Below are 216,128 nucleotides of genomic sequence, written 5' to 3'. Positions count from 1 at the left end.
CCCTTCCCTTCCCTTCCCTTCCCTTCCCTTCCCTTCCCTTCCCTTCCCCCTTCCCCTTTAACAGAACACTAGCTAGGCCCCTCTTCTTATCTATATAAACATCCCATGCCATCCCTGGTGAATCCTTTCTCTGGGCTACTCCCACACATCTTTATGTACAAAAACCTAGTGTTCCCAGACTCCTGCTCCACATGAGTGCAATTGAGATTGCAGACCTAAGCAATTAGAAGATAAAATCAGAAGATAATCACTATTACAAATACTTTCTGCAGGTGCAGGATAGCCTGAAGCTTTTGAATTTAGCCACACAGGTGTAAACAGGCTTTCCGCTGGCACAGCGGGCTCGTGTACCATATTACATACAGTGACATTTTTGGTACTGCTATACAGGACTTTTCTAAAACCTCTAAAACTATGCATGACTCAGGAGTAAAATCTGATTTCATTGAGAGCTGGAAAAGGCTGCAGATGTGGAAATAAATTTGGTGTTTTTTTCCCAGTAGCAGGGAAGTTTTCAGATGTTATTGATTCTACTTTAAAATAAATAAGGAAATATATTAGCTACTGACCTCTTTATGCCACTGGCTGCAGAAACCTATGTACCTTTTCACATTTACACTCCCAGATATCTGGATGGGGCTTTGATGTTTTTTTTAGTAAATATGGGACAGCTAATCTTCATCATCTGTTAGAACAAGCTAGTGGGTTTCACTAACCTTGCAAGCATAGAGATATTCCACATGGAGTTTTTTCATTCCTCTCCCTCTCAACCCAGAGTCCCCACTGTTGTGCATCTAAAATCCCTTTTCCACTCCTGTCAAGACAAGCCTGGCTGGTCAGGCTTTATCTATAGGGGAAGAAAAGAGACTTACCCATGACTACTATCTACTTCATCTCTATTATATCCACTAAAGCCGGCTAGCCCCAAGAGGGCTGGAGAATGCCAGTGGAGAGCCCCAGTTGGCCCGAGGAGTCCACAGCCCTTCACTGCAGTGTTTGGTGAAACCTCCTCTTTTTCTACCATACTGAAAACTCAGATACTTCCTATCTCCTTCAGTAACTTTACTGTCCTCATTGTTATACTGAATTCCTGCAGTGTTCGTGGAGTGTCTTTTTTGTATCAGAGCCTGCACGAACCATATAGAAGTTTCTTCTCTTTTCTGAGTGGATCTTGTTTGCGTGCCATCTCAGCAGGAGAAGCCGGCAGGCAAATAAAGGGACATAGTGGAGGGTAGAACAAGAAGAGCTGGAATAGCAAGGTTAATCAGAGTTTGCTCAGAATGTGATCCCTGTTCCTCCTTGTGTCAAAGCAAAGAGAAGAGGTCAGAGAAGTTATCATTTACTCTCAGCTTCCTGCATCACCAGCTCAGGGTTCTGGATTCCTGCACAGGAACAGAAAAATGCTGCAAAAATTTCAGTTCCCTCCATGCCTGATGCCTTCTCACTTGGTCAGGCCAGAGGACTCCAGGCTACATATCCCTCAAAAGGGAGGTGAACTGAACCTGTAAGATGTTGACAGCCCAGGGAAAATTAGGAGGGAAAGGCATGTGCTGCCTACGTCCTGGTAGGAATGGCCAGGAGAAAGATGTGGAGACGCCCTCATGGGCATGAATTTTTGAAGCTCCGGTGCCACCACTGTACAGCCTATATATCACTGTACACATATTAATATCCCTTGTAACTGTACAAAGTCAAAGCTTCTTCCTTCTCTTGCAACCAGACAACAGGGGTACTTTGAGCTATGTGCCAGCTGCCCAACCAGGCCAGCAGTAGCTTCTGCTCTTATGAAGCTTCGGGAAAAGCAGAAAGGGCAAATCAACAGCGAGAGGCCAAATGTGAGGAGGTAAAGCTAAAATGCAAGTGACCCAGCAGACACAGCTCCTGTCAGACTCACAGTGCTTTCTAATATAGTAGCGAATTGGATGAGTGAGTTCTTATTACTATCCCTCCAGAACAAAGGCCAGTTGTTCTGTCAGTGTATTAGTCATCAGGAGAGTAGGAAGTAGAGGTCCCATGCCAGATGGGTGATCACTGAGGCCTGGAGAAGCAGAATGACCAATCTCTGCTAAGGTGGAAAAGTACAGTAAGAAGGAAGCTGGGCATGGGGAAGCTCATAGGAATTTAGGTGGTTTTTTTTTTTTCTATGTAGTGTTGTCTCAGGGAAAATACAGAGCCTTGTGCTCCAATTCTAACAGCTCTTTTTTGTTACCACTGGGGAAATTTTAGTAGTCAAGCATCTGATACTGGGAAATTTGAATACAGTTTGCTTTCTGAAATCTCCCAGAGCTGGCAAATCTTTTAAAAACACACACCTGCATATATGAGGGCTGCTCAGAATGTAATGCCTCCTATTTTGTGATGTTGGCCCACGCCATCAGAGGCAGGTGTTGGTGGTATGGCAGTAGAGGTTGAACCTTCCCACCAATATCCCGTTACATGTTGTTGCCATGTGACAGATGGCAGAAGAGGAGCAGTCTGACAGAATGGCTTCTGATATGGAAATACAGATGAAGCAAAGGTGTGTCACTGAATGCCTCCATGCAGAAAAAAAATGGCACCCATTGATATTCATTAATGCTCACTGAAAATTTATGGAGACCAAACAGTGGATGCCACACAGTTAGGTAGTGGGTGGTGCGTGTCAGCAATGGTGACAGCAACAGTGGGTCACTTCTGCTGGTGCAGATTGTTACAAAAGTTGCATGCAGGCTCTTGTTCATTGCTGGTGGAAACGCACAGCTCTTTGCTCTTTGAAATAGTGTTATTGTGCTGTTTGTATCTGTTGTAGTTTCCTTAGGAACTAAGGAAGGAAACATTTCTTTCAGAGAGACTTATGTATATTTATGTGCATATGGAAATATATACATATGCACAATACTGCTCTGGGGGAAGAAAATCTGTTGATGTTTCAATGCCGGTAAGCACAAAGAGCTGCAAAAATGTGAAGGAGAGGTATGTGACTTAATAGAAGAGAGTGTTGCATGGATGGGTTTCAGTTTAGATTGCAGACAGAAGAACATAAGGTAACTTTCTGACACAGAAAAAGCAAAGAACAGGAAAAAAAAGTGCTCACATTAAAACACATTTAATTGTGTGGAGAACAGGGAAAAACAACCTATTTTTTTTGCAGCAAACTTCCTTCTTATGCTCTGATTCCACAAGCATCCACTTTTGAAACCTTTTGTTATAGCTGCCTGCCTTTTAGGTATGTAACAGTGTAAAATGAGCAGCCAGAAACACAGCGCTAATGAAATGCAAAACCATAAACTGCCATGGCTACAGGAGAAGGAATGAAAGCAGTTATTAGCACAGCATGTGCATCTTGAGTTACAAAAACCTTTCAGTGATAGTTATGGCCACTACTGCTGATTTGATTGTGTGTAGGCATAAATCTCACCACAGAGTGGGAGCTGCTCAGTAGAATTGACACCAATCTGCTGACTGAAGTGGTTGTGCTACAAAGATGTTAGGTTGAATGTGTTTGGGCGTGGTGGTGATGGGTTGACGGTTGGACTAGGTCTTAGTGGTCTTTCCCAACCGTAACGATTCTATGATTCTATGACAAGAAAAAAGGGAGACAGTAGGAAAAGAAAGAATGGTTGGGGACAGTTCATTTCTCAGCACATATTGCAGCCTGCATGCCTAAGACCAGAAGCGAGCCAGGGAAGAGCCACTGTACCCTGGAACCCCCAGGTCAGGGCCATACGGGTGCTGCAGCAGCTCGGTGTAAGCGTGGACTGCAGGGCTGCCCGGGAGCACGGTGAGCATGCAGCATCGCTCGGGGGACGGAGTGCAGCCGCAAGCAGCCAGAGAGGACAGAGCCCTGAAACGGGGTACGCGGATGCAAGCAGCAGCTGGGGGCAGACTCCCGAAGCCCGCGCTGCTGCTGCTGCCTCCCGGACCTGCACTTGGAAGCGCTGCTGTTTGATGCAGATGCCATGCAGCCTTTGCTTTCCAAGCACCTTGCCCCGAGCGAGCCGCGGGTCCTACCACCCTGCTGGGCTCTGGGTATCCCGGCACCGCCACCACGCGAGGTGTCAGTGGCACCCCGCAGACACCCCTGCGCCGTCCGCCTTCCCAGCCCTCCCCTCCGCCCCTCGTCCCGGCTCCCGGAGCGGAGGAAGGCTCCAGTGCCGCGCGGCACGGCCCGGCCGCACATCTTCGGACCCGCTCGAGGACCCCGAGGCTCAGCCACGGCCCCCGCCGCGCCCCCTCCCTCTCCCGCGCCTCCCTCCCTCCCTCCTCTCCGCCCTTCGGGGCGGCGCTTCCAGCGCGGCCGCGGCCCCCGGCTTAGGGTGCCGCTCCCGTTCCCTCTGCTCCCTCGGCCTGGCAGCGGCAGCGCCGGCGGCGAGCGGCTCGGCCATGGGCACCGTCGTGCCGCCGCGCCGGGAGCCGCCCGCCCAAGGCCCCCATGTAAGTCAGCGGCGCGGCTCCGCGCAGCCCGCGGGGGAGGGGGGTGCGGCGGTGTGGGGGCCGCGGGGAGCCCCCGGGAGCGGGGCGACGCCCCGAGATGCCGTGCCTGGTCTCCGCGGGGCCGGCACCGGGCGGACGGGACGCGCCGCGGAGCCCCCGGCCCCCGCGTGTCGCGTGGGATGTTGGCGGCCGTGCCGGGAGGTCCGCCGTGCTGCGCGGCATCAGCCTTGCTGGGTAGTCCGTGCTAGGGTTTAGGAGCTGGCAGCCTTCACTGAGCCGGCACCGTCTTTATTGTGACTTACCCGCGTGCTGTTTGGTGATGTGCTGGGTTTAGGCTCCCTCGCGTTGGGGTCAGCGCTTGGAGGGCTGTCAGACAAGGTTTCAGGATGTTAGGTTCTAGGGTTATCAATCACTACATCTGTTTTGCTGTTGTCCTGGTGGCAATGAGGTATGGCCCCATTGTGCCCGGTGGTCTGTAGGGGAACACTGAAAAGAAAGATGCAAAGCCTTGGAGGATTCACATCCCAAGCAGGTTATGGACAGTGGGTGGGAGTGGGGCTGTGCATGCCGGCAGAGTGACAGGGAGCTTCATCTCCGTGGGGCAGTATTTCTGGGCAGGTTTTCTCTGAAGGCGTTCAGCTAACAGAAGTGAAGTGAAAGTGGCACTGAGGGAAAGGCAGAAGAGAGGCAAACAGAGGGAGAACGGGACGCTGAGCCGTGGGGTCTTACAAGGTGTCCCCAGGGTGTTCAAGGTGCCCACTAAGCCCCAGGCCGGTCCCTGCTTCTTCCTGTTGGGCAGCACTCCCAGCACAGGGTTGGCTCTGCTCTAAGTGGTTACCGCTGGTCTCTCAGTACCACTTGTAGAGCAGGTTCAATGGCTGTCCGTCCTTTTTTTGCGTGTGATCAGAAGAAATGACTGCATGCAGGAAGGATGCGGAAAAGACATTGGAGATCTGCTCTGCAGAGAAAGACCTGGTTGTGTCGGTGGACAATAGGTTGGTCATAAGCCAATGGTATCTTGTGTTGCATTTTTAAAAGAGCATGGCCAGCAGGTCAAGGGAGGTGATCGCCCCACTTCTGCTCTGCCCTGTTGAGGCCACATCTGGAATACTGTGTCCAGTTCTGGGCTCCTCAGTTCAAGAAAGACAGGGAACTTCCAGAGAGAGTCCAATGGAAGGCCATAGAGATGATGAGGGGTCTGGAGCATCTCCTGTTGAAGGAATGGCTGAGAGACCTGGGCCTGTTCAGCCCGGAGAAGAGAAGGCTGAGAGGGGATCTTATCAGTACTGAAGGGCAGTTGTCAAGTGTATGGGGCCAGGCTCTTTTTAGTGTTGTGCAGCAATGAAACAAGGGGCAATGGGCAAAAACTGGAACACAAAAGGTTCCATCTGAACATGAGGAAAAGCTTCTTTACTGTGAGGGTGACAGAGCACTGGAACAGGCTGCCCACAGCAGTTGTGGAGTCTCCTTCTCTGGAGATATTCTAAACCTGCCTGGAGGCTCTCCTTTGCGACCTACTGTAGGGAACCTGTTTTAGCAGGGGGTTGGACTAGGTGATCTCCAGAGGTCCCTTCCAACCCCTATGGTTCTGTGATTCTGTGATGTCTGCCAAAGTGCAAAACCTGCACCTGTACGTGCAAAGGGGTCTTGTCCTGTTTGAATCTGAATGTCTTACCATGTTGTCTAGAAATACCTCTTTCTCTGAAGTGTGTCTTTACACATCCTGGCTTTCCTCTTGCCTCCCAGCCAGCCTTGAGCTCAGATCTGGCTCCCGGTCTCCGTGAGATCTGCAGGTGCTGAGAAATAACATCATCCTGGATACCTTTCAGTGATGGCATCCATCTAAGATCTAGACTTTAAAAAAGTAGATTTCCCACAAGCACTGAAAATGTGTCCGTAGTCCTTATTTTTAAGTAAAAAAATTCTTTGACATAGTTTTTTTGACCTCTTCTAGCTGTGTTTCCCCACGGTGCCCTAAGTTTAAAGATGACACCATCGTGTCATGACATCAGAGACTGAAAAGAGTAAACCAATGTAGAGATAGGAACTAACCTTAACAAAGCTCCCCATTCATAACAAGGAAATGAGCAGCACAGATGGCAACAGAAGGCAACAGAAGTCCCCCCAGGGTTTAAAGTAGAATGTTACTACACAAAAACTGAGAGGACTTCTTGACTTTTGATCTCCCACCAGAAAGATCCTCACCTCTGCTCCATTACTCCTTTGCCATTTTACATTTAACAAGACTACCTGCAGCCTGGAGAATTTAGCTAGTGAGACAGTTGGCAGCCCACACTGTGGGAAATAATTAAGGAACTGAGAATCCCATCAATGCGGTGATGCTCAAGAAAAGGGGATTTTTATGCATTACATAAAAATGAGACTAGGGCAGAGTCAAGGATCCCTCTAATATTTTTTGTAAACCTGCATAATTCCATATGGTGGAAGTTGGTCGTGGTGATCTTCCCACTAAGTACCTCGCTTTAAAAATGCAAAACATCCGTTTGAAAATCCTGTTCCAATTGCCACATTTTTCTCATAATTCTATTGTAAAAGAATGAAATGGCTCACAGGACTTAGCATGAGGCATGAGAGCATGCTACACAGTGTCAGTACTCCAGAACTGCCTGCCGGGGTTTTAGAAAGCACAGGCAGAGCCTCCTTAGTCAAAGGCAGGGACGCTTGTGCTGATTTCTAACATAACTGCCTCTGCAGCCAAGCTGATCAGAAGGTGTCTGTAACTATATGGTTCTGGGTGGCCTTCTACATCCTGGCACGCAGCTCACCTTGGGAAAATAGGCTGCTTGTCGCGGGTGGTGTTCCAGGTGTATGGCTTTTCCCAGAGAGCCTCAGCACAGCCTGTGGAGGTTAGAGCACCTATTGGGAGCGCTGCCTTTCCCACAAAGTCAGGGAATATTTTAGCAGTTGTTTTTACTTTGTAATTTGAGACCATCGTTCATTCAAACATTCAGTACTAAATCAAAGCTCTAATGAAATACCATGCATAGAAGTCCAGCTGAGAAAATGAGACTGTCCTGGAAGTTAACTAAGAATAACCACTGATCATTACTCAGATACTTTAGATGTGATTTTCTGTTTCAGATAACTATCTAAAGGAAGGAAGGAAATAAGTAAATTACCATTTACCATAAGAGTTGCTTTTTTTTTTTTTTTTCCCTTTCTAAATGTCATCCTGAACTCTAAAGCTTCGCTCTTCGTCATTTACAAGGTCCTGGCTTCCTGTCTAAGAGAAACGTGTTTACAGAAGGTCTGCGGCAGGCTTTTTGCACAGTCCTCAGCTATAGTGCCTCTTTTAAATTTGTGTGCTTGTTTTTACTTTTCCTCAACTTTTGTTTGTTGTTTGGAAAACAAAACCATTTCTGGAGATTGCTTGTAATGAAAATGGGGGCTATAGATATTCCAAACAAAAAATGAGGTTGTTTTATCCCTGACCCAGAATTAAAAACAAAAATGTACTTTCATATAGTGCTTGATGCAGAAAATGCTGTGCTTTTGACTGTCATCTGAGCCTTCCACAGCATCTCTGCAAGCATCTTCAAATGAAAAATATGAAATTATTTCAAGAACAGGTAACAGCCATTTAATAGTGTAGGATTTAAGATTGCTTTAAAAGTCAACAAATAAAAATGATGCTTGCATAACTCAGCCAATGGAACCCAGTATGTTACAAGCTTCCAAGTCAGGAGGATTTGCCCATTTCTTAGTGAAAACAACAGAAACAAAAGAAGAAGAAGAAGAAGAAGAAGAAGAAGAAGAAGAAGAAGAAGAAGAAGAAGAGGAAGAAGAAGAAGAAGAAGAAGAGGAAGAAGAAGAGGAAGAAGAAGAAGAAGAGGAAGAAGAAGAAGAAGAAGAAGAAGAGGAAGAAGAAGAAGAAGAANAAGAAGAAGAAGAAGAAGAGGAAGAAGAAGAGGAAGAAGAAGAAGAAGAGGAAGAAGAAGAAGAAGAAGAAGAAGAGGAAGAAGAAGAAGAAGAAAAAGTTTCTTCACTTCTTTGCACATTTTATATTTTGTCTTTAAAAATTTCATCAGCTGTCCTGAAATTACAAATTGTCTGTATTGTGTAGCATAACCACCTTTACAATCACATTTTCTTTTTTGTCTTTGTAGAGCTAACAGTCAAATTAGAAGTTCACAAATTACGCGAAGAAATTTTACCATGGAAAAAAAGAAATACATGTTTCCTTGTATTATTCTTTAGTCTAGATCTGAGCATTATCTATTATTAATTTATTTGTAACTATGTAGTAGTATTAACCCCCCTTAAAATTAGGAATTATGGTCTACCGCATATTTGTCATCAAATAGTCTCACTGAAAACAGAGTTGCAAGCAAGTAGGACGTTGTGGCACCATAGAAGCTATAAGAAAGCTGTAAAAACTTATGTTCTAACTGGGCAAGAAGAACAAGTGGAAACCTCTAGACCTGCTCACAGTGCAGGAAGTGTTTATTAATACTGACAGAAAGACAGAGTTCAGTGCTGCAACATTCCTCACTGCCAGCCATTTAATATTCTTTTCAATATCACATGTCAATTGTAAGTGGGAAAAATAAGGCAGTCCTGTCAGTAGATGTGCATTTCTGCTTCCTTCCCTCTCCTCCTAGCTTTTGGCCTGTTGCACTTCCTGCTCCATGGCAGCACATCTCTGCACCTTTGTTGGAGCTTTCAAGCCTGCACAGACTCACATGCACAGCAGCTACTCTCTTGGTTGGGAGCCCAATCTGCCCTCAGTCTCTGCAGCTATTGGGACGAAAATGCCCAGCACCATTCTATCACTGAAAGGAAGGTTGGGTGAGGGCCAGTGCTGGGTGGAAAGTGGAACATGAGATTAGAGCCACAGCACTACTGGCAGATCATAATTTTGGTATCTTACGTCTTTAAGATTGTGATAATACAGCATGCATGAAGGAGAAATGATGCAGCTTTAGCTTCTGTTTGAAAGCCAGATAGAAGATCAAGCTATGCTTTGTAACCTTGCCTCTTAAAGAGAATTAACAAGTTGGGATAAAAGCCCAGAGTGTCAAGGAGTGAGAAAGCTTAACAGAAGAACTTAGCTTTGTTCTCTGAGAGGCATTTGCATCCAGCTAACTTGGCCATTTCTTCTGCACCTTTTCCTTGACCAAGCCTGCCTGACAAATACCTCTCCCAAATGAAGCTGAGGTGAAAACTGGAACCTGATTGTTCACAGACTTACTCCTGTTCTTACCTAATGACAACAGCTTGCAACCAAGTTGATTCCTCGCTAGCTTTTGTCCAAATACTCTCAAGTAAGAGCAGCGGCTGTATTCATTCCTGTTCAAACACACCTCAGCCAGTTTTAAGTAGACTGTCTTCTCTGCTGATCTGAGGCTTAGACAGTGCAGGCTTCAGAAGACTGCATTGTGCTGTCCTGCTTGAAAATCCTGCTACAGGCATCACCCCAGCAAGGCTGCCGTCATTGTTCAACCCCAGCTGCTTCAAAGCCTGCTTGAAGTGTGCTGTATCCCCTAGTGGATGCTTGATGTGTGTCAACAAGCATGAATCAGCAATAGCAATCATGTTTATTCTAGCAGAAGTGAACACGAGTGGAACTTGAAAGAGACAAACCACATCCTTAAGACCTTTTAACCCAAGTAAAGAAAACAGACCCTTGAAGCACTGGATTGATCACACAAGCAGAGTGAATCATGTGATGGCAGCAGAAAGTGGGTCGGTTCCACTGTTTTATTTTTAGAGAGACAGGGTGGGGGGAAAAAAAAAAGTTGTGTAAAGTTTCTTTAAGTTGAAGATGAAGGCTCAAGTCATCAGAGATTGAATGAAATGATAAAAATCACATTGAAGTCATCAGCACTCTTTTGTGTGGATTTTAGATAGGTGCTGTCTTAACCCTCCTCAATCAAAGAGTCCGCTGGAACAGAGGCTGCCTTTCATGCCATGCATCTATTGCATCCTACTACTCTAGCAAGATACTGGAAACCTGATTCAAATTTTATAGGTAAATATAAATCATATAATAAACCACCAGAAACCACCATATTTTATTGTCCTAGTAAGAAAGAGGTTGTTGATCTGTTACAGAACACTGGCGACTCTACCATCTTGTGATATCTTTATCCAATTCCTGTAACTTCAATGAGAATCTCAATTCTCCTTACCTGGGGTTTTGATGGACCTCATTTTAACATATCTTCTCCAATTTTCAGATATTTGGGGATTTCCTCTCCCTTGGCAAGAAATTCTGTGCCTAACAACCTTACCAACGTCCATATCATCTATCTGTTAAACTGTGCAAAGATGTGAGAGATCTGTGCTGTGAGGAGGAGGAAACAAAGCCCCAAATCTTGCATAGCATAAATGACTTCCTCTCATCTTCCTTTTCTCCCCTTTCTCTGAAACATCAGATACAAGTTGCAGGCCCATGCTGTGGTGATACTGACCTAGCTAAAACTGCTGTGGTTGCTTACAATAAGTATTGACCGTGCACTGCTCATCTGGTAATTTTGCAAAGAACAAACAAGAAAATGCAGAAAGGCAGTATCTTGTTATGCTTTTCCTGCTCTGTGCATCAGCTTATATTCTCCTTGTGTCATATAGTAGGTGTTACCCAGTCTTTTCCTATGAGGTATATTCATAACAGAGTGCACTGACGGCAGCTGAATGCTTGTGGCCACCACTTTCATCAGAAATAATGGCTGCGTCAGAAGGACAAGCTCTCCTAGAAGCACTATGCCCTTACCTGTAATATTCAAGCTCTTTCATACATTTTTGGTGGCACAATGCACAAGGACATGCACAGCTGCTTCTGGTTACTTGTGAAAATCTTAGACTGAGTTTTCACTTCCTTATACTCAGTAACTGGTTTTGACATAAATAAAACATGTAAATGGAGAATTAAGGAAAGAGGTAACACCTACACTTGATGTAGATATTGATTTAAAAAGACATATTCCTTTGCTTTTGGGTGGGAGGAGATAACCTCCGTGCAGAAGGCAGTGACACTGAGCGTCAGCCCACGCTATCCATCTCTGGTATGACAGTGCAGCCAGGCACTGACAGGTCCCTTGTCTTGGGTGCAGGCCACAGTCTGTATCTGCCACCTCACTCAGGATGGCTTTCCAAACAGCGCAATCTCTAAGCCAGATGCAGTCAAAGGACATGATCAGAAGGTCCTTCTGTTTGAATCCTAAGCAACAAGCATGCTCTCTCTGAAAAGAAGTAAGCCCATCTCCCGTTACTGTCAGATGTTCTTTCTCTCTTTCTTGGAAACAGTCAATTTGAAGCAGAATTTGAAATACACCCAAAGACAAGTCTTGCCTTCAATGGATTTTTTGTTGTTGTTGTTTATTTGTTTCCTTCTTTAATAAATTGCCACAAAAGCCACTTAAGATGTTTCATAGTTGAAAATATCCATACTTGTTCCTCAAAACCTTGTAAGAAAAGGCAACTTTTTTTTCCCTAGTAAGGGGATAGGAGTACAACCTCTCTTGTTCCTTACCTTTATTTTCTTTTAGCTGTGTTGCCCACAGGAGGCACTACTAAGGTAAATCTTTCTTGATAAGCTGAAATTGAAAGCAGAAGGGATGTAACACATATTATGTAGGTCGATCTGAAAGTAATGTCTCCTATTTATTTACAAGAAAACTACAACGAAGAGCACAACAACACTATTTCAAACAGCAAATGCTCAGCTACAAAACAGTCTTTTTTAACATAGTCCCCACCAATAGCTGTGCTTTTTACCAGTGATGGGCAAATGCTGCTTGCTGCGCTTGTAACCATTTGCACCAGTGAAGGCAACATCGTTGCTAGGAAAATGTTGCCAACGCAGTTCATCTTTCATCAGCCCTAACAGATGTCAGTTAAAACGTGCTTAACTATATGGTGGGTGTGGTAGGACAGTCCAGACAAGGCAATGTGCTCCACAGTCTTCAAACTGGTATGAGGCCTGGTGCTATTGCATTGCAAGATAAAGGTTGTTTCCTTCTCTGATCTGACTCTGGACATTCGAGCCTTCAGCTTAGTCAGTGTCATGATGCAGCAGTCAGAGCTGATGCTTTGTCCAGATTCCAGGAAATCCAGAAGGATCACTCCTTTCCTATCCCCCAGAACAGTGTACATCGCTGTACCCACTGAGGGCTGTGTCTTGAACCTTTTCTTTGATGAGGAATTCACACGTCACCACTCAGTGAATGGCCACTTTGACTCTGGCTCATAGTGATGATACCACCTGTCGTCACCGGTAATGATGTGATCCAGGAAATGGTCACCTTCAGCCTTGTATTGGTTCAGTAGGTCCAGAAAAACTGGCATATGGTGTTCTTTCTGTTCCTGTGTGAGCATTTGTGGGATGCACCGGGTGCAAACTGTGCGCTATTCTGATGTTGCAACCATTGTTTCCAATGCATGGAAGCCAATATTCAGCTCTGTTCATAATCTACCTATTTGGTAGATGATGAGCTGATAAAGATGCTCTTCATGTCATGGTGTGACAGCTGTGCGTGGCCATCTGGAACATGGCTTGTCTTTCACATCACTGTCACTACTGTTGAAACGTACCACACACCACCTCAATGTGTGACATCCACTGTTTGGTCTCCATAAAAGTTCACCAAGTGTAAATAAATGCCAACAGCATTGCCATTTTTTCTGCACAGAGGAATTCCGTGACAGACCTTTGCTTCATCTGCATTTCCATGTTAGAAGCCACTCTGTCAGAGTGCCCCTCTGCTGCCATCTGTCACACAGCAACAACATGTAACGGGATATTGGTGGGAAGGTTCAACCTCTACTGCCGTACCGCCAACATCTGCCTCTGATGGCATGGGCCAATATCATAAAATAGGGGGAGGGCAGCCCTCGTGGGTGGATGAATGAAGATACACTTTGGACTGAAGAACTGTCAGAATGTAGGTGCCAAAGAGATGAATGTGACATGAGCTTGGTATTTTGTAAGTGTCTGAGGATAGATCGCCCTGCCACATCAGTCTGTCAGCTTCTCAGGCTTCAGCTGCACTAATGAGAGATCCATCAGAGGGAGAAAAACGACAGCGAAGAAGCCTCCTTTGACTAGGATTATGAGGCACTGCAACATTTTATTTAGTTGCTTCCATAGCAAAACATCCTCGGCAGGTGCTGCTGAGGAACTGAACCCAGATCCAGGTCAGACCCAGCCTGCGAAAATGAGGTGTCTCTTACAGTGATCTGAAACACATAGGTGATGAGTAACACCTGGAGGCAGGTTTTAAACCAGCTCCATCACGACACTGCCAGTGGAGCCAACGGGATGAAAGTCAGGCGCTCTCAGCAGAATTAACACCCGGGCCGCCCACCGTGGGCGGGGCTGCTATGCGTGCGGCTCCAGCACCGCCACTGGGGCCTCAGCGCGGCGCGGAGTGAGGGGGCCGCCGGGCGAGGTGACCGCCGGGTGGGCCTTACGCGAGCGGCCGGGCCGCACCGCGACGCGGAGAGGGGTGCGGGCAGCCGGTGGCGGAGCGGCGCCTCCGGGCGCATCGCCGGCCGGGCGCGCATGCGTCGCGTGGGCTGGTGGAGCGTGGGGGAGGGCGAGGGTCTGCCGCAGACGGGGGGGGTCGCGCCGCCCGCGCGTGCGGGCGGTTACCGCGGGGCTGAGCGCGGCGGCCGTGGGCGCGGATGCGCGGGGAGGAAGCGGCACGGCGCCATGCGGGCCCCGGTGAAGCGGCGGGTCCGCGAGGAAAAGAGGAGCGAACGTGCGGGGAGGAGCGCCTCCCCTATGCTGGGGGCCGTCAGCCAGCGGATGGTTCGGTTCGGATTGCGGCGGGTCGTGTAGGTAGGGGAGTGTCTGCGGCGTTCAGGAAAGCATGCGTCAGCCTGGCAGCAGGAGAACGTCTGCCTGCACCGAGGCCTGGCTGTCTCCGGTTTGTTTGTTAAACTTGTGCTGCGGAGGGTTAGCAGGGTACTAAAAATACTTCCGCTTTGGGGCTGCCCAAAACTTAATGTTGGCTGTAGCCAACATTAACATGGAATGTGTTGTGTGGAACACGTGTGCATCAGCATACACGGGAGTCTTGTGAGAGGTTTGTGTCTAATCATCAGAACGTCATTCGTGCAGCTTCCAAGACACCCGTTAGGGATGTTGGTTTCACATCTTCGATGTGGTTTCATTTCAGTTTGTAGCTGTTTTTACACGTGCGGAGCTAGGATGTCCTGCTCAGAAGCATCTCCTAAAGAGGTTGGCCTAGAGTTGGGAGGGCAGTGGTGCTGCTGGGTCTGACTGCTGGTGATGTGGTTCAAGGTTGCACGCGGTGATAAAGGGTAACATGCACCCTGACCTAATCTGACGTGGCTCTGGGAGTCTGCGGGCACTCTTCCTCCCATTTTCAGTATGAGGGACTGATCACCATATGTATGCTTAAAATATTTCTAGCCTGGTAGACAAAAAGAAAGATGAGATCAAATTAAAATAGCCATTATCTAACACATAACTGCGGAAGTTTTAGCGGGAGGAAGTAATTTGTTTGAAGTATTATCATCTGAAAGTGTAAACCAGTATTTAATTAACACAGTACTTCTTAAGCGAGGTTCTAATGAAAATACGAATGTAAGGGCTCACAGTAGAACAAATACTATCTATTAATTTGTGGCTGAATTTATAGAATTCAGCTTAATTTGTCATAAGAATAAATTGCTGAAGATCCAAGTTGTATTTGGTCTGCTTAAGGTGGTTGGCATTGTTGTTTTGCAAGGGTAAATGAGAAAAGCCATTTCTGATGAGCTCAGTTATGGCAGCTGTCATTGCTTTTTGCCACTCTTCTTTCATTCTCAAAGGTAAATCGTGACTGACAGAGTGATCCTAGAAAAAAAAAACAAACATCACCATGCCAGTTATAGTTTCACAGAGCCCTAATGGATTGCAAGTGGAAACTAGAAATATCTTTTACCATTGACAGCTTGGGATGGATTTCTGATAGTCCTAACATGACTATTATGCAAAATGTATGTACATTTTTTTGTTATATGTGATAAAGTCTAATATGCATGAAAAATAGGGAGAACTTGGAAAAATTGATGATTTTTTTAAATAGCATGAGGGTAGGATGCCATAATAGCCTAATGGACTTTCTTTTAAAAATTCACTGGAAAAAATGTGATTTTTATTTTTCCCTGTTTATAAGATGGAATTGGAGAAATAACTACGAAATAGTGTCAGTAATGGAGAAGCAGCTAAGGGAGAACTATTTTGATGTCAGAATGTGAGAAAGCTGAAAACCTCTTTCTTTTGCATTATTTGTGTAGTGCACAGCATGCAACCCCAGACTGTCATCTAACCTCGAGTCTTCTGTGAAAGTATAAGATTTGAGCCTTCCATAATGGCGAAGACCTTGCAGAAGTAATTTCCTGTGTATTTTCCCCACAGCAAAGGTCTATTGCACTGTAAAAACCAAAAATTAAACATAAAGGAGCATGAAATCAGACAGTCAGTGTTATTGTCATGCTTGCACAGCAGCTGCTTAGGAAGAGCTTCCCTAGCTATCAAAATGGGTAGAGAGATTGATACTGCTATATCTGTGTCAGAGATGAGCAATCCTTGTGCGTTAAGCTGGAAAAAGGCACCTCCAGTTTACTTGCCACTAAAATGCGGTAAAAATCTGACATAGCATTAGATTTCATACCCCAAGGACAGTACTTATTTAAAATCCAGTTATTTTCAGAAGGAGAACTACAAACCCATACCTGATCTGATATTCTTCATCACCAAAACGGTGGTATGTGTTGAGGGGAGAGAGGGAGGCGGTGGTGTAATTTGGGTACCTATATATTTTTTAATGGATTTTTCTTTCTCTGTGAAGCTTTTTGGTTTTTCCCAATTGCTGAAACAACTGAAAAGAGCAAGGTAAAATCGTAAACATGGGATAGGTAAACATTAAACACAATTACAAAATTTAATCAGCTATTTAGGAGGTTGGAAGAGTCCATTAGAGGAAATGTCTTGTTACGTAACTGCTGATGTTTTTTTTTTTTTAAAGTATTCAATTCCTGGGAAATTTTAATTGTTAAAACCCATTTTAAAAAATAAACAACAGCAACCAAAAATAGACTCCAAATCAACCAATGATTATTGTCATTATTATCTCCAAAAATTGTTGTCTTACTGTAACCTAACCTAATGTTGTGTTATTTAATATCTTGATGTACTTTGGCCTGCAACACAGTATGAAAGGGATTAGGAGTCAATATTTAACTCACTTTATTTCAAGGAAGTGTGTTTCACAGATACATAAACTGACTGGAGCAAGAATTTTCTTTTTGTTCACAGAGTATCAGTGAATGTATCTCTTAGAAGTTTGTTCCATTCTGCAGTTTTAGAATATATTTTTTTCTTTGATTTACTAATGCACTAATAATTTTCCTACCTAAAAGTTTCCATTTGAATAGGGGAAAGTCATTCTACTGTTTAGAATTATAGAATCATCTATACTGGAAAAGAACTTCAAGATCATATAGTCCAGTCAGCAACCTGACCTACCAAATCTGGTTGCTAAACCATCTCCCTTAGTTATGCCTCTACATGTGTCTTAAATACCTCCAGGGGTGAGGACTCCAGCACTTCTCTGGGCAGCCTGTCTCAATGCTTGATCACACTCTTGAGGAAGAAATTCTTCCTAGTATCTATTTTAAATCCCCCTGGCACAACTTGAGGCTTTTTGCTTGTGTTTATCGCTTGCCACCTGAGAAGAGAGACCAACACCATCTTCACTGCAACCTCCTTTCAGGTACTTTGAGAGAATGATGGAGTCTCACTTCAGCCTCTTCCAGATTAAGCAACCCAATTCTCTCAGTCAGTTCTCCTAACTCCTTGTTTTCTGGTCCCATCGCCAGCTTCATTGCTGTTCTCTGAACGCTTCTCTGTAACTTAATATCCTTCTTGTAGAAAGGGGCCCAAAACTGAATGCAACATTCAAGCTGTGGTCTCGCCAGTGCAAGGGGACAGTAACTTCCCTGCTCCTGCTGGTGTCTATTTCTGATACAGGCCAAGATGCCATTGGCCTTCTTCTTGGACACCTGAGCACACTGTTGGCTCATGTTCCAGCAGCTGTTGACCAGAACTCTGAGGTCCTTTTCTGCTGATAAGCTTTCCAGTTGCTCTTCTCCAAACCTGTTGGGGTTGTTTTGACCCATGACCAGGACGTGTCACTTAATGTTCATAAATTGGAAGCGACCCACAAGGATGTTCAAGTCCAACTCCTGAATGCACACAGGAGTTGTCCAAATAGTCCTTTATCTCTGGCAGCTTGGGGCTGTGCCCACTGCCCTGGGCAGCCCATTCCATGCTCACTGCTCTCTGGTGCAGTCCCTTTCCACAACCCCCACTGGCCCCTCCCCTGACACAGCTCCATGCCGTTCCCTCAGGCCCTGTTGCTGTCACAGAGAGCAGAGCTCAGCGCTGCCCTCCACTCTCCCTGTCCGGAGCTGCAGCCGCCATGAGGCCTCCCCTCAGCTCCTCTGCTCTGCGCTGAGCACACCCAGGGACTGCAGCTGCTCCTCATACATTTTCCCCTCTAGACCTTTCACTATCTTTGTAGCCCTCCTCTGGATGTTCTCTAATAGATGTGAGCACAATGAAGGAAGGACATAAAACTGCAGTCAGTGCTGGAGGTGAGGCTGCATAGCACAGAGCAGAGGGGACAACCTCTCCCCTTACCCAGTGTCAGCGCTGGGCCTGGTGCACCCCAAGGTATGGTTAGCCCTTTGGACTGCTAGGGCACAATGCTACTTCACATTCAACTTGCCATCAATCAGAACGTCCAGATCCCTTTCTGTGGGGCTGCTCTTCAACCTCTCATCCCCTAGTCACGTATATCCAGGACTGCCCTGTCCAGGTGCAGAATCTGGCACTTGCTCTTCTTAAACTTCTTGTGGCTGGTGATTGCTCAGAACTTTAGTTTGTCAAGGTTTCTCAGCAAGACCTCTCTACCCTTGAGGGAATCAACAGTTCTTCCCAATTTAGTGTCATCAGCAAACTCACTTAGTGTTCCTTTGAGTCCTGCATCCAAGTCATTTGCAGAAACATTAAAGAGAACTGCCCCTAAAATAGAGCTCTGAGAAACCCCACTAGTGATTGGTTTCCAGCTAGATTTACTTTAACTCCCTGAGTATTGTTGAATGCCATACAAGTGGACTTGGCCCATTGACTTAGTCTAACCAGATTCCTCTGGAAACCCTTCCTGCTCTCAAGCAAATCAGTATTCCTGCCTGACTTGGTATTGTCAACAAACTTAGTGAGGGTACACTCCATCTCCTCATCCAGATCATAAAACTAGCTCCATAACTGATCAATGGAGAACGTCACTGCTGACCAGCCACCAACTGGACTGATCTCCATTTGCTCTTTGAGCCCACCCATCCAGTCATTTCACCCAGCTAACTGTACATCTGTCCAAGCCATGAGTAGCCAGTTTCTCCAGGAGAATAGTGTGGGAGATGGTGTCAAACATTTCATTAAAATTCAGGTAGACAACATCCACAGCCTTTCCCTCATCTGCTGAGTGGGTCATCTTGTCATAGGAGGAGATCAGATTAGTCAGGCAGGACCTGCCTTTCATAAAGCTATGTTGGCTGCATCTGATCTCTCAGTTGTTCCATGCCTGCTTTCACGAGGATCTGCTCTGTAACCTTTCCCATTACCAAGATGAGACTGGCAGATCCGTAGTTCCCTTGATCCTCTTTATTGCCTTTCTTACAGACTGGAGTCACGTTCACTGACTTCCAGTCAACTGAGACCTCCACATTTAGCCAGGACTGCCAATAAATTATTGAGAGTGGGTTGGTGGGTGCTTCCACCACCTTCTTGAGTACCCATGGATGAATCCCATCCAGCCCTATGAATTTATGAATATTAAAAAGTTGTAATAGGTTACCTATTGATTCTCATAGGACTATAGGTGCTTCATCTTGTTCCCTGTCACCATCTTTCAACTCAGGGGGTTGGGTATCATGGGAACAATTAGCCTTCCTAATAAAAGCAGGCAAAAAGTCATTAAGTATCTCAGCCTTATCATCATCTTTCATCACTGCATTTTCCCTCATCCGATAAAGGATGGAGGTTTTCTTTAATCCTCCTTTTGCAGCTGATGTATTTATAAAAGCATTTTTTTATTGTCTTTGACTTTAATAACTAAATTGAGTTCCAGCTGAGCTTTGGCCCTTCCAGTTTTCTGCCTGCGCAAGCTGACAACAGCTTTGTAGTTTTTCTGCATTGCCTGCTTCCTTTTCCAGTGTTCCAGAATTCAAGAATTACAGTTGAACTTCATAATATTTAAATGTTGTTCATACAGAATGTGTATTACTTATAGAAGATATTAAAATAGTGAGTTTTAGATACATAAAAAAACAACCTTTTTTTCTGGAATCTTTTAATGATAAGTACTGTAGGGTATCAGTTGTCTGCTATCAGAGGGTAAGGCAGTATGTGTCTATACTTCTGGGCTGCAGTTACATATGCTGTTCATAAAGTGAGCCATTTATTTGCTATAAAGATTGTTACTAATCGTTTCTATTTATTTATTCCTTTATTTTTCAGGAACTGTATTTCAAGAATCTTTCAAAACAGAAACAGAAAGAAGACATGGAGAAGAATGGAAACAACCACAAACTTCGTGTTTGTGTTGCTACTTGCAACCGTGCTGATTATTCAAAATTAGCTCCCATTATGTTTGGTATTAAGGCAGAACCACAGTTCTTTGAGCTTGATGTCGTAGTGCTTGGTTCCCACTTGATTGATGATTATGGGTAAGGTGGATTTTTGTATCTCCCATTCTGTTTCTGCAGTGTTGACAATACAATCATGAGTGCTAGGTCACAAAATCCTTGTCATCATGAAAGCACATAACACAATTTTAAACATAGTTTTTCAGACATAATAGATATTTCCTATTTCATTTTTCAGCTTCTTCTAAGATTGCTTTTTTTTTCATATCACTCTTTTAATTTTAGAAAGTTTTGTGTAGATGCTGGAACTGAGGTTTTCAACAAAGTTTCTAATGAAGTGAGAAATTCAGTTCATTCAGGCTTACCTAAGAATCTGATGATTGTGAATTGAAAATGTGTTACAGTTTTTAATTTTCATGGCAAAAAGATAACTTGCAGTCATTCTAAGTTGAAGCTCTTGTAATTTACATACTTACTGGATAGTCTTTGTGTAATTGGTATCACAGGGAAATACTGTTAGTTCTCACATCCAGGATTGCAGGGGAAGAAAGCAGCATAGGGTAATCTCTGTCTTACAAAATGAGTAACTAGAGGTAGTAGAGGTATTAGATATCATTTGGCAGGAGAGATTACGGTCCCCTTCAAAATACTGTGTAAGTAAACAGATTACCTGCCTGGGAAGATGGAAAGTCTTATTCCTGCTCCTTTCCTTTGTAAGAACTTCCTATATCCCAGGTGAGCATTCTCCTATCTGCTGAGGGAAAGGAGGAACACAGAAGGAAGAACATGCATACTTTTGCTGGGGTTGTTTCTGTTTGGTTTTGCTCCAGATGCCTTTATCAGATTGGGCTCAGAAAGTTAAAATGATAGGAAAACACTTTACAAGTTGAAGTAAGGTGTTAGCATAATGGTCTCAGTGTACAAGCATTGTTAAACTTTTAGAAATGTTATGCTTACCTTGAAGTAAAAGCACTTACTGGACTTCCCAACTAGCAATTTTGGCACTTTATAAGTTAAGGTGTGATTTGACTGTGAGGTCACGGAAAGTTTTATTATCTCGGACTGCTAAGAGAGAAAATGTAACTGCTGCCCGTTCTCAGTGTTGTGCTCTGTTTCTTGCTTTGCACTGGCCATTGTTTTCATCCAGAATATGGTAAGGTGAATTCAATACCTTAAAACTAGCCTGATTTAAAAAACAAACAAACAAAAAAACCTCTTGCCAGGTTGGCGTTTGGTCAGGCTGGAAAAATAAGCCAGTCCTGCTTCACTGTCTGAAGAGGATTTTGTATTGTGCCAGTCTGATTTAAATTAATTTATAAGTGTAACCTTTTGATTAGGACAATGAATGTATCAGACAGGTTGAAGACAAAAATGAGAAAGCATCTTTTTTTTTTTTCTCTCTTAGGTGTAAGCAAGCAGCAGTCTTCAGCTATTCATTTTTTCCTGTTGTATTTATACATTTATCCAGCAAAGCATGTATATTGGCGAAGAGCTGGAGTAGCTTTTAAGAAAAGAAAATGTGCCATGTCTGTTCTCCAGTAGTCTCTGTAAAGACATGAATAAAGAGTTCAATTTCTGAGGAGTTCTGGAACATGCTCAGCTAAACTTCTTATTAAAGGTGTCTAGAAAACTTGATGGACTTGGAGTAGGAGGGGTGATCTTCGTATAGACTAGAGTGTTCCATTAAATTCTTAAAGATTAGCTTCCTTGGTGAGGGAGACTTGACAAGCAGGCCTTTGTTCAAACATAGTACAGCTATTCTAGTGTTCTAGTATGCAATTACTTTGTCAAGCTGTGTTGCTGTAAATCCAAGTTCTGTTTCTTCTAACCCTTTCTCTCTTATCTTCAGGAACACTTATCGCATGATCGAACAAGATGACTTCGATATTCATACAAGATTGCACACTATTGTGAGAGGGGAGGATGAGGCAGCCATGGTGGAATCAGTGGGCCTCGCATTAGTGAAGTTACCAGATGTCCTGAACCGCCTGAAACCTGACATAATGATAGTTCATGGTGACAGATTTGATGCTTTGGCACTAGCCACATCTGCAGCCCTGATGAATATTCGCATTCTTCACATTGAAGGTGGGGAAGTCAGTGGGACCATTGACGACTCTATTAGACATGCCATAACCAAACTGGCCCATTACCACGTGTGCTGCACAAGGAGTGCAGAGCAGCATTTGATAGCCATGTGTGAAGACCACGATCGCATCCTTTTAGCAGGCTGTCCTTCATATGACAAGCTTCTCTCTGCCAAAAATAAGGACTACATGAGTGTTATACGCGTGTGGCTGGGTGAGCAATCTGCTTCCTTATGTTTTTCATAGGACTTTAGACAAACTCATTGAGTTCTTTATCCATGATCTGTGGTGCCTTGGGGATCTATTGCCCAATGATTCTAGGAAATGGATGGGAAACAAAGAAAGACAGATTTATTACTAGTAGATTTGGGTTTAATGGAATCTTATTATGAACCTGTTTCTTCTAAAGAAAGAACAAACAAACAAAAAGAGTGTATTTGCTACCAGTATCTACCATTGCTTTCTCTCTACATTTGACCTTATTCTGTATATAAGAAAAACTACAAATCTGTCTTAGCAGACAAATCTGGTCCTTTTTCAAAGTAAAAGAAACAAACCCCAAACCTTCTTAAATTGGTAATTTCTCTGATCTGAACAATTTAAAAATAGACTTTTCCCTACATGAATACTTATCATGGTGTAAAGAGTGTGTCAAAACAGAATCAGAGCTATTTAGGACTAATCTAAAAAGAATAGAGTGAATTTATATTCTGAACATTTCTTTGCAGAATTTATTGTAACGAGGCCATATGTGCTGAACACTTTTGATGTTTTGTATTGATTTACTTTAAAATAGTTCCTCTAAATGTTGTTTTTTTGTGTGCTTTCTTGTTGTGTTTGGCAAAGCAATCTCCTGTATGGCGCAGTAACCTGTGTACTTGGAAAGTAGCATCTAACTAGATCAGTAGGTGACTAGCAGATAAGTTGTTTAACATATACGCAAAAATAAGTATGGCCTGAGGAATGAAGTCTTTGCATGATGTTGGGGAACTGGCAGAAAACTCAAGTAATGAGTGATAATGAGAATCACAAATCACAGTAAGAATCATCAAACCTACTAATCTGCTGTGAAGCAGCCCTTCAGGTAGATTCTTTTCTTGCTGCCATCAGTGAAAGTTAAGAGCAGCTTCAGAGCCTTCATGTTATTACAGACTTACAGAGATGTGGGAACAGCTCTCAGCTGTGGTTTAGACCTGCAAAGATTTAGATCTAGGCCTGCAAGTAAACAGTGTGTTGAGCTTTAGAGAGAGAAAAGTTATGAGTGATGCCTAGAGAGGCAAATAATAAGCTAGATCCTCCTGTTATCCCTTGAGTTTTATTGCAGCACTGAAATTTACATGTAAGATATCTCATTCATTGCCCTGACTATGGAGGCTGTCACATCACTCTCTCCTCTTACTATTCTCTGCCAGTGAAAAACAACAAACACTTCTGTTTTCCATTTGAACAGGTGAAGATGTTAAACCCAAAGATTATATAGTTGCTCTGCAACATCCTGTAACCACGGATATTAAACATTCCATAAAGATGTTCGAACTGACACTAGATGCACTCATTTCATTTAACAAGAGAACGCTTGTTCTATTCCCCAATGTAGATGCAGGTGAGTAAAATGCCTGTGTGACAGAACGACAGATAACTGGTTGTAAAGCATGCATTGGTTCACACAGAGTGCTTTTTCCCAGAATCTCCAGTTGGATGGAAATAGCTGGATGACCTCATCATCAGACTGGCATCCACAGCAACTCTGTGTCCAAATTGCTGGAGGACATTTCAGCTTTTCAGTGTGGGAAGGCAGATGAAGGGAAACTGTATTACATGTGGAAGCAACATGTAACGTCTCCTGCACTAGCTGAAAAATTGTTAGATTTTTTGAAATGACTTCGGGGATTAAACTTATGTGCCTGAAAGGGAACAAAAACAGCTCAGAGGTGACAATTCAGTACTATCAGCTGCTTTGTGTGTTGAGACTTTCAGTGAACTTGATTCATTTATTCATGTCTTTTGTTTTGCTGCAGGAAGCAAAGAGATGGTTCGGGTGATGAGGAAGAAGGGCATTGAACATCATCCCAATTTTCGGGCAGTGAAGCATGTCCCATTTGACCAGTTCATTCAGCTAGTTGCCCATGCTGGTTGTATGATTGGTAACAGCAGTTGTGGTGTCAGAGAAGTGGGAGCATTTGGCACACCTGTCATCAACTTGGGGACACGTCAGACAGGAAGAGAAACAGGTAAATATTTGCATAACTACTTTCTTTGTAGTTCTGAAGGTTTTTTGTTTCACGTAGTAAAGGAAAACAAATGCTTTACAGTGACTGTCCTGCAGTGCCAGTACAACATAATTTTTGACCTGTTAAAGGTGTGCTGGATATTCCTCTATTTCTGTATTGTGTTAGTGATGAGATAATGAGGCATTAATCTGTAGACAAGTTAAATGTGTATCTCCATTTGCAGTGCATTCCATTTAGCGGAAGAGGCAACTAATTGTTTTCCTTTATAGCTACTTCCATGTTCACATGTATACAACTTTCGGTTTAAAAACTTATCACCATATTAGGAATTACCTGTATTGTGGTATTTCCGTCGTGCATGTATGACTTAAATAACCATTTGCCCATGGTTTTCGTTGTAATTACAGAATTCTGTTGAAAAGTAGTACTCTACCCTATGTGTTCTGTAAGGCATGATAATGTACTATAGGAGCCACCATGGCTTTATTTGGAGCAAGGGCAGACACAGAAAAGGTGAAGAGTAATGTTGATTTGGGTGGAGTCTCCTGCTCAGAGGAAATGAAAATAATTATGTCCTAATTCATTTCTAAAGCAGTTCTTATCCTCTAGCATCACTGAAGTAGGTGACTTGTCCTATTCTGTTAACTTTTACCACCTAGGTGAAAATGTTCTTCATGTTCGTGACGCTGACACACAGGATAAAATTCTGCATGCGCTACAGCTCCAGTTTGGTAAGCAGTATCCATGGTAAGTACATTTCACTGTGGGAGGGTGTTGAAGCAGTAGAGAAAAAGCATTTAGATTAGAGGTGGTTTGTCGTATTTGATCACAAACTTCTTAGTGTGCTAATCTGAGGTTACTAAAGATGTTTTGGTATAACTGGAAGTTTAACATCCAACAGAAAGCAAAGAGGAGAAAATTCATATATTAGTTTAGACTAGAAGAAGAAGAAAGAGAGTTTGTTCCATAGTAGAACACAGAGCATGGAGAAAAACATCCTGCCTATCTACCTTTGACACCTGCTTGAAGTACACACTACTTTGTAGCTGGATTGGCTTCAGGCATGATACGTGGAGGGCCATGAGTGCAAACTCTGAGAGGCTGCTGGATGTATTCATTGCTCTTCATACTTACAGTACCGACCCTCAGTTCTAAAACAACTGAGCTCTTAAAAACTTCAGGATATTGCATATGTTTAATTAAAGACAATACTCAAGAGTGAATTTGTTAAAGATCTCAGTATAATGTAATGAAACCAAACACTGGAGTACTAAATGTCTGATATGGTTGTGTATAGTGATATTTAAAAATGAGACTTACCTGTAGCAAACTGAGGTGAATGGGAGTCTCAAGAGGTCTGCCCAGGAGCCAAAATCCGGGACATTGATGAGAGAGTGCCACAGACTGTCAAGAACACAGACTACTATCCCCTGTTGCTCTTTCACATGGGCATGGATGATGCAGTAAAGCAGAACATGCACAGAATCAAACAAGACTATAAAGCCCCACTGCAATCAGCTGGGGAATGAACCAGGCCAACCAGAACAGAGGCAGATGTTTTTTAGCTTTGTCTCATGACAGGAGCCAGAAAGCCAGCCACCTCAAGGGTGTGTATAGCTACAGGGGATCCTCTTGCTTCCCTCTAGGGATATCTGTACCCTCTGATCCCTTTTCTTCCCTAAAGTGTCTGTATACCAACGCATGCAGCACGGGGAATAAACAGGAGGAGGCAGAGATCTATGTGCAGTTGCAGAGCCATAATTTCATTGCCATCACAGAGACATGGTAGGAGTGCTTACATGACTGGCATGCTGTCATGGATGGATATGTCCTTTTTAGGAAAGACAGGCCAGCAAGGTGAGGTGGTGGAGTTGCTCTTTATGTGAGAGAAAAACTGAAATGTATCAAGCTCCACCTAGGGATGAATTATGAATGAGTGGAGAGCTTGTGGGTGAGAATTAAGGCATAGGCTAATATGGGTGATGCCATTGTGGATGTTTACTACAGGCTGCCTGATCAGGAGAGGAGGAGGTTGAAGAGGCCTTCTGATAACAGCTGAAAGTAGTCTCACAATCACAGGTGCTGATTCTAATGGGGGTCTTCAAGCACCCTGATAGTTGCTGGAAAAGCAATACTGCCAGGCATACGCAGTCCAGGAGGTTTCTGCAATGAGATGAAGATAACTCTTTGTGGCAGATGGTGGAGGGGCCAATGAGGAGAGATGTGCTGCTTAACCTTCTTCTTACTAACAAGAAAGAGCTAGTTGGTTATGTGAAGGTTGGGAGCAGCCTGGGCTTCAGTAATCGTGAGATAGTGAATTCAGGACCTTGTGTGGAAGAAGCAAGGCACTAAATAGGATTGCCACCCTGGAGTTCAGGAGAGCCAGCTTTCACCACTTTCAGGACCTACTTGGAGGTATCCCATTGATTAGAGCATTGGAAGGTAAGGAGGCCCGAGAGAGTTGGTTAACATTCCAGCACCACTTCTTCCAAGCTCAAGATCAGTGCATCCCTAAGAGTAAGAAATTCTGCAAAGGTGGCAGGAGACCTATGTGAATGAACAAGGAGCTCATGGAAAAACTCAAATGGAAGAAGAAAGTCTGCAGTGTGGAAAACGGGTCTGGCTATGAGGGAGGAATATAAGAACATAGGAAATGCAGGGATGCAATAAGGAAGGCTAAGGCCCACTTGAAACTAAATCTGGCAAAGGAGGTCAAGGACTACAAGAAGGACTTATTTTAAGTATTTAAATAGCAAAAGGAAGACTAGGGAAAATGTGGGTCACTGTTGACAGAAGTGGGTGCCCTGGTAACAGGGGACACTGAGAAGGTGAAGTTACAGAATGCCTTCTTTGCTTCAGTCTTAACTGCTAAGACTGCCGCTCGGGAATCCTGGACACTGGAGATAAGAGAGAAAGTCTGGGGAATGGAAGACTTCCCTTTGGTTATTGAGAATCTGGTCAGAGATTGTCTAGGCAAACTTGACGCACACAAATCCACAAGCCCTGATGGGATGCACCAGCAAGTGCTCAGGGAGCTGGCAGAAGTGACTGCTACACCACCCTCTATCATCTTTGAAAGGTCTTGGAAAATGGGAAGGTGCCAGAGGACTGGAAGAAAGCCAATGCCACTCACATCTTCAGAAGGGCAAGGAAGAGGACCCAGAAAACTATGGGCCAGTCAGCCTCACATCTGTCCCTGGGAAGGTGGTGGAGCAGTTTATTCTGGATACCATCTCCAAGCAATTGGAAGAAAGGGAGGTTATTGGGCATAGTCAGCATGGATTCACTGAGGGCAAATCATGCTTGATCGGTGTGGTAGCCTTCTGTGATGTCATGACCATCTGGGTAGATGAGGGGGAAGCAGTGGATGCTGTGTACCTTGACTTCAGCAAGGCTTTAGACATTTTCTCCTACAACATCCTTGTAATGAAGCTTAGCAAATGTAGGATAGACGAGTGGACAGTGAGTTGGATTGAGAACTGGCTGACTGAAAGAGCTCAGATAGCTGTGATGAGTGGCACAGAGTCTGGTTGGAGGCCTGTAACTAGTGTTCCCCAGGGGTTGGTACTGGGCCCAGTCTTGCTGAACATCATCAGTGACCTGGATGAAGGGACAGAGTTCACCCTCAGCAAGTTTGTTGATGATATGAAGCTGAGAGAAGTGGCTGACTCACCACCAGATGGCTGTGCTACTATTCAACAAGACCTGGAAAAACAGGTGTGTTGGGCAGAGAGGAACCTGATCAAATTCAACAAGAGCAAGTGTAGGGTCTTGCACATGGGGAGAAATAACTGCATGCATCGGTACAGGTTAGGAGCTGACCTGCTGGAAAGGAGCTCTGAGGAGGACTTAGTGGCCTTGGTGGACAACAGGTTGAGCCAGCAGTGTGCCTTTGTGGCCAAAAAGAACAGTGTATTCCAGGGTGCATTACAGAGAGCATGGCCAGCAGGTCAAGGGAGGTCGTCATCCTCTTCTGCTCTGCCCTGGTGAGGTCATATCTGGAGTACTGTGTCCAGTTCTGGGCTCCTCAGTTAAAAAAGACAGAACTTACGGAGAGAGTCCAGCGGAGGCCACAAAGATGACTAGAGGCTGGAGCATCTCCCATATAAGGAAAGACTGAGAGATCTGGGATTCTTCGGCCTGAAGAAAAGAAGACTGAGAGGGGATCTCAGCATTGTTTATAAATATCTAAAGTGTGGGAGTCAAATGGGTGGGGCCAGGCTCTTTTCAGTAGTGCCCAGCGACAGGACAAGGGGCAGTGGACAAAAACTGCAACACAGGAAGTTCCATACAAACACCAGGAAGAACTTCTTTACTGTGAGGGTGACATAGCACTGGAACAGGCTGCTCAGAGAAGTTGTGGAGTCTCCTTCTCTGGAGATATTCAAAACCCATCTGTACACTTCCCTGTGGGACCTACTGTAGGGAACCTGTTTTAGCAGGGGGTTGGACTAGATAATCCCCTGAGGTTCCTTCCAACCCCTACGATTCTGTGAGCATACAGTTCATTACTATTACTACCATTTATTACTATTACTACTTGTCATATTTGTGATAAGTATATTTTGTCTGTGTGTGTAACATGTTGAGAAACTTAATTTCTTTAATTTTAGATTGTTATGATGTGGGACCTTTAATTGAACTCTTATTTGTGTCATTTTTTTGTCAAAAGACTTCCCAGTTTTTTACACCTCATGTTCCATAGTCTTAAACAAAGCTACTGTCAGGCTTGCACAGTCTGTTGTTGTGAACTTCAAGGTACTGTACTCTATCTACCATATACCACAGTATACTTGATTAGTCCAAAGTGTAGCATTGTCATAATAGTGATATCATAGTTTTGTAATGGTACAGTATTACAGCCTTCTGTCATTTAATAAGCTTTAGAGACTGCAGTGTTACTTCCATTTAAATTGATTTCTTTTTTTCATATTATAGCTCAAAAATATATGGTGATGGTAATGCTGTTCCAAGGATTTTGAAGTTCCTTAAATCTATTGACCTCAAAGAGCCATTGCAAAAGAAATTCTGTTTTCCTCCTGTCAAAGATAATATTTCTCAAGATATAGACCATATTCTAGAGACTCAGAGTGCTTTGGCTGTGGACCTAGGCGGAACAAATCTCCGAGTAGCAATTGTCAGTATGAAGGTAAATATGAAGATGTCCTTCTAGCTATTCTGCAAACTTTTTTGTGCTCTACGGTTCTTTTCCTAGAACGGAGATATGCTTAGGATGCAAAAGATTTCTGGATAGGAACAGAATGGTCCTAGTAACATACCTTCTGTGCAAAGTCATATGATCTAAAGAAGTACAGGACAAGTTTCTGATCTGTTGGTTCCCTGTAAAAGCTGCCTGAGTTCACCATGCAGCTTTTTGTTTGTAAACAAAAAGGGAAAGGTTCCATACCCAGTCTCGTTCTTTTCCTGTTGACTTACACAGCTATGTAATGGATGCAGACAACCATTTTGAATAACAACCAGCATTTATAAAAGCAATTTACTCAGAGGAGGTGGTGTGTGGTCACAAGATTCAGAGTTTTGCATCTCTTCTACCTGGAGAAGAAAAAGTAGTAATCAGAAGTCTTAGTATCTTCCTCCTCAGAAGCATGATCAGTAAAACGGTACCAAGCCTTACATGGAAAAGCATTTAGTGTAAGACATCGCACCACAGAGATGTAGACCACTTGTAGAGAATCAGTCAAAAAATAAGACTGATTACAGACCTGGAAAACACCGAGTAGTTGAAGACACTAGAATTGCTTAGTCCAGAGAAAACTGACTGTTTAAAAAAAAAAATAAAAAAATCCTTCAGATATGCAGAAGCCTCTTCTGCAAGCAGAAAAATCAGTTCAACATGTGTATGAAGGAGTTGCAATGGATTAAAACTACAAAGTGGAAAATTATTCTAATAGTTCTTTTACTATCCAACTTAGCTGTAAATTCAAAAGCTGGAATAGATAGTTTGGGACACTGTGATGTCTTCATCACAGAAATACAGAAACTACTTCTGAAATAGGCTTGAAATTACAGCTCTTAGTGTAGAAAGTTAATGGTAGCTATGCTTAGAACTTCACCTACTCATTTGTCTGGTAACATGGCACAGTAGGAAGCTTTTCTTTGCCTGCGCGATAGCACTGATAAGGATGCATTACATGCATAGTTTTGCTTCTTACAGAGAACGTATCATGAGTGCTTGCCAACTAACTTAGCAAGGTGAAGATACATAGTTGGTGAAAAGTAATGAAAACTGAAGTCCTAAAAAACAGCAAGTGAGGCTACCTAAATGGCATCAGTATCAGTCTGATGTCAGATCATTTGCAAAGGTGTTGTGTAGTGAAACAAGTAAACACACCCACCATCAGCTGATTTTCCAGATTTAGAATTTCAGAGTTACGGAATATCTGTATGAACTTGTGAGCTTCAAAGTAGAAGCAATAATGATATAAATATTATTTAGGTATGGTGTAAAAATACTTGAAATGACAGTTAAGACTGAAGAGTTTTAACTCACTGAAACATCTGTTTTCCTGCTTTGGAAAAAAAATAAAATTCTGAATTCTGAAGCACTGCAAGAATTTGATTAAAGTTTGTGATGAAGTTTTTGGCTTTTATTCTCTGTAGTACTGGAGAATTATTCCTACTGTTGCACTGTGTACTTCCAGATAACTAGATCAGTTAGACATAGTTAGCAAGAAGGACAGCATGTCCTCCCTGCAGAAATGGGAAGGGCTGTGTTAATTGACCTGTTATGGTCCAGAATGTTTGTATTAAATTGAAAGTACATGCCTGGCAGTTGAAGTCTGAAAGAAAACTTTTTCAAATATAGGTTTTTTTAGCAGTCAAACTAATGCCACGGTTTCTGCCAACACAAGCATGAAAGTAACTGAATTGGAAAAAATGCTGTCTATTTTGCAGTGCGTAGTTTGAGGTGGCATTTATGAAAGTTAAAATGTTAGCAAATTAGAGCAGAACGATCAAAGCTTCATAATAAAATTTACACAATGGTTTTAAGTGTTTCACAAGTGGCAGAGATGAAGCTTTTATGAAGAAAATAATAGTTTTCAAGAACTCAGGAAGTGCTCCTTTTGAAAGCTGCAGTCTTCTGAGGGTTGCTGCAGCCTTGTCTTACAAAATATCTTCCTCTATTTCTCCTTCCCCTCCAAACCAGAAGAGGAAACTAAACATCATTTAAAATAACAGCAACGAAAAACACTGTTGTGAGATCTCATGCTCAAAAGGATCACGGTTCTGGCATTTTCTTCATTATTTTGGCAAGAATGTTTGAGATGTGTTGCATATAGACTGACTGACTTGTTATTCCTTTGTCCTTAGTTGTGCAAATACACTGCTGTTCACTTAGGTATATTTTGCAGAGTACTCATTATATAATAGAAAGAACAGTGTTGCTAAATAAAATAGCATCTTCTGCATGTTCATAGCCTTGTCCTGCAATATTCATTAAGGTTAGTTCCTTTGTACCACAGATTCAGATGTGCATAATTAATTCTTTTACTACCACTGCATGACTTGTAGGCTTTAAAAATAATCCCATCTTCCTGCATCCTCCCTCCCACATACATCAGATGTCACAGTAGATGGTACTCCAGAAATATTTCCAGTGACTCAGAGTCATAACTGCTTAGAAGAAAGGTTATTTCTGAAAGGATAGTAAGTTGTACATTAGAATTTCAAGCGCTTCTCTCTGGCTCGTATAGCAACAAAATGCTAGCTATTGCGTAAAATAGCAATGTCTGCAACACCATTCAGATTTCCACATGGTCAGACTAGAAACATCTCCTTCTTAAGTGCTGTGGATTCTGTCTTCTTGTTAGCAATTAATTTTTTTTTTTTAAACACGTGTTGAGCTGAACTGTACTGCTGTATCACAGTTTACTCCTTACAACAGTTCCAGCAGTCCCTGGAATATTTCCTTATGCAATTTGTATGTTCCATCTGTATTTTATTTCAGCTAGGGGAAGTTGAAGCAGAATGTAAGACCTGAGAAGCAGAATGTAAAGCCTACCTCTTGCAAGCTTGTCTCCCAGAGTCCTCAGGAATCTGAGGACAATCTGTTCTGTAGGACCAAGATCTAAGATGTATATTGTATTTAAAAAAAAAAACAAACCAAAACAAAAAAACCTCACAATGTTTAAGTTGACCTGTGTTGAAATTAAAGAGAAATTTCATCACAAAGTAAATTCCTGTGGAGAACATTTATGGTTTTTATTTTCTAGGGTGAAATAGTTAAGAAGTATACCCAGCTCAACCCTAAAACTTACGAAGACAGACTAGATTTAATTCTAAAGATGTGTGTAGAAGCTGCATCGGAGGCAGTAAATCTGAACTGCAGAATTTTGGGAGTAGGTAAGTTAATGAATACTAACTTTTTTGTCTTTTCATCTGAGAGTTTGAACGTGCAATGAAATCAGTACTGACTAATTTAAAGTGCATCTTTAAAACTGATCCTGTGTATTTCAAACTCTTACACTACATTCCTACTACACGTGAAAAAATTAACTTTTTATGAAAATGGGAAGCTGACTATAAATACTGAAGTTGCCCTAGTCTGTAACAGCCAGAATGGTGATCTGCTGAGTTTTAACAGTGCCCAAGTCCTAACCTCTGGCACGATTAAGCTTACGGTAGAGAATCCCATGTTGCTGAAAAGAATTGCTGCTTGCACTATACTATATGGTCTCTATACTTGTGAATTTGAATGGCACATTTCAAAGGTTCTCTAAATTAAACATATCTGAAGTCTGTGGTATATTGAAGTGGATTTTGAAATTCCCTGCAGAATCTTTGTATTGAAACAGCTCTTGAAACAACTTCAGCTGAGGTCAGTTTCCTCTGTTGCCTGTAAACCTTTCTTTATGGCCAGAATCAGCTGTGCAGAATTCTCAGTTGCATTAGGACAGAATAAGAAGGCTAGAATTTAAGAACAGATTTGCAACTAACAGAGACAAAGGCAACCTTTTCATTCATTTCCATTTTGCTTACACTGTAGTAGAATCATAGAATGGTTTAATTTGTAAGCGACCCTTAAAGACCATCCAGTTCCAATGCCCCTGCTATAGGCAGGGATACTTTACACAAGTTCAGGTTGCCCAAAGTCCCCTAACCAACCTGGCCTTGAACATTCCCAGGGATGGGGCATGCACAGCTTCTTTTGGCAACCTGTTCCAGTGTCTCACCGCCCTCATCATGGAAATTTTCTTCCTTATATTCAATTTAAATCTACCTTTGTTCAGTTTAACACCATTGTCCTTTTTCCTGTCAATACCAGACCTGGTAGAAAGTCTTTCAGTCTTTGTTATAAGCTTCCTATGTATATTGAAAGAGCCTTCTCTTCTCCAAGTGTTTTCTGCAAATGTTTTCTCTTCCCCAAACGTTTCTTTTCTCCAGCCACAACTCTCTCAGCTTGTCTTCATGGGCAAGGTTCTTCAGCCCTCTCTGATCATTTTTGTGGCCCTCCCCTGGACCCACAATAACAGGTCCATGTTTTTCTTGTACTGGGGACTGAGAACTGAACACGTGACTCTATGTGAGGTCTCATGAGAGCAAAGTAGAGGGGGACAGTCATCTCTGTCACTGTGCTGGCCACACTTTTTTTTTTTAATGCAGGCCAGGATACAGTTGCCTTTCTGGGCTGCCAAGCATGTATTTTTGGCTCATATCCAGTTTTCCATCCATCAGCACCCCTCAGGCCTTCTCTGCAGGGCTGCTTTTGATCTGTTCATTCCCCAGTCTGTACTGTCCTTGGGGATTACCCCAGCTAAGATGCAGGACTTTGCACTTGGCCTTGTTGATCTTCATGAAATTAAACAGACCCTCTCCTCAAGCCAGACAACATCCCTTCAATCAAGCATATCAAAGTTATTTTGAACTGTGAAAGTTAATTGTTTTTTTAAAAACAGTGTTAAGTACACAGAATCAATAAGATTGCTGCACTTCAAATCTTTCAGACTACCTGTTGTGTAATACACGTGACTTAATCACCCTGACTAGTTTGCTGTGCCCAAACGCTGAGTCTTGAAAGCCTCACACTTCTTGTAGAAGTAGTCACAAACTCTGTATTAATCAGTATTCCAAATAGCTAAGAACTTTTTATCATCACATAGGTGAATTAGGATAATGGTGTTACAGGAACCAATATACAGAGTTCTTATATGAGGGAAAAACTTTCCTTTTGTTTGTTTAATTATTCCAGAGTTACATTCCTATTTATTTGTCAGCCCGCTTCCTTTAATGACTGACTGCTACTGTTCTGTTGCTTGTGAAGGAGGGGAAAAGCTTTGCTACAGAATAAGATACATTTCTTACCTAGTTATTTTATTTTTGTGAACTGATACTTGCCTCATTCAGTCTCATAGTTTGAATCAGAATGCTATTTGAAATTAAGATTGCTCTTTAGAGAAAGACATGTAATTTCTATGGGAATAATCAATTTGCTAGATTATAGTTATTTCTTTAAGACTAATAATCATAAACTTGAGTGTCCTGTTCTATCTTGCAAAAACTTAGAAGAAGGACTAGGCTTAATCCTATAGAGCCAATATCAGTAGTACTGATTAGTCATCATAAGTAATGGTAAAAGTAAAGGCATGTTATAATAAGCTCTTGCTGAGTTAGCAATGAATAACTTTTTTTTTTTTTTGGTAAGGATTTTCTGAGTATCTTTAGGTAAACTACAAAATTATATAATCTCTGCATAAGAATGATGGCTAAAATTTCCAAACTGTGGTGTCTAGAACTAAATATCTCTATAATAGAGTGGCCTATTCTTCAGAGGTCCTGGAAGAGTCCATCAGCTTTGGAAGCCTCTCCAGCTAGAGAAAACTGGTTAATGGGAACAATTATCAGCCATGATTCCATTCAGTAGACTGAACTGTTCTAGAGTTCTGACAATTTATTTTGCACAGTTTGCTATGGTATTGTCTTTCATACGTTACTAAAAAGAAATGCAGATATTAAGATTTGCTGCAGTCTTGCTTGAAGTGGGAAGACTAACTCTCTGTTGACTAACGTGAACCATTCCCCATCTAGTTAGTCCTAAGATATTGAGTGTGTTGTGATTACAGCAATCAAGTTCTATGAATTCTTTTTACATGTCAGCAGTAGCACTGCCAGTAATACATAGAATTTTTTATTTTACTGCTCTGCTTCAATACCTGTAGGAGAAATAATACTTCTCAATACACAGAGAAAAACTAATTTTTACTTATGGTTTTACATATACTTAGATCTGCTTTTTCTCTCTTGTACTTCTGGGACTTAGGTATTTCCACAGGTGGACGGGTAAACCCTCGAGAAGGAATTGTACTTCACTCCACAAAACTCATTCAGGAGTGGAGCTCTGTAGATCTCAGAACCCCAGTATCTGATGCTCTACACTTGCCAGTCTGGGTGGACAATGATGGAAACTGTGCTGCTCTGGCAGAAAGGAAATTTGGTCATGGAAAAGGAATAGAAAATTTTGTAACACTCATCACTGGTACAGGTGAGTATGTTACGGTTTGGTGAAAACTGAAGTCAAAACACCAGAACTGTCGCTTAGAGGCTCATCTGGTTTTAAAAGCATAAGCACCTGATGAACACCTGTAAAACACTGATATATTAACTTCTTAAACCACAAATCCTTGTGCCACTATATCTATTTGCACTTTTATTCTGGCAAATGAAACCTTTTGCATGGTATGTCTTTCTTGATTAATGAAGTTCTGCTGATGCTGGCAAGACATTTTCTCAACATAAGCAAAATCTGATCAACTTCAGCTGGAATAATTTTAGTTTATTCGGCTTTATATCTTAATTCTCTTCTGTCTGCAAAAATACAAGATCAGGGTATATATGTAGAATAGCTAGATAAGAATTGAGTAAGGTGGATGATATCTCAAATGCAAGTGTAGACTTTTTTTTAAGCATATAGTTCTTTAGACCATTTACCACAGCATTTAGAGTATTCTGAATGACTAGAGTCATTCTAAACAGCTGTTGAAGTGCAATATTAAAACCTCTGAAATGAAAATCTCTGAAAATAAAAAAATTCAAGGCCACTTCTAAGGCCAGCTTTGAGAAAAAGAGCATGATCCACAAGTTTAAAAGATCTGTCATAGTAGTCCAATATCATCCATAGATTTTAGAATAAGCTTGGAAGAAATGGCAAGCAGTGTATACTGGTTTTGTTACATAGGAACAAGAGGTAGCAACAAGCTTGCTTAGTATGTATGCTGAGCATGGAGGAATTCATCAAATAACAGTCATTTATGGGCTTCAGTACAGAAGACATGGATGCACATATTTTTTCCAATCTGTATTAGAATAAGCCAATTGCACTGTACTACAGAACTGGGGGCTTTGAAAACTGCATTTTGCCTTTTTTACTATTAGCTGGTTTTGTGTCTTTGCAGGAATTGGAGGTGGAATCATTCATCAACATGAATTGATCCACGGCAGTTCTTTCTGTGCTGCTGAGCTTGGGCATATTGTAGTGTCTTTAGATGGACCAGAGTGCCTGTGTGGTAGCCAAGGATGTATAGAAGCATATGCCTCTGGAATAGCATTACAGAGAGAAGCTAAGAAACTGCATGACGGTATCTGTGTATTTTATTTTTGTACACATTTACATGATTCCTAAACTGCAGTATAATAAAAAAATAAAGATGACATTAAAAAAAAGAACAGACCTGCCACCAGGAGGAGACAACAGCAGGTATACAGGCAACTAGCTAGGAGGTCTTGTGTATAGACACTGCAGGAGCTACAACAGCCTGCGTAGTACCATACAATTCTTTTCTAGTTATGGCAGTATGCAAGCAAGGCATATTTAGAAACTCTGGCTTCAAAATTACAATAAACATGTAGTAGGGTTCAGTTTTTCCTTTTTAAGCATGTGGTCAGGTTTGCAACTTGACATGCATTCTGTGAGCAGCTGAGTTTCACAGGCATCATCCTTCAGCAGCAATTTCTCAGTCTATTGACTGAGGTTGGTAACATTTATATTTGATTTTATGAAGGTTTGTTGCAGGTGATCAAACTAGTGAATTACTACATTTGAATTCGATGCTCTCCTTCTACAAACAGTTCCCTGAACTATGACCACTAAATTCAGGGCAGGGCTGATAGCTCAGGTTTCAGACTTCAGAATGTAAGTAGAGATGTAGAAACCTTAACTGCCTGTTTACTCCATTTCTTGAGTTAACACATCACCATTTTTTTTTCTTGGCTTTCTCTCCTCCCCTTCAAACAGAGGATCTACTTGTAGTGGAAGGAATGTCAATGAAGAATGAGGAGGTTGTTAGTGCTGCACATCTCATTCAAGCAGCTAAACTTGGAAACACAAAGGCAGAAAGCATTCTCAGAACAGGTAAGAAGATAGCCAAAGGCAGGAAAACCCTCCCATGATTAGATTTTTGGAGATACAGAAATGCTAATGCCCTGTAACACTACAAACACAACTGTAATGTAGATTTGAGGACCTCTACCTGAATAGTTACTACCTGTAATGAAATGTTAAATGCAAATGTTGGAGGAAATGTGAGCAGAAGGTGTATTGAAGAGCCTCTGTTCTAATAAATAAGATCAAAAGTTCCTGAAAAGATCAGTTTGGTCTTAAATGAAAAAAAGAAGTGAGGTCTCAAGATCTTCATAATGAAGAATTTGGGGAGATATTTTATTATAGGCAAGTGAATGTCTAGTCTGAGCAAGCAAAGGCAATTTGCCTATTATTTTACATGGGATAATTTACTGTTTTACCACCTTGAAACACAGAATCATAGAATCACCAAGGTTGGAAGAGACCTCTAAGATCATCCAGTCCAACCATCCACCTATCACCAATATTTCCCACCAAACCATGTCCCTCAGTGTCACATCTAAGCATTTCTTGTACACCTCCAGGGAAGGTGACTCCATCACCAACCAGGGCAGCTCGTTTCAGCGCCTGACCACTCTCTCGGAGAAGTATTTGTTAATGTCCAGCCTGAATCTTCCCTGGTGCAACTTGAGGCCATTCCCTCTAGTCCTGTTGCTAGTTACATGAGAGAAGAGGCTGACCACCACTTCACCACAGCCTCCCTTCAGGTAGTTATGGAGAGCAATAAGGTCACTCCTGAGCCTCCTCTTCTCCAGACTGAACAATCCCAGCCCCCTCAGCTGCTCCTCGTAAGGCCTGTGCTCCAGACCTCTCACCAGCTTTGTCGCCCTCCTCTGAACACGCCCCAGGGCCTCAATGTCTTTCTTGCAGTGAGGGGCCCAAAACTGAACTCAGTACTCGAATTGTGGTTTCACCAGGGCTATGTACAGGGGGCGATCACTTCCCTGCTCCTGCTGGCAACACCATTTCTGATACAGCCAGGATGCCAACAGCCTTTCTTCATACATACCTGGTAGCACTGAGAAGTTAGAATAATGCCTTGCTATTTTCCTTTAGAGTACAAGTGTGGTAAGACGCAGCTTGGTCTTTCACATCCATATAATTGAATAATGCACTACTGTACTTTTTTTTTCCTTTTAAAGGAAAGATTAATGTCAAACTAATATGGTCTGATAATATAAACTCAAAACTTGCTGCCATATGGAAGAAAACACTCTTCTGAATACTGAGTTATTTGCTGCTAGCAGATCTATTTAAAAAAAATGTGTTTGCACTGCTTTGAGTATTCCATGTAATTTGTTTTCACTTTATTTTTTTCAGCTGGTACAGCATTAGGACTTGGAGTTGTGAACATTCTGCACACCATGAACCCCTCTCTTGTGATCCTCTCTGGAGTCCTAGCCAGCCACTATGTTAATGCTGTTAAAGATGTGATACATCGACAGGCTTTGTCGTCTGTTAAAACTGTGGATGTGGTGGTCTCAAATCTAGCAGACCCTGCTCTTCTTGGAGCTGCTAGCCTGGTACTAGATTATACTACCCGTAGAATATACTAGGTGCTTGGAAGAATTACGGAAATGAACTGTTCAAATACCTTATGGGTGGAGGGAATACTTTGCCCAAAATCTTTCTTTGACCAGAGCAGCTACAGAATCAGAGTAATGATTTTCTGAATAGTTAGTGACTACTTCAGCATTTCCTAATTGGGGTATTACCTTTTTGTATTTTTTTTCTAAATTTCATCAAACTTCATAGGAACTATTGTGCAATTCTGTTGATTTTAATCACCTCTGTTGGGAAGCCCAGATGTTGCTTTACGTGTAGCTGAATTATTTATGAGCACATCTTGATGTATGGTAGGGAATATGTGTATTGTGTCAAATTATAGCTAATACTTGGGGATCCATTTCTCATTTTTCACCTTTGTGAAATGAGAAGTCTACAATGTGACCAGCTTTTCTATTTACAGGTTTCCACTCACAAAGTAAATATGATACAATCACCAACAGCAGATGTTAGTTTCTGTAGGTGGAAACAAGGGAATGTGCCTCCACAAACTAAGAAGGTCTGTTGAGAAGTTGTGGTTTGTGAAGGACTTGGAGGTTACAGTTACTTATTTAATCGCCTTTATGGGGCAGAGTCCCATTTTAGAAGCTTTGCATATGAAGGAAAAAGACAGTGGTCTTGTGAGCTTGCAGACTGCCAGTGCAGTCCAAACAAACTGACAAGTGTAGCAGTGAGCACCTTTGTGTTCTGGCTACAGCCCGCAGTAAATTATTTTAATTTTATTATTGAGGTTGAATTTCATTTTGTTGGGTATTTTCAAGGGACTTACTCTACCACTTTGTCTCCCAGATTAGCAGAGAGGGGACTTTATTCTTTGGTGGCCAGTTTTCTGACAGCCAGTGATGTGGTACATCTGAGCATAAAGACTGCCTTTTGAGAAATCTCATTCACTGCAGAGTGAAATAGTGCATCTCCTCAGCAGTGCTGGGGCTGGGTAACATGTCAGTGTCCTGCGTTCACCATCAGCTCACAGGATGGAAAGTCAAATCTGAGCCTCATCCTCACATTCAAGGTACTAACTGGCCTCGGAGCAAATAATGTTAAAGGCTTGCCTCCTTAAAATGTAGTTTATGTGACACTGTGGAAGTTTCTACTGGAAACATTCAGAGAGAGAGAGGGCTTTTCTGGGACCTGGGTAGAGGCTGAAGATCACACAGTGTAGTCCTCTTGCACGTTTATGGAAGGCAGGTTTCTTTAACTGGACCTTTTTGATACGTAGTTCTGTCTTTATTGATCTGCTTTTTAGCGCACTTTCGAGATATTGTAGTACTGACAATTACTTGACAGAAGAAGAAACTGAAAAACAGGAGAATCTAAGTGGTCAGCTATCCCACAAAGAAGACAGCTGTCAGAGAAACAATCTTGTATCCTGGCCTTTAATGACCTAAACTGTCTGTACCATAGTCTTTCTCAGAACCAGCAAGAATATACTGGCTCTTAACCCTTTGCTAAGTTGTGTCAGGCTTTATGTGTTCCTTATCCTTCAGTGTCTGGATTTACTTGGTGAATCCCAGTAACTTCAATACCAGAGCAGTAGCTCTACAAGCAGGTCAAGGAGAAGTCTGTTTTGCACTACAGTGACAGCTGCTCAGGGTGGGGGTAACAGTATTGAGGCTCTAACAGAGAGAGTACCTATTGTTTGACCTTTCCATCCTCCCACCAACACGAGGAATGTCTGATTAAACGTGGGACCAGGTTTTGCTTTCCAGACCTCCCAGTGCTATTTCCCTTTAGACATCTCAGACTACAGATAAAATTTTTCCTTAGCAGCTGAAGGGAGATGGCAGGCAGTGACAAATATGAAAGATATTTAAACATTTCAAAACATTTGATAAAATAAATCTTAAGTCTATTCTTTTTAAGAAAATGGTTCTTAAAATGTTTTGGAAGTTGTTTTTTTCTGGCAGCTGGACAAGAACCTGCTGCAAAGGGGCAAGTGGTGCCAAAGTCCTTGGTTTTCCTGAGACATTTGTCAGTTTATAAAATTAAAAAGATGTTCATATTTAGAAGTGTAGTTGTGAGTTTTGTTTGCTTTTTATTATTTCTTCCTCCCCTGTTCAGAATCCTGCCACACTTCAGACGCTTTTTTGTGAACCAAAGGTTTTATGGACACTGACTCCCAGTTCTATCCAGTGCCAGGGGAGAACATCTACAGTGCCATGCTGTCTGGCTAATTGATGTTGACCCTATGCACTTTAAGGCACCCCACTCCTTGAAAGTCATGGGCCCTACTGAGACCAAATCAGCCTTTATATCCGTTACTGGGAGGGCAGAAGGGCAATAGCTGAACATTTTTTTCCCAGCATTTCAGACTGTAAAGAAATGTGAGACTTACACTGCAGTGCCCTCCGGTTACTGTACTGGCACCATCTGCTAAAACCACCCGTTGCAGGAGATGGAAGCCTGGTTTTACAATGAGTCTTGTAAGCACACATGGTATCACAACTCTGCTGAAGCCTTAACAAGGTTGCCAAGCACAGGGAGCCCTCCAAGCAGAATGGCATTTGGCACTCAGGAACATGGGTAGGAGACCCCTTGGGACATGCATTTCTATCATCAGTATTACATTAGCATGCACCACTAGTACTTGAAATTTCATAGTGCCAAGAGGCTGAAAAGTAATTTAAACTGATGCAGACTTAGTGCTGTACCTTGTAATTAATGTAATCAAAGCAAGACTTCTGTGAGTCCATATACTGCATTGCTCCACCTGGTAGGAAAAGCTGCTCCACCCCAGCACTGCCTACACACAGACCCAGACAGCCAGAACCTGGGGCAGTGAGGAGGCCAGCTGGGTTCTGTGAGCCGCCTGCATGCTGATCTCTGCTGATGCTTCGCAAGCAGCATAGCTACTCAGCACCACAACGTCTGGAATTTCTTTTTAGTCTCCTGAACGGCAAATTTAGTTACTCAGTATCTTCTGTCCTTGATCGGCTATCCAGAGACTAAAAATCAACAAACGCCTCAGCCTTCTGGTGATCCTTCCATTTAAATTGTCAGAAATTGGGATGCACAACCAGCAGAAATAATGTCAACATTGTATTGCAGAAACAAATTAGATATTGCACAGTGACAGAGTTTCTATTCAGGCACCTCCCTCAGTGAAATCTGATCACTGTGTCTCTCTCAAATGCAGTGGAGAGTTCACAGGCATTAGTGAGGGGAAAATGCTGGAACTGTACAGCCCTACGGGAAGTCCAGCTAACTTCGGAAAATTGCTCATCAAAGGCACACTAAAACCCTTGCTTTGGCAGCTGAAATGCCCTTGCTAATGTCATGCATTTAGTACAGCTGTATTTTAGTCTGGCACCCAGCTATGTTTGCTTCGTACTCTGAAAGCAGATGCTTTGCACTGTGGGTATGTGTTTTAAAAACAGCTAAAGATGCTCATGAGGTTCTGAAGAAGACACAGAAAGCCCAAGTCCATGGATTAAGTTTGCATACATGACTGTAGCACTTCTGGATTGGTTCATCAGCTAATTCACACAAAACATCGTGTCACAAGCTTCGTACTCTGCTCTGTGGAAGCAGAATGATGCCCAAAACACTGACTGCATGGTGCACTGCAGTTTTGTGTAAAATCAGACCAAGGTTACTCCTTTTTCAGAATGAGCAAGGCAACAAGGACATAGGTAATGCAGCCAGTTTGCTGCTGCTGTCACAACTCAGAGAAGCTTTTGTGTCTGCAGCCCTCTTCCTGGTCCCAAACAGGTATCAGCAGTACCATAAGCAAACCACAGATCATTACAAAGCTTTAACTTCTAGCTGAAGAGGGTCGTTTGAGAGCTTACATTTTTTTCCATTAGTTTAAAAAGAGACAGTACCTCCCCACAACACTCTCACTTTGCTTTTACAATTAGGCCACCCATCGCTACAACTCCTAATTTAAATGGACCCTCCCACACGCAGTCACAGCACAAAGGCCTCCACTGACAACCTTTCCCAGCGAAGATCAGTGGACTGCACGGCCTTGCACAGACTACACCCAGTGCCAGCATGCTGCTATAGCGTCACTGCTCTGCAGAGAAACAAGCTTGCCCATGTGTCAGGTACCACCACATGAATCCTCTTTTGTCAACCCCAACAGACCACCCCTTGTCCCTGCTCAAGTTCTTGCCAGTAAACTATACATTCTTCTCTCGACCAGCTGCACAGAAAAAAACAAAAACACATCAGCAAGGAACAGGCAAGCCATAGCGTTCATGGTTCATGGCTAATGACAACTTCCACCTATGTTCCTCTGGCTAAGAGCTTCCTCTCAGATGCAGGAAGACACAGGATGGTACTCAGGCTCCCATCTCTAATGAACCCATGGCCTTGTCACCATCCCCCTTCTGCTCTGCATATGCTCATTACCATTTCAGGCCAGTATGGTGCTGCCTGGCACCTGACCACAGGCTAAACAAAGCCAATTATATTCCAGGATGTATTTGGTAGAGTCTGCAGTTTCTCTTGATGCTGCTTAAAGCGTGGTGTGCATATGCCTGGAATTTTGTTTAAAAGATGGGAAGTGTCCGTATTTTTTGAGATTCCATTGACTGGGTTTTCTTTACCAGCCCCATTACTGCCATGGAGATAAACAGCAAAGTGGGTAGAGGACTGAGTCTGCTCAGGGTGTGCTCACAGCACAGGACTGCCACATCAAGTCACAGAACAGTAACAGATGCTGACTTCAGAAAGAAATGAGTCAGTGTTCTGAAGCACGGACAAGGGGTTACATACACCCAGATAAAGTTAACTATTTTTTTGCTCTGTTGCATAAGGCATAAGTAACTAAAACAATTTTCAGACAGCCTGAGTAGAGTGCTGCTGAGGCCTCACCTAGAACAAACACTGTGTCCAGTTATGTGCTCCCCAGTGCAAGAGAAACATGGACACATTGGTGTAACAAAGGACCACTGAAGTGACAAACAGTCTGGAGCACCTCTCCTACAAGGCTGAGAGCTGAGACTGTTATGCCTGGAGAAGTGGAGGCTCAGGAGAATCTTATCAATGTGTATAAATAGCTGAAGGGAGAGTGTAAAGAAGATGGAGTCAGGCTCTATTCAGAAATGCCCGGTGCCAGGACAGAAGGCAATGGGCATAAACTGGCACACAGAAAGCTCCCTCAGAACACCAGAGAGCTTTAGTCTGCATCTGGAACCCTCCCCAAACTGAGCTAGGCTTTCAGCTCATGCACATAAGATAAAGAAATTCTACACACTAGCTAAGCTACCGTACCTAGCAGAGCAAGACTGAAATTTAACCTGAATGTTGGGTGAGATTGGAGAGCCAAGGAAGGAACAAACATCTCCAAACAAGTTTGTTTCAAGCCACTTTGGAACAGAGCTGCAATCCAGCTGCTACACAAGCAGCAGTAAAATTTTCCTTCCCTTTGCTTGGCAGCTCAGCTGCAGGCAGCCTCCACACAAAAGGGCTCTGCATGTGAAAGCAGTGTTGAGTACTTATATGCCAAAATAGGCAGCCCAACAAGCAGATGAATGTCAGTCTTAAACTACTCTATTCCCTTGTATTATTTTTCTAGCCCAAGACCTATAGCTGGAGTGAGTCTGTCACATAACAGAAAACTACCCAGAATTGCTTACCTGCAGAAGGTAGTGTCCTTGGTTCTACCTGAAGTGAGATAAGCTCCTTAACAAGCCTGGTGCTCCAGTTTCCCAAAGCTTCTGTCTTGTGTAACAAATTGGATAAGGAAGCAGTTCTAACTAAAGCTCTCAAGAGCTTTAAAGAAAGCTTACAGAGAGAAGCAGGACAGCCTCTGAGAAACTAGGGATACTGCTGGCTGGTCATTCACTAGCACAGTGAAACCTCTAACAAGAAAGAGAAACAGTTGATTTAAACACTCTGTGTGAAAAAGGTGCAGGAGAGCTTCTCAATTCATCCAGAGTCAACACACTTTGCAGTTTAACACATCTTTAATTTCAGTAACGCTGGAAGTGACTTCTCAGTGCAAAAAGAACAGAGACTACAGTTCAGGAGGTTCTCTCATTTAAAACAAAGACAACATGAGGAAGAACATGCAATCGAACAATGATCAGCTCTAGATACATCGTGTTTGGTCCAACAAAAACATCGAAACAATCCAATTACAGCAAACATAGCTTCTCTGAGTAAGGTTAAGATATTGCATTTGTAGTGTTTCCATTGTGCTTTCCTTCAGCGAACCAGCGGAGCCTGCTTGAGTGAGATGAGGACTGAACGCATGCGGGACACATCTTTAGCCTGCTTACTAGACTTGGGATTAAAGTCACAGAGCTGAGCCACACGTTCCCACTCAGTGCCCGGAAAAACATCTTCTGCATCACTCACAAAGGCTTCTTCAGCTGCCCTGAAAGCAATGCAACGGACCTTGTGTTAATGGCCAACATAAGGCACTCCTTCCCACTTACAGGATGCAGTCCCTTGCAGCACGTTTCATAAGAAATGTGACCTGACAGCTGCTCGTGAACATTATAGCTACTTAAGCTCCCACTGCCCCAACCCTGGAGATGGAAGTAGGTTGCAGTAGTATGCTGTGCACAAGCAGTGCAAAAGATTGCTGTGTAAAATGTTGGAATACAGGTGTTTGGTTTTAAGAGTAGTCATTGAGTCTTTGCCTGCAGGAGTCACCACACCAATTGCCAGAAGGTAGGGTACTCCTATGTAGACATTTTATTTACTGAAAAATGCCCAACTCTTAAATATTTAAGCTTCCACCACTTGATGGCTTGCCTTGGACACTTGCCAACTAGAAATTTACAGTTCCCTGCAAGCATGTGTTAGAACAAATTCCATCTGAGGATTTAAAACAGCCCCAAGGCCTTCAGGCCATCATAAAACTATCTATCTGCTGATATTTCCCAATGCTGTACAGAAGCAGCATAAATCAGAAGGAACGTAAGTAATGAATTCCATGCCTGTGGGTGCTGTAGTCTAAAGCACATCTTGGCAGATAGGATGACTCATCTGAAGTCAGCTAGCAGGATAAACATGTTTCCCCTCTTCTCACCTTAAGGATACTCTAAGGAGGCTCTTTACAAAAAACCTCTTAACAAAAGGTTAGTGCCAATGGCTTCCCAGTAGTATCCTTTCGGCATTTCTGTGCTGCCAAAAACATTGCTTCAACGCACGTGTAACACTCCAGTATCATGTACTGGAACACTGGGGCCCTGGTAGCTGCCTGAGTACAAGAGCAGTAAGCATTGAGAGATCAAACCAAATCCATCTACTCCAACAAGCAGTACAGAAAAAGCAGTGAGGATGGCTCCCCCATGAGGGTTCAGCACTGTTCACAGGGATGATAAGGTTACAGACACCACTGAAGACAAGGATCACTACAACACTGCTACTTTATGTGACATGACACTTTTAAGGGGCAGTGAAGATTTTTTACTTAACTGTTCTAGGCTGTAGCAAGGATGATTTATGTTTGTGCTTAAAGGTGAAGAGAAGAAAAGAAACGAGAGAAAGTTTAAGTCAGATATAGAAAATGAGTTTAATGCAAATGATCAGCTGGCTCAACATGCACTGGCAGCTTGGCCTACATTCAGGAAGCATGCTGCCAATTTTATTCTGCAGCACTTGCACTGCACATTTGCTACAGGAAAATAAGGATTTTATTGGAAAAATCAAAGTTAACTCCAGGAGACTTCAGAACAAAGTCAAGCACCACCTGTAAATCCATCATTTCACAAGTCTTGCTTTACGTCCATCTACAATTAGGTAAAGAATTCCGCACTTGACCTTCAGTATAAATGCACTCAAAGCCACACCATGGCTCACCCGTACACCTTCTAAAGGTGTCCCCTTAGAATCTGTGACATGGCCTTCTTTCAATTCAAGTCTACAAATTAAGGGAAGAAATTAAAATACGTGAACAAGCCAATGAACATTGCAACCCTTTTACCCCACAGAAACTGGCATAGTTATTGGGGCTTGAAAATCATGGCTGTCTTCTCACTGATCTGTGAGGTATTTTGCCAGCAGCTAACGCTAGCTTTCTAATACTATCATCTTGCTTTTTCACATGTTCTCTAATGCATCCTAAATTCTATAGGCACCTCTTCTACGTTGATTTAAAGCTGTGATTTCTGCTTCTTGCACTATATGCAAAACTCATTTTAATATTTTTCTGATTATTTAGGCAAATGGCACAGACCAGGAACACAATGCCTATTACAAAAAATGCATTTAAACATTATACTTCACCATGGAAGTGACTAGGACTAAACACAGCACCCACTTGAGACTGCATCTGACAGCATCAAAGCATCTTGCTGAACTGGCCTGGAAGGTCAGTAAACTGTGAAGCCCAACATGCTATAGGCTAGTGAGCCACTGAGAAAATTCCAGTGGTATGTATACTACATAATCTAAATGTGCTGGATGTGATCCTCACAGGAAAACAGCGCTTAATGCTGTAGATCAGGGTCAGACCAAAAAATAATGGCTATTTACTTATTCTAGCTTATACTAGCTGAAATATTTGGCAGAAGGCACCTTTGGACATTCAGCACTATTTCTGACCCTCCTCATTACCTAGCTGACTAGCAAACAGAATCAGTAGTTAAGCAACATACACATAACCAATCACGTCAGCGAAGGGTTGTTTGTAGAAAGCTTCATCTGCCACCCTAGGTAGCAAATAGTCCAACAGGCAGGCAAGCAGGCAGGAGAAAAGAGATAAGGATGAGAAGTACAGAACACAACTGAAGGCAGTTTTAAAAAGCAAATTTAACTAGCATCACCTACACTCACTGTATCAGGGATGCAGCTACCACATGGAATGTACCAATTAAGCTGCTGACTTAAAGAAGCAACTTAAAAACTCTCATATAATAGAAAATTGATATCACCTAGTTCAGGGCTAGTCCTAGTGTTAGCATGAGATCATCTCCAGATAGCAGAGACTACTTGAAGTAGAGAGATCTCACCAGGCTGATAAGAATACTGAACACTCCCTCAGATAAACACTTTATTTTTCTGATTGCAACTCTTTTTAAATTGACCTTTCTGCAGAATGCACACCCTTATCTCAAACCAATGGCCAAAATAAAGCCAAAGGGGTAATGAGCTCTTACCACTACCTATAAGAGCAGTAACCCTGTTTTCAGCCCAACAGAAAGACTGCATCTAAGGGAAAGGAAGTGTCAAATCTATAGTTCCGTAGGAAGTATAAAGTCTCCTTTCGTCATTCAGTAAGTAATGTCTACCTAAGACTATTCATGAGAAACCTGCTAGCCCTTTAGACAGGAAAGATTGCATTTCAAAAATCATTTTAGCTTGAAGTCCATGGATTCCAAAAGTTTAAAGCAGCCCTGATGATCACCTGAAGAAAATGACACTGGCAGCCTTAGGTCAGAAGTGAAGACCTAAGTGGTATTAAGTCAGCACTATCATATTTACCTCTATGTAGCCAGAAGTTAAAATTCTGCAGGGAGCTTCTAAGGAAGTGTAAGATTTTACTAGATTGAGCGTAGGTCACTAGTTTCTGCTCCACAGCCAGTAATGAGGCAATTCAAGCATGACATTTAATGAGTTAAATGGTCAGTGTTTAATTCTTCACTCACAGAACTCCGCTTATTTCTCAGAAACTTCCACAGGAAGCAGCCAAAGGTTTTAAGATAGTTAACGAAATAATCTGTATCAGAGTAACTAGGAGGCCACTTCCAAGTTTGAGAGGTGGCAAGTAAGGCTGCTAGCTGCAAGGCAATTAGTCACTGAAGCGCTGTGCAGCTAGGTACATACAAAGAAGTGAGCAGACTGATCAACTCTCTCAAGTTCAAACTTTGTCTTAAGGAAGCTTCAGGAATGGCTCATTATCTTAACGTTCTCATTGGACATTTAATCTAACCTCTAAAGAAACTTAGACTAGTCTACAACTGGACACTCATCTCTTAATTGCATAGGTTACTTAAGTGGGCTGAAGAACTAGTGCCTTAGGATATAGTAGACATTCTACTCTTCTCTCCTTCACCTAATTACTTCCACAACCAGCAATATAGCTCTTCAGATGGCTGGAGAAATCTTACCTGTTGCTAGCTTTTGTCTTCTGGAGCTTTTCATCTTGTCTGGCATACCACTCTTCCAACTCCTTTATTGCTTTCTCCTTCCATTCTGCTTCCTGTTTTCTTGAGTTAGCATCTAAAGATTCAAGAATTCACTTGTCAGTCATGTTTGTTCCAGTTGGATTTCATTAACATTTCAACTGATAGTTCAGGGTGTACTCTAGTGCAAAATATTACTTGATCCACTCAAATATAGTTTCTGAGGTTTCCTGATTTAGGCCATGAGAACTCTAATGCCTTCAACATTCAGAAGATTAGCTAAACAGAATGTCCCTGTGCACAACTGAGACAGTCTAGTTCAGTTCAGTCTAAGCATGTGTAGACTTAATTCTAATTCATAAGTCTGCTAGCCTGCGAACCATTCTAAAAAAAAAAAACGGTCACCTTGCTGTGGCTGTTCCAGAATAAAGCTCAGTAAAGTCTCTACATTAGACAAATGAAAGAAATATGATACTCAGTTTGCTTTTACACCCAACCCACAGTTCAAGATAGGCTCATCTGTTCTAACTAGCATAAAAGAGGAACAACAGGCTCAGCTCTGTCTGGAATCATATGTTCAGAAGGTTGTCCTGACATTCTCAAAGTAAAGCCTCCTCCTTAATGAAACTGGAAAGCACATCAGTTTATAGGGTCTTTGTTGTTGTCCACAGGTAGATGTCACTGCTTTTGATAGATGAATTTAGTTACTACTTTCTTATTTAATTCTGCTATTAGATTAATATCTACATGACAAGTGGCCTCAGCAATCCTAAAATGAGCAATCTCCTCCCTTGGAGAAAAGTGCTGACAGCTGTATCTACTCATCCTTTTCTGCTGATAAAAGCTGCTCATTTTCTGTTGCAGAACTGAGGAACTGGCTAGTAACTTAAGCACAGGCCACTTCAATACTCTTGGAAAAAGAGTTCAGAGAACTACTTACTTGCTAACTCCTACACCAATATTAATAGTTTGCTTACAGGAAGACTTATCCCTTGAGCATGCTGCTCAAGCAGCAAGTTAAACTCCAAAGACCATTATTTGAAAAGCATTCCTGCTTAAGAAACTACCTCTTCTGAGTTTCAACGAGGAACACAACTACAACAAACACTCTCCTTACCAAGCTGCTCAAGGCGCTCCTTTTGCTCCTCTCTCCACTTACGAATGCTCTCTGGTTCTGACTGCAGTCGATCTACTTGTGATATGGCAGCATAGCAGTCTGTTGGACCATTGCTCTCCTTGGGGAGAAGGAGAAGGAATAGTAATGTCATTTATACATTAAAACTGTACATTTCAGATAACTACCTGCAAGCTACAGAAAAGTAGACATTTGAACTGAACGTTATACTCATTTGATGCTATACCACATGTGGAAAAAATTCTTGCTATAAAGTACAGCAGGATTGATGTAAATTACTACAGAGTTGCCTCTAGCAACTTGGGATCAAACAAATTCAATCTGACTGGGAACTCAAACTGTGCCAGAGGTCTATGACCAAGGAAAGCAGAAGACTGCTCCTACAATCTCAGCTGTAGGGCTACAAACCCCCCAGCTCATTTCACATTAAATATCTGCAACAAAAATATATTTTTGGAGGGTTTTTTGTGCACAGGAGATTGAAGTGTTCTCCATAATTTGTATTTGTCTAAGTCAGAGAAATCTGCAAGCCTTAAAGGAAGCTGGCTTCTAATATCAGTTAGAGGCATTACAGAATTGGGACTGCTATAAGCTGCTTAGAATACAAGATGCACTGTTGGGTTTTTTTGCTTAAATGTTAAAAGGTATGCTAGCACTTGCAGTTTATCATACAATAGTTCAAAGACTTGCAGTGCATAGGGTTATTAATACATCAGACTTTCAAAGATAACTGCATTGCCACAGAGCATACTTCTAGTCCAACTGTTTTCACTGGTTCACCCTACCCTTAACAGATGAAACATTTCATCAGGTGGATGCTCTATCAAGCAAAGTAGTTGATTAGAATCGTAAGCAATCAAAGTGTTTCATCTACCTTTTATTGTATAATGAGACACAAAGGACCAATAACAAGCAGTTTTCCCAAGAACCTCACAGCAACAGTGAGGATATAAAAATGGTAGCAGTGAAAGCAGTTTGTCTTCACCCATCTCAGTGTTCACTTATGTCTATGGAAAAGTAGCTTATACACTGCTTCCTTCTAAGTATTCATCTAAACAGGGCTACCCAAAGAACTTTCTCAACAATCAGCAATGCTGTGGCCAAACTGGTATTAAATTCAGCTATACCACAATTGTGTTAACATGCTCTATTTCTCCCTAACACAGTCAAAACATTGTCTGTTACGTGACAAACATGCTTTCATAATGTGATTGAGTTATGTGCCAGCAATTTAATGTCATGCAACTTTACATCACTAAGAAATGTGTATTTTCAGCCAATTTGTTCCCTGTAAGACCAATTTTGATAAGACAACATGATTTATCCTTAAAGAGTATGCAATTTAGAAAACTTGACTCTAAAGTAGGTAGTCAGAACATGTTCCATTCAGTTTATTCACCAGTAGCAAGTAAATGTTAAGTCATATAACAGAGCCTGTCAACCTGCTCACAGAGGTCATGTCCCTTCCAACCATAACTCAAAATAGACTGCTGCTTCAAGATGTCCTCAAGTTCAGAGGAGGAGCATACTGAGAGCATTAGCAGCTTTACGAGGTCATGAGACAGGAGACAAGCACGTTAGAGAAGCAATGGTGAGTAAGAGTCTAGATTGAAGTAAATTCTCACAGTAGAACAGCACATTCTAAGCACAGATTATTTCTGCTTTACCTGATAGGCAACTCCATTCATCACTCCATCAACAGCACCTGTAAAGAAACAACTGTCGTTTAACCATTTGAGAAAAACAATACAATTGGATTTATTGAATGCACTTACTTGTCTGGAAAGCTTTATTACAGCATCCAGTATGGGAGTTATGTAAGGGATTGTTACTCAATACCCCACGGGTCAATTCCTTATCTATGTACTTTTCTTCCTTCTCCAGGACACAAGACACAATGAGTCATTATTCTTAAGAACTAAAACCAGTTCTTCACTATGAACTCCTGCTATAGGCTACTCAAAAAGCAGAGCTGATATTGCTGAGAAGCTGCCATGGGGAATGTCCTGGAGTTTCTCACATTTTCTCATCCCTGTCTTAGAAGGTGAACAGTAGACAACTGTTCAGAAGTTAAGCATGACTTACTCTTTCCACACTACCTGGAAGTGTAACAATCTGGTAGGGCAACACTTTCTAAATCTTATCATGGTTTTGTTACCTCCTAACCAGTCCAAAAATTATATTAACAACACCACCAAAAATCACCTTTCAGCTTTCTTCTGCAATGACATGTTTGATAGCCTTTTACTTCTCCAGCTGCATTATTCCTTCTGAAACAACACTGGCAATAGAGTCTCTGGAACAGAATCAGCTGGAATCCTTGCCATAGAAGCTTAGAATCCCTTACCAGAAGAAAGGCCTGGGAATATGCATCAACCTGAGATGAGTATTTGAGTTCGTAAAACTATTTAAGTCTCCAGACTATGCAAAAGGCAGTAAGATATTCAGGAACTGCTTTCTGAAACAGTAGCATGTACCAGGTGCTTGTGCAATATATTAAGCTATTAACAACTTTCCCTCATCCGTAATGCTACCCTTGATAAGCCCATCACAAGTGTTTCTGCCACATTAATACACTCCACATTGAAAGCTGAGACCGTATCAAAATCAACAGTGGGCAGAAGCTCAAGCATTTCACATTAGCTTCCTAAATAAGGTAGTTAATTCACCTGGAGCAGACTGTCATGCTGTTACATGCTTTGTTTGTTTTAAGTTCTTCTTACACCTTCACCAGCAAACAAAGTGTTACTAAGCCCCTATCTTGACTCTTGAACAACAGTAATTCACAGTACTTGGAAGAGGTTGTGAAGTCCTTTGCTAAAACATGGTAACTTTGAATGATACTAGCCTCCAAGAACACAGTTATTAACTTCAGAAGGAGAAAGACACAACTGAAGTTAATACACATTAGTTTTACCAGATAAACAACCCTAGTATTTTAGAGCTAGACTCATATCTCAAGGGTAATAACTACTTTGCTTGCTTCTTGCCCACAAGTCACAGGAGCCAAGAAGAACTGGCTTGAGAGGCACAGGAAGCTTACAGCATCTGTCTCCTTCACAGCTGCTATCCTGCACATCATTTAACATCAACCTGTAAGTTCTTTCAAAGCAAATGCGCAGAGATCACTGAGCACACACTTGTGCAGTTACAGTCACAACTAACAATTCTCATTAGGTTTAGGGAGACTAAAGCCCAGAAAGAAAACCTGTTCACGCTTCATGCTACATAAGGATGCTGCAGCTGTTCACCCTTTTTGACTGTGCTGGAATTATAGCTAAGCCAGGGTCTGCAACTTGTATTGACAAATACAATACAGAACCTAGCTGGAGGGAGAGCCCAAGAAAGGTTAGTCTTGAAATAAATGTAGTTCTGATCTCTGGAGGGAAGGAAGTTGTTCCATAGGACGTGCTCTGGTGGGAAGCACTGACTGACCAGCTGGGCAAGAGGGCTTACATCTTTAAGATTTTTCTTGTCATAATACAAAGAGAAAACTTTAATTAACGTCTTCAGCATTCAGGCTGGTAATCTAGAGAGGTCAAAAGAACAACATTACTGCAGAGCTGGAAAACTGATGTGTTTGTCTTAGGGCTACTTGTCTTCTGCTTAGACACTAACTGGTACAGCAAAAAGTATTGTTAGAGGGCACACAAGTCACAGGCATTAAAAATACTACAGCTTTCCATCAGTTTTAAGCTTCCTAGAACTTGTGATTACAATGCTGAGTCAGCATGCTGACTATGCACACTGCCTGCTGAAAATAAAATGGAACAGTATTGTTGTGCTATCACATGCCAACGCAAGTACACTGACTGGAACAGAATCAACAGTCAAATATTCTCTTTTCAACTCTCCAGTCTCAGTGTTTGTGTAACTCAGTATTAAATCTAGAAAAAAAACATTTGCCAGCCTTTGTCTCAGTAAGCAAAGCAATCCTGTGTATCAGATTTTTGTTCACAGAAGGATGTCATTTTGTATACAGCTTTCCCCAGAAGAATGTTTTTAACAGTTATGAACAACGACAGTTCTCTACTGGCTTCAGAGTCTGTCCACACCTAACACAGCATCTTAAATCTCCTGAAGTTAACACCACGCTTTTTGAAAAAGTTAGGAACATTCCTTACTCCTTGGTGCTTCCTTCTGAACTTCAGATAAAGCACAGAAAATATCCAAGCATCCACAGTTCCAGAACATGCTGGCAATAGAGTAACAAACTTCCAGAGTCACTCCCAGACAACTTTTAGAGTCTGAGCCCATGAGGAAAGCAGAAGCTGTATCAGCTGTTTGCACACACAGAAGGGAAACAGCAGTCAAACTCCCCAGAAACAGACAGCTGGAATCAGCGCCTTCCACACGTACAATAGCTTACAAGAGAAATGGCAGAGTAACTTGAAGATAAGCACAACAGTTTTTTTCCACTTCAGTCCTACAAGCCAACATACAGTGAATTTGCAAAGTTAAGCTTCTAGCTGAAAGGAACAGCCAAGGAAGCTTATGCAGCTTCAGGAACAGGGTAGATTGAGTAGATGGCACTGGACTCAGAAACAAATTAATCCTTAAGCAGTTGTTCTCCTGGTAGTACTATGCACGCAAGAACTACAGACTAGTTCCAAGACCAAAACAGAGGTTTGGCCAAGGGCTTAGAGTTGACACAAATACTTACTTAAGGTTAGCTTTGTACTTAATTTCAACAACTGAGTTGTCAGAGGCTTTCTGTAGTGAAGATTAACTACTTTCAAAGTTACTCAAAAAAAATCAATGCACAGAAACTTAACAGCAAAGTTTTGTTACCATTCAGCAAGGTATTCTTTATTGGCAGTGCTGGGGTAGCATCGAGATAACCCTCCAAGAATGCTCCACCAGTTGATCATTCGTGAACAGGTTATATATTCACATGTATTACATATTCATGACATTCCCAAATTCATTATCCTATCCACCCCCAATGACTGCCTAGCAGACATGGCCTTACTTGGCGATCTTCCATGTCATCTGGAGTCCTTCCAGCATAGTGATGGTCCATTGTTAGTCCTTGGGGGTGGTTTACTTCCTCCCAATGTCCCTTTTGTCCCAAAGATTGCAGTGGAATGCAAGGACAGTGGGAGAAAACTGTGCACACACAGATAAGGAAGACAAAGCGGAACATCTTGAATGCCAAAGATGTGACAGACAGCATCCTTTGTTGTTTCTTTTGCCTTGTTAAAGCAGAACAGTCTTACAACATGTCTCCCCATCTACAATACTACATCCCACTTATAATTCACAACATCTAAAGGCTACTGCGGTGTTGCAAGCAAACATTAACAGAATCTTTTGTGTAGTTACTTCCTCAAATCAAAAGCAGCACCTTGCTCTAAGACCACACAGCCATGCAGCACAAAACAGTTTCAGCCTTGTTCACTAGCCTCTGTGAAGATTTACTGCCAACACAAGAGAAGAAGGCTATCAGAAGAACCAGACGCAGGGCCACGTGGAGTAACACTTTTAACTCAAGCCCAAGCACTTTGTACTTCTTGGATTAATTCTTTCTGATGTCTTCCTATCAAGCTAGGCTTTGGACAGTATCCTCCCATGCGAGAGAAATTAACTTCAATATGACTATATTTAAACTGTGCTTTTATGAGCTACTTTTAGCATCCCTTTTAAATACTGAGTATTCTCTTCACTGCTTATCTTCTAAAAAGTAGTAGTTTGAGGGTTTTGTTTCCTTGTGTTTTTTTGTTGTTGTTGTTTTTTTTTTTTTTTTTTAAGAGAGTGATCCAAGAAATTGAGGAAGAAATAGGTTTTCTAGCCAAAACCTCATTCCCATGAATGCAGGTAAAATAAAGGCAAACAAGTCAGGAAGAGCTTCTCTTCTCATTAGTTTGAGTCTCTTGTCATAACACACAGTTCTCAATTTCAATATAATCAATAGAGGAAAGTGTGGTCTAGTATCTGCAATAACGCTGCACCACAACAGCTTCAGTAACTTCCCAATAGGCATAATATTCCCTTGTAAAGGACAATATAGGCGTTTGTTTGTTTCTACCATGAGCTTCATAATAATACACTATCACATTTTTTTATTAAACCTTTCTCAATGCTACCTTATGGGGCACTTTGAAGTCTTGAACAGTTAAGAAGAAAAACAGTAGCCCCTGACAAGTAACTCATTCTGTCTGCAGTGCTAACTAGAGTCAGAAGGAAAGAACTCTTTCCTAATGATATTTTCAAGCAAATTGATACTCCATCCTTGAGAGATTTAAGTTCCTTAACTCCTAGAGAGACTCATGTGCCTCCCTTCAGAAGATGAGAAAGCATCTTTCAGTGAAGTTCACATAAAAACAGAATGTGAAACAGAAGCCAATGTTCGAGACTAGACAGCCTACATTAAACTTCAGTAGTATTTTCATGATTGTTAACACAGAACTGCCTGCCACTGAATGTAGTTCTCAATAAGAAGCTACCAACAAGCTGTCACAGGATTTTTACATTGACACACAGATTCGGGAAGCTAGATACTTCAACCCAAACACACTTGCTCCTGTTGAGTGGACACAGCAAGTGAACTGCTGCAATTGTTTTCTTAATGGGAAGGGGATCCCACAAGAGATCAGGATACTAATAACCAGACAACTGGTCTATACTGCAGTATTTACACAGCACTTCTTGTCTTCTGAGATAGCTATTATCTGAGATAGCTTCATGTTTCAAGAGAAAACAAGACTAGTTCTCATATGCCCAGGAATGGCTGTTTACCTAATAAATGGCCTAACGGGCCAGGCCAGTATTCCAGCCCTGACAGCACCAATATGAAGTGATGCTCAGGGAGACCATGAGAGCTTTGCAGTATTATGCTGATTTTCCCATGCACACGGAGTACCCATCATTGCCATGTTTAACAGGAATACAGTTTCTATAAGCATAACTATGTTTCCATTAGCCTAAGTACATGAAGTTCATCACTGACCTTGTCAGTTTAACTTTTTTTTTTTAAAAAAGACTTATTTATACACTTGGCTGTGTGAGACAGCATGTTTCTTACAAGCATATTTAAGGAAGCTGATGACTGTTTCTCACAATATTTGAAGTTAAGATCTTCACACTCCACTAGAGAATTGCCTCAGCTACAACTCTTGCCCAGCATTGAGAAAGAGAAGAAAGAAAAAACTTATCCAGCAGATCCATGAAGCAGAAGTTCAAGAGAGTTACGGTTAAAAAATCTGAAGAGTAAATAAATACACAAATCTCTGACCACAGTGCTTTAAGGGTTTACTTAAAGATTCTTCTTAAGAATTTATATAAATTCAAGAATAAATTTGCATTCACCAAAACAGTTCAATAAACTAGTAAGGACTAGTGTTGTCAGATACTTGTTAGGGTGCTAACTGAATCATAAGAAGTCTTAAAGAGAAATAGCAGCAGAAGTTACGAATACACATGTCACCTGAGCTGGTACATTTTGCACTATTGCAAATTGCATTTTTTATTTTTCTTAATAGTGAGTATAGGCTTCAACAGTCAACAAATGGATGTTATATTAAGAAGATGACTACCAGAAGTCCAAAAAGATGATCAGCTACACCTGTACAGCAGGCCAGAGCATCAGTGCAATCTAAATTCATACCAAGAAGTAAAATGACATACAGACCACACCTAGACTTCACAGATCCTTAGATCAGGTTATCATATCCACTACTTCATGGCTCTCTTTCTACAGAATGTTCTCCAGTAAAAGTTTTGCTTTCTATGACAAGGAACTGAAAAATGTCTTCAGACACAGCTGAACTGCTTTTCCATTTCAACCCATCCTGGAAGCATTTAACAAGCTGGCAAGGAATCACACTGCAATGGCCAGACTGCACACACAGAAAACATAACTTGCACCCTGTGAGACACCAATATTCAACAACTTTCTTCTATGCTATATAAGGCATAATGTTTCAAAAAGGCTTCTGAGAGAAAGGAGTCATACACAGTCTGTTTCTGTCTTATAAAATATGTGAGTCACGTTATACTTGCTATTGGAACAGGATGGCATTCTAATGATTACCCTCATGTTTAGTGCTTGAGGATGTCACTTCATTTGAAAAAGACGTTTGCATGGAAATATGCAGTCTGTATAGCCAACCGTTTAGGAATGAGCAAATTTCTAAGGGCTGCAGTACCTCTAGGTTAGTACTGGATACAGTAGGTCTCCATTACTCAAATCACTTAACTGTGCTTTGTTCCAAGGGATATTACAAACCAGCAGCCCCATAAACACCAGTTATTTTGGTAACAATGTTCCATATTGAAAACTTACTTCTGAAGACGTTCCAGTAGTGGAATGGTAAGCAAAGTAATTCAGCTTAGCCCGAAGAGGGTGGCTGCCAGTTCTCGAAGAGATAAAGGAATGGCTCTTGAGATCAAGACACACTCCCCTGGGCGCAGAGAGGGCAAGTCTTGCAGCAACACAGAAACAGGATTTCACCACAGCGTTCACAGCTCCTTCCCACTTAGAATTCAGATAAAAACTTTTGTGCCAGACGCTCAGGACTGCTTCAGCTGCTGTTACACTACCGGAGAGCCCCCTCACCCTGACGCCCAGAACACATAAGCACGCTCCTCTGAGCGCAGCATCCCCTTTTGCAGTGTCAGTTTTCTCACCTTCGGTACAAAGGTCACAGAGGCACAACAGACAGAGGGTGAGCAAAATTAAACATTAGCCCAACCGCTCATAAATGCGAATGCGGAGCGCCGCTTCCGAGCAGACCACCGCCGGGCGGAGCGCCGCGCACCGCCCCCCCGCGCAGTACCCCGCTTCGGGAGCACAGAGGCAGCGGAGCGAGCCGCAGGCCGGGCCGGGCCGCCCCGCCAGAAGGCAGCAGGCAGCCAGCCGGCCGGCACGGGCCCGGAACGGCGCGAGCCAGGGGCCGCCGGGAGAGGGAGGCCGCGCGCCGTACCAGAGTCGAAGCCGTCCGCCGCCTGCAGCGCCTCCGGCACGTCGCCGCTCTCCAGGATGCCGTATCCCTCATCGTTCTCAATGCCCGCGATCTCGTTCTCCTGCTGCGCCAGGAAGGCAGCGGCGGGGTCCTCCTCGGCGCCGTCCGTCGCCCCGTTACCAGCAGTGGCCGGCGACTGTTGCGCGCCGAAGAACTCCAGGTTAGCCATGGGGACGAGCTGCAGGAGCGCGAGGCGGGCACGGGCGACAGCAGATTCCGGGCCCCCCCCTCCACACAGAAATCGGCGCGGAAGTGGAGGACCCTCTGCCCAGGCCAATGGGAGATGAGCACCGCCGGGAGGCAAAGCCAATCAGCGAGCGGCGAAGGCGGGGCTAACGGTATACTCCGCGCGCCTCTGCGGGCTCGGGCCAATCAGCGCCAAGAGCGTGGTGGGGAGCAGAGAGAGAGGGGAGCGGAAAGGGGGCGTGGGGTCGGGAACGCGCAGGCTCGGCTGTGGGGCGCGCGCGGCGCCCGCCTGGACTGTAAGAGTCGCGTGACTTTGTCAGTAGGGAGTTGCGTCACTGCCGTCAGTGGCGCTTCGTAGTACCGCTGAACCGTGGAATACTTGGCGATCGTAGGGGTCCTAGTATCATAGAATCTTTGTCATGGTTTTATGATTTTTCGGTTATTGGTACTCCACATCATAACATCATGTAGTGAATATACCTGGTTCTCAGAAGAGAAGGACTACTACATTCCCCACGGCACTTTGCTCCTTTGTTACCATTTTCCAGCCGGAGGGAAAAGATAAAAGCTCGCAGTATAAAAACTTGCAGATCACGAGACCTCGTTCCTTTTTCCGCTGTCTCTCGTCTTGGCAGCACCTCACTCTCCAGCCGTCTTATCGTCGGTAGTAGAGTAAGGCCTACCTTGATTTTGGGACATTCTCTCTCTCTGTATTGGATTTATCAGCTTAAATTGTAATTATATTGTATTATAGTATATTGTTTTGCATTCCAATATTTTATTTAGTAAATTAGTTTGTTTCTCCTCAGATTGTTGCCGCTGTTCTTTGCTCTCAGGGCCATCTCCCTACCCTTTTCCCCTTTCCCCTTTTCCCAGGACGTGGGCCCGTGGGTCCCCTGTCCCCTTCATCACGGAATCGGGCCTAACGCCCGTAAACCGTTGACATTCTTTTATGTTGGAAGAGACCTCTGAGAAGTCCCAGTGTAAACCAAGCACGGCCAAGTCTGCCACTAAACCACAGAACCATTAAGGCCAGAAAAGACCTCTGAGATTACAGAGTCCAACCATCAGCCCACCCCCACCATGCCCAATAACCATGTCCCTCAGTGCCACATCCGCACGGCTCTTGAACACCTCCGGCGATGGTGACTCCACCACCTCCCCGGGCAGCATGTGCCAGTGCCTCACCACTCCTTCTGAGTAGACATTTTCCTCATATCCAACCTGAACCCTCCCTCATGCAACCTGAGGCCATTCCCTCTCATGCTATCACTGTTACCTGGGGGAAGAGGCCAACTCCCACCAATCCACAACCTCCTTTCATGGAATTGGAGAGAACAATCAAGACTTCCATAAGCCTCCTCCAGGACCATACAGTCCAGCTGCTGGCTCACAATCCAACTCACAGGGCCACACAAAATCCAAACCCTATGCCTGAGGGTGTTGTCCATATACTTCCCAAAAGCCAGCAGGCCTGGCACCATGACACTGCCCCGGAGAAGTTTCTTGGTGTCAGTCCCCTGCCTGCACATGGGCCGCCAGGTGCTGCAAGAAGGAGCCAGTGGAAGCGTCCGTGTGTGGTGCTGTGGAGTTGTGTGTTTTCTTTCTGGCAGCTGAAAGCTTAACTTATGGCCATACCATGTGTTAGGTTTCTTGGTTGGAAAGGTATGTATTTGGGCAGTAATGCTGTCTAAATCACACAGATATTCTACTAAGGTCCGTGGCAAGGCCTCTGCCTCCACTTAGGTGCTGCCTGTAAGTCCATGTGTGTCACAGTACATTAGAGGTAAGCCATCCAGGCCTACCTTGTAGTCCCATTCCAACATGGTTCTGAAGGTGGTCAAATACAGAGAAAAACATTCCTGGAAGTCAGTTTTTGCCTACATGAATTAGACAAGGTGAGATAAACTGCATGTGGAGGTACGTTTTGTGCCACCTTCAGTTACATTTTGCTAGGAGGGTGGTACAAACTGGTCATACATGATTCCCTGCACCTTGCTTAATCAGTTAAAACATTCCTGGTTTCTCCAGTGAAAGCTCAGAATCTAGCACGGCAGTAAGCTGAACTTCTCTCAGTTTTATCTTCTAGGAAGAACAGAACTATGTCACTTATTTGAATGAATCTCCAGCAGCCACATGAAAGTGAAGAAATAAAGAGTAACGGCAGTAAGTAGATCCTTCATTCATAACAGAAGACTGTAAAACTGAAGCTCCCTCATGAAGCACATGCCATGCTCACACTGAAACTTAATGGCCTTGTCCCTTAATTTCTTCTGAAAGCACACTCCCGCGTACATCTTAATCACTCTTCTTCCCTTTTACACTCACGCACAAAAAAAAGTAGAATAGTCTTAGTGTTCCTCTTCAAGCACTTGAGTGAATTTGGGATACAAACTTAGCAAGTTTCTCTTTTGCTCATTCAGTCTTTCTTAGCCCTGCAGGGGATCCCGATGACTTAATGCCACTAGTACAAAGAGAATATGGTGATTTCAAATGAAAAGTAAATCTGCATACTTGCTTGTCTTACAATTGCAAGACAAGGAAAAAGGATGAAACATAAACAAAATTTTGAGCTTGCAAATGGCCCAGTAAAATTATCTGAGTTAAATCAGAAAGGGTAACTTAACGTTACTGGCTTTAGAGGCAAAGAAAAATGTAGTGGGTTATTAGATATACTTTGATGACGAATTACAAAATTCGTACACTATCTATAATTCAGGTACATCCTGAAATATTTTTGCACTTTCAAAACTATTATTTTGTTCCTGCTCTCTTAGCCTGCAAAAGAAGTCGAGATACATTTGTTTTATAAAGGCAGATGTCACATCATAGACTACAGACTATAACAATAGTGCCCTTTGAAATTCATCCATGGTGACTGATGTGCCAGGGAGACTGGTACAGGAATATTATACAAATAACACTTAATGGAAAGACTAAATGGCAATCAGACTACAAATGACTTTAAGGATAGTGCAGTTTCTCCCCATTCTTTGTAACAGAATGATATATAATTCTCCTTTCTAAAAATACTGAGCTCTATTTTTAAAGTAACTCTAAAAAGATGTTTTCAAGCATTTACCGAAATATGACAGCAGTTAGGTACTTCCAACATTACGGAAATCATTTCAACAGAGTATTGGAATCTTAGAATGGTTTTGATTTAAGAAATAAGAGATTTAGTAGAACAGATGTTTCTAGAGCAGAAAATTTAAATGCAAGTACTTTCAGCTCCCTCTTAACTCATTCAGCATGCAAATGAGACAGGCATAGTCTAGCTGACATCTGGACATGTACCACATCTCTGAAATTTTCTCTAACTAGAGTCTTATTGCACAGGAGCTGATAGTTTCAACAATTAGAAAGGAAGGACACATATTGGCTAGAGTCTGGTCCCCAAAAATTGATGAAAAGATTTCTCACCATCAAGCTACAGATAAGAGTTAGAAAAAAAAATGTTTTTTTCTGTGAAAAGGAACCTAATATTTTGCTTGCTACTTGCCCACAAGTTAAAGGAGCCAAAAAGAACTGGCTTGAGAGGCACAGGAAGCTTACAGCATCTTTCTCCTTCACAGCAGCTATCCTGCACATCATTTAACATCAGCCTGCAAGTTCTCTCAAAGCAAATGCGCAGAGATCACTGAGCACACACCTGATGTATGGGAACCGCTGAGTCATGGCCTGAACCACTGATTGAGCACCTGGAGGAAAGACCCAGTCAGCCCTGGGAGCACAGGTGAAGGCAATTCACCTGTGTGACCAGAAGGGGTGGAGCCTGGCTGCACCCTCTTAGGCCTCCTTTAAGGGCTGACTGCCCCTGAGGAAGGATCTCTTCCTGGAGATCCCTCCTTGGTGGGAGTCTTTTCCTGCAAGCCCCAAATCTTCCAATCTGGGTGAGCGCTGTATTTTCCTTCCACCTTTTGTAATGCTATTTCCATCGCGTTAGTCCTGCTTATTGCTACACCTGACTAAGGCAGTTACAGCTACAACTAACAAGAAATGGTATAAAGAAGCATGTTTGCAATGATGGGGATGAGATATGAGAAATCATACGAATGACAGAAGAATGAATGCCTTGAGAGTAAACTCTGGGGAACATGAGTTATAAGGCTCTGTTTTGAATGGATTGACTGGGGCTATTTAGATGTTTTGGAAAGGAATTAGACATTAAGAATGTCATTGGTTTTTTTTGTTTGTTTGTTTTTCCCATCAGAAGAAGCGGCAAACAAATCACAGAATCTAAGAATTACTTAGTTAAGAGGAGACCTCCTGAGACTGTCTATTCCAATATGCTTGCTTAAGCAGTATCAACAAGAATATGTTGTTGGCAGGACCGTGCAGGACTGCACAGATTTTCCAGGCAACCTGTTTGAGTGTCTGACTATCTTCATGGTAAATAAAGGTTTTTTTATGTGCTCAACTTGAATTTATTTTTTTAAATTTGCTCCTAATGACTATTGTCCTATCAGTGTGCTGTGCAAAGAAAAGCCTGTCTGCTTCTTCATTTACTCCCATCAGGCACTTATACACATTGGTAAGATCTCCCTGAACCGTCACTTGTCCTGACTAAGTAGTTCTAGCTCTCTCAGCCTTCAACATGAAAGATGCTTCTCAGGTAAAAGTCTCATTAACATGAGGAAAAAAATCTGACCAATGTAGAACAGCTGAAGACTGTAAGAAGCCTCAAACCCCTGGTGTATAAAATTTGTTTAAGCAGCTCTCCTCTGGCATCCACACTAACAAGGAAGCTGATGTCATTGTGAGGCTACTCTCACTTGTCTTTGAAATGCCATGGGAGAGTTCTTTAGGACTGGAGGAGAGCAAGTGTCTCTCCTGTACTGCATCTAAGGTGCAGGTATTTGGTAGCAGCATGACCACATTTATGGATTTTCTTTTCCTTCTTTTTCTGCAACTTGATATCCAAATAATCTTTTGTCCCTGCCGATGGCAAGGGGGTTGGTCTGGATGATATTTAAAGACCCTTCCAACCTAAACCAGTCTGAGATCCATTTCATCATTCTACTTCAAGGACTATTACACAGAAAAATCTTTTGGACAACTCACCAGTGAAAGTCGACACAGAAGTCCTGATTCAAAGCAATGATCCATATGTCTGACTTCACATTTTCTTGTCTTTGTAGAATGCCCTGCATATCACAGTCTTCCAACCAAAAGAATACATGTCAGCCTGCCTGGCATGGCTGACGTGGGAGAAAAGTAGTTTACCACAGAGACTAATTTCCTAGCATGTCTGATCAAACAGACAGCAACTGTGCAGGTAGTAACCCCCTATTTTTCTGTTGTAAAACCTAACCCTTACCTCCTCTGATATAACTGAAAGGACCTGTTTAGCTTACAGCAGAAACTGTGAATTCTGCCACCCCTTGAAGGTACATGATCAACTGACCATTCAGTTAAAACTTTCCCTTCAGCAGCATTTAAACAAAAATGACATTGATCAAACTGTTTTCCATCAAGTTTTCTGGACATCAGTCATAACATTGTACTACAGATTTGATTCAAATTTGTTCTGTTCATGAAAAAAAAAAATTGTTTCTGACAGGCTCTTGGCAATATCAAACAAAATATTTGCAGGTAGGCCCATAGTCATATACAGAAGGAAGAATGGAACTTGCTCAAGTGGTGAAGGGGCTTTCTGGCCACACAGCCAAGGTCCCAGAGATGCTCTCCCTTCAGTGGCTGGCCCTTACATGAGCCTTATATGAGTTTTTGCAGTAGTGTTTACCCTCCGCACTCTAACAAATTTTCCACTGCTATGGAGCAGCACGCGCACCGCGCTTATTGCACTGTAACTTTAATGCAGACCTGCCATTTCTTATCACATGCTATTTCTGGCAGCCAGTAACTATTTTTACCGAAGCATAACACTGTCAGTTTTTAGTTCAGTGGAGTTTTATGTATGTCCCTCAGTGATTAACCCTGTTGAGTGGTAAATTTGTATGAATGCGTGAGCTGTGTTTACAGGAGGCTGGAATGCTAGTCAGTCTACTCAGATTCCCTCCATTCTGAAACTAGGAGATGCCAGTGAGACGCTGTCTGATTTCAGAAAGGATTTAGATTTTCCCATCAGCCTTGTTACGGTGAACATTTCCATGCTAACTTGAACTTCTTATGGAGAAGAAGTTAAGCAACAGGGTGGGCAACCCCTTCCCAAGTAGCTGTATAATTTTTTTTATCCTCTCCTGGTATTCTGTGCCGAGGATTGTGTTTGCCTGAAACATTCTTTTTATTTTCTCCTTTGTAGCTGGGGAAGTCTGTTGTGGCAAAAGTGACAATTCCTGAAGGTGCCGTACTGACACTTGACATGCTGACAGTGAAAGTGGGAGAGCCTAAGGGATATGCTCCAGAAGCCATCTTTGATCTGGTGGGCCAGGAGGTTAAAAAAACGATTGAAGAAGATGAAACCATCACTGAGCGGGCAGTGGAAAATCATGTCAAGAAAGTGTTCTGATAGGACAGGGGAAAATGGTTTCAAACTAAAAGAGGAGAGATTCACATTGGTTATAAAGAAGTTTTTTACACTAGGAGTGGTGACACACTGGAACTGGTTGCCCACAGGGGTGGTGGATGCCACATGGAATCTCTGGATACATTCAAGGTCATGCTTGAACAGGCTCTGAGCAACCTGATCTAGCTGTAGAAGTCCCTGTTCACTGCAGGAGAGTTGGCTAGATGACCTTTCAGGGTCCCCCTTCCAACTCAAATGATTCTACAGTTCTATGATTGTGCATGATGGTGTCCCAGGGAAATACATTTATTAAGTAAATTCCAGAAGAAAATGCATCCTGTATGTATTAAGGCGTCTACCTGCGTGAGTTATTTTCCCCAGGAGATATTAGGATATGGTAAGGCTACGCAGGAAGAAGCCAAACTAGAGGCCAGGAGAGAGGGACTCAAGCATGTAGACCAAGAGAAGAGTATCAGCTAGAATACTTTGCACTGCCTCTTGGTACTTACAACTATGTTTGAGTGGTGAACAGAAATACGACTAGGTGAAGTTTCTCAGACTCTCTCATCTTTGCCAGCCCTCACATGAATTCCATCTGGCTCCAGAATGCCAGACGCCTTTCTGAAACAGGTGGCGTTGATCTCAGCCTCCACCCTCCATGCTCATTCCACCTCATTTTAACGCCAATTGTCCATGAAGAACAGGCCAAATGAGTTTCTCCCTCAAGAGCAATGGTGCACAAGAATTTCTGCCCAAGGTCCTGGAAGCCTGAATTCTGTGTCAGAACGAGAGGACCTGAAGCTGTTGTCCACTGTGCCTTGTGATCTGCTGGAGAAAAGAAACTGGGTCCAGATTCCAGATGTGCCTCTCACAACGGGGTAGAAGGCAAGTTGGTGAAAACTTGTGGCTAAAACGTACAAACACTGGGAAGGATCCAGGGTTGACTTATGACAGCCCACCGGCTGCAAGATGAAACCGTCACTGAGCAGGCAGTGGAAAATCATGTCAAGAAAGTGATGCGCCAGCAGACACAATGTAGGGAATGGAAAGGGCAGAGGCTCTGCGGAAAACCTGGATGCGATTCCTGGGGTTGGAGCGCTGCAGGTGACAGTGCCCACCGTGACGTCCCTGACAACGATGTCCCCGCATCACAGATAGTGACATACGCAGCAGTGGATTGTGACCTCTTGGCCCTCACTGCTTGTAGCCAGGCCCGGAGTCTCACTCTGGCTTGCGCCTGCACTTCTGCCGAGCGTGTCTGTGAGGTCTGGAGCGAGCAGCAAGGATAGCCTTGGTGCTGGTCTCGTGCTCTGGGAGCTGCTGACAGCCACTCTCAGTGCTCGTCCCCGGAGCCACTGAAGTTTCTTCCCGGCCCTGCCTGGCTCAGGCAGCCGGGGCATCCAAGGAGGCCGCGGCAGCAAAGGGAACCGGTAAGGGCACACCTCACCCTGGGCAGCTGGGAGGGTCTCCTTCCTGAGGGACCCGGGCACTTGTTCCTTCCCTGCCAGGGTCAGCAAGTGACCGTCGCCTCTCTTCCTTTCCCAGCGTGACCCCTGCTGCTGCAGCAGCGGTGTGAGGAGCAGCCCCTCATCCCCTGCGCTCTCCTGCCCACCACAGCAGCTGGAGAGCATGGCCACCGAGCTGGATCGTCACTGCCCCATTTGCCTGGACACTATGGATGATGTCAGCCACGTCATGCCATGCCTGCACCAGCTTTGCTTTGGCTGCACCCGTCGGTGGGTTGAGACCAGGCCCAAGTGCCCCCTGTGCAAGCGCAGGGTGAGGTCCATCTTGCACTCGGTGCGTGCGGACGACAGCTTTGAAGAGTTTGTCGTCAGACGGCGCGCGCGGGCCAGGAGAGCTCCCCAGCACCAAATGCAGGCGGCGCCCATCCAGGTGCCCATCAGTGCCTGCACCCACCTGTGCTCAGGCCCCTGCTGCCCTGGCTGCGACAGGAGCTGAGGCAGCTCTTTGGGGCTGATGGCAGGGCAGCCTTCCTAACACATCGCCTGGTCATCTCTGGCCTGTGTTTATTTGGCCTGGACGAGGGAGTGCTGACCCTGTGGCTTTCCAGCTCCCTGCAAAGCCAGGCCACCAGCTTTGTGCGGCGGCTCATTGTCCAAGCTGCACGGCTGGGCATTGGGGAGGTGCAACACCCGCTGGGCCTGGGGCCCCGCCATCCTGCCACGGGGCAGGAGGGCAGCCCCGCAGCCGCCCCTGGCACAGCTGCACCCCCAGAACAAACTCCCGACCCTGGCCTACAGCCCTTCAGCAGCACTGGGGAAGCCAGCGTGGAGGAGCTCCCTGTCCCCTCCACCGCTGCCCGTAGGGAGGCTCCCGGACAGCCCCCATCCATCCCGGCTCCAGTGCTGTTGGCCCAAGCAGCAGCCCGGGAGGAGCCGGGGGAGGCCGTGCCAGGTCCCTCAACTGCCAGCACCGTCGGGCAGCACCCACATAGGGCACCTCAGCGAGCCCCGAAGAGAAGGGCCCACACCTCGGAGGCTGCTGCACCGCCTGCCAAGAGGCCACCCCACTGGCAACACTAGGACACCGCCCCAGCAGCTGGTGAGAAGAGGGCTGGGCCTGCAGCTGGGGCACAGCCAGCCCCCCGGGGCTCTAACTCTGTCAGATGGAGGAAAGCAATAAAATTACAGAAAAGTCTCCGTGTCGCTATCAATACCGTCATCTGCACTGAGCATAGGAGAGGTCTGACCTCTGCTGGGCCTGGAGGCCTCCCATGCTGCTGTTACCATTTCTTTAGAATCTACCTTCACACACCGCAAAGTCAAATGTTGAGAGAAGTAGGTTGCAGTGATGTGGCAGGTATGAGATCCAGCTGGGTTTTCAGCCTATTGGTAAGGGTCTCAGCGCTGCTACAGTGCCACTGCAGCAGGACTGCTCTGAAATGGGGCAACTGGGCCCTGACACTAAATATTTCTAAGTTTTTTCTCACTTTTTTTTCTGTCATCCCAGGCCTTCTATACCACATACTTTTCAAACACTGCTCTGACAAGATATGCTTTCATTTCTCTCATGTGGCTCTTGCTTGTGCCTTTCACAAGTTCTTGGAGGATTTTCAAAGTAGTAGTTTGCTTTCACATGCCTCTTTCCAAAATGAGAATTATTACTCCCCTCTCTGCCCTCAGTTTACAGACTGTGTATTCCACCCTGCTCCATTTTGCAAGGTAGAACTGAAGTATGGTGAGATATGAGTGGAAAGTGTCTGATTTATTCCCAAAGCCTGTTTAGAAATGTCAAATACTAGGCACTCTTTAAAAAACATTGTGTTAATTCAGCACACTTCTGCTGATTTGCAGCTGCATGAATTCAGCACTCCTATAAACTAAATTGTTATACCTTATATTATACAGACATAAAGTGAGGAATCCAAACAGGTAATCACATGTGAAAAGCTTATTTTAATAATTTGCCCAGCATCACCCAGCAAATCTGCTGTAAAGGCTGGAGAAATCAGTACTGACACAATTTATGGACCATCTTTTTTTTTTTTTCCGCAAGGCCTTGATCACTCATGCTCTTACCTTCTAAAACATCATGACATACACACCTAAGGACAGTCATCTCCACTTCATCTGGTACAACCTGTGGCAAGATTCCTTTCAAGGAGGGGAGTATACGTATATTTTGCTGACCATTCTACAATAAGTGTGGTGAAAGAGGCAAAAATAACAGAAAAATACAATCTTAAAACTAGCACCCCTTCAGAGTTTTTTATAGCCCTAATCATGCGCTTTGTGTCATAGCCCTAGTCATGCTCACTGTCAAATCAGAAAGTGGTCTGTTCCAGTGATACGCACAGGGATGGAACTTCTAGACCTCTGCTCCTTCAGCACAGGAAATAACTGAAGGAGGAGCAGACAGTTGTGCTGAAGGAGAGAGAAAATATGCCAATGAGACATCTCTGCCTAGATTCAAGATCATTTTTATATGTGCTCTGGTGGGTCACAAGCTTTCCTACCATTACTTTTTTGGAAAGAAATGGAGGGTGGAAGAAGGAAAAAAAAAGGAGAAAAAAAGAAAAAAAAAAAAAAGAATGCTTAGCAACATCAGTTCTGTGTCCTTCATCTCTCTCCTGTCTTTTTCTCGTGCAGACTCCTTACCTCCAATCCCATTTGTCTCACTTTAGACATCCCATTACAGAAGAGCACTTTGGTATTCATGATTCAGTCTCTTCAGCTGCAGTTTCCAGCATCATTTCTCATGGACCCACTCTCCTTTTATTTACCCTCCAGCCCCTGCACTAGTTCCCCTGTCCCACATCCTTTAGTTCAGCTTCTTGGGCTTCTCAGCTTTTGGGCTCTTCCCACTCTCCCTAGCCCACTGATCCAGTATCAGCCAGTTTCAGTCTTTGTTCTCATTTTTCCCTAGTTTCTCAGTTGATCTGTTCCTATGCACTTCTGTTACCCTTACACATTGGTTTCTAGTCACAGAGTTGTCTTCTGCACACCACCCCAGCCAACCCTTCCAAATTCTTTATCCAGCCTCAGTCTTCCTCTTCTTCCCTAGCTCGCAGTAATCTAAAATTTACAAAATATTGCGACAGGATATATCCATCCATTCCTGTAATTGACTGAGCTGCTAGGAAGCTTAGACTCATTCAAAATATGGAGGCTTGCTTTTAAATTGGCAAGAGAAAGGTGGGCAGAGAAAAAGGGATATGCTGGTAATCCTGAGTAGTCAGGGTCTATGTGGAGTCTGGAGTTCAGATGCTGTGCTGAAATACAGTATCTGCAGAAAAAAAATTCTTGCTGTCACCGCAAGCAGGTATACAGCCTGTGACTGTTGCCTGGTGTCCCAGTAAAAGGATACTGCCATTGTTAGTAAGAAACCTAATGCTAGCTTCACAGGAGCTCATGGGCTATTAGGATTGTCATCAGCTTGCATGAATTTTTAGTGCAAACTGGAAGTCAATACCAGGTGGTTTTTATTGTGATACGTAGCTTAAATGTGGGATAAGACCAAAGAACTCAAAAATGCAAGCACAGGCTGAAAACATAAGCTACAAGACTAAACATCATCTCAGTCAGCTTCTGGTTACTGAAGAAGTACCATCATAAGAGCTGGGAAAGCTGCTTTAGTCATAACAAATAGGACCAAGAAGCAGTTAAACAGCAAGTTAAGGCACCTTATGTGCCCTGGGGAAGTTAATGTCCACCAGCATTGCACAGCATATAGTCACAGGAGCTGAGAACAATGGCTTACAATGCAGCTTGAGGGGAAGTCGGGCAGAATGTCGTCTGACCTGGAAGTCCAGATGAAGCAAAGGTGTGTCACTGAATTCCTCCTTGTGGAAAAAATGGCACCCGCTGACATTAACTGACATTTGCTGAAGATTTGTGGAGACCACAAAGTGGACATGAGCACAGTGAGGCTGTCTGTGTGTGGTATGTTTCAGCAGTGGTGACAGCAACAAGGAGCATATGTGTCTCTGTTCTGTGGAGCTGATGGTGATTATTTCTGTAGGGAGAACTCACAGCGCTTACTGAACTCTGAGGAGAAAACGGGCTTTAGACGGCAAGATACGTTGTTTAGTTGCAGTAATACTTGCTCATAAGCAAGTGTTGTAGGAAAAATTAAAATTCAGTGAGAACTAGTACTTTAGAGGTTTGCTTTAAGGGATACTTTTTAATGAATTGCTTTTTCAACCAGCTAATTTTGGTGGGGAACTTTGTGAATCTCCACATGCATATACATTCTGTGCTAACACTACACTCACAAGTTGTTTTGTACAGCCAGTAATGAGTGTGAGGCGGCTTAATAAATGGTGGTTAATTTTTACAGCCTTAAAATTAATCAGTCTACACTATGGCTTGCAGCACCATACTCCTCAAGAAGGCAATGCACTATCACATTTGGAATGGAGCAGAGGGCAGTAGGTGGTGCTAATATGCGTGTAGGAAAGGTCTTGGAAATCCCATTCAGTTTCACCCTGTGAAAAACACATGCACTACAAAATCATAATAAATGCAATTTAAATTTTCGGTTCCATTAGAACTTCACAGAGAGGCCCACAACGTGGGCCAGCGTGTCTGAATGTCTGCCGCAGGATGTTTTGGGAGTAAGACGGTCTCGGAGGCAGCCTTTGTCCTAACGCTGAGGTTAAAATTGTTTCTCTGGCGCCTCTGTATGGCCAGTTTGAGTCACAGATTCATCAGCACTAGCTAAATCCCTGAAGATTTTTAGGATGCGTACAAAACGACAGGACTATGACATAGATATTCAGGCCCTTGGAGACAGCAAACCTTATCTGTGAAGTTATTTTTAAGGAGAAAATCGTTTCCTTTTCCTCATTTCTATCAGTTTTCTAACCCATTCTCTTATCACAGTCTGATGGTTCTCTCCTTTCTTGAACCTCTTGAAATTCCTCGTATGTTTTTGCATTTGTGTAGGATGAAAATAAACAATCAATCAATCATTCTCTGATGCTGTCACAGGAAATCTAAATGTTAAAAACCAAGCTGTATGACCTATCAAAATATCACAATTTAAGTTTCTCTGGAAGAGTAAATTTCCATACAAAATTAATACATTACAATTAGATGGAGCACAAGGAGAAAGCAAGCAAGACCATGATGAGTTTAAAGATGCAGAACATTTTCTTATCAGAAACACTTAGCTTTCCAACATATGTGCCCCGCTCCTCCCCCCCCCCCCCCAAAAAAAAAAAAAAGAAATTGCGAATTTCTTTTCTGTCCTGCTTCCTGAAAGTAGGAATGGGGTTGTCTTTTTACAATATCAGGAATTTTGCAGCAGAGCTGTTAAGCTGACTGCAGTCCCATGTTTTCTCTCACCAGGATGCAGAAACATTTCTGGTATTCTCACTGCCTCATTACCGCGTTTAACCACCAGAAGTTCACTGGTGCATCCTGTTTTCCTTTCTAAGAGCATAATACTTTCAGCAAAATCTGTGGATGGTCTTCGGTTAAATGAAGGTTCATGATTAGGGTCAACATAAACGACCTGCAAGAACCTCTCTATCTTGCAGTGATTTTGATTGCTTAAGTGAACAGGCATAACCAGTAATTTGAGCTCCTTCCAATGGTGATAATTCCATATCACCTCCATCTTATCCAGAATATTAGCTCTTCACTTCTAGGTGGGTTTTCTTTGGACGTGTCTATTCCCTAAACACCAAGCTTTGCAGTTCTCCAGCAGCTTGCTTCAGGTAACCCCTAACTACCTCACTTGTCCTTAATTCACCACCTGAATCTTGGCTTCCAGTTATCACAGGGGTAATACAAAACAGCCTTCAAATGTTCATTGGAAGGAGAGAAAAATGATGTTTCGCAGGTGGCTCCATGACAGGTGGCTGATGTTTCATTATCTTTTATAAGTGCCAGTTATGCCACGCCTGAGTATTTAAAAATGGCAAGTGAAACTGAAAGGCCAAAAGATTTTCAGGTTTGTTTTTTTCTACAGGCTCATGGATTTTTTTTAAATTTTTCATAGTGTGAAAGAAACACTGGAGGAAAACAGAAGGGCAAACCATTTGCTCTGGAGGATTAACAGGAATGTGGAGTAGCTAACTGTGTGGATATCTCCAAACATAGGAAGTCTTTCTTCTGTTATTTCATCATTCTTCTGTTAATTCATCATTTTTCTCCAAAGATACACATATGTATACTTAAAAACAAGCAAACAAAAGAACTAAAAAAACCCTGTAGTTAATACAAGTAAATAAGCAATTCAATGTTTTGTAGTCTTACCAGGTGCAGTGAAGTGAAAATGGGAGGAAGGCAGAAATGGGACTCCAGTCTCTGCACAGACTCTGTCCACGCAGCATGCCTTGGTCTGGTTTAGCTCCTGACACAAACACATCACAACTTTCTTGGAGTTAAAATGTAATTGTCCAGCATGGCAAATAAACCACTACACGCAACAAATGTAAACAGACTGCTCATTGGCCTGTCCTGTTAGTGACTGACCTGCACAATCTGCTTCCATTTACACAGAAACTTGTTTCTCAGGCTTAACAATCCACTTTGTTTTCCTCCTGTGAGTGTTCCTTACAATGTCTTAGTGCTCTGGAAGAGTGTAACTGTAGCCTTGAGCAAATGTTACAGGTAAGCTGTAGGCAGCTCATGAGATAAGCAAAAACCTGAGTGCAAAGAAGGGTCATGTGTGCAGCATTACTTAACATTTCTGTAACAACCTCTTTCCATTACACAATGGTGTTTAGCTGAAATAATCATAATACATCCAATTTGGGGTCCATTTCTTTTCAAGAGAAAAGGAATTAGGAGTTTTTTACCCACAGATGCCATTTCAATGCAGTCAGAATGTTTGTGTCATATGTTTGTGTTATATTTATATATTTATTTATTTATAACAGTCTCACTTTGCTTGTTTATGTCATTTTAAGGCAGAGTAAGAATGCAGTTAGCTAGAACACTGTCATCCAGCCCAACAATTTGGTTGAAGAATGTTTGCCGGGCATCTTCTTGAAAACGTGTAAAGCTTCGAAATGTTTCCCTGAGCAAAAATTCTTGTTTATACAAGGTGTTCTCCTATGTGCAGAGAAAAACAACACCAAAAGCAGAACATGTAAGTTAGATGAAGAATCTGTAATTAGTCTGGGGTTAAATATATTAAGCATTCTTTTCCAAGGGCGCTTCTATCCAGCTATATATAGCACAGCAACCTATGCAAATCCAGAGCATGTCCATACAATCAATCAACATGCTTCCAGTCAGGAAAATCATCTGGAAAATAAACAGCTTGTTATAACAGGAGGCTAAGAGTGTGCACTGCATCATTGCCAGGAATCTCGGCAACCACATGCCTAAATCTGATAATTCCCTTGTTCCTGCCAAGCAGTTTAAACCCAAAATGAAACACCGGTACTTTGGCTTACACTTTTATACTCATACCACACTGAACATCCCTTTGTCAAGGCTTGGCAAACAAAGGGTATGGGTAAGTTAACTAGGAGATTGAGTGTATCCGCGGTGAGTTTGCAGATGACATCATGTTGGGAGAAAGTGCTGACCTGCCTGGGGGTAAGAAGGCCCTACAGAGGGATCTGGACAGGCTGGATCGCTGGGCTGAGGCCAATGGGATGAAATTCAACAAGACCAAGTGCCTGGTGCTGCACTTTGGCCACAACAACTCCAGGCAACGCTACAGGCTTGGGGCAGAGCAGCTGGAGAGCTGGGTGGCTTAAAAGGATCTGGGTGTCTTGGTTGGACAGCCAGCTGAACATGAGCCAGTAGCGTGCCCAGAAGTCAAAGCAGGCCAGCGGCATCCTGGCTTGTACACTAGTGCAGCCTTCAGGAGCAGGGAGGTGATCATCCCTCTGTACTCAGCCCTGGTGAGGCCGCACCTCGAGTACTGTGTTCAGTTTTGGGCCCCTCACTTCAGGAAAGACAATGAGGTGCTGGAGCGTGTCCAGAGAAGGGCAACAAAGCTGTGAGGGGTCTGGAGCACAAGTCTTATGCGGAGTTGGTGAGGAAACGGTGATCTTTCAGTCTGGAGAACAGGAGGCTCAGGGGAGATCTGATCGCTCTCTACAACGACCTGAAAGGAGGCTGTGGCGAAGCGGGGGTCTGTCTCAAGTTGCCTGTGCGGCCGCCGTACCCCAGCCCGCAGTCGGGAACCCCAGCCCCTCTCTTCCCGGTGCCGCGGCCCCGCACCTCCAACCGCTCACCGCCTAGCCCCGCCCCACGGCCGGGCGGAGCGCAGCGGTTCGGCTGCCGGGGACGGTCGGCGCAGTCGCGAGCTGCCGGCGGTGTGGGAGCCATCATGCCGCGGGAGTTCGAGCTGTGCCCCGGGCGCCGCGTTGGCGGCGACCATCCTTGCTTCATCATCGCGGAGATCGGGCAGAACCACCAGGGAGACCTAGACATCGCCAAGCGCATGATCCGCATGGCCAAGGTGCGCGGGGCGGGCAACGCGGCCCCGCGGCGGCGGAGGGCGGGGAGGTGAAGCGGGCCCCGGGCTCTCCCCGGGAGGAGCGGGCTGGTTGTGGGTGGGAGGCTGGTAAATAAGGTTGTGCTGGGAGGCAACAAAAAGAGCGTTTCGCAGCTGTCGGTCGGTGCGTGACGGCTCGTGACCGCGCCGCGCTCTCGCTGGGGTGGTGCCCGCCTCGCGCACGGCACGCAGCTGCGGAGGGCGGCGGCGGCGGCTGTCGGTGTGCCGCACCCGGCTGTGGGTACGGCGGGGCTCCGAAATGGTGCGCTCCGGTTTGCGTTGGCTGTCTTAGCGGTTCTGTGTGTTTCCTTCCCCTGGAGTAATGCTTCTGTCAGACAGCTAAGCCCTTCTAAAATCTGGTATTAGGTGAATTGGTTAGACCTGTGTTTGGAAACAGCGCATCGTCACAGGAGAAATCGGGGCAAAATGCGTTCAGAGCCACGGGCAGTCACTCTGCATTGTTACCAGCGCCACGATGGTGTGAATGCTGCGATGGAGATGACCGCTACCTTCGCAGCCTGTGCGCGTTCAGACTAGGACCAGTTGCATTGCCCCTGAGTGTGACTCAGCTTCTTTTGCAGGACTGTGGGGCAGACTGCGCTAAGTTTCAGAAGAGCGAACTGGAATACAAATTCAACAAAAAAGCTTTAGAGAGGCCGTACACCTCCAAACACTCGTGGGGAAAGACCTACGGGGAGCACAAGCGCCACTTGGAGTTCAGCCACGACCAGTACAGAGAGCTGAAGAAGTACGCGGAGGAGGTTGGGATTTTCTTCACGGCTTCTGGCATGGATGAGGTATACAAACCACACCAGCATGATGCAAAATTCAGCTGTCGCATCTGTTATTTGCACCTTACAGTTCTTCCATAAAAAGTACACCGAGTACCTGTAGCTGTTGAGTTTGTAAATGAGGAAACTAGAGTAATGTAGTTTTTGCCTGTTTGCTTGTGTATCTGCTGTGGCTGATTATATGTCAGACTTTCCTCTATATTTGAACTAGACTTTTTTCTCTACTTAATACTACTCTTTTCCCTAATTTTTTTTTCTTTCTTTCTGTTTACTAGATGTAAGTTAATGTTTCTGAATAACAGAAACTGTTACACTCCCTTTTCCTTCAAGATGGAGAGGGTCTTTACCTTGCTCTGCTGCTCTCAAGACATTTACAGATTTTGTCAGTGGACTTTTAGGTATTCACCCACCAGCCTGTAAACTTCCATGGAGCTCATCTGCTGCTGTTCCCCCTTGAGAGGTGTGAAGTCTTTAACTCTTGCAGGTTGCCTACCTCAAAGAAATAAATGCAGTGTACAATTGAAATGTGTAGGTTGGGAAGTTCAGGTAGTGGTTAAACCTCAACGCAGAGTGAAGGTTATATATTATTTTATTTTTATTTGTGGCCTAGAAAATGAAGAAAACAAACAGAAAGAGACCCTCTAGAAGTAAGCCAGCTGCTTTTCCCTAAGGCAGGCACACCAACATTTCTGTAGTTCTGCAAGTAGCCTTGCCCAGGATGGGATGAGATGGGAGCTAATGTCTTAAGGTGATCTGTTCTGTGTCTCGCTTTCCTTACCATCAGAGAGAACTGCTGACACATCAGCTTAATCTCCTTTCTTGTAATTCTTCACCTGACATAAGTTCCTACTTTTGTTGTACCTCCTCTTTCTTTTTTTGAACAACATAATCTGCTTTTTTTGTATTCCCTTGACTAAGGAATTTCAATTTCTTTGAACTTTTTCCCTTGTCTTTTCTAGTCCTATGGCCATTCTCACTGCTTCTGTTAACACACTGTTCTGCTGGCTGAAATCCTTGAATTGCTGTGTCCCAACTGTGTGCAGCTGTCAAGCCTCATAAAAAGCTTATTTCAGGTGTCTGACAGACAAAAAGGTGTTCTGCACATATTGCCATAGTCTGTTGCCACGAGTTCAGAAATAGATCAGAGAAAAGAAGGTGTTGTGATATTTATTTAATTGGTATCTTCATGTCTAAGGGGCCTGCAGAATAGCAGCACTTCCTCTGTTTCTCCTTTAAGAAAAGAACATTTTAATCTAATAGACTTGGATTTCCATACTTGAGATCTTAAACACCTGGATGCCTTTGGAGTGAAAAATCATGTTCTTTTCTGATGTTAAAACCTTCTGCTGGTTGTAGTGAAATGCAGAACATGTGAAATGTGGCAGTTAAGTTCACTTTCCACCTGTGATAGCCTTATTTTTCTCAAGATGCTGCCTGAGGTTGTTGCCTCATCAATTGGTTAGCAGTACTGATGCACCGACATCATTCTTTGAACAGCATTTTCTTTTTCACACAACTGCTGACACTTCTGGCATTGTTTCTGCTAGCCAAAGATCTTTGAGCTTTCTGTAGACATTGCATAGATTGATGTACTATTTGTTAACTTCTGTAAATTGAACATAATCGCTGGAACTCCAGGTACGTCAGGGAGGTTAAAATGTGTGTTTAATTGTATGAGGAAGTTCTGTGAGGTGACGTGTGAAGTAAATACAAAGACTACAGGTAAGTTCTTTATCTGCTCTGTTCCACAATGTACCGGAGACAGAACAGGATCCCGCTGAACCACTCCCTCTAGCGTTGTGTCTACTGTTTGAAATTACACAAAGTGGTTGAGGTTGGAAGGGAACTCTGGATGTTGTCTGGTCCAGTCCTGCTGCTCAGGCTGGGCCTGCTCACAGAATCTCTTACGAAAAAGCTGCCAACTTTCAGGAGATAATACCACTCTTCGTAAAGTGACCACTCTTCGTAAAGTGACCACTCTTCGTAAAGTGACCACTCTTCGTAAAGTGACCACNACCACTCTTCGTAAAGTGACCACTCTTCGTAAAGTGACCACTCTTCGTAAAGTGACCACTCTTCGTAAAGTGACCACATACTGTGTCCCAGTGTTGTACTTCATTTTGTGCAGTCTCCTTGGCTTAGGAGGAGAGGTTAACTTACTGATGCAATTCAGATTTTAATAGAACCTTCAGTAATCCCTGGATTGTCTCAAATATAGCATGCACATTTCTAGAAGGAGGCAGAGAGAAATTAAGATTTGAGTAAACTGCTTTACTGTCTTTTCTTTGGCACATTTTATATTTATTTTTTGATATTGCTCATAGAATAAAATCCCTTGTAGTTTTCTTTTTGCATGCTGGTAGTTTTTCAGGTGTCTATGCAATAGTTTCAGAGTCATTTCTCCTCAAAGGAAGAATGTATGCCCTTCTTAGTGTCAAATTAGGAAAGACGTGGCTGAGAATAAAATTCTAAGAACTTTCAAACTTGTAATATTTTTCTCTTTTTGACTCCACAGTTTTAAGAGAATAGGTAGGAGATAGAGAGATAATACCATATATTTCACTATACAAGTGTGATTTTTTTTTTTGCTATGTCTGTGCATTACTTATTTTTTTTTGAGGGAAACATTAATATTTGTCAAAACTAGTGATTCAGTAAGTAGCTAGATGCAGAAGTTCTTATATGGTGGGAAGTGAGGAATATTCTTACAAGCAAGTTAACAAGTATGTGAAAGCCAGTGACAGACTGCCTTTAAGAGTCAGAAGGCAGCAGAATACTTGTATAATTGTTCAATTTCAGGAGCTATTCAGGAAAGCTGCCTGCAGTCTCTGAATAAAATTTCTTTTCTTCACAGAGAAACAAAAGCCGATATTCTTACTATTTGCCTCATTATAGTACCAAGAGTATTTTGATAACAGTTTCAGAAATTCAGGTTTAGTGTTTGTAGAAGTGTTGTAAAGGCATCTGACAGAAAAATTCAGCCACATTGTCAGTGTTAATCTGGAAATGTAGTCATTTGTCTGACCCAGAGTTTCCAAACCTGCAGACCAGCCTCTTGAAGCAGAATGGTGCATCTGCTTTGGATTTATTTGACCTTTTCGTTTATTTTGTACCTTATACCATTGGTTCTAGACTAGTATAGTTCGAGGGTTAGGCATATATGCCCTAATTAATTAAACTTTGCTTTTGCTATTTTGCAGGATTGGCTGGTTGATGGTTCTTTTCTACCATTAATCCAGCTGAAGTGGTATGTTGAAAAACAGTGATTTTTACTGATTTATTTATTTTCTTGCAGATGGCTGTGGAATTTCTTCATGAACTGGATGTTCCATTTTTCAAAGTAGGATCAGGAGATACAAACAATTTTCCGTATTTGGAAAAGACTGCAAAGAAAGGTAAGCATTTTCTTTTGAGCAGTCTTTGGCAGAATCACAGGAGTTGTAGGGACTGGGGGGGACCTCTGAAAGTCATTGAGTCCAACCCCTTGCTAAATCAGGTTTCCTACGGTAGATTGCACAGGAAAGTGTCCAGGTGGGTTTTGAATATCTCCAGAGAAGAAGACTGCACAGCCTCTCTGGGCAGCCTGTTCCAGTGCTCTCACACTTGCAATAAAGAAGTTTTTCTTCATGCTCAGATGGAATTTCTTGTGTTCTGGTCTGTGCCCACTGCCCCTTGTTCTGTCACTGGGCACCACTGAAGTGAGCTTGTCCCCATCCACTTGACTTCTGCCCATTTTCTGTTGATCCCCTCTTAGCCTTCTCCAAGCTGAACAGCCCCAGATCTCTCAGCTCTTCCTCATAGAGGAGATGCTCCAGACTGTTCATCATCTTCGTGGGCCTTGGCTGGACTCTCTAGGATTTCTCTGTCTTCCTTGAACTGGGGAACCCAGTCTCGGCATACTTCACTGACTTCAGAGTATCTCAGTAGCTCAGTTATTACATATTTTCTCCACTTAATTTCAGGAAAAAAAGAATACTAAAAAAATCAGCTTCCTTCTCTAGTTCAAATTCATTTACTACAAGAATTTCAATTGAGCTTGTGCAGATTTATAAGGGATCTAAATTTGAAATCTGGGCAAAACATTTTTTTTAATTATTAGGACGCCCAATGGTGATTTCCAGCGGGATGCAGTCGATGAACACAATGCATCAGGTTTATCAGATTGTGAAGCCCATCAATCCAAACTTCTGCTTTCTGCAGTGCACCAGTGCCTACCCACTTCAGCCTGAGGATGTCAATCTCCGTGTTATATCGGTCAGTGAATAAGTAAGAGTGCCATAGGTACGGTACCACAGAAGGGCTATACGCTTATGTTGCATTCTATTTCCAGGTCTTATGCATGCTCGAGTTTGGTTCTGAGAAGTGAGAAAATGTATCACGGTCCACTAATTCATCCTGGCCTTGAAGTAAAATCATTAACTGGATCTTCTTCTGGCAGAACTCAGCTTTATAGAATATGATAAGAGATGTTGCTGTTGGGGCTTTGAATTTAAATAGACGGAAATGGGAGATTGAAGTGTGAGCCTGTGCTTCGAAAAGGGAAGAAAAGGGTGTGGGCAGTTACCTCACCTCTAGGAAGGTGTGTAGAACTGAGGACATTATTCTAAGTAGGGAGCTCAACCAGGTAATTTAATTAGAAAGGCTTCATGTGAATATCAGAGCTGTGAGAGAAAATGGATTATGGTTTCCTCTGAAATATTGCTTGGACGTGCTTGATGCTGCTGTAGTAAAATGTTCCCAGATTAGCCAACGTTCAAACATTTGCCTAGCTTTATGCACACAGTATTTGTTAGCTTGAGCAGAACTGGACAGGACCATATTTAATTGCCTGTCAGACTGAATAACTCCTCTGTGTGCTGCTGAAAGTATGGCTTCAGATCTGAAACATGGGAAGGTGCACCACCTGCTTTGAATACAGGCTAAGCTTAACTAGGTATTGGGTTCTTCAATGAAAATAGTCTCTATTAGTGTGACTTACAGTGGAGTGGGCTTTTAAGACCTTGAAGAGTACAAATAAATTAAAAAGAGAAGCGTGAGAGAAGTTGTAGAATAGAATGTGTCTTTCTCATTGTCAGTTTTGATAACCATGATGAACTTCTCAGAACACAATGGAGTGAACTTCTTAAAATACAGTGTTTGGTAATGCAGTGTGACCTGTTCAATTAAAAATTCTTCCTGGGCATAACCAACTGCTTGTTTTGTGGCACGATAAGTGCTCATGTTTTCACTGCAGTTATTATTGTTAAATTTGCTCTGTCTTTGAAATTGCTACCTTGGTAATTGAGACCAACTTTGTCATGATTCCAGGCATATCAGTCAGCTTTTCCCGACATCCCCATTGGCTATTCGGGGCATGAAACTGGCATTGCCATTTCGGTGGCAGCTGTTGCTCTGGGTGCTAAAGTAGTGGAACGTCACGTGACTCTTGACAAAACATGGAAAGGAAGTGACCACCAAGCATCCCTGGAGCCAAAGGAGCTGGCAGAGTTAGTGAAAGCGATCCGTACTGTGGAAAAAGCAATGGGTTCTCCAATCAAACAGCTCTTGCCTTGTGAAATGGCTTGCAATGAAAAGGTAACTCTTGCTTTTGATTTACAGTTTGTAACTCATGCAGAAAAACAACAGCGAGTACTTAGGTTTGTAGCCTCAAGATCTCAGTTTTTGCAGTAGTGTTTACCCTCCGCACTCTAACAAATTCTCTACTGCTACGGAGCAGCACGCACACCACGCTTATTGCACTGTAACTTTAATGCAGACCTGCCATTTCTTATCACATGCTATTTCTGACAGCCAGTAACTATTTTTACCAAAGCGTAACACTGTCGGTTTTGAGTTCAGTGGAGTTTTATGTATGTCCCTCAGTGATTAACCCTGTTGAGTGGTAAATTTGTATGAATGCGTGAGCTGTGTTTACAGGAGGCTGGAATGCTAGTCAGTCTACTCAGATTCCCTCCATTCTGAAACTAGGAGATGCCAGTGAGACGCTGTCTGATTTCAGAAAGGATTTAGATTTTCCCATCAGCCTTGTTACGGTGAACATTTCCATGCTAACTTGAACTTCTTATGGAGAAGAAGTTAAGCAACAGGGTGGGCAACCCCTTCCCAAGTAGCTGTATAATTTTTTTTATCCTCTCCTGGTATTCTGTGCCGAGGATTGTGTTTGCCTGAAACATTCTTTTTATTTTCTCCTTTGTAGCTGGGGAAGTCTGTTGTGGCAAAAGTGACAATTCCTGAAGGTGCCGTACTGACACTTGACATGCTGACAGTGAAAGTGGGAGAGCCTAAGGGATATGCTCCAGAAGCCATCTTTGATCTGGTGGGCCAGGAGGTTAAAAAAACGATTGAAGAAGATGAAACCATCACTGAGCAGGCAGTGGAAAATCATGTCAAGAAAGTGAAGTGCTAAACCGAAACCCTCCATTTGATATTTTATGATGTAGGCCTGTCCTACTGCACAACATGTTTAAGTATCGCTGCATGGTAGGTTAGAAACAATCCAAGTAGACGAACATTTTAGCAGGTCTATTTAGCAGGAAGTTTTTGCAGCTAGGGGATATAAATTATGAAGAGCAATGTTACTGGAAACTGCATAGCACTGTGTCTAGAAGATACCATGTTCCTCCTCTTTCATTCCACTCTAGATTAATTCAGAATTTTTGCCAAATCTGAGACCAAGGTCTACTGTTTTCTAGCTTTCCTCTTCTGGTCAGAATACACTAATCCTAATAATTTGTCTATACTTGAATTGTTCTATTGCTGTACCTTTTTATGTCTCTCTCTTCTGCTATTTCCCTCAATCCTGTGAAAATAGGATGCTACTTCAAGTTGAATGCAGAGAAGAGAAAGATTACATAAACTAAGCCGAAAACTTTATACATGCAGTGTGATAGATTCTTCTTAAGATAAATCTTAAGATTTAAAAAGAAGTCTCGAGGTAAAGAAGTGGGTTGCAGGAACCTGCCTGAGAAATGGAAGTGGACAAACTCACAGAAGTGTGGCAGCGTAAGGAAGGGAGATAACTGTCTATTCCTGTAATGCCACTCTTTCAAAAACTAGCTCCTTGGGAACTAGATTCCAATATGCACATACTTTCTCAAAGGCGGCAGTACCAGTAAAGCCAGTGAACTGGATATGTAGACAACTCCCATATAAGGAGCAAGAAAAGGAGCCTTTTTGTACTTCTAAGCTGAAAGGCAAGACAGCAAGCTAGACGGGGCAAAATTCGCTCAAGATGGATCAGTGGAAGTAAAATCAATCTATGCTTCCAGAAATTGGCAAAAGTATCTGTCAGCTTACTGAATCCTGGCATCCTAATAAATTCTGCAGTGCAGTTGTTTTTCTCTGTTTGTATGTGGGGACGGATTCTCAGGTAAGTCAAATGCTAGTAAAGATTTTACAGCCTCCTTTCTGGACAAAGACACTGTGTTGGGATTCTTTTTTTGTTTGTTTTTCCCACACACTGCTCTTTGAAACAGCTGAAGCTAGATGCTTGACTAGATCACCTCATTGACTGGATCACAGCATGGTTGCCAGCAGTCCTCTGTGCACTCCATTCTTGCAGTACAGGTTCTTTTCAAGTAAGAAGTGCAGTCCCACTGCCCACTGTCATGCTGCTCTTAGCTTTGTTTAGGCAGGACCAGATGGCAGCAGGTATAACACATCTCTCAACTAGCTTGATTAGCAGAGAATCACATTGGTGTAATCAGTCTGCATTTGTGAAAGAATCATTTACTAGTTATGGTTATTATGGTTATTGCTACCTCTTGGTCATGACTTGGTAGAATATCTTGAATTTGATGGTGATGTTTCTGTGCCTGTGAGTGGTTTACTTTCAAAATGTGTAATCTTCTGCAATTCTGAAGAGTCTGTAGTTCTATCTTTAAACTGGGAAGAAACTCTCTGAATCATGTGCTTCTGACAGTCTGTGAGCTCTGTTGCAGTTTGCTTGCCTTACATTAAGAAACAACTCAATTGTTGAATTTTTTTTAATGGCAAATTTTAAAAATAAATCCAGCTTTCAAAACAAGCTACTGTTCTTGCATTTCAATCTGTAGTAAGATCTTGCCTTTGCCAGCAGTAGAGAGGGTCCACGGCCTTGAGTATTTGAATCACCAAAGGCTACCTGGCTTGCTTCAAGTGGCAGTGCTTGTTTGGGTGAACAGTACAGCTGGTCCAATAAACTGATTAAAACGTAGGCTCCAAAGATTTCCAGGACTTCAATCATAGAATCACCTTGGTTGGAAAAGACCTTCAAGTCTTTTCCAAAGTCCAAAATATCAAATTTTGGAAATCAGACTTTATGTTTGGACTTCGTTTAGTCCAAACATCAAACTGGCATACCAAATCTTAGCACTAAACCATCTCTCCTGTTGCCACATCCCCACCTCTCTTAAGTATCTGAAGGGACAACCTGTTCCAGTGCTTAACCACTCTCTGCATGAAAAATATGTAATATAAAATTTCAGCCTTCTCTGGCACAACTTGAGGCCATTTCTTCACATTCTGTTTCTTGTTACCTGAGAAAAGAGACGAACAACATCTTCTTTGCAGCCTCCTTTCAGGTCGTTGCAAAGAATGATGAGGTCTCCCCTCAGCCTCTTACTAAACAACCTCAGTTCCCACTGTTGTTTCTTGCATATCTTGTTTTCTAGTCCTTTCACCAGCTTTATTTTGTTGCTCTTCTCTGCACGCGCTTGAACAACTCAATATCCTTCTAGTGAGAGGACTAAAGCTGAATGCAGCATTGGAGGTGTGGTCTCACCAGTGCCCCCTATACAAGGGGACAGTCACTTCCTTAGCCCTGCTAGCCATACTATTTCTGATATAGGCCAGGATGCCATTGGCCTTCCTGAACACCTGGTTCTGGTTCATATTCAGCCACCTGTTGACCAAAGCTCCAGGTCCTTTTCCTTCCCAAGCCCGTGCTGCTACAAAGGTTCGTGACCAAAGTGCAACACCTGGCACTTGGCCTCACTGAGTGTCATGAAGTTGGACTTCTGTTGATCACGTCTATCCTGGTATTGTCTGCAAACTTACTGAGCAAGTGCTTGATCCCTTCATCCAAGGCACTGACAAAAATATTTAAAACTAGCCCTAGTACTGAGCACTGGGAACATACCACTGGTGACTGGCCACTAACCAGATTGAACTCTGTTTACTAGACTAGGAGTAAGGATAAATCATTACCCCTGCAGAGAAACAGCAGATGAAAAGTAATCCTTGTGAACTGTCTCTGCTAGTTCAATGTGCGTTTATCTCCATCCAGCAACACTTAAAGAGACTTTTGAAATATGAAACAGTAATTTAAGCACAAGTGCCTCACTGGCCTAGTATTTTCAGTGCATCTGTGGGTTCTCCAGTTGTTTCATTTTCTACTGGAGATGTACAAAACTGTTTCTCTTGCTTCCACTCTTGGTGTGGGAAGAACAGGGCTACCCAGAACCTCACTTCAGAGAGACTGTCAAAATAGGATGAGCTTGTGGCTATTAAGTGTGGCTACAGAAGTGCTCACTCTACTTAAGGTACTTCTCCAACAATCAGTGGCACAATTTGACATTTACATTCGAAGATATTTCAGAATGAACCACTTAATTTAGTGTATTAATTATCCAAATCTGATATCAACTATAAAATTATGCAATATGTGAACTCAAAGCTTAAGCTAAATTAATCTAATACCGTGCACAATTGCAATACCTCCAATAGGATGGAGATGAAAAAAAAAAAAGACCTGACAGTGGTTTTTAAGTTCAAATCTGAGTTTTAATAAGCATTTTTTCAAGCACTACCCAGACTTTCTCCATTTTGCAAGTTTGAATCAAGTACAAAAATACAGTGCATGGCACTTTAGGTGATACACTGACATCATTTATAAATGGCAGATCAAAACTCCTCCACTGAAAATATAGATGATAGATACTACTTAAAAACAGCTGGTTTTCTTGAACTTCCCTGTTACCTTCCAGAAATGCCACAGCTGAATCTTCACATAACAGAAAGTGATTCATGTAGATTACTACTAAAGCGGCTTTCATACAAAAAAAGTTGAGATAGAAGGCTTTATTTTACTTCATTCCTTATGTTAGTTTCCATATTCCAATAGACCCTTCCCAGAGCCTCAAAGCTGGGTAAACTGGCTCTGTGAACTTGCAGTGGAAAGTGTGCAAATGAGACATGCCATCAGTAACATTATAGAATGAAAGGATTCCGGCTTCATAATCCAGAAAAATGCCAATGCGATCAGGATCATCTTCAATCAGGAGAGGGATCCTCTCCCCCTTGTGAAATGCCCAGTATTCAAGATCAAACTTTTTAATGCACCAAGATGCTCTATTCCAGCCTAGTCGACAGCTTTCTGAATCTCCTTTCCTGCCAATGGAAGGGTAAGCTGCACCAATCCACCACCCAGCTCCAGCATGAAGGAGGTCAACTTCCCAGTAATGGCTCCCAGAGAGGAATGCGTCTCTGCTTAGCACTTGCCATAATTTATCAAATCTCTGGGGACCACAAGGGTAAAATATCCTCCTCCAGTTACAGCTTACTACAAGACGGTCATCAGACAACTTCAGCCTTGGATGAAGGCTATCATATTCCCAGGTTGGTGATCTTCCATCTGCAATCAAAACCATAAATGTACTTGCTATGTTTATCATGCCTTTTGAAAAAGGCCCAAGTTATATACAAAAAGCCTGCAAAGGAGCCCACAGCTGAAAGTGTTCTGGAAACTGCGATTCTGCAAGGAGTAAGAGACATTTTTACTAGGAAGCACTGCACTGTCTATATGCACCAGTGTGTTAAAGTTGTATAGTCTTTAATGTAGGTCAGTAAAAGACATATTTAAGTCAGTATATGTATGTTTCACAAATGAGATGAAGTATACAAATCGGTAGGCTATAAGCACTGAGAGCTTCTGCTTTTAAGCAGAATGTTGGAGACTGCTATCATGATGACAGCCTGGGGGTTTCAGACAGCACTGTAGCAGACCCTTGGGTTGTGAGACGTCCTTTGAAAAACAGGCTAAAAGTCTGTTTCACGCAGAGCCTCCACAGCTCGGAGGAGAAGCATCATGTATGTAGCTAAGAAACAACCTACCACCTCCCACAAGATTTGCAGCAGTTTACCTAACAGGTCATTTACAAAAGAAAAATTTCAGTCTGGAACTGCACTCTAGAAATCACTGAACACAGCAGCAGACTCTTTTTAACATGAAGCAGGACAAAAATCACAAAGCCAGGAAAAAGACTTCAGGAAAGTAAGTACTACAAATGAACAATAACTAAAAAATACAGCTGTGCCCCACATCTCCCTGCCTTACTGTGGCCCCTAACATTGGCTATGTTTAAAATACACAAAGCAGTGGTGCACCAATAGGTGTTGTTTAATACACGGCCTTACTAATAGATTGTCTTGGTCTGGGCAGGATCACAGCACACACCTGCAAAGACATACAGAAAGAGTTGCTGATGTGTATGTTATATGTGTGTGACGATGCCAGAGGGCCCACTGCTGGTAATTCTGTAGCCTTCACACTGTACCTGTATATTGCAAATGAAGGGAGAAGCAAATGGCACTGTATGTGCAGTGTTAACTGAAGAATTTTCTAAACAAAAAGAAAGGCTTCAAAGTTTTAATTCTGGCATTATGACTGTAAATGAACTAAAACTTTCAAAACCACACCACCACAGGGCTCAGTCGCATACATGCAACATCTTGTTGTTGTGATCTCCTCTATACTTCAGTGGTGAAGTGCAAGTCAGAAAAGCTAGTACTGGCTTCCCTATGGTCTGAATAGGTGTTTAGGTGGATGAATACCACAAGTACTAACGCACGCCTGTGTGCACAGTTGGTGACAAAAGACAGGAGATGGGAGTCACGTAGGTAAAAAGAGCATGCTGCAGGATTCCCTCCTGTGAATGACTGACTGTCTTTGTCTCTTGGCTCCAAGTCACCATCAAAGAAGTTAGAACTGGGGATGCCAAGTTCATGCAGAGCACAAGAGACACAGGGACTGAAAGGACTGAGATGTAAGGATGACATAAAAGGCCTGGCTACAGTGGCTGCATCTTTTCTAGAAGCAGAGATGAAAGGGAACTGCTTAAGTGTGTAACCGAAAGAAGATGGCTCTACTCTCAAGGTTTTAAAAATAAAACACCACAAGGGATGCTTTTCAAGAGCATGAATAGTGACAATTTAAACATTTCCATGCTAACTTGAACTTCTTATGGAGTAAGAAGTTAAGCAACAGGGTGGGCAACCCCTTCCCAAGTAGCTCTATAATTTTTTTTATCCTCTCCTGGTATTCTGTGCCGAGGATTGTGTTTGCCAAAAAGGTTCTTTTATTTTCTCCTCTGTAGCTGGAGAAGTCTGTTGAGGCAAAAGTGACAATTCCTGAAGGTGCCGTACTGACACTTGACATGCTGACAGTGAAGGTGGGAGAGCCTAAGGGATATGCTCCAGAAGCCATCTTTGATCTGGTGGGCCAGAAGGTTAAAAAAACAACTGAAGAAGATGAAACCATCACTGAGCAGGCAGTGGAAAATCATGTCAAGAAAGTGATGCGCCAGCAGACACAATGTAGGGAATGGAAAGGGCAGAGGCTCTGCGGAAAACCTGGATGCGATTCCTGGGGTTGGAGCGCTGCAGGTGACAGTGCCCACTGTGACGTCCCTGACAACGATGTCCCCGCATCACAGATAGTGACATACGCAGCAGTGGACTGTGACCTCTTGGCCCTCACTGCTTGTAGCCAGGCCCGGAGTCTCACTCTGGCTTGCGCCTGCACTTCTGCCGAGCGTGTCTGTGAGGTCTGGAGCGAGCAGCAAGGATAGCCTTGGTGCTGGTCTCGTGCTCTGGGAGCTGCTGACAGCCGCTCTCAGTGCTCGTCCCCGGAGCCACTGAAGTTTCTTCCCGGCCCTGCCTGGCTCAGGCAGCCGGGGCATCCAAGGAGGCCGCGGCAGCAAAGGGAACCGGTAAGGGCACACCTCACCCTGGGCAGCTGGGAGGGTCTCCTTCCTGAGGGACCCGGGCACTTGTTCCTTCCCTGCCAGGGTCAGCAAGTGACCGTCGCCTCTCTTCCTTTCCCAGCGTGACCCCTGCTGCTGCAGCAGCGGTGTGAGGAGCAGCCCCTCATCCCCTGCGCTCTCCTGCCCACCACAGCAGCTGGAGAGCATGGCCACCGAGCTGGATCGTCACTGCCCCATTTGCCTGGACACTATGGATGATGTCAGCCACGTCATGCCATGCCTGCACCAGCTTTGCTTTGGCTGCACCCGTCGGTGGGTTGAGACCAGGCCCAAGTGCCCCCTGTGCAAGCGCAGGGTGAGGTCCATCTTGCACTCGGTGCGTGCGGACGACAGCTTTGAAGAGTTTGTCATCGGACGGCGCGCGCGGGCCAGGAGAGCTCCCCAGCACCAAATGCAGGCGGCGCCCATCCAGGTGCCCGTCAGTGCCTGCACCCACCTGTGCTCAGGCCCCTGCTGCCCTGGCTGTGACGGGAGCTGAGGCAGCTCTTTGGGGCTGATGGTAGGGCAGCCTTCCTAACACATCGCCTGGTCATCTCTGGCCTGTGTTTATTTGGCCTGGACGAGGGAGTGCTGACCCTGTGGCTTTCCAGCTCCCTGCAAAGCCAGGCCACCAGCTTTGTGCGGCGGCTCATTGTCCAAGCTGCACGGCTGGGCATTGGGGAGGTGCAACACCCGCTGGGCTTGGGGCCCCGCCATCCTGCCACGGGGCAGGAGGGCAGCCCCGCAGCCGCCCCTGGCACAGCTGCACCCCCAGAACAAACTCCCGACCCTGGCCTACAGCCCTTCAGCAGCACTGGGGAAGCCAGCGTGGAGGAGCTCCCTGTCCCCTCCACCGCTGCCCGTAGGGAGGCTCCCGGACAGCCCCCATCCATCCCGGCTCCAGTGCTGTTGGCCCAAGCAGCAGCCCGGGAGGAGCCGGGGGAGGCCGTGCCAGGTCCCTCAACTGCCAGCACCGTCGGGCAGCACCCACATAGGGCACCTCAGCGAGCCCCGAAGAGAAGGGCCCACACCTCGGAGGCTGCTGCACCGCCTGCCAAGAGGCCACCCCACCAGCAACACTAGGACACCGCCCCAGCAGCTGGTGAGAAGAGGGCCGGGCCTGCAGCTGGGGCACAGCCAGCCCCCCGGGGCTCTAACTCTGTCAGACGGAGGAAAGCAATACAATTACAGAAGTGTATAACTGAAAGAAGATGGCTCTACTGCCAAGTTTTTAAAAATAAAACTCCACGAGGAATGCTTTTCAAGAGCATGAAATACTGCAAATTAGTGATCTCTGCTAGTCAAACTTGCCTGAAAACTTAGATTTTCATCAAGTGCATTGCTACTAAATCTCAAGCAAATGTAAATAAATTCATTGCTTAAAAAAAGGAAAACAAAACTCAAACAAAGGACCAAGCTGCATCAAGATGCTAGTTCTGAATAAAAACACAGGACCAAGATTCCAGGGACAGAAACTAAAATTTCTTTCCTAACATGAGGTATAGAAAATTGTACTGACTTTCAGGCAAAAGCTGAGCACTTGATCCTGCTGAACAGTGTAAACATCAGAACCCTTTTAAAAGATCCATCTAAGATAATGGCAGCATACATTCATTGTCTGTTTCAGTGGATGGGCCAAGAGAGTTTGGAGCCTCCTAGCTTTTGTTTAACCACACTTACGTTTTAAGAAAAGCATCCGATCAACAGGAGACACGGTTTTCAGTGTTGTTCCAGGCTCCCTCTTTGAGGTGGCATTAAGGCTACTGAATACATCTGGGCAGAGATGAAAGGGGATAGCATAGGTAAGTGTGTAAGCGGAAGAAGATGGCTCTGCTCTCAAAGTTTTAAAAATAAAACACCACGGGGGATTTTATAAGGTGGGTTATTTGCTTCTCTCCTCTGTGTTGTGAATTCCACCCACATCCCGAGAAAGGTTGTAGAGTCACATCTCATCTTCCATGGGACAATTTGTGATACTTTTCCTGGAGAATGGCCATTTGCTCTGCAGGCTTTCCTCCTTATGCTCCTTGGATAGTATGGACCCCAGTGATGCGAAGGAAACTACACAACCCAGCACAACCCCAATTAAGCACTTCCCATCCCTTCAAAAGCACACCACTATCAACTGATAACACAAGACAATTACAAACAGTAGCCACAGAGCACCTCCATGGCACTATCTAGTAACTTCCCATTCATCCTGCAGTGACCTTTCAGGTTTGGTCAGATGTTTTCAGCTAACACCCTGCTCTACTGTTTTTGGCTGCGGCTCTCAGAAAAAGTACCATTAAAAGGTAGATGGGTATAATCTGATGGTCACTGTGACCCTGCTGGCCCATAACTCAGGTACTGTTGGGATTTCCCCATGCTTATGCGGCTTTGTGGCTCTATGTTAGGGAACTCCTTGCCTTAGTCATGCCAAAGGTCACTTAAGGATGAAATACCAGCTCAAAGAAGCTCCAAGCAGAAGCTGTTGGCTCCCTTTAAAGTACCAAAAAACATATTTTTTTTCAGACTGACTGAGACAGAAATATCACTAGGTACATCAGCTTCAAAAAGTGTTCAATTTCTACAGGTTCCCAAAGTCTCAGGTCTGCCATGTGTCCCACCAGAGCATTTACACCCTTTAGTAACTGTGAAAGGACGGATCAGCTGTGTTGTGCAGGTGTGATGGTCTACAGATAAAAATAACATCAGTTCAATGGGAAGAAAATATCTACACTGAAATAACTGACAGAGCTGGGAAAAACATCAGAAAAACTTGAAGGCATGAAAAAGACCTTTTCCAGAGTTAAAAGAGAAACTGCATATGTTTCTTCATCACCACAGCTACAGCAACATTATACCAATGCCATCAAAGAACAGCACCCATGCCTAAAAGCTGCCTTTTTTTTCCAGCTCTGTTTATCTAGTAGAAGATCCTGCTCCTACTTAGAGACCACTCTTTATTTAGGAGAGCAGGAGACTGCAAAATTCATTGCACTCTCCCAGATATACCTTCTTTAAGCCGAACTTCTAGTGGTTTCTGTAGAATGGACTGAAGAAATTTCATGAGACACGAATAGTGGTTGAGTATGTGCTCAAATGAGAGAGGTATTGGATGCCACTGTTCTGGCTGTCTCCTTGAATCCTGCAATTCCTTCTCAATTTCCGTGCATTTCTGAGGGCAGAAAAACAGATGAGTATAGTCAGCAGCACAAATGGATTCTTCCCTCCCAGCTCCCACACAAAAGGGCAAGGACAGCTCCGTTACAAGGTGAACTAGGCCATAACAAGTAGACCTGGCTGTGCCTGCTTAACAGCTCACTAGGAAAGAGGGGGATATTCGTCTGTAAGCAAAAAGAAAAGCACCACCACCTCCAGTAAAGTAATGGCTACTGCTCAGGGAGATTGGGATCGCTTGCAATTAAAGGAATGAGACAACTTAGCCTCAGGTTGCCAGGTAGGGTTGTCTGTCCTCACTCTTATCATACTGCCCAAGGAAAGGCTTGATACAGTGTTAATGTTCAAGATGATCAAGCATGCCTAATTATTGTTTCATATATGCTTAAAAGTATAATGAATCTTTTATAGACCTGACAGCAATGCATGAACCTAATAGCTCAAACATTAGGAACCAAACCAAACTGGTCCACCAAAACAGCAACAAAACAAAGAAAAATAGCAGTGAGAAAGCTTATCCTTGCAGAAGGATCTACAGAAGCTAACCACTAGAGCGCTTTACCAGGGACTAAGAGGGTAAGAGGCAGGGAGAGGCCACACAGTACCACCTCCAGGAACTGAACAGGATCACTGCACTGCTGTATCTCTCTGATTCGACGTGAGAATGCCTCCAGGGCTGCAAGTTCTTCTTGGCAGGACTGCACCTGATGACCATGTGCTTCAAGGGCCTGCTGAGTCTTTTCATCAATGACATTTCTTGCCAGTTTCTCCTCTTCCTGAAGCAGTAACTGGAGCTGCATAACTCTGTCCAACAGCTGCTGTTTGCTTGCAGCGGCGTGTGCCTATAGATGAAGCAGAAGAGTGCCTCCATATTCAACACTCCTTTCCTAGAGAAGCAGCACTTGTCTGGGTCTTTGAAGAGCCGCAGAGAGAGAAAAATGTCTCTCCTTGGAAAATAATCACCCAGTGGAGAAGCAAGTCACACTTTACCTTTAGATCATTAGCAGCTTGCTCTACACGCTTTCTGTTACCAGCCTCTTGCTCTTTTTTCACTTCTAGATTCCTCAAATACACTGTGAGGAGTTCCTAAGCAGTATAAATAAAATAAATTACAAAAATTACAAAATATAAAATAAAATCTGTTTCATAACATTTATAAAAAAAAAAATAGCTTTCTTTCCTAACAAGGAAGTATGTTACTGAAAAAGTTTATAAGGCTATCCAGCAAGGCCAGGGACAACACAACATAAATGTTTTATCAGTTCACCTGCTGCCCTGTGGTTATAAGGGTAAGATACACAGAGCTATACAAACTATGCCACTTTCATAAACAGCAGGAAAACCTATGGTGACAAAAGCATTTTCATCTTGAAATCTATGGCATTGTACATCTGTTCCTATGCCGCCAGGTTTTGGCAGCAGGGTCTGCAGGAGGGCCGTGCTCACAGCACCCAGCAGCACCCCATGTCAGAGCAGTGCCCTCCAGCTGGGCCCCGCCGCTGCCCCAAGGGTGGGCCCTGCACTACAGAGCCATGTCGGAACAAAGGGGCTGGGGATGGGCGGCAGAGACAGAGCACTACGGACTGAGCGCAGCGCCCATCGCATATTCCCATGCACTGCCTGGGGGGGAGGCAGAGGGGTCAAGAGAAGGTGGGGGAACAGAAGGTGTTTTTACTTTTATTCTGCTTTTCGCTATCCTACTTATTTTTAATCAGCAATAAATCAAGTTAATCTATCCCCAAATCAACAGTAACTGGTGAGGAATCTCCCGTCCCTGTCATTACCTCCACCCACAAGCTCTTCCATCGCATTTCCTCCCCCAGTCCTGTGGAAGAGGGACATCAATATGAAGCCAGATGGGCACCTGGCAATCAGACAAGGCTAACCACTGCATTTCAGACCCATAACACGTGCTTGTGCACACAGCGGCAGGTGGGCAGCTAAGCAAGTACTTTCATTCAGATCATCAGTGGAAAGCTCTCTCTGTAGTCAAAAATACAGTGAATGTTCAGGATATTTGTGCAAAAGAGCAGTCAGAAACAGTCACCACAGTGATGCTGTGGACAATGACTGTAACAACTAACACTTAAAGCTCAGCATCTCCAATATCTGTGCTGTGCCGTGTGGTGTACTAAGCAACACAGCTCTGCTCAGCTGCACCTGCCCCACAGTTCCTCAACCACAGCCCTCTGTGGGCTGAACAGGTGCACTCAGTGATGCCTTTTTGTTATTAGCACCCCAACCCTCAGCAGTGCACAAGTGCAGTACACAGAGCCTCCCAGCAGCATAGGTAAGGCAGCTTCACAGCTATAGCTGTGTCAGCACACTCACTCTGCAGCCGGCACCCATCAGGAACATGCACACAAATCAGCTCACTACAACATTCCCATCTCAGCACTGCATTTAAGTTCTGCAGGGACAATAAACTGGGCAAATGTGGTTCTAAATGGGCAACAGTTTGCATTACTGACATAGCCTCCTTTGGAGACACATGCATTTTTTCATTTGGTTATGAAAAGAGTCAGATGAAATAGGCTGCAGGCAAAACCAGAGAGCTCACAGCTGGCAGTCCCCTGCACACACACATGCAAGCAGACAACTTGTGTGGAACTGGAAACTCAGGCCATGCCATCCCTTCCAACCACAGCTTTCCCATCTCAAGTCCCTGACAAGTCGAAGGGCTGTGCTCCACCTGTTGATGCAGAAGCTTTGCTGCGCCCAGTGATCAGAGGGCAGGGTGTGTCCTGAACAGACACTGCACATGCTTGGATTCAGGGAAGAACCAGATGATGGACTCTGCACAGCTGTTGTCATCTCTTCCAGGCACCCCCAGTTCACACTTCCTAACAGCACTGAGGAAGACTGTCAGCCTCATAGCTGTCTCAATGGAACAAAACAAAACTGCTAATCCAAATATGATCCCTGAGGCTACGATGACTGTGGAGACACATTTTTGCCTGAAATCTCTGCAACTACCGGTCAGCAGATGTCAGCAGAGACTTCCTATGGACATCCTCTTCTACCTGGACTCATGTTTCTATCCTGCTCACTTCTTCTGGTCCAGAGACCAGCAGCAGTTATCTGCCAGCAGCGTCCATGCCCACAGGTTGCAGCATGTCCCATCTCTGTGGTTGGTCTGGTGGGACAGAGCGAGTGCTCCTTGCTGCGACCAAAGCAATGCCTGATAGCGCAGTGATGTCCGAGCAGCTGCTGAGCAGGGCTGGCACAGCATCAGGGCCTTCTGTGTTCCTCCCTCTCTCTCCACAGTGAAAAGCTTGGGCGCCGGGAGCAACACAAGCAGGCTGATGGTGCAAACTAACCATGCCCCATAGCGCCATGCCCAGCAGTACAATGCAGAGCTGGCGTTTGGGCGGATGACCCAGCTTATGCTCAGGAGCTCGCCAGGCATCGATCTGACCGCGGGAGGCAGCGAGCTTCTGCCCTGCTTCTTGTGCTTCTTCTTCCTCTCGTCTTCCCCTTCTCCTTTGCTCGCTGAACTATTTTTACTGTGACCCACGAGTTCCCTCGCTCTCGCCCTTCTCCTCCTCTCCCCATGCCGTGCGGGAGCTGCCGGCCTTCCGTGCAAGGAAGCGCGGCCGAGCCGCTCAGCAGCCAGACCCCACGCCTCTGCCCCGTCCCCGCCGTGCGCTCTCTCCATCCGCCGTACTCCAGCGCAGCGGCAGCGCAGCGGCAGCACACCGTCCGCACCCCTGCGGCCCTCGGAGCCGCCCCCGCCGCCGCCACTTGCCGACACCGGAAAAGCCAGGTGCGCCGGCCCCGGGCAAGAAAGGCGCAAAAGAAAGGGCTCCGATCGCGAGCGGGAAGCCCGCGGCACGGAGCCCGCCCGCGGCACGGCACGGCACGGCACACGGCCCACCTGCTTGTCGCGGGCCGCCTGGGGCAGCAAGCGGGCGTCGTGGCCGCGGTGCGGGCCCAGCGCCGGGCAGAGGGCACAGACACAGCGGCCGCAGTCCCCGCAGAAGAGCTCCAGCGGCCGCCCCGAGTGCACGGCGCAGCCCCGCGGCCCCGTCGGTGCCCACGGCTGTCCTTGCGCCATGGCGGCCCGGGCGGACGCGGAGACGCCCGTGTACAGCTGCCAGGGGCGGGCCCGGGACTCCGGCGGGGGCGGCCTCACAGTGTGCCGCCGGGCGGCTACAGGTGTGGCCCTGAAGAGGAAGCCGAGAGGAAGGAAGTGCGGAAAATGAGGTGATAGACGTGGATGTTTCAGCGGGAGGTTTAGGAGGCACTGTACGTGTGAACGTGAGGGGGACCTCTGAGGGCTGAAAGCAGGAGGAATCTGGTGCGTGCGAAGAGCTGCCAGATAGCCGGGATTTGGGAGCTGTCCTGGAGGTGCCTTGTGGAGGCCTCACGCGAGAGCCGCAGCGTGGTGAGGTCCTTGGTGATACCGGCATCATCTGGTCTTGCCCTCCTTCAAAGGAAAGCGCCCGTGCCTGCTGCTTCAGAACCAGCACTGCTGAGGATCACTCAGCCTCTCTGGGACCCTACTGCGGTGCTTGGCCATCTGCATCGTAAGCACTTCCTAGCATTCGAGCAGAACTTCCCTCATTGCGCCTTGTGATGTGTCATTTCACCATGTGCTTTCAAGAACAGCCATGGCCTCCTCTGCTCTGTTTCCCCTGTGAGGGGGCTGCAGACAGTCCTGAGATGTCTTACAGAAGCCAAACAAGCCCAGTTCCTCCCAGGCCTCCTTGGACACGCTGTACTGCAGCCCTGTTTCCTCTGGTCTTTACAGGAGGGTTTGCTCAGTAGGGTCAGTGCATGGTGTGTCCACGCAGTTTGTGGCCGATCTCTACCACCGCAAGGCTGCAGTTCAGCCCAGCACCTTGCTCCTTCCCTGCAGAGCTGCTCCCCAGCTGCTGGCGCTCAGCCTGAATGGCTGCGGGGGGCTGAGCCCGGCCCTAGGCATGCACCCATCACTCAAAACAGCTGAACATCAGTGCGTGATTGGCACTGTCTGGGCCAAAACCATGACTTGGAGAGGGCATAATGCTGAGCCGACTCAAGCGATGGCAAGTTACTGTGAGCATTTTGATACAGTGTCTAAACACAGTCCTGTGAACAGCAAAAAATACGCAGCTGTGCTTTCTGTTTTGATCAAGGGATTTGAGAACATGTTTCAAGAGTGCTGAAAAAGTAATCAATTTTTTTTGTATATTTGCAACTCCGTATTTAGTGGGCAAAAATACATCTTTTCAAATGGAATGTACAGAGTTGCAACCAGACATTGAACTCGAAGAAAAATCATGTGTCTCCACCAGACCTTTGTAAGCCCTATCTGACCAGAGAAATGTATCTGTTGCTTCACAACCACACCTTACTCATGCCATTGCTTTTTGGCAATATGTACGTTTGTGAACAACTGTTTTCAAGGATGAAGTACAGGAAGAGTAAGATTTCACCAGAAATCTCTGATGAATGCCTTGAGAGCTCACTAACAGTGGCAGCCACTGCCATCGAACCAGCCTGATGCATTAGTTTCACAAAAACACAGTCAAATATCCTTCTAGTTTTATGTTTTTGTTGTTCTCTTTTTTATGTTTTAATAAAAAATATTTTAAATAAGTTTTATTACTTACATACACTCACTGTAGTATATATTTTACAAAGGCTGCTCTGAATGTAATGCCTCCTATTTTATTGACACCTCTTCTTTACACCATCAGAGGCGGATGTTGGTAGTATGGCAGTAGAGGCTGAACCTTCCCACCGATATTCCATTACATGTTGTTGCCGTGTGACAGATGGCAGCAGAGGGGCAGTGTGACATGGAAGTGTGTATGAAACGGAGGGGTGGAATTGAATTTCTTCATGTGGAAAAAATGGCACCCACTGACATTCATCAGTACTTACTGAACACTTGTGTAGGCCAAACAGTGAATGTGAGGCTGTGGGTGGTTTGTCTCAGAACAACGCTGTCATAACAGCTGTGGAACAATGGGTCACCTCCGCTGCTGCAAATTTTTACAAGTGCAGCATGTACGTCTGTGCTCATCACTGGCAAAAAAAATGCATAGCTAATGGTAAGGATTATGCTGAAAAATTGTGTTTTGTAGCTGAGAACTTGCTCTATCAAATAGTGTCATTGTGTTGTTTGTATGGATTGTAGATGCCATGGAAATAAATAGGAAGCATTACTTTCAGAGCGACCTGCATATATGCAGCCCAAGACAATTCCTCTTTACTCGGTGTGGTCCAGGCAAGCCAAAAGGTTGGACATGCATGAGGTAGTCCAGCCGTCAACCCATCACCACCATGCCCGCTAGCCATGTCAGAGAACTCCATGGAACTCCAGACATGGTGTTTTCCTGAATTATCTCCTTGAGGTCCATGTTGTGCATTTCTCCAGTCCACCACGGGCCCTCTGCAGAGCCAGCCCCACCTCTCTGCCTCCTGGCTGAAATTACAGCAGGCTTGCGGAGGACATATTCTGTTCTATTGCCCTTGCTGTTGATAAGGATGTCAAACAGTGTTGGTACATCACTGACCTCTGAGGAAGGGTGCTGGCACCCAGCTGCTGCCTGGACTTTGCACACCTGATTGCAGTGCTTAGTGCCCAGCAGTCCACCCGCTGCTCTACCTGCCCTCACTTTGGCTGAGGATGTGACTGAAGTGCATGCCTGCCAGCATTACAACTTGCAGGTTAAGATTATCTGGGGCACTGTTTCCATTTCACATATAACTTCACAGAAGAACCTTTTGAGCAGGCTCTCTCAGCTTTTTGATGGTTTTCATTGATTATTTTTGAGGAGAAAGCTACAATAAAACTGAAATATTTGCAGCAGAGGATGGCCAGATGCTGACACCACATGCTCAGATCAGCTGTACTTTCACCCAGTGCTTTGCTGCTGAACACCATGGGCAGAGGCTGCTGCACTATGGCTGTGAGGGGCTGCAGGAGGAGGAGGAGCCTGCACCTTGTATGCAGCTCTGGATTCGTTCCTCTATATGGAGGGGTCCTGTTAAGTGCTTGAAACAGGGCTCATGTGCTTCACACAAGGCCTCGGGCTGCTCTTGGCCAGGAGGATTTCTTCTCCACAGTGGCAATAAGAGAGTTAGTTAAACCAAGGAGACAAAGGGCAGGAAGCCATGCTCCAAAGCCACCTCATGCTAACAGCTGGCTGGGGGACAAGGGTGGTGGGCAGAGCAGGGGCCACCTGAGTTTTCCCCCTCTTCATTCTGACTTTGGAGTGAGCTTGGAGCGAGCATAACCCATGGTGCCTGATGAGGAGGAAGCTGAACCTGGATGCTACCTTACATTTCCACTGTCAGGCAACCATACTGCTGGATGCATATCTGCAAAGCTTGTGTGTGGAGCTGACAACTGCAACACACAGATGCCTGGCTTTGGTGTAACCACTGTGTTCCCCATGTCTTTTTGCAGAAAATTCCTCATGCACCTCCATGTTTTAATTCTTGGGTGTATGGTTTCAGGGGTGCAGTGAAGCCTGTTGTTGTGCACCATTCACAGGTTCTGGTGAAGATCCCTGCTAGATGATGTCCATAGACATCAAGCAATGGTGAGTCCCTGCCACACAGAGTGGGTGTTCAGCAAGGTGAAAAAAAAGATCCTGTATCAAACCAGGGTGCTTTCAGTTAAAGTTGCCCTTCCCTTGGTCTGAGAAGAGAAATTATTCTTCCTGCAGAATCAGAATTTCTTTTGTTTTCTTTTTCCTCAGGGTTCACCATCTGGGAGATGGGGGAAGCACAAAGTCTTAATCTTGTTTCATTCCAGGCCAAGTGAGCTGTCTGGCATCTTTTTAACATGTCTGTATATTTTAAATAACCTAATTTTACAACAGATTTGGAAGTGTCTTAAAAGTGCTGCAGCAGTTACATTTTCGAGTTCAAGTTTCATTTTCCTGCAACGGAAATCAAACTTGGAAGTTCTTGTTTTTACTGGTGCTAAATGCTCTTTATGTTTTAACATGTTCGCTAAAAAAACAAGAGAAAGTAAGAGTTATTTTGTAGCTTAAGTAGAATCATAGAATCACCAAAGTTGGAAAAGACCTCTAAGATCATCCAGTCCAAATGTCCACCTATCACCAATATTTCCCACCAAACCATGTCCCTCAGTGCCACATCTAAATGTTTCTTGAACACCTCCAGGGACAGTGACTCCAGCACCTCCCTGGGCAGCCTGTTCCAGCACCTGACCACTCTTTTAGAGAAGAATTGTTTTGAATTGAAACAATTACCTTTTTTTCATTTAAAAATACAGAAAATTATTCTAGGCCATCATAAAAAATACTGATTTATGCATTTATTGCTATTTTTAAGCAAGCTGTACTCTCAGAATAAGACTTACCAAAGTACACTTTCTGCAGCATTGTGGAAGGGCAGCATGCCTGAAAGAAACATTAGAGTTCTTCAGGGCTGACGGTATGAACATTTTGTCTCTCCTTGCAGGGTTACCCAGTTGGCTGTATACTGTCACACTCCTTCAAAACTCCAAAGACAAAAACTTTTGCTTGAGTCATGCATGTCAGAGAGAACTACAGTTCCAGGTAGGTAAATTCTACTCATGCCCACATCAGGTATAAGATGTCATCAGATGCCCTGTAGTAATGGCATCCACAGCTGCTTATACTTAGGTCAACCATATGGAGAAATGGCTCCCCTCTGCTCAAGTCAGGTCTTCATGTAGATTCTCTTGAATTTATTCAAAGACAAACCATTACAGAGACTGTGTTTCTGAAGCTCATGGGCACTGTGATCTAATAAGCCACTAGACACTGAGATTCCAGTTGGCATCAGTTACTGCAAAATCCATCAAATGCAAAGCTATGGCCTCATTTTGGAGAGGTCAGCTGCAGGATCTCACTTCTGGAGCAGTACACAGGAAGGCCTGCAGCCCAGAGGTCTGCATACACATGGATTCTCAAGGAACATATTCCACAATCAGCATGAGCAAATCTCGTCTGTACTTTGAGCTTCAGATACCCTAAGATTTACCAAAGCACATCATCATTTCTTTAAGGATTAAGACAGATTATACTATCCACTTCAGGCATGGAGTCCTTGCAAAAGCGCATTCTGCTTCCTGTGGCTGATGTCAGTAGCTAACATTCTTCACAGTGATCTCTGGTTTGCCTGAAGGCTTGGGCACCTGGCCCTTCACCTGCCCCCATCCCCTGGGCTAGACTTAAGTTATGCAGCAATTTTGCATTTGTTTTCTATTCTTCTATTAAAAATATGAAACTTGACTTACTGAGCAAATAACACACAAAAAAAGAGTGTTTGCAGAATTGCATGACCTACGCATACAGTACTGTAAAAAATGTTTTTTTTTATAGAGTCCTTCATGTATTTCTCAGATATACTATTGGTAGTGCTCAGTACATGTTAAGCCCTACAGAAGTTATATGATTTCCTGTCCTTTTGTGTACAGTTAATGACTTTGTACATTGCAGACATATGTCAAATATCATGCTAACACCACTCATTTGTTGAATCAGACACTCCATCAAGACCTCAGACAAATGGCCCGGTGATAGAATTGTTTAAGTACACAAATTAACAATCACCCATTACCAAAGTTGACATCTTTGTATTTGGATGCTGTTATCTGGTGAAGACCATACTACATCCTCTTGCATTTCTCGACTGCTTTGCTCCTTTTGGTGCAGACTGATGGTCCTCTACCTTGAAGTCTAACAAAATAAAGAGCAAACATTTGTTGTTTTGAGGTTGTGCAACCTCCTGTACCAGTTTATCTCCTTGAATCTGCTGATGCTGTCCTAACAGAGGAAGATGAAATGTTGTTAGCAGGAAACCTATTTTTTGAATTTGGCCTTGGTCTGTGGAAGGAAAATGACATTGCAACATGTCTTACATAAGAACACAGGACCAGGGAAATTCATTCATGTAATGAAATCATACAGCTTTCAAAAGCTTCTGGCTCTTCATGTTGGAATAGACTTAGGTAGAAAGAAAGTGTATGTTGCTGAAGAGTACTGATAACCTTCTGTACATAGAATAGGTGTGGCCTACAGTCAGCAGCAGGTCATAATTGCAGGATGTTGGGAAGATTTTGCTCAAATAGCTTGCTCAGTTATCTTTACCCCAAAAAGAGACAGAGGGGAGTCCAGCCCAAGGAGGAGAAGTTAATTAGCCTACTAAACTTGCTCAGTATGTCCAAAGTTCATAAGTTCAAGTTGTCGATAGAGCTTTATAACCAAAATCTTATTTGGTGAGAGTGTACAGACACCAACTGGAGAGGGATCTGCAAGCTTCTGCACAAGTCTGTGAGCAATGGCATCTTGTTCACCGGCCTCTGCATAAATAATTTTGTTTGCAAGGACATCTTGTCTGTAAGCCTCTTTTGTTTCACATGAAGAGCAAAAGCAAACTGTGAGAGAGCTAATACTTCGGTTATTGTAAAAGCACGTGCTTTGTAAGCACCAGTATGTATAATTACAGCTTTAATTATTACAACTTTATGAATTCTTAAGTAAATACTTTCTAAATCACTATGCAGAACTGTTGCAGCTCTTACTTTTCATTCATTTATTTGTTTGTTTGTTTCTTTGTTTTTAAGACAGTAAACCATAAAAACATTATGCCATGGATATAATATTGTATGTAGTCAGTTGCTTGAAATACACTTTTTGTTTCCTCGTTTTGAGCACAGGTCCTTCTCATTTCACTTGTTTGTCTCAGCTCTTGAATGGAGCACTTACCGTTGGTTATTGAAAGGATTGCGTGATGGCCTGGATTCCTGCTATTCGAATAATCTCTGAATTGCCTAACTTCTCTCCCCACATCCCCCTCTCCAATAAAACAAACATTGTCCAGACCACAGCAAACCTGGTTCAGTGAATATGTTTCTCCGGGCTGTACAGTCTGTCTTTTGGAAAAGGTTTTACCCAGCTCCTGTACCTGAAAAGAGCTTGATTTTATCCCTTAATGCTGTGTAAGAGAACAGCATGTGAGATAGCCCTGACTCAAATCAAGCGGTCTTGGTTTTTACCTCACTTCTCACCAGTAAGTAACATGACCCCAGGTCCACTTGGACTCCCGCTGCTTCCACCTGGGTGCTTTCCAGGCAGTGGTGTTGCTGGCCAGACTACAGCAAGGTACTTTGAGCCAAAGTAACAAAAAGGATACAGTCAAAAACATGCTCCCCTAAAACCCAATGCCTTCTTGCACATCAGAAGAACAGCAGAAAAACCAAAAGTAACACCAACACTGAAAGTTATTGTATTTTCAGTCTAGAGGCATTCCAGCAAAGCTATTCAAACAGCAATGTTACAGGCTGCCCAGGGAATCACTGTTCCTGGAGGTGTTCAAGGACTGTGTGGATGTTTGTGGTACTGAGGGACATGGTTAGTAGGCACAGTGGGGATGGGATGAAGGCTGAATTTGGTGATTCCAGAAGTCGTTTCCAACCTTAATGATTCTATGATTCTACGTTACTAATAACAAAAGACTTTATTAAATCACATGGACAAGCCAGTTTGACATTTCAGGTAATACTGCTGACCCAGTGCTGCTCTCCCAAGACCATGCCAGCAGACATCACCATGACTTCAGGACAGGTTGATGGCCGTGATTGGCACTATACTTGATTTTCATTAGAAGTTTGCTGTATCATCACCACTTAAGAAAGATTGTGTGTAGTATCAAGGCTGCATAACAAAGTAAAACAGGAAATCTGTGGTTTGGGAAATCTAGTTGGTGGATATCCCTGCAGGCTGAAGCACAGTTATTGTTGCCTGTATTATTGCTTTACGAATAAGATGAAAAAGTACAAATGGAACTGAATGGGCCAGAAGGAAAATTTCAAGCATGTATGAATATCAATGCAAATTATGAGCAAAATATCAATGAGTCACATATGAAATCAGTGTATGAGGGAAAAAAAAGGATGCAGTGAGAGAGAAATGTGTGCAAGTATTGGGAAATGTTGGAAACACTGAAAAAAATCTTGTTGTGTGCCTGCTGTCTCTCAGAGCACCCACAGGCAGTCAGACTGGGCTGGTGAATGCAGTGACTGAATAATTTTGATAAACCTTACTGTGGGAAGAATGCTCACTGTGACCATCAGACACGGCACCTTCTTTCACTGCAGTTACTGCAGGAAAATGAGCTGCTGTGAGGCTGTCTGTAGCTGTGGCGCACCTGAAATTATGTGTGTGTTTTGGCAGTGGACAGGGCAATGTGAGATAAACTCATTAATCAAGTGAGTTTACTTATGTTTAGAGCAATAAAATGGTAAGTGAAATAATATAGCAAGAATAAAACAAAGCAAGGTAATGCACGTAATCATTACTGCACAAGAGTAACTATGGTGATTAAACATTACCAGTTGCCCTAATACTTTACCATCATCCAGATCCGCAGTTGCTGGGAGCCCCAGTTGCAGTGAGGATTTGGCGAACCTTCCCCAGCAACTGGGAGGTCCTACACAGTGCGTCCACTCATGGGTGAGGTCTCCAACATTACTGCAAGCAGGTCCAGCTTTTGTACTGCTGAATAAACAAACTTACATAACTTCAAGGGAGGGGAAATCTGGTTTCATTCTCTTTTTGGATTCCACCTCAAGCCCGGTCAGGGCTCAGAGAGGAACCAAGGATGTTTGTGTACTAGTAGGCCTTTGACACCATGCTTCTAAACAAGGAAAGGTTAATGCATTCTCAAAACGTTTTATCCAAGCTACATATCTTGCTGATGATCAGACACTGATGTTATATAAGGCTTGGTTGTGAGGTTCATCTGGAGGCCAGCTTTGGTTCTGGGCAGGTTGTTCAGGCCTTAGTACTTCAGCGTGCTAAGTGGAACTTAGAGGAAAGGTTTAACAGCTAGGAAGTCAACATGACATGCACCCAGCTAACTTGATGCTGCTCATCTGACACTGATTACGTACCACTGGCCTTTGCTGTCCCATATGGGCCTCTGCATAGCTGTTAACACACCTTTAATGGCTGGACTTTCCTTGTGGTGCCATGATGGCACTTTGTCTCTCCAAGCGGTTTATCACCTGTTCATTCCAAAGCAAAAAATCTGCTAAATTTGGACCTGGGTACCAGAAGGCTGATGGTTCACAAGTTCTTTCAGGAAAAAGGGAAACTGCACTGTGAGACATGGTAGAGTGTAAGTGGCACAGTACAATACATACAAACCCTGCACAGGAAGGCTGTTAGGCAGAACACAGTTTTTTTAGAACTGATAACAGAGTCTGTTTTTTGCGTGTCTGATAAAGCACAGTGCTTCGTGGATGCAGCAGCTGACAAGGCAAGTTCCTCATACTCTTAAATAAATCAAAAACTACCAAAGTTAGCAAAGGGAATTGGACAAAATCTACAGCAATGCCTCTGCCCCTGGAAATCCAAGGCCATCTTTAGCGTATATAAGCCTAAATAAGGAATAGGGAACTCCATCTGCTTTCAAGCATACCGTCATTCCTAATTAGCTGACAAGCACTGTTGACAAGGAAAAATGCGAAAGAGAGAGCACAGCTGGAGGTCATGTAGTTGTGTGCACCATGGTGGGAGCTGCTGGGGAAGGAAGGTTGCAGCAGTGGCCAGTAGGTGGAAGTAAGATGGGAGAAAAGGGTCACGAGAATACAGGGATGCAGTCTGAAGACAGGGGTATGATTTACCTAAAATGAATGACAAAAATTGTCAGCTAAATTCTCAGAATGCCAGAAAACTCAGGTGAAGAGGTAAAGCAATGTGAGTTACGACAGCTGCTTTACAGACTGTGGAAGAAAGAGAGGTGCTGTGACACAGGGGATGTGGAAAGGCGAAGAAGGGTTAGAAAAAGAACGGACAGGCAACTCTTCTCCTCACACTAAGACTGTGTCATGGTTTTGTGATTTTCGGTTACTGGTATTCCACATCGTAACATCATGTAGTGGATGTACCTGGTTCTCAGAAGAGAAGGACTACTACAGTCCCCAGGGAACTTTGCTTCTCTGTTACCATTTCTGGACAGAGGGAAAAGATAAAAGATCACGAGATCTTGCAGATCACGAGACCTCATCCCTTTTTTCGCCCGTCTCCCATCCTGGCAGCACCTCGCTCTCCAGCCGTCTTAGAGTAAAGTAGAGTAAGTAGAGTAGTAGAGTAAGGCCTACCTTGATTTTGGGACATTCTCTCTGTATTGGATTTATCAGCTTAAATTGTAATTATATTGTATTATAGAGTGTTGTTAGGCATTCCGATATCTTATTTAGTAAATTAGTTTGTTTCTCCTCAGATTGTTGCCGCTGTTCTTTGCTCTCAGGGCCATCTCCCTACCCTTTTTCCCTTTTCCCTTCTCCCGGGGCATGGCCCTGTGGGTCCCCCGTCCCATTCGTCACGGAACTGGGCTGAACGCCCGTAAACTGTTGAGAGACTGGTTGCGGCCAAACTACTGATACTCTTGAAACATCCTTTGCATGGGCAAAACAGCAACTGTCTGGGGACAGCAGACATGGCTTTGCAGGTATCCAAGCTCACAGATGCCCTTCTGGTTTCTAGTGCAGATTTTGTTATGACTGTGATGATCTCTTGCATCTCTACTGTATAACATTTCTATTTGCAAATGTGATGATTTTTTTTTTCCCCAGGAGTTTCAGCCAGTCCACACATTCCAAATTATGATGAAGGGGACACCTTCACATACTTGCTGATTCTTCTGTCTGAGAACCATACTTTCCTAGTATGGTAATTTCTCCATGTTCTACAGAGCAGATACAGAAAAAGGCACAACTAGGCTCCTTATACGAGGATGTAATTCAGCAGGAACTTTGTGCAAGAACAGACCATAAACTCTATCCTATTGGATCACAAGGACAATCTTTCCTTCTTTCTCCACCTTCCTCCTACAGTCCCTCCAGTAGTTTGCTTTTTGTGATGGCGCTGCTGCATCACTTGATGATGGCAGATGCCAGAAAGCTGCTTTTAACTCAAGAAGGGAGGCTTATACTTGCTTGCTTTGGAAAGTCTGTAGCTCTATTGAATTCTTTCATCCAAAAGTTAGGGCAAGTGGCAGAAAGCCAGCAAGCGGGCTGGTGCTAGAAGCAAGAAGCCTCTGACAAAATCAGTGCTCAAGACCCACAACTGTTACTATGCAATCAGTGCCTCCGGTTTGATGAAGTTCTTCATAAAGCCTTGCAGAGTACCCCAGCATTCACCTTTGATAACAACTGAGACAGGCAGCTAAATAGCCTGTTTTTGCTGTCCTCGCTAGAGGAGGAACCAAGATGTAAAACCCTGGGTTACACTGCTTTGACAGTGGTCATGTGCACCAAGGAGGCAAAAGAACACACAGAAACACAGAACACACAAGACTTAGCAGATAGACAGATAGTTACTCAGCCTGCTATCCTACCTGTTCAGTATCTGCATGGATGAGATAGGGTACAGCAACTTCTTATCAGTGCTTTCCTGTTACCTTACTTCTACTTGCAAAGATGGGAGGACTGGACTCATGGTAGTTACTGAGGCCATGAACCAGTTAGCTCAGAACAAGGGAATAGACTGTATGAAGATATTCTTGGGAAACAAGACTTAGGTTCACAGACAATTCATTTGGAAGGAGTGAAGAGCTGTATGTATTCCTAGGGTGTAAGGGAAGAGACGTGGGGGAAAAGCACTTCAACGCTGACCAAAATTAAGGATAACCACTGGGTTCCAAGCAACTTGAGCTCATGGATTTATAGAATGGCCAGAGCTTGGCTTGGTATTCAAGATTAAGGGATGTAGATCTTGAAAATGGTTATACTTGGGACAGCTAAGTAGTAGTACACTCAACTATTAGGAATCAGAGGCAGGAAATTTGGATGTTTGATAGTGAAGAGATTGTCTGGCAAGGCAAACCTGACACATCACCTGCTACCTGACAAGCACTTTCTGTGCCTTCCTTCCCCATGCTCAGGAGCTCCAGTCAAACATCCTTCTTTCCTCTGCACAGAAAAGTGCAGCACAACACTGCCAAGGGGCTGGCTCTCCTCCTGTCAGAGGTCTGCCCATTTATTTTGTATTTTTTGAAGTCTACGTCATGCCATCCCTGGACGTATTTAAGAGATGTGTGCATGTGGTGCTTAGGGAAATCGTATAGTGGTGGGCTCAGCAATGTTAGGTGGAGGTTGGATTTGACGATCTTACAAATCTTTTCCAACCTAAATGATTCTGTGACCGTATGCACTACGGCTTCGAAGGCAAACCTTCCCCCAGTGCCGTGACTGTAGTATTGTCAGTATCTGTAGTTAGCTGTACAATGATGCACAGAAATAGGGGGAGCAGTGAAAGGAAACAACGCACAAAGAAGAACAAGACAAACTTGTCTAAGTGTACATCATACATTTATTACTGAACAACTCTCTCAACTCCAAAATTGGGCACAGGGATTAAAAATAAAACTTCATTGCACTACGTAGTAAAGCATTACTAGTAACTCTCATAAAAAATGTACAAATTTTGTTAAAAATTTATCAAGCCTTCAAATGATTTGGTTACAGATATTTATAATACATTTAAAACTACATATTAAATGATTCAATAGAGTATGATTTAAAGAAAACACTTGACAAAATATGATTCCAACAAAAGTCACAAGCTTTCAGAATCATTAACAGATCTGAAACACAAGTAGCAAAATGAGGTAACAATGTACCAAAGGAAAAAAAAAACACAGCTTTTATAAAGGCCCAAAGATAACTCACTTAAAAATGTGTTTTCTGTAAGTAAAATAAAAAAAGGTTGGTAAATCCCATCCCAAGTAGTATATGATGTGTTAACAGCTGTGAAATCACATTCAAGAGCCCGTATAAAACAGTATACAACAAAAGGCTTAAATTCTTTTTTGTAAAGAAAGTCACAAAACGAGACATTGGAATTATCTGTAGGCCTTGATATCCCCTTAAACTTCAAATTTAATTGGCAGTTTATGCCAAAGCCACAGCAGTGCCAATATGATAAAGCAAATGTCTTATGGACTGTTTTGGAGGGGAAGGGACAGGTGAAGTCAGGAAGGGAAGAACATAAAAAAACGTCTTGCTGGATGCTGGTGCTGCCTGGCACCACGGCAGGCTGAGAAGTTACACACAAATGTACAGAACACATGGCAGTGAACAGCTCAGCATGAATCCCCATCAATAGCCACAGCTCAGATTGGCTGTGGCTCATCTGAGCTGATCCACAACATGTGCACGTGTGCTGTTTATACACACTAACCACAGGAAGCAAGTCCACACACATCTGCAATAGACCCATGCAAACAAATGAACCATTTCAGAAGAGACAAGCCGTAAGAGTGCAACAAATCATTTCAGGATTTTACCAAGTTAGACCCTCCAACTCCTCGGTCTCCCAATGCCTCACAGAGTTCCACTGGGGAAAGAGACTTTACACACCAAGATTTCTCGATTCCAGAAAAAGGGTGACTTTCCCTTGGCTTCAGCAGAACGTGGATGCTTAGAGAAGTGCCCTCTTCCCATGCTCCAAGCTGAATACTGAACATAGTAGTGTTAGTTATGGTTAAACCTGCACACATAGAAATTTTTCTTTTGCAGCTATATAAAAGAGCCTAAGTTGTGTAAGACATGCGGTATATGCTTTTTTAAACAAGATGATTTCATTTGTTAAAAAAATAAATTTTACTATATGTCTTTAACCTGCTAGGTGTTACTGTGAAAGATTACTCTGTAACTCCTCTGGAAGAGAGGAGGAATTCTAGTATTTTGAAGCTGATGTAACAGCACGTTTTTATTTGTTTACTGTTCTCACGTATGAATAGGAATGGAAATACTCAGTGTTTTTGAGAACTACCTCTGTAACTACACAAATGGAGGCAAGAGCATCTGACATTGGGCAAAATTGTGCTTTTACTTCATCTACACCATGAGCTGTGATTGGTCTGTAGAATATTGAAAGAGGGCAAACAGCATGGAGAACATGTAACACTGAAATTATAATCGATACTAAAGTATAGCAGCGTACAAAAGCATCAGAAATGATAGAGAATGAACTTAAAGCTGAGACTGGCAGCAAGTTGCAGCAATATTGCTAACTGTGCCACTTGTGCTGCTGCAACTGAAGTAATGACACAATTCAGGAGAAGCAATTTGATGCGAGAAGTGCATTCTTTGAATAACTAAGGAATAGGTGGACGTTAGTATTTTGGTGGAATAGGCTGAAGATGGTAACAGTCTGAAATGTTGTAAATGGAGCAACTTTTTTTAAAAGCACAAAGAAAACACTATTCAGAAAGCAGCTGGACAGAAGCTACCTCCTGTTTAACAGCATTTTGTTCAGAAGGTGTTCCCGTTTTGTACTGCAGGAGTATTCTGGAAACTCAATTGCAAAAACAAAGGGAGTTCCTTCTTCGTATTACACTCATCATGAAAATAATGAGGGACAAGAAGCAGCATCAGGGCAACTGAATTCTGCAATGAGTGACCAGAAACCACCCTCTTTTGTGATACAACAAAAAAACCAGAAGTTCTACTTCTCTGAGAAAATGCTAAAAATTTTATTTTATTCATGAAGTTGCAGGAATAAAACTGTAACCTCTTACAAGTTATTTTAATCGTATACAAACTCCCTTGTAAATGACAAAGAATGTGTATGATTAAAGCCAATGCTCAGAAGCTAGAGGATTATCTATTTAGCAAGCACAATGGCAAAAAATGACGGGCTGTTGCACAAGACCCTCAGCATCCTTTTTGCTTCCTTTCATGAAGGAAGTGCATAACTGCAGCATCTTCAGAACTCAGCTCTAATCTCAAATCAACTGAATGCAATTATAGCCCAACTAGAAAAAATGAAAAGGAGAACAGGAACACACTGATATTCAAATTACCAATTGAAAATGTTAATATTGCTAAACGATTTGGGTGATATTGCAACTTTACATTGATAAAATAACTTGTAAATCAGCAAAGTAAAAATCTGAACTTTGTAACGTATGCTAAAACCCAACATTACTCATCTAGGAACAATCAATGACCCCTTTAGTGGTACGCACTTAAAGCCTGCAAGTAAAGGGAAGCATGACAGCTTGTTTGAATAGTAGGTAGACAGGTCCTTATACCTGTAAATACATCGGGGAGGAAATACTAAATGTCTGTAATTGCTGCACCCATTGTATTTAGTGTGCAACTGCAAACACAAGGAAAGGAACCAGTGTACAGTACTAGTACTGTTTAAATAACACACAAGATTATACATTGCAGCATAATTAATACTACACACATACGTTCTCAGCACATGCTGGTATATGGGTTCTCAAACACACATGCACACTCATTCCCAAGCACACTTCATGCATCCTCTCACAAGCAAACACATTCACACCACTCACTCCCACTCACAGTATCTGAAGGCTCTATATAAGGTAGATTGCTATACTGTTTGGAGCTACCACTTTTTTTTTTTCCTTTTTCTTTTATATAAAAGCACATGCTAAAAGATCACGTCCACAGTAATCTCGCAGCAACACTCAGAATGATCACACCAAAACCAGGGAATGTTAGTGCACACACAAAATTAAGCTAAAGAAAAAAATCTTTGGAGTTCCAATCACACTGTTAGTTAGTATAACAATCCCGTAGATGTGAAGACTAGTTATAAGCTTTATAATTGATTAAGTCACACAGTGCAAGTAAGGTCCATTGACCCTTTTGTGTAAAGGAAAAGGCTGGAAGCCACATGGGTAAGTTCAATAGATAGTTCATATATACACATGACCAGGAACACCCAAACCAGATTTGTGCTCTTAGTTTGGTCACTCTAATCACGATGCACTTCTGAAGCATCAGCTCTGCAAATTGGGCAGGTACGATTTGCCTGTAAAACCAGAAACAAAAAAGGGTTTACTGTAATGACAAACACATTGTTTGTATGACATGGAACATCTGTGATGACAATGTTGCTACTTTCAGAGCTCATGAGCACTCAAAAGCAAGAGACGACAAGGTGTGTTCATGCACTTTGTTAGAGTTTTATGTCTGTCCATTAAGAACTACGTTTACAAAAAAAGAGGATTTTTAATATTAAGAGATAAAGAAAAGCAGCAAACTGGGTTTTATCTAAGCGACAGTGGCTATATTAACGTAGATATGCTGTAACTGTAAACTGCAAGCAGATGAGTGCCAAGTAGGAAGTTGTACTGGGAGTTGCAGTGGAATCCACCAAAATCAGACAAGCCACCTTGGACTGGCAATAAATGCCCTAAATAAATAAATGAAGGTGCCATGTTGTCACAAGCTGTACTGATCAGCGATCACATCTCCTCATACACTCTTTATCCAGTTATTCCTAAAGAAACTCATCATACAGAGTTGGTAAAAGTTAAAAGCAGAACAGTGAAAAACAGAAGGGATTTTAGTAAAAAGAAAAGAAGGAAGATTATCTGATTAAATAAGTACTAAAATTCAAGTAACACACAAAAAAGCAGGCCTAACTATAGCCCTTCATTAAAGCACTCACTGAAAATACATATTCAGCTACTCTCCTACAGTTTCCTTAAAAATGAAAGATAGATGAAAGGTAACATTCCTTGAGCTACAGGCAGTATTTTGGCGTTCTTTTCCTCTTTGTAAGTGAAGGCGTAATTTCAATTGAAAAAAGTAAGGATAAACAGCCAGAACAACATGTATCACATTTATGATACAACATTTACTTTCCAACAGAGAGTGGGAGAGTTCTCAGATTCTGTATTTCACAGTTCCCAAAACTACACGATCAACCACCCTCAGCTCCAGGTTTTTCAGAGGTATCCAAACTTTTCAGTGAAAACAAAACTGACAGCAACAGAAAACATGGCTCCCCTGGTACCAGTACAGAAATCACTGCCACACATTTCAAGCATGAACTGTAAATGCCAACGGAAGTAGGCATTTACATTTCTTACTAAAATAATAAAACAAATTACCATTTTTTCTATTACTTCTTTTATTACTGATATATAGTTTACGTTGTAGTTAATAATCTCTTATAGTTTCTATAAAGCACGGAGAATTTATTATTATTTATTCCTTGCTCTTTCTCCAGCAGTTCTGTAGTTACTTGAGGACAATACCATCACTTGGTCGCTACCTTGCAGTATTCTACATATAGTTCGGTTCATGTCATTTTTAAAATAAAAAGGCGAGTTCTTCAAAATTCAATGAACTCAAGGGGTAACTGCAAGAGAAATAATGAAGTACATACCAGTGTAGCATGAAACATCACTCTTTAAGATGACTTTTTTTTTTTTTTTTTTTTTTTTTTTTTTTTTTTTTTTTTTGGGGGGGGGGAGGCTTTTTAAGGTTTGAAGACTAAAAGCTATGATTTTTACCTTTCTTGTATATTTATCAATATGACATTGATTGGCTGTTGTGAATTACATGGGCATGGACATAACTATACTCTCAACATGTAAAACACATGCATAAGAAAATGGACAAAAGCAAAAAATGATAAACCAAAATATCTCATAGTTACCCTCACTTCCAGTTGATTGCTGCTTTAACTGTAGATAAAGGCTTTAACTAAAATAGGCTGATGTTACACAGGTCATTTGTTCTGGTTTGCAAAGCAAAATAATCTTTATTTTACACAGCATCTTCCCAGCAGTATAACTAAACCTACATGGTATAAACACACTGGTTTAGCAACCCTCCGCTATGATGCTTTATCCTTGTCTAGCTCATTTTGCATCCAATCTTAGGACACGTTATGCCAATACAAGCCATTTTTGGTGGGTGCAGCTGCATCCCCCTTAAGTTTAGATTGCACACCTTTCACCTCATTCTGCCACCTAGTTGACAATGAAGCTTATAACATTTTTCTCTGACAAGTTACCAAATACCACACTCCGACCTGCTCGAAAATACATGGTTCCTAACCTGGGAGAGGAATCCAGCTTAGGTCAAAGTTGATTCACCATTACTGCAGTACATCTAAGATTCTGAAAATAGAGGCTAAAATAGGTTCTAGGTTTTTTTAATTTACTGGTTTGAATCCAACTGCTAGTCCACTACCAACTGGAAGTACTGAACGCAACTTCAGAACTGTGACACTGAGACCCAGAAAAGATTCATTTAACTGCCTGACTCTTGAGACCAATAACACATAACAAAGGGCACAAGAACATGCCAAGCATGCATGATACTTCCCCGCTGTATTTTCCTAACTCCTACAAATCTGCAGAACAGGGACTCCATGAATCAGAAGCATGTTCTCTGCACTAATAGCCTGCAAAGAGCTTTCCTTTCTCTTTAAAATCTGTATAACTAATTTCATGTACATATGCTTACAACATCCTCTGTCTCACAGGCTGTGTGAAATCCAATGAACCAGTTTCTTTTTTCATAAAATGAACTGAGTACTACCTGTGGTTATTTTTGTCAACTGCATAAGTCGTTTAAGAAGTTTTAAGAAGTTTTATGCATCGAAAAGACTTTACAAATCTCATGTGAACACTTCCTGAGCATAGAGAGTAGGGGACAATGTAGAATACCACTTTAAATTGCATACATCTTCATTAGTTTTTCTTTATTGCTATTATTCTAATTATTAAATTTGAAGATAAAATAACTAGATATGTATATTCCCCTTGCTGATTCTCATGTACGTATGTGGATTTGGATACCAAAGGACAATGGTTCTATTCTACCAAAAGTTAGCTGAAAGGATGCTGTCAGTTAACTCGATTTTTCATTCTTTGCACAAAATATTTCAGTGTATGCCAAAGATTTGTGAGGCATTTTCTTGCTGTTATGAAGCCAAAAGGCCAAGAGCTTTTAATTTCTTTTTCAGCAGATTCCATCTATCAGTCTCTCTAGAGACTGTTTCCAGTACATGTTTTTAACACAATCATCGCAGTTTCAGATTTTGTGCAGAGATTACACACAGAATAAACTAAAGCTGAATAGAATAAAATACAGAAAAAAGGTGCAACAAGATGGGAATCAATACCTTGTTGGCAACAGGTCTGGCTAATGCAATTTGTAAAGATGTTCTGCGTGTCATCATCTACTTATTTACATCTCCTATTCTTCAAGCCTTCTGTAAAGTTCCTATATCCCCTGTCACCTTACTGAGCTATCCTGCTACTAGATCCTTTCATTTCTCCTCAAATTGTTTTGAAACATTATATCTTAATTATGTAAAACCAGAGTTACAGGTTAAGTCTTATAGTGTATACTGCATTTACATAAATATGTATGTATGTATGTATAAACACATACGTACACGCAATATATTTGATGTGCCTCAAAACCTAACACTGATAGCCAAGCAGGGAAGAAGTATTAATATTTACTCTTTGCTACACAGGATATTGAAAACAAACTCACCATGAACAGTGAAGCTCTAATTTGTGCTTCCTATGTTACCATATCATTTCTTTTCTGATTTCATGTATTCATGAATTTAAAGTTGAATTCACAGGCATTGTTTTGTGGAAATGGAAAACAGATAGATCTGACAATGAAAATAATTCTCTTTATGTTCCTTCTTCCTTAAGCCAAGGATTATAAAGAAACATACTGAATGAATTATTAAAAAATAACATAACTATATAGTGCTCTGAAGTCTGCTGGCATTTCTACTCTAAAATTAGAGAAAAATGAAATAAGAGGAAATGAAGAACAGTAAAATAACAGATCCCAAAACAATAACCATCCCACCTCAAAACCCATACATAATGAATTCCCCCTAAAACTTCTCTTTGTTTTTCTCTCTTTTTTTTTTTTTTTTTTTTACCTTAAGCCATTTATCGACACACTTGGCATGGAACTCGTGGTTACAGGGTAAGACTCTAAGTAGCTGCCTTGACTCAAAATCACACATGCACACCACACACCTAAAAAAGACAGCAAAGTTCAAATGTATCTGCTATTTAACAACACCAAACATATATTCCACACACAACTTCACAACTTTGCTGGTACAACTGCAGCATGATAGCTGCAACAGTTACCTGTATTTGTGTCTGAAGATGTGCAGTGTAGCAATGCAAACTGTGAATACTAATTGAGTTCTGTTTTTAATTAATAAAACTGTTTACTGATAATCACTGCTTTTAGTTCCTCCCCTGCAGCTGAGGCTGCAGTCTAAAGAAATGAAAAAACAGCCAGATAAACTATGTAACTTTGAAAAAGATGTATATACTTACAGTGTCTGCTCTGACTGGTGGTTGTTGGGATTGAACCTATAGGATGGGAGCTGTTCAATGTCCGCCTTTGTCAGTCCTCGTGGTTTGGCTTCTCCCAGACGTTCCGCCAAATTCAGCAATGCCTGCAAAAGATGGAAATTAGACACTTAAAAATTCACTGCTGAAACAAATGCTGGTTCCATGAGGCGTGGAGGTGCTGTTACATAGCACTACGCAACCTGGCAGCACAAATCACCCTTCTACAAAGAAAAGTTTAGAACCTTAGCTCTCCCCTACAAAACAAGACTCAGTAGAGAGATTTGTGCATCATCCTCTTTCAAACACGTTCCTGAATTATGCAGGATATTTGTTCAGGATTTCAAAATCCAGAATCAAACTTCAAACTATTCCTGCGCTCGCATATACAGCTTGGTATATATTTTGTTTCTGTAAGGTCCTCCTCAACCCACTATAAAATTAATAGTGGGGGTAAACAGGAAAAAAAATGTCAACACATTTGCTTCCTAATAATATACTGTGAGGCTGGTCCTGTGAGAGAAACACAGGAGTTCAGCGGACAGATTCTGATTCCCACTCCACACCTTGGGCTAGATGAATTGAGAGATGGAGATTTTATAATCAAACTTGAAAATGAATTCATACCACTGGGGTTTAAGGACTTCTTTTCCCACATCTTATACTCCTTCTCCATGAGTCAAAAATAGCAACAAAGAGTCTCTCATGTAATTAATTTGTACTCTGCCATGTATAATTTACACTACGTCCCTTTTTTTAGTGAAAAAAATACCACTACAAGCTTGATGGAGAGTGAATGCATAACAAAAATTAAGAGTTGTTGAAAGTTGCAAACCATTACTGATCACAGTCATTTCTAATATTTTCAAACTAAGGGTCTAAAGTCTCTGAAACAAGATGATGATGCTTCTGAACTAGCAAAAACTTACTACAGTAATGCTTGCGGTTAAACTAGCAACTGTGTGCTGCTACTACAGAGACCTTTTCAGACGAGCACAGGTGAAGAGATGCAAAATAAGAATTTTTGAAAGAAAAAGTATTTGAAGAGAAGCCCAAGGGAATCCAATAGTCTGAGAACCAGCAAAGGCACAGTATCTTGGACTGCCCCACAGCTACCTAGGATATTAAGGAGGGTTCTGCATCTGTAGGTGTGAAATGGCATACCCTCCTGAGGGTAAAGAAGGAAAGGCACTAAAACAGTTCTATAAATGTTACACTTAAATCAATTAATCCTGTGATATTAACACTACTCTGTAGTTATGTGAGTAACTTATCTTTTGAATGCGCTTTATTTCTGTTTGACGTTTAAAATCTATCACAATTCAAAAGAGGAAGCGTAATACAAAGAACACAAAGACTGAACAACTTAACGATTACTAGTCTGGAAGGGTGGTTTCTGGGAAAGAGCAATAGACAAAAAGTAAAGCACTTCAAACAGCCAGTACCACAAACAAATATAAAAGGACAGTTTCTAGATTTTGTCTTCACAGTTATTACACTTATTTGAAAGGCAAAAACAAGTCTGAAAACATAATTTATAATTCAATTTTATGTACTGCTTAAGCTAAACCCATTCTTTAAACATAGTTGTCGTTTTCATACCAACCTCATAGTTTTCTACCTCTCCATCTTCCACATCCAACTCAATGCCAAAAGCTCGTCCAACTGCAGGTGGAACTGGGAACATTGATCTACCATGAGAGCAAACAATGTATAAGGCTCAGCATCTTGCTGAAGGAAAGCACAGAAACCTGTGGCATTGCCAAAGTTATCTAACAGATCCCTTTCAAAATTACATATTCTCACAGCTGATGGACATTTTACATTTGAAATCAAGAACTGATGCTTGAAGTGAAAGAATGAAGAGAGAAACTAGTTCTGCAACTTCCCGATCCTGGCAGCACTGCTTTTTAAACTGTCTGCATACCTTAAGTGATAATTAGAATAAGACATAGCACAGTTACAAAAATATCTCTCTTGATGATCACACATTATGAAAAGCTAGTACTGATGATGAATTCACGCTCTGGATTTAAATATTTTATTTCTTGAAGTGGATAAAATATAAGCAAAGATTGGGAACCCTACACTCACCTAGCTCTCCAACACAGAAGTTTTGTAAGCCTATAACACACAATGAAGTTAACCAGGATTTGCTAGTGGATCAACTTTCATACTGAAGGCAAGCAAAAGTTCATTCTCTCACACACCATGGTGTTGGTCAAGGCAGAATCTCTTCAGACAGAGGCAAGAGCGAGCTCTTCAGATTTTAAGTTAAACAAGTGTCTTTAACCCCCAAAGTAGTATTACTGGTCAAAACTTAATGCACACAGAAATCACACATTCACAGTACTAACATAAATGCCATCAGGATGACTTTAACTGCTAGCACTGAATACCTCAGTGTGATGTTAACAGACAAGCAAGAAGCTATGACATCACACTCAGAATATAAGATGAAAAGTTAACAGTTTCACTGTGTCAGACTTCTGGTGTAATTTTCATGCCATATCTGAAACTATGCAAAAAGAAACTACAGACCTGGTGACAACATCAGGTGACAACATGATTATCTCTTTGTCAACATTACCTTTGCCACCAAATAATCCTTACACTTCCAAAAGTGTAATGCTTACTTGCAAAAAAAGAATTTATGAAGACCAGGTAAATCTAATTTTGTACACCTGAAGTCCCACAATGAAATACAGATAATAACTCCTAAATGCTACTTGTCACACATTTTCTATTTCTTTTCCAAAAATAGCTTATCAGAGGGGTAAAAGAAGCTCAAATAGTGTAATAGATCAGCAGCTCAACCAATAAAGAGTGAAACATAACAGAATCCTCCAACCTTTCTATTTCAAAATTAAGAACAAAACCAAAATATTTTGAGTAAAGACTCTTAGGACTTCACATGACAGTTTAACTATTAAATCTACAGAAGTATCCAAGAAGTAAGTTTTGAACTATGTCAAACATCTTTATGTAGAGTTCAGAAAAAAAACACACAGCAGGCACAAAACTACTGTACTTGTATTTTCCCTTGCACAAGTGTGTATCTTATCCACAACCGGTTGGAAATTTTACACAGGTATGGAAGTTTTCCTCCTTCCTGGTGCAGCAGAGCTATGCTTGCTCTCTAGTAGAGTCCAACCATAAAAACTGCAGGTCTCTGTTAAGACGAGTGGTTAACTCACATTACTTTGTAATAACCTACATGGAAGAAAATGTACTTTGAACTTACAGCACATAAGGTAGTAGGCTAGGATGGTAAGGGTGTGGAGGTATTGGCTGCTGTGATCGGTATCTGCTGCGCCCTGTGAGTCTTCGAGGCATGAATGGTGGGTAAGGCTGCAAGAGAGAAGAAAATAAGCTTCCTCTGAAACCTCTGGAACCGGTACTTTTGTCCAGTTCTGGGCTTCTGGGTACAAAACAGAGAAAGGGAGGTACTGAGAGAGTACAGAACAGGGCCACTGAGATGATGGACTGGAATATCTCTTCTATGAACAGAGGTTGAGAGAGCTGGGACTGTTCCGCCTGGAGAAGAGAGGACTCGGGGGATTTCATCAATAGGTACAAATACCTGAAGGAAGGGTGCAAAGAGGATGGAGCCAGGCTCTTTTTCAGTGGTGCCCAGTGCCAGTACAAGAGGCAACGGGCACAATCTCGAACACGGGAGCACATCAAGAAGCACTTCTTCACTGTGCAGGTGACAGAGCACTGGAACAGGTTGCCCAGAGAGGTTGTAGAGTCTCCTCCTTGGAGATCTTCAAAAGCCACCTGGACATGGTGCTGGACAAACAGCTCTAGGTGTCCTTGCTTGAGGACAGGGGACTGGACCAGAGGACCTCCAGGGGCCCCTTCCAACCTCAACCACTCTGTTATCCTGTGATTCAACATTTGGTTTTCCTAATCATGAAACAAACTGAAATCTGAATATCAAAACCCAATTTCAATAAGGCATCATTCAAAAAATCCAGCCATTTTGGACATTTGTGCGTCCAAAAAGCCTCAGCCTCTTGTAACAATTTGAAACAAAAAAACGTATCAGTAATGCAATCATACCATTCCACGTGAAAAAGTAGTAACACGCAGCAGAAATCCTTGCAAGACCTTTTGTACCTAGTTCGCATGTACGCGAGGCTTTGGGATGCAAATAAAACCTGAACTACAGACTCCTTTGTAAATATAACAGTCCAGGTTTTAGGCTTGGTGCTATTATGCAGTCTTGTGCACAACACAAAGAAAAATCTTAAAAAATACAAACAAACAACAACCACCACCACCCTCTCTAAAGATCTATAACTGTTACCTTCACGAATTCTTTCACTGGCATAAGACTACTACTGGTAGGGGGCAACATGACTATGCACTACAGCAGAATCTCTGATCAGGATTTAAAAAAGCAGCACTGTACAATAACACTTAAAATAAAGGTATTCTATCAGCAGAGTTAAGTTTGTACAATTTCTGCATACGGACAACGCTTAAGGAGGCTTTCAAGCCTACAGCTTCAATTTCCAGGGATAAAGCAGGGCTTCAGTATTTTTCATTTGCATGCCAAACCCTTCACTTAGATACTTAAGATTTCAGTATTATTTTTTGTAATTCCTTGTTTTACCTAAAAGAACAGGGACATAAATGGTAGAGATTCTTCATTTAATCATAACTTGTTTTTTTTTTTTTTCCCAGAAATATTCAAGGTACTAAAAGTACCTATTAATTTTTAAAGCTGAAATTGATGAACCATTATTGCACTGATTTTTTAAAGGCCTGGAGGCATTTATTTCTTTGGAACAAAGAACACTCAAAATCTTTATAAACATGTATTTATTCTTCCATGTTTGAACACACAAAAGCCCAGCACCACCAATAACTAAAGACCCTTAACTTTACAAGAGAAATATACCTAATAGATAGCCACAGTTTTACATTAGATTTACATACTAACATGAACACAACGTGGAAAAATAGGGTCTTTTTCTTGAAAAAAAAATCTCACACTAGACAGAGAAAACACTAGCCTTACAGCCTTGTGAATTCTGCAATCCAGAAATATCATTAGAAAGTGCTGTGCTCAGTTTTCAGTTAATTGACTGAAAGAAAATCAGAGATGCAGCCATTCCATTATAATCTTAATATAAATAGATCATTAGTGATAATTTGAAGAATATCAAGCTTTTCTTAAAATCATTTTGAATCACTGGAAAAATCTGAAAAATAGTCAGGATTCCTTTATAAAAGATCAAGATTACACATCTATTCCATCCCTAACCAGTATACAACCCAGAATTAAAGCACCAAAGAAAAATAACATGAAACCTGCATCAACATGCTATTTTATTTGCTATCTATTTTTAAGGACTGAACTTAGAAATTACAAAAACTTCACTCCAAGGATGTTTGAGATATCGTGAATAAAATCCAAGCAACTTAGAAAAGTTTCATTAGTGTATGTGAAAGTGTATCATAGTGACTGAAAATTTCATGGGAAGACCATTCACATTAACTATATTGCGTGATTTCAAGGAGATGAATAAAGAAAAGTTAGCTCTATGTTCTGTTGTTGCAGGCCCTAAAATTTCATTTTCATTTAAAGGCTGAAGCAACAATGTGCCTCTAAAACCTTCTGACAACTTGATGCACAGGTCAAATATTAAAAAAAAAATACTGACTGACAGTTATTTCTTCAAGCATTACACACATGGGAAAGGCTTTTTCAAAACAAAACCAAACCCAACAGACCAAAGTGCACCACAAAGATCCTAGAAGTAGTAGAGACACTGAAAGCACAAGTTTCAGCACAGATTTTATCTTGCACCAGGTTTAATTATTTTGTGTTCTTGAAGTTCAACTGCCTACAGTCCTATAGAAAGCTGGCTTAAAAACACCATGACTGCTTTTGTAATGAAGTATAGCCTGTAGTATGGAAGCACCCTATACAATTGCATGTCTGTATACTACAAACATTCCAGGAAAAAAACAAGCCCTACTATTTCTAAAAATTCTCGTTTTTTTCTGGCCTGCAGAAACTCAAAGAATGGATGAAAAATTAGTTACAAGATATGCGACAACAGCTTTTCTGAAACACGCTAACTAGTTCCTATAGTAGAAGTCTTGGCAATGCGGAAACGTTTTCAAAGTAACCACTATTCACTGTCTAGATAATATTATCAGAAATCATTTACTGGTATCAACAGTACAAACTATACTTAACTTGAGTAAAATGGGCTTAAAATACTGCATTATGCAGCTGTAGTCATTAATGGACTACAACTGCAAGAAGTGCAAGTTTCTGACAAAATATACTACGTATTTGAGCGCAAGACAGCTAACAGCATGACTGAGAATACAGTACGTAAAACAATACTTACAACACCAAATGACACTTCCTGGTGTAAAGGATCATGAGTTAAGAACTGGAGAGGAGCTGAGGGAGGCAGCGTTGGTGGATGAGCTGAGGGAGGATACGTAAAACCTCCTACAGGAAGATGTTCTCCAAGTAGTTCTACTTCATTTTCTATCCTTTGAAATGGCTAAAAAAACCAAACATATATATATATATATTTGCTGCAGTAATAGAGATATAATATTTCCGCACTAAAGAACTGCAATCTCAGATGCATACTCCGAGTTGCTGCAGTCAATTTTACAGGATAAAAAAATTACAAGTAAAACAATACTCACATTCACAGAATAACAGTATGAACAACTCCTGCATCATTAACATTACCAAAAAGCAAAGACAACACTACACTTTTGATATTAATTCAATTTTTCCAGCTAGCCATGCTAAATGACCAGGAATTTATGCCATCTAGCAAATACTGGAATAGCTGTCATTTCCTGTCTGTTGCATTTTGCAGGACAAATATTTGCTCTCCTTCTTGCCAGGCTGCTCTCACTGTACAGCTATGTGAGAGGAAAAAAAACCTAACAACCAGAGACAAGAACTAAAATTGGTTTAGACATTCTGAGAAGAGGACAGCGAACACAGACACTCCAGTGGTATTGAACTGCAAACGATACAGTGATCAAGCAAGTGCTTTCCTAGGAGGACAGTGCAAGCAGTCCTATCAAGAACAGACAGTCCATGAGATTCCAGTTCAATACTGTAATCTAGTCAACTGTAGTACATCTACAATTATGCAGAGAAGAACCTAGGTGTCCTTGTGGACAACAAGCTGGCAATGAGCAGGCAGTGGAGACCTTCTCACTCTCTCCAATTTCCTGAAAGTAGGCTGTAGCAAGGTACAGGTTGGCCTGCTGTCTCAGGTGACTTACAATAGGATGAAGGCTAACAACCTTAAGTTGCATCAGGGTAGGTTCAGGTTGGATATTAGGAAAAATTTCTTTACAGAAAAAGTGGTGAGGTACTGGAACAGGCTGCTCAGGGTGGTGGTGGAATCACCATCCTTGAAGGTGTTCAAGAACCACATGGATGTGGCACTAAGGGATGTGGTGTAGTGGGCATGGTGGTGATTGGTTGGTGGCTGGACTATGAGATCTTAATGATCTTTTCCAGACTTACTGATTCTACGATTTGAGGGTGACATGTCACTCAGTGAGGCTGTGGAGTCTCCTTCTCCGGAGATATTCAATACTCACCTGGATGCTTTCCTGTGGAACCTACTCTAGGGAACCTGCTTTAACATGGGGTTGGACTAAGCGACCTGCAGAGGTCCCAACCAATCCCTAAAATTCTCTGATATTGTCAGGTTCAACAGTTCCCAATGAACATCCAAGAGCTGTCGCTGTTTCACTAAAACATCGTTCTGTTTCCGATGCTAAATTTCTCGTTTAAGGAAACTCAGCTAAGAAATCCATCTTCTGGCAGCAGGGCAAAATGCTGTTTCCGTTTCATGCAGAACAAACTTTTAAGTCAGTGCATTCTCAAAGCATTAAAATACAGGCTATTTGCCAGAGCTGAAAGTTGGCAGCCAAATCCAGTCAATAACCCAAGTAACCAGCTGAAGCTAAAACCAAAGTTCACACATTTTCTGAAAGAACGTCTTATAAACATTACTGCTGAAAACTGTATTTTTCCAGCTGTTCACTCATCACCTTAACAAAGCTATTACATCAGTTATCCATACCTGAGGTTTGGCAGAGCAGGTCTTTAGAAATCTTTAAAAGTCACAACAGAACTGTTTTCCATTTTTGCATTAGTAAAATATTGGCACCTTCTTGTCACAGGGGCAAACAAATGGATGGGAGATAACCCATATGGGTTAGAGATAACCCTAGAGTAAGAGCTGTATTCCAGAAATGAAAATCTAGTTTTGCTCCTCAAATGAAAAGTCACATTTTCCTATGTTTGCATAGTCCCTATCGCTAAGCCAAATCTGCTTGAGCAAAAAGTGCCAATAACTTCTGCAAGTGAAAAAGAGAAGAAAGGGAGAGACTACAGGCTCTTGAGTACGTCTGGAAGCCCTAAGGTTATCATGTTCTAGTGAAAACACTGTCGTTTAAAAATTAACTGAGAAGTAATACAATGGATGCATATAATGAGAGCAACATTCTGTCCTTTCCTATCTCTCTACTATGTTTTCATCAGAGACAGCTACTGTTCTATACAGTTTCGTCCGGATTCTCTGTGGCTTCCTGAAAAAGAAGTACCTGAAGAAGGCGGTAAGGACATACATTCTTTTGACAAAAAGTAAAGGCTCAGGGAGAAACAGCACTGACAATAGCTGATGAAATTTGAAAAGAAGAGGTGAATTTTAAAATTTTTTCATCTTCACACTAAGTAGATGAGGGACTTGCTAGGGAAGCAACAGTGCAAAATCCTGTTACTTTAAACAAAATCAGTTTCCTGAATGAGGTATCAGTACTGTTTGTGCTGCTAGCCATACCAATTTTAAGGAGAGAGAGTAAGAAGTATTACTTACCGAACGTGACTGCTGCGCTTGGAAAGGAACAAACTGTCCTGGAGGAGGCAAGTGAGGAGGGTGGTGTGGAGAAAGATGAGGAGGGTGCAAAAGGAACGGGTCACTAGAAATAAGGGGTGGAAATGCTGCATACGGTACTGGTAGGTGCTGAACTGAGCACGCTTGAAGCATCTGAAATAAAATGAAAACAATATATATATATTTTTTTATCTCTAGCACAAAGTTCCTACACAACAATCCGTGTTTATCATGGAAAGACATTAAAAGAAAGCATTTGTCTGGACTCCTTGGAAAAGCTTCCAAAATACACATAAATAGTAATTCAAATACACAGTGACTAGCGTACCACAGACTCGAACCATAGCGTGGTAAGCTAGCGTGCTAGCTATAAAGCAGCTCTCACTTCTTGAAGTCAATGGGAGTTGGGATTTTCTGTACTCACTACTAGATGGACTCCTAAGTAAAGAGTAACTTCCTCCCACGTTTTACCTTCAAAATGACATACCAAAACAAGCGTTGCAAACATTTAAAGATGTAAATGTAGCTGAGGGACTAGCAGCCATGGGACTGTGCCTTAAGACATCCTTCTTAACTCAGTTCTATACTTTGAGGGTAGTCTTATGCTCTGAAGCAGGCAGGGATATACTTACTGCAGAAATAGCTCTCTCTCTCTTATCTTTGAAACTACTCATACAACACAGAAGTGATGAATGCATTGCAGGTGAGCAGGAATGTGCTTCCTGGAAGAGCTCAGTTTTTACTTCCAATTCTAGATATGGAGGAGCATGAAAACCTTCATTCTTTTTCCTGTTCTTTGAACTGTCATCAGAACGCCAGGCGTCCGTGCTAAATTTTTGCTCATTTAAAGAGCAACTCATAACACACTTGTTAGCTGAAAACAGCAACATCTTTGTTTTAAATTAACAAAGATGTTTATTAACACAGTTTTAAATTTTAAATTCCACCACTCTACCTGCAAGCCTATCAAATTTTACAAAGTAACGCGTAACAATCAGTTTTGATCTCTCACCATTTTTGTCTTCCATTACACAACGCATACTGTGCCTGCTGACTACAATGGCAAAGTAGGAAAGAGATCTAGTGTAAGATTAGGTTACATTAGTGAAGATGGAATTATTACTTCATTTACTGTAATCACCAAACATAAATCTTCATGTGCACTGAAACAGTAACATTAATTTGACATAGTATTTTTTAGATGCTGACTATTCCTCACTCTCAGTTACTTGCTTGTTTCTATAAGAAAGTGTTTCTATTATTAAAATACAACTGTTACTGTATTTTACTAAACTCGAAACAGTTCTCCAAGGTAGTTGAAGCTAAGCTTACAGGTACAACACCACTCCTCTATAAAATAGGAAGTACTTCTGGGGAACAGTTAAAATACTTACATTATTCCCTAATTCTATGACTTAATAGAAGAAAGTGTAAAGTCTGTCTGCTGATGTTACATAATTTCTATCTTAATTCTTCATATGCAGTTGTACTGCATCCATTCTCTCAACACACCTGATTAAGTGCTGTATGTGTGTTCCAAGCAACCTTGTTAGATATAATCCAACTCTTTATTTGTGTATGCATTTGAATGACAGCTGTACTGCTGAACTATAAAATGTTTTGCAAATGATACAGATAATGTAACTGTCAAAGCAGAGTGTACAATTATTAATGTTTATTGTTTGGATTCTCCTAAATCCCGTTATAGCTTTAGATTTGTCTCCTTAGGCCACGCCTTGCCATCTCTCAGGAGGATAAATGGCTTCTGGGCAACCTGAATGTACATTACCCTTACTCTTCAACAAGCAGCTTAAACAAAGAAGTAGGTGATCACAACAAAGGTTTTGTTTTGGTGCCACAGGCTTGTTTATGTCCTCTGGTCACAGAACATGCAATAGGGGAAAATACAGGTTACATACTGCTGGCAAATGCATAGCTGGCAGAGTCCAATGTATACATCAACATTACAAATGTATATACCAACTATATGTAGTTGTATGTATGATATTACAGATTTATACTAAAAAACAGTAAAAAAAATAAAAACCTGCAACTCTTTCAGCAAGTTCCACAACTTTCATTTGTACAGTTGAAACTTCTTGGGGGTATCTCTTCTTCAGCCCTAGTACCTGTTTGCACTTAGCGGGGAAATTGCTACAGAACAGCATAGCGTGGAAATGCTATGAACTAGAATCTCTGGAATCATGCATCCCTGAGTTGATACATGAACATTTCTAAGAAAACAGATCACATTCTTTCAATTGTAAAGGTGACAAAAGTGAGTACATCAAGGCACTTTATTTCACACCCAGAAAGGCTGAGAGAGACATCATTATTAAAGAATACTTTAATTTTGTTAGTGCATTTCTAGATCAGCCTCTCAGCTTTTACTGATCTTACCACTTTTCAGAAGAAAAGTGGTTTTGGACTATCAGATGTTCTCTGTGTATAACCAATCCATGAACAAGGTACCTATCAAATAAGATTTTTTTCTTGGTAAGCTGAGTAGTAAAAAAAAATCACAGAATTGTTCTTCTAAACATCCGAAAGTAAGCAAAAAGGTATTGTGGTGACATCAGATCATAAACCAGAACATAGTTTGAATTAAAAGCTATCAGAACTTCATACTATAAACAGCCACACACTATAAATACTTTAGATAAGCAACATACATATGCTCACCAGTTCTAAGGTCTATATTATTATGCCACTGCAATTCACCTCAGGGAAAGAAAAAAAGAAGGGTGTTCTTCAGTGCAATTAAAGCACAGAAACATTGAAGTTCCAAGGTGCCTGTCATTCCTCTGTCTAAAATCAAAGCTGGTGTAACTACAGAAGACGACTTACTGGAGGAGGCACACTGCAAACTGGAAGGTGTTGCCCACTGAAAACCACTGAACACCCTGGGACCTGCTGTGTGCTGCAGGCTGGGATGTGCTGGCCTGTGCAAAGCGGTATCCCATGTGGAGCCACTGTTGTCACTGTGTATGAGACAGGAACTGTGCCCTGATGGATCTGTAGCAAAAGGAAAAAAAAAAGTAGTAGTAAGAACTTACTGCAAACTCTTAACAGCGTTGTACAGCATGCTGAGTAAATTAACAAGCTTTTACCTACATAGTGGAAAACACATTTTCACAATGAATGTCTGAAAAAGACGGGCATGCCTCTAATTCCTGTTCTTTCAAATATTCTTCTCAATGTACTACTTATTGATGAGTATTTTGGGGGCAGGGCAAAGAGGGATCTCTCAGTTTAAAGTGACAAAACTTTGAAGTTTTTTTTTTTTTTAAATACTGAATAAGAAATCTTTGATGCTCTGGTAAAATTGAAAAGCCTTATCGTCAGGAAGCATGGATTCACAAACAGTAATTATTTCAGGAAAGCTCATTCTTCCTTCTTGTTCTGCTAAGATGGAAACCATTCAAACAGCTCATTAGGAGGTGAGAATAACTCAATTAAAGACTGCTGATTTACTGAACTGTATCATAGAGTCAGAAACAGAGGTCAACACAGGAACACAGATCACTGAATGGAACTTAAAGGCTAAACCTGTGCATCACCAAAGTCAGAAACCCCTCTCAGAAGAGAGGCTGAATTTGACCTGGTTCTAGGTCTGGTAGAAAAGTTAGGCAAATAGTGTAATGCTGGCTGTGATTCAGAAATGCTCAGAATAAGAAATAACCTCTTAAAAGGGGTCTGTCTCTGAAGTATAAAATATCACCATGGAGGGCCTCAGTAAGTCTGATCATAGATGCTGCTTGGAAGGTACAGGCAGTCAGATGGAACAACTGCTTATTCACACTTGTCATGATGTAATCTTGCAACACAAAGCAAGAGCATGTTTTGATTTTTAAGATACTCCAGCAGTAAAGATGTTCATCAGTATATAAAGTTGTGAGATGGCAAGAATGCTGGTTAGGTTCCACCCTTGCGCTTGGCCTCTGTGGCTTTGCACACGTAATACAATACATCAGTTGTATGCAGCAGCATTGAATACAAGTAGGACTTTACATAGGGTTGTTAAAAGTTGCATTCTATGTATGTGTAGTTTCAGAAGTGCACACCCAGACAAGCGGTTCATGATTATGTAGCACCCAAAGCACATGTACTGCAGCCTGCCAATTTGAACAACAAAAGGAGATGACAACTTCTTTTACTGTTCTTTAGTTATGAACTCCATACCAATTCCTGTCTCCCGCTCAGAAATTATTTGCTTTCTGCACTACCTTTAGATCTTTTTTTTTTCATATCCTTTAAGGAGGAGCTGATTAGGTTTGGATGGCTTATTTGATTATGCAACAACACTATCACGATTTCTACTGTTATGTAAGCAACCAATTACTGGCATTATGAATTCTACTTCTGAACAATACATTTCAATAATTTATAGATACCTATACTAAGAAGAGATACTTAATGAGAAACAGAAATTTATCGCATCACATCTTAAAGATGTTAAATTAACTTCAGAAGCAAAATAAATGTATTTGAAAGGCCTTGGCCAGAGACCTACAGCACTACGGAAGTATGTGCATTGGAAAGTTCTTAACTTCCACTCTTCTTTAATAAGACTGGACATTTTTTTCCCCCCACTGCCTACTGTAGTGCTTCACACACCAAAAATAGTTCCCTCTGTAAAATAGAATTTAGTGTTATGTGCCTTCCATTGCCAACTAATCTAGAAATGAGAGGGATCTTGAACATTTGGGGGGGAAAAAAAAAAGACACCTTTGATATCCGCCTGTCTGCACTACAAACCTCTTACCTGATCATGAATGTCAACCATCACTGCATTCTGCTGTGGTGGGTGAACAGCTGGGCGTAACATACGAGGAGATACATTCGGTGGGCGAAAAGCTCGGGGCTCTTCTATTGCTTGCTGCTGTCCATAGGAGAGATGGTGATAGTTTTCATCTAGGCTAATGGAATTATGTCGAGACAGACGATCTCTCCTAGTTCTCTGACGTCGAACGGGAGGACTGGAAACACATTAAAAAGACTAGAGATTATATGAATGCCACAAGTCCTTAGTAACTAAAATCAAATAAAAATCAAGTTTCAAGAACATTTTTTTTAATTGCCCCGCAGGCCCAAGCTTGGGGCAATCCAAAACATGAACACAGATGGGGCGATGAACAGATTGAGAACAGGTCTGCAGAGGATGACTGACGGATATTAGTGGACAAAAATCTTGACATGAGCCAGCAGCATACAACTACAGCTCAGAACAATTTATAGCTCAAAGGAAACATCAAAATATTTACCATGTGATCTAGTCAGAAATACTGATGGTAGTCTAGTCTAAACACTCTTCTCTTGAGCTGAAATGAAGAATCAAAAGTGTTTATCTGTCTGTAGTTTACCTCCTTCTGTTTCGTGCAGGTGTGTTGCATCGTTCCCCTGAGAAGTGGTGTTGGTTGGGCCGAGCCAAAGGAGGCTGCCTACTTGATGTCATATCCCATGGTCGCATTGGCGGTGACGAGGCTGGTGATGCCGTTGTATAGTCAAAGACTGAATGGGAAAGGCGTTGGCGCTTGGGGCTGGGACCGTCTTCACTCTATATCAGTGAAAAACAAACAAAACATCTCCAGATGAGTGAATTACAACTATGTTTCAGTATTACTTTGCAGCTAGCATTATAAGGAGGCGTTCACTGCAGACTGCACTGAAACACCTTTAAGTTAATCAGCTGCAAGTAGCCATCCATTTACTACTCTTCTAACAGAAATTTGTGATAGCTCCCTAACTCCTGAAGAATAACTACATTATACTTCAGAAGCAGCAATATATCAAATACTCTGATGTCTATCAAACCCAAATTTATTATCAGGAAAGATAATAATATGAGGAATATAAGGTATATCCTACCCCTACATTTAAGGGTTACAGAAGCATGAAGACGTATAAGCACAGTCTTCGTGCTTGTGCTCTGTGTTGCCTCCCTTTTATTGTGAAGGCCATGCTATAATGGCTAATCAGATATTTGGTTTGTACTGCAGTCAATTCCAATTCTGCTAGCTTAGCACACAGGTGCTTGTTTTTCTACTTCCTAGTATAAAAATTGTCATTGGGAAGTACCAACACATGATCTAAAAAAAAAAAACCACTAAAAAATCACCAACCTGTCTGTGTACTTCAATAAAATTCATCCAGTACTACATAACACCTAGTTTTCAGTGTTAGTGATATGAAAGCCATTCACCTCCAAGTAATGTTCTCCCGGCTGCTTCTGAATACAAGCAATGACCTCTCTTTTCCACTGCGTAACCATGCTATCGACTCTACTTAAATAGAGACAGATGCCATTCTTGTCAAAAAATCCTACAGATGTCTCAGAATCCAGCAGCAAATGCAATAAAAGTTTCTTCCCAAGCTCCAATGTACTCTTCCCTCAGAATTATAATCTGTCATGTTGCTAACAAATTTAACGACCAAAATATTCCACTTCAGAACCCAAAGTCTGAACACATGAAAACTAAAAGCAACACAAGAACTGCTATGCTACATTCACCTTTGACCTCAAGCATCACAGACTTCTCTGACACTGCTTTGCTGCTCTCCAGCTTATTTACTCACTCATTTCTGTCTCTCTGACTCTGTATTCAATTACTGATTACTGCAATCGATAACTGCAGAGAAAACCCACTAATCTACACATTGGTACAGGTCTCATTTCAGATTATTTGCAGATTATCAACTACTTCTGGTTCTTAGCTTTACAGGGGACTATTTATTTTCTGAACACTATCAGTTGCTTTCTGATAGGTTAGTAATGATATATATGTTGTCCTCCTGCTCTTTACTGTGCAAATACATTGTTTTGTAACTCCTAGGTTCTGTGCATGAGTTTAAGGAAAAAAAAAAGGTATTCTTCCTCACTTGACCACTTTGATTAAATTTCACTTTTTTCAGACTCTTGCTTTCAAATACCTTAGTATAAACTACTTTCCCCGCAATGATGATGTAGGAAGAGAAAAAGGAGAGGAAAAAAGTGAATGCAAAGTGCACTGAGATGCACATTTTCAATTCTACATTTTTTTTTTCTAAGCATAGTCCCCCCAGGGGAAACAGGCTGATGATGCATGTACCTGTTTATCTCCCAGTCATTTTTCAACTCCTTTACCATCTCCACCTGAATATTAACATTCATTATCAATATTCAGTGTCAAATAGCATGAGAGAAAAAGAAGTCAGAATACAGGTATGCTCCTGAAGGTTCATGAAAGCAGGAGTGCATGTGATTCTTCCAGAAGGCTGACCCTGTTGTCAGGAGCTCAACTTGATATAACCAACCAAGGAGGAGATACTTGAGAGCAGTTAATGCTTCTATGAAAACAGAAATCTTACCAGAGTTCAGAGGGTATTTCCAAAGGACAATTCCTAAACTAAACTACATTTGTTCTTCTACTCACAGATCTGATCATTTAATCTGTGCTTACTCTTGCAGTGGAAGGAGCTGAAGAGAAGGATGACTTTTGGATCAACATAGGAGATTTCTAGATGTGAGAATTTTTTGCATCATGAAGTCTATTCAAATTAAAATACTGGAAATAAAAATGCAGGTAGATAAGATGCTGTGGTCTTGGGAAATTACATGGAAAAGCCAAATGAAAGAAGGAGTTATGGGCCTTAGTGAAGCTGGCAGAGAGCAAAGCACTGTGAAGGAATAAAATAAACATTGTTGACTGGCTATACACCCTATGTACGCCATTGTCTGGTGATCTCCCACTCCCATAATTTAATTCTCGCACCTTTCCCAAGCAGTAACACTAACACACCCAGCCCTGAAGAAAGCAGTTTAGGGAGGAAAAAAAAGTTTTGTGATTATTTTTTTTCTTTTGTACCTGGAGTGCACCACCTCAAAGACAGCGGATATGTAAACTGTTCACTAGCTAGCCATCATCATCACTGCAGCTTACCACATCATATACCTATTTCGAACTCCATACTAAATACTAGTTGACCTCTACATTTAGCAACAGTACTTTCACTCCAACTTGTGTCCTGTTAAGAAAGAAATCAAAGATAAAGTAAAGTTTGGAACTATATGCAAGTATAGTTTTAAAAACTAATTATGTTTTTTTCTCCTATGCTGAGGAAGAAAGAATCTGAAGCTAAGTCATATTTGCAAATTGATTAAAAAAATACAAACAACCCCAACACAAAGATGACCTAGAGTTTCATATTAATTCTTAGCATTATACAGCATAGTAAACAGATGCTAGCTGATCACTGACAAGAATGTGCAACTATGAACTGTAGCACCAGGATAGGTGCTGCAGGCAGCTCTGGTTTTAGATTCTAACGCTACATGCTGAAGAAGTGTGAGCGCAAAACAAGTGGCAAGGAGCAGCAAAGTCTTGTTTTCAAATATGTTTTATTTCTGTCGCTTAGTAGAATGACATCAGTATATTTCCACAGAATTGTTGCAAATCAACCCTCCTTATCAAGCCCTCCACCTAAAACTTACTCACAGACTTAGTCTGAGGATTTTTTGTATCTGAGTAGGATTTCTAGTCAGGTTTCAGTCCAGATTAAACACTACTGAATAACTCCAATGAGCTCACCATTCACTTGAGCATATCTGTACCACTCACACACAGCAGCTGATCCTCTAAAGACAATCAACTCCAACTGCAGAAGCAGATTCACTATAAATTCAGTCTGGAAATTCTAGACAAATAAATAAATTTTATGCTGTTGAGATGAAACATCAACATGAAACCAAGTATAAAAAAAATGAGGAAAATAAAAAGTATGTTTCAAATAAGTGAGTGAACCTGAGTTGCAAGCTCCTGAGGGGAGGATGTTGTGAAACTAAAGTCACTTTCTAATGTGAAGATTAGTTCAGAGAATGTTCAAGACAATATACAGAACATTACAGAAGCTCTGGGGAAAGCGAGGCAACACCTTAAATCCCAAGCAGGATTTTCTAAATTCACATTTATCTATTGATGCTGTTCACAAGCACTGCTGATAGAGAACAAACCAGCAGAACCTAACAAGCAACCAATGGGACACAACTGGCTATACCGACAATGACTCTAAATTATAAGCAAGACAAGCTTTTCAACAAGTTTTGGCAAACTTCAACTTAATCCAAAATTCTGTATTTTGCATGGATATTTTATTCATTTTCACATATTTTTAAAAAAAGTAAACCTGAAGTTAAAATACATGCAGAATTATTCTTGCAAATTTATTATTATAAAATTGGAAAGTGATTATCCACATTATTATGAATCACAAAAAATCAAAATCGATTATAATGAATTTATGTTCTTTTTTAGAAAATAATTAGTCAATAGATAGATTTTAAAAGAATAGTTAACATGAAAGGCATTCTACAACTGCAAAAGGGCCTCTCAAAACAAGTGCTACAGTAAGATTAAATTAGTTTAATAGCTAACACTTTGAAGGGCTTTAAAGCACACCTACATTAAGGGCACAAAACATGACCTGGCAGGTGTTCAATTAGAAAACGCAACAAGTACTTTTACACTAATGTAAAACAGAGGAAAAAGATCTGCAAAACCATGTTAGGAAATAAAGGAAGGTTTAAAGGTATCTTGATTGTTTAAACACAGGAACTTATCCTACATTCTTTTCAGTACAAAGCTAATATGACCTATCTCTGTATAAAAAAATCCAACAGGAAGTAAAAGCTGGTGAAAATCTCAGAGAGGATGATACCAAAAGACACCAAAATACTGCAACAGGAGTCTCTCAAAAAAGATGGGTATTCCAGGCAACTACATAAACACCAAATCTGGGGACTACATAAATACCAATGTAGGACTTCTAAGTACATTAGAAGACAAGCAATATGGACTGTAGGAAATGAAATAATATGAGATGATTATGACCAATAAAGTACAATTCTTTCCCCAAAGATATAAAGCATTTTAAACTACATTTTTTCGTTTGAGTGAATAAAAGGACAAGGTAATCTTGGTCCTTAAGGAGAAAAATAGGACTGGTTGTTCCTTCTACTTGCATTTCTAAACAGTGTTTTACAGGAACTTCTTATATTTATACCTTCAAGTTGCAAGACTGTCTAAAAATCTATGCCAAAATTCTGATTTCAAACAAAATACACATCTAACTTATTGTCTTCTGAATCTTTTAGATGCCTCTGGTAAATGAGACTAACATTCATACAAAGAATAAACATTCATCAATTTCTGTGTATGCTTCTAAGACACGTTCACAATTACAGTGGCTAAGCAGCAGTATTCAAAAAATATAAATATAAATCTCTATATTTATATTTACATAAATATAAATATAAAATCTTTAAGTGATTGCTTAATTTGGATAATGCCTAGCAAAATATATTTGCCTACAGCTTCTTTTCTAAACAATTTTATTGTCATGCTTTTATGTAACTGGAATTCAATACATTCAGAAAGTTTTAACTCAGTAATTCCACCTTTATTATATATTTAAAACAGATATCTGGGCAGTAAAATAAAAAGTCATTTAAGTTAAAACAATTACCAAGGCAAAAGAACCCACACTGTGCACACGCAGGGAAGGTGAGGCACAACAAACCATCTGGCTACTCACAGACCCCAGTGCTCCAGGCACCAGCCCCACAGGCCTGCGGGGCCCCAGCTGCTGGCCTTGCCTCCACTCACCACGTCTCAGCAGTGGCCTGCATTCAGTCCGTGCAACGCACACACACGCACACATGAGATAAGGGTGAGGTCACGCAGAGGATTCATTAAGAAAGGATGTAATAAGAAGGTAGGACAGGCTGCAGTGACCATGTGCAGGGCTCAGACAGACAGGCATACCGACCGGCTGCAGATACACACAACCGACTGCTCTGTACCCTCTTCCTCCCACCCACTCTCTGCTCACCCCCATTCCCCTTCCCAAAGCACCGCCTTGGCAGCTGGCACAGCTCCACAGGCCCTCCAGCAGCCTGGGCCTTGGGTTTGCATCCTTATCAGCTGCAAAGTCCTTGCTTGCCTGCAAGCAAGTTTCTTGATAGTCAGTGTGGTTGACCAGGGCTGGTTTTAGACCCTCTCTAGTCCTTCTTTTTCAAGTTTGGCTGGCAGATTTGCATCTCTGTACAAGTACTTGATCACATAATCTCACTGCAATAAGCATTCCCACAAACTCTTCTCTATTACTGACTGACCAGGTTTAGTTTGGTTACCATCTCCCTTACCGTTCATTGGTCAGGTTTTGCGTCTTGGTGAGTTCCTTTCTGTGGTTTCAAAGAATCATAAAATGGCCTGGGTTAAAAAGGATCTCAAGGATCATCGAGTTTCAAACGCCCTGCTGTGGGCACGGTCATCAACCACTAGACCAGGCTGCCCAGAGCCACATCCAGCCCGGCCTTGAACACCTCCAGGGATGGGGCATCCACAACCTCCTTGAGCAACCTGTTCCAGTGCGTCACCACCCTCTGTGTGAAAAACCTCCTCCTAATATCCAACCTAAATTTCCCCTGTCTCAGTTTAAAACCATTCCCCCTTGTCCTATCAGTATCCACCCATGGAAGCAGTCGTACCCCCTCCTGTTTATATGCTCCCTTCAAGTATTGGAAGGCCACAAGTATTGGAGGTCTCCCTGGAGCCCTCTCTTCTCCAAGCTAAACAAGCCCAGTTCCCTCAACCTTTCCTCATAGCAGAGGTGCTCCAGCACTCTGATCACCTTGGTGGCCTCCTCCGGACCTTTTCCAAGAGCTCTGCGTCTTCCTTGTGCTGGGGCACCAGGCCTGGTCACAGTACTCCAGATGGGGCCTCACAAGAGCTGAGCAGAGGGGGACCACCACCTCCCTCTCCCAGCTGGCCACTCCTCTTTTAATGCAGCCCCAAACACAGTTGGCCTTCCGGGCTGCCAGCACACACTGCTGGCTCACATCCAGCTTCTCGCCCACCAGGACTCCCAACTCATTCTCCACAGTACTGCTCTCAAGGAGTTCTTCCCCCTTTTCATAGTTTTCCCGCTCAGCACTGAAATGCTCCTTGACCAGACACTCACAGGAGTACACACTCTCTCCTTCCACATATATAAACCACACGAAACTGCCATTAACTGTACACAGAGAAACTGTGAGGATGTCAGACACTACAGCTGAGAAAGAATGAGATAAAGACTATTTACAAAAACTGGACAAGCCAACATCTTCCCACCCTTTGTCTTAAACAAGAATACTTGAAATTAAAAGTGTGGAAAAAAAATAACAGCAGAAAAAAGTGATCATATTAACTTTAAAGGCAACAAACTTAAAGCTCTTCATCTTTATGTATAAAGACCAAGATTTCCTCTAAATGCACCCTCAAAATTCTAGATCTAAATAAATCTGGAAAGGAAGTACTAAAAAGAAGCAATTATATGCAATAAATTGAAGAATAATGGTCTAAGAGAAGCAAAAAAAATAGGGATTGTGAACAGGCATGATTATTTCCAAGCCTAATTGCTGTTCTTTTTCCAAGACAATGTGAAAAAAAAAAAAAAAAAAAGATTACCCAGTTGAACAGAGGGTTGCATCACAAAAGTTTTGTCTACATACAGACTTACCAGCAGAATCATACTGAGACGATACACAGCTTTTACAGGCAAAAGCTCCCTAGACAAACTTTAGCTGGCAGAATAAACAATCTTTTGCCAGTGTAACTGAGTTTGCCCAATGAATTTTGCTGGCCTGGTTGTGCTGGTTAGCAGAGTTCTGATCTGTTCCTCTGTTGTTGCTGGTTTTTTTTTGTGCTGACAACTGTGTGCTAGAAGAGCTAGATGATAAAACACTTTTTGCTCAGCTTCTGCAGCACTAAGCAGGATGTAGAACTTCTCTCTCCTTCAACCTTCCACCTTCCATATCAACATCTTACCTGTTCTTGTGAATAATAAAATACTCGGATCCGGCACCATGGCTCCAAAGGGAGGAACTAAAAAAAATTATGTTTGCTGACTGGGAACACAATCTGGCAGAACACAGCAGCAAAGTGGATGTAAAGTGGGCATGCAGTGAGAAAATAAACATTTGGATAGCGATGTCCACACTTTGCATCCCCCAGACACCAAATTAAAACCCTAGATTCCAAACATTCAAGACAACTGTTACATACAATGCGTCACAAAAAGCCTTTTAAGTCCTGGTTAGGTTTCAGTGACAAGTTTCATTACCAGTAACTGTTCTGAAAGCCAATTTTTTTTTTCTAGCCCACATTCAGTTTTAGATTTGTGATCTACAGACAACTTGAATGCATGGCTAGCAGAGTATACACAAGACAACTTCCTGATGAAGGAATGTTACAGTAATGTGAATCTAATCTAATAAAAACTTGGAAAAGAAGTACAGACCTTCCCAAACCTGAGAGCTGGCTCAAACAAGTTGGGTGGCTGAAAGGAAGCCCAGTGAGGCAGCTCTTAGGGTTCAGAAGTCTTAGGAGAGAGTACCTGTTATCCTGTGTCCAGTTCTGAGCTCCTCAGTACAAAACAGAGGGAGAGAGGTACTGAGAGAGTCTGGTGAAAGGCCACTAAGATGATGAACCGACAGCAGCATCTCTCCTACAAGGAGAGGCTGAGAGAGCTGAGAGAGCTAGGACTGTTCAGCCTGGAAAGGAGAAGGCTCAGGGGAATCTCATCAACATGTACAAACACATGAAGGGAGAGTCCAAAGAAGACAGAGCCAGGCTCCTTTCAGTGGGGCCCACTACCAGGACAAAAGGCAATGGACACAAACTGGCACATAGGAAGATCCCTCTGAACACCTGGAAGCATTTCTTTGCTGTGCAGGTGATAGAGCACAGGCTGTCCAGAGAGGGTGTGGAGTCCACTCCTTGGTGATCTTCAAGCCACCTGGATGTGGTCCTGAGCAACCTGCACTGGGTAGCTCTGAAGGGGTTGGCCCACACGGCCTCCAGAGGCACCTTTCAACCTCAGTCATTCTGTGATTCTGACGCAGCACAAATCTGTGCTGCGTCAGATCTTCACTGAATGCTATGCACTAGGCTTTCAGTAGTGTTCTCCTGTGAAAGCCAGAAAAAGCAAATCAAATAATACTTCATGGTAGAGGCCCAAAAGTTAATGTACAGAAGTATCCTTGTGAGCACATATACGGTTTTCCACTTAACCTTGGCACATCTCAGAGTTTTTGAAATGGGATACAACTTGGCTCTGCTCTTCAGAAAGGACTGTCAAAAATTGCAGAAGTCAGTATGTAACTAGAACTTGAGACAAAAAAATTTCAGTAGAGGCAGAGAAACACTAAGCATGACAACAGTCATTTCTATGGTTACAGCAGAGTTCAGAGGGAAAAAAGGGCAGAAGATAACTCCTTTTTGCCTCCTTTCTCTGGGGTTAGGCAAGAAATATTTTGTATTTCAAACCTTAGAGACAAAAGAGTCTTTAGGAAGTAACTTGAGTAAGGAAGAAAACCTCAATCTTTCTTCATTTTTCTAGAAAGAAGATCATCTCCTAAAGCATTGATGAAGACTGCCAGGTAGAGCATCTGCTCAGCAACAGCAGAAGTTGCACTATGAATGCTCTCACCCCTGCTCATACAATGACTTACCCTCATCACAGCATGAAAGAAAAAACTGGTCAGTTCTATCAAAAACGCAGCCCAGAGCTGGGCTGACAGACACAAGGCTAATAGTAGGAGGCTCTGGAGGAAGGACACAGCTGAGTTTGTGATATTGTTAAGTTCGCTTAGGCCAGAGGCATCAGGAGATTTCAAGGATAGAAATAAAACTTTAAGACTCAAGATGAAAGGGCTCCTTAGATAATCAGCAAACAAAACACAATATTTGTCACGGCGCCTACATGAAAAACAGTTGTGTTGTGTTGGTTTTTTTTCCAGTTATGAAGTTGTTGTGATAAATGCAAAAGACAATGCTTCTGCAAATGAACTAGGAGGTAATAAAGCTCTTGGGACAGAAACTCTGAAAAGCCTCTTATTTTCCTGAGAAGGGAGAGCAAGCACCACTGTCTTCTTACAGATGGAAAGCCTACAGAAGATCCCTGGTGAGGCAGCTCTGTGCTACTTAACTATTTTTCTATCAAGTGAGGAATAGTTCCAAAGCAATCCAGGCAAACTGGTTGGACAACAATCAGCAAAAAGCTTAATTAAGGTGCAACAGAGATTCCCTTCTTCTCTCACAGAGTTTTTAAATAGCTGCTGTTGGCATTTTACCGCTGTTGAACGAAGAAAAGACTTGGCTTTAGACATTTTGACAAATAGAAATCAGTAGAGGGCACCAAAAAGCAAAGGAAGTTTTCCTAATCTTTCACAGGAGCTCACTAAAAGAGGATCAATTCCAAGTGAAGTCAAGCCTCCACCTTACCAGACGTTTCACGTATTAGTGCCCCAACAGTCAATATAACTGTCCAACTTGAAATAGAATGAAATAAAATGTACACCATCTATATTCTTACTCCTGCCTTTCAGATTCCTCCTGGGGAAGACGAAGAGCTCCTTAGAAAAATTAAATGACCAAACCTTTAGGAATCTAAAACTTGCTCCATACAAATTCCCATCCAGTTCACTAGCAGTTTAACTCATGTTGTTACCAAGTACAAACACACAAGATTGTTCTGAAACTCAACAAGACTACAGTTTAAGTTTCAACTTGCTTTTTAGTAGTAGTCCTGAAGAACTCACTTGTCTTCATAACTGCAGAAGTTGTACTACTCTTATCTGAGTATAGAAATAATTTGTTAGACTTCCTCACTGAGAAGCTGAACAAGTAACTTGACTTTGGAAATAGTATCACTTCAAATCATATTATCTCCTATAATCAGAGTAAACCATGTTGAAATAAAACGTGTACGGATGGGCTTATGCTCAGATTCAAATAAGAAAATCTTGAGATCCCTAACTTATGAACCCCTCTAATTTATACACAAATTTTCTTGCAATTACCACTCTTAGCACGTACTGTTTGCGGTAACAAGCCCAGGGAAACCTTTACATTTAATACTACGTACACATACTTTCTTTTCTACAGGTTTGGAGATTGAGGAAGATAACATTACCAACTTCTGCTCATTACAGCTGCCATAGCACCTCATCCACTCTGCTATCTCACACTCAATCCTCTGACTGCACACACTGTGCTCTCTAGCTGCTCAGCCAAATGGAGCTTCCTCCTCTTTTTCAGGACAGCAAGTCCCTAATGCCACAGTTACAAAACTTCACTAAAGAAAGAAAAAAAAAGGTGTATATCCTTCAAGCAATAATGGGTTCTGCTGGGTGAGCAAACAGCAAAATCCCTGGGATGTGGGTAAATGCCACAAATTTAGCAACTGCAAGCAGTGGTGCTTTTTCAGCACATGGTGATTATGAACAAGCATGTAAACAGCACTGCGGAGTCAGGCAGGAATGCCAGAACCAGGTGGGCGCTTGGTGACCATGTCTGCCTTCCCACACTGGCTGCCTCACCAGATGGTCAAGCAACATACTGAAAAGAGTGCTCCCAATGCCACTGTCACGTGGCTTCAGGACAATGAACGTCTGCATAAGTAGTAACTACGTTACCTCTGTAAAGAATCATAGCTGAAAACAAACGCCTCCAGAAAGCATCTAATGCACAAATAGTTTTAAAACACTCTTCTTAAGGAAGCCGCAAACATCTTCCTGGTCCACGTATAACGAAGAACACCTCGCCTTAAACGCGAAATAGGAATCGGTACGCACTGAACATCCCGAAGGCAGAGCCCCAAGCCGCACACCTGCAAGCAGCAGTCACCCCCTGCACAGCCGCTCTTTCTCGGCTCGTGACCGCGCAGCGGCCCGCAGGCACACAGGAGACGCCGACGCTTCTTCCCGACCCGAGCTCGGCCACGGCCAACCGGCCCTCGCCCGCCGAACCGGCACGGCCCCGACACGAACGCAGCCAACCGCCCCTCCCCGCCGGTACCTGAGGCCGCGGGGCCCCGCGGGGCCGCGCCCCCGCCTCCTCGGCGCGCCCCGCGGTGCCCGGCGAGGCTCCGCCGCCGCCTCCTGTCGTGTCGGCTGCGGTTCCCGCCGCCGCCGCCGCCCGGCCCGGTCCTGCGCCGCCCGCCCGCACGGTCGCTTCCGGGAGTGGCGGCCCAGCGCCCTCCGCCCATCACAGGGCGAGCCCCGGCTGCGCCCCGCGACCCTCCCGCGCCCGGCCCGCCGCCCCCCGCGGCCCGCTGCCGCCACCACCCGCCATCTTCCGCCCCTGCGGGCCCCGCGGCCCCGCGCCGCCTCCGGGTGCCGGTGACGTCACGCTCCGGCGGGGGCGGGCGGAGAGCAGCCAGCCCCGCCTCACACCCGGCAGTGCGCGACGCCCTTTGTTTGCACCTGCCAGCGGCCGGCGGACCGGCGAGCGCGTCACCGCCGCGGCCGGAAGTAGGCGGTGAGCGGGCGGGGGCGGGGCCTACAGGCCTGGCGCGCACGCGCAGCAGGTCGCCAGATCGCTCCGTTCCCAGCCGCTTCTGCGGGCGGCCCGAGCGGCGGCGCGGCGGGAAGTCCCGCCCCTGCTCGTTTCGGGGCGGCAGACGGGGGCTCTTCGCACCAGGAGTCGTCCAGTCCCTCCCGATTAGCTGGAATACTATGAAATTAACCTGTGATTTCAAAACACAAGGGGTTTTACTCTTAGGAGGGCACTGAAGCGCTGATCTAATTCCGATTTCTAAAGAGGATCATTTAAAACTTCACTAATACGTGCCCTTTTCCAGGCACCTCAAGCCAAAATGTCAGCTTAGTATCAAGTAAACCGCCTTGCAAAGCAGCAGGAAAATACAGCCTTGCAAAAAGTCCCCCAGCCTTTCCGACTCATGAAGTCAGAGCAGCTGCAGTAAGACATCCTACGTTACCTCGCAGTTAGCAGCAGCACTGCCTTATTAACAGAGCATCATATGGCAGCAGTGTTCAGAATACTGAGGGAATGCAAGCAAAAAGAAAAATACTGTACATTCACTTAGTAAAAGATTGTCCTGAATGAAGTGTATTTCTTAACGTGACAGAATCAACATAATTCTTAAAAATGAGTACTGTGCTTGCATAGCAAAGTCTTTATATATTAAAAGAAATACATAAAAAAAGGTAAATATTGATCTTTTGAAGGAGAAATTTATGTATGCCTCACCTTGTCACCATCATCGTTGCAAATGTGATCTTGATGGATTGACTGGCATTGAAAGGAAGTAGCAATGCTACCTGCAAAAGAAGGTGGGTAAAAAACTTGTTAAAATGATAACCCAATTCCTGTGAATGCTAAAAATAAAGACAAATCTACCAGCCAGTTGTTTTTTTTTTCCCCCTCCACACAGAAGAGAGGTTCAGTTGCCAAATAGCTAAGTCTGACAAGTCATGCATTTAATTCTGATGCTGGAATAAGCATCAGAGATGCATTTTGCACAATGTGCCAGCAATAACTTCAGAGATTTTTTCCAAACATTTAAACAGAACAAAATTTGAGCTAGTTCATCAATCCAAAGCAAACATATGCAGTAACATACCATATGCACACACAGAGAGAAGCTACAAGGCTCCGTGTTAAGGTGCTGTAGTCCTGCCCTGTATCCTTTACTAAAGAAAATGTCCAGCACCCTGGTTAGCCACAAAACAGCAGTTTCTCTCCAATGGTCTATTAAGAATAACAGTGGATTAAAAAATCCAACATTAAAGCAGAAAGGCATTTGCTCTTATCTATCTTATCTCTTGTGGAATTTCTGCCTGCTTAACGTTTTTCATCAGTTTCATTATGCTGCATTCTCTACATGGTACAGCACACTTCTGCAAAGACTCACCCCAGTCCTGAGACTTCTATCCAAGCAGAGTAACAACCTGAAGCTTGATTGTATCAATACAGATTCCCAAGCATGTGCTTTTCCCTGCTCAGAAAGCAGAGGAGTCGGGTAACCACTGCTGCTGATTTTGTACTTTCTAAAAATACTGGGTTAAACAAAAAATAATAAAATAAAATGTACAGAGACAAAAAACAAACAAACAAACAAAAAAAAAAAAAAAAACAACAGCCTTATTGTAAAGGTACACTATTTCATGATGTTCCTCACAGAACATATATGTAGAAATTTTCTCCATGGTTTTCCTGGGGGCCTTCTGTTACAATTTTGAAATTTGAATAATCCTGTTCTGTAAGATAGACAAGGAATTCCATGCATAAATTTTTTCATAAATCTTTGCAGCTTATGGGATGTTTAGAACCTGTACAGCACTGATCAAAGATGATGCTTATTACAGAAGCAGGCAGTCTGCCACTCGGCAGAAATCATGGCCAGTCAGAGCAAGCCTCCAAAATCACTCTGTAATTGACGGGGAACAGAATCCTTAAATCCTTAACTCCTTATTGTCATCACTGCCTAAGCATTAAAACTGCATTGTTTTTGCTTTTTTTCCCCCCTGACTTCTAAAATAGGATGTATAAAATGGGAAAAGCAGGACAATTAGTTTCTTTTTGCTCCACAGCAGCCAGAGCAGATGTGCTTGAGGAAACACTGCACAGGCAGCACCCTACCTACTGTTTAACAATTGTTAAACAGCTTCTAATGCCTAAGAGTGCATAATGATGTCTTACAGAAGTTGAGTGTTCACATATTAAAACTTATAAGTCACACAAATTTCTTAAAAGAGGCATTCTTGGAAGATCCCACAGGCTACACAGCCTTCGTCTCTGTTTGGCTTTCCAACCCAGAAGGCAGTATACTTGGTTTCATTTTCATAGCAGAACATGCAGACCCACACTGTTATACTGAGTGCATACCTACAGCTTCCTTCCACCTTCATAAATTAGATGTAGAAGCTTCAATCTATAAATACTTCACTGTGGTTTTGTAGAATCTCGTTATCATAGAATCACAGAATGGCTTGGGTTGGAAGGGACCCCAAGGATCATCAAGTTCCAACCCCCCTGCCACAGGCACGGCCACCAACCTCCAGATCTGGTACTAGACCAGACTGTCCAGAGCTCTATCCAACCTGGTCTTGAACACCTCCAGGGACGGAGTATCCACAACGTCTCTGGGCAGCCTGTTCCAGCACCTCACCACTCTCTCTGTGAAGAACTTCCCCCCGACATCTAATCTAAACCTTCCCTCCTTGAGCTTAAAATGATTCCCCCTTGTCCTATCACTATGTACCCTTGTAAAATGTTGATTCCTGATGTTAGCTAAAAGCGCGTGCCTTTAACTACTACAGCTGCAAATGGACAGAGTTCTTGAAAACACATTGTTAGGTTATTTCCTCTGTCTCAAGACTGTTACATGTTGTGGGAACTGTATATTCTCGACATGATGAGACCCTTGCTTGTCACCAAGGGTTGTTGTGTTTCCCTTGTTTCCCTGGCATTTCCAGGACAGAATAATGCTTCAAAAGAGGAGATTTCGTTTATATCCTTATTAATTCCACAGTTCTGCTCACAAGGGAAAAAAGGAAAAAAAAAAAGAAAAAAGAACCAGAACACTGCATGAATATACATATCCTTCTGAAAAAGATAAAAAAAACTCATAAGTTTCAATTTAAATTACTAATTAATTACAGTTGGTATAAATAATGCATTGATATAATAAAAGATCATTAAACAGATAAAAAGGCCATTAATTTATTTGGCTTGAGATAACAAAAACTGCACCAGATGCTGCAGTCTTCTTTTTGGCATCTCTTAGTACCAAACAAAAAGCCCGACTCAGCTGTCACAGCCCACTGCAAACTGCATGTGCGCTTCCAAGCAGGCTTTGAACTGAATCTATATTCATGCTCACCATAGCTGTTATTTTGGTCTAGCAGTTTAGAATGAAAAATAAGAGTCTTATTTAAGAAAACCTATGCTTGGATTTTCACGTTAGACATGCTTTCAGATGCTGAAAACTCAAGTGTTATTAAAAACACAGCAAACAATATAAAAATCTGAATAATAATAGTTTTGGCATCTCGGTGTTAAAAACAGCTCCAAAGCAGACAGGACAGCAGCAGCAGCACATTCCTCTGGGTCCCTAATGCCACGATGCAGTTGTCAACAGTGAAGCAATGCTACTGCAGCTAGCCTGTCACTGCTATTGATTCTTACCCCCTCTTCCAAGCCAAAACTGGCTTTTACAGTCCATCACTTTATGTTCTCAAAGCGAAACCTGACAATAAGCACTGATTCTACTTACTGAAAGAAGTTTAAAATTCAGTATCAGGAAAACCAAATCCTTTTCTTCTTGCTTGCTCTGCAAAGGAGTCCGCTGCTTTGTTTACAGATACATATTTGCTAGCAGATGGATCTATCATAGCATGTTAATGCCTCATGGAGGGGTTTTTTGTTTTTGTTTTTCTTTTGATCAGAAGCTTCAGAAGATGGTGAACCATGTTTACAACAAAGAAATGTCTTGTGTTAGGAGTTCACCTGCACTTACTGCTTACCACTGTACTCTATCTATCTACGCACAGGCTACTGTATTCTGTGTGAATGCGTATACACATAAAGACTGACATATACACATGTACATACAGATGCATATGCACATGTGGCTATACGGACATATATGCACATACGTTTAATATATGTATACATAGATGTATACAAGTATAAATATTTTACACATGCATATACTGTGTTTATTATGGTCTTCCACAAACCCCCACTCAGTTTTAACATTGCAGCCAGATGCTAGGAAGTTAATTAATGAGTCCAGTAAGTATCAAGCAACAGAAACAATTGAAAAAGCTGAGAAAGGGTGTTTTCAAGTAACTGTCCATAATTACCTAAGACAGAATTACAGAAGATGCAACTTGTAGGCAAAACTGTTTCCAAATCTTTGTAACTTATTACTTAAAAACAAAACAAAACAAAACAAAAAAACCTGCAGAGATATGCATGCTCTTTCAGAGAATATTCTCCAACCAAAATAAAGTCCATGTTAAAATATCTAAGTTAAGAAAAATCTTTGGGGGTGGGAAACAGCAAAATGACAAGGTGGTAGTAACATTTAAGTTATCACAAGACTGAAATTATGTAACTAGGTAAGCACAAATAATTAGCAATGTGAATAAGAAGTGTTTGTAAAAGAAGGCTCAGCAACACTGGAAAGCAGGTAGGCTGGCGGATTAAAATACTAAAAATATATTTTACATAAAATTGCAGTGTATACACACAGGTTTTATTTTAAAAATTAAAATATAAGCTTTGATCATTTTATTTCCCCTTTTTCCACAAATCACTCTGGAACTTGCAAATTAAAAGGGATTCAAGTGCAATATTCCTGAAATCAAATCAATCAAACAAAAGAACAACAACAAAACACCAAAAGCCTCCAGCAACTTATTTAGAAGTAGTACAGTTCAGTTGGAAGAGGACCTAACAGAGAACACGGAATCCAGCTGCTTGACAACTTCAGGACTAACCAAAAGCTGAAGCACATCAATGAGATCATTATCCAAACAGCTCTTGAACACTGAGAGCCATGGAACTTCAACCACTTCTCTAGGAAGCCTGTTCCAATGTCTGACCACCCTCACAGTGAATAAATGTTTCCTAATGTCCCATCAGAGCCTGGTACTGCTGTGTGCCATTTCCATTCTGCCCTCGGCTCCCAGGAGCAGAGCCCGGCACCCCCTCTCATTGCGCTGCAGGGAGCAGTGAGGTCAGCCCTCGGCCTCCTCTTCTCCAGGCCGGATAGCCCAGTGCCCCCAGCCTCTCCTCACAGGACACGCCTCCAGCCCTGTCACCAGCTTTGCTGCCCGCCTCTGCACGTTTTCAAGAACCTAAATGGCCTTTTTATATTGTTGATCCCAGAAATGCACTCAATATTCAGGATGAGGCCACACCAATGCTAAACGTAGCAGGAGAATCACCTCTTTTGACCAGCTGGCTGTGCTGTGTTTGATGTACCCCAACATACAGTTTGCTCCTTGGCTGCCCAGATACAGTGCTGGCTTGTGCTGAGCTGCTGTCACCAGCACTCCCACGTCCCATCCTGCAGAGCTGCTCTCCAGACACTCGTCTGCCATCTGTGCCTGTGTTCGGCACTGTTCTGTCCCACATGCAGAACTCAACATTTTGTTTTGCTGAACTTCATGCCACTGCTGATTGTCCAGTGCTCCAAGGTACCTACATCCCCCTGCAAGGCCTCTCATCCTTCCAGAGAGTCAACAGCACCACTAAGATTTGTGCCATCAGCAAACTTCCTAAGAATGCATCCAGGTTCTGCATTCATTTACCACTGCTGTTCAAGAAACACATACCAGTAGCACGTTTGGAAAGAAAAAGAGAGCATGCTATAACAGCCTTCCATGCTTTCCTGTAGAGGCTAATGCAACAACACAGATCAGCTTACTCCTCTAGTGTGGTGTAGGAAAACTACAAATAACTACACCTGACACTCGTAGCACCATCAAACCTTCTCAATCTACATGATGCCTTTTGTTTTTGCTGGAGATCGTGATGTAGCAAAACCAACAACATACATTCTGAGAAGCCACAGTCACCTGAAAGACATCAAGAAAGTTTAGGAAATAATGCACTAAAGTGAGAAAGAAACAATAAACCAAACTCTGGAAAGGAAAAGATCAGTGCTATTTAGCCAGAGGACTTTTTCTGACTGTAATACAACCAAACACAAGACACATTAAGGCAAACATGAAAAATTTGTTCTTTTCACAGGGGAAAAAAAAATCATTTAACAGGGCAAAAAAAACCAAAACAAAACCATTTAACCTCCAAATGATAATTTTGGATAAAACATTAATTCAATTCTGCAAATTTATCAGCTAATAGTCCAATTTCAAATCAAGAGTTCTGTTGTCAAATTACACAAGGCTTGCCTGAGATTCCTCATCAAAACTTCTATCAATACAGATGTAATGACTGATTAAGATATGTTAAAGTAAGGAGCTCCTGGTGTATTAGATGGCTGGCTGACTTCCTCAGAGAGAGTGGTCAATTAAGAAAAATTATTAAAAAAATAACTTCTGACTCATCACTTTGGAAGGAAGTCTATTTGACACAAGAGTTACAGACAATGGCCTACACAGGTCACAAGAGTTCCAGAAGAGTTTCTGTGTATCGCTGTAAGAAGAGAGAACAAAGAAATTATTATCAAGTTCAAGTAAGTTTCAAGGTGTGGTGTTAAGAAAAAATTGTACAAAACACACTAAGCTAATTTCCCATTTGATTCAGACCTTTGCAAAGCACAAGTATTTTCACTAGGAATGCTCCACGTGCTTTCTTGAAATCTGGAATCAATTCAAGCTCTAAAGCAAACTCAAAAAAAAAACCAAAAACAACCCCCCCAAAAAAATAAACAAAACAAAACAAAACAGAAAAAAAACCAGAGAGAACAGTGTTAAAGATAAAGCCTGGCAGCTTTCTGTCCATCACCTCAAATGCTGAGTTAACTTAAAATACGACCTCTTGATTAGTCTAAGATAAAACTGTAGGCAGCAGATAATGGGAACAGCTTCGTTCTGCCAAATTATGACAAATACATGTAATCTTGTTTGGGATGTCTATGCATTTGGATAATAAAAGGAGTTTCCAGAATGCTGCATATATGATGTCCTAGCCTACATCTAACCGCAATGTCATCTAAAACTTGTTCTCTACCTGATTAAAGCCACAAGCATGGACCTTGCATTACAGAAGGAAAGTAGCACATGCTATTCTTTTACAGATGCAATTTTCAAGAACTGTGATCACATTCACAATGACAATTAGAAGTTGGCTTCGCTCTAGCTGTAATGCATGACAGCAGCAGCAAGATAGCTGCAAGCGTACTGCTTCAGCTGGTAAATACAAACCTGTAGGGCACCTTAGCAGTCCACTGCGCTTCATGTTGCCACAACGGCATTTCAAGCAATGAACACATTACTAAGGAAGAAAGCTATCTTGGGATATACATGTTTCAATCATACTCAGCTGCTCTGTAAGCTGAGCCACAGACCACCAAATACAGTTAGTAGTGGACACAGCAATGCTATCTTTTGCTACTTTCCATCCCCCTCCCCCCTTTCTTTTTGAACACAGTCTTTCACAATCTTTGCACCTACTTCTGATCAGTTACTTATTAATATCCTAATGCAAAATAGAAAGATATAAAACATGATTTCTTAGCTGTCAAGAGTTTACAGATGTTCTGACTGCCTTGCACCTGTTATCTGGCTGATGTCATGTAGAGTCACATACAGGCTGCCCTGAAGATGGCACTGGTAAGGCAGTCCCTCAGATGGGGCCAGCAGAAGCAGCAGAGCCAGGACGCTGACACAGAGATCACCAGCTAGAGGCTCTGCTTGACAACAATGCAATCTATAATGTTAAGTTACAGATTCTTTTTTTGTTGTTTGTTTTTGTGTTAAAAAAGTAGTTTTTAATAATTCAGCTAAGCTTTTGAAATACTTCGTTTCTAAGAAACAGATATCTTCTCCTTACACTGAGACACCCCTGAAGAAAGGTGAATCACTTTTCATTCCTTTGTAAGAAAGGGCAGCTGAGCCTGAATCCCAAAGATAACCTCAGCAGCTTTCTACTCTGCATCACCAAAAAAGCTTTGACTGTGGTTTAACAGAAAACGATGCAGGAGGACAGAAAGGAACTATGAACAAATGTACAGAGCCTTGACTGCAGTGAGCAGATAGAAACTCTGTTGAACTACCTTTACACCCCCAAATCTTAGTCTGAACATCGGACCAACACAACACCTTGTGAGTAGAAGATCCTAATGCCATTAAAAGGAAGGCTTTAAATTCTGCTTGAAATATTATCTTTACTACAAAGCAAACAGTGGTAATTTTGCACTGAAGGCTAGCTCAGCTGCATCACACTGCTCTCTCACTCCTCCTCCTTCAAAAGAACAGGGGCAGAAAATACGATGGAAAAGGGCTCATGGCTGAGATCGGGACAGGGACATCACTCACCAATTACTGTCACGAGCAAAACTGACTCTGCATAGGGAGATTAATGTAATTTATTGCCTATTTCTAATAACAGACAAGAGCAGTAGAATTAAAAGCAAACTGAAAACACCTCCCACCCCCATCTATCCTCTCCTTCCTTCTCCCTCCAGACAGCACAGTGAACAGGGGCTGCATTTGGCTCATACTCCTTACTCCTCCCCTGCTCCAGCATCGGGTCCCCACATCCAGAGGATGCTACCCTTCCTGATCCTTCAAGTGCTTTCCTCATGCTGGAGTTCTTTAAGTACTGCTCCAATGTGGCACCTGTGGTGCAGACCTTCAGGAGCAGACTGCTCAAGCATGGGACCCCCATCAGCAGCAGCTCCCACCAACTCACCTGCTCCACTGTGGTCTCCTTCACAGACTGCAGTGTGGAGATCTGCCCTGCTGTGGTCCTTCACAAGCTGCAGAGGAACAGCCTGCTCCCCCATGATGCTCTCCATGGACTGTGGAGGAAAAGCCATCTCCCCCACAGTCCCCTCCATGGGCTGCAGAGAAACAGCCTGCTCCCACACAGTCCTCTCCACGGGCTGTGGAGGAACAGCTTGCTCTCCCATGGTGCCTTCCATGAGCTGCTGGGGGATAGCCTGCTCCCCTACAGTGCCCATCATGGGCTGCTGGGGGACTGCCTTCTCTGCAGTCCTCTCCATGGGCTGCAGAAGAACAGCCTCCTCCCCTATCGTGTCCTCCATGGGCTGCTGAGAAACAGTCTGCTCCTCTGTGGTCCTCTCCATGGACTGTTGAGAAGTTCTGCTTCAGCAGCTGGAGCTCCTGCACTCCTTCTGCACTGACCTTGGTGGCTGCTGGGCTGTTTCTCTCACTCCTCTCTTCCAGCTGCTGTTGTGCAACAGTTTTTCCCCTTTCTTATATCTGCTTTCAGAGGCACAACTAGCGTCGCTCATTGGCTCAGCTCTGGCCAGCAGCAGGTCCCTTCTGGAGCTAGCCCTTATCTGAAATGGGACAGCTCCTCAGCTTTTCTCACAGAGGCCACACGAACTGAATGTGGGGAAATAATACCAATAAGACCCTTCAGTAAGTGAGAGAGCAAGGTATGCAAGCCACTGTGCACAGCATCTCGTCAAATACATTTCCTTGCTGTGGTGTTCAGGAGATACAACTATGAGGTCTAATGCCTATCTTCTTCCTATGCAACATCCAAACTGAACTTTGCCACAATCCAAAGCAGTCTCCCCACTGTGGGAGTAACACAGCAATTTGTGAAAGCAAGTTTACTCAGAGTCACAATTTCTAATGCCTCAGTGACTGTAGCCTCAAGTTATATTGAGAGACCTCCAAGAGAAAACAGCCATTCAGAAAACTTCACAGCAGCCACCCCTTCAGCATTGCCAGTACTGAGTAAGGCCCTACAAGTGGTGCACACACAACTTACGCTTGTATATGTATATGTGTCCATATATCTACGTATAAAACATACACACAAAATCTCAGACATTTAATGAGAAACTTGAGCTTTCCCCCAGTTAAATTCTATTTCAGTCCCTTTTTCAAATCAAAGTGAGACACTCTGCCTCACATTGCCTTGAATCCAGGAAAAATAATCAGTTATTTTGTAATAAGCAAGAAGAGCCACACTCCCCAGCTACCACAGGAAGAGAATTGTTTTCCTTCTAAACCCACACATTAAACTAATCAGAGAGAACTGTCAGAATTTCTACCTAATTTGTGGATTGTTATAAAAGAGAATCTACATCAAGTTTGAATGAGTTGCTTCATGCCTGTCAAGATGAAGCTCAAACAATGCTAGTCCAAGGGAAAGAGGTGGGAGTTCAGTACTTTAAATTCACTCATTTCTGAGCTACAGAAAGCATATCGTTGCTTAAATGAATATCAACCAATACAATCATTACACTCACTTCCCAGGAATCATTTGATTCTGCCACCTATACTACTAAACTGAACTGTAAGTAGGATGTCACTGCTCAGCTTCATTAACTTGCATGAATCAAGAGAGTTTTGTGCTGAATGCTAGGAGGTTTGCAGGCTGGAGTTCACAAAGTAGCAAATGCATGGGAACAATTAAAGTTTGAATCAATTATTACTTTGATAAACCTGTGAGTTGAGCAGAGGATGTGTTCTCATGAGATACAGCCACAGCTGTCCAGCCCACCTCTGAAGGTGCAACGAAGATAATCAAGAGGTTCAATTCTCTGTGATCCAAGGGTCTTATCATAAAAAAATACAACTAACAACACGACAAAAAAACAAAAAGCAATCAACACAAAACATTCCTGTAGATGTTTGTTACCTACTACTCAACAATATTCCTGTTTCTTTTAGATGCCCCTTCTAATTCAAGAGCCTTTCAAACTGCAATTTTTAAAAAGCAAACAGAATATTTCAGTATTACAAAGAAAAAAGAGATAACTTCAAGAAATGATGTACTGCCAGTCACAACATCTTAGTTGGGGCACAGAAGAGATGGTTGTACATCAACCTGCACTCCTTCTGCTACAGCGCTTCCCCATTTTTTCCTAGACATAGAAATCTCATCACAACTGAGGAATAAGCTGCATCTTTGCTTGGAGGTTTTAACTATATTAGCTGCATATGATGCAAATTAGGACTGACCTTCTCCCCTCTTTTTCTCAACTTCTCCTATTGTAAACTCCAACAGACAAATTCCATGAGTTTCCCAGAGGCCTGCATCCACTCTTCTCCAGCTGATAAGATCAGTGGAAAGAAAGTTGTTACACGCTGGGAACAGCTAATATTTTTCAGTTGTGTGGTGTGGCACTTCATTGGTAATTTCAGCAACTTCTGAGCATAAGACACTGGATGACATCCTCTTCAAGACAATAAACTGAAGACACTAGAGGAAAAACAAAAATGTAAAATGCCCCCTAAACTACTTCCTCTGCTTGCCAAGAAATCCATGCTCCTGCCCAACTGCTTTCTGCCCTCAGATCTCCTCTTCCACACCCCAACCCCAGCTGGCCCCATCACAAAGCCTGCCAGCCCCTTCTCCTCACTGTAAGGCCCAGCCAGGGGATGAAGTCCTCACTTCCATACACTCACTGAAGACTTATGTATTGTGGGCATCAGAAGGTGTGGTGAAGTCTGCAAGAAAAGATTCCTCTCAGTTGTGATTCAGTAAACAGTCTGCCCAGTAAGCGTCAAGAAAGTTGATGAAAATGAGACCACTGCAAGCTTGTAGTGAAGTCTAGGCCCACGCTTATTTCATACACTTTAAAAACCTATCTTCCAGTTGCACTTCTGACTGAGCACCACCTCTCAGATATATTAGGAGAAAAGTGGAGGAACCTCAGCATAGACTGGACTGGTTGGCCCTGTAACCCCCAGAGAAGTGCCCTTCCCCAGTAATTATCTGGGCCCACCTGGTCAGTCAGTGCCCTCATCTCCCATGCCTGTAGGCAAACATGCAACCTCACCCCGTGTAGAAGACCAGTGTCTTTCCTTCACCAGTGTGGAGATGAGCAGCTCCCTCTCTGCTGTCTGCCTTGGGTGGACAGGCAACCTGCAGGCCCTGCCGCACTAGTTTGTCACTGCTGCCTCTGGAAAGGAGAGGCTGCTGGCATGCCTGCCATCTAGCAGCACCTGGCACAGGCCATATCCTGCATGGGCTCATCTGGCACATACTCAAGTTACGCACATATCTGTGTGGATGTCTGTGACACTCCCATGTAGTGCTGTCTCAGGGATCTGACCTGTCAGTGGCATGCCTCTCTGTGTATCCCTCATTGAAGCTGATATCAGGTATCCAGCACATCATCAAATGTTGTCCTCAGCTGAGAATGCAGTATTGCAGGATAAGTAAACCATTCCAATGAGAATAAAAAGCTTCACTGACAGTAACTACAAACATTTCTGCAAAGGTTAATACATATTAATACTAAGCACATCTAGGGCAAGTGATCAGATTCAGTCAGACTTCAGGTAAGATGAACACCCCAACACTTAAACAAATCTTGAAATCAAAGGCAATAACGACAAGGAGATTCATATTAACTTTCATAAGTTTCATCAGTATGCACTCTAACAATCCCCATAAAAATGGAGTTACTGTACATGATAAACAGACTTTTGCAACATTCTTCAGCATTCAACTTTGTTATTTAAAAAAGTATTGAAGCCCAGAAGAATGCAATCCTTACTGTTAGCTTTCTCATTTCAAACATTACTCAAAGTCTATTTAGGATTTCATGCAAGAACAAAACAAAATATTAAAGTTCATATTTCTGTACCCTCATAGTGCACATGTAAAAGCCAGCAAGATCTTCCTTAAGGTATTGGCAGCTATGTGCTTTGCTATGGCAATCAGCTTTTCCTGCTTGTTCAAGGAGCAGTTAGCAAGAAGTCACCCACGGAAAACATTTGCAGCAACCATAAATCTTCGGGAAATCAGGTTAATGCAGAAATACTTTTACACTCATAAGTACAGTGCCACGGTTCTTCTGGTAATCTCGGTACCCAGAGTGTCAGGAGATGAAGTGCAACTGATGAGATTACATAGCAAAGTGTCAATAAAATCTGTTATCATGTGTCAGTCTGGCTTACAATACTATCAGAAAAAACTACATAAAGCAGTAAGATCAAAGCACTGCTTGAGTCAAATAAGCTAATTAATCTTAGAGCCAAAAAGTGGAAGTCACCTCCTGTTCTGAGGACAACCTCTACAATCTGTGAGTAAGAAGTGATCTTTCTAAAGTGATATCATATATAATCACAGAATCACAGAATTGTTGGGGTTAGAAGGGACCTCAAGAGATCATCTAGTCCAACCTCCCTGCAAAGCAGGCTCCCTACAGCAGGCTGCACAGGTAGGCATCCAGGTGGGTCTTGAAATAATAATGATTAATTTGTTATTGTAAGGATTTTCTAAAAAACAAAAACCAGAATTTTACATGTATTAACAGTATACAGTGCTCCCCACAATGACATTTTAGATTTCATCCTCTTAACAGCACTGTATCCCATCCTACCTTAATACTAATGCTTTTGAAGACTTAGATGTCTGAGTTCCTGAGGCACCCAAATCTAAGTTACTTTTATAAAGCAAAAGCTACCTGAAATTTCAAGCCATTTGTTTTTCTCTATTTGTAACAAGACCAGTAAATGGATTTTCTGAAAATTTACCTTCTCTTGAAAATTTCAGTAAGATTGAAAAATCAAAGACTGCTAATGTAAACTGTCTAGAAACTTATTTTTGGATACAATGAGTAGTGTGCTTTCTTTGTTCTAAATTTATTGTCACTTTTTCATCATTACAATGTCAAAAACATCAACCAAAAAGCACAGAGTCACAAATTTAAGTGTTAAGCTCTAAACTTTACAGGCTTGTTGCCTTCCTTCTATTGCTTTGTGGCATCTCTCAAAATACCAGTAAACCCACCACTAATTTGCACAAAGATCCAGCCAACTCTGGAAAATAGTGCAGCAGTAATTTTTGCTACTGTTGTCTGCCTCGAGCAGACTTTAATCTGGATAGGAAAGAGCGGAATAGTGCAGCAGTAATTTTTGCTACTGTTGTCTGCCTCGAGCAGACTTTAATCTGGATAGGAAAGTTGTGATCAACTATTTCCAGTTTCCTACTTTTATGAAGAAAGAATGCAGTGAAATATTGGAACAAAAATTTCAAATACATCTCAGATTTACTGTGTTTCATGTTTTCACTGTCTGTTCAATCTAGCCTTAAAGCAAAGATAACCACTGAGGCACTGCTTACTTCAGAACTGACCTTGCAAACATTTGTTTGAAAGAGGGCCAAGTCTGAAAGCTTGCTTACTTGAAGCTATGGGATCAAGCCACCTCTAGGAAATAATTTCAAGGAAAAGTCCAAGTTCTCAGTCAGTACAGGTCGTCTCCTAAAATGGGAAAATCCGGATGCAATTAAAATTGGTCTCAGTTCGGAGAAGTCAGAATTAGGTAGCACTTCATTACCCCACATGAGCTTTCTAAAACCCCAATCTCCTTGCAGCTGATGAAGTGTTTACTACCATAACTTACAAAATTTGGGAGTGACTTGCCAGGACACAATGAAATACTTAAAAATTATTTGATGGGCCATGAAATAACTTCCTCTTTTCCTGTCATTTTTGGTCTTGCTCCAGTAAGCGAGCATTTGCCCCAGTCTTGTTTCCAAGAAGGAACCATATTCATGTTCAGCATTTTACCTTTGTACTTTTCTTCCTACATCTGCAGAGTAAGGCCATTAGCAGCAAGAGATACCATACCGCTTTTAGTAAAAAATAAATAAAATAGTTTGTAACACTTTTTTTTCCCCCTGAACAGCTTGGGCTATAAGGATAATACGCAGGTTACTTGGACGGAAAAGAAAAAAAAGATTGAGAGCACACCGATTTTATCTCAGCCCCGCACATGGTAGTAGAGATATTAATACATTATATCACACTGTTCCCTCAGATCTGGATATACAGTATCACTAGCTGTTGACAGGGAGAGAAATTTCCAAAGCAATCTCAGCTTCCTTAATCACAAATAGCCATATCATTGTAAAAAAGGAGGCAAAGATCCTGAGAAACTAAAAGGTAAATATGTCATCAGCATAGCTGAATGTTTCCCTGGAAAATCAGATTCTGCTTTTTAGGAGTATCACTCAGCAAATAACATCAAGTTTTACAGCTCAGCAATTTTGTGTTAATTTGTTGTACCACTCTTGGAGGGATGCTGTAATTCCTTCTGACTCAACACAATTTTTCATGCTCTGTTTTTTAAAACCAAAATGCATAACCACATACTTCATCCCATCTTGCTGCTCCTTTCCCAGCTCCTCCCCTAACGCCTTTGGTCAAGGCATCTCCACAGCTCTCAGCTCCTGTCACCACCTAGACCCCACTTGCTCTCGTCCAGACTGCAGTCATCAGCAAAGAAAAGGACTCCCACACTGTTTAGTCTGGAGTGGAAGGACAAAAATGAGTACACAAATGCCTCAGTTTCAGCTCTGGTGCAAATGTGGTATGCACGGTCATAACCTGTAGGAAAAACAATTATGTGCCAACAAACAGATAAGCACAAAGCACCACATTCATGGCTGTAAATTTCCAGCATTTCTAAATTCTGATTTTTTTATTTTGTTTTTAAAGGCCCTTCTTTTCTGTAATGGAAATGGATTTCCACGAAGATAGTACTACACAGATGCAAGAGTCCAAACTTCTCTCAAGTTTCAAATCTCAAGAGCGTGTTACACAAACAGAAAATTTCTCATAAACAAATGCTCTGAAAAACTTACTTAACCAGGCAAAATGCATTTCTGCCTGTCCTGGAATTTGGAGATAGAAGAAATTTTCTTCTGAAGTCTTCCCAAATGTTGTGCTGGAAAAATTCCATCTAACGTCACAATTTGGAAAAAAAACCTATGAACAACTGAATACCCTCTTGTACAGGAAACCACTGTACTCTTAAAAGCTCAGCTATCAGGGATTCAGACACATGCTTCATCTACACACAGAACTTTTGTTTTTTAAGTAACACCACTCTCTTAGATCTAAGATCCTCAACTTCTAATTCAATTTCAAAATTTGAAAAACATTACACTATCTTGCCTCTCCACTGTACCTCATGTATCTGATTGAAAAGGTAGCTGGTCAACATTTAACACACGTGACACCAAACACCATGTTCTGCCCCTCCAAACTGTTCATGTCATCGTGCCATTTCTTTGTTCTGCAAGCAGATAATTAATTTTATATAGTCCAGCAATCCTAACAGACAAAACAAAACAAAACAAAACAAAAACATCTGAATATGTACTCTAAAAAACACATGCATGTACCAGGAGAGAAAAAATTTCAGGGCTAAGTAGGCTTCTTTTTCAGTGTCATGAAAAAACCTTGCACTGCCCCACTGAGTAAGGCAACTTTCTGGTATGCTTATGTCACTCTCTATTTTTGCATACAGTTGCTTTATGTATTTTAAAATACAGAAATTCTTTGGCCTACATTTCCTGCTTGCATAGGTTACCAAGCCTGAGTAGGCTTATTAAATGTTAACATAGGTACTCTTGATACATATACAACATCCAGATTACAAACCTGTCAGCTATGAAATGGGTTAGTTTCGCACAACAAAGCACATAAAGAAGTTAAACAAAAATTTGATGTTTATGTTTATCTTGCTGTTGTTAGACACAAGTACTCCTAGTAAGGGCACTCTGGAAACTTGTTACCTAACAGATACTCAAGCTCAGATGGATAGCTTGTCTAAACCTGTGTGTTGTTTCACTGCTGGCCAATACAAAACTGTCAGGAATGAGCACAGAAGAGCAGCACATAATTTTTCCTTTTTTTGCCATGCCCTGTCAGCTCACAACAATCAATAGCCCACCGATCCCTGAGCTACAAGTAGCATGTTAATAGTGTTGTCTAATAAACACTGATGGATTCATCCCTCATGAATTTGTCCAACTGTTCTCTGAGACACTTGGTTTTCTGCAACAAATGTGAACTTCATTCAGATCTTCCTTTCTGATAATACTTGCATTTTCCAAAACACATCTAATATTTTTAACAATAGTAACTGAAGTTCTCAGCAGAAAAAAAAAATCTCATTACAGTCATGAACATACTCTTGATGTAAGCAAGAGTCATGCAGAAATCAAGCTCTGAACTGCGATAAAGGACCGGTCTGAGTTTTAATTCACTTTATGGTTATTCAGAATTAACTGGTGTAGACAATTCTGAAAGCACCAGAATTAATATCCACCAGAGATTTCATTTACCTTTCTGCCAAGCACCTGTTCAAGCAGAGGCAAGCTATACTGCACGCATCCATTTAAGTTATAAAACACTGCCGTGATCAAAATTATCAGGGTGGATAATACCAAGGCTAAAAGTAAGGTCTCTTTTGCGTCTGTGAAAAATGCAGCATGCAGACAGACTGATCCATCTGGAAGACTCATGAGACCCAGCAAGAGACTCACAGCTACATAGTTTAGACTGGAGATACAAATTTCCAGTCTTTTAAAGCATAAGATCATTTAGCTCTGATGAAAGCATCTCCATCCCAAGCCCTTTCACATTTAAGAAAGAAAAATTGTGGAAAACTGGATTCCATAATAATTGGCTAGATTATTATTTTTTTCAAAAATAATCTGATATCATACATATTAGTCCTGAAGTTTTGGCATCAATCAAGCCTCCGTAGGAAATTCTTGACTAAGCAAATGAAGTCAGAATTGTTTAGGGCGTTCTTTCAAAAGCTGTAGACTTTTTTTCCCCCTCCTTCAAGTGAAAAGAGAGTAATTCAACATTTCAGGATAATGAGCTACTTGTTCAAAATGATGAAATTGTAGGAGAAAACAGGCTAATTTTTACAGATTGGAAAAATAAGGCAAACTGTATGTGACTTCTACAAATTCTGCAAATACTATGTACTGAGAACAAATTTGCAAATTCCTCTCATAGTTTTGTTTTCATTTTCCTGACTTTCCTAAGCTGTTTTATTTTCATCACACTGACATATCAATGTATCTTACTTCTAGGATTTAAGAAGCTTTTAAGCTGAATTTAATTATATTACATTTCTATTCAACAGCAGCCCAGCATCAATTACGAAACAAAAACTAATCTTATCAAGGGGAAAAAAAAAAACCACACAAAACAACTCTTAATTTTCCCGAAGAATATACTGTGGAACATAAGAAGCCAATAAAGTGCTAGCTACATAAATTACTCATGTATCCCTGTAAGCTTTCACAAAATTTATTCAAAAAAATTTAGCAAATAAATAATAAAAGCTATGTTTTGTTGGAAACGTCATAGCTATCAACTAGTAAGAATCAAATCTTCTTCAGTATAACACTCAAAAAATTAAACTGAAAAATCTCATTCAAATAGAGGTTGGCATCCTACTTGGCAATTTAAATTAATTAAAACCAATGCAGACTAGCTTTTGAGAGAAAGATATATATATATATATTTCTTTTGGTGTGGTGGTCTGAAGGTTTTGTGTGAGATTTTTTTTCTCTGGAAAGGAGGAAGTAAAGCATGCACACACTGGTATTTGCTGCTTTTGAGCTTCCAGAAGTATGCACAAAGCTTGTGATTTCACCCCCCAACTCTGCGCACTTGCATTAATGACAAACACGCCTCTCCATTAGCTGGTGTGTCCTGACATGCTGGTCCAGCTCTGTTTAACTGTGACGTTAGAAATCCCATTTTAGCCAGGGCTCTGGTCCAGGGGCAGTCACACAAACACCACTGTAGTAGCACATGTAGTAGCATCAGAAACATGCATGGTATCTTCTGGCATGTTTGAAAATGAGTGCTATCATGCAACTTAAGCACATCCTAATCCACAGGCACGAGGAGAAGCATTTATTTATAAGGTATGAAGCTGTAAAATGTAACTGGATTGCTTCTGGTAAATGCAGAACAAGTTGCTAATTTGTTACTGGGGTTGAACTAAAAGCACAACAGATAACAGCCAACATTTCAGTGGATCAGTTATCAGAGCACAAGGTGACTACTACACAGCCACAGGCTGATTACTAGAACAGTCCTGTTAAAATGCATACAGATGATCCAGCAGCTCAGATGTTTAATTTGTAGGTGCTTCTAAGTGCTTTCTCTCTGAGCTCCCTTGCAGAGGCCCATCCTACGCAGCTGTGCAGGAGCAAGCACAGAACACTTGCTAGGCCTTGCTCTACGTCTGCTCCTACAGCTCTTAGGCTGAGATACAAGCAATGACCAGAAACATGTACAACCACCAACTCACGCACAAAGTCCTAGGACCATGCCACTGCTTCCTCCATTGGCCTGTGACAGCTCTACAGGGTGACTCCTGAGGCAGCAGCACAAATGTCTCTCTCAGTGTCAGTGGTCCTCCTGGCACCACTTGGCTCCATGCTCAGCAGGGACATCACCTGAAAAGCTGGCTTAACAGTACCAAGCATGGCTGTAAAGGAGACTGTCTCATGTACAAATCTGAGCAAACTACAGCTGCAGTCCAACTCTCTGGTATGGGAAAAAGAGCATTCCTCCTCTTTTCTAACCTACTGTACAGAGATGAGATACAGGAAGAATGAAAAGACTAACTTAACCTATTATTTATTTCATAAGCATCAAAAGTATGTTCAGGATAGGGAAGACTTTAGTCTCTGTCCTAAGGATTAAATCCACCTTGATTTTCTTTATAACCAAGAGGAATTTACTAACATAAATACCCCTTGATGTAATGAATACCATTTTGTCACTGCATTATCATGTTTTCTTGGAAAAAGTGAAAGTCAAAGAGAAGCAAAGCTGAAATCCTTCACTGACAAAGCACTCACAGCACGGACTCTGCCTTTGAACATTTCCCAGTGCTGCTCCACCTAGCACTACTACAAAACCAAAGAGCACACCAGGTAAAACTGGTCAAGTTTATCACATATTAGGCAGCTCAATTTTTATTTCCATTTTTATTTGTATTTGTATTTATTCTCCTGTCTGTTTGATAGTTTGTACTACTTGGGGAGCTGCTGGAACACAATGTGTATTGTGACACAAACTACTGTTTTAAGATTATTACTTCACCATCAACTTTAAAAGGACAGGACGACATACATTAACATAAACTTAAAAAATGACAACCAGGACAAGGACAACAACAATGTATACAGTATGTTTCAAAAGAAGATCTAGGGTAGAGATACTTTTTAGACATAGGATTGAAACAGTTTTTATTGGGAAAATGTGTTGTTGCCAATCTAGGGCACTGGGGACCCGGTTTCACAGTTACACCAGAACTCATACTAGCTGGCCTCTGTCATACAATATGCATGCAAAACAAAATCTTGTTGATTGTCCTAACACAACTATTCCTCCAGAACCTTGACTCTAAACACAATTAGAGTACAAGCACTACCCACAGTTTATCAAAACTGTATGAGCTAGCAAGGAAAACCAGAGCTGGAGAAAGAGCTAACAGTAGCTGCGTGGTAAAAATCTGCTGAAGAGGCTCCTCTCAAAAACATCCTCTTGCCAAGTAATTCACTGATAGAGATTTCCTTTTTATCCCCTGCCCAAATCACTGAGATCATTGCAAGATGTCTGCAGCAAGAGCTGAAGAGAATGAAGGATAACCACAGGCGTGCACATGCTTGCATGGCAGGAGGCCCAGCCCAGGATGGCTGCATGCACTGTGTGCTATTAGCCTCACCAAAATTGCTTGCAAGTGTGCACAGGTGAAAACAAGCTGCTGGAGCCACAGCTCCTCCTTCACCAACTATGACAAACTGTGTGCGCTTGCCCACATCTGTTTCTGCAGTTGTATGTGTACAGGGAGGCATCAGAATGTATAAAATGGGTATAAAACAAATCCTGGAAGTCCTCTTGGTATAGATAACTGACAGTAAACAGTCAAGTAAAATTTTAAGATTGTGTACATATAATGGAAATTAATTAGATTATATTATTCATTTAATGACCCAGCAATTATTATATAAACAAAATAACTGTAGGAACCAAAAATACTGATCAAAACCATTAAACCTCTAATACTTGGGCTCCTACAAATCAAAATACAACGATGTTTTAAAATTACAATAAAACCCAAACAAAAAACAAACAAACAAACAAAAACAAATGGCAGCAGCATTTCCTTGGGCTCTGGCCAGGAAAGCCAAGATTCATTGCCTGCAGTATGTTTTTTACCACAGAGCACTAAGTTCTGCCATGAGTGAGATTATAGTGGGAGAGCGCAGCAATTATTTTATCTACAGTACTAGTAATGGGAACAGCTGTTAACAGGTTTTTTGAAACCGTTAATTCTGTCTTAAGATTTGAGTTCAGGAACCAAATATTTTCCTCTCCTCCCTTTTTTGTAGAGCTTTCCAAAGGAAAAAACAAACAAACAAACAAACAAACAAAACTTATCAACAAAAACCAAAAACATCACAGGAAACCTTCTCCCTTTCCCAAGAGAAAACTTGTGCCACAAAAGATTCTGCCAGCTTCTGCCAATCAGTTCTGCAAATCAGTTGTTTAACCTGTTGGAAATGTGATGCAAACAGCAGCAGAGCAGGAAGAAAAACCAGAGTCCTCTGCTGGAGGAAGGCTCTCCAGCAGCTTTTAAACAGAATCGAAGTAACACTCAGGAATTTGGTTACACCTCTGTTTTAAATGCAAAAAACAATCCTCACTGGAACAAAAAACTGAAAAAGGTTCTTTTTTTTTCAGAAACCTTTGTTTCCATTAAGTAAGCATCACACCACTCTGAACCTTCTTTGATTGCTGTACTGTTTCCATACACAGAGAACAAAACTGAATATATAGCTACGCCAGGATGGTACTGCACAAAGATCCCATCCTAGGGCACAGTGGAATGCAAAGCATATATCATTTCTAGTCAGGAATTTGGCATAAAGGGTGTATACAGCCTATTTGCCAAGGCAAGAATCATCCCACTGTCAGAAGGCAGCACTGCAACATCGAGCAAGTGCTCACTGGCAGATTAGACCAAAAGCAAGGCAAACCACAAGGAGCATTTCAGAACAGGGTGTTCCTTGCAATAGCCCACTGACTCCGTGAGTGGGATATCATGTCAGATGTTACACAGACACTCTAGCTGCTATTTTTAGGCAAAGGTGGCAGAAAACAACAGTACTAGAAATAGACATGGGCAAAAAAGTGCTGGCATAAGCAGAGATGTACAGGCTGGTCACAAAATTGAAGCAAAATAAAAGTTAAAAATTTTCCTGGGGGACCCCAGCCACTGCAAACTTCTCCAGGCATCTCAGAGCTGTGAAACAAATTCACTGTTAGAAGTGTGCAGAAGTCAAAGGCTTCCCAGCCATGGCAAGCTGTGCTGAGCCCAGTACCATTCTGCATGCATAAGGAGCATCACCAGCTGTCCAAAAGAACACAGAGATGTTATGAACACACAGTTAGTAGTGTCAAATGTGGCTAACAGATCCAGGAAAGTGAAGGCAGTGCTAAATTCAGGCAATAGGTAGGCCAACAGCATGAAGATTTTGGCATCAGTGGCTGCAATGGTGGGCGTGAATAGTACCAGGACATCACACTCCCTACTTGTTTTGTTGAACAGTAGCACCCATAAAGCCAATACATCATTTTTTTTTTTCCAGTTAAATTACTTTGTAGCTCACAACAATGGTAAAGGGAGAATTAAGATAAGAACTGGGGGACAGTAGTAGAAAGGACTCAGTGTCAAGAACAAGAGGCACCTCAGAAGCATCATTATGAACTTAACGAACACCTGCCTCAAACGTGCCTGCACAAACACTCATGGCCTGGTAACAGCAGGGGGAAAAAGGATCCTACACTCACACGAAACAGGATGTGACCGGAACAACTGAGGCAGCTTGAAGGACAGAGTGTTGTGACTGGCAGACAGATGCTCTTCAGGAGATGTGGGCCTTCATGCAAAACAGCATTTTGGATAGAGTGAGCTCTTCCAGGGGTCAAGAGCTGAGTGAGATCTAATGAGGCTGGATCAAGCCAGTAAATGTGTCATTGTATCAAGGGTATCTTTCTTACTGATTTGCCAAGATGAAGCATCTGTTAAACAGAGAATTGCTCTTGATCACAGTACCAGTTCTTACAAAGGATTTTTATCTCTTTGACATCTGCAGGAGAGGCAACAGAACAGGTGGGACACACTGGCAAGGAGATTTCTACACTTGAATAGCTTCTTGATACAAGTACTATATAGGCTAACAAGAAGTGGTGCACAGCTCTAACAGAGAAGTGCTGAGTAAGGACATAAAAATCATAGGCAGCTGTAGTAGCAGTGACCACAACACAAGGGATTTCAAAGTTCTGAGGGCAATGGGGAGGTACCATTTTAGGGTACAGACCACAGAGTTCAGTAGAACAGACCTGTGGAGTGGCAGGTATGACCCCACTGGAAGCAGCTACAAAGGGTAGAGGATCACAAGAAAGCTGGCAGGTCTTTGCAGACCTTTCCCGAGCTCAAGAATAGTCCATTCCAATACTCAGGAAATCAAGGAGACTTATCAGGAGCCCAGATCAGCCAAGGAAGGACTAATAGTGGAACACTACTGCAAAAAGGCAGCATAAGGGATGTGAAAGCACAGCAAGGATACAAAAGAAGAATTCAGAAACACTGCCTTGGCAGGCAGGAATGATGTCAGGAAAGCAAGTAAGAACTACAAGTATTTTAAGGATAACAAGGTTGATGGGGGTTTGGATGATCTGCTTTAGTGAAAGATTTCTCTCCTGTGGCAAGGGGTTGGACTAGATGACACTTAAAGGTCCTTTCCAACTCAAACCATTCCATAATTTCACGATTCTTACAAGAATTTCTACTGCTATATTAACAGTGAAAGGCTGAACAAGGAAAATGTGGGACAGTACTGTTACAGCAGGTCATTTAGCAACAACAGATGCAGATAAGACAGAGGTACTCAATGCACTCTTCAACAAAAAGTTCCTTAAAATGTCTGTAGTTAGAAACAAGGTTCAAAGAGGGAAGGATGACCACTGGGAGTCTGGGATTGCTGAACAAAACTTGACCAAACCTGCTGCGTTCAAAGGCTCTGGGCAATGCCAGTAGGGAAGCTCTCTCTCATATCTGAAATGTCATGGAGATCAGTGGAGGTCTCTGGTGACTAGAAAAAAAGCAAATGTTGCACCCATCTTCAAACAAAGGCCAAAATAACAAGTAGGAGAACTGTGGAATGGTCAGCCTCACTTTTGTTCTTGGTGAAATCAGCTTGAGTTCTCCTTGAGCACACTTCTGGGCACACAGAGAAAGGGAAATGCAATTACCAGTGATGGTAAATAGACCACATCTGCCGAAGTACATCCCTCACTCTACTGACAGTCATAAGGCAGTAGGCTAACATGGGACCATATACATACCTGTGGTTGAAAGAAATTAGGAAACCAACATATGGAGGGATGAGAGAGAAGCAGCAATGGGATATAAAAGTACACATTTCCAACTGGAAATCTCTTATGCAGCAGATGACTAAAGAAGAACAAACACAAACCCTAAAGCTTGTATCTGCCATGACTACTACTTTTTTCTTAAGCAAACAAATAAACAGCAGTGAAATTGGACAAATATCCAAGAACGAGAGTTTTTAGAAATAAAGCTTCAACATATTTAAATTTAAAGCACGAAAAATCTACAAGGTATTATATATGTTCAGATATTTCTGAAGTATTTAGAATTAAAATCTCCTTTAATTGTAAAAAATGAAAGGTGATCAAACACTGTAAGACAGTGGCCTTTTTCTCTGTCATCAGTTCTGCTGGTTAGTGACTCAATGTGGAGAGAGAAAATTTCTCATGTGAAAATATTTGTACTCAAACATCCAAGGATAGCATTTCTTTCTATATTAAAAGTTAAGAATCGGTAACTTGCTCCTTTTGCCAGCAGGTGTACAAAATTCAGACCTTAACTGCCAAGTTCTTTTAGGACATAATATTGAGTTGACATCTGGAAGTAAGTATTAAGTATCCAAAGTAATGTGGGGAGAATCCTCATACTTGAAGAGGTCGTGCTTCAGGAAATGTCTTTAAGCAGCAGGGTTCACAACAAATTCTGTCTTAGCCGCCAGTCTCCAAAATAAGCCTGAGAGAAATGAGATATGTACAGGAACTCTTTATCAATTTACATTTATTTTGTAAGCACCAGGAATAATAAAATGTCTGCTTAACGGCATTTCCAATATTGTGTATAAATTTTATCTCTCATTTCACTCGTGATTCTGGCACCTGCTGTTTTTGTTCCTTCAAAACTTCACAAGTGTTCCTCTTGTTTATATTATGACTGGATTACAAAATTTAGTTTATGCTTAAATATACTTAATTACTCAACACAGTTTAGTCTGCCAGTCTTGCCCCCCACCCAGACTCTTTCAAATATTGAAGTCAAGCAGAGAGGGAATAGTAAAATACACTTTCTGCAATTTTCCTGTTTGAAAACCTGTGGTAAGATGCGCACTGACAGATCTGCAAAGACAAGTCTGAAACAACAGCATTCTATCCAACAGTCCTGCTTAATCTGCAAAAAAATTACATGCAGGCTCTATCTGCCCTCTCCCCACATCTGCAAGCCAACCCAGTTGCCACTGAAATGTACCAAGGACAAGCACCCAAACCGCAGCACATCTTCCAAGAAGAAAGGGCTGTCCTTTGTGGAATGTTTGCAGATACTCCCAAAGATCCCTTCTGGTGGCCGCTTTGGCAACTTAGGAGAGCTCAGCTGGAGCCCAGAGGCCCTCAGCACCAGCTCCCTGGTTTCAAAGCAGGATGTGAGAACACTCCTTGGCTGCTGACATGGATAATCCCCAGAGAGAAGAGGCTTGCCCTCTAGGGCTGCACTCCTAAAGTCTGCTTCTCCCTCATTACAGTATTACTGTCCAGAAAGATTCTGAACAGCCTGTAACTTCATACAGGCCCTTTCTCACTCCACATTTATGTCATGCTGCTTGGCTTGAAACGACTCACTGAAAACCCATGCTCAGATCATGAGGACCTGAAGTGCAATGCCCCATCTGAAGTCTGCCCCTTCCTCCCCTCTGCCTAGGCCTGCTATGTCCAAGAAGCTCTCTGGACACAAAGCATAGTTTGCCAGAAGTATGAAGCATTCTTTTATTGCAGTTTCAGAAGATTGATTCCAGCTGTTTGTCTACAGCTTACCTTACCCTCTGAATGGTGCTATATTCAGTGATGGTGGCTGTTGCGTCATACCCTAGAGACCACACTGCAGAGCTGCTTGAGCCCTGGCACATTGCAAACAATCTGAGAGAGGCTTTGATCACCTTACGGTTTCATTGTGTTGTCCATAGAGAGGGTGACAAACCATACTAGTATATATGTTTTGCAACAGACATCAAGAGAAGCCACGTTAGCAGCCATAAAACATGAGCAGCTTACAGCCACCATAGGTATCTCTTTCATGGGAGTAGTGAGGATAATGCATGATTCTCATATTTCCATTTCAAGCCACAAGAAGTTTCAGAGGCCTAAAGAACTGGTGTAGGCCTGGCAAGCGCATCCTGCCTGGGTGAAAACTTGAGTCTGGAGATCAGGTTTATGTGGCATCTTTTCAACAGCATGTCTACACACATCGGCTTGAATGAGAGATGACCCTCACCTGCACTAGTCATGCCCAAAACAACAGACAGAACATACGCAGCAGTACAGAATAACCATGTTACCAGTATCTGACTTCTTTGCATGGACCGGCTTTGTGCTTACCTCAGCACTCATCCCAGAAGCACTTCGCCATCTCAGCATACTACAACAGTCACACCTGCCAGGCACTGTGATGGAGTTAGACGTGGTGCCAGACAACTCAGTAGATGCAAACACTTCTGGGACAAAGACTGACATAAGCACCAAGCCAGGAAAAGCAGTGCAGAGAACAGGGTATCTGACTAGGTCCCATTGCCCGCCACCTGAATCGGCCTGAGAAAACATCCACATCACAGTACAGCTGCAAAATGGACTTTGTGCAGAGGATTCAAAAGCAATCAAAGCCTCATGTAATGCCCCAAATAATCAGCAGCTGAGACAACCCCACTCACAAAAAGGAAGGCACCTGAATATGACAGCAGTAAGAGTGGGCAAAGCACACCACCACAGTTTCATACGTTATGTGCCAGAAGGACGCAGCAACTTCAGGAGTCTGTTTGTTCAGAGGGGCATGTTTGAAGTGACAATGCTAAGGTTTCATTACGTAGTGCCACTACCAAAGCACACCCATGAGTCTCAGCTAACAGGCAGAGTGAAGGAAGTATTTACTGTGCTATGCCATCCCCCTTTTTAATTTTTTTTCTTTTCGTAGAGAGGAAAGGGTGTGCATGGACAGCATGAATGTTTATAAGCTAATCTGAAAAAAGCCAGCATGTGATCTGGCAAAGCTGAAAAATGGGAAAGCACAGACAAAGTTTGCCCCTTCATCATTTTACTACCAACAGAAGGGATGGGGAAAAGGATGCCACACACTCACCATCTCCTTTTGAACAGTACGACTGCAAAAAAGCTTTGGACTCATTTGCATATGAGACGGCTTGTTTTGGACTGCCTCCTCCTAGGTGCTTGACTTGGAGAAAGGACAAGATGGAGAATGGACAACAGCCATCTCTCAAATATATCCGTGTCTACGTGTTTGCTTTTTTCTTTGGGTTTTTTTTTCTCCACTTGTTAAGTGCAAAATGCAAATGCAAAAAATAAATAATAATAATTAAAAAAAAAAAAAAAACAAGAAGGAGGAGGAGATGCAGTAAAAATTAAGTCTGGCATTCTGTATCTCTCAGTCTACCCAGGACAGCAAAGCTCATGGAGATGCTTTTCCTAGTATTTGGCACATGTAAACAGATCTGATTACTCAGAGCTCCAGAAAGAAAGCCCTGTTATTCTACTATGAGTGAAATAATACAAAGTTAATATCTTAATCAGGCTGATTCATTTAGTTAAGTTTTTATAGCTCATCCTCTTTAAGTAATTTTTTTTTCTGACCTCATTCAAGTAATTCTTTTGTCATGATAAAGAGAAGAAAGCAGGTGCCAGATTGGAGTTTTCCCTCATGTTATCATACATAGCCCTAAAGAAATTAACAAAAACCACAGGTGATCCAGGCACAGGTGTATTAATTAAAGCAACAGAAGCAGGATTTTAAAACATGAAATTAAATCTGTGGTATTCCAGCTACAGTGGGACATGTGCTGGGAATCATTCTGACCTTCCTGTCTTAACTGGAGAAACTGAAGAAAATCAGCTAACTTTCAAACCTTGAAATGACAACACCCTCACATACTTCAAATGTTGAAACAAATAGGAAAGGGAATGAAAAGACTTTCATATAGGTAAAAATAGAAAAGTCTTCCTCAGCACTGTTATAGACCTTCTCTTAAGCCCTAACTACTGCAGGCTACAAATCATGTCTTCAAGATTTGTAGTGAGCAACCGTACGCTCTGTAAATTACTGAGAAAGAGGAGAATAATAATTTAGCCATTTGCTTCATGTACAGCATGCTCACCCTCAAGCAATACAGTTTCTGATTCTTATGTGTGATTCATAACCATAGAAACATATGTGAGACCTCCAGGACATTTTGCTGCGCTTCATAAAGAAGGGAAGGCTACAAAGTACCAATTCCTAGGTAATAGTAATGAAAAAAAACCAGCCTAAAAGGACACCCAATTGCATTTGCAAATTAATTATTTGGGAAGAATCACTTTGGAAGACTTGCTGATGTGGTGACTGAAAACAACATCTTCAAGAATAATATCTGTTACAGTCCTTTGCTGTTTAGTGTTTAGATAAAGGTTTAGTAAAAAACTTCACAATCTGAATGCCACAAGCAAACTTGTTTTCCAGGGTTTTCACTTCTCTGAATTTTTATTTAAATCAAGGCAAGCCAAAGCCATGACAATACAACAGCTTCACCACATGGCTGATGTGTCCTTTTCTGCACAGGCACATGCTGCCCATGTCCCAGGTGGAGCAGAAAGCATGGGGTTCCAACTACTAAGAAAGGACAGAAACGGAACTGCAAGCAGCCTACACACAAAGAAAAGCCAAAGACCTCATGTCGTGATGCAGAAGCACACTGAAAAAGCTATGCCTGAACACTGAAGTTGATTCCTGTCTCTCAAGACTTGTACAGAGAAGATTTAGTACATGACAGGAGCCCAAAAGAACACCTGCTTCTATGCAACAATATCAATTATCATGTCTCATTCCTACGACGTACTCCAGCAGATGAAGAACTGGAAATATTTCTATATCAAAGCATGAGACTGATAGCACAAAGCAAATGCATGCCGCATTCATCTCCCCCATATCACGTCCCAGTTCAATCTGCTCTCTGCAGCCAAAATACAACATTTTATCTCCAAGCATTACCTTGGAGCAAGCCTTAATCAAACTGATCCCCCTCTCTGCTCATCCCAGCAGATAAACATGCACAGAGCCTTTGTTTAGAATGTTATACCACATCATTACTTAAGCTCTTTGAAAGGGAAACAATCCTCTTGCAATTGCAGCTAAAGGGGCTCAGAGCTCACAACCCTCACAACACTTGCTCCATGCTATGCAGATGAGCAGCAGCCTCTGTGTCAGTAAGCATCTTGGACTGTTTTACTGATTTCGTTGATGAGATAGTTCAGCAGACACAGACCCATGGATGACACAAGACCCGGGCAGCAAGCTCCCTGTAGTTCCTCTTAATTCCTGTTTCAAGCAGAAAATGGCTGTAAATCAGATCTGTACACTAGGGTCAGGGTGCTTCTTATTTGAGTAAAGCACAAAAGCTGCCCATTTCATTACATCTCTACATAAGGAACAGCGAGAAAGCTTTGACTCCTTGTCTTTTCAGCAGTTAAATAACTTTCAGCTATTTTGACTCACTGATTACACCTTCACACAAACTATTCATGTCATGTTAAGAAATGACACACGATTTTCTACCTGATCAGTTACAAAGGAATGAGTAGAAAACAGAACTTGGTGCTACGCATGCACCTTCACCTCAACCAGCTGCTGAGCAGGGTCTGTCACCGTTTGTTTAGGGAGGAAAATATCAATCCTCCTTTCTCTACTGATACACAAAAGATACATGAAAGAAAGACACAGAAGTCAGCAGGTGAGGTCTGCTAAGGAAGATGCAGAGGTGAAAAGTTAAGATTTCATACAACAATTGCTGTCAGATACTTAAACAAATGAGGAAAAATGCTCCAAACTAAAGCTGATAATTTCCAGTGTTACATCTAACAGTTCATATAGAGCTCAAAGAAATGCAGCTTTTAAAGGTTAGAATAAATACATATGTGCATTCTGCCTATATATCACAACATAAGATACCTATGCTCAAAAACAAGGAAAGAGTCAGAATCGGACTTAACAGCAGTGCAATGGATCAGTATTTTGGGCAAAAACCATTCCCTCTCAGGCTCTTTTCAATACTATATATTATTTATTTCTAATACCAATCATCCAAGTGACACCTTTTGGACAACTAGACTCTTAAGTGTTTCTAGTGCTATGACGTACTAAAATTGGCATTTTATTTACTAATTCCAGCTTGGAAGCAAGGGCTGTAATCACCTCAAAATTACTGTGTACAGTGGGCAGCTATGAATATAGATCTTTCTCAAATTACTTGAATTCAGAATGCACAGGGCAATCCACAGCTTTTCTATATGAAAAAAATGACAGCACTTAGCTGCTGGGGATCACATGTTTCTCCCATTGAGACGACCAAGGAAGATAAAAGTAATTTCCCTTATCAATAAGCAATACTTCAGAAAGACTGCTGATCATTCAAATTCCTTTCTCCACATCCCTCCACAAGGATCAACAGGGAACATTCTGAAGAGAATGCATTTTGTTGACATACGAGGGAAGAAAGAACAATTAATTCCCCTTCCTGCCTCCCCAGATCCTAGTGTCACTCAAACGCACACAACATGACAGAATTACAGGCTGGGGAAAAACATGGTGTTAATTATCGAGAGACCAACAGAAATGAAGAATCAAAATTGGTCCAAACTAGTTTGTGAAAGGTCTGTTCTATTTGGCTCTACAATACACAATTCAGCCTTTTTCCCAAACAACTGCGCTATGACAAAGGCTTTGCCTGCACAGTAGAAGTCACAGTAGACACCATGAAACTGGTTTCAGGATTTGGTGAAATTCAAAATCCAGCAGGACAGTATGTTTGGTGCTTGTCTAGGTGAGGTGATCTCAATAGGTGCCTTCTGACTTTGACCATTCTTTGATTTTATGATCTATCTGCACAGTCAGAGACTCCTCTAGGCTAATGAGATAAGCTGTCTGCTCCAGAATAAGTTAGATGATCCCATACAAACATTACAGGGAAGTTTAAAGTTGCTGTATCCCTAGCAGGCAAGCCCACATGAAAAGATGTTCTGGACAAAAACTACATAATAGAATAGTTTAAGATATCAATTTATGATGTGATTCAATCTGCGATCGCTGTCTCTCATTCTCCTGCCCTACTTCTGAGAAGAGACCTGGGTATGACCTTTGCCCAGCTCCTCCATGGGTAGAGGCAGACTGCAACTACCCTGGCTGTCTCTTCTGCCTGCCAAACAAGACTCAGTCCCTCAGCCTCTACTAACCATTGCTCCAAGCCCCAAATTTCTTGCTAGTTTTTCATCATTCAGTTTTTCATCCATCCACACTGTACCATCCCAACTTGGATACAAAAATGCCATGGGAGACCATATCAATTGCCTTGCTAAAAATCATGGCAGATGACTGCCTCTGCTCACCCAGATTCCACAGATCTAGTCATTTCACCACAAAAGACAATCAGACTCCTGAAGCTTGATTTACTTATCTCCTCTTTCATGTATCAGATGTAGTTTCCAAGACGACTTATTCAACTCAGACCAACACATTTCCCTCACAAACAAGGAATACTGTGCTGTTTCTTTACACAGTTCACTGAAGATCCAGATCCCATAGAGAAAAGAAGATTCCCCTACCCAAAGTTGTATCTTCTAAGTCAGCCTCCCACAGTTTCACAGAATGCGTACTGACTGGCATTGTAGGCTTTACAACTTTTCTTGATATATCATGGAGAGCTTTTACATGACCTCAGTGTGTTTTAGTTTGTTGTCTGCTTTTAAAGGAATGAATGCCTGCATTCTGTTGTTTTCCTCACTCACAGCTTTAATTAACGCTAGACAAAAGGGGTCAGCTAGTCAAGCTTCCACACTATATGCATCTGGAGGATACACCTACAGTAACAGAAGCTGCCTTACGGACACTGTGGGAGCCTTTAACACCTTCCAATAGAAAAGAATCACAGGTTACTACTACAGGTCTACAACTTGTCCGGTAGCCGTGGGAGAGGCTGCTCACTCAGCTGCTCTGCAGTGAGCAAGAACTCCCAATATATGCAAAGACCACTGAAACGAACACACACTTGACTTCTCCTAGGTTTTAGTTTGCATGGTTCTCAAACACAATCAACAGCATTTTGAGTTACACAACTACTACAGATTTAATTTTTTGAGGATTTTGAAAAAGATGTGTGATGCGGCCCAGTCTCCATGGATTTTCTCCATTAGAGAAACGCATGTTTCACTGTAGACCAATTTGCTGATAAAATGCAAGAATCCTAGTTAATGAGAACAATAAATAACCCTGTGACACCCCAGCACTCAAAATAATTTACTAACATGTGGGATGGCTACTAGCCTCAGGAGAGATCACTCATCTAAGATCTGAGAGACAGCTAGAAGAATTTTTCCTGCTTTCTCTTAGAAGACAGTTACAGAACTTTCACAAAAAAATTCAAAGGCTTTATGAGCTGCAAAACACTGCAGCTGACATTCTCCTAAAGCCCTCGTATCATCTGAGCACAGGGACACTGGAAGTCAGTTACTGTAGTACAGCCACTTAGGCCAACAAAAAGCAGAGGAGCATTAAAAGCGAGGAAACACCAGGTAGGATTTGAAGGTCAGAAATCGAGCTAGTTAGGAGAAATTCTCACTCAGCATTACCTAAGTTGGAATGTGTCAATCAGTCAAAATCATTTGATTTTGACAGTACTCGGTGAGTGCTCCTGGTTTCTTATTACGGAAATCCGAGCTCCTCCGTGGCCGCCGGCCGGGCTCCCCAGCAGCACCGACCACAGCCGGGTCTCTGGGGCCACCTGCAGGACTGCCCTAAGGCTTACATCTACCCACACCGCAGGAATCAAATCCTCTACAGAACACTTTGCTAACTCACTCATCCACGGCCCTAACTAGAGACCTAATGGACACAGACCACCTCTGTATGTTCCCATTGTCAGCATCACCTCTGCATGCCTTAGAACTAATAGCAAAAGTAAGAGAATGGAAATGAAACAAAACAGCTCATACATAAAATTCCAGAGAAGTAAATAAGTAAAAGAGAAACTCTGATGAGACCTGTTAGCAACACCATCCAACCAGTTAGATGTGAGCATGGCTGGGGACAGGCTGAATGAGAAACTTTTTTGGCTGATTTTGGAGGAGAGGGATAGGTCATTTTTTAAGACAAGGAATATTTTGGCACCAAGGATAATGCACTTTAAACTCCCACCCCTGGTTACTTTTCTCCATCAAGAAAAAATAACCCATGCAATGAAGAATGTTTACAAAAACATTCCAATGCCAGAGATACATTCTACAAAGGCTGCTTCAAAAGTAGTGCCTCCTATTTCATGATGCTGGCCCACAGATGTTGGTGGTACGGCAGTAGAGGTTGAACCTTCCCACCAATATCCCGTTACATGCTGCTGCCGTGTGACAGATGGCAGCAGAGGGGCAGTCGGACAAAGTGAAGTCTGACATGGAAGTGAGGATGGAGCAAAGGTGTGTCACTGAATTCCTCTATGAGGAAAAAAAGGCACTCACAGACATTCATTGATGCTTGATGAACATTCACAGAGATCAAACAGTGGATGTCACACAGTGAGGTGGTAGGTGGTGTGTTTCAGCAGTGGTGACAGCAACAAGAAAGACAAGCCATGTTCTGGATAGCCATGCACGGTTGTCACACCATGAAATGAAGAGTGTCTTGATCAGCTCATCTGCAAAAATCAGCTAATTGTGATGACGGTGTTGAAAAACAGTGTTTTCTAGCTGAGATCTGGCTCTATCAAATAGTGTTATTGTGCTCTTCCAACCTCTTAAGAAATGTGGCCCAGCCTCCCGTTTTCCACATTCATTAAAGTGAGCTCCCTGAGCACTTCAGTTAAGAGATTTTCCAACATTTTTTTTAACACTTTCCAATACAAGATACAGCCTCTGCCATTGGAGGCAAAGGCTGCACTGTTAAGGAACAAAACCAACAAATAAAATTTAAAATCCTTTTAATTGTAACAGGACACACAAAGAGCACTCCAATGGCAGCACAGTGTCTTTTTAAAGCTGCCGTACCAGGGCATTAGCCAGCACGGCGCAGCAGCTGCAACTGACAAGCCTGCACACAGCCTGAAGAATCTCTCCCTGGATCTCATGCAAAGAGGGGTAATGGCCACTGGAAATAAGACCTGGTACCAGTAAGTCACATAGTGTGACACAAGCTGGTGGGCAGGCACACCTTGGGGAAGCAGTCCTGGAGTTCTGGCACAGCTCTCCTGGTCAGTGGGAGCTCTGACTCAGCCAGCAGGCAATAAATACTGCTGTGGTGCTGGGGAGCTTTCTCTCAGAGGACAAGCTCACAGAAAGTACCAGTACAGAATTACAAACCATTTCACTTTGCTTCCCTTCCAAACCACAGCACAGAGTGCTGCAGAACATGTGCAGTTTGATGTGAGCCATCAAAGCTACAGCAAAACACTTGGTTTCTAAAAGAAGAAAATGCTTTGCATTACCTCTAAAATAAACTCCACCCTCACCAACTTTCCCAACATTCGATCACATGAACTAAACAGTAAACACACCAAGAAAAAATCTGTGATTTTTATGTCTTCTGAACAACTCCCAGAGCCAGAGGGGCTGCAGTGACCATATATCAAAACACAGAATCTCCACCAAATGTTTTTGTTGGCAGCCAGGCACAGAACAGCTAGGCCTGAAGTGACCATATAGAATCATGGAGACATAGAATGGTTTGTGTTGGAATGGACCTTAAAGATTATCCAGTTCCACCTCCTGCCATGGGCAGGGCTGCCACCCACCAGCTCAGGCTGCCCAGGGCCCCATCCAACCTGGCCTTGAGCACCTCCAGGGATGGGGCATCACAGCTTCTCTGGGCAGCCTGTGCCAGAGCCACACTGCCCTCTGAGTGAAGAATTTCCACCAAACATCTAACCCAAATCTCCCCCCTTTTAGTATAAAACTATTCCCCCTTGTCTTATCACTATCAGACTGTGTAAAAAGCCAGACTCTCCTGTTTATAAACTCCCTTCAAGTATGGGACAGCCACAACAATGTCTCCCCGGAGCTTTCTCTTCTCCAGAATGAACAAGACCAGCACATCTTCAGGGCACAGGAAAGGCGTTTGCTCAATAATATCATCTTCACTAACCAAGGTGAATTTGTCATAGTGTCTGAGACTGAAGAACTTGTTTCTAGCTGCAGCAGAGTCTGATGTGGTCAGTTTTTCTAAAGAACTCATGCTCTTGTGTAAGAATTCTTCCACTAGTTTCTCAAGATAGTTCTGCAAAGATGTCCAGCATTCATTTCCTTCTTAAGAGCTCTGGTGAACAGGCTGCCTATGCCACTGTCAGTAAGCATACCATTTCTCTTTAAAATCACTTTTGCTGCCAAAACACCTAAAAATCTCATATCTAGTCTTTCACAACAGCTGCTAAGAGAACTGAAAATGGGCCCAGTACATCTTTTTGCCTTGTACATTCCTCTGTAATGGCACGGGTGACTTTTTCCAGCAGCTCTTCTTTCGTATTAAAGGGAGAAAGTTCTTGCAAGGTGAAGTGCTACCTCAGCACTGAATCAAAGAGCAAATGAGCAAATTTTCCTGAATGGTCAGCAATTTACAATGCTGATGCATTTGAATATGTGCCTTAGTTAGACCACCTCATCTATTTGCTACTCCAGCTGCAGAATATGCATGTTCACTTCACTGATTTGTAAGAAGTACCTAATTTTTTCAAAGAACTTTTTTGTTTTATTTATTCTAAAAACTACTCTTTCCTCCTTTAAAGAACTTTAAAAATTCATAATCTCAATCTGGAAAAATGTCAGACCCAGATGCCAGGTAATTCTTGGCAAACCAGGATGGGAAAGAAAGTGTATAACCTTGCCTCTAAAGAGACTTTCACACAAAACAAGACCCCTCTGCAATAAAGCCAGCTGTTTTTTGAGCCAGCTAAACTAGGGCTGGATAGATTTAAGTTGTCCCCAGAGGAGAAGTTCTCACTCTCTGATTGTCACAAGTCTTTCATCCATCCCTTTTTCTCCATGAAGCACAGTTTTTTCCAGAATGTTAAAAAATGAGAGTACACTCGCCAGCTGACAAAGCTTTTGAGGAATTACAATTTTCAACAACAGAAAGTTATCAACAGGATGACAAATCCAGCCATTCAAACGAAAGTGTACCTCTCATTTCCCACTATAAAATTCCAGCTAGCATGATACTAGAGACTGTCAGTAAACAGCATTTCTGATCTGTGGAAAGTTGCTGACGATTTTTATTTCAATTCCAAACTATAACAGCAGTTGACAATGTCAATAAGAAAAAAAGAAAGAAAGAAAGAAAAAGTTTAAACCTGCAACAACTTGTATTACCAAGGTGTAAATGCTTTAACAGAAACATATACTTTCTTCAATTTTCCCTCTCCTTTAAAGAAATTATTATAGGAAGCTGCTTTCCACTTCTGCCATAACAATCAGGCTTATAGACAGAGGCAGCAAAAGGTGTTCTGCAAGAGGACTTCCAAATACAAAAGCAGAATCTGGAAGCTCTGTCTAAACTCATCTTCATCCACAGACTTCAACTGAGATTGGACAGCAGCTGAAGAGAATCTTACCCAACCCTGCTCCTGCAGGGACATCCATAGCAGGCTTCCCAGGACGATGTCCAGGTGACTACTGAATATCTCAAACGAGGAAATTCCACAGCTTCTGGGCAACTTGTACCAGTGCTCTGCCACCCACACAGTACTGAAGTGCTGCCTGGTGTTCCAGTTTGTGCCCATTGCCTCTTGTCCTCAATTCCACAACAAATTGCCTTGACTGATGGCAGTACAATTCCTTTAATCACATTTTAGCTGTTTTGGCTACTTCTCAAGATAGTACCTAACCCACAAATGCGGATGCAAGAACATGATACATTGTCCCCTTGCTTAAGAAAATCCAGTAGTCCTTCCTCCCAATATGTATTTGCAATGTGTCCTGTATATAGTCACACCAAAATACAAAAAACATTCTCATTTTCAGTAGGAAGAAAGCATATTGGAGGACAAGAAATGTATAATCAAACAACAGTGTCCCAATTACACATATTTAGACAATGAAAAGCAGTGAATTTACAAAACATGTTTCTAATTTCTGTTGAATTTAACCTTAGCAAAGATCAGTGAAAGAACTAGCAGTAATTATGTTTAGTTGTTTTTTTTCCTTTAAAAAAAAAGCATGATTTGGGAGAAACTTGCTGACTTTGCCGGGATGTGGTAAGAGTTCTCAATCCACAATTTTAAGCATGCACGATCTATTATTTTTGGCTGGTATGCAGACAGCATTAGGAGGGGTTACAGGCTGGAACAGACATTGCTCATTAGAACTTAGAAACCTTATGAAGGCCTTCCACAACATGATCCCTTTTGTTCAGCTTGCTGATTTCTGCTAAGATTTAAGTAGGAATACCACAAACAGTTGCCAACAGGAGGAACAGTATAAGTGACTACAAAACAAACAGAAGTAATGCTGAAGATGTAATCAGTGTAAACAAAGAATTCACATATACAAATGCTCTTCCTTCTGTTATAAAATCTGTGCTAAGGAGATTCTCTACAACACTGCTCATTGCTACATTCTTGTTTGCAAAAGGTATAATTCAGCACTGTGATTCAATGTAAGTACTAAGAACTATTGGAAACAAGCAAGCGGGGACTCGTTACATTTCCTAGATTTAAATGTTTCTTTTTCAAATAAGCAAAAAACAAAACAAAACAAACAAACAAAAACCTTGTATGTATTAGCAGGCTCCTCCACCGAAGATTCGATTTCTCGTGAACTTAAAATTCCTGGGACCTTCAACCAGAAAGCCTAAAGATACCACTCTCTCAGAAGAGTATGAAGATGAAGAATCCACACTGCTCAGAAAAAGGAGTCCCTGTTTCTTGCACACACTGTTCGTTAGTTAAGACTAACAAATCTTTTTTGTGAAGTCATCTGTAAGTGTCAGAGAATTTAACATGGCCCTCATTATTTATTACTACGTTATTCATTATTATCATTGTTATTAGACATTTTGATTTCAGGAGAATTTTGCTTGCAATCAAGCAAGTCTTTTCTGCCCTACACATGACTCAGTTTGATAAGGAAACAAACACACACTGAACCCCATTGTGCAACCTTTCCGGAATCAACACACTTGCTGAATCACTCCCTGCTTCGCTAAAAAGCATGCAGTTAATGGAGCAAATTATCACGGCACAGAAATAAGGATCTGAACAAATGACAAGCTCTTTGGCTGGCTTTCAGTGCACGGTTCTCATGATCTGCCCACTGAAGTTAAGCTAGCTGGAGTCACACAGCTCACCATGTTTGCTGAGCAGCTCGTCTTGAACAGCTCGTCTACAAAGAAGATGCCAGAGAAAGTCTTGAAACTTTTGGACCATGCAAATTCGTACTGGAAGCACGCTCAAGATACATTCCAGTTACACTTGAATATACTTTCCTTCACCAGGCTTCAGGGAACATGGTGTGAAGTTTACAAGAGAGCTGAATTTGTCAAGGAGGTAGATGCAGAGCAGCAGGAGTCAAGGGCTTAAAACAGGTTATCTTTCAAATCTGGCAGATGGCATAGAGACATGCAGCAATAGCAACCAAGACATGGAGTGAGCATAGCACTTTTCAGCATACAGAAGAGATACTAAGGGATATCAGTCTACAAACATTGGTTTGATGAAAACAAGCAGAGAGCTTACTCACTACTTCTCTCAGGACACCTGTCAGTATTGCGCAGTTGCATACTTAACTCATCATTTTTCTGCACAGTCCCTGTGTCAGCTCCGGAACCTTTTGCTGCAGGGTGCCACAGCCAGTTGTGGATCAAAAATGATTACAGATAATGAGATCATTGCCTGTTACCAGCTGCCAAAAGACTGCAAGTACAGACCATGAAAGGATCCTTCACTGCTTTTGATCCTGAAGCACCCCATAGTTGCCACTACAAAAGACTAATAAAGAAGGACGTGGCCTAAGGATAGACACCTTTTTTTTCCTAAATCTCCAGATGGAGATAAAAAGTATACTCTCAATCTTTTACAGCCACAGCCAGCATATACCAAAAGAAAAGTGATCATTTCCCAAACTCTTCTCTAAACATCATTGAGTCGAAGCCAATCACAAGATCAAGCTTCTTATTCTCCTAAGATGACTTAGCAACTTCAGCACTCCTGGGCAGGGGCATGACACTTCTGCAGCAAGGCTGACCCGCTTCTGCTTATAATAAACACTAGAGTCCATAGTGCATTTGTCACCTGAACATCTGTGAAGACCAGACATTGTTATCAGGGAAGCAGGAACAAGAACTTAACTGATGTTGTAGGCTAGCTGGACTCTGCAGTACACAAAACCCAGTGCTATTACAAATGACTATGTTAGCAGAGGAGATGGAATTACTTAGAGATCCTACAGAGAAACAAGACAGCCTTCAGCCCATTTACCAAACTAAGAAAAAGCAAGAGTGTATTTACTGTGTTTGTGAAAGAAAAGCCTGCAGAAAGTCCTTTACCAAACTTACTCAGTTGCTGCAAGGGAATTTCTCTTTCCATTATCATTTATGTCTACCAAACAGATCAAAAAATAACTTTAAAAAGGCATGGGGGGAACTGGACCTCAGGTTAGAAGAGCTGCATTTAGTGGCCTAGAGGAAGCCTTCCAGTGAAACACCAAATTAAGTCTCCTGGTACTTCAATCTTCAGCTATATCTTCACAAATACACAGTGGTTCAAGAGGCTGCTTCTGCCAATGAGGAAGGTACAGCAAAATGGAAAAACAAAAATGAAAGAAAAAGAGCAGATCTCATTCAATTTGTTACAAATGTTCAGGGAGAGGAGCAAGGTATTCACCTGGACACAACAGGAAAAATCAATTGTGAACAACTGCGTCCCACTAAAGTCAGCAACACCCTTTAAACAATTCTAAATTATCTCACTGGTTTTACATTTAATAGAAAAATAAGTATTTCAGCTGTGAGAAAGCAGAAGTTTTTCAAATCTTTTAAATGGCTCTCAAACAAAATCACTTTACAAAGGAGAAGTGAACTTCAGGAAGTGGCTGAATTACTATGGCTCGCACAATGCTATTTTCAACCCCTCTGTGAGTTATGATAGAGTGCAAACCTCTATGTTTCCCCCAGCACCCTGCCCAGTGACAGGGCACTGCACAGAAGAGAAGTGTCACTCACCACTCCTCTTCTGCCTCATCTTTCAAAGCTCAGTGCCACACGGTGCTCTGGCCCTGTTTGAACACTGAACTTGTTTGAGACTCATCATGATACTCCAGTGGTCCTACCTCAGATCTCAGTGATATTAACCAGTCCACCACAAGCATCTGCCCTCATTTTACAAAAACCTGACCCGGCACCTGTTTTTTTTTTTTTTACAAAAACCACACCTGGGCCTGTTTTTGTGTCTGATCCTCCAGCTCTGTGCAAGCTGTTGGCAGGCTTGTTTCCTAACTGCTTTTCATCGATCACACACCCAGACCTCTGCAAAACCAGGTCCAGGCTTATAATGGATATCTAGGAAGGGAAAAAGAAAGAGCTCCTGCAAAGAGTGTAGGTTGCACAGTTTATTTCCTGATGCCAGGCATCAGAAGCAGGAAAAGAATTCAGTTGCCATGGCATTTCCCACCTTCACAATCACCTAGGCCTTCTCCTATAGGAAAGCTCTGTGGCAGTCACTGCTCACTTTCCCACATGAAATGGAGTTCCCAGAGAAATGCTCTCCTGAGGCAGCCCTATTCCTTCTGCAGCACCATGCAGGGCCTGATCTGGACACAAAGCTGAAGTGCCGTAAAAAAAAAAAAAAAATTACACACTGTAAGGCATCATTGTAACAAATGAGAGTTAGAAAGCTATCTTAGGGCTGCTCATGTAGCTCAAAGATTACAAAGCAAATAATTCAAAATCCCAGATTTATATCAGGATAATTCCAAATATTGTGCTTCAAAAATATTCAGTTTCTCAATTTTTTTTTCTGACAGAACTCAGTAGTTCTGAGTAGATTACAGAGAGCTGCCCCTGAGAAATGGTCACAAACAAGTCAACAGCTTGTGGGTAAAAATTAAGGACATCTGGTGGTTGCAGTCTATTAGAGGCCTTCTGATGAAGGGGAGCCTGCTGATGAGGCGTTCTTGCTTCAGCTACAGGAAGCATGGTACTCACAGGTTCTTATCAGGATGGGGGTTTTCAACCACCCAGATGTCCTCTGGGAAAAAAAAAAAACATGGTTCGGCGCAAGCAATCTAGCAGACTCCCTGTGTGTGTTGAGGATAACTTCCTGGTCCAGGTGTTAGACAAACCAACCAGAGGCAAAGCATTACTGGACCTGTTGCTCACCAGTGCAGAGGAGATCATTAAAGAGGTGGACTGGAGGAAACCTGGGCTACAGTGACCATGCGACGGTTAAATTTGTGATCTAAAGGAATATGGGCCTGGCAGAGTCAGGACCCTGAACTTCAGGAGAGTGAACTTCAGGCTGTTTAAGGAATTGCTGGATGAGATCCCCTGGGAAGCTGTCCTTAGGGACAAAGGAATGAAACAGTGCTGGAAACTCTTTGCCTTTCCGAGAGCAAAAGATCTCCATACCCCAGTGTATGAAATCAGTCAGGGGAGGCAGAAAACCAGCATAGCTGAACAAGAATGACCTGCTGGTCAAGCTGAGGGATAAAAACAAAATGCACAGGCAGTGGAAACAGGGACTTGTGGCCTGGGAAGAGTACAGGGATGACATTTGAACATGTAGAGGTGAGATCAGGAAAGCTACAGCACAGATGAGACTGAATTTGGCAAAGGATGTGAAAAATAACAAGGGATGTGACAGGTACATTAGTCAGAAGAGAAAGGCTGAGGAAAGAATACCCCCTCTGATAAACGAGAAGGGAAAACTGGCTTCAATAGACATGGAGAAGGCTGAGATACTCAATGAGTTCTTTGTCTCAGTCTTCACTGGCAGTCAGGCTGCCCACATCTGTCATGTCCCTGAATCTCTAGGTGGTGCCTAGGGGAGCAAAATCCCTTCTACTGTAGGTGCAGAGCAAGTTCAAGACCATGTGATGAGACTGAATAAGTACAAGCCTACAGGGTCAGACAACATGCAAACCAGGGTCCTGAAGGAATTGGCTGATATGGTTGCCAAGCCACTCTATCATATTAAGAAAGTCATGACTGTCAGGCGAAGTTCCTGGTAACTGGAAAAAGGGAAATATCACTCCCATTTTTAAGAAGAGTAGAAAGGAAGACCTGAGGAGCTACAGGTCAGTGAGCCTCACCTCTGTGCCTGGAAAGATCATGGAGCAGATTCTCCTGGAAGCTATGTTAAGGCACATGTGAGACAGAGAGGTGATCTAAAACAGCCAGCATGGTTTCACCAACAGTGGATTGTGCCTGACCAACCTAGTGGCCATCTATGATAGAGTGATAACATCAGTAGGCAAAGGAAGAGCAACTGATGCCATCTACCTGGACTTGTGCAAGGCCTTTGACATAGTCTCACACCACATCCTTATCTCCAAATTGGAGAAATATAGATTTGAAGGCTGGACTATTCACTGGCTGAGGAATTGGTTGAATGGGCACAGAGAATTGTCAACAGTCCTATGTACACATATGACAAGTGGTGTCCCCCAGGGGTCTGTCTTAGGACCAGTGCTCTTAGACATCTTTATCAACAACCTAAACAATGGGATCGAGGGCACCCTCAGCAAGTTTGCAGATAACAGTAAGGTGAGTGTTGATACACCAGACAGAAGCGATGTCATCCAGAGAAACCTGGTGTCAATGGTTTACGGGCATTCAGCCCGGTTCCGTGACGAAGGGGATGGGGGACCCACGGGCCCACGACCTGGGAAATGGGGAAAAGGGTAAGGAGATGGCCCTGAGAGCAAAGAACAGCGGCAACAATCTGAGGAGAAACAAACTAATTCACTAAATAAAATATAGGAACGCAAAACAACACTCTATAATACAATTTAATTACAATTTAAGCTGATAAATCCAATACAGAGAGAGAGAATGTCCCAAAATCAAGGTAGACCTTACTCTACTACCGACGATAAGACGGCTGGAGAGCGAGGTACTGCCAAGATGAGAGACGGGTGGAAAAAGGGATGAGGTCTCGTGATCTGCAAGCTTTTATACTGTGAGCTTTTATCTTTTCCCTCTGGCTGGAAAATGGTAACAGAGGAGCAAAGTGCCGTGGGGACTGTAGTAGTCCTTCTCTTCTGAGAACTAGGTACATCCACTACATGATGTTATGATGTGGAGTACCAATAACCGAAAATCACAAAACCATGACACCTGGAAAACCTTGACAAATTAGCGTATTGGAATCTAGTGAGATTCAACAAGGTCAAGTGGAAAGCGTTGCAATTGGGTCAGGGCAATCCCAGATATGTGTACAGACTGGGAGAACTCACTGAGAGCAGCTCAGTGGAGAAGAACCTAGGGATCCTAGTAGACAAAAACCAGTAGACAAGCCAGCAGGGTGTTTGCAGCTCAGAAGGCCAACTGTATCGTGGGCTGTAACAAAAGAGAGGTGGCCAGCTGGGAAAGGGAGGGGATTGTTCCCCTCTGCTCTGCCCTTGTGAGGCCCCATCTGGAGTACCACATCCCAGTGTGTGGTCCCCAGCACAAGAAAAATGTGGAGCTGTTGTAGTAAGTCCAGAGGAGGGGCATGAAGATAATCATAGGGCTTGAGCACCTCTCCTTGAAGAAAGGTTGGGATCATTCAATTTGGAGAAGAGAAGGCCCTAGGGAAACCCTCATTGTAGCCTTCCAGTACTTAAAAGGGGCTTATAAGAAGTAAGGAGACTGACTTTTTACATGGTCTGATAGTGATAGGACAAGGAAGAATGTTTTAAAACTGAAAAAAAGAAGGTTTAGGTTAGATATTGGGAGAATATTTTTTACTCAGAGGGCGGTGAAGCCCTGGCACAGGCTGCCCAGAGAAGTGTGGATGCCCCATCCCTGGTGGTGCTCAAGGCCATGTTAGATAGGGCCTGGTCAGCACGATCTGATGGGTGGCAGCACTGCCCACGGCAGTGGGTTAGAACTCGGCAGGCCTTGAGGTCCCTTCCAACACAAGCCAGTTTGTGACCTTATAATAACAGCATATATGGCATAGGAGGCAGGAGGAAAAACAGGAAATATTTTTTTAATTCTTTTCCACTCATAGACAATCCTTTAAAACAAGTCAGTTTTAAGCAAAAACTAGGCATGAGAAATAAACCAAAAAAGTAACAGTCTCCCAGTTTTTGCCGAAAGTCTTATGACCCAGATGAAATGACTCACATAAGGTGCAGTTTCCTAACACCTCCCATAATCACAACAACACTCATCATGTTGTTTTGTTGTTGTTGTTGTTGTTGTTGTTGAATTTAATAAAATTAGAAGAGAGAAGAAGCACACTGCACACCAATAAATGGGCTTATTTTCCTTACAAATCATCATAGACAATTCATGTGCAATTTAGTTTAAAATGTATTTTTTGAGAATTCTTTCACATGCTTGTGTTCTCTTCAGGGGCTTCTTCATATCTGGAATTTTTTCACGAGCTCCTCCAAACTGGTTACTCAAGTCACAGAACATTAGATTTATAAAAATAAATAAATAAATAAAGAACTAAAGAAATTGCTCACTATAAAACCCAAACAAACCTCTTTGGGCTAAAATTAAACGTAGCATAAAATGAACAAACAAGCAAGGAATAAAAAACTGCAATACAGTCATCAAACTTGACGTAAGCCTTAAAAGAAATCAAGAATAACTTCTGTGAATCATAACAAAAGATTTGTCTTAGCTCAATAGCTATAAACTGTATGCAGAAGATCCAGCATGAAGCTCATGACTACAATGTTATACGTGCAAAGATCCCAGACATTCTGCATCCTCAAGTCTTAAAGTACTTTAAAGGTAATTAAGCATCATTATGTGCTATAGTCTGTGCTTTGACAACTGTTTTATGACTTCATGGGAAAAAGTTAGAAGAACAGCTGTCCAAAGCATTCTGTGCTAGAAATGCTGACTACCCAGACAGTCTGTTACCATTGATGCCGTTTTTCCTCAATGGTAACTATAACCCAATTGAAAAGTTAAATGAATTGCAATAAAAATAAATTAATTAAGATTCAGATAAATTTGGAAGCAGCATTCACAAAGCATAGAAAAGCAGGCATATAGGAAAGATGTGTTACCACACACAATTTAGAAAACTAATGAAGAAAAAGCATAATTAAGAAAACACACCTACACTAGTAAAGTCAGGGAGAAAAGGAACACATTTCTTCAGTTCATTTTCTACAAATGTACAACTTATTGAGGGCTGTAATGCGGAAAGCCTGCTGCCCTGATAGTTCCCCACGAAGTAACACCACAGGAGAGGAGCCTACACTGCCATCCCACCAGAGGCAAACTCTGGGAGAGGCATGGCTGCCTGACAGCTGTAGGCTGAGCAACTTTTGCTCACGTGAGGTTAATTTCACAGCACCCCCAAATCTCAGGGATGGGAGTGTGAAGCACTGCAACCTAACCAAATCACCTCCACACATGCTGCCCCAGGTGTCCAGCACTGAAGCAAGAATATAGACAGAAGAGCTGCCACAACCTGAAAGGATTGTGCTAAAACAAAAAGCTAAAGTGGCATTTAAAGTTTTTCTGTTTTTTTAACATACTTTTGAATAGCATTTACATAACAGCACAAATAACGTCACTGCATAGAAGTCTTTGTGGTACATTTGCAAACAATAACATCGACTTTATTTGTACCATGTACAGCATCCTGAATATCCATGGATAGAAGGAATGAAAGCAAGTTTCAGAGAGAAGAAACTGAAAACTCAGAAATTGTGACACAGTTTAGTTACACGAAAGGCGCAGTTGATTAGTCCACTGCAGAAATTTATGATGGAAATGTTTCACATGAAGTAATAATATCAGATGATTTTATGAAACTCAGTGATTAGACAAGGAAGGACATCTCTGAAAATTTCAGACAGGACAAACCAACAGAAAAAGTAAAAGTACTGGGGGCCTAATTAAAGATAAAGGGGAGCAACACTGCAAATGTTCTAAAAGCAATTACCCAGAAGGAATTTTGATAAAGGAGGAATTGGAAAAGGCACAAAGTACATCTGACATGAGACAAAGATTATAACAATTTCTGAGACAATCACACATCACAAGATCTAACCTGCCACATCTGAAGTTAAGTAAGATATTTTAAAAGTTAACATTTACAGGGACCAGAAGCTGCAGATGTTATTCACAGGAGAAAAAGAGGAGCAAAAAGAAAAGCTGAGATAACTGCCTCACCCCTGAGCTGAACTCTGTTCATGAAAGTCTTTTTCTCCCCCCAGAAGCCAGTTTCACTCAACCTACACCAGCTTAGCAAATCACTTTGCTTGACATCCCACTTACTCCATCACCCTGACATGCTGTGGTAAGTCAGTAAGGGACACTTCCCAGAGGAAGGCTTACCCGGAACTAACAGAACAACTGTCCTCTTTGAGCGCTATAGCAAAAACTGAATGACGGCAAATAAGTTTCCTGAATGTTCTTGGGAGCTCGCACTTCAAGCACTATTACTTTAATTGCTCAATTTTCTTTCTTTTTTTCTTAACCCCAAATGTGCCAGAGTTATTTGATATAATGGCTAGGTATACTGTCACATCCAACACTGGTACTAAAATGTCCATTTCTCTCACTGCTGCACAGTTTCACTTCTTTCATTCATCCTTCTTTCTGCCTGGACATTAATAATAACTCAAGGCATACTTCCAAATAACACAAAATTAATAACATGAAGGTAAACATTCCACCAGTAGCCTAGGTGAACAAGCGTAATGATAAGCTACATCTCACTGAATGCTTCTTTTTAATAGAAGGCATTAATGCCATTCCAATTGGACACTACGGCTTTCCCACCTAACAGGTGACTGAGTACTCATTTCTTAAGCTGGACAGCAAGTAGGCATCGTGGATCAGAAAGCCAAGAACTGTAGGAGAGGCTTAGTGGGGAAACAAGAAGGCCGTGGTCATGACATGCAGCAAGTGCAGCAGCATTCTGGGGCAGCACCCTGCCTTCCCTCTTCTAGCACCTCGGCTGCAGTTGCAAGATAGAAACTCTGCCTCCAGTATTTCCACCTCTGCAGAAGCACTCAAGGGCTTGGCCCATCCCCGTCATGACGCCGTCCCAGTTAGGAGCCAATATACTCTTGAGCACATTGTCACTACAGCTTTTACTTGCCTCTGAAAACCAAAGCTTCCAGAGAAGGAAGACTGCCCACCACGTGTCACTGCCACACTCTATTACATTCAGGAGATTTTTCCACAGTAGCATTGTTTAAACCTTATTTAAGGAACTTACATAGCTCTCAGGATAATTATCGCATGGAAACGATTCCTTTGTTCTCTCTTTAAAAGAGAAACAAAGCAGACTTAAGACATACTTCTTGGAATTGCTCATTTCAGGGAAGCCATAAACTGTTTTAGCTAGGGGGCAGAAGCCAAACTTCCAAAGCAAGGTGGAAAAACCCAAGCTGAAGTGGGAGTACAGGACACAACTGGAAGCATCTCTCACAAAACCCACTGCACTCGGGCAGGCATCTTAAGATCTTCCAGTCTCCATTCAGCTCCAGTGAAGCTACAGCTTGGTACACTCTGGTTTGACAGTGAGGTTACACACTGGGATGTCTCTGGGATCCCAGCAGTAGGATCCACAGGGGACACATTCCCAGAAGGCGGATGAAGGATGGATCAGCAGACTTGCAAGTCATCATGAAGAAGGAGTAAGGAGATGATACAAAGGCTTCCTAATTATTCATAGCAATAAAAGTCAATAGTGTTTTGAGAAAATTGGCTACATGCCATTTTAACAAGGAGAAGTGGTTTGAGTTATTTCATGAGGAAAGTGGGGAGAGGGCCAAAGGCTGTACTGTAAGAGATGGAAGTAGGAACAACAAGATAGCACCATGGACAAAGAGAAAGGGAGCGACCTCTGCCACACAACTCTGCCACCCTGGCCAGGCAATGATTCCACATTTCCAGAGCATCCTCAGGCCATGCTCTGCTCAGGAGCTCATAGTAATGGGAATGCGGGAGGTTTAACTGAGCCAGTCCCAGAGAGACATACCAGCACGCAAGACAAAGTGGGCAGTGCCGTTCTTCGAAGGAGCACTTGTGCTCACCTCTCTAGCGCAGTTCTGCAACATCAGACAATGACTTAAAAGCTTCAGCACAATTCTTTCTTTCTAGTCTATAAAGGTCAGATGTAACCTGGGGTCAACACAAAAAACAGATAACAACTGGGAGTTTATAAAGGACTTAACACGTGGAGTGGAGAGGAAATAAAGTGACAGATGAAATCCAGTTCCAAGAGCCCAAACAAGAATGAAAATAAACCCTGCTCACTTGTGGACCAAAATCTTCCTCTTTTTTCCTCCTCTTAAATGGGAACAGTCTCTTTGCTTTGGTTAGAATTTGCAGATAAACATTCAAAATTAGCAGAAAAGCTAAGAAAAGCTACAGAGTAAGACTGAAGATGCCTTACACTCAAGGTCTGCTAGTAGTTTCAAAAGTGCATTCTTGGGAGCCTGTAATTCAAAACACAAAACAGGAATAAAAGAAACTAGCGGGGAAAAAAGACAATATACAGATTTGACCCTTTCAGCACTGATGAGAAATGGTTTACTATCAGTTCATGAGCATCACTCAGAAGGTAATCAAAGAAAAGTTACCCAGCATGCCTCAAAAAAACGTCCAGTCCACTGAACACAATATGTTTAACACAACCTCCAGTGCAGTAAGGTGCTCCTGAAGCCGGGACGAGGGAAGAAGAATTACTTGGTCTGTGCTTCACTTGCATCCAGTTCTCAAGCATTTACTGTGGACTGCTAGAAGCAAAAGGGTTCAACCTAGACTGATTAAGGACTAGCTTGCATCTGACAGTGTAAGAACAGTTTTTCCCCACCATACTGTTCACTTTCAACAAATATCCCTCCAGATACAGTCAGGTTCCAGGTCTTGCACAGCGCTCGGCACTTGTGTGTTGCCCCATTAAAACTGAGGGACAGAGCAGGACATCACCACTGTGACCAATAGCAACTCCTCTCAGGACATAAAGCTCATTAACAGACACTGTGTAGCTTATTGGGCATAAGTAGTTTATCACTGGTGGAGGAGCCCTATCACAGACTGACAGGTGCCTGAGCAAGGCAGCAAAAATCTCCTGGCATGAGATCAGACAAAATCTATGTGGTGCTTGCTCTCTACTCTGAGAGGCTGGCCTAATTATCAGTTTTTCTTTTCACACTTTCTTTTGCTGCATTTTGCAAAAGAAGGCTTCTCTAAGCATGACAGCAATTTAAGTAAAAACATTTTGACCCAGGAAGGAATAAAGTGTGACACATTATTTCCTGGTTCAAGAGCAAGGTAGCAAGCCCATGATTTTCCTGGTTGTATTAACCAAGAGCCATATTTGCTTAGATTGCCTAACACTTAGTACATGACAGATCCTTCTGTGCTCAGGTACCTGGGAACTGAAACTAGAAAAAAAAAAAGAGCAGCAGATATAGTTAAATTTGGAGAAAATTACTAGAGAATTAAGGAATGAACAAAAAGATTAGGTAGACCTTTTGCAAATGACAGCTTTGTTTTCACACCTCAAGTCACCTAGAGGTGATGGATGTTAAGAGGAGTTGGAATGGACTCTTAGGAGCACAGCTAGGAGTAGGGATTTCAGTACCAAGGGAACAGTCAAGGATATGTAGAGCCAAGACTATGCATGAGGAAAAAGGGAACTGGAGGTTTTCAGACCCCCTCCCAGACACAAGCTCAATGTGGGGACCCTTGCACATTAAAAGACTGCTCTTCTGCCAACAGTGGGATTTCACAAGTTCAAAGCATTCTTTAATGACAGCCCAACATGTAGCAGCAACTAAAGCACTCCTAAAAACTGGAAGTCTCTCAGAAGCCATCAGAAGCATTAGAAGGCCCCACTTAATGCTCCTAATGGTCCTACATCAAGATCTTCTCTTTTCAAGAGCGACTTTAGAAGAGAAAAGCACAATCCAGCTTTTGCAACTCAAGTACTATCATTATCCTGCTTTAATAACAAATCTAATGTTAATTCTCTTAGAGTGAAATGACTAAGCTATACTCTGGATTTCTACACACAGATCCCCACTTGTCTAATGGCCATTGTTTTCTACATTATTTTCATAACAGGAACAGCTTTCTTATGATGGGAAACTCTTCCAGTTTTAACAGCAAATTGTTTCTCTCCAGTACTGACAGTCATACTACACAGCTTATGAGAGTGTACTCTAAGACGAAAACAAATGTGATGCTAAAATGATATTAATGAACAGCCTTACCAGGAAACAAACAAACAAACAAAAAAATCCACATAAAAAAGTGTGGTCAGATGTCTGGTTTTGTATGACAAGGTGAATACACTTATGTGAAATAATGACGCGCTGTTGGGTGATAAGATTAATTTAGGTTTTCAGCTTTTTACTTGTAAGATAGAAAAGCTATTTGATTTTCATCACATGCTTTGAGAACAGCTTACATTGTATTCACCTATCAAACATGAGGGAAAAAGCACCTAAAATATGTATGTGCCTACAGTAGGCACAAGAGGAAGCACAGGGGATACCTGAGCAAGCCACAAGAAACCGCACAAAAATTACACTCAGCAGCTGAGGCTGATGTCTGCCAGCTTGTGGTCTGCAGCACTGTCGAGGTGAGGCAGGACAGATCACTACCTGCACAGCTATAGGGCACTAATCTCAGCCTCCTGAACAGTGAGGATTACTCAAACAGCAGGCACACAGTGGAAACCAAGCTATCTTCTTTGATTCATGCGCAAACTGAATCACATGAATGAAGGTATAATTCAGAGAAACGTTATCTGCACATTGCGATCATTCCATCTGTGCAGTAATTTGAAACGCTATTTTTCATTCACTTTGCATTCCTGTAGAGCTGCAAGAAATTGCTGACGATTACTCTCTCTTTCCCTCCCAAGTATACAGCTTCAGTGAGGAATGGATATCTCTATTGCTACTATCTCTACATAGTAAATAGATACGTACTTCATTAACACCCAAAATATAAACAAATGTTTTTAACATTTTTGCAGAGCTCTAATTTACTTTGTGGGTCTGCCTGAAATGTAATCTGAATATGTTAATGGCACTCTAAAGACTACACAAAAGCACTACTAGTTACAGCAGATTATCTTTCAGATTATTAAAAAACTCACCTCTATATTCAACTCTGTAGTACCTATCAACCCTTCCCTGTTACTCAGCACCTCTCACAATTTAACCAGTAGGTTAAACCCATAGATGAAGGCAAGCAAAAACAATGCCACACAGAAGTTATCAGGCAGACTGAGAACTGGCTGCAAGGTCTTTGCGTCATTTCTCGATCACATTCTAAAGCAGCATTGATACTGCAGGAAACACTTCTAACCTGCCCCACGTATGACAGGTATGGATCTGTATGAATGCCCTGTGAACCCAGACAAGAGATTTACCTCAGTTAACACCTAATGTCAGTGTTTGTCCTGCTTAAGACAGAGGTGGACAGAAGCCAGGGTGATATTTGGCAGCTTTGTCTGCTGCTCCAGCTGCCGCTTAAGTGAGCACAAGGCTACAACCTTAGAAACAGTTTATCTTCATGATAATCTTTACACTATTTCCAGATGGTTTATAAAGGGGTGAATGTGTGATTCAGAGCATCGTGATACAAACTAGAGAAAATACGCACAAAAGCAAGAAGACAAACGCTTCATTAACTCTAATAAGACCAAAGCTGGCCTTAGCTGCCTTAATGCAACTGATTTCAGTCAAACATTCTGAGGGTAAAGAATGTGTCTGGCAGCACATCCTGATTTCACCTTCCTCCCCTGTTATACTGCAAAGGTCCCATCCCAGAGCCTCATGTTCAGTCTGAAGAAAGAGACTGCCTAATATTGAAATGGATGCAGACAGTGCTCTTTACTGTGAAGGCAGTCCATCATCACAGTAACAGCCTCTTGGAGGAATCATTTACCTTAGAGCTTATGAAAATGCCTCACACCATTGAGGACTCATTTCAGTGAAAAATGCACTTCATGAAGTTTTCTTCAAATGATACTAATATCTTGGATAAGCTATGATATGACTTCACATAGCTTGAAACAGTGGCAGATTTTCACCATAGCACACAACATCAGTGTTACCTCAAGCAACTGCAACTGATCCTTACAAATACAAAAGGTCTTAACCACTCCTTTCTGGTATGCGAACCAAACGCTCCTTGGAAAGAACCTCCTTGGAAAAGAGCATTTCCTTACAAACACAAGGACAGAAGCCATTTCCCCTTCCTCCTCATTCATAAATGCCATGCACTCTTCTAGAGGCACAGTTTCACTGATGAGAAAAGATTATTATTCTCAGTTCTTGGCAACAACCCAAGTGACCTGTGCTCCAACATGAAAACCCATAACAAAGCTCCTTCTCCAGATGGATGTGACTTCTGTATGAAGTTTATTCTGAACAGCACAACTCTAAACATTTGCCAACAAGATAGCTACTGGCTAGATCTAATTCACTTAGAAGATTCTTAAAAAATGCACAGAGAAATCCAAGTGCTGCATTTACAGCAAAATAGACAAAGTGCAGCGATTTTGCCAAGTGACAGAACAGCAGGTCACTCATAAGTAGATTCTGTTGCAAATGATATATCAGACTGAACACTACCGCTTGCAGTCCATGTATACAACTAGATTATTTATTTTTAAGTCTCACAGGAGGTTTCTGTCTGCTGAGTGAAAAACAAAACATAAAAAAGAAAAACTTTCTGTAAGCCTGGGGAAAGCTAAAGTTCTCACATACCCCAAGCCATAAGCGAATGTCATGATACCTCAGTCGTCAAGGACCTGTCAAACTTCAAACAGTTCTGGTTTGGCATTTCTTTTTGAATATGGTTATTTCATTTTCTTTACAGTTCCAGATTTTCCCATCCATGGCAAATTCACATATATATATATAGAAATCCTAAGATTTCTTGCTAGTGTCTAATCTAAGGAGCCTCCGTAGGATTCACAGCCTTTTTCTATATTCTTCTGAGTACACAAATGTCTTTATTCAAAATGAGGGCTGCTGTGCAGTTCATTTTCCATTTTAGATGTAAGCTACAGCATGACGAGGCCAGAAACACCTCCCTTTGGGATCAACTACATTACCCTTTTTAGCTGTAGAGCTTCTCTAGGCAGCAAATGGCATAAATCATCATTCAATAATCACACACAACACAATACACTCAGCTTTTCATATATCTCATCTAGCCCGAGGACACCCTATGGAAATTAGCTGTGTTTCCTTTAGCATCTGATATAGAGTTGTTTCAAAATTACGAGCTTAAATTCCTTGTGCAGTCCAAGAAGAGACAAGCACATATAGACAGACAAGGTTTGCCTGCATTGGTTATCGTAATTCCAAGTCTCTTTATTACAGGAAGCAATAAAGCACTGCACACAATAACCCTTCTTCTGCACACTTCAGTTTCCATAGCTTTTATTTTTTTTTACATTTTGCATCAGGGAACTGCACTCACACTCGGGAATTTTCTTCCTAATTCAGTATGGGGCTATGGAAATACTCAGCTCGCTTTTCTTTCTAATGGGTTTCTCACTTTTCTCTGCAGTTGCTGATCCTGATCAGCCCATATTTCATCTCTTTAGTTAGCTATGTATCTCATTTTCCTCGCTAGTTATCACCCACTCTCTGTTCCATCAGGTGTCCCCAAGCCCCATCACACTCTTACCTTTCTCAAGTACACAAGACCCAGCTCTCCCAAACACTCCCATTACCATAGCTCCTTGTGCGCCAATTGATACTGATGGTAACATCTGAAAGCAAAAGCAGCAACACAGATGCACGTCAGCCAGTACCTGTGACATATCTGCATAGCTCAGTAGTTTTCAGTTGTACATCTAGCAGCTTAACAGCAAAGATACCAATTTTAGTTCAAACTCCACTAGATACAGGAAGACTTCAACCATAGGAGAAAGTTACTGCAATTTTACTCAGTGAATACGGTTATTTTAAGTGACTAATTCTTTCTGATTGGGACTGCCGTTACCTCTATGCAACTGAACACATTATCTCTTTTATTTTTAATGAAGGCATAGCTGTATTCAACCCAGAACAAAGGGCTCAAAGATTTAGATGCAAAGTACATTCACAGATTTAAAAACACACATACAGCTCTCTAGTTTACTATTAAGAATATTTGAGTTGGAGCAAAAATCTCATGAAGTAGTGTGCAGAACTGAAAGAGAAATAGCTCTGCAGCCAAGTCAGCCAGCCCCGACAGCAACTCATCTCACAGCAGAGTTGGATATTGCATATTCACAAATATTTACAATGCAGTCAGCACACAAATCTAGGATGCTGCAGAGCTCAGTTTCCTCCCTAGCAGAACCTCTTTTCACAATTTTAATAATGCACTGATGCGAGGAAGTAACAACTGATTCACCATAAAATCTTTAAGATATGACCATCTCATATACTGGAGTGAGTGAGTTTGTGCACCTGCCTTTGAGCATTCCTTCATACACAGGGTACTTGCCTGCACCAGCAAATGAACAAATGAAAAGACGTGAGGCAAAAAAGAGTTAGAACTGAAGATGCTGTGCGTGTTTTGAACTCTCAACCCTTCCTTTAAGAGCATCACTACACTAATAACAGTAAGTGAGAAAATACAGAATTTTCAACAGAAAGGTATACTTAAAGGAGAATTTAATGCGTAACAACAGTGTGACTTGTGAGATATCCATCTTTCTTTCAGAGCGCTACCATTTACTCAGGGTAGCTCCTACTTCAAAAGCCTTAGACAATATCCAAAAGCCAAAGGAGACTTTCTAGTAGATTCCTTGGTATAATGCAGTTTAGCCACTGGACTTCTGGAAGTCTACAGGAAATATCACTCCTGCCTTTGCGTTCCTCTCTCCAAACACAGACCTCGTAGACCACGAGAACACATGCCTCCTTTAATGAAGGCATAAGCAGTTAAACCAACACAGATTGATAGATGACTGACCAATACTACTTTAATGACATTTGACTTCAAAAGTGAGTGTTCTTGTTTATGAGAATTACGTCTACTCTTCTGGGGACAGTAGAGCAAATCCAGTCCTGAAAATCTGCCTGCATTTGTTCTGTTTCACAATGTTTTCTGGAAGGAGACATCTGCATTGCATGGGAAAGGGAGTAAACCAAGAACTTAAGCTCTCTCTACACAATATGCCACATCCAGAGCAAAACTCCAGGAGTTCAAACACAATCAGAGATCAAATTGCTACATTTCCTTTTAACACATACACTCAACAAAATCCACTTCCCCTTCTTTTTGCAATGCATATATTCATAACAGTAGCAGTTTTCTTCACATACAAAAATCTTCCAAACTGACATCATAAATACAAAAATTTAAGTCCAGGTTTGCCAGAGTTTTAGTACAAAATGCTCACAGGGACTACAAGCAGTTGCAGCAAGGTGGTCTTTTTTGTTTATCACAGCTCAGAATCACATTCAGGGATGCGTCTTCCAGAGATGGTTTTTCAGCCTTAGCATGCTAACTATACTATCCATCAGTACCTCAGGACAGCCCCGAAAAAACAGATATCCATAGGCATGGGTTTTCTTTTTTTACTGCTACACAGTAAGTCTCCTACACCTGTGCTGCTTCTCTTATGATATGATAAACAACTCCTGTAGACACAAGGAATGATGGACATAGTAATCAGCAATAAGTGTGGCTCAGCCCACAAAAGCATTTTTTATTACAATTTGAAATTTGTTCATTTAGCAATGGCTTTGAAGAGGACAAGCTTAATTAAATAAGGAGGGAGCAGAAGCCAGAAAAAAAAGCCTGGAAAGCCAGGATATCAACTCAGGTAGCTCCAGCATGACTTGTCATTTTTGGACACAAGAGGCACCAAACCCACAAAAGAAGTCAGGCAAAGCAAGATAAACAAACAAACAAACAACAACAACAAGAACCAACAAATATTTTGTAGGAAACCATCTCATAAGCTCATCATCACAGGGGCTGCAGGATAAGGAAGCTTAAGCACTCCAGAAAGGTTCCACATGCTCTCAGCATGGCTGGAAAATTATTTTCAACACAAGATGTAACTGTTAGCAACTTTAAATTTTGAACACTTATGAGCTGGTTTTCTACACACTAGAATAGGGAAGCATTCCTTGAAGAACGAAGCTCCGGGTATACCGTGTCCATAACTTGAGAGCACTGGCGTCAACAGGTCAAGATGTTCTTATCAGTGGCTTATCCTGTTTCTCAGAACAGGATGAACTCTCCCAGAATGAGCAATTCAAAGCCACTTTTGTCTTTGAGACGAGCATCTTTGTCACTTTAGCTACACTCATTAAATTAACATCACGCAACTTCATAGCACTGACTAAACCTACACAGTAACTCCAAAGAAGCCAGACAATATCAAAGCTTCTAGGCACAGAGGTTCAACAATATCAGCCTAACTGTAGTAAACATTAACAGTATCTAAGGATTTGCACCTATGGCTGTCTACAGAGTACATATAATCTTCAGTGGTAATCCTAGAACTTCAAAGTTAAAAACAGTTGAATGGAAAAGCATTTTGATATCTCTTTGTTTGACAATTCTCTTGAACTTGCATATCCCCACAGATGTAAAAAGTCTCCAAAACTAAGACACAATGCCTTGAAAGCAAAGCTTGCCTTGTACAATGCTACAATGATTTATTGTCTTGCCTTCTGATGCAGACAATTAGACAACTTTGCCACTGCCCTGTTTGTCCCCGCTAACCTTGAAAAAACCCAGAAGGGTAAAACAGCAGAAGAGAGAGAAACACAAAGTTAAGGAAGAACTAAGCTATCTGAAATGTTGTTCCTCTCAGTCCTGAACAGAAAATGTATCATCCAAAAGATGCACCAAAACAAAACAAAAAGTAAAAAAGACTTGATCTGACAGAGAAACACAATGTAAAAGAAAATATATAGTACAAACGGCAGAAGTCTTTGCTTTAAAATGCTTTAAGGTCACTTTTGCCCCAGCCTAGGTGGACACTGAAGAACTCCACAAAATGCTGGTTTCCTCTTTTGGCCTCACTTACCCCTTGCCACACAGCCTCTGTGCAGCTGGTGAACAAGAGACACAGCCGGCCATGCGGCTAATCCACATTAAACAATCCATAACAATATGGGCAACTCTAACTTTTTCAATTCTGTTTCATAACACAGCTGTTTTAAGAGTGACCCTCAGAAGAAATCAGTTGTTACACGAGCAGCTGAACCAACAAAGCCCGGTTTCCATGGGTTTTTGTTCCACATTTTTGCACTCTCTCTCTGCAATAACCCAGTTCCTCTCTGAGTCCTTGCAATTCTTTGCAATCCCCTCAGCTTCCCCTGCCCCAAAGCCCACACTCCTATCTGGAATCAAAACATAGGCCTGCTGCCTGCTGTACGCCTGATGGGATGGCTTTGCTGCCCACCACAATGGCACGGTATTCCATAAGCCACTTGACTTCTTACAAGTTGTGTGAATGTTCAGAAGTCTCCACCAAACAACTTGAGTGGGTATTTACACAGAAATGGGACTAAAAGAGCAAGCATGGCAGCTTTGAATGACTGCTTTACATTTACATGAGAAAGCAGCCAGCAGAGGTCACATACCAGAATTTTTGCTCTGTGCTCACTTTCTGCTGTGCTCCTGTGCTGTGTTACTGACAGAATTCTTGTTTGTGCCACGTTCCCTCAAAAACACTATGGATGATTTGCATGCTAGTAGATTCATTACATTGCAAATATCGAGCAGGTAAAGGCTAACAGATGAATACGAAACTATGTCAGCGAATAACTTTTACACATTTTATGTATTTTTTACTGATTTCACTCTTACACCTTGAAAATAACAACAACAAAAAACATCCCATGTTCCATTACTGAGCAACAAATCTCTTTATTCATTTAGCTGACACCTTCTGAGAAAGTGTACCCAAGTATGACAGCGAAGACCACCCTCAACATCCCCTACACCTGTAAGAATAAACAAAATAATAATTGAGGTTCATGCTTTTGTCAGTGAGAAGAAAACAGATGTTTGTACACAAACCAGAAAGCACGGGAGTTGGGAAGATGTGCTGAAGGAATGTGGCTCTGCGTTCAGCACTGCTTTAAATACAAACAGTTATTTATGCTTTACTCAAAAGCATTTATACACAAATCAGTTTGGGGGTTTTTTTTTGAGTGTGTGGGAAAGAAGTGTGTAAAGATAACCAGAGGAAAATATTCAAGCATGAAAAAAACACCTTGCATAACAGAGGTGACATTTGTATGTCTAAGAAAATTGAGTTCTCAGCACTGCTTCCAGCTATCTGCAGCTAGAACAATGCTAAATTCTTGTTACCTCTCCATTCATAATGCCTGACATAGGCATCCTCACGCCAAAGATTTCATGCCCACTATAGTATCATACTGAGTTACGCAAATTGCAAGAAACTGATGGAGGTTCCTCAGCCGAATATCCTGCCCAGAGCAGATCCGTTCATAGCACACTGCTCAAGGTCATATCCAGCTGAATTCTGAGCATCTCAAAAGACCAAAAATTCATGTCTTCAGGTTCCTGCTCTAGTTCTTGACCACTCCCAGGGTCAAAAAAATTGTTCTGAACAACCAACCAGAAATTCAAGCATTCCAGCCTGAGTCCTGCTGCCAGCCTCTCATTCTGTCAGTATGCAGGAGGTTGGTTCCCTCTTTTCTGAGTCTTTCCTTGAGAGAAGGTGCTGAGATGTCCCAAGCCATCTTTCCTCTAGGCTGAATGAACCTAATTCCCCCCACCTCCCCTCTTAAGGCACATGCTCCAGACTCTACATTACCTTGAGGTCCCCAAGTGAGCTCACTTCACAAAGTCATTGTCTGCCTTTCAACACAACCGCTGCCAACTTGTTCAGCCCGACCATTTGCTTGGATTTATTCAACTCCACTGCAAGACTTTACAGTTGCTTTTGTTGATTGCCATGAGATTCCCATTTCTCCAGCCAGTTAAGTTGCATCTGTGCAGCACACGTGTCCTCCAGCATAATGACTATGGTCCCCACAGCTTGGTGTCATCTTTGCCCAGAGAAGCCGTGGTGCCCCATCCCTGGAGGCACTCAAGGCCAAGCTGGATGGGACCCTGGGCAGCCTGAGCTGGTCAGTGACAGCCGTACCCAAGGCAGGGGAGTGGAAGTAGCTGGTCTTTAAGGTCCTTTCCAATCCAAATCATTTTGTGTCTCTACAATCTATGAACTAGCTAGAGAACTGCTGTTCCACCAGAGAGATGTGTTGCTCAATAACAGGAGGCTTTTTTCAAGTCTGCAAGTGACTCCATCCTAGTCACTGATGTTACATCACTTTTATATTATTTACCCTTCTCATAACTCTTCCCTAGCTCTTCATATTCACTATCCCCCTGTATAGGAACTGCTGAGTCATGGCCTGAACCACTGATTGAGCACGTGGAGGAAAGACCCAGTCAGCCCTGGGAGCACAGGTGAAGGCAATTCACCTGTGTGACCAGAAGGGGTGGAGCCTGACTGCACCCTCTTAGGCCTCCTTTAAGGGCTGACTGCCACTGAGGAAAGATCTCTTTCTGGGAATCTGTCCTTGGTGGAAGTTTTTCCCTGCAAACCAAGAATCTTCTGATACAGGTGAGCGATCTACTTCCCTTCCCTTGTAGCACCTTGCTGTTGTGCAGGTTCTTCTACCTCTTTGTAACATCTTTTCCATCATGTTGGCCATTCTGATGGCTACATTTGGTGAGCCAGGCAGACCAAAGTATTAAAATGGCTTTCCTTTTGAATGCCTTCAAGTGGGCCAAGGGGGAGAACATCGTCCCTCTAGATAAAACCTTGCCAGGGCACATCCCAGAATTTCTGGGTTCACCCTTTTATGACCTGGCAGCCATAATTGAAAAATGGTGTCCCTTGCAGGATAGTGGAAATATTTCCCAATCACCATCTGGCATGGCGAAATATTTCTATGGATTAGATAAAAATATCCTAATTACAAAGGAACACCGACTGGCTGAGTCCACTGTGGTATGGCCCCTGTTAATGGCTCTAAAACGTGCAGAACTTTCAAATAATACTTTAGAAAATGAGAACCAACTACTGCATGATTGCATTGAAAAACTTGAGCAAGAGCTTGGCCTATAGTCAGGGGAAGAAAAATCAAGTTTAACTTTCCCCTTAAAGCAAATATGGAATATTGCATTGGAAAATACTCAGGGCCCTGAACCAGTAGAGCTGGGTAATCCAACAGGAAAAATCTCAAGATCGGATCTCAAAACCCCACTTGAGGTGGATCTCTTCGAGGTCTGACCTGTAGTGATGCAAAAAAACAAAAAAGATACAGGAAAGACCAGCAGGAGTGCCCCTGATCAATGGCCCCCTGCCCAAGCCCATCTCCATGTAACAGCTCACCCTTGTATGGCGTCTGAATTGATGGATTTGGTGCAATGACTTCAGCAGAAACCAAGGGAAAATGTACCAGCTTGTCTACTCCAATTATGGGACATGGGGGCAGAGAGTGTTGTGGTGAATAGACCAGAAGTTTCCAAGCTCGCATCTGTTACCTCACACCCTGCCCTTAGACAAAGACTGTATGCCACTGTGCAACGTAATGAGGAGAATCATTCCCTAGTGGTTTGGTTGATGGCAGCATGCCATATCACTCGGCCTAATAAGGCCGATATCCTGGTGCATGCAGGTTTATGGTCCTCCATGGAGGATGTCCAAACACATATTTATGAACTAGGAATGAAAGAGGTAATTTATGAGGAAGCCTTTCAAAGTCCTGACTTAGTAAAATTGTCGGCTGGAATGAGGGATCTAATTTTACAGCAGGCACCCTCCCACCATTATGGCACACTGTTATCTATATTGAACCCTCTGGTGGCCTCAGAGGCCATTATTCAGGAGGCTGCCCAATTGGTGGCTGATCTGGGGGAGATGGAGCGCTTAAGGGCAAGGTGTAATATTAGGACAGTGGAAGGGGCTGAGGTATATCCAGTTCTTAAAACTAGAAAAGCTGCCCCACAGACACCCTGATTGGGCCCCATACGGGTGTCCTGTAAACAGATTGAATTCATAGAATCATAGAATTGCTCAGGTTGAAAAGGACCTTCAAGATCATCAAGTCCAACTGCAACCTAACCATACTGCTCTAACAACCCACCTCTAAATCATGTCCCCAAGCACCACATCCAAATGGTTTTTAATAACCTTATATGGGCCGGGGTGGCTTTTGCTAAAATCGATCACCAACCTAATCACATTTTGCTTCAATTACGGAAACAACTAAGGGATGATAAAAAAATTTGAAATACCTCCAAAAGAACAGGGGTACGAATAATTGAACGAATACCAGAAAATACTTGGAACCTAGAGGACTTTATAGTCCCTAATTAAAGGAAAAAGCCTCCCCAGGTGACTCGGGCTACGATGCCCGAGCCACCTAAGGAAAAAGACTTGGCACTCGCCCAATTCATGGTTTGATAGAGGATATTAGTCCCCATGTAACTAGGGCCTCCAGTAGGGACCAGAGGCCCTATGTTGAGCTCACCATTTTTTGGTCCCGAAAAAATGTACAAAGGGTTATGGCATTGGTTGACATAGGTGTGGAAACATCAATTATTTATGGGGATGTGACTAAATTTAATGGGGATAGACTGACGATCGGTGGCTTCGGGGGACAGACCATTCCAGTTACCCAGACATGGTTGAAACTGGGAGTTGGGCGTCTCCTGCCCTGGGAGTATAAGGTGTCTGCTGCCCCTGTCCCAGAGTACTTCTTGGGCCTAGACATTCTATGGGGTCTGGCACTCCAGACAACCGTAGGAGAGTTCAGACTCTGACAGAGGTGTATCAGTATTCAGGCCGGCAGGCGATATTGAGAGGCCATGCGAAGCATGAGCCTATTCACCTGCTGGAACCGTTCTGGATTACTAATGTGAGACAGTATAGACTCCTGTGGGGGCAAGATGAAATATCAAGGACTGTGCAGGAATTAGAAAAAGCTGGGATCATAAGACCTGCACATAGCCCATATAATTCCCCCATATGGTCAGTGTGGAAGTCAGATGGCACAGGGAGAATGATGGTAGACCACACAGAATTAAATAAGGTCACGCCACCTGTTCATGCAGCCGTACCCGAGATTGCCTCCCTAACGGACACATTGAGTAGGGAAATAAAAACCTACCATTGTGTCCTAGACTTGGCGAATGCATTCGTCAGTATTCCAATTGCTGAAGAATCGCAAGACAGGTTCCATTTACATGGGGAGGCAGGCAGTGGACCTTTCAGGTCCTGCCACAGGGGTATGCACACTCACCAACATACTGCCATAACCTAGTGGCAGGTGACCTGGCAAACTGGGAAAAACCTAACACTGTTAGCTTGTATCATTATATTGATGATCTCATGTTGACATCTGACTCACTGGAAGCAGTAGGGCAGGCGGCAGATTCATTAACTACCTATCTGCAGGAAAAAGGATGGGCTATAAACCCTCAGAAGGTGCAGGGTCCAGGCCTATCTGTGAAATTCCTGGGTGTCGTTTGGTCAGGAAAGACCAAACTACTACCCAGTGCTGTCATAGATAAGGTTCAGGCATTCCCAGTCCCTACAACACCAAAGCAGCTGCAGGAGTTCTTGGGTATATTGGGATACTGGCATTCCTTTATACCTCATTTAGTGCAGCTGCTGAGGCCATTATATAGACTCACAAAGAAGAGGCAACTATGGGACTGGGGGAGAACAGAACACGAGGCTTTCCAACAGGCAAAACTGGCTGTTAAACAAGCCCAGGTGCTGGGTATATTTGATCCTACCCTTTTAGCTGAATTGGACGTTCATGTCACTCAGGATGGCTTTGGCTGTGGCCTGTGGCAACGCCAGAGTTCTGTTTGGACCCCGATCGGGTTCTGGTCTTGGGTCTGGCACAGGGCAGAGGGAAGATACAGCATGATTGAAAAACAGTTATTGGCTGCCTACTCTGCATTACAGGCGGTAGAGCCAATAACCCAAACATCTGAGCTTAAGACCACCTTGCCAATTCAGGGATGGGTGAAAGATCTGACTCACCTTCCTAAGACAGGGGTGGCCCAAGCCACAGACAGTGGCAGGATGGGTCACCTATCTCAGCCAGAGGAGTAGTTTGTCTTCATCACCGTTGAAAGAAGAACTTCAAAAGATCTTAGACCCAGTGGCATATCACAGCAATGCGCCAAAAGAAACAACGATTGCTCCACCGGAGAAGAGTCCTGTTCAGGAGGGGAAATATCCCATTCCTGAAGATGCCTGGTATACGGATGGGTCCAGCAAAGGTAACCTGAGCAAGTGGAGAGCAGTGGTGTACCATCCCTCCACTGACACAATCTCGTTTGAAGAGGGGGATGGTCAAAGTAGTCAATGGCAGAGCTGTGAGCTGTGTGGATGGTTATCACCAAGGAACCTGGTGACAGTGCACTGAACATCTGCACAGATAGTTGGGCTGTGTATCGTGGGCTCACTCTTTGGATCGCACTCTTTGGGCCACCCAAGACTGGACCATCCATGCCCGACCGATCTGGGGCAAGGAGATGTGGTTAGACATATAGAGTGCGGTTAAACATAGAACCACATGCATCTACCACGTTTCTGGACATCACCCCCTGCAATCACCAGGAAATGATGAGGCCACCATGCTGGCTTGAGTACGGTGGATTGAGAACTCTCCTTCCGAGAACATCACCCACTGGCTACACCAGAAGCTGCGACTTGCTGTACAGAAGACAATGTGGGCAGCTGCAAAGGCATGGGGGCTGCTCATAACCATGTCAGATATCATCCAGGCACGTCATAATTGCGAAGCTTGCTCGAGAATGAGACCAAAAGCCTTGCCAGAGACAACTGCCCACCTTGCCAGAGGACATAACCCTCTCCAATGGTGGCAAGTTGATTATATAGGCCCTCTCCCGCAATCTGAGGGGGCCAGATATGCATTAACTTGTGTTGACACGGCAAGTGGACTGATGCAGGCCTATCCAGTACCAAAAGCAAACCAGGCCTACACCATCAAGGCTTTAACAAAGTTAATGGCAGTACATGGGACTCCACAGGTCATTGAGAGTGACCAGGGTACACGCTTCACGGGCGCGATGATACAGCGCTAGGCAGAGGAGAACAACATTGAATGGTGATTTCATCTGCCCTATAATCCAATTGGAGCAGGCCTCATTGAATGTTATAATGGCATCCTGAAGGCTGCTTTGAAGACAGACTCTCAGTCCCTGCAGGGGTGGACACAGAGACTCTATGAAACCCTGCAGGACCTGAATGAAAGGCCTAGAGATGGCAGACCCAGTGCCCTGAAGATGCTACAGACAACATGGGCCTCCCCTCTTAGGATCCAAATTATGGGCACTGACAATCGGCTAAGACCCCAAATTGGTAATGAAAATAACCTTCTGTTCCCTGCCCCTGAGAATCTAGAACCCGGTACCATAGAATAGAATGGCCTTGGAAGGTGCAAGTAGGACCAAGGTGGTGTGGCCTACTTGTGCCTTGGGGGAGATTATTGGAGGTGGGAGGTTCGGTAGTCCCTCCAGTGATTGGTACATGGCCTACTGACATCACGGTCAACACTCTGGTCTTCATTGCTAAGGGGACACTCATCATGTCCTTGTGGCAGATCAGGACCCCCCTTTTGGTACCTGATATAGTTATGCAGCCACAGATATCTGGCCAAAGAGTGTGGTACAGATGGCTGGGACGTGCCCCAGTGCAAGCCGAAGTGTTGACCCAGGACAGGAATATGGCCTGTATCTTGCCATGGGAGGCAGACTTCCCCCTCTTGGTACCATTGAAACACCTGTATTATTCCCCATGAGTCTTCTGAGTATCTAGGATCATGGGAAGAAGCGAAATGTCATCAGAGCATTCCAGTGTTGCTGTGAGATCAAGAACAACACCCGGTGATGGTCTGTGTGAGACTGGTGGAACATGAGACGGACATGCACCAAACAACTGCATGCCTCCAGTAACGTCATCGAGCACTGGCCCATGAGACAACATGAACCTCAACCATGAACCGATCATCAATCATCTCACATTGTGTCAACCTGCATTGCAACAGGCAATTGTATAAGTGTTGCAGTGTGTCAGATCCCTGTATCAGGGAAGGCTCACCCTCCAGCTGACCCAATCATTGGTTCAAGCCATGAAGGAGTGGATTGTATGGGAACTGCTGTGTCATGGCCTGAACCACTGTTTGAGCACGTGGAGGAAAGACCCAGTCAGCCCTGGGAGCACAGGTGAAGGCAATTCACCTGTGTGACCAGAAGGGGTGGAGCCTGGCTGCACCCCTCTTAGGCCTCATTTAAGGGCTGACTGCCCCCGAGGAAGGATCTCTTTCTGGAGATCTGTCCTTGGTGGAAGGCTTTTCTGGAGTCCAGAATCTTCTGATACGGGTGAGTGATCTACTTCCTTTGTAGCACCTTGCTATCATGCCAGTCCTTCCACCTCTTTTATAACACCCTTTCCATCGTGTTGGTCCTTCTGATCGCTACACCCCCTTTAATAAAATCAGACAAAATACAGTAAGTCCTTTAACTTATTTTTCCTTAATGCTGAAATCCTTAATTATTATTATTTTTGGTACCACACTGTAGAAAAGAAGGACCTAAAAAAAAAGGGAAAAGGATATATATTTTTCCAAACTAGCAAATAGCATACTATGAGTTTACAGACTGCTGAAACATCTCCTGAGAACTCCTGTGGAGGTTTCAGAATGCAGATGACTCAGTGGCCAAATTGAGGGCAGTTCAGCATGACCAAATTTCTTCCATCACTAGATCTTATTTAAAATCAGAAAAAGGGGAGGGAAAAGCTCATTTAACACATCCTTAATTCAGAACTGTTGTAGATTATTAGTTTAAGCAAGGTTTTACATATGCATGTCTATGGCTTAGCATAATGGATGATCATTAAAATATTACATGGCAAGTGAAAGATCCTGTGGACACAAAAGTCTTAATGTTTTAGAAAATATATTTGTTCTAACAAAGAAGGGAACATTTTTCTGGGCTTGTCTCCCACACTTTTTAAGTCCAGCTCCAACAGACACCTACCAAGAACAGCATCAAGTATATCCCTCACTCCCACTTCTTTGAAATATGCTGCTGCAGCATGTACTATGGTTATCTCCTTTGCTACTTCATAAGCACAGTCACAGATTTCTTATTTTTAATAGACTTTTCATAGCATGGCTAAAAGTATCTACTCTCATGCCTCCAAAAATCACGAAGAATTTCTAGAATTGCTCCAGACCTAAAATCATCTGCAGAAGCAGTTTTCATGTCATGACATACACCCTTTGTGAACCTTGTCCTAAACCACACACAAACCACAAGGATCATAGACTACCAGGGCTTCAGTGCCAAAAGGCTCGGTAACCTCCTACTACTAAATTAGCATCAAAACTCCTTCCACCAGAATGAAAGCTTACTCCCATGTGGCCTGCTGCTGGATCAACTTGTGAAAAGTAAAAAGCAACGCCACACAGAAGATCTATAGAAGCCCCCAGAATAGGCATATGGACAGATTAGGTGAGGGGAAATAAAAAGCACTTGGAAATGTAGACCTGTAGGCACACACACAAAAAAAATGCAGTTCAGATCCTGCAATGAGCTGCACATGCTCTTAATGAAAGCAGAAGTGTACACATATCCAAGAGAAAAATCTTCATAGAGCAAGAATCCAAGCAGATCAGAATCATAAGCCTCTAGCATTTTCTTGTAGAACCTGAATATACCCCAGCTGTGAATTCGCAAAATGTAAAGAGTGGCAGTTTTCAGCTGCGGTGCAAAGAGGCAACACGTTCAGACTGTGCACAGCAGCTCCTTGGTGCAGGTCACACAGTGCTCACTTGTGATGCACTCTCCATCAGTCCCGATGTCTTCACTGTACAGCCAATGTACAGACCATACTCTGCAGTTCAGCTATCACTCCCCAGGCTCTCATACAAACAAAAGTCATGCAAACAAATACTTTAAGCAATTCCTAGACAATTTAAGTATAATCTTTGTAACAAAGAATTCTCCAAATGCTCAGATTAGGAGGTACTTTAAAAATAAAATACAGTCCAAATGCTCAGAGGTACGAGCTCTGAAATACTAGAGCTGATCCCTGAGGTCTGGTTATGACAGCACATTTACATCTCCTCTGTAGTGATGATCCCTAAGGATACCACAAATCATTCATAAACACTTAAATGGATGTACAGCCTTGATCATTACAAGAGAAATGCCTTGCCATGCTTCACCACTGATGGACGGACCACAGATACCACCTTTGCATTTGTCCTGGCTGCAAAGGGCTCATGTGGGAGAGGGGAGTAGCAGCTCAGCCAGGCCTGGTGGCTGTGGTGCTGGGAGGTCAGAGCTGCAATGTCCGTCTCTCCATAGAGGAGGATCGAGGGAGGAGTGTTTGGAGCACATACATGCCTCTGAGAAACCCAGGAAACAGACGTGCCACACACTGTGCTTGGTCAAAACACTTCTTGAAATACTTACAATTTATTATGTCAAAAACAATTTCCTGCTCTTTCCTTAGAGCGAAGTATTCATTCTTTGCTCTACATTACACATCAAATAACTTCCAAAAGAAAATTTTATCTTAAGTCATCAGGCCACAAGAACAACAACATTCTTTCCCTCAAGTACGAAAAATGTTTTCTAACTAACGTCCAAGTGGGTATTTATTATTACACTTCACATACACAATGAAGAAAAAAATATTTTAGAGAAAGTACAAAAGAATGCAATCCGAAGACATTAAAAAAAAACCCTGAAACACAACAAAAACAAACAGACAAGCCCAGAAAGTCAAAGACAAGAAAGCAGCACTGTCCTTTCAGAGTATGTGTGCAAAGGGAATTCTCAGTCCAAACTCAAGGCGCTCTCGGGCACTTTAGCAGTCCCCATTCATTCTTGTTAGCCCACTCACATGCTGCGTCACACACACACTGGCAGCTCTTAGATTTAGATGTCATGTTTTCATCTGAACTTCTGATATGAAACAGATGCCATATGATGGACCACTTGAAATACATGAGGTGCAAAAACTAAGGAAAAAAAGCTGCAGTGTTTATTGGCTGAAAAAGCTTTAAATTCCATCTTTGTCAAAAACAAAAGCAAAACCACCGATCCTGGTTTGAAAAGATTCTAAGTGTGGATTTCATTTTGCCAGCAAAAGTCGTGGAAAAAAAAAGGGGGGGGGGGGGCTGTATAAGCAGCAAAAATGAACATAAAAATGCAATAAATAGTTTTGGTGGTTTGTTTTGCTTTGTTTCTCAGACTGAGCATTCTTTTTCTTTCCTCCAAGGATTCGCAAAGCTCACAGTCATGCTTAGCATTATTCTTATGAAGCAACTTCTCATTTTAACCTTTCCTGTAACACGGTAAGAATTCTTCTCTGCATAAGTCTGTGAAACCTGTGTCACAGAATTCCAGTCTCTGCACCTGTCCTTACGCATAACTCTGTGAGATGTAGTATAAATACAAACTATGCCCCACTGCCTTATGTTTTTTCTGTAGAATCATGGAAAGAAGCTTCTCAAGGCTCAAACAGCAGTACGCCTGGGACTTTGCCTACAGATGGACAAGGAAAGGTAAGTGTTATAGCACTGTCATTAAGATAAAGAAAAATCATGCAGATATAAGAGGGAACTGTTAGGACATTTATCTCTCTGAACTGGGCAGTACAGCACATGGAATTATCGACCATCTGTTATTAGTGATGAACCAAGCTTGGTTGGTCAGTTGCAAAATGAGACAGACCCCAGTAAAAACTGCACACGCTGAATTGCTTTTCAGCTGCAAATCCTTGTCGTCTTCACTAATGCCTGTGGACTGACACCAGCAGAAAAATCAACAGAGAGAAAAACTGTTTGTCACCAGTCATACCCCACACTTACATCTAACACTTTCCCTTTTGACCTGAATTCACCTTTAATTGAGTTTTGACGAACTGAAGGAAGTATATAGATGAAGATGCAGATAATCTCCTGCCCACTTTCTGGGCACTTCACAACTTCTAGCTAACAAAAGACAGGAGAGTTTGCAAACTGAGCCAGCTGTCAGCCACACCACAGCTCTGTTTCCATGTGGGCCCCCGTGCCCTCAGCCCCTCTGACAGCTGATGGATCAGCTCCATGAGGCCACACAGTTCTCATCAATACTGAGAACAACTGCTACCTTGATGGGCTGGACCAAACAGGAAACAGATTATTTCATAAGCAGATGCTGCAAAGGAAAGTATGCTCTTCAAAACCGAATGTTTGTCTTCTTCCTATGATGAAAGAGTTCTGTAACATTGAGACAATTTGGAATTTTTCATTTCTCTGCTCCTGCCTATTTTAAAGATGAAATAGGTCACCATAAGCAAAGATAAGGCAGTTACTCAGTGCTTTGAAAACTGCAATTTAAAGAACTGCACATTCACTTTATCTTTTTGTCTCAAGCTATCTTTAAATTCTTAAGTCTAGGGGAAAAGGAAGTAACATGGCATTTATGGCACATGTCTCTTGAGCACCTCCATCGATCGGGATTCCATCACCAATCTGGGCAGCCCAACCCAACACCTGCCACCTCTGCTGGGAAGGAATTCTTTCCGATGTCCCCAGTCTCTGATGCCATGGCACACAGCAGCAGACGCACCGCATGCAGGTGAGTGCTGAGGGCACTGAGCACCCCTGGCTGTGCAGGGAGCTGGCAGTGCTGCTCCACATGGGCTGCAGCGGCACTGCCTTCACCAGTGAGCCCACTCCTCAGGCACTGCCTGGTCACTTCTGCTGGAAAACTGGCACTGATCCTTTGCCAGCTGCTCCAGCTTCTCCAAAATGAAAGACTTGGCAGGTGCTGAGTTATCGCCCTAAATACATGTCTCCTGTTACTCCTTCTAACAACATTTTCTGATCAGACTTGGCCTCATGTGTATCAAACATTATTTTTAGTTTTAATGTGGTTCTAACTAAAGAATTTGCAACATAAGGAGGAAAAGCAACGTTAATATTAGCAGGGTTTGCCAGGTGGGATCCAAAAGAGAACAGCTGCTTCTGCAGCTTAGACATCATGTATCTCTGGTGCTAAGAATGTTGCAAGTTCCAAAGCCTCCTCTCCTCTTCAAAGGCACCAGAGCAGCAGCACAGACCCTCGCAACCCAGCGGATCTGCCAAGGTCTGGAAGTTCCCTATCCTCCTCCTGTCTGCAGCCTTGCCACTGGGTTGCTCCCCCTCCTCTCGAGGGAGACACACACATCCCTGTGGGAGCACAGCACAGCTCCCACAGATGGAGAAGTGACTCTTAAGATCAGGATCAATTTCTTGAACAAAACAAGGAATTAGCTTCTTTGCATAGCGTTTTCTTGTCCAATTTCCTTTCACTAATTTGATGGTCATGAATAGAGACTTTCCCTTCTGCTGACACACACAGTCAGGGAGAAATACAAAAACACAAACAGCAACAAAAGGGAGAACCAGCCACCACCACCATTTCTCCTGCTGGGGAAAAAGAAATAGCAAGATCTCTCAATTCTGTTTGTAAGTTATGGTACTATCGCTAGCCCCTAATGCTTGAGGACTGGGTCATAAAAGTACAGTTTTGCATTTTTGGCTTTCCCCTTCCTCTCCCCCCCCCAAAAAAAAAAAAAAAAAAAAAAAAGTTAAAATATTAGGAACACCAAAGGGAGACCATTGCTTTCAAGACCAAGATGAGGAAAGTGCTCAGCAGAAGAACCCACGCTCAGCCCTGATGCTGCAGTTTTGTGCATCACTTTTTTTCCCTGGTGGCAGTGTTGGAATGAAGCAGGCAGATGTTCACAAATTCAGAACAACAGCCATTCCCTTGGGAGAAAAAGCTCCAAACATTTCTAATCTGCAATCTACAAATCTCCTGCATTTGTTTGTAAATTATGACCTCAGCACCAGAAGGTGAGTCAGAGATCATACCACATGGAAACATTTTACACATTTTTGAGATCACGATGGACTGCAAACATTCATCCGCTACTGCGACTTAAGTGCAGTGTAAAAACTTCACCACCCAGCTCCAAGATCTCCAGAAATGATTTTGAGCAAAGTGGTTCCGACTCCTTCAGCAAAGAGCATGCAGTCACTGCTGGCAAACATCAGAACTGGAGCATATACGTCAAAGCCTCTTTCTTATTTGGAAAAGAGAAAGGTAAGCACTCTGCCGTCCCACAGCAAGGTCTTGGGACATGAGGGCTAAGATGGAATCATCATATGGTAAGAGTCACATTTCCTTCCTCCACCAAGAATTTCTGAGTGAATGGAGATAGAGAAGCTCACACCTCCCAACAGCAGCACTCAAGGTCATTTGTTTATGGGATCACAGTGTGGGACAGTTGAGAGAGGTTTTGAGATCAGGCTTTAGGATTAGGGTATCATCCACACCAGGGACATCCAAGCAATTAAAAAAAAAAAAAAAGCTGGAATCCACCAGGTGAAATCTCCATTTGCTTATCACATACATCCTAAGGATCATCATCACCTAAATGCTTTACGAGGAAGGCCCAAATAGCTGGAGAGGAGGGACCAAACATCTGCATGTGCTGTGTGGTCTCAGCACATACAGAAAGTTGTTTTTGAGCTACGTGATACAACTCAAACGCACAAAGTCAAGTTCTGCTTTGCGTTTCTGCATAATAACCCTCTAGTACACTGTCAACCATCAATTTCTAGAGGAACTCGCACACAGAACCCACTTCACTCAGATTGCCATCATTGTAAATACCCATGCTACACATTCCTGTGAATCAACTCCCCAAGGCACCAGCACCACTAGAAATGCGCTGCAGGATTGCTTAGATACCTCACTTCTTCACCCTCCGACCCAAAGAGAGGCGCCGCGTTCTCTGCCGCTCTCCCACACCGCTTCCTGACTACTAACTTCAAGCACACACAATGTCATTCTCGCTGCCATTAACAAGGAACGGTCCCAGTCCCGATGCACAACACCGAGCGTGCGGGAAGCTCCGCAAACCCCCGGCGCCGGCCAAGGATCGCGCCCTCCCCGAGCAATCCCGCGGCCACAGGCAGCAGCTCCCACGCGGGCAGCGCGACTCTGGGAGCTCTTCGGGGCTGCACGGGGCGGGAGGGTTGTGAAGTGCTGCGCCCGCTTCTCCACGCTCCCGGAAACCGCGCCGCGACTCACGGGCAGAGCGAGCCCCAGCGGGCGTGGGCCAAGCTCGGGCTCACCCCGCCGCTCCACCGCCCCCG

The 216,128-nt window shown here is 42.5% G+C and overlaps 5 protein-coding genes and 2 long non-coding RNA genes across 20 annotated transcripts; 3 read left to right on the top strand and 4 right to left on the bottom strand.

The window, feature by feature from the left end:
• On the top strand, positions 4,269-41,367 carry GNE (glucosamine (UDP-N-acetyl)-2-epimerase/N-acetylmannosamine kinase). 5 transcript variants are annotated; one of them, XM_021379794.1, is made up of 12 exons: positions 4,269-4,413; positions 19,967-20,175; positions 21,944-22,395; positions 23,632-23,784; positions 24,200-24,412; positions 25,072-25,159; positions 29,351-29,561; positions 32,647-32,776; positions 35,691-35,912; positions 36,823-37,005; positions 37,662-37,778; positions 39,108-41,367. In XM_021379794.1, exons 1-12 carry the CDS (start codon positions 4,363-4,365, stop codon positions 39,341-39,343), a joined length of 2,265 nt encoding a protein of 754 aa, XP_021235469.1. In that variant the 5' UTR covers positions 4,269-4,362; the 3' UTR covers positions 39,344-41,367. The 5 variants fall into 5 exon arrangements, with proteins under 5 accessions (XP_021235469.1, XP_021235470.1, XP_021235471.1 ...); XM_021379795.1 differs by lacking the exon at positions 4,269-4,413 and adding an exon at positions 13,671-13,823; XM_021379796.1 differs by lacking the exon at positions 4,269-4,413 and adding an exon at positions 13,710-13,834.
• CLTA (clathrin light chain A) lies at positions 45,250-73,947 on the bottom strand. 2 transcript variants are annotated; one of them, XM_021379800.1, is made up of 5 exons: positions 73,859-73,947; positions 52,181-52,218; positions 50,496-50,613; positions 49,364-49,475; positions 45,250-45,681 (listed from the first exon to the last, which is right to left on the bottom strand). In XM_021379800.1, the coding sequence occupies exons 2-5, from the start codon at positions 52,199-52,201 to the stop codon at positions 45,510-45,512; spliced, it is 423 nt and encodes a 140-aa protein (XP_021235475.1). In that variant the 5' UTR covers positions 52,202-52,218; positions 73,859-73,947; the 3' UTR covers positions 45,250-45,509. The 2 variants fall into 2 exon arrangements, with proteins under 2 accessions (XP_021235475.1, XP_021235474.1); XM_021379799.1 differs by lacking the exon at positions 73,859-73,947 and adding an exon at positions 59,438-59,742.
• Positions 55,296-59,429, bottom strand: LOC110389424. The gene is made up of 2 exons (XR_002433208.1): positions 58,798-59,429; positions 55,296-55,622 (listed from the first exon to the last, which is right to left on the bottom strand). It is a non-coding gene; the product is annotated as an uncharacterized LOC110389424 (long non-coding RNA).
• LOC110389423 lies at positions 60,287-64,082 on the top strand. Of its 2 annotated transcripts, none has more exons than XR_002433207.1 (3): positions 60,287-60,334; positions 61,739-61,828; positions 63,876-64,082. It is a non-coding gene; the product is annotated as an uncharacterized LOC110389423 (long non-coding RNA). The 2 variants fall into 2 exon arrangements; XR_002433206.1 differs by having other exon boundaries at positions 60,294-60,334; positions 61,752-61,828.
• NANS (N-acetylneuraminate synthase) lies at positions 75,829-84,878 on the top strand. Its single transcript, XM_021380541.1, has 6 exons — positions 75,829-76,025; positions 76,643-76,858; positions 80,148-80,247; positions 80,952-81,106; positions 82,160-82,426; positions 83,049-84,878. Exons 1-6 carry the CDS (start codon positions 75,894-75,896, stop codon positions 83,256-83,258), a joined length of 1,080 nt encoding a protein of 359 aa, XP_021236216.1. The 5' UTR covers positions 75,829-75,893; the 3' UTR covers positions 83,259-84,878.
• On the bottom strand, positions 86,592-97,364 carry TRIM14 (tripartite motif containing 14). 2 transcript variants are annotated; one of them, XM_021380538.1, is made up of 6 exons: positions 96,893-97,364; positions 94,006-94,101; positions 93,621-93,857; positions 92,851-93,013; positions 91,534-91,626; positions 86,592-87,464 (listed from the first exon to the last, which is right to left on the bottom strand). In XM_021380538.1, exons 1-6 carry the CDS (start codon positions 97,070-97,072, stop codon positions 86,929-86,931), a joined length of 1,305 nt encoding a protein of 434 aa, XP_021236213.1. In that variant the 5' UTR covers positions 97,073-97,364; the 3' UTR covers positions 86,592-86,928. The 2 variants fall into 2 exon arrangements, with proteins under 2 accessions (XP_021236213.1, XP_021236215.1); XM_021380540.1 differs by having other exon boundaries at positions 93,624-93,857; positions 96,893-97,358.
• Positions 109,308-197,588, bottom strand: RNF38 (ring finger protein 38). Of its 7 annotated transcripts, XM_021380153.1 has the most exons (12): positions 152,261-152,437; positions 144,119-144,189; positions 131,411-131,604; positions 130,813-131,026; positions 128,895-129,062; positions 126,030-126,200; positions 123,513-123,674; positions 120,383-120,489; positions 118,745-118,829; positions 117,124-117,245; positions 116,712-116,811; positions 112,618-112,808 (listed from the first exon to the last, which is right to left on the bottom strand). In XM_021380153.1, the coding sequence occupies exons 1-12, from the start codon at positions 152,406-152,408 to the stop codon at positions 112,752-112,754; spliced, it is 1,599 nt and encodes a 532-aa protein (XP_021235828.1). In that variant the 5' UTR covers positions 152,409-152,437; the 3' UTR covers positions 112,618-112,751. The 7 variants fall into 7 exon arrangements, with proteins under 7 accessions (XP_021235829.1, XP_021235830.1, XP_021235827.1 ...); XM_021380154.1 differs by lacking the exons at positions 116,712-116,811; positions 152,261-152,437 and adding an exon at positions 197,572-197,588 and having other exon boundaries at positions 109,308-112,808; XM_021380155.1 differs by lacking the exons at positions 116,712-116,811; positions 152,261-152,437 and adding an exon at positions 190,234-190,248 and having other exon boundaries at positions 109,308-112,808.

This window comes from Numida meleagris, chromosome Z (genome assembly GCF_002078875.1).
Source record: "Numida meleagris isolate 19003 breed g44 Domestic line chromosome Z, NumMel1.0, whole genome shotgun sequence".
Lineage (NCBI taxonomy): Eukaryota > Metazoa > Chordata > Aves > Galliformes > Numididae > Numida > Numida meleagris.
This window is presented reverse-complemented; position numbering and strand designations above follow the sequence as displayed.

What these genes read in the sequence shown, in the direction of transcription:
- GNE (XM_021379793.1), top strand. Translation starts at nt 15,292, where the DNA reads ATGGATTGCAAGTGGAAACTAGAAATATCTTTTACCATTGACAGCTTG. An exon ending in TAGCAATTGTCAGTATGAAG is followed by an intron (nt 29,562 to 32,646) that starts GTAAATATGAAG and finishes TTTATTTTCTAG; the next exon opens with GGTGAAATAGTTAAGAAGTA. An exon ending in AGAAAGCATTCTCAGAACAG is followed by an intron (nt 37,779 to 39,107) that starts GTAAGAAGATAG and finishes TATTTTTTTCAG; the next exon opens with CTGGTACAGCATTAGGACTT.
- CLTA (XM_021379799.1), bottom strand. Translation starts at nt 59,645, where the DNA reads ATGGCTAACCTGGAGTTCTTCGGCGCGCAACAGTCGCCGGCCACTGCT. An exon ending in GGCGGACGGCTTCGACTCTG is followed by an intron (nt 52,219 to 59,437) that starts GTACGGCGCGCG and finishes GTTTCTTTACAG; the next exon opens with GTGCTGTTGATGGAGTGATG. An exon ending in TGAATGGAGTTGCCTATCAG is followed by an intron (nt 50,614 to 52,180) that starts GTAAAGCAGAAA and finishes CTTCTCCCCAAG; the next exon opens with GAGAGCAATGGTCCAACAGA.
- NANS (XM_021380541.1), top strand. Translation starts at nt 75,894, where the DNA reads ATGCCGCGGGAGTTCGAGCTGTGCCCCGGGCGCCGCGTTGGCGGCGAC. An exon ending in GCATGATCCGCATGGCCAAG is followed by an intron (nt 76,026 to 76,642) that starts GTGCGCGGGGCG and finishes CTTCTTTTGCAG; the next exon opens with GACTGTGGGGCAGACTGCGC. An exon ending in GGAAAAGACTGCAAAGAAAG is followed by an intron (nt 80,248 to 80,951) that starts GTAAGCATTTTC and finishes TTTAATTATTAG; the next exon opens with GACGCCCAATGGTGATTTCC.
- TRIM14 (XM_021380538.1), bottom strand. Translation starts at nt 97,072, where the DNA reads ATGGCGCAAGGACAGCCGTGGGCACCGACGGGGCCGCGGGGCTGCGCC. An exon ending in AGGCGGCCCGCGACAAGCAG is followed by an intron (nt 94,102 to 96,892) that starts GTGGGCCGTGTG and finishes TATACTGCTTAG; the next exon opens with GAACTCCTCACAGTGTATTT. An exon ending in CTGTTCAGTTCCTGGAGGTG is followed by an intron (nt 93,014 to 93,620) that starts GTACTGTGTGGC and finishes TTCTGCCCTCAG; the next exon opens with AAATGCACGGAAATTGAGAA.
- RNF38 (XM_021380152.1), bottom strand. Translation starts at nt 152,657, where the DNA reads ATGGAGAGGACCACAGAGGAGCAGACTGTTTCTCAGCAGCCCATGGAG. An exon ending in TTTGCAGTGTGCCTCCTCCA is followed by an intron (nt 126,201 to 128,894) that starts GTAAGTCGTCTT and finishes ATTTTATTTCAG; the next exon opens with ATGCTTCAAGCGTGCTCAGT. An exon ending in AGCCTACTACCTTATGTGCT is followed by an intron (nt 118,830 to 120,382) that starts GTAAGTTCAAAG and finishes CTCTCATGGTAG; the next exon opens with ATCAATGTTCCCAGTTCCAC.